Below are 224548 nucleotides of genomic sequence, written 5' to 3' on the forward strand. Positions count from 1 at the left end.
TCCCAGACACCTTATAGTTCAACCTCATGGGTTTCAGTAGAGTTATGCTGATTGAAGAGAGAAGAGGCCCTCCGAGCTTTGTAACTGTACTGGTAGTGTGTGCAGTGGTGACGCTGTGCTCCTAGCCTTGACAGAGAGGCATAGTGCTTCCATCATGAATATCGTGGAGGTAAAGGCACCCACAGGTTCATCCTCAAAACAGCGGTTCTGACAACAAACCTTTTTAATTGCCAACATGACCGTGTGCCACTGAAAACACCCTTTCCTCTTACAGATGCACTATTTCCAACCAGGAAGTGCACTCTGCTTTGGTAAAATAATCTCACAGATCAAATTCAATGGGTTATTTAGACAATGGTCAGTTTCCAGCTGCTTCTACAACTGTATAATAATGTGTTTTCATATAGCATTTATGGGACGGGAGGAGAAGTGGAAAGAAGTAATTTACAAGTGGATTGGGATAGTGATGTAACAGGCAAAGGATATACTATGATTAATGTCCATGCTCACCCAGCACAGTTAGGCTAAAGGCTCAGGTGAAAGGACCGTGCAAGCAGTACTGCAAAATGTGTGTGTGTGACACTGCAGGCATGCCAAATCTCAGTAGGGAAGAGATGGAAAAAGACCCAACAGCAGTTAAAATGGACCACAAACATTAAGAATGAGACATAACTTCCAACTTAATCTTTCTCCAAATTCACCATTAATGAGTGATAGCTCAATGACTCCTGATCTCTGCACAGTTTTGGGTGGGGATATACTAATATACTTGACCTTGTTTTGCATCTTTTGGTTATGCCCCACTCCTAACTGACAGCATGACTGCCCCTGAGTCAGCATTGACTTGCTGAGGCTCTGGTAGGAGGGGAGGGGGCAGGGAAGTCCCCTGAGGCACCATACAAGCAGGGGAGCTGCTCCTCCCAGCCCTGTCAGCTGCCCTTCCTGCGGGCAATCCTCCACCTGCTGCCTGAGCTCTGCCGCTCGATGCTGCTTTTGGGGTGTGCTGAGGGGCAGATGAAGAACTTGCCTTCATTATGGTCTTCTGAAGGCCAGACCTGAGGGACAGATGTGCTGGGGGCAGTGGTTAACACACCTGCAGCCTGTTACAGAAGTGTTTTCATAGTGGATGAGATACTCCCTTGAGCAGTATTCCTGTCCCCATGAAACCCAGCAGGATGGTTTAACACTAATATCAGTATAAGCAGACTCCAAGCTTGTAATTCCATCATGCTGCCTCATGCATGCTAAAATTACTCTATAATTCTACTACTAATAAATATCAGGCTTACTGTACAGTACTTCAGCAATGTACTATGCCAAACCAGAGCTTAATCTGAATTGAAAGGACCATCTCTCTGGGATGGTTTCTTCTTCGTGGCCTCTCCAGTCAGTGAGCTTTCTGTCATGGCTGACCAGCAAGAAACCAGCTCATCCCAGCTGTCAAGGTCACTTTGCTGGCATGATTGCCTCAGAACTGGGAACAGTCTCAGTATTACTGTTTCTTACAGGACAGCATGCTACAGATGTCAGCTTGCACAGTGATGCTGCACTGAAAGGACCCTGTCTACGCAATGCCCTCAGCCCACACCAGCCTGCCCAAAAGGCTAGGAAGCATGTGGCCTACCGGTCCTCATCTAGCAAGTAAATCAAGTCTTGGCAGGAAAAAGCTGTGTTTAATTTAAAACTAAACAGCTCAGAACCACTGAGAGTGATTTCCTATCCATCTTGTTGCATTTTTTAAGCATGCATTAAACATGCGCTCAGCACTCAACAGAAAATATTCATGGCTAGAAGCTCGCATTGCATACTCTTAGTTCACACAGCCGGTACAGTGCAAAGATACCGGGAAGTGCCAGCCTTCAGCGTAAGTCCAGGCATTACACGAGTGGGATTAGATGGTTTTTCAAAGCTCCCCTGAACTGCGAAAGCAGAAGTGTGGGGTGACGTGCCAAAATCAGTCAGTGAACCTGCTACTTTCAGCCACTTAGGTACATCTGAAATTCAAATGGGGGACCATTGCAAATATATGCTATTATGAAGGGTGCATACTGGTGGAGACTGACACCTAACTGCAGGTGCAGGTCTAGCTGGGTGTCCCCTTCTAACCAATGGAGGGAGAGGAACCTGAAGAGATGCTTCAGCTCACCCAACAGCAGACACTTGGTCAGCTGGTTTGCTGTCCATGCCAACGCGAAGATACTCTTGGAGTTTCACTGCTGTGACTTTCAACTTCAAAGCCATATTATTGAGCTAGATCGTGAGCCCCCTGGATAATTCTGTACCTTTTCCCTTCAGTGACAGCCATGTGGATACTTGGAAAAGACGCTCCGCAGATCAGTGCGCACTTTTGAAAAATATAGATCTTGGCACACAAACAACAGTCTCTGCATCTGAAAGCAGCATCTGAATTTGCTGATTGTGGGGGGAAATTCTTCTTTCATCAATTGATGAATATTCATCACTGCTGGTTTGCACACTTAATGGCCTTTGATGAGCTGGCAGAAGCTACCGTGCTATCCTGTCAGCCATGGTTTGTTTTCTTTCTCTCTATCAATGTTTATTGCTAAGATATGGATGTATTAAAACATTGAGAGGTAGGCAAAGGGATCTGGCAAAGTGAGAAAATGGTTTCCTTTAAAATGAAATATTTTGGTTTAAATAAATTGCGGTTGGTTAGTTTGGATTCTGACTACCTCCCATCTGAAATTCTCCACGGGCATCTTTTCAGCTCAGTTTCTTAAATAACATTTTACAAACAGCAATGAGGGCCATGGAAAGAACCTGTGGTTTGGTTTTCAGTAGATATTTTGACACTGGCGCTACTTCCAGAATGGAAATGTAGTTCTGCAGTTTTTCTTAATATATTTTGTGGCCTGAGTTCTGCTCCAAGTGAAGCAGATGGGTCTCTAGCCTGGTTGCACTGATAGGCCAAGTTTCATAGGGCCAATATACTATACTTAATTACACAATGATTACACATGTCAGCATTTACTGATATGGTTTTGCTACATTTCATTCTCTGACACAATTAGTACTAATTTTTAATTAAGGCAGCAATTTCTCCTGCTTCCAGATTAGCTCACGGTTAAAAAAAGAACAAGTTAAATGTCTATCTTTCAAAAAGCAAACGGCGAGCCCCTTGAAAGAAACTCTGCTAGCTCTGCTTTGGAAAGAAGGAAGAAATATGAAGGCCATGGTGCTGCTCTGACATTTTAAACTTTTCTATAAAAAAGGCCAAATGAAAAGTTCAGATCTGAATCTCTTCCCAGAAAAATGGGCAAGTCCTGGCTCAGTTTCACCCTATGATGACCTCTAAGCAACCGATCCCCAAGTACTAGAAGCTAAGCACTGTTGCCTATCAGCATAAAGAAGCTCTCTAACAGCTGAACTGTGCTCTTGTATAGGAAAGACAGGGGACTGTCGGGGTGTGGGAGACAGAAGTCTCCTCCAGTACACCTGTCAGAACTCCATTGTCAAGAGGAGGTGCACCAACAGGTACTTTTTTGTTGACTGAACTGACAGTCTCACTTCAGTGTCTGGGGAAACATGGAACACGTCCTCTTGGGACATGTTTCTGGGCACACGAGGGAGAAAAACATGTCTGGGAACGGTCAGCATTGGATTTGCCAAGGGTCAGTCATGCCTGACCCACCTGATTGCTTTTTGTGATAAATTGACTGGATAAGGGGCACCAGTGGACAACATTTAGCTGACTTCAGCCAGGATTCTGCCACTGTCTCACAACAGTACTGTATTCAAGTTAGCGTGTTACCACCTGGATGGGTGATAAAAACATTTGAACAACTGGGCTCAAGGGTCAGTGTTAATTGGACATACTCTACCTGGAGGTCAGTAATAGGTGGAGTACTGCAGAAGTCCACCTTAGGGCTCGATCCTGTGCTTCTCTGACACATCTCTTGGCAACGCATATGAGCCAAAAGCTGTTGTTTGCTTTGTGTCAATACACAAGCAAATCCTGAGGCCTTTTCTCTGGGCCAGATCCTCAGTGGACACAAACTACAGTGATTCACTCATTTCCACAATATATAGCCAAAATTCACTGTATTTTAGTAGCCATGCTTGAAAGACTGGCAGTTTTGTGCATGTGTGCTTTTTTTTCCCTCCGAGACTCAACTGCTATTCCTTCACTGATTTAAGCTGCAATGATTTTCATCAAGTAAGCCTTTGACCTAGGAAGGGCAACAACTGTCAATAAGTTCTTCAATTTAACACCTCCACTCTGCTCTCAGCTTTTCAGCTGCCTGCAGAACTGATCCCAGTTATGCCTGAAGAGAAGAAACTCAGAGTAATGGAGCACCTTAACTTGTCTGTCAATCTGGGTTCACTCGGCTAACAGGCACACTGATCGGCTCTTCACATTTTCTACTGATAGAGGCTTATCCATAGAGGCTCATTCAGAAGGCTAAGAAGGGTTAAAGAATGCTTTGGGCCTTGACGTTGATGCAACAGCAGTAAAAATGATTTGTGCAGAATGAGTCTGAACTTGGTGCAGAAACACTACGTATTTTGCATTTTTAATGGAGATGACTAAATGTGGTGTTAATTTCTTATTTTTCTCCCTCCCCCTTTTTTTCTGTCTTGGTTTGCCAAACGTAGCAGCTCAATGGCATAATCATCAAAGCAACAGAGTGGAATAAAAGCTTACCTGCCTTCCCTGTGTTTATAAAAACAAGGCAAACATTTCAGTATGATATACTGACAGGCTCCAAATCTCAAAACACTGTCCAACTTCCTAAATCACTTCTTCTGGAATATCCAAATAAACTCATCTGCCTTTCTGCACAGAACACAAATCATTCTGGTACAAATGTACAGATCAGGTCTTAGTCAGTCTGGAGGGCAGGTCTCTACAAAAAACAGCTGTAGGGGCATGAAAAGCTACAGAACATGCAGGCAGACAAAAAGAATAACCATCACCACATGGGACAAATTCTGCACACACACTGGTGTGATTATGAAGTGACTCCATCCTATCCAGCATGGTCACTCTAGATTTCCATCTGTGGAGCTGAGATAGCCATTTGGACAGCTACAGGTAATCTAGTACTATTTTTTTTCTTATCCTGCTCCCCAGTCAGAAAAAACTGGGATGACGTGAAGGGGTCAAATAATGCTGCTCCAGAAGTAGGCACCGAACGCCAGCTGGTGCATGTAAGCTTGCGTCTACAGATGCACTTGCAGACAGACATCTGAGGCAGAATCGAGTTGAAACTATGTGAAATGCTGGCTATGCGTAAGACAGCCTGACTCCCTTTTTCTTTCCTTTAGTAATTACAGAAGTTACTTGCGTTTCTGTTGGGCAGGACTGGACTTTCCAAGCTGATCACCCACATGTGCTTGTTCTACCTATGGTACTACAGAAAGGGAGGGTCAGTGCATGCTTCTCATTTGCTCTCTCCTGCATTGCTGAGGACTACAGCAGGTTATCTACAGCAGGTTATCTACATGTGTCAATCAGCCTTCCGAGCTACAGCTCTGTTCCAGTGTGCAGATCCTGCTCCTTCCCTGCTGGGCCTTGGCAGCTCTTTGCTACCGCAGCTCCAATCTGATCCACCATGGAGACTCTGGTGTGTGCTTCATACACGTTACTGTACAGTAGCTGAACTTGTAAGCAACCTAGCCTATTTATTCCTTAGCCCCAGGCACCTCGTAGGCCTCAATCTTAATTAACTTTATTTAAATGATGAGCAACTTTTGTGCCACTGTCAGAGCCAACCTCACCATCCCCCAGCAGCCCCTTTCAAAAGTGCTGTTTAAAACCTCCACCAAAAACGTCCAGGTTCCCACCTTTTCAGAGCTTGCCATGTAATGCACATACCTGGTAACTTCACAGTTATTTGTTCCCTCCACACAAGCATTCGGAAGTCCCGGGGAAGAGGAAACCACAAATACTCTTTCTGGGGGAAATGAAATAATTACATATTTGCATAACAAAGTGATATTAGCAAAATCTGTTCAGCATGTGAAGGCCAATCCCACATTTGCGTTTATTAGTTGCCTGGCTTTCAGGCTTCCCAGAATTTACTTACAAAAGCAGTTTCCACTGCTGTGGCTCCTACATCCACTTCTCCTCAGTGTCATCTGGTGAATAGCCCCTGCAGCTTCACCTCAGCTTGCTCACACCAGCCCTCTACACCATCTGTTTGCCTTTCTCAGGTGGGCTCCTGCCACCACATCCGTGGGTCAGTGACACCAGCTTTGCTCCCAGCAGCATGTGTCCAACCCTCCTAAGCCAGCCCCACTCTTACTAGACCCAGAAGGTCTGACTAAGGTGCTCTCTCTGTGCCCCAAAAGCCATCACTCTGCAGCAGCCTTGTCTCTTTTCACTGGATTTGGTCCATGACCCAGTCAGCAGACTCCACTGCTGTCAGCTCTGATGGACTCACTGATCCCAAGCCAAATCATTCCCCTGCATCCCCTATACACCCATTTCCACGTGCAATGCCATAAAGTTTGTAACCAGCACAGGAGAACACTAAACAGCACATCAGCAAGCTGTGTTTGGAACTGCACTACACCAACTGCAAAATGACAAACTGTCTCTCCTTTCTTTAACTGGGGAACAACGTGGTGCTCTCTCCCATTATGCCTCCTAGCTCTTGGTCTTAGAGATGCGTACCAAAGAAATCATCTTTCTCTAGGCAGCGTCATTGGGAGAAACTTTAACCAAAGCACTCCTGTGTACAGCCATTACATATATCCATTTTGCTTGCTGTTTTATGCTCTCTAGGCTGGGTGTTTGCTCAGGTGGCCAGCATCAGCCTTCCCGTTGGAGGTGCCTTCCCAGCATAATTTCTTCTCTAGGGCCCGGAGATCACATGTTTCTCTCATCACAGAGAACTTCTGCTGTGGGATCTATAATAACTCTGCTTGGAGTCGAGCTGAAATAAAACATGCCTCAAGCGAACAATAGCCAAATAACAAGAATGATGTTTTTTCTTCTTGTAAAGAGCATGTACTGCACACAGGGCTAATCTGCATGGCTTCAGTACATTCAGCACCTGTGTTTTTGTTTTCTTTGCAGTGGGAACAGTGGCTTGGCCTGCACTGCTTGTCCCTGCCTGCCTCGCAGAGAATTGCCCAAAGGTTTTATTCATTTTTAATCTGATTTCTTTTCTGTACGTGGGGAGTTGGAGTTAATGGAGGATTTTCCCCTACAACTTCTTTCACTGATGGCCAAAAGGAGAACAGCTAACAAACAAGTTGTATGCTCCTTGGAGGTCTTGTTGTTCTTTACGTGAGATAGGGGTCAGCTACTGAGGTGGTACTGGCATCATCTGTTTCCTTCTTTCAGCTGTGAAGAGACAACTGGATTGGCAAGACTGCAGCTGGAATCACGAATTTCAGAGTTCAGGCAGTGCTGCTGCATTTTCAGATACCTTATTAAATAGCCATAAAATTTAAGTGTGGGGCTTAACTACCTGCATTGCTTGGGTTCCTCATACAGCTGGCCTTCCATGAAACCACTTTTGGTCTGAGAATGAAGAGCTGCTGAGGCCTCTCCACACCAAACTCAACAGACTTTCATTTAATGTAATACAAGACATTTCCAACTATGTCAAACCATCCTGTTGTTATAGTTTAAGGGCAACAAACTTCAGATCTTGGTTTAAAATGACATTTCAAAGCACAGTATTTAATACTAAATAATAGCCCTTCCTGCGATTCTGTCTGTAGCTCAGGATGGAGCTGTTCATCACCAATCTCTATTTTTCAGCTTCACTTTAATATCCAGAATAACAACAACAAAAATGTTACGAACCTGCAAAGAAGACCAAAGATCCATGCTCTGCATAAAAAGAACAGGGCTACAATTTTGGCAGGGGGGATAAAGAAATATAAAAGAATCCAAAACATATACAGGCTAATAGTATCTGTTGCCCATTAACTCATTTATGGAGTTTAAACATGCTTGAAAAAAAACACACATTGGTATAAAGCCCTGAGTTCAGCGGGTCCTTTGCAAGGATGCACTTTCTCATCAATGCCTAAAATCAGTTATCTTATGGCAGCGTGCCCACTCTGTCCCTGCAGTAAATGTCATGATCAGCAATGATACAGGGTTTCTTTTCAGAACAAAATACAGAAATTTCCAGTCCCCTTGCATTTATAGCAGGCAATAATTTCAGGCTGGACAGTTTGTATTTGTTTCTGCTGAAGAGTCACAGAGCATAGGAGCATATTCAGGGAGCTTTCATGTGGTTATCAGTCCTTGGAAGGCTTTCCTCTTGATTACCATGTGTTTGGCATGTCCACTTTGCAATGTGTCTACCCAAAGCTGAACAGCGACAAGATGCTGGGAAAACCACCACTGTCATTTTAGGGAAACTGCACTTAGCTGGTTTTAGGCACTATTCTGTTTGTCTAAGGAAATGAACCTTTTCTTTAAAAACACAAGCCAGACTACAGAAGTGTTTGGGGACAGATTTTCACTTACAGCAGAGGCTAGGTTCAGTCCTTCGGACTGGCAAAGGACTATGACACGTAATTCATGAGCTTTCATTTGTGATAATGCTCTGGGGTCCTGTGTTTCGAACATCAGAAGAGACAGGACACCAGGAGGTTAGCTCACAGGCAAGGATGGCTGGGAAGAAATCTAATGAGTTTACCGAGCAGTTGGTAATTCTGTAAGCTCAATGAGTGTTATTCTTCTGTATCAGACACTACAGTTTAACTTTTGTCTCAAAAAGAGGTTTATCACTCCAGTCAGAAATTGCATGAAATTACAATTTCAAAGCACCAATTGCAAAAGATGAGGCTTCATATATCTTTACAGCCTTCCAGTTACCCATCTTTAAGGATATACAGTCCACTGCTGTATTCACCGGCCTGACAACACATAAAGCCCACTTGGTCGTAATTCCCTTCCTTTTTCCTACAGATGTACACAGCACTCTGTTAGACTCCTGGTTCTTCAACAGGATCAACAATATTAACCAACAAGATAAAAACAAAGGAAGTTTAGTACATGGAAACAACTTCTAAAGTCAAAAAATTTCTTCTGCTATGTTTTACGTCACTAATTCTTTCCCCCTTTTTTTATATTACTACTATTATGACACTGAGATAATGCTCTCGAAACTCCAGGGACCACTTTCCAACTTAGGTTTTTAAAAATCGTGTTGAAAACTGATTAGATTGAGGAAAATAATGGCAGTTCATTTGTTGAGAAGAATTAAAAATATAATTTTCTACCAATTGTCCCTTCTATCAGTCTTCACAATGAGCATTTCTTCCTCTCCAGTGTTCAAGAAAGGCAAAAACTAATATTTTCAGAATGACTCAGGCTCTCTGATTTAGTCTCGTGAAAAACAGATCCCAAATTCTAAGCCGTGCTATCAAGACAATTTTGCTCTAATGCTATGAAAATATTTAGTAAGTCAATCTCTAGCCCTTCCCTTGAGCTGCCTCAAGATACAGGGGCTGCAAATCAAGACTGAGGCAACCACAAAGCCTAGTTTTCTGATGCGATGCAAGGATGGAAATCTTTATGTTTGGTACTGTTAAATGAAGAAAACACCTAGAAGCACCAAGGTCAGAAGTCTGCCCTAACAGAGCATGGTATTCCCTCTAAAGATGTACGTCTCCCACACACGGTCCTCCCCAAAACCAGAGTTACCCAAGTCTTGAGCTTTTTGTCTTTCCATCACCAGCCCTGGGAAGAGACACAATTTGTCTTTGCCTGTTTGCCCTCCGAGCAGCCTTTTCCCTTGGTGTATTTCCAGCACCTCTGATGTGTAGGGCTGCAGTGGGTGCCCGCCGCGGGCAGGGAACCTTCTCCTGCTGGCATCTGCTTCGTCTACACTAGGGGGCTCTGCTGACCCGGCGATGGAGGCAGAGGCCGAGGCCCCGTGGTGGAGGCGAGGCCCAAAACCTTGAGCAGCCTCGCCATGCTCTCGGAGCTTCGTCTGCAACCCCACTGCGGTTCAGAGACGAGCACACCAACCTCCAGCCTGTCCGGGTGCTACGGGACGGAGCGCTCTGTGTAAAAGCAAGACATTACAGTAAAAGATTTTATTATATTTGGGAAATGGCAGAAGTTCATAACATTGAAAGTTTTATGGGAACGAAAACAAGGCTTCTAAGTCTCTCCCAAATTATTGCAGCTTTGAAGTAACAACTTTCACTTTGTAATTGTTGGAACACTCCCTTCTCCTTGCAGTAAAGGGATATTTAATGCGCCAACTGCTAAGACCAAGGCTCTCAGCCTTTTCCAAAGGGAACATGCTTGTGATGAGGCTGGTAGATAAACCCCACCCTATGGTAAGCCTAGCAGCATTGCTACCATCTTTTTTTCTTGTCTGGTTCCCTCCCTTGTCCTTTTCACAAAAAGTGAAAAGTGCTAAGGCCAGCAAAGATCATGAAAATCATCCAGTCCCTCAAACAACGTCCAGGGAATTTTATCCAGCCCCTTTCTGCCTTTGTTTCCTCTGCTTTCACCTCCACATCCTTCTTCTTTTCTCTGTAATTATTTCTTTTGTTTCCTGCAAGTTCTTTCTGCCACTTAGCTTTGTGTCATTTTCCAGTAAGAAGACTTGAACCACATTGGTGGTTCTACCAGCTGGGTCATGTAAGTACGGGCAACGTACCCAAGTGCCCTGGGAAGGTAGGAGAGTCCCTTGGGCCATTACACTGCTGCCTGAACTTCTGGCAAGCTGGTACTAGAACAGCAGCAAGAGCAGGAATGGATGAAAAGTGGCCTTCAAGGAACCACTCATCAAAGTGCTGCAGATTTCTTTATATTTACCAGTCCAGTGGAGTGATTTCCCTCCACTACCATGTGAATGACTTGGTCCATATTTAATGGTGTTAGCTGCTCGACACAAATCCAGGTCTGCATGAAAAAGAGACTCCCAGGAGGAATTTAAAATACCTTATTGTTGGAGAACTACAGGACAGTAGCTTCTTCTTTACTCCAGGAAAGAATGCAGCACCTCCATCTGTCCTGGTCACCCTGCAGCCTCAGTAGCAGTGGGAACGTTGGCTCCAAATCTATCTTCCCTCTAGGTGATTCTGCAATTCACACACCCTGTGGGACTTCACAGAGGGCAAGCAAGAGAGCCAGATACATGGACTATTCAGCAGTGTGGAGTCTTCTTTCCATGTTACTTCCCTTGAGCTAGGCAAAAAACAACACTAAACCAGCACAAAAATCCCGTTCCTTCCCCTAAACACAAGGCAAAGGTCTTTTTGTTTATTTTTTTTTTTAACCTGTTTATTTTTCTTCCAAATGACTTTAAAGTAGCTAAAGGAATCACTGGGAGGAAAAGAGACCTTAGGGTTCTCTTCCAACGATATGGTCGTAGATAACCATGTGGAGGTAGAGATTTGTTTTAACAGGTGTCCGTGTTGTGTTGTCTCCTGGGTAGACCTGAAACAGAGAATATTACAGAGAGGCAGTCAGAAGAGTCAAGGCATATTTCTGTCATTTTATCAGTCTGCTTGTTCCCTTGGAACATAAAGTTCAATAAGTGCAACTAGGCTTGAGGATGGGGATTTCTCAATGGAAATTGATGTTCAGGTGCTAGACAGTCTTATTTCTCTCTCTTGCACTGGCTTGCATCAGAAACAGTGTGGCCAGCAGGGCTAGGGAAGTGATTGTCCCCGTGTACTTGGCTCTGGTGAGGCCGCACCTCGAGTACTGTGTTCAGTTTTGGGCCCCTCGCTACAAGAAGGACATCGAGGTGCTCGAGCGAGTCCAGAGAAGGGCGATGAAGCTGGTGAGGGGCCTGGAGAACAAGTCCTACGAGGAGCGGCTGAGGGAGCTGGGCTTGTTCAGCCTGGAGAAGAGGAGGCTCGGGGGCAACCTTACCGCACTCTACAGGTACCTTAAAGGAGGCTGTAGTGAGGTGGGGGTTGGTCTGTTCTCCCACGTGCCTGGTGACAGGACGAGGGGGAATGGGCTGAAGTTGCGCTAGGGGAGTTTTAGGTTGGATGTTAGGAAGAACTTATTTACTGAAAGGGTTGTGAGGCATTGGGATGGGCTGCCCAGGGAAGTGGTTGGGTCACCATCCCTGGAGGTCTTTACAAGACATTAAAAGACATTTAGATGTAGAGCTTAGTGATATGGTTTAGTGGAGGACTTTTTAGTGTTAGGTCAGAGGTTGGTCTAGATGATCTTGGAGGTCTCCTCCAACCTAGATGATTCTGTGAAAGAGAGTAATAGAGTTCTTTTAGCTACGTGCAACTAGGAACAGCTGGACCATCATCTGTTTGGTCAAAGAGAAAGTCCAGTTGCAAAGATCAGGCAGCTGGCACTAAGTCTGGTCAAGCTGAAACCAGCACAAGAGAGAAGTCCTACTCATTTCAGTTTGTCCTGCACTTTGTCAAAAGCTTTGTCTGCTTAAGCAAGTACTAAAGAAGCGCCAAAACCAGATGGATCTCTAAGGCAGTCACAGGTTCGTGCCATGCAACCTGTGGGGGACACAATGTACACACACAAATGCTTCCTAGCCTGGCTGTTGGCATGCGAGGATCTTTCACATAGACAGTCAAGAGCTGCTTATTTGTTACAGATGTTCTGCAGCTGCAGGAAGTTAGATTGGTGGCCCACTTTCAATGCAACCAAACACATTTTTAGGTATGCATTTTTGAATTTCTAGCAAACCAATGCACTTATTCTGAAATGCATATAATTTGATATTTTGTACTGTTACTATTCATACGCGACCATCTTTCATGGGAAGCACATCAAAGAAACCATCATCCTAGGATCTGTTCTGTACAAACCCAAACAAATTATTGCCCAGCTTAGTTCATGTTGGTTTTCAGAGTAACCAAATCCTGGGTGTGTTTGTCACATTCAATCTACAGTCCAAAAACTTCAGTTGTAAAGTTTAAAGAAGTGCAGTTAGCACCAAAGAACACAGATGGTTTCTTACAGAAGGAAGTTGTCTATAGTGATACTACCCATTCAGCTCTCAACAGAAAAGATACAAGTACGCATCATGATTTAATCAGTTTTCACCTATGGCTGAGAAAGGGATGTCTGGGTATGACTTCAGCATGTGAGAGCATTTGCTTTGTTTGTATTCAACTGTGACAATCTCAGTCTGCTACAAGAACAAAATAAATGGGACCACTTTCCTCAGGACTTCCCAAATCTTTTGTATTAAGGAAGAAGAGTAATGATGGTTCATACTGGGAATGCTGCTGGCTTCCATTCACCTCTGTGAAAGTGCTGGTGTGCAAGATGGCCCGTGCTTCAACTGATTCTGCTTTCTGGATTTGCTGGTGTTCAGAGGGCCCTGCCAGGATTTGGGATATTATAGGTGCTGCAAGCTTCAGCTTTTGTTTCAGAGCAGCTCCATTTTTATTTACTTTTACCCACCTGCAGGCACTCTTCATAACAGAGGTTTGATTTTTAAGAGGAGGTTAATATAGGGACCACCAGCCCCAGTTTGCTTTGCCAACATTTTAACAGCTTTTCCCTTCAGCTAGAGGCATGTGTGACCCTCTGAGTAAAACACAGCGTCTTCTCACACCAGACGTACCTGCTGATATAATTCCATGCTCCAGTCCTCACATCTTCCAACCAGTCCTGCTTTTCCTCCTCTGTCTGCTCACTCTCCCAATGTTTCCCCCCTCCGTAGCACTTCCAGGCAAGGCACTTAATAGAACACAGCCCCAGTGTGCAGCCTACCCTGGCAGTGATGGCAACACTTTGTAGTTCTGATTGGAAGAAAGGCCAAGGTAAGGGAGAAGGTAGAAGAGAAACCCAGCTTTGAAGACATTTCACTTGTACCAGTCAGTTTAACTTCTGGTTTCCTTTACAAGGGAAAGGCCTACTCAGTCATAAACACGGTAAGTGGAGGTTATCCTTACAGGGACCAAAGCAGCTGTGTTAACAAGGGGAATAGCATGTCTGGGTAAGCCTGAAATATTAACTGCATATTGATAAAGAAACTATTTGCAATCAGACTCAACAGTTTAGCAGTCAAACTCCATTGCATAAGGGAAATCCAGAATACTGCAAAAAAAGACATTTACCTTGGGATTTACATTTATTATTTTCCCATCCATTTTGTTCTTGAAGAGTAGTCCACAGGCATTTTCTGCAATCACTTCGTAATTTGGGCTGGGGTTTGAAGAGACGACATTTTTATTCCAGTTGTAAAAGCTGTGAAAATGCGAAATAGAAATGCTGTAGTTTTAAGGGATGTCATTCTTCCCACTTAAAGGACAGATTCTGACCTCCTCATTCACGTTGAGTAGTTACTGACTCCACAACAGCCCCTCTGAAAGCCAAACAGATTTACTGAGGAGTACAAGTCTACTGAATATTAGAAAACCTGTCCAAATGTTGCCCTATGTATCTGATCTCTGGCAAACCAAAACTGAGGCCCCTAGCTGTCTCCTCATCTATTCAGTACTAGTGTTACTAAAAGATTCAGCGCCTGGGTTATACCTAGAGGGAAGTGGTAGTGCTTGAGAACTACTACTGTGACGGAAACAGCTCTGGAGACCACCTGAAAGTGCTTCCCGGACCACCACAGATCTGCAAACCAGATGTGGAAACCGACAGTTTCCCCTTTGGATCTCGCTGTAACTCTCTTGCTGCCTTACTGTTTTTCTTTCTCTTGTTTTTAATGTAATTCTGGTAGTCAAGTTTGTGGATGTCTCCTCATGGGCCAGATATGGCAGGATGAGCTGACCTGCAGTTCCCCAGGGAAAATCCCTGCTCCCCAAAGAGCTGTGGGTGTCAGTCTGTGATTGATTCCAGAGCAAACCACTCCATCAGAAGGACTGGGTCTCTAGCTTCTGACATGTCCAGTGCTAAACACAGAGTAGGAAGGAAACATCAGTTCACTATGTCAAATACAAAACGGACACGAAATTACTTCAGCAGCTAATTGGCCTTAGTTATAGGTTGGAGGTGCTAGAAGTCCACAGGACTTCTCTCAGTTTTGAATGCTGACTTCTCCAACTTTTTATCTCCTGGCCTCAGCCCTTTTGAGTTTTGTACTTGGCACCCACCCAACTAACAGGCTGAAATTCACACATTCATTGCTATTGCTTATTTCTATATATATTTTTTTAAATCTCAGATGTAACTGCAGATTGCATGATGTGATGCTGCTGCTACTCATCCCTCACTGAGATACCCATTTGATCACTGAAATGGCACATTACCTTTCTGCTAGTGGTCAGAGACGTGTGTCTTTCACAAAAGGAGGTGGAGATGGGAATAAATCAGGAAATCTCTCTGGGTATAGGGAGGATTTAAAAAACTTAGAATATTCAGTGCCTTTTATTCTAGTGCCTTCTGCAAGAATATTCCATTCCAGCTAGAGAGAGCTTTAAAAGTGCCTTGAATTCTTCCTCACTCTGAAAGACTGTAAAAAGGTAGGCCTCACTGTTACATATAACGCTGAGCCTTTTTACATCCTGAATACCTCAGGTAGGAACAGACCAATGTACAATGACACGGAGAGGAATTTACAGCACCCTTGTGGAATTCATCCTGGCATCAGTGAAGTCAGGGGTTGATTTGCCACTGAAGTCAATGGCCCTGGATTACAGCCAGGTAATGTAAAATGGACTTTGAGGTGTGCTCAGCACAAAGCTATGTCCTTGAGGCAGTAGGTTAATGCAAGTAGGAGCCGCCCTCTGGAACTCTGTGCAGCCTAACACTTGGATGTCTGCAAAAAATGAACAAAAGGTGGGTGGATGTAATTCGTGTTCAGCTTGGTGGTAATAACTGTTTTGCTTTAACACAGTAGTTGGTCAAATTAGTTCATTCTCTATATAATTATTTTATGTTCTCGAGTCCCCACGTTAAGTAGTTAGATTTTTTCACTGTGTAAATCTAAGATTATGGAAAGAATTATATACAAATTATTTGTGAAAATTCTTTTCTCTCTCTACTCAGTTACATCATTTCATCCATGCATCTTTTCCCTGTCTCCCCCAGGACACAACTCTGTTAATGAGACCAATTGCACAAATAGAGATTGTTCTGCTGGAAAACCACTACCAGATTAGGAAGGATTTGCTGTACATTAGCTAAGGAGGTGGGGGGAAATGTCTCTCTGCAAAGACTTCCCCACAGTCATTAAAATGAAATTAAATGTCTGAAGGAGGAAATAGTCAATTAGCTACCAGATAATAACTTCCTGCATTTTGCCAAGTTTCCAACACTACTCCTACAATACTTCCACATTTAAGTCACTGGGAACTTTGGATGTCCACTGAAAACAAGGTCAGGGCTCAGACAGGCTGTGTGCTGGGGAATAAATGTCTAACACAAACAGTTTCGTTGGGGACTTTTGCACAATGCTGAATTAGTTTCTGTCACGTGCTTAGATGTTCAAGAGGAACCCACTGGCCATCGGCAAAGTGAGGTGAAACCCCCAGAACTCGGTACTGATGAGAAAGAGAATGGGGCAATGCCCTGCAAAACTCTCTGGCTGCCCCTCCCACACATACGCATGTGGCAGTGCTGCACCCTGCACCGCCTGGCATTCCCGTGTCCTCTAAAACAAAGAGCAACAGATAACCTGGAGGCTGCTGCTATGAGGAAGACTTTGGAGATGTCTGGCCACAGAAAGGAATTTCCCCCTACATTCCTTTACTCAGGTTCTTCACTGAGAAGTGACGCAAGTGATGACATCAAGATTCAAGTAATCCTTGCACCCAGCTTCAGCTGGAAAGATGTTAAGGGCTACTGCTGCTAGAGGGCAGCATTGCAGGAAGGTCAAAGCAATACGTGAAAGATGGAAATGCATCTAGCCAGGATATCAGAAGAATTTTGATCAGAGGAACAAGGGATTGGAGAAGGCTTCTCTGGAGCAGCCTCTCCCCTGCCAGTTAATGTTGTGGTGAAATTTGGTCGTCAGAATCAATGCATTCTACCAGGAGGATGTTGCAATAAAAGGAGAGTGGAAATAGGGAGCTAGGCAATCTCATCTCATCCTTATTTCTTTCTGTAGAATAAATTCTAAACAAGCTTCAGTAGGAAGCTCTATTTATGAGTTGCTATAATTCCAATCTAACCAAACTGATTTTAGTAGCAGAACTACATGTGGCTTTAAATATTTAAATTATCCTCAGATGAAAACATGGTATCAGATGAACAGGATCAAATGCCAAAGACAAAATTTGCAGTGTGCATTTTTTCTATTACTATTTTGTTTGATTTCCATATGTTTTGGAACAAATGTAGCAGTTCTCAGCACGGTACTTAAGCATGTGGAGTATGAAAGACTTAACAGTGCCCACAGTCCAGCTGCAAGAAGAATGTATCTTTTTTTTTCTTTTTTTTTTTTTTAAACAATGACTTGTCGGTGCAGTGGTATAGAACAAGTAGCACACTGTTTGGGAATACAGACAAATATGCAAGCCTTTTTTTGTTTTGTTTTGTTTTTTCATTCATCAGCTAATTTCTGGTCTGAGCAGATTTTCATTCTGCAGACAGGCAAATGCCCTCCCAAAACACAAGAATATGAATACAGGTTTTTGTATCCTTAAAGTTATCCTTCGGGTACCAAGATGGCAGCACATCAAACCACATGGTGCTTACACAATGTCTTTCATCCAAAAATCTCTGGGTCCTTCTGTAAACACGCATTAAACCACTTGACATTCTTGCGAGATGTAAGGCAGGCTTTATTACAGCTCATCAGTGGCTGGGGGAGCCAGGGCACAGCAAACAGCGGAGATTTTTCCCTGGGACACGTGTGCTGAAGGCAGAGCGGTGAGGAACCTCAGGTGCCAGCCCTAGCCAGGAGATGGGATGCTTTGGTGGGAGTCCTGTGGCCGCTCACATTCAGGGAGCTGCCCAACTGCTTTCCTACAGCCAAATCCCAGGCAAGAAAAGGTTCCCTTTTTCTCCCCTTAGTCTGTAGTGGGAAACCAGCTGTGATGTTCAAAGGACTTACACAGCCTTATTCTAGGGGTGGAAGTGCAATGCTTGGTGCATCAGGCCTGGACAGACTGGAGAGGGTTTTAGACACAGAACAGAGTGAGGGTTGCCAATCACCATCTGACCAAAAGAAGAGGTGTGTATCTCCAGGGTAAGTGCTTTGTTGTCCCAGCTTAGTATTTACTATTTAAATCAGCAAACTCAGGGAGCGAGAACATAGTGCAAAGGTGTTTATGTCTGTGTTGGCCCACCTTTGATCCCATGGGGTTAAGTTATACTACCCAGCTCTTTCTTCCCCTCAGGATAAGGATTGGTTCCTTGATTCAGTTCTCTACTTTTCTCTTCCCACCCACACATACACTAAGATAAAACCATTCCCTATAGCAGACTGGGACTTCAGTCAAAAACTAATTATAAACAATGATGGCTCAACAGCTTTTTTCAGTTTGTGGTTCTACGAATTTGCGATGCAAACTATCTGGCTCCAGACCCCCTCCTGGTAATTTACAGACCAGCTCTCTGTAGTTGGGCAGCAGCAGAAGGCTGCAGACAAGGGTGATAGGGGGATGCAGGACAACAAAGAAGAGCAGAAATAGAAATAAAACAAGGCAGCAGCTCCTTTATCCTGACATCCTCCTCCTTTCTGCCCTCCAGAAGGAGTGCACTGCTAATCTTCCCAGTAAGGCTGAAAACTGGCATCCTGCATGGTGCTAAACACGACAAAATAGCAACATACTTGGATAGGACTTGGGCTGTCAGTCCTTCTAGAGCTTTCTGGTGTGAACAAGGTCAATGCCTCAGTGGGACATGACTCCACACCAACCATGGTTTTGTAATAAGATGCATGTCACAGACCCCTGGTTACACAAGAACAAGCTATTTTTTCCACCTAAGAAATTTTAAGCTGCCCAATATTGCTTTCCCATTTCATCTCAAAGCAGCTTGGATTGAAATAATTGCATTTACCAAACAATTACTGAGGTAGGGTGAGATTTGTTATAGTACTTTGGGAAACCAAGGCAGTTTGATTTGTCCACAGCTACTGTGCACAGCAGCTAGTTTTGGTGGTTTCTTTTCCTGCTGACATGCTATATTGTCAGTACTGGATTAAAACCTGCTAACACTTAGCTAAACTCACATGGCCAGTCTTCCAAACTGGTTGTATGTCCGGAGTTACTCCAGTGAACTCTTGTATACAATTGGAGAAATGAAGGTCTGGTATGTAGGACCTGTTCATGCCTTGGTTTCCTGTAGGCAGTAGAAAAGCACAGCACTTCTGCTGTGCCTGCAGTTACAAAGCAGCAGTCACCACAGCAGATACTGTCTGACAAGTCCTGTTTATGCTACTGGCACAGGAGGTAACGGGGTCCTCTGCCTCTAATCTGTGACAGGCTCCCCTGCTCAGAACTGCTATGCCAGAAAGAATCCTTTTGGCCTTGCCATGCAGTTCCCTGCATCTCATTACCGGCCTTGGCAAACAGCCACATCAGCACTGGGGGCAGCAGATATCTTGGTTCCAGGGGTGAGCACCGTGCCAGTCGGCGCTGACCTAGCAGAGGTGCAGCTTCTGGACAGCTCCTGCAGCAGCGCTCTGCTGCCAGCGCCAGCACCTTCTCCCTGCAGGTCCCAAACACATCCTCACCCTCCAACCTTTCCCAGGCAGCAGCAGCAACCCTGCAATCCCACTCAGCAGAGGTCAGCGGCTCACCCGGTGTGTTCAACCATCCAGTGCACCCCTGTGGGTCACTGGGATCACATCTACTCCATGTCAAGGAAGCTTATGAATAGCAAGAGTTTGAAAATGTCTCACAGAGCTTGACTCCCCTTTTCTACTGCATGGCGTAAAAAACATGATTTCTTTCCTGATCCTGACCTGATGCCGCGAAACCAGTGCTGTGAGGACATGCAGCCAGCCAAGCACTCTGCACAGGAGACCCTGCCATATGAGCGATGATGAACGTTAAGCACAGGGAATATGAGGAGGTTTCCATGGGGCACACAGACTGGCTTTGAGGCTGCTTTCATTTAACGCTGTCGGTGGTATGCTGGAGCAGCTTCGAGATCTCAAGGCTTCAGAGCTCCTCTTGGCCCTGTAACCCCTAGATCCTACCCGCTCCTCCTGATAAGCCATCTGGCTGGTCCACCTCCCATATGGGATCTGCCCCTAAAACTGCTCAATTTTCCCTGCATAAGGGGGGGGGGGGAAGGAGTGTGATATGCAAGACAATGAGCACCTGCAGCTTCCACTGATCCCATTTGTAAGAACTGCCTCTCAGCAGCCTGTCAGTCATCTCTGATGAGCCGATGGGCATACCATGAAAAGCAATGGACTGAAGGGAGGTGGAGATAAATGCAAGGTGGATACTAAGAGGTGTGCACTGTTGGCAAGATTCACTGAACTATAAACCTGCTTTGCCCTGGAAACCTACACCCAGGCTGGACTAGAGCATAATACAAATCTTAACCCAAGAGTTATGCTGGATGCAGTTCAGAGTTGCACAGGAATTGCCAATTCAAAGCTGTGCCGTTGGAGACTGGCAAGTAAAGAGCTCACAAAAGCATTGGGCAAAAGGATTCTAGAAGAGAAACCTCTCCAAAGTCATGAGTTTTCTTGACTTGAAACAACTGAAGCCCTGTATGAGATGATTCTGCAACAAGCAGGCTAAATCCACTTCCCTACAAAAAAAGGCAGACACTTTTGAGGAGGGAGGAAAGAGGGAGAAAGGCCTTTCAAACACTTTTGACTGGCAAACCAACTCAACTAAGATGGCACATTATCACGTACGCCAAGGCCATACTATGGCTTATCATGGCTTGGCATGTTTCTCAGTCAGAAGAGCAGCAACATAAAGAGGACTTGGAAAGCAATTCTGTTACACAAGAGTTAGATGCCAAAAGCCAAAAAGATACCACAGCCAAAAGATGCTATCATCCCACAATTCAAATTTTCAGCCTTTTTCTTGACAGAATAAGAAGAACCTCTAATCTTCATATGAAATAGTCATTTTATATTGGAGAACACAACTATGTTCTCAGCTACAGCCAGTACATACCTCTTCTGCCTGTTCTCCTCAGCAGCTGCTGCACAGTCCATCTTGTTAGTCTGTCTGCCAGCATCTAAGGCAGTTACATTTTCATCTTCTGTTTCACACACGTGCACGTACTCACAGCCACAAATGCTCAACACTGTGCTGCACAAAGCCTGCTCATCAGATAAGTTTTCTTCTGCTCATGAATTATCTATGAATCAAAGATGATTTCAAATATGTGTAACACGGATGGAACACATGATACATCTACTCTATCTACAAACACTCCCCCCCCGCCATGGGTATCGTACATACAGCAATGGGATCCAGATGATATTCCCGTGCATCTCTGCTATCTTGCAACCTGCCCACTCTATCCTGTCATCCTGTTATGCCGCAAGCCATTGCACTTCACCTTCTATCAAACGTAGAGGTTTGATAAATTTCAGTCCTTATAGTTTGCATACATCAGGTTTGCTCCCTCAGAAGGATGTCATTAAAGTCACCAAAATCCTGACTGGTACATGAACTTTTCATTTCCAAATTCTTCCCAAACACTCCTCATCTCTGGGTACAACTGTTCTTTCTGGGACCTGAACAAGTGCAAAGAAATGTTTCTACATTCAGCTGTGAACACAAGGACACTATGTTTGCTTCCAGGACAAGAAATACGGATTTTAACGATTTGTCATTGATAAGACAGAGCATATCATTGCCTAAATGTACTTCTGAGTGCAAAATATTTCCTTTCCTTTGTTGAGTTTGGACTGACAAGTAGAAGTAGGAAATGAAACGAGAGATCACTACCTACATTTTAAAAGTCATGAAACTGGACTATGTCACTGCCTTTCTGGGATGACCTGTGGAATTCAGATGCTGTTTCAGAACTCGGAAATGGTTTCCTCAAACTCTGGCAGAACTTCCACTGACAACTGTTCCTGCATGTATCTATAACATACCTCCAGACACTGGACTGCTGCCATACGCTGGAGTTTAAAGAAGTGATTCTCCCAGGCTGTATACTGCTATATTCTTCTGTGCAAATAGGTAACATAACCAAACCAAAAACCAACCAAAAACTAACCAAAAAGTCTTTCCTCAGACAGAAAACATGAGCTGCATTGGAACCCATTAGCTGTGTAGCTCCATCTCTTAAACTCATTCCCAATTCTGAGAGTCCTGAGTTTCACAAGTCCAAGCAGAGGCTTGCAAGGCTGATATCTTTTTCTTCACCACTGACACCAGGGGCTTTTTCTACCTCTGTGTCCCAAGTATGCAATGCCCCACCTCCAGCAGCAGCCTACAGCAGGGCTGTAGCCATCAGCCTGCTCAGCTTACAGTAAGCAGCCTTTAGTGCTGGCAGGAAGGCACAGGTGGCTGTGGGGCACGATGGTCCGAACCGAAGCATGCCTGGTGCCTGAGCTGCACTCGGGTCATCCTTTCTGTAACGCACCCTGGCTCGCTGTCACTGGCATCACACTCCAACGTGTAGGTCCAGGAGCTATCACTTTCAGTAGATGTTAGCAGACATCCCCAGCATTGGAGCACTTCAAAATATTTCTGGTAGTACAAGAAATCTGCTCAGTACTCACAGCATTGTTTGAACTTCAGCTGCATATGGATTTTGCATTTCAGGATGAAGGCTAGGAAAAAGAAAAGAAATAAAAGCAATGAAAGGAGAAGAAATTCAAGTCCTCAGGGTTATAGGCTCAATCCCAAGAAATGATGAAACTACTGTCAGATCCAGAAGCTGTGCAGTAATCACTCGGAATTTATCATCTTATTAGTTTTTTCCATCTTTAAAAGAATAAAACCTCCCAACACATTAGGATTTATGGCCAAAGAAAAGAAAAAGTTTTATCTTGAAGCTACAACGAAGAAGATAAAAAAGAGGCATGTAATTGTTGAAAGAACAACAGGATGAATAGCTTATACATATTGTGCAATTAATAATCACTGAAGGCCTGTTGGAAGTTGCATATAACTGACAGATCAACATACAAAACCCAAATCCTTGTTCTTCTGTGTACCAGTAACAGTGATTGCATTAAAGTCAGCCACCCAGGAAAGTTTTTTCTTCTTCTTTTTTTTTTTCCTAATATGCCTTTTCAAAACATTTTGAGATGGGAGCAAAAAAGACACCAAGCACCACCATATAAGAATATCTGTCATAAAAGTTTCTCTCGTAGACAGTCCTTAGTGTCAAACAGAACACAAACAAAAAAACAACGTATGCAAAACATGCACGCATGGGTCACTCTGTCCCACTTCCTCACCATGTGCTGTGGCCAGCTGAGGTTCTGAAGGTGGCTCTGGAGAACAGGGGACTTCAATTTCATTCACTATGGACTTCGTGAATCCAGTTCCTCACCACGGTAGACACAGGAGTACCTAATTACCAGCAGTGAGATGGCAGAAGTGATAACAATCTTTCTCAGCAAATAATCAAGTTTAAGGGAAAGGTTTGGACTAATTATCTGAGGTGAATTTCTAAGGCTGACATAGAAATGATGAACGTTTCACAGTTGAACATTTGTCTGATTGTCACGTAGGTTCACTTACAAGCTTTCATCTTCCCTTAACGAAAAGCCGGAGTATGATGAACAACTGAAGCCTTGTTCCATCATTCAGCTAGTTTCTTCAGGTGCCAAAGATGCAGGTAAATGCCAAGACAGATTTCCAAAGCCTGACAATTTCTTGCCTGATGGTTTCTTGTAGTAGGTGGTGTGCACCGCAGGGAGCTTCCATGGGGTTTTGAAAATCCCCCATGGCACCTGTCTTCCTCAATAACACTTCTAAGAACAGCACCTTTAGATGTATGCCCAAATTGCTCCGAAAACAATACTTAAGTGCTTTGTAGAATCAGAGTCATGATAAGCCAAGATGCGCAGGAAAGTCTGGAGGAACTAAATAACAACTAGACAGGAAGGCGAGCTAGAGAAGTAAATGTCAAATTATTATTGCATATCGATTCGGATACATGCATTTGTGGAGCTGGGCCAGCTACTCCAACGTTTTCCCTTTTGAAGGAAGCAGGTTTAACATCCATAAATTACCTTCTTGATCAAAGTTTGATTAAGCATCTGAGAAGAAATGATGGATTTTTCGAAAGGCATGTATTCAAAGCATGCTTAATATATGCATGTATCTCTGTCTTTCTTCCTGTGGTTTCTTTCAAAGGGTCTTCTTCCTTTCCAACTGTAATCTCCTTAGGCAAAAAGTTGAGTCCCGAAAGAATTCATCTATAAAACCATGTGCTAAAACTTCTAATTATCAGCCGAACTGATGAAAAATAATACTCTTATGAAAAATCAATGCTTTTTCCACCCCCCTAGTATTTTAGTTTAGTGGTGTGAGGTAAAGCCAGGGGAGACAGCCAACCTTCAAGGCTTGGGAAGCATTCTTTCCTCCTTCCCAGGCCTCACTAATACAAACCCTTTGAAATCCCAGTGGCCTGGGGACCAAAGGAAACCTCAGAGCAACTCATCTGATGAATGAGGCTGCAGTTTCCAAGTGACCTGGTGACATCCAGATGCACCTTCACTGCCAGCACTGGACAACAGCATGCTGAAGATCCCAGCCCTCAAGGAGAGCTCGGTTCCCCTCACACCTCAGTCCAGAAGACTGAAATCGCTGGGGGCAGCTCAGGCACTGGGGAGGTGGGGCACCGGCTGTGCTGCTGCTTTCTGCAAGCTGCTGCATAACAAGTCTCATATCTTCCAAACTTGGACAACTACATACACATTCTGAATACAGTTCTTTACTCTTTAGGCACCTTTTCAAAATATTGCTCTACAATTGCCTCCTGCACCCCCTTCTACCTTTCTGCCGTACCCTCAGGACTTTATCTGCATCCCAGTGACCTCAGCTTTTAAACACGCAGCAACAGGAGAGCTTAGAATGCATCACTAATTTCAATCGTAACGAGTAGCAAAAATGCCAGCTTTTCAGGAAAGGGCAAACCTGCCTTGAGGAAAAAGCTCTTTGGGAGAGTCACTCCTAAGCTGATGAGATCCAAAGGGCTGTTATGAAACAAAGCCTGAGAAAAGCTCTGGATTACAAACCCTGGCTTCAGGATGCAAAAATTGCTGCAGATTGCTGGGACGTGGGTTTTGCAGTTTCCAGCTCGCCAATACTAGTTAAGTGATGATTTTTGCCAGGATTCAGTTGGACAAAAGCACCCAGGGTGCTGCTAAATCTGGGGACAGTTACTAACAGCCAGTAATGTAAAAACTTTTTTTTTTTTTTAAAGCACTACTTATTTAGTTACCTAAAAAACAAGGTTTAACTTCAGGCACCTCACTCTTGCCAACGCCAGCCGTTGTATGATCAGTTAAGTCTCTTACAGTTGAATGTTTGGTACAGAAAAAGGCACTGTCTGGTTTATTTGCTGCTAAAGGTTTGATAAAACTCATTACTAAATGAGTTTTCACTCATTTCCACTATTGGTGTGATACACATCAACATACAGTTTGAGTGGCTCAAATCAGCTTAATGATTGAGAACAGATTTTTTTTTTTTAAGCGTTTACAAAACGCATTACTATTGATCTGGGAATCTGACACAATTAATTTAAATGTACGTTTAGCAACAGAGCAAAGAGATGACAGGGCATCAGGCAGATCAGGCAGGCAACCTTTATATTTCAGTGCAAACAAGGCGGCAGAGCTGTGATACGAATAAAGCAAAATGGCATACAGAGTATTCACATTCCTTATCTCTTCTCCACAATAGAGCCATAGCTTGTAATCTGACTGCAAAGCCCAAGCACATGAGACACACATGTAGAACTAGATAGTCAAATGCTGTCATCTACTGTCACATTAAAATGAGAAACAGTCTATAACCAGAACCTCTTTGAAATCTGGAGGGATAAAAAGGATGTAGGCCCCAGTTCCCAAAACTACATTAAACACATTGAATACAATGGGACTACACAGCGCACTGCAAGCTGTGCATATGCTTGGGTCGGAAAAACCATTCCAGGAAGAGGCTGTATGAATTGGAAGAGGGTGTACGTGTTCCAATAGGCAGCGAGAGAAGGAAAAAGAGGCTCAAGCTGCAGGAGAACTTCATGTGTTTGAAGGCTGCCGGGTACGTGAATAAACAGGGCAAGCGGTCTGAAAGCATCTGCTGGGTCTTGCAGGTGAGGGGACAGATCACGGATCTGATGTGATGGAGGGAGGGAGCCAATAAAAAGAGCCACAGAGTGAGTGAGCTGGCCTTGGTAACTGTTACTCACATTAGCTGCAAACCACCTGAGGTTATTTGAATCACAGGAAACTAACAAAGAAAGTACAAGTCCTTACAAAGAATGAGAGCACATTCTCACAACAGGATAAAACCAATACTTTTGACTACTGAGGCTAAACTTTTCAAATCTGTTCCAAAAAAGACATCTTAGATAAACACCTGACAGCATGAATGTTACACATTTCTCTAAGGTTTGAGGAATCAGATACCCAGAAGGTGTATGCTTAACAAGGTAGTTTCAAAGACTGCATAATCCTCAGCTCCTTAAAAAACAGGCCTACTGAACAAGCTAAAGCAGTGAGAATCACTCCTTGCTCACCTTCAATATGCAGATGTAGAGAGGATATTACTGCCATACTACAGGTAAAGAAGAACCACAACAACCTCCTCAGAAAGCTACATCTTAGAAGCAATGTTTTTCTTGCTTATATTCACAAACAGCTTACCTTTCTACTCACAGAGCACAGAAGGGGTGTGCTTGACTCTTTTTGCATACATCCATCAAAATGTAGGAATACACAGGATTGAGAGTATCATAATACTGAAAGTCTGAAACTACAGAAATCATTCAATACAAAAAGAACAGTGGCGCTAGATGGCTAAGATGCCCTAAATCCTACACAACTTTAATTGGACATTGCTATATGACTGTGTTGACTTTCAAAATCATTTACTGCTTAATTTCACTACATTTCTGACAGAGCATCAGCTTGGAACTCTGTAAAATCATATCTTTTACAGGAGATATTCACCCTAGAATAAGACATCAGAAGATAATCACAAGTTATAACAAAAAAAATCAACTTCAGTTTCCAGTTTTGCTTCAGTTTGAAGCAATTTGCTTCAAAAACCTACTGTGGCTGATAGCATCAAGTTGGCTTGTGTTGAGGCTGTACACCTAATCCCCCTGAAATCAAGGGGACATCTTCTCCCAGGGCTGCTGTGCTGCACAGCTCCTCATTAAGGTCTGACACAACTTCAAGAGATGATGGAGAGTTCTTTCCCTACAGTCTCTTGCATACTGCTGATGCTTACAGTTTCCTGAAACACAAAACTTTAAACATATTTTTTTGAAAAATAAAATGGCAATTATCATCATAAATGGCTACTAATGCTCATAAAAAAAAAAAAAAAGAAAAAAAAAGAACAATTTAACTGATGGATATGGGAGACTAGCTCTGTTTCCTCATCAGTTTGATAATACAAAGAGATTGATATTTATAATTTTTGTCCCATGTTTATCACTTTTCCATTTTTCAATAAACACTCTAAAGGCCAGAGTGGATTGGTTTTGCACCATTCAGAGAACAGGAGTGAATCCCATCTCCTGTGAGTCCTCCAACACCAAGATGCTTTCACGTTTGGAAAAGACTGCAATTCTAAGAGAAAGAAAATCAAAAATGAAACAACCTTGGTCTCTGTCAGGTCGAGGACAAAGCTCCAGCAAGAGCAGCCTCAAATGCTGCTTACAAGTCTGCACCTAACATGCACAAAACTCTCCTCTTTGCCTTTTTGACCAAAGCATTTTTCTTCCTTTATAAGAGAATATTCAGAATGGCCTTTTTGCAAATCTGGGAAGTTCTCTCTCACGTGGAAGCAATGCAAGAAGTCTCATGCAAGTATTTGTTGTTCCACAGCATAAAAACAGACAGCAAAGTCTTTTCTGTAATTCACAAAAGAACACATCCATAAAGTTCCTTGAGAGCTACAGTAAGATTATTTTGTTTTTAACTAACCGGTAGGTAACAACATTCGTAAGGCTGCAAGAAAACACAAAAACTGTCATCCAACACAAAAGGGGATTAAGCAACAAGGAAAATAGCCAAAAGGTTACAATGACGTTGCATTCTCCTGCCAAGCAGAACAGGCAGCTACGTTACAAACTGTGATAGACAAAAGAGAGAGACCAGAACTTGGCAAAACAATGATTAAAAAAAAAAAAAAAAAAAAAAAAAAAGAAAAAGTTTTCAAGGAACATCTCTCTTTGAAGACAGTATATGTGGGGTGTACACATGGAAAAAAAAAAAGATTAATTGTTCCCTAAAACACCGCAATAGCACAATGGTTTTACGGTGGAAAAATTTGATTTATAGCAGATTAATTACCTTCTAGCAGTTTAAAATTAAAAAGGATAGATAAGTTGTTCCCCTCCTTAATGTTTTGAGCTAGATTCTCAAATATTATGATTTATAACTGATGTAATCATTGTTTTTCCACATCTGCTCTGCGGAGTTGAATATCTTAGAGTACTGGAATTATGTTTGTGCTGCATATAGAACAGAATATTGTCATGTCCAACAGCAAGAAAAAGGATTACTCTCAACTGCAGTTTGACAATACATTCAGGTTCCTATGCACTCAACCAGATCTATATGCTACCACAGCTCCTGCCTCTTACACATGTTTTAAGAATTTTTACCAGTCCTCTTCAAGACAGAATTTCACAAGTCCAGTGCACAAAGTAATCCATGCTATGCTTCACTTTTTTTTTTGTTCTGTAAAACTTCCATTTTACAATAACCACTGCCACACGCATCTCTTGACGTGCACGCCTTTCCAGGCATGTATCCATATTTAAATGCAAATGCAAGCATAGTGGAAAATCACCGTACAATTACAGACAGAATCCTACCAACACCCACCCACTGAACACACGCAAAGGCTCTCAGGGGAAACTGCAGGCGCCCTGGCTAATTGCAGCCCGGAGCAGCAGCAGCCCTAGCTGACTGCAACCAAACCCTGTCCCAGCCCCAAGTGTCCCCATGTCCCACTGCTGGCTCAAGGATGTCCCTGTTCCCCTGCCTGCTGATTAGGGAAGGGACTTCCATGGCTAAGACCCCCACCACAGTGCTCTGCCCGTCCTTCCCTGTCTGTCCACAGGGTCATCGTAGGCAATGCCCGTGAGACAAATGCAGCAGCGGCACGTGCAGACTGTGCCTCTCCTCTCAAACATGTAGGTCAGAAGCCACACAGGAAATCACAGATCAAAACTAGCACTCCCACCCTTTATCCCTGCCTTGCTGCTTATTATCAAGACATTGTCTGCTTACCTGAGAGGTCTGATTAATCATTTGTGGGTTTGCCATATGAAGTATCGATTGTGAAAATTCTGACTTTTCTCTGAGTTTCAAGCTGAAAACATCAGGATTATATGTTGTAACATCATATGATGTGTGATTGTATGATGTGAGAAATCTTTTGAACGTTCCCTTCCAACAGAATGTCTCTCCTTATCTAACTCTACTACGTGTTTTGAGCAGTTTTGATTAGCTCCTGGGAGCATTAAGAACAGAAGAATTACCTTTCCTTCCCCACCTTAACTGCTGGCCCATGTTTCTCCCAGCCCTTCTCCTGCTGTTCTTCAGGAAATATTTTCAGTGTGGTTACAACATGTGTGATCTGCCTGTGCGGAGAAGGCCATAAATCCATATTACCAAATGTTTATCCGAGCTTTTGAACATCTTGGAGAGTGTGGTATCAGTATACCGCAAACCTCAGGGTATACCAGCGCAGGAGAGCGAGCTGGCCAGATACCATGTCATTACAAAGAACATTTTGATCTGGGGATGTAATGAGAAGCAGGTCTGCAGGAAGGTTTCCTCAGTGGCAGCTCCAGTGTGTAGGCGCAGGTGCACTACCCAGACAGAGCGCTGAAACAATGCATTTCTGGCATAGCAAGGACTCCAGCTTGGCTCGATGCTTGCAGCTTTCACATCCAAACCTTGTTACTAGATCAGCCTGGAATGTCATTCTAAATCCACGGTCTCCAGGCATTAATCAAGAAAGGGGGCCGGCAGGAGGGGGGATAGCCTATTTAAGGCTTGTAGTAAGGGAAAAACATGTCCTCCAAAAATGCCGTATCAGTGAAAGGAATTAAGTCACTTTCCTAGCTCGTGGTCATTTTCAGAGACATAATAAATATAACCTGGGGGACCCATACAGTACCTGCAGTTAAGTTGTCATCATGTGCAGATGGATGGTATCTTTGCTATAGCAGTGCATTACATTATTTCCTTAAATTGCTCTCACACTGCAGCCCCTGGAAAAGCACCAAAAGAATTTACTGGGGCTGGGAGACTCAGATTGCACTCAACAAGCCCCAGTGGGCTCACTTGGAAAAAGCATGGGAACTCCCTGCCACTTGGCCATTAAGCCCAGGATAAAAGGGAAGGAGAAAAGCTGTGAGCACTGCGCCGGGCGGCCGCCGCGACCCAAGCCGCAAGCTCTGCAGCCAGGGAGGGCTGCACCAAAAGGACACCGCAGCACCCCTGCTGCGGCTCGGCATCAGGGAGCGCACGAGGGGGCCTTGACCTTGGAGGGTCTGGTTCCCGTGGAAAGCACGATGCAAGGAGGTGTTACAGGGCTTCCCGGGGGAATGACCAGTTCTGAGAGCTCCTGGGAAGCATCTGGGAGAGAGAGGGGAAAAGGAGACAGGGAGATGCCAGGAAATTCAGAGAGCACCAAGACTGGGATGAGATTTAAACAAAACTAAAAAGGAGGACAACAAAGTCAGACACTTCCTACATGGAGGAACAGACAGGAGGTGCACTGGATGATAGAAAAAAATAATAATAAAATAAAAAGCTTGCCACAAAGGACATGACACTCCTTTTAGTGCCCACAGCTCTCTGCATCTGAGGCCTGTTATTCCTCCTTAGAATATCCCCTGCTGGCACAAAGCAAGCTGCCCTGTCTCAAAGTGGATGAGGCCTGAGCACAGCACTCGAGCTTTCTCGTGAAGGCTGGCGGACTCATCAACCAGACTTCCATCTGCTCTCTGTAAACACCGGTGCCTTAGGGATATTTTGAAAATACAGTCACTATTGTGTGCCCTATAAAGATTTTCACAGACATAAATATGGACCCTGTAGTGCATACAAACAAAAAAAGATTGTTCCCCCCCTTATTTATTTTTTTGAAAGAAATCAACAGACCCACAGAGAAATACAATATTTATCCACACAAATGTCTGCTACAGGCCAGAAATTTGGTTTCTTTACCTTTCCAATACCCCTTGAGAGATAACAGCTTTAAAGCTAAGAAGTGCTGCAATTCAATGGCAAGCCAAGTGGTACAGGCAGTGTGTGCTACTTTTTATGTATTCCTTTTTAAGAATAGTTGCAGAAGCAAAAAGATTAACTGGCATCTTGCAGGAGAAAAGACAGGTATGTTGCATCTTGGTAATCCAGAAATAAGGGAGAACATAGTGACACTGAACAACAACTTTTAACTGGAAATACTTTTTTGTACGCGATAAAATTACTTGCAGACCTCAGCCGCAGCACAGGAGATAAGTAGGTTCAGTGTAGGGTACTGAGGAATTTTTCAGCCAAATGTTTATTTCAAGACCCTGATTGCTCCGACCTCACCAAGGATGTGGGAAATCCAGTTGCATATCCATCCTTCATCAGATATTTAATTACTGGCATAACTCTGACAGGAGAGCTTGAAAAACGCAGCCGCAAAAGCCAATAATGACTGAGTTATTCGGAGCTCGTTAGGGGTTGTCTCTCCCTGTTCCTTTCCCCCTCTCTTTTTCCCTCCTGAACATTTTAAATACACTAGGTCTTTCCCAAAGCAGAGTTTTGGAAGTTTTAAGGCAAGCTTTTTCCAAGGAGGTAAAATAGGTGCTTCGACAGATCCTCCCTTTGGTATTAGTTCTGGTTCCTGGAGATAATCATTAAGAAATGACCTCAGGTCTCCTAGGCCTAGGCACAGGTATGGGCTGTCCATCACGGGCTGAGGATTCACGCCACTGAGCAGCGGGAGGAACAGTGCTTGTGGTGAGACTCAGCGAGCAGCAAGCTGGACTTCGCCCTTGCCAGCCACAAGTGCCCAGCTTTACCTACAGCAGCTAGCAGCCCCGGCGATACCTGTTAGTTATTAATGCAGCGCAGAAGGATTTTACCATACTTTTCACTAGGGCATAGGTGGCAAAGAAAGCACTAAAGAAAGTACTAGTTATTCCTTACAACCACCCATTAAGAAATCTGGACATACCAACTTCAGCCACAGCTATTTCCTTGTCTAACTAAAAGGAAAAAGTGGTTTCTCAGACACCGATGCATGGCAAAAATCACACACTGCCTCATGATCGCCGCATGGTGCTTGGGTTGACATTTACAGGACATCTGGCCGAAAGCACCAGGTTTCCAGAAGAGTACTCACAGAACGTAACGGCCCAACCTGTTGCTTTGGGTTGGTGAAATGCTGCGCTTCTTTCTGGGCTGGCTGACTCTTCTCCCTCTCCCAACGCTTCATGTAATCTGCTTTCATGCATAATTTTCCAATAAGCGATGCAACTAATGGCACACACAGCAGTTATCTTAAACGCTTCCTAATATTTTACGTGCAAACACATTCAGTAATAATTGCAGCCCTAATCAAGATGCCTTAGTCAGTTTTCCTTCTTACAAAAGCATGTAAATGTATTCTTTAAAAGTTTTTTTAATAAGTACTGAAGTGAATGCCTTATCGTGCCCTTTACTCGGGACCTAACCCACCAGCTGTTATTGTTCCTACAATTACTAATTACACCGCTGTCATGCCAGGGAGTCTGTTGTGGTGGGCACCTTGGAGGGGCCCTTTGAAAGGCAGCCCGAAACGGCTAGGCACTTTTTCCATGCATAAGACGTGGCTGGGTTGCGGCACGCTGGCTGGCAGATTTTAAGCAAACAACGGAATGATTTAGAAGAGCTTGATAAAAACCAGCCCGACAGCACCAGCACATATCTATTGTCAGCATCGCAAAGATTAATTCAGTATCATTTCTGGTCCACATTAAGAGAGAACTGAGGCTTGTGGGAAGATACATGGCTATCTGGTGAGGCAAGATATATGGTATTGGATCTCGTGACCTGCAGAGCTCCCTTTGAATGAGTGAATACACAGAGGAGTGCTGCAAGATTGTTCCCTTCATTTTCAGAAAATCAGCAAGAGGCAAAGAGCTATCGTGTTTAGGTCTGATCTCCTTATGCATCTGTCTGTGCATCATAACACTGTCTTCATGCAAGTAAACAGCCGTGAATCATTTCTGCCTCTCAGATTACACACGGAAGCTTTAACCCAAATCACTTTCCAAACAAGCACGTGGCCAATTTTTGTTTTCCAAGTGAGTTTTGCTACTCTTCCCTTCTTTCGGGTGATAGGATGACTGCATGGACAAAGAAAGCAAGACAGCCCTTCCCAACCACTGAAAATTTTTCTTTCCAAGATTTTATTAATTTGCATTTTCCATTTCCTATTTCAAAGGAAAGGTAACCTGCTCAAAGCTGTAAAAAGCCAACCTTTCCCTTAAGAGACTTCATCTTTCTTAAGGGACTAAAATTTCAATTGAAAAAAAAGAAAAAGGGGGAGAAATTAAAAGTGAAAGAAGCAATATTTGGCAATATTTGATGTATTTAAGTATAAGCCAGATGTGGAAGTATATATCTCCAAATTAAACATTTACTGAGTTGGCAGTGATAGAATTTTCTTCTCACACATGCAAACGTCAAGTCTGAATGTAGTCTAATTTATACCTGTGTGTCCACCTGCCACTTGCTACCCAATGCCTCATATAGCTAAGCAGCAGTTAAGATTTGCCCCCTATACTTCTGCACAGCCCCCTCTCCTCTTGGCACAATAGCATCATTTTATCTCTAAACGGTTTAAGGCTGTGATGAAACATCCTAACTGTGAGACAGCAACATGCATGAATTGAATTCAATGGGGTGACCGGTTTTCTGAAGCCCTGGGAGGAACATAAAGACTACTAAAAGCAACAATAGTTGTAGGTACTGAAAATCTTGGGGAAAAAAATCAGACCATGCTATTTGTGAGTCATAATATAAAGACACAAACATGATGAACACTGTTACACAAGGAAAGGACTCAAGAGTTGCAGATAAACACTGGGACGAACACTTTTCCCCCATGTGGCTAGAGGGCTCCAGTTGCCATGTCTGTGGTGACGAGTTCATTTTGATTTGGGCTCCCTACTTTCACACCCCTTGCCATTCATTTTCCCATAATATCAACAGCATTTGGCTTAGTATTACCTAGAAAGTGGGCAATCAACACAGAAAGCAGTTGTAACCAAAGAAGTAGATGGGTCTGTAAGAATGAAGTACGGTGACGAAGAGCTGAAACCCCCCCACTTATCTACTTTTTATGAAGGACGAAACAAAGTATTGCTCTCATCAAATTCTTTAAGATGAGTGTCTCTTTTCTAAGGGATCCAGCAGAATTTATTCTATCAGTCAGCAACGTCCTTACAAAAATGGAATGCCAAAGTGAATTTTTTTTCCAACCTTGAGTTATTTTACACTCTAAAATCACTAGCAGTATGGTAATCCCTGCTAATCAGGGGCCTAATTCTAATCCTTTTTGAGATTGGTGACTGTACATTTTGGAAACTCAGGATGTTTTCACCTGTTTTCCCCAAACAAAATTTGGATTTAACTCGTGGTCAATATCCATGGCACTCAATCATTAGTGACACTAACGAGCTTCTGATTTGCAGGCTTCCAACACTATTGAGAACCTGACTTCTTTTGTGTTATCTATGATAGCTGGAGAGTGGCATGCCAAATGCAATGAATGGGGCCAGCAGACACACACCAGGAATGGGTTACCAAAAGGCTTCCCTTTCAGAGCCACCTGAAGTAAAAACACCACGGGGCAATCATAGACATGTCTGACTGTGGATCTTTAAATTCAAGGACAATCTCCTGTTTTATTTGGAAAACAAAACAAAAAGCACCAAAACAAACATACTCAAGCCCTCACCAAGAAAACACCCAAATAAATACAGCCTGTTTTCCTCCTGTATCCATTCAACATCCTGCTCCCCAAAGGTGGAAGGATATGCACAAGAAGAGGTGTCACCAAGGACAGTGCCCACTACCTGCTGTATGTGACCTGCTCCTAACTCAAGCTGCTTTAATCGATCATTTTGCAGGCAGCCTGAGACTGCAGCCTCAGAGCACGTCCTGGCTGGGGAGAAACAACAGCCAGCGGCATCAGGCTGTATTCTGGGATTACCACAGCCCCTGCATGCAGGTCCCCAACTGGGGTGCAGCAGGAGTTTGGCTCTGCCTTGCCACCTGCTCCCCAAGGCAGGAGAAGCTTTAAACATCTTCTGCCTGGCACCACAGGACTGCCCATGGTGGAAGGTGTGAAGTGCACCTCCCTCCCTCTCCGCTCTTGCCAGGGTAAGAAGGGTTGAAGCTGCGCTCCTCTGTAAACTGCACTCAGATCTGTGGGGTATGGCAGCGAAGGGAGACGTTGCCTCATGCCCCGTGCTTGGGAACGTCTTGCTGGCCATGATCTGGCTTACAGGTCTTTACAGATTAACAGATGGTATCTTGGTATATACCTGACAATAAAATGGGAGGGAATTCCAACCCCAGCTAATGTTTGGCTGCCAAACGCTACGCCTACTCGTAGCCAAAACAGACCACAGTTGAACTGCAAGAAAAGAAGGGCAGAAGCTGATGGGATGGTTCTTGCCAATAGCAAAGAACAACACGCCGTGTCTGAAAGTACCGGTGTGTCATGATGCACTCCTATCGCAGGCGAGGTGTATCACCACAAAGCCCTGAATGCCGGACCTCCCAGGCTCAGGCTGGTGCATGCTGGGGCCAAAACCAAACAAGTTTCACTTCTGATGAGATAAGTAAGTGATTTCAGACCATTACTTCAGGGAAAAATCTAGGACCCTTGTTCTACAATAAATGGCTCCTTACCCGGATCTGTTTTAGAAAAGACTGAGTGAACTAGTAAGAAGAAATGAAAACACTGCAACCACAAGCTAGACGTGAAGATAAAACACTAGAGAATACAGTACCATACATACCATATTTATCACACCGCCACAGAAAATTAACAAAAACCCAGGGCAGAAGTTCACACAAAATCAGAATAGCACAACTCTACTGCAAGACATGAATTTCATCCTCCTTCACAAACAGAACTGAGAGGGATGCTCAAAGTACAGTTGAACAGACAAAAGGCAGCTCAAACTTTGTCTTTTGCTGTGCTTCTTCATTCAGCAGACTTTTTTTGGTACTGTTCCATGGAGCGAACATTCTCCATTTTCTTTGAACAAATTGTATTACACTTGTTTCTCATCAGATTACATAAATTAGCTGAGAAGGAATGGATTCAATTACAGTGCAGATTCCAGACCTCTTAAGAACTTACTGCCTAACACATTCCTTTCATTTAATAAACTGGAACCAAATGAGGATTATATCATATAAATAATACTCCCTTGATAGGGCAATGCAATAAAATGGCAAAAATACTCGGAGGAACCACGTAGATCAAATACAAGAGCCTCTGATATTACCCACCGGATTTAAAATATGAACCTCACATAAACCTAATTGTTCAGTATTTTTAAGCTGTATTGCGAGCAAGAACCTGATTCAGGGGATACCTAAGACTGAGCTTAATATCTTCTGACAGTTAATATCTTCTGACAGCATCAAACAGCTAATTAAAAAACGTGTTGCAGCAAAGTATTGATTTCTGTATTTAAAAGATAATTTGATAGCTTTGCATAAGGTACTAGCCTCTCCTGCAAAATCCAAGATTTACATGTCAATCTCCCAAGTGACTAAAAGTAAATACAACCAAGAGCAAGGGCTTTGGAAAGATCTGAGTGAGGCAATTTCCCAAACTGAATCATTCTTTAAGAAGGAAGGCAGCATTTTGGAACAACTTAAGCTGATACAATGAATTTAGGAACAACCCTTCTCAACTGAAACACTCATCCATTCTTTCAGCTTGGGAAATAAATGTGCCCTCTACACTAGGACATTTTTATATCTGCCTAAATGTGTAAGTATCTGGGGAAGGAAAATGTGATGAAAAGAGCTAGATTTGAAGCTCGTTAAGAGACTCAAAGGCTGAGGTCACAGACTATGCATACAGTCAAATTATCTCCATCCACAAACAGCATCTGACACATTTTGAAGAAGCATGGAGGAAAATAAAGAGGCAGAGGAACAAGGCTGCCAAGACAAGAATAACCATTAAATGTACAATTAGCTGCAAGAAAATTCTTTATAGATCATTGAAGAATGGCTGAAGACAGTTTTGATGACAGCCTATGTAATCACAGCTTGTCTAACCCTAAAGCTGTATTTAATCTGGCATACAAGTACAAATACAGCACCCAGCAGGTGAAGTTCCAATTTAGACTTATAGCAAGAAACAAGACATATTTATCTATTCAATAAAAAGTTTTACAGGGGACATGGTAAATTCTCTGCCAACAGGAATTTTTAAATCATAACCGTATACCTTTCTAAACTAGCTGTCAATTATCCAGCTATGTAGTATATTCAAGACTTGCTAAACTTTATGGCATAAGTTCTGCAGGAGACCAGCTTGCAGAGTCCTTGCAGTTCTTCCTGGGCTTAAAATCTAGAAAACTTTAGACTGAGAAGAATTATAGGCTGTGCAATACACCGAATGGATAATGCAGAACGTATCAGTCACACAACAAAATATAAAGTCTGTTAACTAAAAAACAATATTCCAACCAGAAAGAAAAGATTATAGAGAAGGCATGGGAATAGAAGGCACTGTTTGTGAAGAAATTTTTACCATTTTGCTTCAGAGAATGCATGCAAATTTAGGCCCTTCTCTGTTGCTGTGGTTTGGAAAACAATCCAAACTTTTTATTTAAATTTTAGAGGGATCCAGGTTGGCATGCACTTTCATTACTATTACCACGGACAGCCTTGCATTTCAAAGCCTAGGTCAAAAATTGATCAATTTTTATATGGCATGCACAACACAGGCTAACAAACGAGAATAGCCTGCAGCATAGAGCTCAAGTTCAGCAAAGTTTAATCTTCTATTTAAACTTTTGCAGGGTCAAGTCAAAGTTAGAGGCCTCCACTTCTTCTGCCCATTGCTCTTCCAAAAGAAGCTGCTGGCCACCTAATGGCTAGGTGGGCCTCAACATACCCACATGGATCCCTGCCTCTGCCTACCATCTTTGTCAATGAGGAATGAACGAGAAACAAGACAATATGCCAGCACCCTCAGCCTGCCCATTTCAGCTTATTTGACACCTCCAGAAAAGCCATCATCAAAATGTGTCTTGTAATACACAAATTACAAATTAGCAGGAGAATTCAGCTTGGTGGCCAGGGAAGGTGGGCCTTTTGTCACATTCTGTACCACCCGCTGGGACCCTCCTGAGTTTGTGGACCTAAGAACTCTCCTCACATGCGTGCTGAACTGTGACAGGCCAGGGGCACTCGCTCACAAGGGTTTGCAAATGTCTCTGACAAGAGCTCTGCACTCATTAGTTGAGTTTACATCAACTAGGTGGGGAATAATGCTTAAAGGGAATTCACCTGTTTCAAACTTCTACAGTACCAGCTAAATCTTTTGTCCTGGGCTTCCTGATACCTGTTCTCTGTCTGGCTGATAACATTCACAATGATAATCACAAGAGACATGGCAGGAAAAAAGGTCCTACTCTGAAGATACTGAACTGGTGCAAAATGGGATGCTCAACAACACCTGTGAGCTACAGAAATGCATCACTGTTTGAGATGTTCTCTGACAGGGTGAGGCCTGTATGAAAAGCCATGTGTAGGATGCATCTAGAATCACATTGTCTAACCATAAAGGTTTTTTCTTTGGCCAATGTACCAATGTGCCAACACGTCGCGATCTGTGGGTATACTTATGTGTAGAGTTACACATTTGTATATGAACCTTGTTAACTAGGCTTCATACATTCATATCAATATATAAATTAAACAAAGTGGTCTTCCTGGCAATGTGCATGCTTTATCTGAACTTCCCTCTACCTTCAACTGGTAAATTCAGATGCAGTTTTCCACATGTTATATATAAGGCTGTTCAACTAGAATATAAGTTATGCCTTAACCTCCCCACCCCCAGCACACACTTTATTTTTTTTTTTAACAGTAAAGTAAAATGAAGCTATATTCTACCCTTAGAGGGAATGAAAATACAAAACTGTCTATGAAGAGTTTGTAGTAGTTTTGACACAAGGGACGAAAAAAGAGGTTGAAGCTTATATCAAAAGAGACTTTTTCAATATAGAATAAACAGGACTAAGCACAGCTCCTGGATATCACTGACATCTCTTTTTGCGTATGGTGATAACTTAAAATGCTTATTTATGAGCCTCTAATAATATCCTAATATGTAGACAGGTCATAACATGCAAAGCAGACACAACGGTGTGTTCGCTCTTGTTCTTAACTCGGTTATGAACACCAACCGACTGTTCATCTCTGTGATTTAGAAGTGTAAAATTTGGAATTTTGCTTCACATCTCAGGCAATGCTGAGAAATTTGTGTGCTTCTTTGCCTCATTACTGACATCTGCTGTACTTTAAATGAATGGCACAACCTCACCAATCCACTTGTTCCCTCCAACACTCTATCCTGAACACCAGAATTTGACATGCGCAGTGATTTGCATTGCTTCCAAAGAAATAATTTGCATTACAGAAAACCACTCTCAGAAATTTGAGAAAATGCAGTAATTCCTTCATACTGGGCACCTTTTCACCAGGAGATAAGTAACAGCATATGGCGTGGCAGCGAGCTGTTCACAGGTCTTACATTCTAGCACATGGGAAGAGAAGACTTCCATACTAATTCACAGCACCAGCTGAAATTTTTACGATTTCTTCCCCCGTTGCCAATGACACCTGCTGCCTCACACACAGCTTTGGTGCCCAGGCCCCAGGCAGACCTCAGCTTTGCCACACCTCTTAAAATTGGCCTTCACGTACAGACGCATGCAAGCATCTCTCACACGTGTATCTCTTGGCACAATGTCACAGGATATATCTTAAAGAAAATATATTCTTCTGTTTAACAGCTTACTGATGGACTTTATCACTGATCATAGGCAACACCACCATAAGACTTGTGCACGTGACCCGCTTTCAAAGCGAAGCATCCTCCCAAAGACCTCATGGAGAGCGGGGAAAGCTAGAGATGGCTACTGCCACATCTCAAGAAGTATGCTCTTACCCATTAAAGCACATCACTATTTATAGGCTCCTCAGGGTACTGAAAGATGCAGAGACAGGCAATGGCTGTATCGTCCTTTTTAAGTTTTATTCTCTGAACTAAACAAATCTGACAGTATCCTTCCTTTAAGCTGTTCTCTATAACTGATTCTGATCCAGTGCAAAACACTTTCACAGGCTCTCTTCTCACCCAAAATCATTTAAATCTCTCTCTTTCTCTCGCCTAAAAGCAAGTAAGTGGAAACAAAGTCAAGACAAATACCTCAAATCTGTTTTCCGAGGCAAAAGTCTCTTCTTTCCACTGAAGTAAGCTTCAAAATCATCTGTTGTCAGTCTGTATGCATAGTCGATGTATGCAGACACCTCCTGGTGATGAGAATTATAGTCACGAATGTAGATTATGGACTGAAAAATACAAAGAAGGCCACAAATGAAGGGTGGAGACATACATATGCATTCAGATTTCTGTGTAAAAACACTTAGAAATGATATAAATATTTTCAGTTTCACCTGGGCCAGACTTCTGTTGAGACACTCCTGTTACAACATATTACGGCATATTCTTAAGAGAAGCCAATCAGTGTTGAAATAAAAATAAACAGAGATGCAGTATCATGCAATGTGCCCTTGTGTGTTCCCAGTGCCTTCTGCTGCCACTCTGTGAGGGTGAAGATTTTCCATAGGTCCCTGGGCCACATCTGCCAGCCCTATGCAGGCAACCCTAACACAGCTGAATGCCACAGGACACCTACTTTTCAGCAACAGAACTGAACGAAGGGTGTTTTTGTGTGACCACACTTCGGTGCTACTGTGCATGCCCTAATTACAGGATCAAAGCAGGTGAGAATGGTACTTATTTTGGGATGTGACTCTACAGCCATGAAAAGGCTTTGCTTATTCAACTTAATATTCACAATGGATTTGTAGCTTTTCAGAAAGACAACAGACTGGAAACAGGTTACCACACATATACCTCTCCCACGCTATGATCAGGGAACAGAGCGGATCCCGCCAGCCCCCTCTCCTGCAAGACCACGCCTGTGCCGTTTCACTCTTGACAACTGATGAGTAGCAGAGCAAAAATGTGAGCATTCAAATACATGCAAACAAACAGCGCTGCAAAATCCATGCCTAGAAATACAGCCAACCAAAGCAGGATGGCTACAAGTAGGAGAACACAAAAAGAACAGATTTACCAGTCATAAAGTCACGCCTCTGTAAATTACCCAATTAGCTTTTGCACCTACACGTGTCACCACTGAATTAAAGGTGGCAGTAGGGCACCTGGAAGACAGCAACGCATTCAGCAGCAGTTCTGGCGTGTTAGGGTCATAACACGTGGAAGAATATAGTACATCGGCTCTCATGCTGCTGCTGAAATGCATGTCACGGGCAGAGGCACTGATGGGACGGCTTTCCACTGGCGGAAAACCTTGTTTCCGATTTTCTCTGCACTTCTTCTGTGCTCCTTTACCTTTTAATTGCATTATTTTCCAGTGAAACTGAGAACAGCTTGGTAGAAGGCAATTCTTCTTTGCACACCTCCACAATGCAAAAAGCAAAGAAATGATAGGATGAGTGCGGACTTGAAAGACAGAAGAGTTCATGCATCCTGGGACCCACATAAGAAAAAGTAAATGCTGAGAGGAAAGGTTAGTAGGTAGGTGTACAATAAAAGTATTTCTTAGCTCTGTGCCTGTTTGTTTTTACTCAGCTGAAATCAGGTGATATTTCTTTTTTGAATACAGGGGAAATGGAAACAATACCACATGGAACTCTTTCAAAAAGCATTCTTTATTTTAACAGCAGCAGATTTCTAGAGTGTAATGGTTTATCTGGCAAGCTGTTGTTATACTAAGACATACTTCCTTTTCCAATTTCACATTTAATTCCATCAAAACATGTGTTACTCATTTTGCAGTTTTGTACCATCGATGTTGTTGATATAAAGAGCCAGAAGAATCTCCTGCAATACAACTGACCATCTTGAAACATGTCTCCTCCCCTATTCTCAGCACGCCCCATTTTGAACAACCAATTTGTGTGTCTGGACAGCCTGGTAAGGACAGAGATAAGGCAATGAGAAAAAAAGACTGCCTACCACACCGCAAGGTGACCGCACGTTGTACCCACGTTTCTGTAACAAAACTAGGGGCATGCTGTACATCTAAAGAACAGGATTCATCATCCTTCAGAAAAGTTAGTTTTATATGAATACCTTGACTTGCATAGTATGATCCAATCATTTGAAGAGCTGACAGATGTTACAGTATTTTTTGCAATATTAAAAACAGGGTTATCTTTCAAGGCTCTTCTGCTTATAAAATTTATCTCCTGAAGTAATGTTCACATATTATCAGCTATAAATCAACACCAAACTACAGGCAAGCATACAGACTATCATCAAAATTGCTTTATGAACTCTAAGAAACCAACCAAAATATCTAAACAAAAATGTTTTATGTTAAAGGTATGCTTTTGAGGCCTCTTTCTTAGAACTAAAGGCCTTTGATCCTTCTCATCCGTCAACATGGTTTCTCTTCTTTCCTCATCCATGATTCATTTCTAACCACCTATAAGCATTCATTCATTAAACTATGAATCAGCTTGAATTTTCTTAAGATACTCTAAACTTGTCACGTCACACCTTTTTGCCCCAGAGAAGACTTGCACAAATTCACACTCTTCTCCCAAAATGATAAAGCTCTTAACTTAAAAATAACTCAAAGAGAAAATAAAAAGTAACATTAAATCCATGAAGAGGAAAATCTTCTAAAAGTCATACCGATCCTCTTCTGATTTGTCTCTAACACAACAAGCTAAGTGTGGAGCTTGTGCTTTACATCCATCTGTAAGCTTTCAAGAACATATTGTATGGTGAAAGGTGGAACAGCTTTAATTTAAGATGAGGTTTGAAAGCTACACTTACGTATAGCTTTTGGGCCTAAAAGCAGAACGTGTTTACAACTGGGGTAAACTGACTTATGATTACAACAGTTTGGAACAAATTAGCAACACAGAGTTCCTTTTACTGCTTTTCTGACGAGAAACTAGAGGGGTACAGAAGTGCTGTTTCTAGTTGCACAAAGGACCAAGGAGTTCCTGTAGTTTCAATGGGCTGGGGAGCAGACCTAATGCTGCCTTCAGCACTAGCACACAGGTGGGACTTTGCTCAAAGCCACACAGTTGTGCCTAATTCAGCCATAAATTTGGCTGGCAAGAGCCTGCACATCCCTACAGGAAACAATCAGTGCTACTGATGCTTTTGAGAGAGCCACAGATAATTCTGGACACAGATAATGCTGGACACGAATGAAACCTGCATTTCACTAGTGAGGAAATGCACATGAGGGCATGTTCCTCTGCCATATGCAAGGGGGACACAAACCAATGGATTCAGAAAGCTTTGGCAGTATTCAGGGACTGTGACTCTGCCAGGAGAACAAGCAATACATATTTCCTTCCGAAATTTAGGCATGTCTCAAAAATGTTGCCACTCCACATAGAGTGAGTTCAGATGTTACACTCCCTCCAGTGCTGATGCTGGAAGAGGCAGCGGGAGAAGGGCTACTGGAAAGGCTCTGACAGCTGCCTCTCACCAGCGAGGGTTTTACCATGGAAAGGGAAATGGAATTTGCATCCTGCATATCTAAGTTCAAGGAGATTGTAAGAAAAAAAGCTCTGACCTTTTTCAGGTGGCATGAAGAGAAGTTTAAACCCATAGAAAAGGGAGATGCAATATTTACAGAGGATAAGTATAAATCTCTCCATACATTTATATAAATATACTTGTAATAATTTTCCATATTCATTTATTATACTTCACACATGTATATAAATATATCTCTCTCCCTGGTAGAGATGCTGAGGAGGTAGACAAAGTTCAGGATTGGGAAACCGTGATTTGGAACAAAATAGCACCCTACATTTCTTTGCTTATCCTTTTTGCTTCTATCTTCAGTTGTGTATTTTTACACTAAACAAATACTCTGTGATGCCAATGCTCTGATTATTCCAAAACCTCTTGCATCTGCTGCTTCCTATTGACAAAGGCTGAAAATTCACAAGGCTAATTCACTTGGCTATGCTAAATACGGGGCCACTTTCTTCAGGAGCATAGGTATGTGATCCTTGGAAAAGGCTAATACTAACTTGTCATATTTCAAACCAGTTTAACAAACAAACAAACAACAAGCCACTGTGAATAACCAGTTCATTCAAGTATTTATTGATCTTTTCAACTACATGGACCATTTTTCCAATGCTATCTCCAATTAGGAGATAGCATTGGAAATTGGGGAACTGATTCCAGTTCCCCTGGCCTGAAATCAGGTCCTGTGCTGCCAGTTCAAAGCACTGCAAGTAGAGCCATTAGATGGGGATAAAGATGTAATTAAAATCTACTTCTGGGTATTTCAAGCACAGGCGGAAACTCCAAGTAGTACAAATCCTACAGTGTTTAATTTTCAGTTCCATGTCTGTTCGTTTCCCCCCAAATTCTAGAGACTCAGTTCATTTCAATAATTCTTTTGGAATTTTTTTCTGTACCAAACCTAAACTACAAAACTTTTGCAAGTTGTACACTGTGGTACACACTGCTTCCTATAAATCCGTATACTGACAACTATTGCACGTACTGGGCAGGCCGCCTTGCTCATGGCACGCACCTGATTAATCACAAAGATCCTCTCCAGCCTCCTGCACACACTTTAATTTGAATAGCACCCTCAGGGCTGTTTCATCCAACTCATTTAAACCAATGAAACAGAACTGTGTGATCTTTGTGTCATGCTCCAGGTTCATGAAAGAAAAAAGGAAGAATAGAAAAACTGTCCAGGCAAGAAAAATAAAAGAAAAATTTCCTTTGGCTGCCACATCGATAAACACTGGGGACTCAATTCTCACATACATTAATATCATTACATACTGTTCAGGGAGTATAAAAGCATTTCGAAAAAGGCACAGACTACATTTACCCCTTGCTTACAGTTGGCTTATGCTTTGCTAGCACTCGTGTGGTTAAGAGTCAGGCCCACAACTGTGATGACTTCTGTGCCGAGTTTTTCTGGGTTTTGAAGCATGTTCTTCAAACTGCTTCAAAAGCTACTGAAATCTTCTGGTTAAAAGGCAGGATCATGCAGCCATGAAGGCCTTCTGCCTTTGTCTCTAGAGGAAACAAACTGCTCCATGCAGAATTTCCATGCAAAATCTGAGAAAATATTGTATGCTTGGGTCCAGTACCATTTGCAAGTTTTCAAGTTATAAGAAAAAAAATAATAAAAAAACACCTGCCAATGATTCATTCCTATATACATTACTTCATGCACTGGAACGTGTCTCCTGAAACTGGTTTTGATTCCCAGCAAGACTTCATCATGGACACCGAAATGCCAGGACTTGCCCATTATTTGGGGTATATTTATATGCACTAGGAGACAGGTTCAATGTTCAGAAAAGACAGCACACCTGCTTCCACTGACATCTGCGAGCACTGATCAGACTTGCAGGGTCTGAGGAGAGTTTGTTTGCATTTTTTCCTACCTTGTAAACACTGCCAGTAAGAATTACATTCCTCAGACTAGGCTAAATCTTGGCTCTTTAAGATGTTCCAAACCTGAAGGATTATTTCTCCCTGGTTAGAACATCAGGCTGGGACCTGTGAGGAACAGGTACGAGTACCTGCCCCGGACTGCCATGCTGCAGGGACAGTCCAACCTGTGGTCTCAGTCCACTTTTAAGTAACGCTGCATATCAAAGAAGAGCTGAAAACCTCCTGAAAAGGGCCTCACCCCTGTGAGCGCTGCCCATGGACAAGAAAGCTGTCCATCACTGTTTTAAAGGTGAAGCAGCAAACGAGCTCTTTGTGCTAGCAAAGGTTATAGCAAGCGCCAACACTGTTCAGAAGACCAACTAAATTCCCAAGGAGGGGAGAAAAACGACAGGCAATTTTTAGGAATTAGAGCTAAAAGACAGACATTGGTTATCTTACAAGAACTTTTAGCTCTCCCTAAACCTTTCTTGTGTCCTTAAGGCAGAACACTGCTGCTCTTTAAGAGAACATTTTAATACAAGCTTTCTTTAAGCACTTCTCTAGCACATCCTAAAGGCTAACAACAGCAGGTTTCTAACTGCATCCCAGGGCTTTGCTGGCCTGGGACCTACAAGATGGCAAATTAAATGGAGCATGCCATGATTCACCTTACTTTGGAACTTTTGCAATACAAATCCACTCACGCTGGAGTTCAATGTAGCTGAGCAGACAGAATATGTGGGAATATAAAGAGACCAGCCTGCTGTCTGGTGAAACAGTCTTGTAAGTGCTTTAAAAGCACGCCAACCTGAAGGTAGCTGACGGGAAAGTAAAGACAGACAATATTTAGGAGTCAATTACTAAGCCACTGAGGAAGCGCTTTTCATGGGGACAATATAACAGGTGGGGACCCAGGGGCCCGAGCACAATTAGGCTGGAGGGGACAGGCATAAAACACATTACCAGTTAAAATATATTTTTAACGAGCAGCAATTTATTTTTGTTGTGTCGTGTTTAGCCTTATTTGCCACCCGCAGATCATGTTACGTCTAATAGAAATACCAGCGGGCAACAGTAGTCGGAGAAAGGACCTCACCTCTGTATCTTTAAAACAGATGCTATTCTCATTTCTGCTTTGCAAGTAGGAATAAATTGCTGACCTGGTCTCTGGGCCAGCCGGGAGTGAAAACAGTGTAAAACATAAGCTTGTAGGTTGGGACTTTATCTCTTGCACAATTTTATTTTGGGTGGAGAGAAAGGGAGGGGCACTAGCACAGAAATGTGTTTTCCTTTTAGCAGAGACATTGAGACACCCCGAAAGCAAGCCTAGAATGTGCTGTGTGCACATTCCCACGTTTTCAGCTGGGAATACCATTGTCTTGCTGATGCTAATTTTGAAACATTTCTAGAGCTTGCAATACATCTGAAATTACTTCAGTTTCCTTCTCCAATGCTCAAACACACCAAGCAGACTTTTGGAATACATGCACCTTTTACCTACCTGTTCCTGCAAAGAAAAAAATGTGCTTAAGAGAAAGCACTGAATCACAGCAGCCTTTAGTCTGCTTTCTCCTCATCTACCTAAAACAAGCATGATGTAGACTAAAGGTGAAAGTAAATAAATAAATAAATAAGAAGTGATTTTAACAGACAGTCAATTGTCCTGGGACACCAGGACATGCAAAAGTACTCTTTGATATTTTATTTTGTTAGCAGAAACACTCAGACAACAACTTAGCTGTAATTGAAAGCAACTTGTACTCTACCTTGTGTCAAATGACAAAACTCTTGTGGTTCACAGGGACCTATTTCATACTGGTGTTGCAGGAGTAAGACAGAGAGCAGGCCCTACAGATGGCTAAAATTATTACTCAATACTGCAATTCTCAGACACAGTTTAGCTTTCACTGAGGGAAGCAGAAGACCACTATGCTGAAGGATTTCAGGCTTTTATTAGCAACCACCTGTATTCTGTGCATTTACGTGCCAGGTGAAGGGTACCAGAGGCAGTACTTGGGATTTTCAGTGCCAAGACACCTGGTAAAGATCCTGAGAATGGGGCTGCTCAAGTCTAGATGCAACCCCAGCTCTCTGCACACAGCCTGCACTATTTTTCAGAGCTTAGCAGCCAGAGGACATCTTAAAAAAAAAAAAAAAAAAAAAAGGCCAACTTCTTATGATATTTAATTAGGAACTGAGGTCAGAAAAACATGGTTCTCCGTCTCAAGGGATGACTTCTTTGAGATGTTCAGACTGTGAGTGCTTAATATTTTCCCTTGGTACAAGTAGGCACCACCAGATTTATGCTCTGATAGCAAGCCTTGTCCACTGTCATCATTCTGCCAGCAGCAGCACTGCAGAGACAGCCAGAAGAGGGGCAGATCAGCAGTTGTGCTGCCCGAGGTGACTGTACTTTTACCTGGAAATGACCATGCTCTTGGAGGTGTACCCGAATTCTTGCATATGCAGGGTCCCACGAACCACGCTGCCGGGCACGCGGTACCACTGCACGGCAGGCGCTCGGACACGAGCCAACAGCCCCACTACAAAGTCTGCCTTGTTCCACAGCTCGCCGCGTTTCCCTCGTGTGCTTCTGGGCATATTTCAGAAACGCAGGCAGCGAGACGCATACACACACAATAACCTAACCAACGTTTTTTGAACCTGAGAAGCAGTGTTTGTGGGAAAGAATGGCTGGCCAAGAAGCAGATGTTCCAGCTTTCAACTCTTCAGAAAAAAAGAAGAAAAAAAAAAAAAAAGAGAGAGAAAAATCTGGTTACCCTTCAGAAGAAGAAATGTTTGCTATGTATGTGAAACATGTGCTTCCCAGTCCCTTACTGTTAAGTGCTCAGCAGCTGCTCCAACTGGAAGAAGCTCTGTGGACTGTGAATTTGCTTATCTATGTAAACAGGGTGTTGCCTCGGTTTGAAAACAATATTCTGGCTGAGAACAGGCTGCTGAGAGTGTGAGTTTAGATTAATTCTCTTAGCATTAAAATAAAGGAGCTTATTAAAACCAGAAATGCATGCTGAACCTAAAATTTGCCCAGACACGGCAAAAACACCAGCTCTAGCAGTGAGAAGGTTGCCACAGCTTTTGGGTTCAGCAAGTGCAGAACAATGCTTTTCCTGAAACAGGAGCACGAGCTCTCTGGTCAGCTGCTGCAGGTATTCTCGGAGCAGAATGGAGAGATAGAAGGAGCAACAGAAAGAGAAGTAGAAAGGCAGTTGTGTATATGTAATAGGTGGGAAAAAAAAAAAAAGAAGGAAAAAAAAAGGAAAGCCAGTGCAGGACACTCCCATTCCACCTAAATTTATGTGTGTGTATGGGGGGGGAATGCTTTTAAATTGAAACGTATTGTAAAAGAGAACTGCAGGTATTTCACAAAACTCTTTTGGGGAAGCAAGTTTCTCTTTACAACTACTGAAGAACTACAAACCTCTCGGTAAATTCAGAAAACAAAAAAAACAAAACAAAAAAAAATAGTGAATCAGCCCACAAAGAGAGAGCTGAGAGAAAAAAACGCACGTTTCAGAACTGCTCACGCTCTCTTGAACACAGACCGTGTTGAACCACATTCTCCACCGAGGTGCTGGCTGCTTTGGAGAAAAGCACAGCTTCACCAAGCCTCACCGTACTTCACAGCAGGACAATGCATATCACCAGTCCAAGACCTGAACGATCCTACAGGAGGTGGAAAGGTTTTGTTCCAAACCTTTCCTTGCAGGGGAAAGGTTCGGAACCAAAGGTTTGCAACAACAGGGAAAATTTGAAAAAGGAGCCTTTGTTGATCAAAACCTTCTACAATGTTTCATCGTTTTCAAAATAGCAGCCTTTAAAATCATTTTGGTAAATCAAACTGCCTTGAAGGTGATTCCCTAATGGTATCTACCAAAATTCCTGGACAGTCTCTCTGTTTTCTCAGTATTGGCCCCATAGCTGAGATTTGCTTGCAATGAACTTTCACCAGCTCTTCTTTTCCTCAGCTCAATGCCTTTTTTCCCTACAGCATTTCAGTGCCAATGTTCAGTTTAATACTGAAACAAATGTGAAGGAGAAAGGCACCATGACCTTTGCTTCTTGTTTCACTTAAAATACATCAGCTTAGAATGTGTTCAACAGCCACATCTTTTATTGTCAGTAGCAAGTAATCGTCTTTTGCATGTCAAGAATCATATTATATGTACACACTCCAGATTGCCAGTACAGCTAATGCAGCATCGTAACAGTAACAGTGATCTGGAGTCTCAAGCAACCCCAACAGAAAAAAAAAAAAGTCTCAGCTTGACGGCCACTGGAAGAAAGCCTGGCTGACTTGTGCCACCCAAATTTTCTTGAAGTTGTATGAGAAGTGTCCTTACTCCTGCGCCTGAAGCAATCTCCTACCAAACATGTACAAGCGCCAGACCTACAAGCACTCCGTCCAACCCTAACAAGGATGCACAAAGGCAAAAACCTCACTTGTTGCAGGGGATTTGCTGCCTGATGGTAAAAGCAGTGATCCGGTCCCGGGAAAGCTCTGTCCTCGGGTCACAAAAGCAGAAAACACTCACACTAAAGTCCCTCAAAATCTCTTCCTGTCTCTGGAGGGACCAGCAACAGAGGCCTGGGAAAATGCGGAAGAAGAGGGCAGGTGTGTAACGCTGCTTCCCCACTGCAGCACCCTGAACCCCTCCAGCCAGCAGCTAAAGCATTTCCAGAACCAATGGTCTGTAAAAACTAGGCTGTTGGTTTTTTTTTTTATTAAATCTTCCCCATGAGCTTGAGGATGCATGACGCATCAGACAACAGAAACTACTGCAAGAAACTGAAAATAAGGTTAGTTCAGCGTTTGCACGAGTATTCCTGGTTTTGCCACTCATCCGTGGTATCGTAGGAAATGAACGTGCAGAAAGAAACGTAGAAGTTGGAGTCACTTTTCCAAATTGATTCACTGAAAACACATTTCTGTTTACCTTGCTTAAGCGTGTAAAAACTGTGTAATAATTATACAGGTAAACCATGAGATAAATTAGCAAAAGATTCCAGCCTGGAAAGTATGTGAAAAGAAATGCAGCCTTTTTTCCAAGAATCTCAACTTTCAAAAGTCCATAAATATTGCTTAAGGGTTTAGTTTTTTTTTTTTTTTTCAGTACACTCTCCTGTACCTGCTCCATCAGAAGGGCATCAAAGTATTTTCCCTGGCAAACGCCTAATTTATGAATAAATAAGTAGTGAGGCATGAGAAACTAGAATAATAAGGGTATGCCTTAAAGTCGGTGAAAGGGACGGCTCAAAGCCTGCCCAAATATCGTACTGACTCAATTTCCACGGGTGAGCCTGCCTCTGAGACAACAGCAGCGCCGCACAAAGGGCTCTTTTATTCCGATGCTGGTCATCCTTGTTCTTCCTCCGACAGAAACAAAAATAATAGATTTTCTATTAATTGGCCAAGAAACCCTCCGGGGCCCCAGACCTGTCCTGGTTGACTCGCTCAGCCCGCGCGCGCCTGGGCGGACACGCAGCCAGGAGAAGCCTACCCATCGCGCCCGGCCCCGCGGGCTGCTGTGGGATGAACAATCCCCCAGTGTTCGGCGGGCTCCAGGTGTCTCGGGGTGTCAGCTGCCCTCTGTTTATTATTGGTTTGCTGTGTACAGGGAGGCAGGCCAGGCCATCAGTAACAACTCTGTGCAAATGGGTCAGGGAAATGAAAATAAAGCCTGTGCAGCGGGAACCTTTAGGGGCTGGGGTTTTGCTGGCAAGGCCTGGCCTCATTCCTCTTTAGGTGCTACTTAAAAATTGCTACTTGTTTGACTTGGAAGCGACTTCACATAGCTGGGGCTGCGTGAGATATGCGTAGCAGGGAAACCAGCTGGAGGCAGGTGTGCTGCTTTTTTATTTCAAGTCGTACGGGAGGAACACTTCCTCTGCCCAGTTCTGAGGGGTTTGCTTTTTAGAAGTCTGTTTATATAATTTGTTTTCCAGTGGAGAAAAAATTACTGTAAAAATAGTGAAAGGATTTATTTGCATGACTTTGAAGTTGGGGGGCTTGTTTTGCTTTGTTTTGGTTTTTGGTTTGCTTTTCACAGAAAAAAAATGAAGAGAGAGAAAGACCTCTTACAATTGCATGAAGACTTATAAACAAATAACCTTTCAAATTCACAGTCTTTTCCTATTTTCCGCTGGCCTAGGAGTAAAACACAAACCATGCTGCTCATTCACTGCTGATACTGGTTGGAGAACCTCTTGCAGCTCCTTTTTTTCTTGGGATTAGAGAATGGGACTCACATGTAGCTTTGGGACTAGCCAGACAGCTCAAATGAGATGTGTCTGAAGCTGCTGTTTGGGACACAGCCGAGAGCGTGTGTGGGCAGCGTGAACAGAGCACAGACATGCTGGTCACGGGCCTGGGGATTGCAGCTGAGGGAAGGTCACTTACAAGGACTGTCAAAAACATCTTGGGGATTTAAATGAGGAAAACAGATCTTCCCGCTGACACTGCTGGCTGACCCCAGGCACCCTGGCTGGGTGCTGTGCAGGGCTCTTGCTACGCACTGCCCCTACCAAAACTCTTCCCCCAGCATCAAGGCTCTGTCCCACGATGCACAGAGTGCCTCTACACCTGCCAATCTACACAGCTCAGTGTTATGTTGTTTTCTACAGACATAAACTGTGCCCCCACTGGGATGTCCCGCTGCCTTGGGGAGCGCTGCTATGAGGATCCACAGCATCAGTCGCTGGGGCAAGCCAGCTTCTGTTGTGTCTTACCGTAAGGAGATCGTAAGGAGATGCGTGCATGCGACGTACAACTCATGGTCCAGAATGGCCTCACTTTCTACCAGACTAATGAGACACGTACCTTAAAGAAGGCAACGAGATATATAAAAGTTAGCAGCTTTCCTCTTCAAGGGCAGAGGCTGAAATGAATACGTTGCCCCCTCTGCTCTGGGGTTGTCTCTAGTTCCCTAATAACTTCAAGACAACAACCCTGTTAACACAAGCGTATGCTTCTCCAAAGCCCCTCCTTGGCCTTAAGGGCAGCTGGAAAACCAGCAGTGCCCGGCAGGTGCGGCAGGCTGAGCATGGCTAATGTCTACAGCAACTTCCTTCTCCTAAAGGAGCACAGCGAGCTCTTTCCTGACTTTCCTCAGACCAAGGTACACATGGGCACAGCTTCTGAAAGCAGATACAATGCCACTTCTCTTGATGCCAGTTCCAAGGAAACCTGGGAGGGACAAGAGACGAGGACCAGAGCATGCAGAAATTAAAAGCCAAACCAAGCCAAAAAAAAAAACCAACAACAAAAAAACAACACAAAAACCAAGAGTAACATACAAAACCCAACAGGGCTGGACTCTAGTTACAATGATGGGGGACTCTGGTAGCTGCTGTCAGCTTTATGAACATTTGCAATGCAATCACGTGCACACTTGAACTTTCCTGAAGTTACGAGACCTGTAGAACCTTTGCAAAAACTCCTGCCAGATAGAATAAGCATCCACTGATGGCTCAAGATGGTTAAAAAAACAGCTTCACTGAGGTCATTCAAAACAAAGCTGAGGTTCCTGGCCCTACAGAGCTGCACAAAACTTAAAAAGCAGCTGAAACATCCACCAAAGTCCTTGAGTCTCTACAAAGGAACAAGACAAAATGAACAAAAAGGAGAAGGGGCAGGAAAGGAAATAAAGCAAAGCAGAGGAAAAGTGTTTTGCTTTTCATGTAAGAAAGTTTAGAGGCTTTTGATCATAATGAAAGCGTATTCGTCTTTTCCTGTCACGAGGCAGTGGGGTCGTTCATCTCAAAATCCTAATTAAAACAGGTTTAATATGCATCTGCCTGACTGGCCATGGTGTGCTCAAGGCAAAACACTTCTCAAAGGCACCTCTGACTCTAGCACAGGGCAAGCCCGATGCAGCCAGTGCACCCACCTGCAGTGGCTCCCTTGCACCTGATGCTGCTTCTTGGGGGGGAGGGAGGAGACTTACACCCTAACAACTTTATTCCCCCCTGCCTCCCCCAAACATCTTTTTTTTTTTTTTTTAAATTGAGTGACCTTTTTAAAAAAAAAAAAAAACACCCTTCTAAAGAACACTCTTTCCTGGTATTTGTCAAGCATATTTGAACAGATTTAACTGCAATGAATGTCACGCCTCCAACTATTGAGCTGAACATGTCATTCCCAGAGGTTTTTATTTTTTATTTTTTTAAACGATGTTTACCGAAACATCCATAAAATCCACTTGGCAGCCAGAGCTCGAGTCTCAGCTGTATGCCCCGTGTGCCCCATACCACTGGTACTGCTGGGAGTGACCAGGGAGGATTCTTCATTTCTGCATAGGCTGGGTTATTTCTTTTCTGATTTCAAGGGAGGGGAAGAGGCCAGGTCCATGAGCTCGAGGTTCTGCACACATGTAATGTGGGGCAGTGTTAGGCTCTGGAAGGACTCAGGAGTTTGCAAATTCTTCAGGGTAGGGAGCTTTTAATAGCACCTATTGTTAAGTTGCACAAGGTGTTTACTTTGTTATTAATAAATATCAAATCGAGCACCCAGAGGAATGGTACACACAGCATCCTGTGTACTTTTCCTGCTTTTTCACGTGGGCATAGCAACCAGATTCACTTCATATGTTCTGAAGAAGACATCTGCAAGCACAGCTTGCTTTCTACAAAGTTTATTTCTCTATTGCTATTCCTGCTAGTAAGACTTTTCATCAGGTAAAGCCTATTTATTTAATTTAAGGAAAACACTTGAAGTACTTTCAACACCACTGAAATCCACCTGCTTCTATCACAGGAGGTGAGACACCAATCAATCCATCCAAAGGAAAATGAGCAAACGGGGGAGGTTCCTTGCAGAGAGCACAATCGGAGTATCAATATTCAACAAAAAGAGAAGAGAGAACCAGGATTAAAAAAAGGAAAAAGCATCCTAGACTGACCAAACACTTATCCCAAAAGTTCATGTTGGAAACAAAAACACAAGAAAAATCCCTGAACGCAACCCACTTACTGTCAGCAGAAGATGAAGGTCTGGCTTCAGAGCTGATCCTGCCTGAATCGTGCTCTCTGGATGCCACTCAGCAGGGAAGCAGGACAGCATGGGATCTTATTTGGGAAATGTTGTTAAAACCGCAACAGCCATTTATAAGACACTCATCATGCTTAATGGTGCTTCTAGGGCAAGGTATAAGCCTTCTCTCAGTCCACAATTCCTAGTTTAAGTCTTCATTTTGTGGTTGAGCTGTTGCTTATGCACTCACCTGTGGCATCTGTAAACACTACATGCCATGGAAATTGCAACAAAAGCAAAACCTCATAACCCAATTGTCCCTGGTTTTGCTGTGAAGCTCACGAGAAAGCCTGCTCTTTGTGACAGATGTCAGGCCAAGCTGTAACACTTGCAGCTCTTCTCATGAAGTCTACACTATGCACAGAATTGGCACTGCAGTGACTGCTTTCCCACCCAGCCCCGTGTCATGCATGTTTTTCTGTTTTGTTTTTGACGGAGGACATAATTACTATAGAAGAAACTCCTCATATGGTGAGAGCAAAGCAGGCTTCCTCACTGAGCACTTTCCGACTGGTGCAGGGTGATTAATCCCCCTTGCAACTCACACTTAGTCCCATCAGCGTGATGCCAGCGTGGCAAATCAATGTGCCCGGCATACAACATGAGCTGCGATGTAGCACAGCCACGCCATGCGGATAGGCTCCATAAAGGTGATAAATCCTTGGCAAGCATAAAGCTTCAAATAGCAGCAGAGGCTGGATGGATGCCTGAACACTGACAGCCTTCTGCCAAGAGCTAGGTTAAGTTAGGGCAGCAGAGAGATGGGTGCCATTTGCAACAGCAGTGGTCAGTTTTAAATATGCCTCCAAGGCAAAAATAAACCTGAAGGGGCCGGTTGGCACAGCCTCCCTCATAAAGGCTTCAGGGGAAAGCTCTCATTTGAGCAGCCATTCCCTGAGGCCCTGCAGCAAGTGTCCTTCCCCACCTCTTAGTTTGTGGATTGGTTTCACCAAAGTCCCATTCCCTGGCTGGTTAGAAACAACGCGTCCCTCCCAGCGGTGCTCCCAAGAACGCCGTCAAGCCAAGCCACCGGCAAAATCACAGGACAGGGCTCCCTTCCCATGTAATTACAGGGCGGTGCCACTGGGCAGATGGCTCATGCAAAGCTTTGGCAGCCCGCAATTAAGCAGAAGAATCCTGCAGCAAATGTGGTTAGAAAGAAAGAAAGAAAAAGTTTGCCCAAGATTTGACAGAACTGCCTATAAATAGCTATAGGGCCCTGTCAAGCACATCTTTGCTGTAATTTCTCTTAAAATATCATTTCAGTGGGATTCAGTCCCATGTGTATGCTTTTTGTCAGAAAATAGCCGCACTAATGCATCTTAAAGATGTCTCCTTGTGCTCTGCCTACCATCTGGAAGGTATGCACGTAGATTTACAAGGCTTATATGAAGCATAAGTCAGTGGTTAATCCATTTGATTGTAAATCATGTGACTACGTACTGCGACCACATTAAAACTCTGCCATGAATGAAAAAAGGGAAAACTACAGCTATCCTACAATTTTGGTCAACTGAATCAAGCCTATTCTATGGGCTCACAAGCACTTGGTCCCAGATCTGTCATAGAAAGGAGATGCTTGACAGTCACATCTCTAATGACTTACATGTGTAGCTCCTGGAGCTGATGGGCCGGGGACTTTTCCCCCTCAACAGTTACTTAGTTGATGAAGGAAAAACAGACAAAACTGAACACTGGCATTTTGAAGGGTGCTGAAGTGGGAGAGACTTGTAGCACAGCTGCAGCCTTCGGCTAATGGTAGAAAACTAGTAACAAGGTTAAGGCTTAAACATCCACAACAAGACTTCAGGTGACTCCACACCCCAGGAAGGACCAACCTTACACTGATGGCAAAGCTAAAGCAAGCACATTGCCTTACTGCTTCTACTGTATGCTGACAGTCGCACACCTGTCAGCCCTGACCGAGGCAATCTGCTTACAGTTTTTATAGGCCTTGTGAGCATCTATTTACTCCCTCTGCAATCTAACCAGGCCATGCAAGGCTGCCCTTGAAACGCAGACATTCCTGCCCTTGTGCACCATCACAGCTACTTCACGACCTGTGGGACAGCAGTGCTACTGAGATCACTTCCCACAGGCGAGTCACAGTTCCAAGAGGAAAAACCCACAGCTGGCATGTGGGGTGCAGTGCTGGGATGCAGAGAGCACAGATCATTTGTGATTTGCATGGGGTTCAGGAGAGCCAACTCCAACCTTTCCACCCAGAGACCACAGCTGGACTCGCTCTCCTGCAGCAGACCAGTGCCTTACCAGTCACTGCCACCATGCTGGGCAAGCCCAGAGGGGCAGGCAGTGCCAAAACTGCTGAAAGCATCATCGCACCTCGCTGCACTTGCAAGGGGAAGGCAGGTTTTCCTAGGGAAGATGCACACCACTGCAAGCCCGTCTTCATGCTGCTGCTCATCCAAGGTTCTTCACTGGCACTGCTGAACTGTCCCCTCGGCTGTCCAGGCTGAACACCACTCCTCTGACCCGAAGCCCACTAGAAACTAAGGCTGTCATACATATCTCACGGTGTCACAAACTATCTACTTTCTGATATCTTGCCCCAGTCCAAATTTCAACACTCCACCTCCCCAGAACATTTTCTTTTAGGCAAGCTATGATCAAAAACTGCAGCGTGTGTTGTGCTGCCAACTGGTTTTACTGCAGAAATGGAAAGTGAATTCCTATCTGGAAGGGAGGCGAGGAAGGCAGTGGGAAGTCCTCTCCAGAGGACTTGGTTCTAAGGGCTTCCCCTTCACATCTTGATGATTTCCTCAGAGGTTCTTCCAAAGACGGCAGTACTCCAACATCAAAGCTGGAGAAAACCGCACTGCTGTGCTTCTGTTTGGCTCCTTTATCAGAGCAGTAGAGCACTACAGAATACTCAAAGGCTTGCGTTAACTAAACATCAGTGTCACTAGGACAGAAAGCATTACCTAAGACTTTATTTATGGGAACCGCGTTGCTTCTACTCAGAAAAGATGTGCGACTGGAGGGGGAAGAAAGAAGGGAAGGAGAGAAGGCAAAGAGATGTTACCCTCCACTAGTTATTTAAAGACATGGAAATAAATCTTAAATCAATTCGGTCTCACCATCAAACATCTAACCTCCATTAGCTGAGAAGACAGGGGCTTCTTAGGGGGAAACAGGCTTCCAAGCACACAAAGAAACACCCCCGCCACCCCTTCTCACAAATTCCACCACAGCCTTCCTTTCAAATGCCTTTTATGATTCAGTCAAATATATCCTTTTCTTTTTTTTTTTCCAAACTCAATTAATAGTCATTACACATATGGCTGCACTGCCTCAGAGCGAAGCAAGGACATGCCTACGTTGTGTTAGACACTGCAGATCTATGCACAGTAGCAGAAAAGCACTGTTTTCTGATGACTTCTTCCAAGTTAATTTACTGATCTGATCCTCCCTTTCACGTCTCTGCCTTGTTTGAGAATCCCTCACTCTCCCCTCACTTCTCTTTCGCACTGTGGCTCCCGTTCTCTGCTGGTAGCATTTATTTGCAATTTCTAGTTATCCACTTACTCAAGAGTGCGGGAGATTGGATTGCAGCCCAACAGTGATATTTGCATAGCATTGTTTCTGACTTCTTTTCTAATTTTACAAATTTTCTGGGCTCTTTTTACGGTTCACCGGAGACCTGGAAGGAGATACGATGTTGCCAGATTTCAAGATTTTGTGGTGAGCTCCGTGGTACTTCATGTTGCCCCAGTGCCTAGAGCAATGATTAATAAGGCTCTCCAATTTCATACAGAGAAACCAATATCCTTCATCCCTGGACAGGACAGCCTGGAAACTTGAACTAATGTTAGGGGTTCAGCAACAAACAGCTAAATTATGATTAGAAAATATCTCAGCACTTTCAAGTCAGTCTCAGGATTTAAGAATATTTGGGATTAGTAATTTCAGTAATTCTCTGATATTTGAAGTAATGGCTCGAATTCTGGAGGAAGGTGTATGTGAGGTAGGGAAATGTGCATTAGCTGTGACAAGCAGACTGTGCACACACATACTGCATGCCTTACAGCTTGATCCCTGCCCATGATTAGAGGGCAACCACATCCCTAAATCACAAGAGCAAAGCTTGATTGGACAGAAGCAGAAGTACCTTCTAGACAAAGTGGGGCTACAGGATTTAAACCCGTTGCAAAGGGAAAAGGAAAGAACTCAGAACTACTGAGATCTGTTTCATTCACCTGTCTTTGAATTTGCCTTGTCAGATGAACCTGTCCACCTGTCCTCGTGTCCTCAACAAGATGCATCAAGGTGCCTCCTCCCTGTACTGCCTGCATGACATGCTGCATTCAGCCTCTATGAACTCCACACACCTGACATCTTCCTAAATTCAATTGTGTGGTCTATCCCCTTACATAGAAAGGAAGCAGAAGTAGACCAGAAATCTTTTTGATAGAAGTATCTACCTACATTTCCAATGAAATAAAACCGGTAACTCCACTGAAGTCTCCCTTCTCAGGAGGGCTGCCAAGGCACACCCTGCTTGCTAATGTCAGTAAAACTCCCCAGTGATTAACTTCAGTGTGAGATTCAGCTTAAAATCAAAACTAAACATTTGAAATTACAAGCAGACAAAAGATATCCTGATGAACATAGGCTCCAGTTTAAAAAGGAACTGTTTTAATCAGAAATGATTTCAAATGTTTAATAGCTTATAGAAACACATCTGAAACCATATAGATCACTTTCTGTGTGTCCTTTCCACTACCTAAAACCATTTGTTCCTGCTAGCTTCGTTTGACTTGTATTTCTCATCTGAAATCATCATCCACTTGTTGATTGGTGTGGACTGTAACTTCATGTGAGAAATAGAGCCTGTGAGGTTTTATCTGAAGAATCAGCAAAACCACTAAAAACTTTCATGTTTTTCATGTCAAGGGGCCTGCAGAGCAAGTGAAGAGACATGGGAGATAATAAATGTGATAAAGGGGGACAAAGTGGAAATCAGGCATATATCACCTATACAGGGGCTGATAGTTTTCAAAGAAACTCTTTGGTTCAAACAGGTTTGGGACCATTCAGCTGCAGATGCTGGAGCAAATCCCAACTGCTGCTGCAGCAGGCCCTGCTGTCAGATGGGGTTCTGCTTTCTGAAGGAAGTGGAGCAGCGTGGTTCATCCCGCTGATGGTCCCTAGCTCCTGGGAGGACAGGTCTGTGTGTGGTTTTGGGCACAGACAAATCTACCTTGCACCATGGGCTCGATGGGTACAGAGGCAGCAATGGGGCTGGTGAGATATGCCTGGAGGATAACTGAGCAAGTGAGGCAGGGCATGGGTGCGTGTGTCCAGGGTGGGAGACATGCCTCAGTACCTGCAGGGAATGGGGATGGCCGATACCTCAACCTTCGCAGGAGCAGAGTGACTTGACTGTCTTGCTCTTGCTTACAGACCAGAAGAGTCTGCTTGGACAGCTGCTGTAGTGCTGCCACTGGACTTGAAAACCTCGAGCTAGCTTCCTTTCTGAAGGCTGTTTTCATGCCCTTATAATGATACGTTTGGTTCCAGCTCTTGTTTACAACAGAGCAGCCATTGCCACACAGGTACTGTAGGAGTCCAGGAAGCATCAAAACAATGGCTGAGCTCAAATAAAAATAGATTAGATGGGGCTATCAGATCCCTAGGACTTCACAAAAACTGTTTTATTTAAGTAGAAGTCAAATTTCCTTAAAAAAATCTAGTAAATACCCAGATGTTTCTTCAATTAACAAAACCAGTATGGTACCATTTCTGATTGCTTGAAAATTTGCCATGTTGATCCTAACAGAGTTAAATCAGAGCAACTTTTCCCTCATCCTAGTCTCCTTTGTTGTAAGAACCTCAATAACTCTTTGAGAAGTTCATCAGCTGCTGTACCTTGATAGTCACTCCCAGCAGTACAATAGACTAAGTGTAATCCTGTGGAGTAACAGCAGGAAATGCCTACTGTGGAATTACACATCGTGATGTTCTTGATGATGTTCTCTGATAGTGCCCTGGCACCTTCTGAATAGATTTTCACATCAAAGAATTGCTAATATAAACATACTTTGTTTACACTGCTCCTCAAAAAAGGTTGTTCAACATCTTCTAAACATCTATAAATCACTGATCAGGCCAACTTCTACAACTAACTCATCCTGATTCCAAGTTCAGAGTTAAAAACACACTCTCTGATTCTAGCGAAATCACAAACCCTTAAATTTGTGCAATGCTCCAGCTGACACACCACTTGAGATTCTAACAAGAGAACTATGATAGTGATAAAAGGTTTGTAGTGAGGAAAAGGCCAAGCAGTTGGTTGCTCTTAAAAGTTCTGTGGAATAGAACTAGACTAAATAGCCCTTCAGCTTTGGAAATCATCCACACAACCTAGTGCATCTGATGTAAAACTAGCTCACTTAATAACAGGAAGAAGAAAAAAAAAAAAAAAAAAAAAAGAGTGCAATGCAGCTCAGGTAAGAACACACAGAACTTTCTGAAACACAGACATAAAAATAAGGAAATTAAGTTAATACCCATCTTCTACCTCTCCATGATAACTACTATACATTATAGCCCACACATTTTGGTCCAATATTGTAATCATACCTCTTTAACAGATGATTTTCTTCCTCAACTTTACCGATTGCTTTTGATATTGCAGGTGCTTGTGTTGACAGAGGGTTGTTTGCTGGAAGATGGCAAGCAGAGCACTAGCTGCAGGGGACAAAAGAACAGCACCTCTGGGGGAGGAACTGAATATGTCACAGTCATGATACCTGGGTCACGGCGGTGTTATATACGGTCAGCAATGTACAGTACATATGGCAAAGACATACACATGGGGGCTGGGGAGCAGAAGGCCAACCACCATACAATAATTTATTCCAAGACTGTTTTTGTGCATAAGTGGCACTCAGTGTCTGCGAGCAAGATATTAGCTTCTCATACTTTTATTTCTTTGAATAAGTGTGCACATTTGTTGGTGGAAAGCATTTTCTCTGAATACACTGCAGTCCCTGACAATGCTGCTGCAGTAAGGTAAAAACATGGCTTTGGAGAGCAAAGTCACTACATATACTTCATCCTCCGTCAGGTATGACAGCATGGTGCCCCCAGCCCATCACACAAACGTATGAACCCCTGAGCTCAGAGAAGAGCATTTTGATTCAGGAAACAAGACTATTAAGCAAAGAAGTTATGATTATAACAGGAACAGTGGTTAAAAAGGACTCCTTGCCCAAATGCAAAACCCCCTCACACTCACCTTGTTAAGATCCCCTTTTGCTTTGCTAAATTATCTTTTTAGAAATGAAAGCAGGAACCTTCAGGGAAAAATTCAGACAGAGCTCAGCACTAAATACGTCTTATGACAAAATTAAGGACAGAACCATTACAAAACCTCTCCTTCAGGCACAGTGAACAGAAACAGAAAACTAAGGAAATGAAGAAAGGCCCCACCAACTGCTCAGCTGGCCTCTTACTTTCTTGCTCGCTGGTCAATCAGTTTCAGACAAACACTAAAAAGGCTTTAGAACTCATTCTTAATCCAAATCTAAATATGGAATCTTTACCTGGCCCATCCATACTATAAATTCCATACTTGTAAGAAATGATATATTACTTTTTACATAAGTAGCATAGCAGCTAAGCTAAGTACTATATATAGCTGAGTTATTGCCCTCAAATTCATGAAAGTATAAACATTGACAGACAGATTACTTTTTTCCCATCATCATTTGACTTTGAAGCGAAGTCAAGCATGGCTCTTGATCAAGAACGCACTTGTACACCTGAGCATACGTGTGCACAGGCCCAGAGGAAATGTTAAACAGAGTTCAAATAGAAGCATGGGGATTTCCTTTTAGCTAACTCTGTTAGCCATGCTTACTTTTTTCAAGACTAATTTTCCAGAAGAACCAAAAGGGTTAGGTTGTCACTGAGCACCCAACCAATTCATGCAGCAGATTTAACACTTCTCTACACAAAGTTCCACTTGGGGTTCCTGCTGAAAAGCATCTTAAAAACAAGCAAAGAGCAGCAAAAGAGACAAGGCAAGTCAAGAGAACTGTAGAACTGCCTCATTGTGCCAGCTTGTTTCCTTGGCACTGCAAATTTGACACAAAAAAGGGTCATTCCTGCTGTCCTTCCCTAACTGCTGCTGCCCACGGGAGTGCAAGTGACATTTCTACTTGGGAGGGTCAAGGAGAGAAAGCTGAGATGATTATTCTGATGGGTAGAAAAAGAATCTGCAAAACCCTAGCATAAAGCTAAAGCATTAGCATGAAGTTTAGCATTTTACCATGCCCCAGGCTGATGTGCAGCAGTTGTAGGAGTGGAACAGGTGGAAAAGAAATGGTTGGCAGAAGAAAAAGATCAGGTTTACAACCAAAATCAAGTTTTCTTGCACACTAACAGAGGTGTTTGCTGTTCCTTCGTATTATTAGTTTATTTATTTAAGAGAAAAGGCTGGCCACATATTTCAATGGCACGATATAAAACCACAACCTGCTACTTTCACCAGCAGGGACATGATACATTTTCTTTCTTTACAGGTTCTACCAGCTTCCCTGCACTGTGGGCAGTGCATTTCCTTTTTCTTTCTTTCTGAGTGTCACCTCACACAAGTAGAAGTCTGCACACTTCTGGTGGCTGTGTCTCTGCACTGGCTGCAGCTGCATTCAGTGACTGGTTATGGGCAGAGGCAGACAAACCCGTGGTGCTGAGTCCAGCTCTGAAGGTCCATCCCCCGCTGCAGAAGCATCCTGGCTGCACCGCTTCCAAATGCAAATCCCACTCCTGCAGGAGCCATCCAACAGCCCCTGCCTGGTGTCTGAGACCGCAGCAGTGAGCAATGCTCAGCTCAAATAACAGAGCTATGAGCCACCCCAATGCAACCTCAAATTGGGACATTTTCTTCTTTGCCTGACTTTTCTTAGTCAAACCATAACATGCTTCTTAGGGTCAAAACAAGAACAAACGCCTAATTTCCACATGAAGACAGAGAAATGCAAAGCTAAGTGCACACAAACTAAACTGAGAGCATCAGTCTGAATTTCCAAGGAATGGCCCAGGGATGCAAGAGGCCTCCTCGGGCATGCTTTCCTGGCACGCTGTCCATTTTCAGGGTGCAGCATCCCACCCAGCAGGTGTTCCAAGGGCCTTGATAAGGAAGCATAAGGAAGGCGACTGCAGAAACACCAGGATAATATACGCTTGTGGCTTTGCCCAGCATCAGCTGGAACTTGCCTTGTAGAAACCTCATTATCTCTTTGAATGTTTGTTAGCTGCTGCACTCAGTCATTCACACCAGCGTGACAGAGAGGTATAATCTCTTAAACAACAGCAGAAAATACCTACTGGAGAATTAAATGTGATGATTTCCTTTGATGATACCCTGCCACGCGATAGGATACGTTTTCACATCAAAGAATTCACACTCATTTCTCAGATATGGACTCCTCGGGCAGACAAGTCCTAAATCCCATTTGCAAAACAATTCTCGACCTTGAAACCAGCGATTCATTGAAAGGACGTGCATGTCCAAACGACTTTTTTGAAATGAAAAGTGGGTTCCTCAGTCTCTGCTAAGCAATGTGGTAATCCTGATTAGCAGTATTTTCCAAGTAATTACACTTAGAATAACAATGTTAATAAAAGCAGCAAATAAGAGGGCTCCTAGGATAGTTCTGTCACACATAAGTTGAAATTCAAATAAAAGCTTCTGGAATTCATACTAGCATACAGTTTTTTGTTTTGTTTTTTAAAAAAAGTTAACTTGAATGTACTTCACAATTCAGCTAAATCAAAGCAAATCTTATTCCCCTGAAGCCTGATCCAATGTCAGTTGATGTAAATGAGCATTAGTTGAATGAGTAAATACCTAAGTGCATTCAGTCCTGGTGCCAAATTCACACATGGCATAACTTGTTGATGAATTTGCCTATATGGGTCATCAAGAAAATATTTTCTGATTCTTTGCAAGAATAACACAGGTGATTCATCTCCCAGGAAAAGTTATCTGTGAAACAATGATACTTACTCTACAGAATTTAATTCCTATTAATTTTCCTTGTCCTGACACATGTCACTGTTAGACAAAAGATCTGGCACAAAAGGTTTTCTGGGAAAGGCTGCAATTTATTTAGGTGAACATCATAGCCACCATTCCCAGTTGTACCGTCAGGAACATCTTTCACTCCCTTTGAACTGAAGTCCCCAGCTGGCTCAACCTTTTGTTTTGGCAGCCCTCTAAAGAAAGGTGATTTTTAGCTACCTTGATTGACTTGAATTTAATCCTGTAACTCATACTTCAGGGAAGTTTGTTTCTTTACAGTATTCCCTCAAACCTGTTGAATAAGCAAATGTCTCAAGACACGCCAAGTATGTCTTGTTATCTCCGTGTGCTAGAGATAACCAAAATTTCTTTCTTTCCCTCCTTTTTTTACCCCTCCCCCCCCCCCCCCTTTTTTTTTTCTTTTAGAGAGTCAAAACCCAGAGAGCCTCTCCAGCACAGACCTAGAGCCCAACCTGCACCGTGATTCCCCAGGAAGCCAAAGCCAAGAGTTTTCTTCACTGGGAACAATTACAAAACTCCATTCACCCTATATATACATGGTTCTTTAATATCCCAGAAATTCACCTTATCTTTCGACTAGTCTCAAACCGCACCTACAATTATAACAAGCTGCCCTGATACGGATCTTTAGAGCTCGTGCTGCTGACGTGCATGCCATCGGGCGCGCACGCAGGGCAGAGGTAACCCAGCAGAGCGGCACCGAGTTAGAGGGCAGCCAAGGATTCAGTCGTTCGCTCTCCCCAGAGGCAGCCACATGCACGCTGTGCCTCACGCCATGCCCAGAAGAGATGAAGTGATAGCGGTCCTGACGGTTTCGCCTCCCTCGACAGCGTGTGTCTCAGTGGCTGACCCGGCGGCAGACGCGCTGCCAGCTGCAGCCCTCTGTTCCCGCCGCTCACCCAGAGAAAACATGCAAGAACCGGCAAGTCGGAGGCCTCCATCTCAAGTGCCCTGCCCAAAAGATAAGCTGAGGAGATTGAGGCATCCCTTTGGTATGCTTTGGCTGCTGGTGCTGCTGCCTGAGAAGGAGGGAGTGGGTGCCCAGCTGCCTCCCTCTGGGCCAGCGGGCAGCGATGGAGCAGCGATCCGATAGCGGGTTGGTGCCGGGCCAGGGTGAAGCATGGAGGTGCTGAGGGCAGGGAGAGTTAGATTCAATTTTCCTCCACACGTGCAGCCTTCACACGAATAACCAGCTAATGCCAAATGGCCAGCATTTGTGTCCTCCTAGTAGCAGCAACTGCCCATGCCTATTTTTGAGTTTGTGTCTGACAATCCATGGCAGGGAGAGCTCTCCCTCTTGTCCTGCCTGTCCTCTGCCTTCCCCCACATCCTCTCGGCTGGACATTTATGCAGCTTGGTGCATTGCATGTTGATAGACTGTGCAGCCCACATACCTACACCTACAAGTTCATTCCTTACATCTCAACTTCTTTACCGAAAGGGTTGTTAGACACTGGAACAGGCTGCCCAGGGAAGTGGTGGAGTCACCATCCCTGGAAGTCTTTAAAAGACATTTAGATGTAGAGCTTAGGGATATGGTTTAGTGGGGATTGTTAGTGTTAGGTCAGAGGTTGGACTCGATGATCTTGAGGTCTCTTCCAACCTAGAAATTCTGTGATTCTGTGATCTCTTCAGGAAGAAACTTGGGGGATTCTGCATGTAGCAGTTAAGGAAGGAAGGACGGAACAATGGGGTTAAGGGACAATTTTCTTCACTGCGTTAATTGCCCCACCTACCCTCAGCCCCCTGCCCATAAGTATAACATGAACCTGCCATGCCAAATATTTAACTTCAGAATCACCTGAAACGCTTCTCACCCGATGAATGGTTTTGGAGATTTTCTGTCTGCACTAAATAACGATGCAGTTTCATCCTTTACAACATCAGCAAAGCTCCTGAAAGCAGTTTAGATCCCCAGTTAAGGTGAGAATATTCTATTAAACATTGCTACAACACTGACCCAGACAAATGCACACGTCCTTTTTGCCCTTGCCTGCTATGCAACAGCTACAGATCATGTGTTCACCCATACTAAGCATTTCAAAACATTTTTGTGATGGTCTTGACAATCTTCCAGTAAAAAGCAGCTGTCTAAATCTATCGTACAATAGACTAGCAGACCTCCTCCATGCTGCTGCTATAATTAGGTGTTGGGTTTTGTATTTTTTTTTTTGTCTTTAAAACAGCCTGCAGAGAATTTAATTTTCAGCTCAGCTAAATAAAATATTCAGAACACATCTAGTCCATAATTATATTTCAATTTGAGAAGAATGTGTTCTGCTCAAAAGAAAGAAAGCAGCAGTGTTGGTGGCAATTTGTTTTACCTTTCACAGTTTCTGAAAGCCAAACCCTCAGAGTAACTACAGCTCACAAAGTATGGAGGAATCTGGGACCTCTTTCCAACGTGAGTTCCGCATTCTCATGTCCCTTTTACAGCATTACTTTATAAGGTAGAGGCTCTGAAATGCCTATACTTCAACTTTCTTCTGACACTCTCTTGATTTCAGTTAAGTAGAGAATTCAACTCCACATCTCCGTGGACATGACAGGCAGAATTTACAGAAAAAAGGGTAGATCCCAATAGGGTCTTGCTGCTTGTGGTGCACTGCTTTTCTTTTTTGAGCTTCTCAATGCAAGCCTCTGAAGAACTTCATTTGCAAAATAAGGGTAACCTTCTTTAGCAGTCGTTTATCAGAAAGAGAAGGATGGTGATAAACCACAATCAAGTACTGTCATTGAGGACTGGCACTAGGGTCTTTCTCCATCCAGCCTCTCTTCACCCTTTCCTCCTCCAGTTCAGTCCACTTTCAGCTTACTGTGGCATCACTTCCTAATTGTCAACAGTACTTATTTTATTTATTTATTTTTACTAGGTTTACTTCTCCAGCAGTAGAGCTGTTGAAGTCACTAGCTTTTCTCCCCAGTATCAAGGCTCCAGGTAACTTCAGCTGGCTCCTCCAGCCGCTGACTCCTCCTCACATGAGGGATAGCAACGTGAGGGTAATGTCAACCCCAAACTGCAGTGCCTAAGTGCCTACCCCACAACTTCACTTCCTTTGAACAGAGCCTGTCATTTGCTGAGAGACCAAATATTTCAGTTTTCTCTGTTTGAAAGGAGACAGGTGGATGACCAGTTCCTCCACCCTCACCCTTCCAAGGATATGCTGACTGCCCTAGCTCTTCCAGCAACACAGCAGTGCCAGAAAAGGATGACTAGTTGATTAGGAGAGAAGAAACAGAGCAAAATCAAGTGGTTCTTGTAACGGAGGAAAATCCGGGAGTTTTGCAGGGCTACATAAAGTGGTTGTAACAGCTGCTAAGGAGAGCAAGCTATTGAGCTAGCAGAAACATCCACTTCATAATTAATTTCTCTATTACTGGACCGGCTCAAAGATTTAACACCATTTTTCTTCAGCTCCCTCAGTCAGTCCTAGCCAAAATTCAGCCAGACCAGCCAGGTAGAGCCCCGTACTAGCAACAGACACCAGTGCAGCACTTGGTGGGGATCCACTGCATCATTTGTAACCGAGGCACCCAGCTGCCCTGAAGGGAGGCTGGGGAGAAGGCAGAGGGCACCCATGGCCGAGGACCAGCCTTGGTTGTCACTAAGGGGAAATTCTTGTGTTGTCTGAAAGAGGAAGATATAAAATTCTCTCTCTCTCTCTCTCTCTCTCTCTTTTTTTTTTTTTTTAAATCAGTGTAGCCCTCAACCTACAGGCATTTTATGCCTATGGAAATTGAGACACACACCAAGCCTAAAGTGCTCCGTTGACAAACTGGTACCCGTTCCAAGCTGAGACCTCAGGACTCACTCCAGCAATGGATACAGCACAAGCAGAGCATGAAAATGGATGGAATCACATTGTCCAGCTCCACTGCGGGAGCATAGCACCATTAGCATGGCTAGGATTCCCTGGATTACAAGACAAAATACCACAGAATACCAGAGGACCAGGTCAAAAATCATCTCTCCTGTTTTCAAGGTGAACAGAAACTACAGCCTGGTCCTAATTTTTCACTGACTGAACCTGGATTTTTTTTCTGCCACTAAAACACGATAATTAACTTCAGAATTGGCAAGTATCGTGCATATGCATGTCAACATTCCTACTACAGGTTACTTTACAAAATAATTAAGGATTGAGTACTGACATTTTAATTAAGTTCCACTGAACCTAACAAGAAATTTACTTGAATACAGATGAAGTCCAACTGATTTAACGTATAGATTTCCCTAGCGGAAGCTCGAGTTGCTATCTGGCACCTCCCTGTGTGCATGCATCAGGGCCAGTCCCCTGGCTTCACAGCATGGCCCTGACTCAGCACAACACCCATGCAAGCGCATGAACACCACTGGTGCTCGGGGCAGCAGCACGGGTCGGGAGAGTCCTGTCAGCTGTTGTTTTCAAAGATGCTTAGGATTTAAGTGGCTTGAGAATCTGCAATTACTGAGCATGAAATGAGATCTTCACGCTCGGGCTATTACAAGGATTCCAGTCAGGTTCCAGGAAGTAAATGCTGGAAATGCAGGACTGGTTATGATGGCCTTCACACGCCATTTGTAGGGCCAAATTCACCCTTGTTATCATTCCGGTGACTACCCCAGAGATGACTTTGGTTCAGTGAATTCCATGGATGCATGAAATAGAAATTATTTTTATGCAAATGATGGCAATCATGTTCTGTGTCTGTCTCTGGGCATTTTCCAAGTCCAGGAAGCCAGGAGCACATAGCGAAGCCTGCAAGGAGCGTTGCTAATCATGCATGCGGCAGAACACCTTGCCAGCTCTCATCTGCCCAGAGCGAGAGCAGAAAATGGAGCCCGGGAAGCTCGGAGCAGGGAGACAACAGAGGCTGCAGTGGTTATGGCTTCCCTGCTGGCTGCCATTTCTGCTTGATAAAGGGGAAGCAAACCACACATCTTTTACAGCAGCAAAACTCATTGTTTTAGTTTCTCTGCCAACTGGCTTTGATGCGCTACCAGTAACGGCAGGGAGAAGGTTCATCTCCTTCAGGGAGTCCGGGGAGGGAGCTGCCGTCCCCATCTGCACAAGCCACCTCTGCCAGGTATGGGGGCCGAGTGGGTCCCTGTGCCACTCCAAACGCGTCTGCTGCGCGAGGGGGAAGTTAGCTGCCGGTAACTCACTTGGCACCGTCCTAAATGCAGATGAATGCAAATCTCTGACTTACAAGCAAAGTGCAAAGATGGGATAAGGCAGATTGCATGGATAGAGCACTTGGCTCAGGAGTCACACTGCTGCGTGGTGCACCAGAAGGCTTTAATTATGCAGATCTCTTTCAAGGTCTGGTTTGAAAGCGGACAAAAACTTATACGCAGTTGGGAGGTATTCTTTTTCTGCAAAAAGCGTTGATAATATCTGAAGCAAGGAAAACATTTGAAATATAAATTAAACCAAAATTGCTAACCCCACAAGTTGGATCATTCCTTGCCTGTTCATTTATTTCCTAACCCTTTTCTTCCCCTTTGCATCTGCCTCTGACTCACCATTATCTGTTTACTTCCATAACATTTTTTATTTTTTTCCCTGGAGCTTTTCTTTCCACTGTTTTCCTTCACCTATTCTGTTCTTTGAAGAACAACAGCTCTTTACCTTAAATGATATGTTCTTGTTAGCGTAAGTCAGTGTCTTTCCAGATCTGAGCATCTGTTAGTTCTCCCCCCGTCTCTCTCCCACTTCCCCAGTCACAAACTCACTCAAGCCTCCCCTGCTCTGTGTCCTGACAACGAGATGGGCACAGCAGGACATGCAGGAGCTAGCGGGCATCTGAGGGAAAAGGGAACCCTCAGCTGCCCTTACCTGCTCTTACCATCACCGTCCAGCGTCTGCCATAGAATTCTTTGACACAATGGCTGCAGCATACAATTACATCTCCGAAGCCAGGACTGCACCTTTTTCTCCATTAGTCCTGACAACAGAAATAAAATGCACACTCCCAAACATCAGCAGCAGGTCCCTCATCCTCCTGCGGACCACCCATTGAGATATCTCTACATATACACATCAGTGGATTTGCTCATGCAAACCAAAGCCAAGCAATGCCTGATGAGTTATAGACATACATGGTATGGCAATCTTTGACTTACTCTGACTCTACAAGTCAAATAAACCTGTCACATTCAACAGGACTAACTTAAAGGATGATTTTGGAAATGCTCAGGCCTCAGCCCCTGGTGTATTGCAGCACTTCCTGCTACTTTGAATTTCTAATATATTGTCGTGGAGTATTATGGTTGGAAAAAGCACCTTGGGGCTGGCAGAAATGGTCTTGACTACAACATTAATAAATTAAGAAAAGCATCCCCAGCCAGAACCATCATCTACGTCTACAAGACGCAAATTCTTTCATAGAGTGCCAATGCACTCAACTGGCATAAACTGTAGTATTTGTTCTGTTGAGTCAGCGTGTTCATAAACTCCCAGTCAACTCACTTACTGGAATATTTTGATGTGTTCCAATAATAAAACTGCACATTGAAGCCTTCTCCTGCTCTTCTACATTTATTTACAAATAAGATACTCATGAAGTACACTTCATTATGGGGAGCATACACTATGATTGCCCATAGCTTCTACCCCTGCTCATGGGCAAGCTCATCTCTCTTGTAGGTTGTGGTGCCAAATCACCAGGCAGCTGGAGGAGAAGGGGAAGAAGGTAGTTTCCCCACCAGCCAGCTGAGCAGAGCTCTTCAGAGTCAGGATCTAGAACAACTTGCTTACAAGCTTAGCCCTCCTTTCAGAAGTCCTCTCATCTTGAATGGAGTGCATCTACTTAACCTTACGGGAACTGCCTCCTCACTCTTTAGCATGTTTTAAAAAACAGATATATTTTCAGGGGACATCTGTTCTCTGAAACTGGAGAGCTGTCTCTGAAAGTTGGCAGACTTGATGGTAACCTTTTTCAATGAGTTATGTGAAAACATCCAAGATAATTTTTAAACTTAAGTCTGTCCTGGAGGAGACACCAATGGGCAGCTGCTGTTTTGAAATGTCTTGAAAGAGAGAGAAATGAGCAGTGATTTCCTGGAGGCAAAAAAAAAAAAAAAAGAAGAAAACTCAGAGCTTACTTTTGTGTTTGCATCCTCATGATCATGACCAGAGTTCTGCTTTCATGAGAACAGTCTAAATAAATATTTGGTTTAGACCTGGTTTCAAAGTCCCCTCATACTGTCAGGCTAAAGAGTATCCTAGACCAAGGATAAAATGCAGGTGCTTTTAGGTCTTGCAGACTGGCATGTAAGCTTGAAAGGAAGAGACTGCAAGGAAGGTAATAGCAGAAGGCAGGATGCTCTTTATGGATGAAATACCTCCTATCTGGCTGCATGGAGGCAGAATAGGAAAAAGATGGCTAGACCAATGTGTTCTTGGCCGCCTTCTTTACAGGCAAGACAAAAACAATCCAGCTCAAACCTTCTCTTTTCAAAATTACTGGATCTCATATGCTTCTCAAATAGTTTAATATTCTAGGGATGTTACAAAAAGCAGCCTCCTAACACTCAAGAAAACCAGAAATGCTGTAAAACAGCTGGTTAGTGGGTAACCTGTTGCCAAAAATCACAGAGCAAGTTAAATGGAAAAAACACAAAACTTAGTAGCTGCAAAATAAAAATATCAGAGTGCGAATGACAGTCAGGTTTCCATCTATACGGAAGAAACAGAAGCTGGATTTGACGTTTCAGAGTGGAGTTTTGCTTATCTGTTCATTCATTATCTCTGAGAATGGATCACTACCAGTATGTTAATAATGCCATCTTTGAGTTATACTACAGCATCACCAGAAATTAACTTACATATGGTCCCTTATTCATCGAGTGAATAAGCAAAAAGCCTCTATTTTTCTCTTTTAAAACAGAGAAATCAAGTCTTAGCTAGTGTACTCCAAGAGCATTGGAAAATCACCTTACACAAGTTGAGCAAGTGAGTCTGTTCCTAGAAAAGTCAAGAGCCATATCTGTTATTAGTATAAAAGTGCTTGTTTATAAAGGCACCTTTTCTATCTTGGGTTATGCTCTCTTACAGACACAGGTTTTTTTGTTTGTTTGTTTGTTTGTTTGTTTTTTTCCTCCCCACTGGAAACAGATACATAAGCACATGAAAAGGCCCACGTCATCAGACTTCAAAAAGGAAGTCCTGCAGAATGTTATTCCCTTCTGTTTTGGAAAAGGGCAACGGGGATGAACACAGTTGTCCTTTTTTGACTCAAAAAACAATAACAACAGAACTAAACAAACCCAAAACAACACAAAAAGCTTAAAACTTCTCCCGGATTTTTTTTTTTTTAAACATTAATTTTTCCTCCACATTTGTATTGTGCATATTCAAAGTAAAGCAGAGGTAAAAAGTCATGCCTCCATGACAACAAGCCATCCTGAATGAAGTTCACATCAGTGAATTTGGCAGAAAGAGGTCCATGTAGCTGGACTAGCAGCAAGTGAGACCTCTGCTTCACTGCAGAACTTAGATAAAGTCTTTGGAACTTGGCATGAGGACAGGGTCCACAACTCCTGACCAACGCACACGTCAAAGAAGCATTGACAAACTGTATGATGAGACAAGAGTACTGATGATGGTGCTGTGCCTTAGATACATCCATGCCCTGCATTCATGTGTCATATCTGTCCATTTCTGATTCAAAAATAAGCTGTACCCAGATAGAGGAATATTTGGCTTTTACTCTGCTCAAAGTAGATATGGTATTTATCCTATATATATATATATATATATATATATATATATATATATATATATTTATTAATTCCCCTAACAGAAGTTAACAAGTCTATGGGTTCAAGTTTGCATTCATGCCAACCTCTTAGATGTTATCTCTACAGCTCTAGCACAGCTGCTTGGCAGGAGCATCTGCCACAGGGAACTGCGATATATTTTCTATTGCAGGTGAGAGGGTTGACGTTAAATGTATTGGTAGTTATACTCCACAATAATTTATGTTCCTAAATCCCTAACTATGCGGTATACAGTTAAACACTGTCAATGTCTGCGCTTACTGTATGTGCACAGTACATTACAGTCATCTACTCTGGAGGAGATGAAGGAGGAACCGCTGAAAGATCACATCAAAAGAAAAGAATTGTCAGTCTTCCCAACAGGAAGATGGAGATAAGTGCTTCAGCAGATCACTTCCACAAGGAGCTTGGTGCTGACTGAGACCTCTGATCATGAACACATCAAAAGTAGCAATGCACATCCTCTACCGACGGTGGAGGTTTAATCCTCACCCATTCTTCTTTCAGCTTCCCCAGCCTGAACTCATTCGGGTTGGAACATGATGTCAGATGCAGTCCAGCCTTGTTTCCTCATAAACAATGTGTCATTCATTCTACAGCAGCAGTGTAGATTTAAAAAAAAAAAAAAAAGACGTAGTACAAAAATAGACTTGGTTAATATCTGCAATTACTTAAAGCCTTAACCTTCAAAGACGTGAAAGAAATGAACTGAAATCATGTCCTGAGATGAGACTATCACAACTTATTACATATAAGACCAAAGCAATCTAGCTCTCTCAAACTTGGAAGAATGCAGCACTGAAATAGCACCCAGAGCCGCTCCTCTAGCCCCGGGATGTTAACAGGACCAGCTGCTTCCCAAAGCAGAGGAGCACCTCCAAAAAACAGATTTGACCTGACTGGGTCCAGCTCTGAGACTCAAAATCCCTAAAACAAAACATGAAGGAGAGGGCTTGTGCCATGGTGTTCAGGCAACGTAGTAAAACAGATCTGGAAGGACTCATCAACACTTCTGCGATTTCAAACTCAAATGGTAAATGCCATTATGCAACGTGGTTTGGCAAACTTCAAGCACCAATATTTAGGCAGGTTGGATTTTTATTAGAACCATTCACATGGCACTGAACCAAACCAGCATCTGAGTTTAGGGGCACTGTCACTCTTAAAACGTCCGAGGTTTTTGTGAGAAGAACCTAGGAAGGAACAGAAATTATCTGTCTGGATGCTTCTATCATTTTTGAACTCAACAGTTTTATTCGCATAAAAGTGCATACTGCGTGGGGATGCTTGGGGTAAAGCAAGCATGGAGGGATGTGGCAGCAGCATCTTCTAGGACAGTAATGCTGCAGCACAAGGAACAGTCTTGGCTGTTTCACCTGGAAACAAAGTTCAGCTCTGCTTATCTTGACAGCAGTGAAGTAAGATGGGTAGGGACTGATAAGAAGTAAAAGGCATAACCTAGCTTCCTATCGATTTCCTTTCAGCATTCAAGGCTTTAATACTTGCTATTTCCCAACCGTGCTCAGGCTGAGAGTCCTTAGCCCTCACAAGATGGCTGTTTCCCTCCTCATTTTTTGTTGTTTTGAAACATATTCCAAGTTGTCACTGTAACTAGACACCCATTTTCTTGTGCTGACCACAGGAAGAGATGGACGAGTGCAGCAAGACAGCTCAAATGTCTTAATTGTAAACAGAATTCCGTTGTATTTTCATTTATATAAGACAGTTCCCACTATATCCCACTGTATGAAAACACCCAGTAGTACAGTGACCACCCAGAAGTGAAGGACTGAATTCCAAGAGGTTGTGGGGGGGAAACACAGCTTAGTTACACACGTGTTCTTGTTTATATAGTTCTTTAGAAAAATTAAATTGAGCTTTAGGAAAATAAAATTAAATATTGATGTCAACAAAATGCAAATTTCTAGAACATCTGTGTTAGAGAAATATAATCATGCTAATCAGCACACTGGATTAAGCTATAATTATAGTATTCAGATTTAAACAGAAAGGAGAATTTTAAATTATTATTTATTTTAAGTGGAAAGTCCTATAAGACATGCTACAGGAAGAAATAAAACGTATTGCTTTTAAGTAAGCCAAAACTACAGCGAAGTCTGATCTCATTACTCCAATCTACATACGCATTATCATTCCTCTGTGAAGAAGACAGATTTACTCTGGATTTCCGCTGGAATATCTGAGCGCAGAAGAGTTATTCCCTATTGTTTATACTACGGTGGTGTATTGAAAAGACCTCTTATACACAGATGTTTTTAAAATCTCATCAGCACAACTGAAAAGGTAAGTACAACTCATTCTATTTCACAGACAAAAGCAGCTACTTATTAGTATTTATAAGACTGCAAAAACTATAAGCTGATAGAGATTCACTAGCTTAAGTGCAATGCTTTCAAACCATACGACATGAGAAAAATCACCTTCATCAACTGCCATGAGAGAAATAGCAAACTATGTTAGAAATTACTGGCTGAGCCCTGCTATAATCCTGCTCACCTACAGGTGAGAGGATTTAACTGGACATCAAGGCCAGATTTTTCTTCCCTGATTTGGTCCAGCATGCCTTTTAATTACATTAAAATGAGATAACACCAAAACCTTTATCTAGCCATTACTTAGACAAAAAAAAAAATACCCCATTGGACTTTCTTGTCTCCTTGAACTCCTTGCTGTTGTCTGCAAAGAAGCTATTAGAGCAGACTTTGTTAATTTCCTCAGAGAAACTGAGAACTTCTTGTCACTTATTTGCAAAATCACCCTAGTAAAAGCTCACCTTAGGCAGAGACATTACTCATAGCACCCCAGCCTGCTCTGGGATGGAAGGGCCCTTAAAGCCCACCTGGTTCCAGCCCCCTGCAATGGGCAGGGACACCTCCCACCGGCCCAAGCTGCCCACACCCCATTCAGCCTGGCCTTGGGCCCTGTCAGGGATAGGGCAGCCACAGCTTCTGTGGGCAGCCTGGCCCAGGGCCTCACTGCCCTCGTGGCAAGGAATTTCTTCCTTGTATCAGATCTAAATCCACCCTCTATTCTAAACCTACCCTCTATTAACATCTCATTTTACAGAGTGGGAGAGCAGAACACAGCCCAGATTTCTGCCCCTAATCCTTTTACCCAGCTTGTCATTACTTGACACAAAATGCTGGAGAGGGGTCTCAGTGCTTTTATAAGCTAGGAAATGAAAAGAAAATGAAATAATGACTGTACTGACATGCTTAAAAGCAGCATACAAGTTTCTATGAAATGTAACTTTGGTAAATGCTACTTTTCTTTTCAGCAATACCCAAGTGCTGGCTGTAGGAGATTACGGTGCTGGCGTAATCAATGGCAGAGTGGGCCCATGTTTCTTGGCCTACCTGCAAAGTGATGATAAAACTGTCATCATTCATTCTTCAGATATGGGATTACTTGTGGATGCCCACCCTGGCCTCACCACCTTTCCTTCTCCACTCAGCTTCTTTCCCCTCATCAAGCCCTCAGATATTTCTACCCTGCTCGTCTCCAAGAGCAAGACTTCCAGCTAGTTAACCCACCCCGAAAGCCCTTGTATGTTCACAGCCTTGCTCTGTTTTCGCACAGCTTCCTCTGCTCAGCCACGCAAGCCTGTGTTTTCACAGCATACAGCTCCTGAGGGCCCCAGTAAACACAAACAAGAAATACGCCACCAGAGTTATTGACCCTAAACGCAAATCCAACCTGAGACGCTGTCCTCACATTCATGCTCCAGACCACTGTTGGCAAATACGCCCTTTGCCTACAAGAGGGCCCTGCATGAGATTGCCACCTGTGAAGCCTTTGCTCCACACCAGCAGGTTGTGGCCAGCCGAGCTCACCCAGCCGTGCTGCAGCGGCAGGACCGCAGGTACTGCACTCAGGCCTGTGGAGACCTCAGGGGGTCGGTGAGCGCACTCAGCTCCTCCCCGACGCTCAGCACAGAAAACAGAGCGGTGGTTCTAATCCCACATTCAGGCAGCGTTCCCATTGACGTCAAACATAAATATTGGAGAGTTCAGCTGTGTAAGCCTTCTGCAGTGTTGAAAACAAGTATATTTTCAGTACTTAAATGCTTGGCATGTTCTTAAAGAGAGTTCAGATGAAGCCTACGAGGCAGGTCCTTCCACACAAGAACTTGCTGCCATACCAGCCTTCCAGGTGAACAATGTTCCTGCCCGTCTCAAGACACCGGGGTATTAGGCCAAGGCCCGATGCATTGACAATCTTGCCAGGCACATAACCCTTCTCTAGTTGGTTGCAGTGTCAGAGTGCTCAGCTTTGTGGCACACAGCGGAGTAGTAATTACACATGCAAGCACATGCAAGTGGTATCAGAACACCGGGGGCATTACCGATGGGCTATCCTAGGTGCTCCACAGAAGGCTTAATTGCATGCTCTGCTTCTGCAGATTGCCTTAACTGCTATCTATTCTTACATGTCAAAGGGTACCACCACCATGAACACAACACACATCTCTCATGTACGCCGGCAAGTCCCAGGAAACTGCAGAATTTTTAAGCTGGGGCAAACTTGTTGTGTGTGAGCAAACCCTGCACCTCTGCCACATACTGAGCTCCGCATGTGTGTTCCATGCCAGGAACAACAGCCAACTAGGAAAAAAATGCTCCTTTAAGAGGAGTCGGTGTAGACTGTCAACCATGCACTACTATAGAAGTGCATTTTGTTTTTTATTTTCTCTGCTGATTCTCAGTTTGAGGGGCTAAAATCCATAGCAGAGAAGGAACTCCTCCATAACAGCAGGAATTGCTCCTGTTGAGCGCATGTGCTGATTGGGACCGTGGTGCAGCTCAGCTTCTCCCTGGTGCAATGCAAGTAGTGGTAGGAGTGCACGTCCGTTCCAGCCAGGGCAGTTTATATTTATTAGTGCAGAAGTGTAAAAATATTTGGTGGTAAAATGAACCCAGCGGATGTTTTTGCTGGCAGGAGACGTGAGTGACAACTGTACTACTCATTGTGAAAGAGTAACAGCTGAGCATGTGTTGGAGTTGCTTTCGCATTGACAAAGAGGCATCCAGTACTCTGTGATTAATTGGATTATAGTGGCTTTCCACTTCCCACCCAGATCAATTGGCTTTTTACGTTGTTCACTTATCACCCTGGAGGGGGAAAGGTTGAAACGTCTAACTGCGATAATAGATCTTTTGCAAGAGTTTAGAAGCCTATTTCCCTCCCTCTCCCAGATCATGCCTTTTCTGCTTTGCTACATGTTCACTATGCTCAACTACAGCTCTACTTTTTCTTTGGCAAAAATGATCACTTGAAGTTATGTCCCAATGTTTTATTTTGCATGAATATAACTTTTTTTTTTTTTCCCCCACAATAAAACAAAGCAAGCATTTTAAACTTCAGTTTATGTGAAATCAGAATGAACATGCTCCCATGAAACCAATTTCCCTTGTAACTAAAGGTAGCTTTTCAACAGTACCAATAAAATCAGCTCCATTCCACAGGTTCAGCGTAAAAAAGAGCCTTCCTGGAAAGGTGCTGTTCTGCCACTGCTGGGGGGTTCCTTACACATTTTGAAAGTAATAGTAAATAACCTTCAGCTTTCCCTTGTTTACTTTTTGCAAAAACTGTATGATGTCTTCTGATCAATTCATTTCCTTCTGATTCTTTTATGTACAAACCTCAGCTTGGTGCATTCATTATTATTTCAGAGGGCTGAGCTATAAAAGACAAGACCACAAACACCCCTAGAGTTAAGAAGCTTTTTCCAGAGGGCATCTAAGAGGTACAAGGAGAAACTATAAAACTTCTCTGCCTTCACATTGCCCTAAGAAAACAAACAAACGGGACTTGCCCTGTGGCACTTACTGGCATTTGGAGTGAAGACATTTCTCGGAAGCCCAGAAGACCTCACTCACTGTGCAGAAACACAGCACAATTCATTTGCAAGCCAGAGGCTGAATGTGCTTTCTTGACTGGGGTGATAAAACAGACATCGGTGCTTCAGCACAATGAAACATCACTGAAATAAGCCTAAGTTCCAGTAACTAAAATGTTACTACTTTTTTTTTTTTTCTTCCCACATATAAAGGAAGTACAAAAATAACACAAGGTTCACATTTTACCTCCCTTCCTATATAGAGGAAAGAAATGGAAGACAAAATGAGAACAAAGTGGTACCTGGGGATCACCACAAGAAATGAAGTGCCTGGTACTAAAACCTTCATCAAGAAAGCAAATGGTTTTCTATACGTTTCACAGCATACAATCTTTCTACCTCTAAACTATAAAACATCTAGAGTCACCAAGGCATTAACGATGAAAACTGCAATAAAAATAGATCAAGTGCATAGTAGCTGCTCTGCTGAGATGTCATGAAACTTCATAGCTTAATCGTGCGTGTGCTCTGTGGGTATAAAGTGCTAATAATCATTTTCATAAAACATAATGTATAGGATAAGCCAATCTTGACAAATGCTGTCATTTTGGCACACCAAAGAGTTAGTTTTTGAAATGGCAGCGTTGACGATCTGCTCTTTCATATTGCCAGCATGATCAAAGACACATTTTACTGGCTTGATCAATGTTTGGCATTTCATATGTAGCTGGTGCACAACCCTGTGCTGTCAGCACACAAAAGGAAGCTATCATCAGGGTATCTGAAGAATTAGCCTTAGCAGAGCTATTGTTTAGACATCCTCCGTGTTTCCTCTAACCTACTGGTACTGTGCTAACACCACTTGGCTCCACTGAGTGATGAAACCACAACCTCTTGCCAATGTCATTCACTGAGGAGCCTCAGCTATTTAACATGACCAAACAAATCGCAGGCAAAGCAGCAAGTCAGCTGTACTGGGCTTAACAGTTCCAAACCCACAGAATGCAGAAAACAAAGGATATAATTAATGTTTACTCGGGTTTTGTTAATCTTACGGGACAGGTGCTCCCTTCCTGACTCCTACTAGTTGTGGCTGGATGCCAAGCGCACAAAGCCACAGGTGAAATCCAACTAATCTGCAGTTTCTGAAGCTCAACAACTGCATTAGTGCTGCTGGGACTGCAGTTGGGCTGGAGACGCCAAGGATCATCCATCTCCAGCTGGATGTTGTACCATGAACTGCACAAAGCCAAGTGACACGCAGGGCAGGTACGCTCTGCCCATTCGAGCTCTGAATAAGCTGGGTGCAGCAACTTGTGCAACCACCACAACTCAGTATCTTAGCATGGCAGGAACCCAAGAGGACAGTGGTGGAAATTTGGAGCACAGCTACCTGTCCATGAGATAAATAATGTGCAGCTCAGCAGACAGCTATCTCTGCAAAACAATGGCAACCACTGAAAAAGCAAGATACCTTGTTTCGTTGAGAAGATGGAATTAATTATTTAGTCTCCTTTGATGCTCGCATCCACACTGTCTTGCACCCTAGTCAGTCAGACCACAAAGTGTCAAATTTTTCTAACACGGTACCTTTTTTCCCCTTGGAAATTAAGCTCTCACACCAAGTGCTGAATGAGAAACTTCATCAGATGTCCATCACAATTTCACATCTCTTGTGCATATCCTTCTCTCAGTAGAGTTCTGCCTAAGAAAAAACAACGTACCTTAACTTTCAGCTCAGAACCCCAACAACATAACCCCAGAAATGGCCCTTCTCGTTGTCACCAGAAGCCACCTGTCAGAAGTTTAAGGCAGGATCTGTGCCTCCTCATTCATTTGTGAGACACCTTTTCCACAAAAATCCAACCAATTGCTTCAAAATTCTGAGATGCTATTCAGAACAGGTTCAGCAATTTCTGTGCTCTTTTGTCCACAAAAGTCAGCCCACAGAGCTGAGAAAAGAGAAAGAGTCAAGAACTAATTCCTCAATCAGCCTGGGATTGGCTGCATGTACTTTCCCTCGACTCAGCTGCAAGGTCCCAGCACAGGACCCTGCTTCTGCCCATTCCAGCACAGCCCATGAACACCAACCCTCAATTAGTAGCTCATCTTTCAATGCCTTTGGTACCATTTAGGAAAAATGCCGGACAGAAAGACCCACTTGCCCCCCACTTTTCACAACCTGAATGAACACAGGCAAGTTTCCAAGTGCAGTACCTTCTACACTTTCTCCAAGAACCCCAAACCTAGGAATTTCAAGTCTGTCTGCCGTTTCAGTGTGAGTGAGCAAAGCAAAAATCTCAACAAGCATTTGCATCAACTCAATTCATCCTCTTCCTTTCAGATGACAGTTCTGCAAGAATCAAACCTTTTGCCCAAGGGGGATAATCAGCTCTCTGGGTTTGAATGTCATGCTGGAAACAGTGGGGCTCCCATGAGGACTGTGTGCCCTTCTCCTTACTCTGTAACCAGCCGTATACTTACTCCACTTTTAATAAAAACAAACAAACAAAAACTTGACTTCTGCTTATATGGCTATTTTCCTGAACATTATATCAAGAAGCCTTAAAAAATCATTGTGAAAAATCAAAATCAATTACTCATTCTCAGTCAACTTTACCTACAATTCTATTAACTGAAATGTTTATGAGGCATGATTTTCCCCAGGAGAAGCCATCCAAGACTGATCCACCTGGAAACACTTAAATAAATGTTATTCCATACTATTCTACACTTGGTTAAAGTTTTGTTTATTTCTTCCATGCAGCTGAATGGTGTGCAACTCCCAAAATTTCTGTCTTGTGGCTCAAATAAGCCTGAAGTAAGCCTCAAAGTGAACGTTCTCAAGTTTGTTCACATTGCTTGTTCTTCTGCTTATGGGCCTTCTTAATGCTGTCAGATTTGAGTGAATCCACCTCATCTTGAGATACTTCTCTATTTCAGACTCGTACTTAAAACCAATTAATTGTAAAGAAACATGATAGTTTCATTAAGGGATCGTTCTTAACTGCTTCATCAGGCAAATTCCCATTGATTTACTGGAAGCTGTCGTTCCACATGAAGATAGGTGCATAATTTCATTCACTGAACTGGCTGACATCCTTGAGTCATAATTGAGCAGGGTGGGACTTTAATTAACTCAAGCTTTTCACCACTGCAAGTTTATACAAGTTTTGAACGAGCTGCCAAGCACTGGAAGTCTAGTTGTGGAAATCTCTTCCACTTGCTTGATCACCTAAATAGCCTTGAATGTTCCTAAATGACCATTACATCGCCTAGGAACCATGTCAGACAACTCAGAAATGCCAAACACGCATAATAGTCTGCAAAATCCAGTCATGCCGTGTCACCTGTTGATATTTCCAATCCACCCCCTCAGAAATGCAGACTATCACAGATGAAAATTCTTGGAGCAACAGCTCCTTGATATGCTATTGTTACTTCTCATTGCAAGATGATGTTTAATTGAAAAGGAGTTATGTAGCCAGTGCAAAAGTAAACAACTGAGTAATTGAATTATGACAGCAAAAGTATTATGATCATTTAGATTTTTTCTATTGAGGAAAAGCAGTAGTGTTTAGGCATGCTTTCAGCATTTGATTTCACCACAAAGTAAGCTCATTAACAGTATGTAAATACAATTATTTTTTTTGTTTGGCCTTAGGGATTTCAAACATGAATCCCAGCCATATAAGTATTTATTTATTTAGAAATTATTTATAAGTCAACTTAAAATTTAATTGTTTTTAATGATTTTTTGAAAACCATTATTATTGGCTTCTTACTTTATTTGTTCTTAATTTATTCATTACATTAAGTAAAATAATTTAATGTTCTGTATACATTATACAAACAGAACACATGTAAGAGCTGTATTAAAAGCTGTAATTATTAATAGCTTTTTCTGTGTATCTAAATACTTATTAGACATCCACAGTTCTTTCAAGATCTTTTTCTATAAGGTGTTATATGATGGAAACCTGACCTCTAGATCTCACTGTAATTGCACCCAACAATACACAAGCTGCCACATTGGACCAGCCCAGTAATTCTTATACTACTTCTACTACAGAGGGGTTTCCCCTGAGAGACATCAAATTATAAGCTGTGACTTGTAAATTTACATCTCAAAATACTGATTGCTTTTCCTCCACAAATATGAAGCCTCGCTACACAAGTGGTTCATATTTACCTCTTGAGACACATGTGGAGAGCTCATAATAAGATCTGAATGCAGAACTGCAAAGCAAAGAACTCACAGATCAGATTTATACCCCAGAGTAACTTGAAAAGTTCAGGATTCGTCTGTAAATCACTCTATCAGAGCTTTCCAGGCAAAGCAGCAGCTGCTCAGGGAGAAAAGAACAGGACTGTGCAGAAGGGAGAAGAGAACATTACAGATGCAATTGCCGAATAAGAATCTGATGGAAAGCACGCCTTCCCCACCTAGACCTGCTCTGAAAGTCACAAAAGCACTTTTTGAAGGCTGACATGCAAAGCCAGCTCCACAAGTCAGAGCAGGCAGCTTCTGGCTCCCCTTGAGTCTTTTCCCTTTAAGTGTACAGTCAACAAGGTTGTCAAGAAAACAGTTTCCTTTTAAAAGTTATCCTGAGCCCCCCTGCTCATTTCATTTACAACACTGCAGGGTGAAGAAGAGACCTTCAGACACTTCCAAAGTGCCACTATGTGATTGTGCCACCCTGCAAGAGCCCACCACCAGGTAATGAGAGGATGTGGCACAGAGGGAAGGCTGCAGGCAGGTTGGACCTTACTGTCCCCGAGTTTATTATCCTTGGGTTTGAAGTGCAAGTCCAGTGCAATGGCAACTCTGTGTACCACTGAGGATGGTTGGGAAGAAACCTCAACTCTGCAGGTGAACCTACCTGGGGCTGAGCTGCTCAGTGTCGATGGACTACTTTGGGGCTCTGGCAGCTCCAAAACTGATTTTTTGATTCAAACACAAGTTCTATCGTGAACTTTTTGTTTGTTTGTTTTGTTTTGGCAAAACTGATGTTTGCATGTGAAACACTTGAGGTCTGACAAGGAACGATTGAACAAACAGTTATGGTTAATGGGCAAAGAGCTCTATATTAAGAATGCAGTTGTGACACTACTTTTAACAAAATATAGTCTCAAATCTTTGTACTGTAAGTTTATCTTCTGCAGATACATTCGAGAAAGTGTTTAACACAGCCAAGGGCTTTGCTCTTTCTCACAACAAATCATGGTGAAAACATGCCATGTCACGTCACAGATGGAGTTCAGCCCTTCGAGACAAGCTGTACTCAGCGAGCTGCATTTAAAATAATCATCCAAGTAGCAATGCTTCTGTCACTCAAACTAATGGTAAAAACAAGGTTAAATGCTTTTCTTTGTGTAATACAAAGAATAACTTACTTACTGTCCTATTATGTTATTACAAGCCATTATCTGTTGTACTGTATAAGACAAACAATAATCTCTTATAGGAAGGACCAAAATTTACAAGGAAGTCCATAGCTCGCAGCTAAATTAATAAGCCATGACTTTGTTGAGCAGCTCTATCACTGGTACAAAATATTCCTTTGTTGTATTGTCAAAAGCTGTCAAACTGGCAATCAGACAAACTCGGGCCCTGCATTTAGTGCTGGGGCTGCTGGAGAAGCCAGCCCTCCTCCTGACGTATGCCTGGCCATGCTCCCCACAAGGGCTGAGGTCCTCGCTTTGGGAAGCAGAGCCATCATCTGATTTTCATAAGGATACAGCTTCCAGTTAAAGCAATTTCTTTACAAATAAAGATCTTAGCATCCTCACCTGAAAAGAAACACAAACAAAACCACAATACAAAACCAACAAGCTAACAAGACTGTTCTGGAAAAGGAGCCAGACAAACTCTTCCAGAAATACTTTTCAAGGATTTTGAAGCACAATAGCTATACATACATTCATATCAAACCATAAACTTATGGGACACAAAGTTCTTCTTAGTTATCATTACAGCAGGCAAATGAGCTGGTATGATGCAATGCCTAAGACAACAGTTTTCTCCAAGCACTGTCTTCTTTTCTATCACAGAACTTAATAAAGTATTGATAATACCTAACTTGCATCAACAATAAAGACTGGATATACAAGTGTTTCCTTTGCCACCTTTCCAGCAAGCGGGCTTGTGTCCTCTTCCCACCTGCAAGCTTGTGCCACAAGTGACAGTCCAGAGGCCAATCCCACAGCTGGCGTGCAGCCTAAGCAGCAAGGACCAGGCGCTGGGTGGATGGAGACTCAAAATTGGAGGGAACTTCCCTCCCACTACAAGTGTGGGGACCATCAAATTTTCCCTCCTTACTGACTACTGACAATTCAGGAGTCTGAAAGCACCCTGCAAATGCCATGGTGATTATTTACGTAAGACAGTAAGCCCAGGCTGCCCAAAGAAGCTGTGGCTGCCCCATCCCTGGCAGTGCCTGAGGCCAGGTTGGTTTGGGCAGCCTAGTCAGGTGGGAGGGGTCCTGCCCATGACAGGGGGCTGGGACTGGGCGGGCTTTTAGGTCCCTTCCAACCCAAACCATACTGGGATTCTGTGATTTTACAGGCAGCACAGGGATGCTCTGAGGCATGGTGGACTTTACCTGGGCAGTGCAAGAAACCTGCGAGAAACAGAGCACTTGGCTTGCTAGTGCCACTACTGATGCCTCCTTCATACATGCATATTTCCTACAGAAGATTTGAACTTAAAAACATAACAAGAAGTCAACAAGCAATGCCACAAGAACAACTAACACATTCCTAATCAAGAATTTTAACACAGCTACACAAACAAAACTGCTCATGCCAACTGCAATACTAAGACTTTTTAAAACCCGAACAAAACATCCCAGGGATTGTGTGACCAGCTGAGCTCTTGACACGGCCGTGTATTTGCTAACCATTTAAATGCTAGCTGAAGTCTTGGCAGTTGTCATCCACCTGAAATTGTGAAGAGAACTGTGAGTTTCTTGTCCACAGGGGAATAAATGGTAGGACACACCACACACATCAGCAGGGTGCACATAATGGTCTGGCTGAGGGGTCCTGCTCTAAAAGCTAGTCGGAGTGCCTGTGGCAGCTCTCCAGAGCAGCGTGAAGATTTATGAGGGAAAATCGTGAAACCAAATCATTTCCTTCAAGTCTTCTGCCTTTTCTGGCCCTTCTCCCATCAGATTAGCCTGCTTCACAACTTCCTGCTCTGAGTGTCTGCGCGCCACACACCAGAGAGACACGGGGCTCTAACAGCCTTAGATGGGGACATTCCTGGGTAATCAAAGCCTTTTTAATGAGTATGTTACAAGAAGGAAACATGACGTGGAGGCTCTTCATGATAAATATAGCAAGATGCCTGCAAAGGGGAGATTTTGAAAATATAATAATGGAACAAAATCAATCAGATGTTATCAATTGTACTAGCATACATCATCCCCAAAAGATGTTGGCTTGCAGACAAAAATATGGTTGACAGCACTGAAAAAAAAAAATAACACAGAAATGCTAGATGTAGAATACAAAAACTTGTGCTGAGTTGTGTCTTCTGAATCACAAGGCACGTGAACCTAAAAATACAGCATAATGACTTGTCACTGTTTCCTTATCGCGGGTGCAGCGACACAGTTTTATCATAGCAGCTGTAAAAAGAATGTGAGGATGAGGCAGGGAGGGAGCAAGCACACGGAAATGCCACTGATAAATCTTTCACATCCAACAGAAAACTTAACGCAAAAAAACTTTAGCCTGAAGACTTTCAAGCTTGGGAATGGCCAAACAGATACAGGTTACTCAAGGGGGATCACTGGAGTTTGAGAGCCATTTTTTTTTACCAGCCACCATCATGTGAGTCTCAACCCTGCCTAAATGCCCCAGGACACATTCAAGGGCCAGTGAACATTCAGTTTATGTTTACTTTTTTCTTGTTTACATTTGTAAGACTTCATATATTAGTCATGTTCATTTCACTGGTAGCCTTAATTAAATTTCATTGTGTGACATGGGTTTTAACAACCAGAGCTTTTAAATATTATTTAAAGTAGTGAACAGTAAACATAGTTTAATTATTAAACACGGGGCTACAACAAACACTGATTTTCATGAGCAAAGTAATTCGTGTATTTTTCCGCAAATACAAAACTGGGTGCATCTCCTTAAAGAGCAAAGATAGCTGTGCAGTAAGGCTGGCAAACAGTTTGGCCAAGCTTTGGTTTTACAAAGACACAGCAAGAAAGAAATTTTGAAGCTGGAAAACTGTTCTGCACGTTGGTGCCTGCAATGAATATTGTAGTTACCCTCACACTGGGTGTTTTATGTAAGGGAAATTATTTTTCATGTTGAACATGACCATATTAATGCCAGCGTTGTAAACCACATTATCTATAATATCCAGCTTCCAGGGAGCTGACTGTCTGTCACTGGTCAGCAGCCCAAATCCTGCGGGCCAAGGCCAAAGGGGACCCAGGCAAACTGCTAAACAAGGGACAGTGTTTCCAGAAGTGCTTGGCACTGACTGACTTTGCTTGTGCCAAAGTTAGCAGGACCTTCACAACCAAGAAGCATGAGCCTTCTCCTGGTGCGGCCAGTTGGTGAGTCTGTATTTGCTGGTGTTCTTAAAGCAAGATGTTTCTCTTTGCTTCAGGTGAGCTGCTCACTACATTAGCCCACTACAAGCACAGAAAAGACTAACATTTCAGTAACAAATCTACTTGGAAGAGAAATTTTAACACCAAACACATACACCGCTTTAAACATAGCAGTCTGGCAGAGCAGCGCGGGAGGCCACAAGAAAAAGACTTAGAGCATCAAAATTGCTGAGTTAATTGGAAAAACAAACAAACAAAAACAACCAAGCAAAACACAAAACACCACAAGTACCTCAACATTACTGACCACTACTACAGTAACATGGTATTTTTTTTAGTAGAGCAGGTTACCTTCTCTTGGGGGATGACCCAAAACCCAGATGAAGTAGTCCCTTGCCCTCGTATTTCAAGCAGATGCTCCTGGCTGCCTGATCCCAGGAAATGACTAAGATGCACAGAAGGTGGTGTGGCATCCATCAGTCATAACTCTATGGAGTGCTAAAAGTGAGGGTTTCTGCGTTTTAACAGTTAGTGACTGCTTTCACAGTCAGTAACAAGTAAAACAGTTAACCTTAAAAACTCTTCAATAGCGGGGAAAAATAAAGGTAAAGAACAAAAGGAAATGAGACCCTGGTCAGATCTGCAGCACAAGCCACATGCTAACTGCTTGACTCAGAGAAAGAGACCTCAGGATAGAATCCGAACCATCACTTTTGTTTTTCCAAATGTTCTTCAATGAATTCATTTATCTTCTCTCCTTTCTAGTAATCATTCAGCCATGATACCTAACTGTGCTGTAGCTTCATTCAATGCAAACTGCACCTTTGTTTTTCTTGCACTTGTTTGTCCACCTTTTGCCAAGACAAGATCCAAACCCCATAAATCTCACCCAGCTCACCACAGTAACTACACAAATGGCAAATTCTGAGAGTGAACAGTCTCAGACACATCCATGGTTCTCTCTGTACCTCCTACCTGTCTATGCCTAGAGACTAACAGGCAAGTAGTCAAGGCAATTATGTCCATATTATCTGCAGGAGAAGATCAAGCCTCAGCTAATCCTCTTGTATGCCTGTATCCTTCTCTGGAAGTCAGGTGGCTCACTCCAGCTTTGGACCAACATGCAGACTTGCATTTAGGCTGTGTGAACAATCCTGAGCTTGATACCAAAAACAACTTAGGAAGAATAAATTCCCACAATGGAGGGAAAGAGAGGCATAAAAGACATCCAGCATAGACAGAAGAAAGCCACCAAGAGACAATGTCCATCAAGTGATGATCTTCTACTGAAGGATTTACAATCTAGTTTCCAAACTTCTTAATCTACAGGAAATACTTGAGCCAACTCTCGGGTTTCCTCTGAGCAACCCCTCATGCCTGGGATAAAATGCCCGTTCTCTCATATCCCCTTCTGAAACTCAATATTTTGCAATGTGTATAAATATTTTGAAAAGTGGAAGCTGCTTTGATGATGCCTGCCACTAATGCTGAGTGGTGATGCATCCAACTTTCCAGGCACTCCCCCTCTACTGGCATTTCTGCACCATGTAGTATACTTTATGGAAAGGCAAATAAATGAAATATGACTTAAATAGTGAGAGTAAACGTTCAGAGACAGATAGAGGGGAAGGAACCCTCAAAAAATCTAACCAAGTTCATCGTTATTTCATAAACCAAGTTGATTTCTGGAGACTGCTCAAAATGATGACAATACTGATACTACAAGGACAATTACGGGATCTTCAGGGAAACTGAAAGTTCAAGGTAAGCTCTGGATAAGTCACTGGGAAGGGTAGTGTATTCAGTACATTTTTACCAGTGAAGTGTGGGGTTCATGCCTGACTGAACAATCATCTTGATAGCACATACATCAGATCCTGTAACATTTTCACGCAGAGAGAAAACACACAAAAAATAAAGGTTATTATCAAAGCAAGCTGATTGTTATGTCACTCACAAAAGATATTTTGCCTTCCACAGAGGAAGAACTCTCATCACCACAGGGCTAAAAACAGAGATCACTAAAAATAGAGGTAATGATACCATTATTATATTCCGTTTTCAGCAGAAAGGCACAGTTTTCTGACAAGACCAAGAGAGAAGACAGACAGTTGATTTTATTTTTGTAATAGGCAGGGTTGAAACAAAGTTGTTCGTTAACAGGCAGTATTTTGTGCTTCCTTGTACTGGATTGTCTAACCAGTTAACACAGTGAAATTTCAAGGAAGCCATATCTATAAAATAAAGTTTAAAACACTCATGTCCTAATCTCGGCTGATCAGGACATCTTCAAAACATCTGCAAATTTTGGTGCAGTGCCCAGGAATCATAATTATTTCTCAGAAGGAAAAATTGAGATTTATTGAGTAAGACAGGGCAATACCTGGAAAATTATGAATCTTAGGAAAGATATGCTATTGGTAATAGCATTTCAAAACTTGATGAGAGTCAGCACTGTGGAATGGTGAACTCCAGGCGTATTTTTAATGATGTTTGTGATTACACTCCATTTCAAAGAATCAGCTGTCAACACTGATCATTTCCTTTTGTATAATTCATAAAGTGGTTAATTTCAGAAGCAAAAATATTATGGGTTTGAGTAATTGGCTGTTGAAGCACAGTAGGTACTAGATCTCCACATCTGGTGACTGGGAGCACGTGCTTAGCCTGCTACATACTCGCTCCAAAACGTACTGCGTAAGGAATGTGCTTCCCCACACAGGCTTTCTGCATGAAGCTGGGGTAGCAGAAATCTCCCCAGTGAACACTGAGACCTTGCAATAAACATACTGTTCAGTATACAGCAAGTATGATGATCCTCACCTTTCTCTAAAGGTAATCTGTCTAGCCATGCTTTGACCAGGGTGCTCAAAGAGGTCATGTTGTGGTGAAAAAAACTATGGGTTCCAGTGCATGGGGGTTTTACTTATAGTGGTCCTGCACTATGCCACCCAAATGCAATAATGGTCTGTCAAGAATGCGAATCGGCCCTATTTTACTACAATTTTTATGCCATTGAACAATGCGGGATCTTAGACCTATGGTCTCTGGGGCTCTGCTTTTCAACTTTTTCTGAGCACCTAAGAATTTTCCAGAGGAGATGGAAAATTCACTTACACTCACAAACTGGCTTTCATTCTCACTCCATGGTTTGCAGATGTCGCTCTGAGGTCTCTACAGCCAAGCTGAGAGCCGTGGTGATTAAGATGAACAGTACTGCATCAGCATGCAGCCTCACATCTTCTGTCAGTTCTTCCCCCAAGCACCAATGGTGCAGAGCAGTGACAAATACAAATCCCAATAGTAAAACTCAAAGTAGGGCAGCCAGGCTCCCAACCTTTCAACCTCATAGCCAGGGCCTTCTCTCTGCTGACAAGAAGTAGGGATAGCATAAGAACAAGCCTCCTATTGACTACGCCCCATTTATGCTATTAGAACATACCTGAATACTGATTCTTGATATTTAAACAAATATGCTTGCTTAAAAGCTTTGATTGCGGTGGTTGTGGCAGTTAGCATTCCTGACAAAGACCTGAACTACATTTTGATTCTTGCATAAATTTTTAAGTCTCTTGATCTCAGTTTCTGAATGCTGATGGTGATACAGCCAGATGACTATAAATGCACAGGGATTGTCAGTGGATCTTACATGGACTTGCCAGAGAGACATGACACCAGAAGCCAGAGAGAGCGAGCACACACACAAAACAAACAGATAAGCATCTAAGAGTCATTTCTAAATATACTTTGTGATTATTTGTTTGGAAATGTATTTTCATAATCACAGCAATTTGATAAATAAAGCTGCAATGTTATTATTTGTGGATTTCCTTTACGTTTGTATATTTATTCCACTATAAAGAAAAACATAAGAATGAATTCTAAACACAATAACTACAGTTTAATGAGGATAATACCTACATAATTCTCCTCTACATTTAAAAAAGAAAACTAACAACACAAGAACACAGCATTTCAGGAATGTAATCTCTCTAATATAAGTGTTTCAGAATGGACTAGATTGGTCTTTTGCTAAATCTTTATCTGCAAATGATTTGAGGAAAAAACTTAATAATAAAGGCAAATATTTTCCCATGCAGCAGTGGATCTTGCATCTTTGAAGTGAAATTTTGTTCTCACGTGCAACGTTTTCCATTTTTTAATGGGTACTTGTAAAAACAAGTACAGTTCCTAATTGCCAATCCTGCACATGTCTGGTGGGATCTGAAAATCAAACTGGGCCTTTTTCATTGATCACCAGCAAGAAGAATAAAGAAAGCAAACATGGCTCTGTGCAGTTTCAACTGCTTTTGAAAGATGGCTGGGATTAAGAGCAGAAGTCGGTGTTCCAAATGCAATTTAGTTAACAGTTCAGCTGGAGATCCGAGATATGGAATATTTTCCTAATCATTTTCTCACACAATGTCTTTGGAAGATTACAAATAAACGTTATTTAAAACTTACTTTAGTTATGACATGAAACAGATGGTACACCAAGTCCCTTCTTCTTACTATAAAAAGGGATTTTTCTTTTTCTTTTTTTTTTTTCTTTTTTTTTTTTTTTTTTTTAAAGAGTGCTTCAGCAACTCAAACTTGGTATTTGACTTGATCTCTGGATTCAATTAAGCTCCTCACATATGCTACTTTCCCTGGTAATACTTTTGCATTGCTCGTAAGTTCCTACTTCAAGCCTAATTTTTCAAGTTTTTCATTCCACAAATATAAAGGAAACACCTTTCCTAGCAGTAACTCTGTGTGGGTGGGAAGTAGCTGCTTTCTGTAAAAAGGCTTAACATTGGTACATACACACTTGTTTCAGCTTAAAACTTTGACATATAAAATCACTGGGGCACCTATCTCAAATTTTCACTGAGATGATAATGATTATGGTTTGAAGCTCATTTGTTTTCAGTACATTTACTAACACACATCTATTTCTGTCTCTTTATGCAGTACACCACAGCCTTTACACTTAGCAGTACGGGTAGTAGCGTACGCTCTTTAGTAGACATAAATCACAGCGGTAGTAGTTTGGAGGCCATGGCATTTCTCAGTGGCTGCTGCTCCATAATCACAGTATTGGGCCCTAAGTGTGCAAGGAGACATAGCTGTGCTTCGCTTTATGAAGGGAGCAATTCCACTCATTTTAGTGATTTTTGTTCATTAAGTATGCTGTACACCTTCACAACATTTCAGTACAACTATTTTAACCAACAGAACCACCTAGTTATCCTTTCCATATCCTACCTGTTGGTAGTTCTTTAGACAGACCATACAATTACAACTCTTATGAGCCTTTCAGGCTGTCATAACTCAAATGCTTCCTTTCCTGCCATCACAAAAGAAAAAAGCAGAGTTACTGATGCCAAGTGGCAATGAGGAAATCAAGTTCCAACAGAACTGCTGGCAGCCTACAGCTATATCCCAGAAGCAGACACCTGCAGCAAAAGAAAACATGGTGATACTTGAGACAGACAAGCCATCAGTTCCACATCAATACACAGAATTTCTCCAAGACTAGTTGTCCCTTAAGAATAGGGTGATTACAGCTACATTGACCAAAACTTGGATCATCACATTAAGGAACCTCACCATCTTTACAAGCAAAAGGAGTCATAAACAAAAACCGAACTCTCCAGCAAGATCCAGAGCCTTTGGAAAACACTGCAGAAAACACCAAGAGTTAGCAATGCACTACAGTATTTTGGGAACCGATTATTACTTTGTCCTGCTAATTAAAGGCCAGGGAGGAGGCATGCTGCCTTCACCATTTCAGGAATGTTTCATCTGCGGCCAGCCGTACCGCAGCGTTACACAGCTCTACTTGTTAGCAGCTCTATCAGTCCCAGATGCCATCATGCACCAGAGGTGAGACAAAGCCACAGAAATAAACAATTATAAGGAAATAAGATGCAAACAGAATTGGAAAGACGCACAGTTGTAGCCCCCAAATTATGCTTTTCTTGTCAAGTTTGAAAATTCTTTCACAAACAATATAGCCATCCAACAATGCTGTCCTGGAACAAAAAAAAAGAGAAACTCCTCCAAAGGAGCAGCAACTTCTGGAGAAACAAGAATATCCTTTTGGAAGTGCTCCCTACTTCATACCCAGCTTGACTGACTTTCATGTGCCAAGAACACACACGCAGCTGCAACACAGGGCATCCTGAAATATCTTTAGAAAACAGAGCTCTGAGCACCTTTCCCAAGTGATACAGATCCTCAAGTTCTTTGGTCTAATAAAACATCAGTGAGGGAGGAATTATTGTTGTTTTACTCAAACAGGTGCCAAAAAACCTGTGACAGGCAAAAATCTGGAAACGCATGAGATGGGGAGAGAGGAAAGCAAGCAGGAGTAAGCCCCACACCACCCTTCTGAGATGATCGCCTCTCCCTCGGACGGCTTTGTGAGTCCTATTGCTTTTGGACTGCCTCCCACTGCACTCAGCATCTCTGTGGAGCAAGAATCGCTGTCAGCCCCTGAGCCAAGGAGACACTTTTGAAAGGAACAGCAGGGAAGCGCACATGTGTTTTCAGGAATCATTTTAAAAGCACAGGTTTCCAAGTTACTCAAGCCTGCATCAAAATATTACATGAAACAATATTTGAGCATTTCACTTTTCAAAGTGAACAGAGAGATTCACAGGAGCTTCAATACTTGCAGGGGCAGAAGGTGAGGGGATAGAGAACATCAGAGATTTTTAGTTGGATAAGTCAGCAAGGAGGATGAAACTCAAGGAAGAGTAAGCAGAAGTTGGGGTCCATGCTGCCTCTGGTATAAATTATACTCCAAGTAAATCAGCTGCCAGGATAACATTTTAAGTTGTCAGCCAGAATGTATGCAGAGAAAGCCACACAATAAAAAAATATATCACAACACCAAGCAGCTCTTATTCTACAATGGCTCTCAGTGCAGAGGAGAGGAAAAAAAATATTCAGAACTCTAAGCGCAATTTCCAATAAGACCCCAACAACTTTTCAAAGACCTGTCACTGATTTTGCTAAGCTCCTGAAGCTAGCAGCATATTGGGTCAGGAGAGAAGTGGATTCCCCTTCTGCAGGTGCAATTTTGCATCTAGCAAATGAATTCCAGATGCAAACCAGAGTACTTGTCCACTGCTATAATGCAAAGCTAGAGCTGACTGGCGTTTGCTTGCTGAAATTCCCACCTGCAGTTCAACTGGGGGTTAAAAATGGGGGGAGCCTTCTTCTGAAAATCTGTACCAATCCATCTTTGTTGTGTCCCACTGCCACATATACGGTGATACGCTGGGACATAAAAACTAAATCTTGACCTTAAACTGTATGTCAGGCAAATAATTCATGTATGCCAATTATTTGTGGTAGATGAAAATATTTTTTCAATTATAAATTTAAGTTAAAGGAAAGAAAAACATCTGGAAAGGCCTTTTGTGTACTTGCAAACAGAATCATAGAATCACTTGGAATTTTGAAAAAGTATCAAGTCCTTGGGGATGTCAAACTCTTTTAAATTCTTGATAAATCACATTTCCAATTCCTTTTTTTTTTTTTTTTTTTTTTTCTCCTGTAGGCACAGTGTTGGAATATGAGAAAAGCTCAAGATACAAAACTTTCCTAGAAGTAATCAAATGGCACAGCTGGCACTAAAACAATGTAGTGAGCTATTGAGGTTTTCTGCCTAGGATCACTTCAATTAGTTTACATCATTACTAACCATCTAACACTTTCTGAATCAACATTCAGCATGAGGAGCTGGATCCCAACGTGGTGACACACTGAGCACCCTTTTCTGGGTACACACGTTGCCCTGGGGTAGATGTTTCAAGAAGCCACAACTGCCCTGATCCCAGCAGCCATGGTCCTAAGCAGGTTCTCCAGTCAGCCCTGTGCTCAGCCACGGGAGCTTGGAGGAACATTTTCTCCAAGAGGCTGAACTTCCCTATATAATTTTTCACACGATGAGGCCAAAAGAGGAAGCAGTAAGAGAAGATTGCTACTAGCACTCATAGCTGTGGTGGAGCAAATACAACTGACCTTCTGCTTTACATACAGAAGACTACCAAAAAGACGGGTAAATCATCATTTTATTTGCCAGTGCCTCCAAATGAATGGCACTCGGCAACAACAACAATCCCCTACAATTTATTAAGCCTCGCCAGCAATATTCTCCTGTCCTTCAGCGTAGCTGTGGGAGTAGAGGGAGCAATGGGTTTCTGCTCTGCAAAGAAGGAGCGCTGCAGTCACCCCATCTCCACTCCAGCTTTGCCAACATCCAGAGCAAGACAAAAAGGCAGCTAAAGCATTGCCAGCTCTATCATGCCGCTCAGGCTCTGCTCTGCCACAGGGTCTCAGCTTCCACAGAAGTAACACATCCAAGTCCCGGATGAGCTCAGCCCTAGCTTTCAGGGACTATGTCAAGTAACTCGGAAGGCAGCAGGCAATGCAAGAAAACAAAACCAAACAACAACAACAAACATTTCTGATGTTGGAGGGAAGCTTCAGAATTACAGACCTGAAAAAAGTGCAGGAAGAAGTTTCCAGCAGTTTCCCCCAATGGAAGCAGGTAGCTCTGACTGGCAGCCCAGAGTGCCTCAGTGGAGAGGACAGGGATGTCCGCTCAGGAAGCCCGAGCAAAAGGTGCAGGGGTAGCTGAAAAAGGTAAAACAAGAACGGACACTGGGAACTCAGCAGATTTAACACATACTTTCCATCAAAACACCGCATGGCCAAAGAGACGGTGGGATGGAGGAGGTGCATATTGGGATTACAGAGGCTTTTGAGCCCACCAATACTGCTACAAATAAGAGGTTTCTGCTAACAATTATTCACTCCATTAACCGTAGAGCTTTTTGTGGACAAAAGGAAGCCATATCAGCAAATCTCATGCTTCCTGGCTTAACTCTGTGCTGATCAAACAGGCCCATGAGCAACGACATACCACTTGGCACTTTATTACTGGCAGCAAGGTTCCTTCGCCTGAAGCTGACAGAAGACAGTTATCTCACACAGCTTTGATAGCTCCATACCTCTTCTTACTCCTCCAAAAGGATTAGGAATCACACAGTGCGGTGGCAGCAACGTACATTTAAATGATGATCTCAGGGCTGGCTGCAGTGGTGATGTGTCACCAGAGGGAAAGAGGAGAGAGGAAGGAGGCAGTGACTGCACTCAGCACTGGATGTTCTCCCATGCAAACAGGTAAAGGATGAGTGAGCGATGCTAACAGGGGGGATACAACTACTCAGGCTCCCAGTGAAGCTGCTTGGGGGCACAGGGATTCAACACAAAGTCTGAAAAAAGAGATCACTTAAGAATCATCAATTTCTGCAGATGCTATGGTTACCAGGCAAGAATATCTGCACTATCCTGGGAGCCATTCTGCAGTAGCTCTTGGCAAGTAGAAACTTCTTAAAAACAAAACTCTCACAAATAGATGGTATTGAAAGTGGCACCCATCTTATTTGTTATTAGCAAGTGCCTGTATTTTTATTATTTTACAGGCAGTAGACTTGGATATTCTCATCTTTTTCATCAACTTCAGGCTGTAAAGTAACTTGAGGTCTTTGTGCATGAGCTTGCTTAGGGATGGTAAAGCCAGCAGTATAATATTTACTCAACATTTTAATGCAGTATGTATGAAGTTGGTATGCAGTAAATGCTAGGGTATTTTGCAGTCTCTGAAATTCTTGGGTGCTAGGTCTTCTCGAGCTTGAGAAAGATAGCTGAGAAACTGAGGACAGGAGAGGATCGCCCACGCCACCAAGTCCAGCTCCTTGTGACAAGCAAGAAGCCTACGCAGTCTGAGATAACTGCCAGGGCAGCTGTCTCGCTGTGGTGAGGGCATACGGCTGCCATGTAACCTCTTGACTTCTGCAGGGAAACATCCAGCTGCAGCTGGAAGTAAGCCGGGAAAAGCTGCCGAGTTTGATCTCCCAGGCTGAGCTCCGCCAGCAGAGCCATTGGATGCTTCACCAGTTCTTACCAGCGCTGAGTTTGGTGGCTCCAGCTCTATGAAGACCTTGTGCCACACCTCACAGACCCAGGAGGGCTGGCAATACCCAAACATGAATTCACTGGGAAGTACATTCCCGTTCCCTGCACCACCACCTCTAAGTGCCTGTGGGTTCTCCTGCCCCTCCTTGCCAACCCTGGCCATGTCCAGCAGAGAAAAGGGGATGAAACAGGGAACCCTAGCACTCTGTCCCCAAGCTCTGCAGCCCTAGGGGTGGCTGCTCTCCAATCCACACAACCACAGCTGCCTCTCGGTGAGATGGGGTGGAGATGGGCTGGGGAGTGCTGCAGTCACGCCCCAGCGGGGAGGCTACATACCTGGGAACTGACCTAGATTGGGACTTCAGATGCAACCCCATGTCCTCCGGCTTTGCTGCAGCATTTAAGGTGCATGGTTCAAAAGATGGGTGCCTCAAAATACCCACAGCGTACCACCCAAGGAGACCAGGGGATACCAAGGGTATTTCCAGTGCGGTCAGAGCATGTGCTGGCTGCACGGAGACTTGTAAAGACCAGGTAGAGTTTCCTGCACTGCATGCACTCATCAACAGAGAAGCCACAATCTTAATACAATGCATATTTATACACTAATGAGACTAATGCTGAAAGCTCCTGACCCAAACTCTTAGGTCTTTAATGGCTGGGGCTGAAGGGAAAGCTCCAGTTTTCCAAAGCACAGCTACATTCTTTCCAAAGCGCATCCAGCCAATTAAAAGCAATTTTCAAAAATCTCCTAGGCCTATTTCTGGTTAAAAAAGAAAAGATCAACATGGAAAGCCCACCTCCAATTGACAGTAATAGGATCAAGATGGATCCCTGAAATGCTGCAGTCAGTGACAGCAGAGCTGAAACCCACAGACACAAAACAAGTCAATTAGCAACTCTCATTTACAGCGAGTTCTTAAAATACACAACAGATTCACAAGCTTTTAAGGATACAAATCAGGAATAACAACCCTTTGTCTTTAGATAAGGAGTGACAAAGTAGCATTAGATCAAAGCCAACATCTGAAAGCAGGGTGATTATTTTTAATAGTCTGTAACACTAAAATAGCACGAACATTTAAAGACATATAATTTGCTTTAAGTGTAGCAATTTTCGAGCCAAATCAATTTTTCAAGCTGAAGTTCTTGAAATGGTGATTGGGGGGCACCTTCACTCTAAAGCAACTACTGCTTGTCACAGCGTGCCCATCTGATTTCAGTGACACCGGTCACTTCTTACTCATGGTCTTTGGTTCCAAACAAGAGAACACGACACAGCTGTCTCTATTTTCCATTTAACTGCCCTTACTGCTTTTGGAAAGTGCACATTTCTGGCAAGATTTCCCTAGATATGCATTTAAATCAACACTGGCAGATGTCTCAGGCAAAATCTGTTAACAAAATATCTCCCATATAGTGGATTTCAACAGGATACTTTCTTCACTCAGTGGTGCTGATGGTAAAAACCAATTTTCAAAGCACATCGTGTCACTGGCTGTCAGAGAGTCTCTCATCCCTGCTCTGCCCTGGCTCAGCTCAGGAGATGTCCTCGAAGGTCAGTGCTTTGCTGCTTTTTGTCTACTGGCAGCTCAGAGATACAAAAACAAAAACTGTAACAGCTACACCAGGACTCCCTCAAAAGAAAAGCATATTTCTGGTGAAGACAGTTTAGTGGTATCAAGTGCTTTCATACTCATTCAAATAGAATAAGGTATCACAGGAAGAGAAAAGAATATCTGCTGAGCTCGGGAAGCTTCTCAGCAGTAGGTCAATTAACATTATTGCCTTTTATTCTAAGTGAGCTTAGATTAATGAAGATGCAAGGCAGAAATTCACACAGCTGTCAGCTGGGAATGGCAGTGCCAGACATACCCAGAGGACATCTCAAGGGGGAGCCCAGCACAGTCTGGCAGATCAAAGAAAGGCTTTCTGGGAAAAGCGAGAGCAAGCCGGGAGCCACCGCTCGCTCCAAGTGCCTGCGTGCTTTAAACCACGCGCTCTGCGGGCGACAGCATTCGCATCGATTCCTCTCATCAGACACTGAGCTTTACTGCTGGCTGAAAGCAAGGCTTCCTTGCTGCCCTGGAGCTTCCTACCTGGTGGGGACCAAGAGCCAGCACTGAAGCCTGTGAGCACAGGGACACCCATGTCGCTGGGGTGACTGCAGCATGGTGCGTGGCTGCAGGGAAAGTTTTGACAGCGTGAGCACACAGGGCAAGCCACGGCTCAAGGGCATCAGTAAAAAAAAGCCTGCAGAATACACTGATTAGGAAGACATGGAAATGGGTCCAAGTCCAGGACAACGCCCAGCACTAAACATGCTGCCTTCCTAACCAAAAGGGAACAAAGAAGTCCCTCAGGAAAACTTTGGGGGATTTTTAAGTACAGGACAGACACAGAAAGAGGAACAGGTAATAAATCAGATGTCTAGAAGCAGTTCTAAATACTGTTGTGCTATCAAAAACATGGATACCCTACTGATTTTTGTACAGAACCGTCACTGAATGAAGCCACGCTCACAAATGGCCAGCTGTTCCCCGACTTGCTGCAGTCCAAAGCCACTCGCCCTGGGCAGGGGAACAACAGATGGCATTTGGTCAGCACCCAGCTTGCCCAGCATGTGCTGCTGACAAAGCACAGCATGCAGAAACAGGGAGCTTGTGCTGCCTTGGATAAAGGCAGAATCACCTACGGAACTACCCCCAGACGGAGCCGAGCAGCCAAGTGGTCAGCCGTGCCGAGCAGGGATCAGCAGGTCCCTCTCGGCCACTGCCATCTCCCTCCTGCCTGGAAGCTCCCTCTGCAAGCCCACTGCATGGATGTAACTCATTTTTAAGGATCTAACAACAGCTTTTTGTGATTCACCCAAGACAACAAGGTATCTGTGGCAGAACAGGAAAACCATATCTGAGCTTTTATGTCTCGAGCTTCTGACTAATACATCCCTCGTATTCTCCCAGCCTCACCTCCCTGCTGTCACCCTGAAGCCTGCAGAGCAGCCAGATGTTCAAACCACAGCAGGCTTCACCACTGCAAACTCACTAGGAAAAATTGCTCAGTTACAAAACAGAGTTTTATTTGATTTGAGATTGTGGACGGGACCACAATCTGTGTTTTTGATTGTGTTTGTTTTGTTTTCTTTTTTTGAGTTCCCTATGCACAATGTGTAAACAGTGTAGTTTTCTGGCAAATTCCTTAAACAATTGTGTAAACTGTGTCTTTCCAACAGTAAACATCATTAAATCTGGTAGCACCTGTTTCTCTCAGCAGAACTTTATATACTTCTTTGAGAAAAAGACTTCACCACAAAAGTTTTCAGCAACTGAAGGTAAATTGCAAGCTCTCATCTGCACCAAAAAATCTCTTCAACTTCAACCTCCCCCGACTAAATGAAGCTTCAAAATCAGCAGCTGGCAGGAGCACACTGTACATTCAGATGGGCACACTAGAAGTAATTTCACTGTAACTCACAGCCCACACCCAAATTCATACCAGAGAGAAGTTTACTCCAGGCATGCAGATGTGTTAGCCACTACCCAACAGCTTTTCTTCCCTTCCCTTCAGGCCCTCATGAGAACATCCCCAAGAGCTGTTCAGAGATGATGTGAAGCATGGCACATCGTCCCTTGCTGTGAACTCCAACCTGACATAAGGTAGCCACAGCACCTCCCTCACTCTAAAACACTGACTGCTCCTGCTGATGTGAGCCAGCAAGCCAGCAGATGTGGGTTTGTGTGCTGTCACAAGGGGACAGCTAGAGGAATGGAGAGCTCAGCACAACAGCAGGGACTCGGGGTTACACAGAGCTCCTGGCTCCAAGGGAAACGAGCATTGCTAATGTTAGATGAGCCTTTTTTCCTTTCCCTTCACAGCAGACAAGAAGTGAAGTGGTAACCTGCTGGAGGGGAAGCCCCAAAGGCTGCAGGAGAGGGATGTGGATGGGATGGGGGAGTGGCGGACTTCACGTAGCTCACAGCATGATGCCCCTTAAGTGAGCTGCAAACCAGCCCTGCCCTGCAGATGGAGAGCACTGCAGGCTCTCAGGAAGAATTCACACAGCTTTCAGAGCATTTCACTGCTTCTCTGGGTTCCTGTGTGAGTGATGAGACCATGCAAGTCCAACCTCTTCTTAAATCACAGCCGATGGTAGCCATCTTGCTGGAAATTCATCTAGTTTCTTATTCCCCCCTCAGAGAGGAATTCCGGCATAAGCAACTTTTAAACCTGTAGTTTTTACTTTATTTTCAAGAATTTAGCATTTCATGAAACACTATGCTATGTAAACAAAGGAATTATTCCTAACTATTAAACATAAAGTCCCTTGTTTTTTTAAAGAAATACCAAAGCCAAGTACCAAGTCCCTAGATACGCCTGCAGGATATCCAAAGCAATTAACCCCTTTGTCAGACTTTTCTGACCTCCAAGATGGATCAGCCACATTTTGTGCAAGCATTTCTTCAGATGTTCTGGCAATACTAACGGTCTGTTCTTACCTGCTGGAGCTGAGTTCTCTGTTCCAGGACAGGTATGTGCAGGTTAGAAGCCAGGATAATAAATTGCCCTTCGGCCTTGGTCAAGTCATATTACTTGTCTCAATGCTACCCACCTGCTAGAGATACCAACACTGACCACAACTATTTTATATGCACATTTTTAAAGATCCTTTAGAAGCAAGCCCTGGTTGCAGTTCCCAGCCCAGCTCTCAGCACAGTCATTCTGAAATGTTGCATATAAAAGGGATTATTCAGGAAACCTGGAAAAGACCTCAGAAACTGAGCATAATAAAGACCCCAGTTCCTTCCCAAATACAAATAATGCGAAGCATGTAAGAGAAATCTTGGACTTTCCCTTTGGATAAAGAATTGCTGAAAATTGTATAGACTACATTTTTGATCAGGGAAATATTTATATTCATACTACTTTGAAGCCTAAGACAGCAACGCCTTCAGGCTAAGAAAATGTGATCTAAAACTCACATCTTGGCAGATAACAAGATAAGGGGGACCACACCCTCAGACAATATAAATCAGCATAGCTTCTGGGCTACAGCTTCCAGGTTTTAAACATATCTGCAGATTTTAAACCCCACTTCCTTATTTGTGGCTGAGAGAAATGTGTGCACAGCCTCAAATCTAGAACTGCATGCGGCAACCCTGCCTGTAAACAATTGTCAGAAACTAACAGTAACATTCAGCTGGACAGCAGCACTCCTGAATGGCGGCATCCATGACAAATACTGAATGAATACTGCACAGGCGAGCAGCTCTGCTCGTGCTGGTGGTTTTTACCTTTGCTAATACTCAGGTAACATTCAGCATTCCCATAGGTTATATGGCAGCTGAGAGCCAGTGATTAAAACCAACTGAGAAAACTTTGCAGACCTTGATGATCAGTTCTACTTCTGGTGTGTGGCAAAAAGCAGATGGCCTAAAGCATTTCAGAAAGAAACAAGCTTCAAAGATAATTTCAGCACAAAACTAATACAGGACTGAGCTGAACTCTTGCCTCCAGCCAAAGCTGCAGTAACTTCCCCAATAGCTCAGCCTGGGCTTACGAATTCAGAATCTATCTCATGTTGTGGGCACTTTCTCCTGTACCTTGCAGTCTAACAACTTCATCCAGTACTATAAAAGGTCTTGCATGTAGATAACCGGTCCTGAATGCTAGTCCAGATTTTGCAGCTACATTACGCTCTTTGTGAGGCTCCACATTACTAAACCATCAGTGAAAACAATGGAAACGCATGTAACGAGTCACACCACTGAAAATCAATACAGGAAGATAAATCATTCTCCTGTCAGGCTGCAGCAATCTGTTTGCCAGGATTCTGAGCTCTGCTGAACGAGTTTTTCCACGTTAACAAGCTCTTCACTCTTGGTGACCATGAAACCCTCTGGGGCTTGGCTTATGCTTATTAACTTGTGATATTCAACAAGTCTTAAATAAATAAATAAAGGCAGAAGGCTGCCTTTAAGCTACAAGCTACATTACAGGAGTCAGGAAAAAAAACAGGAAGATGTGCAGGCAGTAAGGAAAAGCATTAACGTAACTCCAGAGATCACCCTGCAAGAAGCGATCAGAGTTTGAGCTAATCTTCTGGCGAGCTGGCCTTTACATAGTCACTTAACAGAAACATCCAAACCATATTGTTATTTAGCTATAAGACTTGTTAACTTGTAGGTGGCTATTTTCAGTCTTTGGCAGTATGTAGCAGGTGACACCCACACTGCTGCTTTCAAGGAGTGTTACAGAGAATGTTTTTATCCCACAGAGACACCAAACAAAACTAGTATGTGTCAGAGAAACTGAGACAGACCTGAGGTGAGGGATGATGCCTTCCCCTGCTCTTCTGTTTGTAACTAAGGTATCCTTTTCTGGTAGACCAGCTGCAGTAACCTACAGGTCTGAGGACACGTTCACCATAACCTCTTACTGTATAGCATATGTGTATTTGGCCCGTTTGAAAGCAGTGGTTTTGAGACGTCTTCCACAATACTAGTGTGAAGGAGGTGCAATTTCACGTTTGGATTTGGCAATAAATCCTGACTAGTACAACTGTCTGGTCTCCATGAGAACAATGCAGAAAAAAAAAGTTTGGCTCCTAAATCAGACTTCAGCTCAGCGGTAGTCAAATCATGTAAGCCCCAAAAGGCTCCACAGCCAAGACCATGGAAATCTGGCTTTTGTGTCTGCTCAGACTTCTAAATTAAAGAATGTATTTGCAGACCAGCCATGGCAGAAATGCACAAGGAGGGTCTCTCACCCAATTAGTAACTGTTCCTCAAGAAGAGGGGGGAAAAAATGTTGAGAGAGATAGGATGCACGAGGAACGTGCGTGCAAGACCAAGCAAGCTGTAGGCAAGACATTAAGAATGATATGGAAAATGTATTTCTGAAATAACTCATTTCTTATCATTCTGGGCAGATGAAAATAACTTCCAAGGAAGGCATGTTCCTCTGTCTAGTGGTCACATGGAGACAACAGCTACCAAACTCTAACTGTTAAGAGCTGAAGCTTGAGCATTTGCTGTCAGCCATTTTTATCTTAAAATACCAATTAAATATCATTCTCATTTTGCAAAGAGTAATTTACTCTCCCAACCAGCAAGCAGAAACTGGCAACTACACTGTACACCTGTTATTATGCATTACAATGAAATTAAAATATTTAGAGAATTTGGCAAGTCTACGCTGCTAAAACTATGCTGGTAGTTGTAACTGTGAACTGCGTAGACGAACGCTGTTCCTGCTTGGTAGAAAAATATTGCTGCACAAAAAGCTACTGGTGGCCAGCAGCTGGCCTTTCAAGATAAGTATCAAAAACATGCACTTTGTGACATTTGGTCAGATGGCACGGGTGCTGAGGCTCTTGTTATTCAGCAGAAGCAGTAGGGAAAGAACCGAAGAATGCCCCCCTTGCAAGCCACGTGCAGTGACCTCAATGGGTGAAGTGCAGAGCACTATTTATTCAGGTGCAACAATACAAATCTTTGTGGGTTGTTCTGCAATGATAAAACAAAGAGGATTCCAAAGAATGCACTCCATGTGTGACTTCCCGAGCTCCACTATAAGCACGCTGTATTTGCAATATCAAGTGACAGCCAGAAGCAAAATTATTGTCGTTTGGGGCCGCTGAGTGAAGAACTTGAGCAGCTTTTCAAAATGGAAAAGTTTTATGGAGCTGCAGAGCATAATTGGGATGTGGGGAATAACACAGGGACCCGATGGAGATCGGTCTTTTCTCCCCCAAGTATTTATTTCAGCTGTCCAAGCCTTTTCATGTGAAAATAAGCGGTACAAGCTGGTAATAAAATGCAATTTATGTGCATTTCTTTTGTCTCCATGAGCCGGTTGCACTATTAGAGTATGGGGAACTGTGTGCAACGCAGTACAGTCAGTCACCATAGCTTTTATAATTAATTACTGTTTTTGTTTAAAATTTATACTCAATATGAAGCACCACAAGCACATGACAGTTAAAGTTGCAGTAACTTGAGGAAATGCATTTCTCATCACAAATAACAGAAGCAATGCAGATACCTCAGCATCAGATATCCTCAGTATTTGAAAGTTAGCCTAAATGTAAGCTCCACAACGCGTGGGGACATCACCACAGATGCACAGCTGATGCTACCTTTACACAATCAATCATTCTTGCATTTCTGACATGACCAACTGACTGCTGTCTACAGTGTTATTAGGTTATTTTAACCTCATCCACATGTTGAATAACATCCTCGTCCCAGGATTTTCAAAAGAAAATACCTAAAGGACCTGTGGTTTCCAAACAACACAGTGGTTGTTTCAGAAAGAATATGTAAACTGAATCTTAACTGACCATTTTAGGAGAAAATTGTATTCAGTAATCTTTGGCAGTTTTTCTATAAATAGATCAGGGAACTTTATACAGGATGCATGTAAGCTGTTGAGCTACACCTGGGCTATGTCAAGAGCACAGACAGAGGAAGTGAAGGCAAGCCACCTGCAGGTATCCTCACCCAATGCCCTCCCAGGAGTTGAGCAGGAGGGATTCTCCGGGTGCTTCCACCTCGATTCCAGATTTTGGAAACTGCACATTGCTGGCTTCCCAAACCATGCCATTTCTGCTCTTTCTGCCCACATCACAACCTTTTCACACCCCATGGTATCAAGGATGTGGTAACAGATTGTTCAGCCTGAGCCAGGTACTGAGCAGAACCTGTGTAACTCTCAGAAACAGGAAATATGAACTGAAGAGTCAAGGTTTATTAAAGGTGTGCAGTGCATGATCCCTACTCAGAGCAAATAAGCATTTCTGCAATGTCTGGACAATTCTACTTCCACAGCTATGCATATAAAACCAGCCAAGATCTGTACCGAAAGTAAATTCTATCAATGCTGTTTCCTGATCCTGATGGTTTTGGATGCCACCTGCCAGCTTGGCACTTCCTTTTCTTAGGGATTCAGTTAGTTATAACCCCAAAATACTACTGACAAAACCTGGCTCCTTCAGATCACAGCTGTTCCCACAGGATCCAGACGCTTTCCTATGTGCTCTACTCTGTTTTTGACTCTTTTCCTGCAGGACACTCATCTCCCACTACTTACAGCACATCCCGACTCCTGCCACAACATTGGTGTACATCTCTGATTCAGTGGGTATCTTATTCCTCCTTGTCAATACTTGTCACCTGCTTTTAACACCTCTATGCACGCTCTTCTCAGCCACAATAAATATCTCTAGGATTAGTAGCAAAGACTCAGCCTAAGACATGCACTACTTGCAAAAACATTCACTACTTACAAATAGAAAAGGGAAATTTCATGTTTCATTCTTCCTTTCTCTCCTGGAAATGTGCACACATCCTAACCCATAGGTTTCTTCAGCAGTCTCTTCTGTCCAGCAACACTAAGCCAAGGAAACATTGCCATCTCAACTGTGAGTGGCCGATTCTTTCCAACCCTGCTAAGAACAGGATGAAGAACAGAAGAGCTTTCCTTCAAAGTGAAAAGGAAAAGCTGAACTGGGAGTCTTTCCTGGTTCATTTAAAGGGCCTGTGCAAGCGCCTGTGATCCTCAAAAGGCTGAGGATCAAAGGAGGAACAACAGATGAACCATCTTCTGCCATTAACTTTTCTTTCAGCAGAGAGAGAAATTCAGGCCAAAGGAATCCTAAACTAGCTGTTGGCCAGAGCAGACTCCTTAAATCCATTTTCAACTGTAATGAATACCAGTTAACTATCCACTCTCCCTCTGCCCTCCAAGAACATACTTATCCCTTATAATACCACATCTTTTCCATCTGTGTGATTTAAGTAAGGTAGAGAAAGACCCAGCCGTGGGAATCCATTCTGCCACTGCTTTTTCTTCTCCTCAGGAACAGAGGTCATTTCGCCTTGGATTTTAGCTTCTTCAACTGAAGGCAAACAGGAAGCCAAAGAAGAGCCGATGCTGTGATTCCCTATGCATCCCTCTGAACTGAACAGTCAAAACCTGGCCTTTGAACAAGCAAGCAAGCACAGTACTTGTGAAAGCATGAAGGCCAAGAAGGATGTTGTTGGTGTTTGGGTAATGGATCACTACTCTGGAAGTGAACAGGTAGTTCAGAAAAGAAAAAAAAAAAAGACATTGTCTTAAGTTTTTGTTGCTGTTTGACAGAGATTATGTTTTTAAATTAGTGGGAAATGAGTAAAACAGAAAACTACTTCTCAGGACTGCAGAGGCACTTGGCCCGCTTGAGTTTAATGCCTGGTTAAATTCATCTGGCTCCAACAGCCAGCTCCATCTGAATGCAGAGGCAAAGCATCAGGATCCTGATCAGAGATCTTTTGGACCATGTGCTGCTTAGCCAACATCTGTTTTTCTAGAAATGCTACAGCATAAGCTAGCAAGTAATGCATACCTTTGTTCTGCTATATATTTACCCAGACATTGCAGCTCACTTTTGCAGATTTCTTTTTTTTTTTTTTTAATGGAGGTCAGGCTTTTCAGTTTGGTTTGTCCCCTTCAAGCTCTGCTTGAACTGCCTTCACACAAAGTTCAACAGAATGCTATTTGCCCTGTAATTTTGTTTCAAGTTTGAGGTGTGAGGAAATAAATAGGTACAATATCAATTACATTATGGTTTTTTGTTTGTTTATTTTTTCAGAAATTGCTAGGAATGGGACTTAGAGAAAATAAATAACGTTAACTCAATGTGGAGTTCTCTTCTTTGGGTAACATGTTAACAAAGAGTTGTACTAAGATCCCTGCACTCCATTAAAAAAGCCAACTGAAACAGACAATTTTATGAGAACTAATTCTTTTGAGTAGCCCTCTGAAAGAAGAGCTATCAGCCCTCCATGTACACATGCTTGGCAGTTTGAACAGTATTCGATGACAGTACCTGAAAAAACATGATCAATGCCCTTTGTGTGTGGAGCCAGTATGCTCATTTAACTGGTAGACCATCAGGAGTTGAAAGTCACTCCATTAGCTCAGGAGGAAAAGGACCGGGTTGCTTCTTATTTACGCATTCATTGCACTTAATGAAGACCTGAAGAAGGTTTTTTTGCATAGATGGAGCTTCCCCATCCATAGATTCACAAACAAATGCCAGATACAAAATATCTGGCATGTTTTCACAGCACGTTTTCAGCTACAGACCTATTGTGTTTCTAATAATGGTGTTTAGACTCACCAATCGATCACGCTGTGAAAGAAAACTGCAGGGACATCAGGCACAGAAGGACACTGATCTTGTTTTTGGGACAGAGTTTGTGGAAAAGCTGTCAGATGAACTGGGTGTTCCTTTGTCAGAGCTGAGAAGCTTCAGTACCAGGAACAGATGTTCCCAGCTGGAAACCTTTAAGCAAGTTTAAGTCTCCTCCTGCCTTATCTTCTCGATGGCTGAAAGAAGTAAGGGCATTGGAAGAGAAGCACGATAGACTGCTCATCTCCAATTTGAGGAATTTGTGAAGCAATCAGCATAATTCTTCCATTGGAAAGCATTCCTGTTTTGCTTACTCCACTACGAACCTAGGTCATGAACACTAACAAGGGTAAAGAAATCTCAGGATGCGGCTTGAGGTACCGTTCTGTGACAAACATTCCTGAGCTGCTTCTCATGTGCAATGATGGCTTGGAAAGTTACACCTATCCTCTTGATGGACTCCGAATTAAGCCATCAAACTAAATATGTCCATGTCTAAAAGATTAAAACAAAAATGAATAATGGAATTGATGAAGGCAGTTTCAAAATACACTTGGAACTTAACAGATTTAAATGAACTTCTCATAAAACAAGGTTCTCTTGAAAACACAGCTCTTTGGTTATCATTGTTTTGTTCAATGGAGAAGCAGCAGCAGAGGCCCAAACCCAACGCTTACAGTGGTGAAAAAAAGAGTGAAGTGAGTCTGAAATCTAATTCTGTTTAATTTACACTGAATGATCAACTGTATACAAATGTTCATTACCTGTCTGTTCATTACATCACTGTTTAGACGGCAAATGTGTACACACACTTGAGAATATCCATCAAGATAAATAATGCTAATAAAAGGCCACAACAAGGTACGTTCTGAAAGAGAAGAAACTGTATACATCTTCCTGCGTAAATCATACAGACGTTGTGAAAAGATGACGGGAGTTGTCTGCTACGAATCCAAGATACAGACATTTTAATAACAGTTTAGTCAAAGTTTACCTGACAGGAGTATTTAGATGTTATGTCATTAAACTGTAGCATGTTTATAAGAGAAAATACAAAGATGAAGAAAACTTCAGAGCTGGCAGAATTCAGTGGCTGAATATTACAACCTCATAGCACTACTAGTCCATGTGGAAGGTGCTTTCCCTACATCTGGATATATGAGGAGAGGTAAATCACAAAGCTAAAATACCTTCCCATTGATGGTTGGAATAAATGCAACCAATGTCAACCTGAACACATATTCTATCTTCATTAAGTTCATTGGCCTATGTATAAGTTACCAATTACAGTAAATTAAAAGCACTTGCATTGCTGGCTCTCACCTCATTGCTCAGTTTCTAGTTCTTTTAATAACCACACTGAGTGAATTTGACAGAAATAAAACTAGAGATTCCACTCTATTAAAAACACATCCTTTTGCCTAAGAAAATGACAGCTTCTTATGAAGTGTATTGTCTTTGCTCAAAGAAAACAAAAAGGGCAAGGTGCTCTGAGCAGAGTAATCTTCACTAGTGTCCTTAGCTGCTTCCTTGTGACTGTAGGCGACTGGGTGGAAAGTCTGATTGTAAAGAACTACAGACAAATGCAAATTGCACTTCAAGCTCATTGTTTTATACATGTCTGCTGGTGACTAACACATCCTGGGAAGTGATTAAAAATATCAATTGGGATTTCAATGCTTCTTTTGTTTGTTCTTATAAAATGTATATATATGTATATGTATACTCAGTATCAATCTTGCAGGAATGAGTTTTTGCTCCTGACAAACCACAAGGAAGCACAGCTCACAGCAGAGAGATGAGGGTATGAGCTGGTGCCAGCCAAGCCAGCAGTTCTGTAGCTGAGAGGGGAGAGCTGGTGTAAGTACAGCACACAAGGCAAGTGACTGACTAACAGGCAGCAAAGCAGAATGGTTTCTCACTCAATAGCTGCAACATCACAACCACAGCACCTGTCTCTGCCTTAACATATTAAAAAAGAAGAGATCAGTGGAACACAGCACACCCAGCTCAGAGCCTGGACAGTACAATCAGGAAATTAAAGGCTGGACTACAGGTGTGTTGTTGGATCAGCCACAAGTTACCATCTGCAACACCAAATTCAGAATGAGGCTCGGACAATGAGTGACTCAGAGCTCAAACAGACAATAAAACAAGCTCTAGAAAGGGAAAAGGAGCTTGAAACACAAACAGGTGAAGTAGATATTCAGGCAAACTAGACTTTTTTTTTTTTTTTTTTTTAAAGAGGGAGGGGCATAAGATAGGGTAGCAACTTAATTTGAAAAAGAAAAAGCAGAAAGGTTTTCCCATCCCCACTACATCCATCAGCTCAGTAATGCATACTATTGCATTGATTTTGTACTAAAAGTAACTATTGCTATCAGACAGAATCAAAAGGGCATTTTTTTTGACATTCAACTAGTAACATCCTTAATTTTGGATATCATACAGTACCTCCATGTCTGTTAGTGTGCATTTTAGATTGAACTGCTCTAGTGGATATTGTTAAGGATACATTTTATTCTGGCTACACATCTCTGCAAGCTTATTTTGCATTTCACCCACAGAGATCAAATTTGATGATTTTTTGTACTGTCAGCGGAGGACTACAGTTATCTCCTTGTGAAACTGGTTTTCTTACCATATAGTAAAACCACACCTATTTTCCACAAGCCCTTTGCATATGTCTATGATTTTGGTAAGTGGATGAATGACAGTTCAGTTCCCAACTATGCTAACTACTGTAACTTAGCTCATTTAGACAATTCAGACCCATTTTGTAAAGCAACCTTGCTATTTTTAACAATTCCAAACCCCATGACTGACTCCCAGATGAGCACTGAGGAGGGATCAATGATGTTTTGTGCAAGCATTAGTGTAATTCCTGGCATTATGCTACAGCTGCTTCAACAGCAAAAGAGCCCATAAATATTGGGAACAAGGAGAGAAAAGATGAACAGAAATGCAAGAGAAGCAGTATACTCTATTGATTTGGATATGTTAACATTTACTAAGAGTACAAAAACCTCTTAATGAGGTTCAAACTCTTGAGTATGAAAACCTCTTAACTTGTCATTAAGCCAAACCGCAACACTGTCTATTAAGGCTCAATGTGTGAAAACATTTCTCGGAACATTAATTTTGAAGTCTTGCTCCAGATTTTCTGTCAATAACCATCAAAGCCCCAGAACAAACCCCAAAACTGTGACAGCCTGCCTTAGCACGTCGCAGCCTGAGAGCAGCTGAGGAGAGACCGCAGGGGGGCTGGGAGTGGCGGGGGTTCAAAGCTTTAATGATCTGCAGGGTGAATATTGCAATCCTCCCTTTGCACCAGGGAAGGACGCAATTGGCCAAACACAACAAACCATAAACTTGCTTCAAAACAAAGCCGCCAATCTGTGTAAGGCCTCTTGGGCCACAAAGAAGCAGTTCCATCGTGAAGCCTACAACCTCTTCTGTTGCTCTGGCACAATCACTCTCCTGATGCTGGGTCACAGCTTTCAAGCACTGATGCCGAAGTTGCTGTCTCCACAGCTCAGGCTTGTACTGCACAGCCATCCAGCTCCTAGCGGAGCTGCTCCTATGTCACCAGAGGGATTGAGCGCAGCAGAGCCTGCACTGTCTTACTCTATGCACCGGCACTCCATGAGAAAGCCTTACTACCTAAAACCATCATATAAAGAACAAGATGCAAAAAGCAAATGCCACTGCCTTCAAGTGGGAGCAGGACCAGGTTCAGCCAAAGAACCTGCTGCCACTTCAGTACCAATTCAACGCCTCCCTGAAATATTTTCCTCAACAAAATAGTATCAAAAGGACTTCTGATAGGTAGAGAAAATAGAGGGAAATATTTGTTGAGCTAAACGGATATGAAGGAATTCAAGCATTATAGTATGTCTGCCTAAATACATCAATAAATAAAGATTAATCTAAAACTAACCCCTTCTGCCCCCTAGAAATGCAAGGCCATCATTTTGCTGTGGTGTAACAAACTTTGGCTTTGGCCTCATGCACATATGGTTCAAATTAGCACCTGCATACCTCAGTTATTAAACAAAAAACTGCTCTCTCTCCATGACCTGGAGAGTTTTTGTATACAAGAACTTATCCAACAGCATTATGTCTTCCCTTATCAGATGTGTGTGGTATGACATAATGAATGTAGCACTGCAGCACGACTGGCACCAGTCCAATTCCCCAGCACTGGGTCACATTTCCCACTGCATTGTTTTAAAGCAGACAGTATGGCCTTGCTTGCTAAAGGATGGAGCCCTGGAATTTTACCTCAGATCCTTCCAATTTAACCTAAGTCTGATGAACTAAACTCAATCTCTAGGGAAAAATGCATCTGTCTAAACCACCGCTTGCAGCTGAATTGAGAGCTATGCACCAGCAATTTTTATCTTGATTTGTTGCATATAAGTTAAGGTGTCTGCTGCGTGAGCAGGATTTCAAATGAAAAGTTGCTGTTCTAGATACTTCTCTGAAACAGTGCTTGGGGATTTGGATAGTGGAAAACAAATTGTCTTACCGTTAACGCGCATATCTCAATGTTAAGGAGACCTAGCTTCTATTTCTGACTCTACCAAGTGTGCCACATGAGCCAACACAACTTGTTTACTTTCTCTAGGTCTCACCTTTAACCTCATGTACTCGTGCTCATCCAAACAGACTTACACCAGCTGAGGATAACTGCTGATTCCTTGCTGCTCTTGTACACATGCAAACCATCACATAAAACATACAGGTATATTTATACATTTTTTATTTTATATTGTATATTATTTATACATTTATACATTTAGTTGCCTACTGAAGTGCTCTTAGTTCTTCCTTTCAATAACTGTTGATTTTCAAACATTTCTTCAGTCTTTTAAGAGACTGCTGCCGTAGGCTACTGCTTGACAGATTTTCCCAAAGACCAACCCTATTTCACAATGAGAGCACCGTGGAAGTAGATTCACAGCTTAGACCCACCTCACTACCTCCTCCCCTTCTGAAGGCATACAGCACAACAGGCTACAGTGAAGCTGCTCCAAGCAGAAGGTAACTGAGCAGATTAAAAGGAACAGCATAATAACAACTGTCGGTAACCTGAGTGCCGATCTAGTAGTTGGTTCAAGTCTCATGCCAGCACAAGCTAGATGGTGACCACCATGCTGAGCTGTGAACTCACTTCTATCAGATCTGAACTTCCTTCATGCCTTGAGCTATCAGAACTGACCAAATATAAAAGCTTTGGATCTCATTTTCAAGCATTTCATGGGTCTGAAGTCCTGGTCCAAACCACTGTTAACAGCAACAAGTTAAAGCGGGCCAGGATTTAATTCCCAGGGCTGAATTTCCTCAGGGACTGCTCTGATTTATACTTATATGCAATTCTGAAAAACATTATTTTTCCTACTTATGTAGTCTATGGTAAACAGCTCTTTAAAATATGCCTCAAGAGCTCCCTAGCAATAATCATTCTCAAAAGGTCAGTCAGTGTCAAACCGTAACATTAATTTGTTCTGCACTTGCTATAAGGCTGTATAAAAGAAAACTTTCAAGTGCAAACACTGAGACATCCAAGAAGATTAGATTAAGTGTCTCCCTTTTCATCTCAGCTGAACACTGGCCAGTAAATACTCAAAATGGTGTTGGACAACTTTGCGCAGCTGTTCATTAGAGCAGACAAGAGGAAATCATTAAAGATAGAAACTTCCAGCCACTTGACTTCCACACCAAAATAGAAGAACAAGTGGTACAGGTCCATGACCTGATTTGCATGCTCACAAGCCAACTGCCAAGCATAGCCCTGCCTTGTAACGCAAACCAGTATTTTTCTACAGCGTAATTGAGAGCTTTCCAGTTCTGTCCTCCTGGGCTCCCATGCTTGCAAATCCAGTAGCTGGAATTTACATAATTGCAATTTCACTTCGCAAATACTGTTGGGCTCTTTTTATGCCTGATTTTCTGGACAGCTGCTTCTTGGAGTTGAAGTCTTCACTAATTATTTGAAACATTTAACGGAAAAAATGCAAACCATATTTGAGACAATTATTACCAGAAAAAAAAAAAAAAAAAAGGCAAGAAATTCTCATGGTTTTGATGATGAGGGGACTAAAGGTTTTTGTGTGTTTTTTTTTTTTTTGTTTTGTTTTGTTTTTCCCCCTTTCGTTCTCCTTTGCTCTTTAAGAACAGCACATGCAAAACATTTGTGAAGCCAACACAGCTGCAGGGTCCGCTCACCAGACCAGTACTGTCTACTCAGTATCCTTTCTAGCTTTTTATAGATACAAGTTAAAAACACCGTGAAATTTATTTCCTGTAATAATGATCCCCAAATATTTTCTTTAAAAGTCAACGTTTCAGCAAAACTCTCCCAAGGATGTGGAGTTATGCAGCGCCATTGTGTTAACCCAGCCCTTCCCTGCCCCACGTCCTTCACCATCACCTCTGCAGCCACCCGTAGGTGCTTTCTTTTGCCTGCCAGAGTCTTCGTGGTCAAGGAACCCAGGCTGGCTATGTACAGAGGTGCTGATGCCTTCTGAAACCCACCACATCACACACTACAGTGGAGGCACAGTCCAGTATATGGAATATACAGGCACTAAGAGGCTCTTTTCCCAATTTTCTCTTTTTCCTATTATAAATTCCTGGGCAGATAACTTTATAGCTCATTTTCCTCCTCTCTATTTGCTGCAGGCTGCTTCTGGTCTCCACCTCTGCATTTTCAGTGCCTAGCCTAGCCTCAGGAAGGAGCTCTAGAAGCTGTTATAATGTAAATATTATTATTTTAAGCTAATAAATATAAGATCTCCTGGCCTGAATACACAACCCATTCCAGCACACTGATATCATTTCCTTACACAGCACTTGTTCTTTTAACAATTATACAGACTTCCTTCCATAACAGCAGCCCTCTTCACAGTGGAGCAGATAAAAGCAACACACACCACTTCTTAAGCCTCAGTCTCCATTCCATGCTGTTCATGAGACCCTCTGACCTTACGTAGGGCCACTGGAAAGCTGTACAAGTCCACAGGGACAAGGAGATTACCATAGGATGTTGCTCAGAGGACATCACGTGTGCAGGTCTGGTTCCAGAAGCCAGAGGAAGTTGGGGGGCACTGCTAAGAACTGCTCAGTCTGTCAAACGGCGCGGCCTGCTCCTATAGCAGCTTCACTTGCTCACTACAGCAAAGCAGCTCTGAATTTTGGTACAGAGCATCTGGATACTGAACATGCCACAAAGCAGCAGAAGAGAGAAGAATAGTCTGCATGTCTGAAAACTCACTCTTTTATTCAAAATACTTCAAATCAGTTTAATAAGAGAAACCGCATCCTTGCTACAGTTAGATCCTTACTCCACTGTGATTATAACAACAGAAGGAAACAAAATAAAAACGCTCCCTGCTATACAAAGCCTCGCTTCTTTTTGCAATCTCAGAGCTGCAGAGTGAAAACAATCACAGCATACGCATGAACCCAACATGCACCAAAGGAGCTCCCATTCCTCAGCCAAGTGTACATCCAGGTAGGGAAGGACTTCAGGCACGAAGGTAGTTGGATGGAGTGAACGAAGAGAACATAAGAAATGCAGCAGCTAACATCAGTTCCAGCATTTTTTCTCCTTGGAGGACTTTGCAACATTGGAGGCACCCTTTTAAAATACAGTTTCCCTACTGTACTTATAGGTAGCAACACTGTGGTTCAATAGCTGTAGTTATCTAGGGGTCCACAAAGAAATACGCCCAGGTCCTTGGGGCTGCATACCCCTAGAACTGACTCAAGCACTTGGGACATCAGGCCTAAGATACTTTGCTCAGATTTCAGGTGATTTTTTTTTTTTGGTTTGGTTTGTGGCACAAGCAGATCATTATTTGTATTTTGCTGGTAAATGTGCTAAGCACACTCAAAGAGGAAGAAAAACATATCACAAAGCATTCACAGTATATCCTTAACAACAGAACACAGAAGTAATAATACCTGACCTCAAATAAACGGCAAGTCATTCAGAGAACTGAAGCAGGTTGAGTTGAAAAATATAAACTATTTCTGTTTCCTCTGTACTCTGCACCTGAAAAACTACTCACAGATGGTTGAGACTGCCTAATCTAGACAATTTAATTGCTTTCATTTCATATAGTCACAGTGTTACTGTAAAATCTTTCGCTATAAAAGGTTAGAGCATCACTAACGGATATTTGCAAACCCAGGTAAGACTAGGTAAGGGTCTGGGGTTTATTCAATTAAAAAAATATAGGTTGTGAAGGGTTTCAAGTCACCTTCTCTTCATGCTCAACCAAAACATTCAGATTTGTTTTTTCCACAAAAGCAGGTGGTCAACTTTTGCTCACATACTTGCCACTGAAGTCGGAAGCTATACACCCTTGAGGGAAGTGACTACAATGTCAGGGCAGCACAGGTTTCTGGAATAGTGCCATGCCTGCCTTTTCAAATTCCTTCTCAACTGTGGCTAGTTGAAACGCTTGCTAGGGAGATGAAGGAATAGGAGAGAAGAAATAAATTACATATTGTAATTTATTTCACCCACTGATATTTAGGATCTGCAGTGAAAAGCCATTTGTCATTTTGATCTGCCCATTTTTCTATTCTTACCCCATTTAGTTCCCATCTTATAAAATGGTTGCTATAAATTTATTCTGCATATTTTGGTGTGACAGTAATGTTTATACCTGTGATATGCAAAAAAAAAAATCCTGGAAAATTTTACAAATAACTTTGGAACTGGAGTTTAAAAGTGGTCACCTATATCAGCTTATTACTCTCCTGTCTATTGGCAGCTTCCAAGAAAACTCCCAGGAAAAGAGTCATGAAGCTTGAGAGGACAGAACTATTTGCTGACCCAAGACTGTGTTTTGATCCCTTATATTTATACTTCTGAGCTTTGTTTTGAACCATGTGGCAACCATCTCCTGCATGATTTTCTATGCAATAGATAGGGCTGACTTGACACCTCGGTTGGCATTACCCAACCCATCAAGTTACTGTGATCAACCATTTTTGACATTCTGCATCAACGGAGTCCTGAACAAGGTGGTGTTTACTACCAGCAATACTCATGAGGAAGGACATTAACCTGGCAGCACTGCTAATCTTTTGACCCAACAGGGCTTTTGTAAAATATTTGACCTGAATCTGTGCTGAATGCTAGATTTACAGATGCTGGATAGAAAAGAAGGCAACAGAGCATGCAGGGTCAAGGAACAAGCACACTCTAATTCAAGGGACACAGCTTGATAGTCTTTGCTTAACACCCAAGTCAATGCAATTTACTTTGGCAATATCTACTAGTTAGGTTTATAACTTCATTAGGTTCCAGCTCTGTTCAGAGCCAAAAGAAAGGGAATCAGCCAGTATGATGAAAAATGAGTGACCCAAGGAATATTATAAACAGATCTATCATTTTTGTGTGTCAAATAACAGAGAAAGAGAAGTTTATTTTATCCCACCTTATTTTGACAACTCTAGCTGTCAACACTAGCTCGGTGTAGTATGATAAACAATATTTTTGTATCAGTTGCCTGCAAGTGCCAGTTGAAGAAAAAACATCTTAAAACTGTTACAGTTTTGCATGGAAAACAGAAGTTGCTTTGTTTGCAGTCATATCCTTTTACTAAGGCTGATGCCTAAAAGCAAGAGTCAGTTCCCAACGCATTCAAAATGGTTAGTGATCCCTGCTGTTAAACAAAAGTTTAAGGGGCTGGTTACCAGGAAGCACCGAATATGTTATGGAAATCCCCTTTGAGGAAACTCAAGGGGAAAGCCCTCAAAGGGAGGCTCCCAAAGGCATGTGCTGCCTGTGCATCTGTCAGTCTTGTGACTGGAATAAGCGCAGCACTTTTCAAAGTTACGACTAAGAGGTTGCAGTGTTACTGCTGTTTATGTTTTCTAATATCTTCACCCTCCATCTTGTTCTCCACAGTAGACCTAGAGTAATTAACTGATGTGAGAGTAGAATAACTCACAACTAGTCATCAAATTAAATTGAACACAGGTGGTCAGGAATAGTTATGGAGCACTGAAACCATGGTGGAAGCATTTCCAAGCTGACTAAATATGCCATCTGTATGAAGCATATCCAATCCTCTCTTTTTTCTTTTATTTCACAAATATTGCATGGGATGAAGGAATGTTAGGGCTGAACTCTCCAATACAGATGTAGAACACATGTATTTGCATCAGTTTAAAGTAAGATTACAGACACTGGAAAGCAGTTGTGGTTTGGCACTAGAAATCTTCCATTTTAATTAACTTACGGTCCAAATGATTTCTAGAAAGTCTTCCTTGCATTGCAGGAGTGGAATTACATCTATCAGGACAGGTTTACCAAACAGATTTTCCTAGGAGAAAACTATGAGAAACAATTACTTTGACTCAACCAACTCAGTATTAGACAATGGTTCAACTCACAAATAAGCCAGCTGAATGAGTTATGCCACAGGTTATGCCAGCAATAATCTCAAAAGTATGTCTATGACTGAAGCCCACAGCATATTACCCACCGCACACAGACCACAGTCAGGTGTGCTTCAAGGGGATCTTTCTGTATGCTCCAATTTTCCTATATTGCTATAGGAATTTCTCTTTTCCTGTACATATTGTGCATTTCTTCCTAGCTCAGCTCAAGAGGAATTGGCTTAAGGTGTGTTCAACTCAGTTAATGGATAACTGTTCCATTAAGTCTCTCATCAGGATTATCATCAGGTACTAGGAAAGGATTTTAATCAAATATTTGAACACAGAACAGGATGAATTCAACTAACCTAATTTTTAAGAGTCATGAGATTGAATTCTTGAAGGTCCTGAATGATTTATCCTTAAGATCAAATCCATTATTACGCTCCTGGATATAGGACCACACAAAGTCCCTTTACTATTGTACACTAACAAGAGTAGTCAGTTGCATTCAAATTAATTCCACTGAACATAGAATAATTCACATCTCATAGATATTCTATTATCGATAAACCTCTATTCTGAACAAAATTCTCTGCATATTAACATTTCCACACCAGAAAGACTGAACACAGGGTTAATAAGCTGAGGTTTCAGATAGGAGATATTTTGCTCCATTCAAGAAGAAAAAATAGTATGAAAGACTCAAGTAAGAAATAAAGAACTATCTAATCATTGAAGACTCTGTATTGTACTCAAAGGACTGTTTCTGTTACTGGTGGTAGAACTCATGCTTAGGTACCACTAAAATGTCATTTAACTGATGGATTTCATTTGGATTTTTCTTGTTTAAAAATAAACTATTGTAATCATGAAAACAATATTTAAACGTGACTTATCCAATCAAATTTCATGTTTCAGAATAAGCAGTGAAAAACAAGATTTTTTTAATAACTGTTTTAAAATTATTATATACTAAAAATGCTGGTATCTTCTTTCCTTTTTCTAATTGTATTTAACCATTTCATGGTTTATTAAAATTATCATTGCAGCTAGAGCTAATGCATTTCTTTCTTCAAAGTGCAAATAACTCTTGATTTCTTGATGTATCACAATGAACATCACACATGCAAGAAACATATAGCTATGGAAGAAGGCTAGAAAAAGACCAGTCCTAAACCTATTTGAAATTAAAGGTCAGTTTTGGAAACATGAGCAAACTGCTTACAAAAAAAAACAACCCTTTGGAAAGCCATCAGAAATGCAACTCCCCTTGAACTACATGCATGATGTAGTTAAAGCCAGTGGGCTTACATTGCCTGCTCCTTTTTCAGATATGCAATGAGGAATGACAAAATCTTCCTGAGTCACAAATTCACCCTTAAAGGAGGGTGAGAATTTCAGAAGTTCCTGAATGGAGTGATACACTCAACTGCCACTCCGAATCAACTCTTTTCCAATATATTATATCCACTAAACAATAAAAATCCTGCTTATGAGTGTGTGCAATGTCAGACACCCATGCCCAGGCTGTCACGCCTTTGTCTCTCAGCTGTCTTATGAACCCCAGACACCTGAAGTCTAAAGTACACCAGAAAACGCTCATGTGGGGTAACCTTGATGGGCAAAGAGTTCATGGGGCTGGCCAAAACAAACAAACAAACCAAAAAAAAAAAAAAAAGATGAAGAATGTTGGGTCCATTTTAATTACACGTAAACAATCACAACAATCACTATTAAATATTCCAAAAAACTTCAGTGAGAATGCTGTACTTCCAAAACCAAGTAGGTCACACAAAAAACTGCAAAGCATTCATAAAATGCAAGCTGAAATAATACCGTGGCCTGATATTTTGCTACTGATATTTTCCATTCCATTAATTCCACTCAATTATGCAGACTGCATATAAACACTCTCAAAGGCTAGCAAAAGCTGTGCTATGAATTTATAGGAGAAATGGTTAATGTGAACACTTCCATTGACATGTGAGATGGGGATGCAATATGGTGTCATCACTTTTTGATGTCTGTATCCCCTTCCCCCCTTTTTCTTTCCCACCCTCCAGTAAATAGACTGAACTACAAGATCCCTCTGGCAGGATAAAGCAAATTCTCCCAATACAACATGCTATGCTATCAGAGGATGCTATACAACCTCTAAAACGAGTTTACCCTGATGTCAGCAGCACTTCCATAAACCCATAGTAGAGCAAGGAACTCCCTAATAAACATAGAGTAATCTAATTTTTCAAGAATTCAGAAAATGTACCTCCAGCCTCAGCCACAGTGAGAGACAGTTGCAGAAGGCAGGGATACCTGTGGTTGTTGCAAGTTTGATGGAAAAACTGTAGTACATTTACATCCCATTCATTATAAAAAGACCCTGAGTTCTTTCCAGCACAAATTCGGCATGGTCTGATAAGTTTTTCAGGCACTGAATCATCTCCCCTTCTGTGTGGCTGATGGTTCTTCCATTCTACAGCACTAAGGGAACCTCCGTGCAACCTTGAACACTGTGGAGCATTCCTGCCCCCTCTTGTCACAGCTTCATTACTACCACACTGTGTTTTGATTTCCAAAGGTAATTTCACCTCTAGCTGATATTCAGACTGGTTTTACCCTTCAAACTTCAGTTGCTTGGCCCTCTGAGCTTTCTTAGGGATCCTTCCCTTCCCAGACTTCCTAATTGCAGGTGTCCCTTCTTTGGTTTTCCACTCATAACAGTTTGTGCAGCCTCTCCGTCTGCTGTGTGCAGTGAATTCATGCATTATTCCCAAGAAACAGAAAATGAGATTTTTATAACTGTTCTTTTTAATGCTAATAGTTCAGGTATCTTTTCTCTTTCTAACTGGATGAATTCCTCAAATCTGTGTAACACAAGAAGAAAATCTGTGTCCTTGCAAGCAAAGCCACTCTGCAGGCTGTGTCACCTTGCTCACAGACAGCCTGAGGTGGTATGTGGCACTGCCCTGGCCTGACAGGGACTAAAGAGGGGATGGCAAATTGAGCTGTGACAACATGCTAATGAACACACCTAAACCTTAGCAGGTTGCCCTGGAAATGAATTAGCTCATGTCTAAAAAATGGCACAAAACTTGCTGCAGGAAAAGGCCATTTGTGCTGAACCCTGCTGAAAGGCTTTCACTGCTACAAGACCTATGTTATATTTCCTTTTTTTTTTTTTTTTTTTTTTTTTTTTTTAAAATACACACAAGGTCCACTACATGTGCAATAGTACCAACTTGCAAGTGCAGCCCTATCAAGTCAGGCTCCGAAAGTCCTAGTGGCTTCCCCTAACCCTCAGGAATAACCAAATATGTGGGTATCTCCATAAACCACATCTCTCCTTCTCTTACCAGTACTAGTCTTCTTGTTGTTGTTTGGTTCCTTTCATTTTTGGGGTGTTGTTTTTTTGGTTTGTTTATTTTATTTTTCTTCTCCTTTGTCCCATTTCTTTAATAACTAGTGCATTTTTTTTTTCTGTGAATAATTGTGTTTGAAAAAAAAAACACACCTTGTTTCTACCCATAAAATAGCATCTTCCTTTAAACCTCAAGTCTCTTCCCTGCTCCAATGACACCTTTTAGATGAATGTTACTCATGAAAATCATTCTGGGAGTCATCTGCTCAGAATTTGGCTATTTCTGCAGAAGAAACATACTAGCAGCAGGACAACTCCCAGATGTAGGGATGCTCACATTCTCACACTATGTTTGTTGGATGTGTTCTAAGACCCAGTGCATCTCTAGTACAACAACTTTTAGCAAAGCCCAGCCTCACCTCAAACCCAGAGGCCCAAGGACCTGACTTATACATGATGTCCATGCCCTCCAGCCTCTGCCAGCCTGGCACTGGCACCTGTAAGTGGTGGCACAGCTCAGAAGGGCCACCTGTTGATGTGGACAAGGCTCAGCTGCAATTCTCATCTGTTTCTCAGGTCTAGCACTACAAAGTTTCCTTCACTGGGGTACTTTTCTTCACCCGACTCAGTAACAGACCTCCCAGCTCTCAATATAATACAGGGTAATAACCAAAATGAGGCTTTCCCTCATACCTTTAAGAAGAAAAATACATTTTTTTGAGAAAGATAAGTTAAAAAACATATCTCAAGAAACCACATTAGTGCCCAATATATCTATTAAACAGTTTCCAGTGATGACATTACAGCTTTTAGCACTGAGAAATTAAGACAAAATACAAGTTTACAACAGACCTCAGATTCAGAATGAAACTTTGAAGAGGAAAATGAGAGGATCAGATGAAGGACCAAATCCTAATTATGTGACATTTAGTACTTGGTCACCTGAGAGGTGAGTCTGCACTCTCTCTATTTTCAGAGTTACCTTACAAGATTTAAGACGGTGCAAATCAACCTCTCTTTCTGCCTTTGGTGCTCATGACAAGGGCAAATGGTTGGGCAGTAGAAGTTTCTACCTGCAGCTGAAACACAATAGTGCTGGGAATTCTTTTTTTTTTTTTGCTTTAAACTTGATCTTTCAGCTGCATGACTGACCAGGTTATTACCTCTGCTAAGCAAGGTCTGCTCGACGCTGACCGCCCTGGCTGTACAAACCAGAGACAAACGCTGCCATTGTGCGGTGTGTCAAGGAAATGGAGAGGCATTGACAACCATTGGTTTCCAAAGCTGAGGAAAGAAAATGCTTGTCTATCAATTCCGCTTGTTACTGTACATTATACTGTATCTATTACCAGCTGCTGACAATGACTTGTTAACATTTCCAGTTTGATTAGTTGAAATAAAAAGCAAGTAAGAGTCCATTTTTGTTCTCCTGATGCCTACTGTGGTATTCCTGTCCCAGAAAGCAGAAGAACTTTCCATTAGCATTACTTTTATAAGGCTCCATGTTTTTTTCACTCTTACAATCTGTCAATTTTGACATGTCCTAATGCTGTACAAAGCCTGTGGTGCCACGATCGTGCTGATAGCAACCCCCTCATTTCTAACTCAGAAGAGCGGATTCATCACAGAAACACCACAGAAAAGAAGCCAGAGTCTCTTACCAGAAATGACCTGCAAATCAGCAAAAAACCTCTGTACTTTCCTGCTGCCTCTCCCATAGAAACCTAACTTTGTCCTTTCCACCTATCTTCTCGCTCAACTGCAAGGCAATCTGATTTCCCCCTGATCACAGAATCACAGAATTGTAGGGGTTGGAAGGGACCTCAAGAGACTATCAGGCCCAATCCCCCTGCCAAAGCAGGTTCCCTAGAGCAGGTTGCCCAGGTAAACTTGTGCCAATGACTTCTGCCAATATCCAACGATCTCGCACCACCTAACCACGTCCTCTCTGCCCAGCCTGCCGCATCCCTTCCCCTGCAGCGGCTGTCCCACATGAGCAGTGCAGCATGTGCCAATGCACTGGCTCGGGTACCTCAAGTAGGAGCCGATCAGCCTCCTGCTCTACTGGCCCTCTTGAGAAAAGAGGGGATGTAAACACAACCTATGCCCTACAATCTTATTCCACTTGTAGCACCTAACCTGAATAGTTCTCACAAGTTACATTCCCCTTTTACTCCACTGGGCAAGTCTGTGAGCTAGGCCAAGACCTGAGCATACAGTAGTGTGACCGCTAGAGATGTAATTTCTGATCTAATAAGGAAAGTATTATCACCTCTCCAAACAGAAAATCTGTGTTCCCTGTTATAACTGATTCCTTCTTTAGCTTACTTAGCATTCAGGCTGTGAATAAGTGATTGTTCTAAGGAATATACGGAGTTATTCAACAAGCAGAAACTTGTTTGTAATTACAGAGAAAGGAAATGCAGGAAGGAAAGAATCAATATGCCTGATTATATCTCCCCAGATATTAAGCTCAAGAGCCTGTGACATTGTTCATTTGTTACATCCTCAGCATCAATCTTCAGGAACAGAAGGTTACTCAGAATTAAGTATCAATCAGTGATGTTTCCATAAAAAACAACAAAGGGGAAGAGACCTCATATTTTAAAGGGGGAATAAGAAACAACTAATGACACACATAATAGGTTTGCTATACTCTTACAAGAAATAGAAAGGCTATGGTCTTAAAGTGAGAAATTACATGAAATGAAATCTGAGAAACTGCAGTGACCTGAAAACAGTTCATAGTTACCCATATACACAAGCCTCAGTAAGAGCCACGATTAATAGAATTCCCAATCCCTGTCCCACTAAGTTGACAGGAAACCACACTGGACTACAGTTTGTCCAACAGGGACAAATTCGTTCCTTTTCCATGTAAGTAACTGTCAGTAAATGTAGCCAAACATTTATACCCCATCCCCTTTCTTATTTACAACTCTCCTCCTGCCAGAAAACACAAGCACGGCAAGCTAGCATCGTACCAATTTCTGGCTCCTCTTTGTTCAAAAAGACAGCAAAATTTTTGTTGGAGATAAGGATTTCTGGCAGCCACAGGACAGGATACCCTCTGTAATACCCATCACCTATCTACAAATCAGCACAATGCTTATGCACATACCTGTCTTTGAACACACATACAGAGCTGCTGCATACAAAGCTCTTTGTGTGCTTATAATTAAACATGCTTTCTAGGTTCTCTGCTTAATTTGTCTTTCAAGTGAAATACACAAAATCTTTGGTCACAGGAAACCAGAGACTTTCCACAAGCTTTGATAAATGTTACTATTTATAGAATTTACAGTATTCTTTCGGTGTACAAAAGGTTTCACCCTTTCTCCTTTGTTCACAGATACTTTCCATAAAAGCAAACCTCACTGCTCTCCAATTAATGGATGGGTTCCGAGGGAAAAATGTAAATGAAAAAATAACAGCCCCTAAGGCTAAATCAAAGGAAGGGGAAGTGTTTCTGCCATGTTCCATGCAATAGAAGACAGCCCATCATACTGATGAAGCTCTAGAATTTCTTTACAGACACCAGTGACCCCAATAAACCTATCCCTCTTTGAGTTACATCGTTTATCTTTCAACTGTTCCAGTCCTTATTTTATTTTCATTTGCTAATAGGCAAAAAGCTTATCCAATAGCTACTGGTGAAAAAGCAATGCAAAGTTCATTTTATTTTGCCTGAGTCTGATGTGCAGTCACAAAAACAAATAGGCCTTCCAACAAATGTTGTTCTTGTTTCTCAGTAACACAAAGTTTTCAAACGCCCACTGAAAGTGCCCAATGGTCTTTAAGTTCAACTCTCATGAGAAAACACTAAAGGATTGTAGAACATATTGTTAATGTAAACCTTGCCTGTTTGATTCTGACATGTTAGCTAATTTAGCAAATCAAATACTGTAAGTGCATGCCATGGATTGACTTGTTGTGTTTAAGAATAAGACAAGAAATCCAACAGAAAACAAAAACACAAGGGTAAGAACTTGTGGCTGATGTAAAGCAGCTGAATAGGGTGCTTCTCTTTGCTGGAAAGACTTTAAGAAATGTGGTTTGCCCCACAGTGATCTGAAATTTTGCATGCTCTGCTTGAACTGCATTTGCCCCTACCTGCCGATGTATTGTGCACATTGTGCAGAAGATGTTTGGACAGCTCTTGAAAAATCTCCCACTGCTACACATAACTCTTAGGTTCTTCAGAGTCATCACTTTATTAGTTCTTGCTGACAACAGCTATCTAATACTCGATCAATGATTTTAAACAGGATCGGAGTTTCACAGACAAGGCAACAGAAAGCCTGAGAATTTTCTTTAGCTTGTTTTTGGCAGACAACCCGACGTTATTACAGCTAAAAGTTGTATAAAGTCACAAAGCATTTTCCTCCAGTTAAGGAACACATTTCTGTGCAAACAATGCACATAAACACAACTCTTAAATCACACAAAATGCAGCCAAAACTAAGCCAACACCAGGCAGGTCAGGACTAGTATGTCCTCACTGCCTCCAAGTCACACTTCCCTGGCCTGCTGATTCAGAGTTTAAGCTCCTACTAAATGACTCAAGAGAACTATTCCTTAGTTTTTAGCTCTATAATTGCTCCAGCTGCATCTGCCACCCTGTCAAGGAGCTCCAAGCCGGCCTGCCAGAAGTGGCGCCCTCCATGAGCCTGCTGATGGGAGATGCCTCAGGGTGTGCTGAGTCAGCACAAGCTCACTGGCAAAGCAACAGCAGACATGATGGATGCTCATGGCTTTGGCAATTGAAAAAAAAAAAAAAAAAAAAAAAAAAAGACTTAAATATTTACAAAGGAGACGAAGGAGACTGGAGAAAAAGCAGGCAGGAAGAAAATGAGACACGGATAACATTTCTAAACAATAGAAATCTTCAGAAAACATTCAGCTCAGCCAAGCTTTCATTCAGCTTCATCTTTCTACTAACAGCAACACTGAGAAAGTGTCTTGGGGTTAAATCCAACAAATCTCAACCATGCTGTGTATCAGAAGCAATTTTCTCTTCAGTGACCAGGATTTCACTTGCTGTGTTACCAGCAACAGGACAGTTCCCCTTGCAATTCTCTCCTTACACAGCTAAGACAACATGTTGATCTCAACTTCCTTTTTCGCCTCATTCTGTAATTACTTGAAACAACAATGCCTGTTACTCCAACTTAGTTGAGGCATGCCTGATCTACTTAAATTAGTTCCTCTATCAAAACTCTAAATCCTCTCTATTAATCTAGTTATAGACATATTTGACAGGGTTTTTCTGAACAGAAGAAAAACTTAGTAAGCAGAATCATGGGTTAAAATCTTAGTCACTATTTTCCATAAAAGACACGTGTTTTAGCACCCTACTTGAAAACAAGAATTATGCAGAGTCCTGCCAACACTCCCATTTCAAAACTTCTTTGAAGGAAAATACATGGGTTCACAAGAAGAGAAGAAGCCTCCTTAAGTATCCTGAAACGCTACAGATGTGGCCAAGATATACTGAGATATAAGTGAAGAAAATGAAAAGCAAAACAAAGACGCAGACATTAGCCTGGAAACAAGACAGGTGAGCGCTAAGGCAAGTCAGAGAGATCATGGTGAAGTGTAACACAGGAGGACAGGAGAACCATCAAAACAAAATGGCAAGAACTGATGAAAGATGTCAAGACCACTTGGTGAATTAAAAACTTGGCTCATTGTTTCCCTAACACTGCCCTTTTCTAAGGAATTGTGCTGACAATAGGAAAATATAGCTAGACACAAAGTATTTTGATTTGTGGAGTATCTCCAGCTTTCCATGATAAACTTATCATTTTGTGCATGTGCGAGCCCAGCAAAACACACTCCACATCCCAAACAACTTTCACTCTGAGGAGGCAAATGAAAAGAGAGATGAGACATGTAGAAGAAAATGCCCCCAAGGAGTATTCTGAGGACATGGCAGTCTCTTCATCAGCAATAATTTTTAACACAGCTTGACATACTTTCACGAGGGGACTAAGACCTCAACCTTCTATAACTTGAAAAGACAAGTGGGAAAAAAATCAAGAAAAAATAAGAAAGATCATCTTTTGTCTTTCTACTAACAGCAACACTAAGAAAGCATCTTGGAGTTAAAACCAAGAAGAAGCAGTGACCTTCTGCTACTACATATCAGTATTGCACCTTCACAGGACCCTGACAGAAAGAACGCCAAGACTCTAGCCTTGTTCAGGCACTAGGGGCTCCCCACAACAGCTCAGTTTGGATGGTAGCACTGCCAGACTGCCACCTGCCAGACATGCACTGTGAGCCTGCCCATGCAAATTCTGCAACCAGCTCCTACGCATCTCCCAGCACCTCTGGCTTGGCCATTTTTGTTCTTTATTCACCACTTGTTTCCCAGTCTTTCGCCTTTTCCTCTTTCCATCCCTGCCTCCCTGAATACAGGAGTATGAATGAATCCTCAGGATCTGCGATATTAATGTTGCATCACAGACAAACATATTCACATATTAACTCTAACTACTTTCTCCATTCTGTCACCCTCTTCCCTGTAAAAATCAGCGAGCAGTTAAGTCACACAGACTACGTATTCATAGGTGAACTCCCAGCACGCATTTCACATACAGCGAAGAGCAAAGCCCCTCTGCAGTCCTCGAAAGCCGGCTACTATAAGCGCTCAAACAGAAAAAAAAAAGTAAAGTGAACCAACAAAATTATGACTAAACACACCAAAAATCCTGTTGGCCAGCCTGTCTGGTGCATGAGTGCAGACCTAACAGGCACCAGCACAGACCTTGGGTGAAAAGCTGCGCGCGTTGCTATGTCCTTTGTATGGCGTGCACCAAAACATCTCTGTGGACTGCAGAGGGAATTGGTATTTTCTCCATGTAGCTTTTCATGTTTTTCTGCTTCACTTTGCCAGTACATTGAAGCAAGTATTCAAACTGCTCTATTAATGTTGCTCTCTTCTGGTCAACTACATACAGAAGTTCCTTGTATGTAAAAATCCCTTTGGTAAGACTACAGTTAATGGAGAGAACTGGTTTATGTAGAACAGAACGAATGCACTCCTATGTGATAACTGGAGCAGTGATTATGAACTCAGACTTTTGGTTTGCTTCAGAGCTGCAGCATATCTTTTTCCCTGTTAATGCCGGAGTTCCAGGGCTCATTTCCCCAGCTGGTTTGCTTTCCCTGTGAAGCAGCCATGCTGCAGCTGACATTGACTTCCATTGTAGGGATGGATGACAGATACTCTTTCAGAAAACCCCTTACAAACAAATGCTTTCAGGAACTTCCCAAAACACTGATTCGTAAACCCAGGTCTGCAGATTTAGTTAAAAGTCTCCTCGTGCCTGCCTGCTTTCTAAACCAACTTAAAAGCACTTTAATATAACAGTTAGACACCGCTACACTTGGCTGATACCTAAGCCTATAGATATCTGTAAACTCATTATTTGTAGATCAGTTCTCCTGTGTTCCCCTCTCTACCTTGGTGGTTCAGTTTGTGAAATCCATCATTTCAGAACAGGGCATGTACATCACTGCCAACCAGACATTTTACCTCTTCCCAACAACTACACCCTGACTCGATCAGCCCCTTTCAGTCCGAGCACTATCTTTCAAATCATCAGTGGGGCTAAACAAGAGTCTTGCAAGGCCCCAGACCCGTGTGCTCCCACAGGTGGGCAGGTGATGGAGAGGGGAGTCAGGGAGCCAGCCCCAAAGCAGGCCCTGCAGGGCGCCTGGCCAGAGCCCGGCTACCAGGCAGCCACCCTCATGCAGCTCTGAACCTTGACCATCTTCCCAGCTCCCAGCACAGGTGTGAACTGCACCTGGTAAAGCATTAACTTTGTTCCCTCTCTGTGTTCACAAAATAGGAGCTGCTCGGGTGCACCTGCTCACACGAGGTTGCTGGCACCGCACAGCTATCAGCATATACTTAAGACAGCCCAACTGTGCTAAGGGGCGAATTCTAGGCTGCTAATGCAGTTGAGTGAAATAATGCAGGGAGTCCAATTTTCTCATGTCAGCTAACCTTTGTTGTGGTGGATTTCTTCTTGCAACACCTGAGATCCCTTGCTTGGTTCAATTTGCAGTCCCTGGTGTTATGTGTTATCTCTTAGACTAATAAGTTTAACTTTTCAAATGTTTTTGAAGCTTCAATTTATCTTGTATTTCTTGTACAAATCCTCAAGTCCCCAGAAACTGATCTCGATTTTACCTCACTATGTGAGAAGTCAGTGCAATACCTGCTGACTCCTTTTGGAAAGCTGTGATTTACTTCATGGTTATCCACACATTCTTCTCGAAACAAAATTTGCATAAATTTCAGCTCAAGTTGAAGCAAATCCGAACAAACAGTACTGCAGTTAAAAAAAGGTGACCAAATCTTAAACCAAATCTTAAGGGACTAGTACCAACTCCCATCTCAAACAGAAGAAGTAAATATCTGAAATTTATCTATCTTCTCATGCACAGGAAGAAAAAACAGCCCAAAAAGATTGTAAGAAATGCTATAGACTTAGCTACTTTTCCTTAATCAAAATTAAGTCAAAATATTTATTTTAAAGGTCAAAGTATGGATCTTCAACTGAAATGTTACTTACGCCTTAATACATAGGAAGGTAAAACATGGAAATCTGTCTGAGAAGCAAACGCACTGAAGATGTGCCTCTGAAAGGAGAGGCTTCAGAAGAAATCTAACCTTTTGTATTAAACACATCCATGTTAAAAACCTGGAAAAAATCTACAACTACTATCTCATAAGTCACCCAGTAAATACATAAGTACTTCCAGCCTGCATTAAGAACAAAGACAGATCCTTGGCAGGAGGGCTCGCAGGCACTTGGTGCAGTACCTGAGGGAAGTACAAAACACCCACATTCCTGTCTTCAGAAGCGGGATGCTTGGGAGTTTAATGGAAATACAGACAACACACAAGGAATGGTGCAGGACTGCCATGAATGGCAGAGCCTTGTTTGTACCTAAAATAACTTCTGATGGTACAGGATGGACTCTGATGGAAAATTTATTCTTTATGCTTAAGTGCTGGCAGAGGGATTAGATATTACCACGTGCCTAATTACACAGGCATGGGTGCACCACTCCTGCCTGCTCTTCTGGTATGGGTGACATCTCTCATTTTTACCCCTGGATAATGAAAAAGAAGCTATTAAATGTAGCTCTAAAGAAAGTGAGAGCATTCAGTGGTTTCTATGGCAGGACATACCTCCATGTAATTCCTTTGTACAATGACAGAATGATGGAGTAATAAGAACATGTATTACTGACAGGTGTAATTTCACCCCTGCTTGAAAGGCCATGACTTAAAAAGGAGATGAAAGCCTCAAACTGATGAATGGGGATGGAAAAAAACTGACAGGAATAACACTCCCCATCTCAGGGGAGCTGAGTCACATGGGTCATGCGGTTTTCCGTTTGGCTAAGGAGCCGTCCTGATTTATAACATGCTCTGAAAGGACCTGCTGGACGTTTGTTCTCATCTGCCAGTGGATGGCTGCTAGAATGCATCGGGACATGCACAAACACGAACAGGGGCACTTCAGGGGATTCCTCAGCAGGTGCGTGCCTCTCAGGCCATCAACAGCAGCTACTATTAAGAAATTATTTTCAATTCATCTCATGCTAGCCACCATTAACCGGATCTCACTGCAGTCAATGACAGTTTCATAACCAACTTCTGCTGAACCACATTCAGCTGGAACTGACCGTGAATGCTGACTTTTAGATGTTATTATCTCTTTTCATTTCCATGATGACAGTCAGCTCTTGCCAGGGCCCTGTCACACAAGACATTGCACAGTTACCTCAAAAAAAAGGTGCTGCCAAGACAATGCACTGCAAAGGCAATCCCTTGCTTGAAGAAAAAGGCAGAAACCACATCTCAGCACGTAGGTTTGCACTCTGGAACTGAAGGCAGCTGGTTCAGCGAAAGCAATGGAGAACAGGACAAAGGCAGGAACCAAGCCTGAGAAGAAGGAGTGTATTTGGTAAGAGTAATATGCAAGGGCAGGAGAGGGAAAGCAGAGAGGCTACCCAACAGAGACCACGCACCCATCTTTCTCTCTCAGACAATGCAGAAAAGGAGCTGAAGCATCTCATGGCAGTTACTCATGGCACCAGGGGACTGAAAAAAAGACAGCTTTCTGGAAGGGAAACAAAATGCTCACAGCATCAGCCTCGAGCTGTCTGAACACAGGCTCTAAGCAAGAAATACTCCATACTTAACTGTTAGACAACAAAAAACACTAATCTACAGAGCGTATACTATTTTTGTATTATTCCTGAATAACAGAGAATAATCATCTCCAGTAGTTCAGATTATGCTCTTTGACTGGAGTTGTTTATTTGATCATCTGGTGGCAGCCACTGAGCCATTCCTCGAGCACAGCAGGCACCCAGTGATCCCACGATCAACATGTTGAAAAGAAGTTTGTTCCCAGCACTGCTGCAGAGTGCTTATGGCATGTCGAGAGAATTTTCTTCTCAAGGGAAAATGCATCACTTCTCCTTATTTACAGGATGCTGGTCAAAATCTAGGATTTCTTCTAACTGTGCAAGGCCTAGTACAAGGGGCTTCTGGTTAGGTCCGGCAATGCTGTTTTACGTACAGATATTTACAAGCATTGTCAGAACTTAGATTCATTTCCTTTTAAAGTCGATCATGAGACTGAATGTTGTCATATTTCTCAGGGTTTTCTTGCAGATAGCTCATTGCACTATGTATTTATGTGACTTTGCTCTTCACAGAGAAAATCATTTCCTAGATAAAGACGACAGATTGGAGATTTGCAAAGTATGTTTTCTTTTCTTCCTTTTTTTTTTTTTTTTTTTTCCCCCCTGGCAAGCTGTACAAAACTTATGAAGTGGTGGAACAAACAGTCTTGGCTGTCTAGTGAGGTACACTTTAAGTTTCAAACAGTTGAAGTGGTGTTTTGTAACTTTACCACTTTGAGATGCTTACATCTAACAAGCCAATATAGCATTATTTATCTACAAGCAACACAAATTTTACTTCAAAACAAACACAGATCAAAATAAATTTCTAAAATACTCACAAATGCTAATCTCTCTCACTTGCTTTTTCACTTGCTTTGAGATAAATACTTGGTACTCTCCCAGATTATTGAAGGGAAAGCATTTAATTTTCACACAAAAGCAGCCTGCCTGCCAGAGAGAAGAGCTGTTTTCAGGACTGCCAGCCTTGCTGTGAGTTTTCAGTTTCAGGAAACACACCCAGAACCTAGATCTCATGAAACAGCTATGTTCCCATCCTCCTCAAAGACTTTGCGTGCCCCGGCACCACTGTGTCTGGCTTTTTTTCCCAAGACATGTTCCCTGATCTTGTGAGTCAACCCTCAGCACAGCCCCAAGGGCAGGTGTCTCCTTCCGACAAGCAGCAGTGGCACCAAACGGGCACGATGGCAGTCCTAAGCTCTTCAAGGACAGCCAGCTGGCTATGAATGCTCTCTGAAGATCATTCGGGCATCACAAAGCCTGAAAGAGTTCATGCTACAACATGGTCATAGCAATGAGTGCTGTGCACATCTTCCAAGCGTACAACCTCAACAGCCACAGAACAGTAAAGAAAGAAGGAATCAAAGGAGGGTGCTTTGTGAGCAGGGACTCAACACGTTTCCTGGTACCATCTCTGAGTTCATCTGCAGGATCCATGCTGAAAACCTGCTTCTGGAATACCTGAGAGTTGACACATGCATCATGTTGGCTAGGAAAAAAAAAAAAAGCAACAAAAAAAACGTCCCATTGCTTTCCATACCCCTTGGATACATAGCAGGCACAGTAACAGATCCCATTAAACTTCATCCCTTTGAAAGGGCACAATGATTAATCCTTACGAACATTACACAGCACAGCAGCAGTAGCCTATTTCTGCTCTCAATGAATTGCCCAAAATACTCATCAGATTTCCTACAAATTTGCCCAGGAACAGGACAGATTTCCAACTTTGGTCTTTAAAAGAAAGAAATCTCATTATATAAAATGCCTCACTGGCTCTTCAGTAGTGCTCCATTACCATACATAGCCGTGAAAAAAAAAAAAAATCTTACAAATTTTAAGTAAAACTGTGTAACTCTTAGAATGAAAATGAGACTGTAAGAGGTCTGAAATTAAAAATCATTCTTACGCTCCTGTTTTGCAAACAAATAAAGAAATTGTGTCTGAATGCAACATTGAGACCTTTGGTCAAATTCCAGGTTTGAAATGCCCATATTATAAACTGAGCTTTTAAAAAACGTTTTTCTCTCAAAAATAAAACCACTCTTCCTGAAAACACAAATACAATCCTCCAAAATGCTGAATCTATTTGAATATTCACTAATATATTACACATTGGTTTTCCATATTGTTTTGTTTCAGTAAAAATCAATGACATGTCAAGCTGATTTTATATCATGTTGCAAGCAGACCAGCTATTAGCTGATATGAAATTATACAAGATAAAAAAATTCTAATCTGATTGTATGTCTACCTTCCTCTCCAACACGCTGAATAGCTCCAGTCCTGCTAGCACTAATAGACATCACCCATACTGCCATGAATAGCACCACTGAAATGTGCAGCTTTTTTCATTAAAGCTTTCACTACAGTCAGTGGGACTGCTCTAGGTAGTACATTTAAGCAGTATGCATAAATATTTGCAAGATTAGGGACAAAGTCCTACATTTAAGATTTCTGTGTTAGGCAAGAAATAGCAATTTTGTTCCTATACCAGAAAAAAAATGTTGAAACTACAGAGGAAATAAGCTTAGAGGTGAATTTTGGCCTACAGTGAGAATGGGAGCATGCCTTGCATGTCATTGTTCCTTTTGGTGAGAGCAGAGCACTCCCTTAACCCTTCTGGAAATCTGGAATAGAAAACACATTCCACTGCTTGACAAGTATTAATCTGTGAGTTCATATCCCAGTTCTGATGAAACTTCCTACAACCTCTTAAAAATGGCAAACAATAGTTCCCAAAGTGATCATATAAACTATTAATTCTGAATTATTTAGAACATATTCTATTGCAACTGTATCAGTATAATTGCCACGCAAAATGGAACATTTCCCACATACTGCAATGCCCCCACATTTCAAGTTCCTGTGAGATAAAACCCATCTATGTTGTCTTTTCATTCATGAGGGTTTCAGTTGATGCATGTGGTTGACCTCAATTGTTTTCTAGGTTTGAAAGGAATGACTTGTAGGCGTACATTACACATGCGCTGGGGTCATTTATTACTCTGAAATTCAAAGAACATATACCATAATGAAAGCATATGCTGTTACTGACTAGTTCTGGGATGGTTTGAATTAGGAGGGCACTGGGCACTTTTTATAATCTGAAGATTCTTAAAATCAATTCTTGTAGATTCAAACTCATATCAGATGGCTCTGGCAGTAAACATTCATTCTCAGCAATCAGTTTGTCAAGGAGCAACAATTTCCCCTTCAGTAATTTATCTCCAACGAGGTCCAACAGTCCACAAGTGTGTACAAAGTACAGCTATCATGATGTTCAGGTTAACAGGCAAGGTGGCCAAGAACATCACTCAAATGCTAAGAAGGAAAATATTTAGGAATATTGCGTACAATGCAGAGAAAGCCCTTAAAACATATTAGCTCTCCTTCCTGCTGTCTTGTTATGCTTCTGTCAGTAATGCTTTGAATGTCCTTTCTTACAGCTGGGTTTCACTGAATCTCACTTATCAGATCATTAGTTAATTTGGGCAAATGAAAAGATCTGTTGACAGAATAGCTGTTTATTTCATTCATTTCCACTAAAAGCTTTCATGCATCACCTCTTTCCACCTTTCTCTATTGCTGTTTTTAGAGGTAATCATTTATAATGTGAAAATCATTGTTTGGTAACATTAGGCAGCCAGATGGTTGGGTTTTGTTCTCTCTAGCTAGGAAAAGATAAATACTCCTACTGTAAAGGTTCAAGAGCTGAAAATACTAATAAATAAATGTGGGCACTAATGGTTTTTAAATGTCAGTGATTGAAACAGACAAAAATAAACTGTTATTTGGAAATACCACATTTTTTCTATCAGTACCATCATATTTCACTAAGCTTGCCAAGATACCTTTTTATCACCCTGCTTATTTGTTTTACACTACCAGGTAAAACAAACACAACCTGAAATATGATGACTAAGTGCAAACACTAAAAGGTTCTTAAAACATGTGCACGCTATTTAAGAGAATAGCTTTTCCAATTAAATCATGTGTTATTACTTATTTCCTGAGAACTGACAACTTGTTCAACAGAAGCATTCACAAAGGTTCGTGGGTATGCAGGAATGATCAAGAACTTTCTCTTGAGTCAAACAGACCAATTGGGATTTCGTGTGTAATCAGTTTTAATTTCTGTAATATCCACCAGGCTTGCATTTACACCTATGGAAAATTACTGCTGAGAGTGTGAAGTAGATTAAAGATCAAATTCCTTGCACATGATGATTTCAAATCATTTTCCTGCTTTTTTTTTCTTGCAGTAGCCATACCATCATTGCAGGAATGGGTTAGAGTTGTCCTTCTGTCAAATCAGCACTTTCACCCCCATCAGTCATTCTCACCAAAATCCCTCCAGCCCCCAGGTACAGGGAAATCCAAGGGCCACCATGGAAGGTCAATCACACATTTGAATCACTATGAGCCACTAAAACTTTCAGAAGACAAAATAAACTGGAAAGGCACCACATCTGAACTCTGCTGCTGTTCCTAGAAAGGGTAAGACAGTGACTCCCATGCCCTTCCCACAGAAGGAGGCCACTGCAGGCATCCCCATCCCAAGACAGCCAACACAATGCAATACCTGCTTGGACTCACTTTTCATGTGCCTAGATAATGTCTGACAACAAACTCGTGTAACACTACCTGAACCCTCCAATTCATCATTTACTTTCGCTAGAGAAAAACCCATCCCAATAATTTTCAATGGCCCTTTTCAATCTCTTGGAGAAGTAGGAGCACTGCAACACACTGATTCAAGACTAGGAAACAAACCAAGTTCTTCTGTGAGGTAGGAAGACATTTAGCACATCTTTTCCCCATTTTAGTCAATGATTTAACCAAAATACATCGAGTCTAAAAACATATTTTCTAATTAATGCATTTCTGTAGACACTTACATTTCCTTTCTTATCCTTTGTTTAATACACAATTTAAGAAGAAAGTAAATAAATCCATCAACAACATATGCGAACAGCTTATTGTTTCAAAATGAAAGAAAATCTTTAGAAATGTTTCTTATGTGGTTGTTAAATTGTATTCATACAACTTTCCTGATGTTGAGAATCAGTCTTCTCAGTCAGCAAACTACAGCTACTGTAGGAAAACAAAATGGCAGGTTTTGTTTAATTTACTTATAGTCTATGATGGCCTGCTTGACTGTGTTTGAGGTATACCCTTTGATGATCCAGAAACGCATTACCCACTTCAAGGAACCCTCTGACTTGGACATTTTATTTCTTCAAGCTGATAGGCCACAATGGAAGTTTTCCATTGCATGTGCTAGTGTTTAGCACATTCTACCACCACAAATGCAGGAGGCTCAACTGCAACATACACTTGCTCTATTTATAGCTATGTTTGTAACACTACCTATTTCCATACTATGATTACTATTCTTTACTGGTTTTCATGTATTTCAGAGAAAGCAAGTACCTTACACTAATCTAGGTCCTATGCAGCAGAGACCTCAGGCCATGGACAGTCACACAACAGCAGGTCTTTAGGAGTGAAAAACTTCCAGCCAAAGACCCGGCATTGTATGTGTTTTGAGGGAGTTGCTTCACTGTAACTCTAATCTGATCCCAAGAACTGGCTATCTGCAAGAGACTAAGTGCCCCTAGAGCCTAACTTCCTGTTTCTCCTTCTCTCCCAATTAAAGCCATTAGTGTATTCCAAGATTGTTCTGCAATGCAAAATCAACGCATGTTAAGTGGGGCCTCCTGAGAGACTTATTTCAAAATTTCTCTCCTGACCCAAACTCAAAAGCCAATGTAGACACACCCTCATGGATATGTAAGCCATCTTTCACCAGGCCCTTCCGAGCTGTCTTCATACAGAATCAAAAACTCCTGCTGAGACAAACAAAACCAATTATAAGGTCTTTAAAGGAACTTAATTGGTCTTAAATTAATAGCCATTAAAAAAAAAATATGCATGTTGATCGAAATTGTACATGAGCCTCGAGGTCTTCTGATGACAGTTCGAAACCTTCAAATAATATGCCTGATGCCTTGCTGTCAGCTGGTCTGAAACTTGACCACTTGACACAGCATGAGTAACTTGCAGTCATTCACTGCTGCTGTGACAGTAAAATGACACAACTGATGCATTATAGAACATGTATTTTGCTTACCTGACTTGTGTTTCGCTATTGATACATTACAGCAAACAATGAAGAAATAAAAGATGCTCTATATTGCTCTTCTTTTGCCACGTTCTTTTCTACATGGTGTCTTAGCTTTGCAGACTTCCCATGGAAAACATATTATACCTAATCACACATTTTTAAGCATTTAAAACAACCCATAATCCATGTATTTCAGTTAGTCTAGAACAGTTTTTCCATTATACTGTACCTACAACTTACAGAGAAGGAATCTTGCCAAAAACAAAATATCATTTTATTAAGTGGTCATTATCAGATATATTTCTCTAGAATAGTTTAGACAAAAATAAGGAAAAAACACCGTGAATTTAAGAGCTGCCTCAGTGTGCTGTATACATTTTCAAATAACACTTGCCATTTTCTGTTACCAGAATTTGATCATCCTAAGAGTGAAATAATATAAGTAAAATTACACCCTAAGTGTACTGCCAGCACCCCAACAATTGCTTTTGGGGTTCAGAGGACACCGTATCCCATTGGCACAGTTCCAGGTGCTTTTATGCTCCTTTACACCTGTTGCCACCACGCCTCAGCACTATATACTATGCAAACAATGGCAGAAAATGATGTCTATGATTTCTGGAGCTAAGGAAAAAAGGCTTCTGCTTGTCATCTGCACAATAAATCTGAACAAGGAGCATAACTTCCACTCATCCCTACCCCTTTTAAATGGGGAGAAGACATACTAAGCCTCAGACAGCTGCTGGACAAAGAATACATCTGCATCCAGGAAACAGAGTTACATTTCCTTCATACTATTCTCTTTCCAATGGAATGGAATTTGACATGTATTTTTATATTTCAAGGGCATAAGTGACTGGTTGAAATTAAGTTATGATTACCTGCACAACTCATGCAATTTCCATGGGGACTTATTAAACAGACAAACTGGTTCAATTAAAAGGGAAATAAACATTTATAAAACACCATCTTTTTCTTGACAGGGAACCCTTCGTAGATCTTAGAAAACAGTAAAGGGAAACAAGATCATGTCAGCGCAATATTGTTGGTCATATATAACGCAATCTTATGTTTCATCCAGTTTTCAACACAGGAAACGTGCATTAGAAACTGCTGAATTCACAGGTTTCTCTGAGTCAGAGTTTCTTCGAATTGCTGCAAGGAACAAAATGTAACCAGTGCTTTTATACAGCTTCAATAATACACATTGCAAAGACAAAAAGGCCCAGCCACCAAACTGTTTACACAGCCAACACTCAGTGGGGAGAAAAATCAACAAGTTCCATTCTACTAGGCATGAATGTCATCTGATCTCCTGGTTGTAGCTCTCACAATACTAAGACAAGAACTTCATTTATTTATTTTCCTATTAGTAGAACTGGGAGGAAGGGATGAATTCTCAGATTTCTAATGTCCCTATTTTCCATGAACACATTCTACCTAATTATTTGACTCAGCTAAACATTCCTGATGTGGACACCAATGAAAACTTTAGAAGAAAAACAATGAGAACTTTAACTGCAACTTGTTCAGATCTCCGTAGAATCCAAATCCATGCTTACAGGGTCCATCTCTCTACAGATACATCAGGTTAGCTGTAGTCTCTCTCTACCCCTTTACTCTAAGCCTCTTCCAAAAGATCAGCCTCAAGATAATCAAACACTAACTGTGAGACTTGCTGCTCTAGGACACAAAAAAGGTGTTCTTGGGCATGGTATAATATCCTACAGCTTTTGTAAAAACAAACTAGAACATCCACAGAGCCCTTTATCACCTTGAATAAACAAGCAATATTTAATGCATACCAGAGTACAGGTGAAGGTTAGACAGGGTAAACATACACCTGTGTAAAGAAGTTGAGATCTGTCTGCCTGCTGAGTAAGTCTGATCATAAGACTTGCATTGGATTTCAGGTGAACTCATACCTGAGAATGTGGAGAATTCACCAGTAAGTTAAAAAATCTGTGAGTAGTTAGTTCTTACCTCACCCTGCACACCTCACTTGTTTTTTAAAACCATTTTGTGGTTTTTAGTTCTTATTTTCTCTTACCAACTATTCTGCATCAGACTTTTCAATGGAATTGGTTAAAAGCAAGTACATGCAGTGCATATTTCGAGACAGGCTCATTTCAGAAAATTATCTTCCCATATGAACTTGACACATGCATAACCTGGAAAAGCTGATAAATCAGAGAGGAAATAGGGAACTCAGCTGAGGAAGCCCCTCAGGATGACTGAGCAGAGCTGAGAGAGACTTCTTCCAGGTAGAGGCCTTCGCAGTTTTCACAACTGGATGTTTTTCATCCTCCTCTCAGAGGAAAGGAGAAGAGGAATAGGATGGGCTGGCTACATATCTAGAAAAGGCATGTAGGAAATCATCTTCAGGCAGAGACTGATTTCTAAGGATCTGGAAACACCTTCAGAGCTCCTGCCAGCAAATGCAAGCAAGATCACTGACAATGCTTGCTGTATCAGGAACCTGTCTCCCAGATGTAATATCCCTGTCACCGTGATGTGCAGGACAAGCGCTGCTGACCCTTAAATAAAGGGCTAAGCCTTGTTGCGGAGAGCGCTAAAGCCAACTAACCATTACAAAAATTTTTGTGAGGTTCACAATTATGCAGCTTTGGAACAAGAACTTTCCTTCTCTTTTTCAGCTCCCATTCCTTCAGCAGCCCTGAAATCTAGCTCTAAAGCAGGCAGCCCCGCCAAGCAGCATTAAATCCTGCCTTTGCTGAAGACCACCAGCAATCACAGCAGGTAACCTCCTTATGGCAATGTCATCACACGTGTGGTGACTTTTTGAGGTAGGCCACAAAGCCTTGTTTAGCCTTATCCAGATGGACTAAGAAAAGTTAGTTTTATGATGAATAGTCTTTAGGAAGGAAACCCAAGGATTTAATGAAATTGTTCATTAGCTCAGAGAGACCTTCAATGCTATTGTCACACGGTCGCATTCAAAGGAGGATGGAAAGCCATTTGATAACTCCCTGCCATGTCTCTCATTTTTATTAGACCTACTTGTATGAGTGGGAATTAAGTCCCACAACTTGCAGAGCTTTCATCTCAAAAGGAGCAGGTGTAGGATATCACTTTCTGAACAGAGAAGCACACAAACAATATAATTCCTGCAATTTCAATGCTGTCTCAATGCTGTTTCAATGGCAGGCAGTGGCTTCAGCTTTCCCAATAGGCAGTGTTTTCTTTGGGTAGGCTGGTCTGCTCAGCAGCCAGCGTACATAGTCTTAGAGACCAAGCATAACCCCCAAAACCATACAAAATGGTGTAACACTGCAGCAGGAATGCAGGTGGCACTGTGAAGATGAAGAGAAATAGTTTCATAAGGGAATATCTTTTCTCTGTTGGATGATTGACTACATAATAATAAAAACCATAAATATATTTTGTGCTTCTATAAGACCACCAACAGATTTATGTTCTAAATCACTTGGAAATGCATTTGCACATTGAAGTTTATTAGGAAAACATTACAGGGTTATCTGTAAAGCAACAAACTGCAGTAGAGTCAGAGTTGAAATTTCAGATGTGATATATTTCATTATATCTAGGTACATACTGAATAGCCTGCAATAATACTCACTGTTCCAAAAACTTTTGATATATATCACCAGAGGCTGGTTTGAGGGCCTAGAATTCATACCACTGCAGGCTTGGAAACTTGGAAAATGAGATTAGCTGTCAGCATTTTCATGGGATACTTACCCGCTTACTGTTTCCCTGTTACTTTTTTTTTTTTTTTTTTTTTTAACTTTTAAAGGCTAGCCTTTAAAATATCATAATATAAGGTTCATCTACCTTGTATTCTAGAGCCCTTTATTTGGGTGTATAATTGGGGTTTAGTAAACCCAATGAGTCCCCAAACTGCACTGGATGCAATTTCAGGTCCTTAATGAATGCTACCGCACTGTATCCCCAAGACTGAGAAGCCTATTGCTGATCTCAACTTTTCCAGTGCCCTCCTTAGGAGCCCTGTTGTCACAGAAGAAAACATTTCATCTCACATTGCTAAATGTATTCGGCACCCCATGAGCAGAGAGACAGAGCTGAGGTTTTCCTCCTTTTTGTCTATGTTCTGGGCATCCTGGAATTGATCCGTAGGGAGGTCTTGGCCAGTCCAAAGGGCTGGGCTCAACCCTGCTGCCTTTATGTAAGGCCAGAAGAATCTGTTAATATAAACTCTTAGCCCTCTTCTGCTCTGAGAAGGGCTCTGTGCAACTCAGTAGTGTCCCCATCTGTAAAATGAAGAAATTACAGTTCTGATATAGCATGCTCTGAAAACGAGAGCCAGAAAGTGAAATACAAGAGGAAAGTGCTACAACTAATTGAATCTTTCTTTTTTTTCTTTGCTTTTTTTTTTTTTTTTTTTTTTCCCTAACATGATGGTAAACATGTGAAGTAAGTCACAGAGTGCTTCTAAACCCTCACAGCTTTGTTCCATCCTATCTCATTTCTGTCGCACATTTAACCTTTTGTGTCATATTTCTCCTGGAGAAATCCTTAACTATGCCAAGAAGCACAATTCCCAGGAGATTTGTCAGCCAGCTGAAACCACAAGGTGTTTGAAGCTTCACAAGAAAGCTTGCTCACATATGTTGTAGAACCACACTTCAGGCAGCATTTCCTCTGCAAATTCTCGAGGTTAATTAACTAGCCATAAAAGAATAAATATCATCCCTAAAATTATAGGGGGGAGGGAAGGAGTGGTGCTATTCTTTTTCTTCATTAGTAGAAGGAAAACAAAAATATCATTAGTTTATACCTGATCAACTTTCTAAGCAAGAAGAACCAGGAAATAAGATCACAATCACTTTCAACTTCCAAAACGCCCAGTGCTGCCTTTGCAGTCTCTTTTATCACTGTTCTTTAATACGAGAGGCAATCTAACAGACAGAAATCCAGACTTCTGTATATGGACTAAAGAAGGCAAGAAACAGCAGTACTGTATCTAAACAGAACAGCTGGACCAGGATGGCCACTTCTGACTCTTTTTCAGTTGTGTTACAAAGTTTAAATGAAAGCAGATTGACTTCAACTCACAGAATATCCTGAGTTGGAAGGATTTCATTTATGAAGACACTGAAGAGAGCTGGCCCTACAATGGAGCCCTGGGGAATCCCACTAAGTGACTGGCCACCAGCCTGATGTAACCCCACTTACTGTAAGCCTTCGAGGCCAACCAACCAGCCAGTTGTTCACCCATCACATTATGGGTTTGTCTAGCTGTACAGTGGACATTTTGTCCAGAAGGATACTGTGATAAACAGTATTGAAAAGATTCCCATGTGGCCTCCCAGCCAGCATCATTCCAGGTGAGGAAAACACCAGCAAGCACAGCAAACGGACAAGTTACCACACACGAGCCAACTGAGTTCGGAGGCACATTGCAGTGTTCATAAAACTTTCCTGTGTCAGGTTCAACATCGCAAGCATCACCCACAGAAACTGCTACAATTCTGATGTTCATGAGCTGCAAACACATTCTCTTAAGTCGCATCTTCCTCTATGTAAAACAAAACTGGGAATCAATTTTCTGTGATAGGAATCTAGAAGTTTTTATGAAACCAAAATATACCCCTCTAGACATTTTTCCTCTTGCATCTTTCAGCTTGTCACTTACCTGCTTGTAGATTTCTGGGCAGCTTCTTCACATATTTTGCTTTTTAAAAAAAGTTAACATCAACAAAATACTAGGTTTCAGTGAATCTTTCCTAAATCAAATAATCTATTGTAAACTTTCTGCAGTAATTTTTCATGTAAAAAGCGTAATTTTTCCAAATCATTTTTAAGCTATTAAAAAGACTGTGATCTCACAGGTACTCACAGAAAGCTTTCCATCACGGTTTGCTTCTTCTCTTTCCGCCAGGGCCTGCAAAAAGTTATCTTTGAGTTCTTTTCCTGTGCTTGCTAGCAACCTAGAAAACAATGGTACAATTATTACTATTAATTATTGCCATTGGCATGGGGTTCACTGTTGGGTTAAACGTTCTGTAAATACAAAGAGACAGTCCTCACCCTATCATAGCTGATTTGTCTGTTGCTTGTTCTGATTTTACATACCATAAAAACATTCATCAAAATTAATCACTATTGCAGATGTACAGTATAATAGTAGTTTATCACAACTTGACTTCTACTTTCATGCATTTTCAATTATAAAAAATAGGCATTTAAATTATTTCTGCTGTATCTACAGAATTATGGCCAAGGTCATGTTTACATAAGAATACCAAATTTACAGTGTGTAAAAATATAAACTTCAACAGATTCCATACTTTATTCTTCCACCAGCAACTAATCAAATTAACTACTACATACTTAGGTTGCTGGTGCAGTAGGATCTTTATACTTTCTCTATCCTTAAGTACAAAACATATAAAAGAAAACTTATTTTGCTCCACAAAAACTAGCAAAACAAAAATCACAAAAAAGGATGGCGTACTCTAAAAAAAATCGCTCCTTAACTTTGGAACATACCACGCTACAACTAAAACAGTACTTAAAAACAGAAAACATGTACCACTTCTGTCTGTTGACAAAACACCATGATTATTGTTGTCTGTAAGGTTCTTAGCCTAATCCCAAGCCCTTCTGCACCTACAGCAGTCATTGCACTCACTCCAGCATGCTTTGCACAGATGAGGAGAAAATGGACACTGAGATTTTGCACTCTAGCAGCTTCAGCAGGAACTTTTTTCCCTCTAATGCTTAAGTCAGTGAATGATCATCAGAGTTTTTCTTTTTAAGCAACCAAAGGCACACCAGTGCCTCCGAGTTCAGCACATGTCTACCTGAAAGGGGAAGGATTGTGAACATCCCCCACTCTCTTGACAGGAATATTTCAATAAAAAGCAGCAGCAAACATCAATCTAAGTAGGTGGAATACAGCATCAGGAAAGATCTTTGTTTCAAGTGTGTACTTTATCAGGTTTCAAATGAAAGTGCCATAAAAAAAAAAAAAAAAGAAAAACTCCCTTTGGTATTTTTTATTTTTTTTTTTTAATATAGTCATGCATAGTAATGTCCTTTAATGGAGTGAAAAGCCTGTATCTAAGATCCGAAACTCTGATGTAGAGCTATTAGGTCAATCTCTGGCCACCTCACCAGCTGTTATCCAGAAATACATTAGTTTGAAACTGTTACGGAAGTGCATCTGCTGCACTGTAAAGATAAAACAAATCAAAGGCTAACATATGGATTAAAACACCTCAATTAATTAGATATAAAAGAAGAATAAGAAATGGAGTATCAAATTTTCCTTTTCCTGCCCAGTTAAGAATTCCAGATTTCCAGACTTCATTTGTCTGGCAGATTTTAATACTAAATGGATAGTAAATCCATGTTTAACAACTGTTACAGCCTCAAGTTTGTTACTCATATTTCAAGCCAGAAGTATTTGAGTGCCTGAAAGATTGTGTTTTCACATACTTAAATCTACCTGTCCAATTAGAGACTTCAGTTTTCCTTAAAAAATAAATAAAAATATTCCTCTAATCCTTCAACTGCCAGCAAAATAGTACCTTTAAGTTACGTTAGAAAGCACTGATCCACCTTCAGAGCATTACAATGTATATTTATTTTTTTTTTGTTGTTTTAGACATAGTTACTAAGTGCATCGTTACTTCTGCATTAGAACAAATGGATACCTCCATCTTTTTCACAAATAGTGCAGCTTAATTTCAAACATGGATCACTGGGTGGCCTCACCTATGTCAAAAATCACAGAGTGTTAAAACACAGAGCTACAATTTCACAGGTGCATCACAGGTGTAAGGTGGGAGCTTTTCACAATCCTTGAACTAATTCCAAGGGGCATTATTGTGCCTTACTTGCTGTGTTGACTACTCAGGTTCTATATCTGAAAGTCTAACCTCCAAAGGACATAAGATGAGAAAAAGCAATCATCTGAAAAATATATTTTCTCTACGCTATTCTCAGTGACATTCCCAACTTCCTCTGTGGAAGATGCTTCTACTTCAGTTAAAGAATAATAATAAAAAAAAGTTTTCTTAGGTTTACTAAAATAACTTTGTTCTACTATGGTCCAAAAGGAAAATAATTGACATTACAGGTGAACAAAACATTAGGAATGCAACAGATTGTGGTTTAAGTGGCACAGAACCAAGATCACATAGAGCAGTGCTTATATTTTAATAAAAAGAGGTGAGAAAGAAGGACCAAAAAAAAAAAAAAAAAAGCAAAATTTTTGAGTTATATCTGAGAAATGCATAAAAAACATGTATCTAGTAAAATATTTCTAGAAAAAAAAATAAATAATCATTTTACCCTCACAACAAGGTCCTGATGGATGAAAAGTAAAAACAAACAAGCAAACATGTTTGTGGGACCAGCGAGTGCAGAAACCAAACATGAGCTGTGTTCTCTACATTGGACTGAGACTCTCTGAAATCCCCTGCCTTTAAACACATTTTACTGGATAAATAACAGAGGTATCACTGTTAAATCTGAATCACAAGAAAGCAGAAATAATCTGGGGTACACCTTTATAATTTAGAAAACAGAAGAGCGTCAAAGACAAAAGAGGAGCTTAACACTTAAAAAGCCTGAATTCTAAAACTCCAGGACCTTGAAGGATCCCACAACATCTAAACAAGCATCCATCTTTTCTGAGGTAGAAACAAACAACTAGTTGGTAAACTTTCCACTTTATTTCCTGCTTGTATGTGTATGTTGTTTCTGTGAGTCTTGTTCGTTTTCACTTCTTTAACCCTTACGATGTGTATCCTCTGCCTCTCTGTGCCAGCTGGGAGTTCCTTCTCTCTTCCTGGGGCCTGCCCACACAGGAGAAGCCCAATCATTTTCCTTACAGGAGACTTTAAGCTGGCATAGTTCAAACAGTACAAAAGGTCACACGAATATTTTTAAGACTCACTCAAGTCAGGCTCATTTCAATACCAAACAAATCAGTCAGGAACTGACCTGAGATGCCCACAATGAATTGCAAGCTTCTACAGACAGTGAGGTGTTTCAAAATAAACAAGCAAAAACCTTCTGGTTTGACTTCAATAATCTATACATAAAGGACTGCAAGCCTCCAAGGACTTTCGTTTGAAATGAACTGGTTTAAAAACAATTTAAGTTGCCATCATACATGGATCTTGTGTGAGTAAAGAGTAGGACGATGCAGCTTTTACAGGAACATTTTATGAGCACTTGTTACTTGCCAGTCTTCAAGAAAAAAAAAAATTAACTTTTGTCCCCTTGCCACAGATGCATGCACTTTTTAGCACCCTAGTACAAGAGAAAAGAAAAGATCAAGGCATTCCACTCCACAGAAGTTCCCCCACACATAAACAGGCCGAAATGCCGGGGTGTGACTGGTTAGGAATTCAGAGGCCACGTGAACGCTTGTTCCATCTTCCTGCCAGACTGGATGAGGGAGTTCTCTGGGCAGGGAGGAGCGGCAAGGAATTCTCTAGCACCCCCTTAACACCGCTGCTGTCTAATGAGGTTATCTAACTTGCAGTGACCCCAAAATTGTTGTTTAAATGTATCAAAATAAAATAATAAATTAAAAAGCTATTCCCTCAAAACTCTGGATTAGGTCCTCCACAAATCTAGAGGACTACAAATCGTATAGCAGTAAAGAAGAGATGCCAAAGATACCTTTGCTTTCTCATAGAAACTTGCAGGCTGCTGCAGCTCTTGCAAAGGAGACCAGAGAATGTTTCATTATCAGCATGAAACTGCATCTCTGCAGCATCACACATGTAATTGTAACAGGTAATGAGCTTAGCATGCACTGCCTAATTACTGCCACCACTCAATTCCTGCCTCAGCATACTTGCAGAGGATGACTTCGAGGGAACACCCTATTTACAAGGCAGCGTTATCTCTTGATGAGGTATCCTGATGGTAGCTGCAGCCCCCTGAACACGACTCTGCTGGAACTCCCAGTGTACCTGACGGATGTCTGAAATTATTACCTGACTTCAGGGGTAGCAGCACACATGAAGAGCAGGATGTTGGTGTGCTGGTCGCTGCACAGCCCTCCTGTCCTGCTGGGCCAGGAGCCAGCCAGAAACAGCAGGCTGGTGGAAAAATTAATGCACAGGAGAAAGTTACTATTCACTTATTTCGAAGGGTCATCTGAGAGGCACAAAGATTAAGCATCATATCCAGGTACAACACAATGTCTCTCCAGTTGTGTTGTTACTGTTACCAACCTGCAAATGTTCCGTAATTAGTTCTTGTATTAAATACTAATTTCTATATTTTTTTCTATATTCTAATGGTTTCTATATTCTAACTTCTCCCCTTCTAAAGATCTGCTTTACCTGCAGGTAAATAAGAGTAAATGTTAACCATGACTAATACTGTCTGTCAATGAAAGCAATAGTGAAATTAAGTATTACAGCTTTGCAGACATTAAAAAGGACACTTTTCTCAAGGAACTGGTTTGGATACAGGAAGTCCTAGTGATGTTAACCCTATTAACTGTTGGTTGTTGGTTTTCATTCCATAAATCAAACTCTTTTATATGATGCTCTAACTTTCCCCTTGCATTGTCACACCACCTTGCTCCTCTCTTCCAAGGGCTCCTAGGACCTCCCACCAGCCCACAGGCCCCTCTCAGGTTCCCAGTTCAGATGCATTTTGCTTGCAGCGCGCTTCTCAGGTCCTCACTGATACACATTAGTGCAGCAGAAAGAAGGAAATCTCCTTCCTAACCTGAGTTCGGGGTCCTCAATTCTTATTTTGACAGGCTACAATGTCCCCCTGCCTGTTCTGCCCCCCCCCCCCCCCCCCCCCCCCCTTTTTTTTTTTTAATGGTTCCCTAGGGTTTTGTTTACTTGATTTTATTCCATCTTTTACCATGTGGGCTTTTACCGAGAGTGCTGTGGAGTCACAGTTGGAAACAGAACAATGCAGTTTAACTTTTAGAGAGCCCTGTTGACCTGGAGAATGCTTTTTATCAAACTGAGATAATGGGAAGAACATCTAACAGTCACACTGTTATTCTTTTAACAGTACGCTGCATGTTCCAGTTTAGCAGAAAGCTGGACAGGAATGCACATTCTCACCTAACTTCTGCAAAGCAGCTGTGTTTTGCAAACACCTGCCCCAGGATTAGTGGGGAGATAGGCGTAAGAACTCAGTCCCAAAGTTACTCCCTCATCTCAAGACACGTAATTTGTATTTTGAAACTTCTGAAGTTTCAACCTCTCTGTGCCATGCACTTACAGCATTGTGTCCTGAGGCAGGACTATTACTTGAGTGCTGTTCCAAGACATCAGATGCCTATTTGTTTTCTTTACACCAAGTATGCATGCTTGAAAGAGGAGAGAGAGACTGCAGTACAAGATTATGCCTTAAAGACCAAGGTGTAAGGCTGGGACTGGAAAGACTGAAGTTCATTATCTTGCTCTGTCAAATACGTGACACAAGCTTGGCCATTGGATCAGTTTTCTTGTCCCAGCTTTTCACACTGGAAAGCAGGCACAACTACTTTTCCAGGTTAAAGTGGCCCAACACAGCAAGGCTATCTGACCCTGCATGAGGAACAGGGCTCGACAAATAAACAGGGAAGCATTAAGACACTGTGGTAACGCAGAATGGAGATTCATTCATGTCTGTTCAGTCATAAGGACCGGAAACTTCATCAAATAGCTTGATCCACTTCTCATCTGCAGGTCTCCCCTGCAAGGATATGATCAAGCACACTTCCTCCACAGCAACACTTGGTGTTCATCAGATTTGAGTGTGGCTCTGGCACAGTAAGGCAGGATGTTAATGCCGACCTCACAGGAAGGCAGCATATAGAGGGGCAGAACTGGCTCTGGTTCCAAGAGTTCCTTCAGCACTTCTGGAGATCTCTGCAGCCCAAACCCACTCCTGTCTAAGCCCTCTGCAAAGCTCCCACCGGGCCTCCCAAACACTACATCTTGATCTAATAGTTTCAGGGCATGCCGGCATTGACATTCATATGTACAACTTCATTAATTGTGAAATTTCAATTTCGAAATGTGTCTGTGCTAAAAAAGAACCATTCCTGACAACAAGGAGTTGGATTAAGAAGTTATGTAGGAAGAGAATATTAAATTTCCAACTGATCTGACATTTTTTGGCATATAATCATTTGTAAAATCTGCTGTAAAAGTTGTGATTGATGGTTACAGAATTTGACATAGAGGAAATACTTTTCTAAGGACCTTAATACCACACATTTCATTGTTTAATAAAATGAACAACAAACTATAACAAGTACACTTACTACATATTTATAACTTCATGAAATAAGCAAATTTTTAAAAACCATTTGAGTTGCTTACACACTTCTCTGGAACAATCTGCACAGCTATCACGGGCTTGGCTTGAGCCAAGGAGCCCACACCTGGCAAAACACTGGCACCAATGTTTCAAACGGTCTGAGCTACCAGCAACGTGACCCTGTCACCTATCCAAGTCACAAGCTTGGAAGAAAAAAAAAAGTTCCTTTATCAGCTCTGGTTAAGGTCCAGGAATGCACTGCTGCCGATGACAAACAAGGAAGGAGGGAACTTGAGAGATTTTTCCCTATGCAGCTATCACAGCTCACCCTCTATTAAAAGAAAAATCCTTGTCCTATATGTTAAACCTTACATATGGATGTTTGTAATAAGAAAAAGGTGAGGGAACTTGTCCACATATACCATTATGTCATGCACACAGGCTACCAGAAGGGTTTTGATAGCCTTCTATTTACTGAAGTATTTATTTATTAAGAGTCAAGATATTGACTCCAAGAACTCTGCAACATATAGTGCAATCCCCAGGCCAAGTCAAGTCCTTCATGGGATATCAATTTATAATTTATAGTCTAAAAACAAAGTTGCTGATGACTGTCCAGCAAGATTCCCGCACCTAAGCTTTCAGCCTGATGTGTAGCTAAGTACTGGCCAAATCCATAAAACATTCACCACCTCTTCCATTTCAAAGAGGAGACAGCCTGGAGAGCACACAGAGGAGCCGAGTGGCTACAGGCATTCAGGAAAGTGCCCAGGGACTTGTCAGGAGCTGGGGAACCCTTGGGCACAGTGATGTGTCATTGGCACACCACCCTACTGATATCCCTTTAACGCTCCCAGCGCTTGTGTGTGTGAACCTTCCCACCCTATAGACAAGGCTGGGAATGAAGCAGTAGAGCAGCCAGCTGGGAGATGCCCAGCACTCAATGATTCCCCCTAAGACAGAAGAATTTTCCAGAAGACGGACAGCCCAGCCTCCAGGCTAATGTCACATTGCCAAAGTGGCAGTGAAAACCTGTCCAACCCACCAGTGACTACTGAGAGGGTCACTAATGACACGAGGCTGAGGGAATCACCTGCACCCGCCATGCTTGTGCTGTGGCTTTCGGGTCATTTGTGGAAAGACAGACATTCTGTTTAACAAAATATGTCTAGAGGTGGTTCTGGGACATCTCACTTCAAAAAAATTACTGTTTCACAAGTGACTAGGAAAAGAGAGCTAGGACAGAACTAGGCAATTCAGGCATCAAACAAACAAAAAAAAAAAATCTGACCAGGCTATGTCAAGCATTCACTGAAATATTTACCTCTTTTGGTCACAAAAGGACTTCAATCTGTTAAAAAGAAAATAAAGCACCTCTAATTGTTAAGCATTTTTACTGTATCTGCCTACATTTTTGGCAACACAAAAGATCTTGGCATTGGGATGTAATTAGTAATGGAGAAACTTATTTATGATGATAAATACACTTATCAAAATCTGGAGATCATTCACTGAAGAGGCCAACAATGTAGATTCACAAGAAACCCCGACAGGCTTGCAACCTTTCTCCTACAAAGATGGATTATTTGATTGCCTTCAACTGTGAAAACTGAGCCTCAAAGTTGCAGTTCTTAGACAAGACTCTTACTTCCAGCTCTCAAAAACATCCACTTCTTATATCACCTTTTTTCCTTCTGTATCACTGTCGGTCAAAGCCTTGGTTTCCAGCTGAGGAAAGCGGAGCAGAACAAGCTACTGCCATGCAGCAGGAGCCACATGGTGCCCAGTGACAGCCACCCAGCTCCCTCAGGCTCCCACTCGCCTCATTGATGGCAGAGCCTCCACGGAGGAGGGGAGCTCCTGGGACACGTGTGGGCGTAGGATAAATAGTTTGCCTAAGCACACAGATGGATCAGGGTCAAAGCAGTCAAGATTTGCTAGCCATTTGCCAAGAAAGGGTTGGCTTTTATAATTGATTTCATGAGAACATATTGACCTTTTACTAACAGGTGCAACAGTGTGGGTGCAAGTCAGATAATCCCTGTTTCCAGTACAACACAGCATTTGCTATAACAACAGAATGAAAACTCTGTTTTCTGGGTAAGAAAAATCTTTAAAAGAAACTGCTTCCACTCAGCACCTGGCCCCGCACTCTCTCCAGCTTGTGCCATGTCAGAAGTGCCCAGACATGAGGCGTGACTCTCCTCTGATGTATGCTGGTTCGCCCAACCTATTCTCCGTGCCTGCTGTAGTGACTGAGAGCACCTCCACCAATGCCTCCTTTAAATGAGAATTTCCCTGTCAAAAGCCTTGCAAGCTGAAGCCATTCGGCCCCAGAACAAGTCACTGCTTTAACACAGCACAGGCCAAGCTCTCCTCCTTGCTTCCATTCTTCCTTCCCTGTCTCCCCCTGAACTACAGCAACTAAAACCAGCTGCTTTGAGGCAGGAGGTGTCACTGAGGAGAAGAATGGGGGAGCAAGGAGAAAGGGGTCAGGAGACATGAACACGGACCAGAAGCTGCTCCAGTTTCCCCAGAGTAACTGGCACAAACAGAGGCTACTGCTGGACGAACAGCCTGGAGCTGACGGACACAAACACTTAGCAAAAGCAGATTCAGGTGGAACAGGGAGAGCCAGCACACACCTGTTTGCTCCACCTCATGAACGCTCCATTCTCCATGTCCAACTTTGCTGAGGGGAAAAAAAATATGTATACTTCTAAAGCAGAAAGATTTAAGGCAGCGCACTTCAATGAGGTGCTCTTATCTTTTTTGTGCTTGGCTGGCTGACCACTCTCCACTTCAATGACTTGGCTGCTATTATGCAAATGAGAAGGAAGCCAGAAGTCATGCACCTGTGTTTGCCCCTGCATTTGGGACGGCTGCGAGGTCCGTGAGCCCTGTTATGTGGTCGGCAGGCAGGTGGGATTGCTCCGCTCAGGTTACAGCCAGGCAAGTGAAGGGCTTTTGGGGCTCAAACAACTGTTACCAAGAATTCAAGACAACACAGTGGTTAGACTGGGTTTTACAGCCAAGGAGAACAAAAACTTTGGATATTTCTGAAAGCACAGCATTTAATACAGCTGCAGATCTGCACCCAGATGCTTTCTACGTGAGAAAAGAATAAGGCTCCGACCCAGCAGGGCATCCCTCCAACACAACGCACGAGTCAGTCCCACTAGCTCAGATGCTGAACAAAGCTTATGTGCGGCACCGCTGGCAGCACTGGGGCTTTACACATTTTCTAGTACAGGTCGTAATGACAAGAGAAACTTTCTTCTTGCTTTTGGGGAGATCTGCTTCACTGCCAACGTCGTCTCAAGTCCAGACCCTAGCTGTTTTGGTTTACTGACCGTTAACAGTAGCTTCCATCTCAACAGAACCTGTCTTTTCAGCAGGTTCCCCAACGCACACTGCTTTTGCCTGGTGCATGCAAGCTGTTCTGTATAGACCTGAAAGTCTCCAGTAATAACATCACGAACTGGTGGCAACAGTGAGCAGCATATAAACACCAGTACATGTATTTGAATGTTTAGCTTCTGAAACAGTGATTAGCAGACTAGCAGATCTACAGACTAACCTTACAAGTTACCGCTTTCAATGGGGAGGGGAAAAAAAAAAAAAAAAAAAAGCCTACCTGGAGTTCCAAAGGATTATCAACCCGACTCTCCAATTTGGTGAAAACAAAAACTGTTGAAGACTCACTACTACTCTGAATTGAACAGGCAGGTCTAAACAAAACATCTGGTGCACCAGTGCTCTGTCATATGGTATACTGAAGAGAAAATGAGAATAAAAGAACATCTTTTAAAGAATGGCTGTGCCGTGCTTCTGAGCAGGTTGATGAGTATGGGCAGAAAGTCACAGAGAAAGCAGCAGTGCCCTGGAAAGAGAGGAAGAACTCAGGTTGAGGTCATACAAGAAGTACCCAGTTCAAAAAGACTGGCCCTAACCAGCAGACGCAAATGGCCAGCTTGCACGTGTGCAGCAAACACATACCCCTTCAGCTATCCCACCAGGCTGTTAAGAGGGCTTTGGGGGAAGAGAGGAGACAGTCTGTGGAGTCTGAGAATCTACCTGAAAACTTCACAGCAAAAAAAAAAAAAAAAAAAAAAAAAAAAAAAGAGCAGAAGCATAACCACAAACAAGAAGCATGTCAGCTTTTCTGGGCACTCAGGAAGTTGGGCAGCTCTGCTTGGCTACAGAACTTTCAAATGATTTTCTGAGTGCTGGTGCCAGGGCAGAGGGAAGGAGGAATTATTTTCTACTAGCCGATAATTATTCCTTTAGCTGCTTGGTTTCCTTCAAGCTTAATTAAATAAACATGTTGTTTCTACAAGAATTCTTACCTCTGAATTATGAGTATTTTGCCTCAACTTTCACCTACATAAAATCGTTTGGCTGTGAATCTGACAAATGGGAGACTCCTTCAAGTCTAGCAATGGAGAACATGAGGAAGAGGCCTCTGGAGAGAGGGAGAAAGACACGGGGTTTAGCCCACACTTCACGTAAACATTTCTTAACATCGACAAATATCTCCTAGCAAGACTAAGCTGAGTTTCAGCTAAGTGTTGTGAACATTTCGCAGGACCTTATTTGCTTGCAGATTCCAACTTCCATTGCTCTGAACAACTTTATTTTGCTGGAACTTGCTGATGCTTTCACCAAGACCACCTGCTTTCATAACCATTTCGGTAGAGAGGATTTAAGTTGTCAAAGCTGGTTAATATTTCACATACTGTTGCACTGATTTATTGGTGAGTTGATATTTTGCTATTGGTACTATTAAGAAAAAAAAGAAACCACTAACATTTGGGATAAAAAATAAACACGGCAGTGAAACACTGCTGTGTACTGAAAAACCCCAAATCCTGACCTTTTCAAGTAAGCTCCCCCCTCCTGCTCCCTTCCTAATTGCCAAGGAAAGCAAGCTGTTTCTAGACTCAGCAAAGCCACTGGTTGAAGTCCAGCTAAGGTCCTCAACGCACGGTAACTACCTCACCAGCACTGAGGGATTTATAAATTTGATTTAAAATCTATCAGCAAAGTTGGTAGGAAGGTTATTGTCTGGGGAACAGGGAGCCATCCCTTTCTCTTCTCTGTGCTTTTCATGGAATGTGTTTTTTTTGTTTGTTTGTTTTTGTTTGTTTGTTTGTTTTTGATGATTCTGCCAAAGAAAACCTCCACAAAACTGCAATTACAATATATTTTAGGTGGGGGAATGGGAAGGGAATATTGTATGACCATGTTTGCAGCAAGAAGAACCAAATGAAAAGTTCAGATCGGTAACAGATCTGGATTCCATCCTTTTCCTCCTCACTTCTGACAGGGAAACTTACAGAGCTAGCTGAACTCTCGGCATGAGGAATGAACAGAACTGGCTAGGGCCAAATGCTCTGGAAACAGATGCTACACAACATTTCCATGTGTCATGCCCCGCACCTCTGCTGCTTCAAGTCTTGCCATCCATGCTGGAGGCTGGCTGCTGCCCCCGTGTGCCCCCAGCATCTCCACGGCTGGTATTTAACAGCAGATATTAACCACCCCAAAAAATTATTGCCAATGCAACAGGGTGAAATGCAACTGCTTCAGCGCTGAGTGAGGCCAGACTGTGGTTATGCCCAAGTAGGAAAGTGGTCTGAAGAACTGTGTGCTTGTTTCCAAGCAGTCACCCAGTTGTGCATCTGAAAAACACCCAACAGGCTGACTTGAAGATGGATGGAGAAAGGCACAGGTGTGTTTCTTTACAGATAAACAAGCTTAATTATGGGCAGTGTAGAACAAAATAATTTTTAAGGACTTGCTAGCTGATGAAAAAGACAGAGCTTGCAGGTCATCCAAGATAAAAAAAAAAAAATCCCAGGAGAATTAATTGCTCAGGAGAGAAGAAAACAGACAAGGATGGTAATCTGACTCCAGCAGAACATTCCCCACCTGCTCCCAGACAAATGCACCTGCCAACAGCCATTTAGACGTCTCACTTCCAAACTTCTGTGTTAAGCCAACAAATTATGAAGTTTCAGTCTTCGAGCATCTGAGATTTGGCCTCAGTTACTGCCATATTGAGCAAAAGAAAACAGAGGTCAACTCGAGTCTCTAGACTGAGATTTTAGCAGCATCTGCTAGATTTACTACCTGACCTCATATATTATCACTCTCTTTATATAAAAGACTCATTCTCAACACCATGTTGTGGTACAAAATGCTTTGGCTTTTCCTACCCCTGAATGGTGCAATATTTAGATTTAAGCAAAAAGACCAGGCATCACCTGCATGCGTTTGTACAAAATTAAAGCACTTGGGCTATCTTCTGTAGCTGTAACTCACCCTCTCAGTGTCCCCGAGAACCTGCCTCCCCTGTGACCTAATGTTAAAGTCATTGCCCTGCTCATCCACAGTGGCTGCAAGATTTCACACCATGATGCCCAAAGCAGTAACAAACCTTGGCAGAATGTTTGAAGTCATCTGCAAACTCTAGTAGGACACTGTCATAACCATGGATCCCATAAGCACTAAGAAACAAACACTGATGTAACTGGGATGTTGATTTAGAATCCTAAAATAGTACACAGGAAAGTTATCTGTGCACCACCTGCATGGCTCCTTCCCCAAAAGCATCAGCAGTGCTCGCTACCCTCAGGTGGAAGAATCACAGAATCACAGAATTTCTAGGTTGGAAGAGACCTCAAGATCATCGAGTCCAACCTCTGACCTAACGCTAGCAGTCCCCACTAAACCATATCCCTAAGCTCTACATCTAAACGTCTTTTGAAGACCTCCAGGGATGGTGACCCAATCACTTCCCTGGGCAGCCTGTTCCAATGCCTCACAACCCTTTCAGTGAAGAAGTTCTTCCTAACATCTAACCTAAAACTCCCCTGGCTCAACTTAAGCCCATTCCCCCTCGTCCTGTCACCAGGCACGTGGGAGAACAGACCAACCCTCACCTCGCTACAGCCTCCCTTGAGGTACCTATAGAGAGCGATAAGGTCGCCCCTGAGCCTCCTCTTCTCCAGGCTGAACAAGCCCAGCTCCCTCAGCCGCTCCTCGTAGGACTTGTTCTCCAGGCCCCTCACCAGCTTCGTCGCCCTTCTCTGGACCCGCTCAAGCACCTCGATGTCCTTCTTGTAGCGAGGGGCCCAAAACTGAACACAGTACTCGAGGTGCGGCCTCACCAGAGCTGAGAACAGGGGAAGAACACACTGCCCCTGGGGTGAGCCTCATGTTTGGGCTTTGCACAGGGACTTAGAGTTTTAAATAATCTTCTGCAGCATGTGACATGTGTGCTTATATATGCCCTATTCCCCCTTCCCAAGCTACATCCCCAAGATAATAGAGGAAAATGAAAACAATAATCAAATAAATTTCCCTATGTTACTGACTTGCGTCATGTTTTGCTTGGGATTTTCAAAGATTATGCATTTGTAGGAATTGGCCTGTGTTTCCTTGGGACCAAAATCATCTTGACAGAGCTGAAAGGGGTGGTGATGTCCATTTTGGAGTGGACTTAGCAGCCAGCTTAGTATCTACCCTTGAGTAAAAAGAAGAGAGTTTCATTCTGCAATGCTGACACTCATGTTAATCAAACCAAAGAAACTCAGTGAAAACACATAGTTCTTACCTCACTGTAAGCACCTGTTTATAAAAAAACAGAATTTATGGAAGTGAAAATAAACAGTAACAGAAATTGTACCTTTATATCAAGCTGCAGAAAGTGGATTAAGTGCAAGCAAACCCTAAGTATCTGGGGGACAGAAGGAACTCTAGAATAGCTTCGTTGAATCCTACTGACATACTCAATTATTTGTAAAGCTTTAGCAAGCATACTAGTAAAAAAAGAGACTGAAAAAAGCCTGAAAGCAAGACATCACATACATATAATTTTCTAAAATAACTGGTAGAATTGTGTTCACTTGTGCAGAAGTTCCATTTATTTAAATCCTGTGGGATTTGCAAGGGGAGTATATGATTTTAGCTCATTTATAATACACCTGCTATTTTTATTTCCTTATTTCATAAGCATTAGCATATGCCATTCTTTTTTTTCCAGTAGCGTGCAGTATTACAAAAGATCTAGGTAACCTTGTTATGAAGCTCTAAACTGAACTTTTTGGGGGATCCTTGCAGATACTTACTACCTCCAAGAAAAGCTACTACAGAAACTGTCACAGTTAATTAATAAGCTCATTTTGCATGTTCTGTCCAAAGCTCCAAGCTATTCCATAAGCAAAGGTTAAGAACAAATACCCTCAGAGGCTGCACAGGAAAGAGGAGGCACTTCTGAAGAGCATTCATTTCTGACCAACAATAGGAAACAAAATGAAAGCGAGAGCAGAAATCCCACTTTAAGAGACCGTCCATCAGCAGCCTACATGCCTGAAGCAAAATACATTATATTTTGCTTTGGATAATCTAACCTTTGCTTCGGCCTCGCGCAATTCAACCATGACTCAAGCACCCAATTACAGGAAGTCCCTCTGGGCCAGCACAGCGATGTTTCTGATAACAGCAATTGAGGAAATGGAAAGCACTGTGCACAAGGAGATGTTTTCGTATAAAAAGCCTGGCCTGAGCAGGCTTGCGAGCTGTGAACAATTGTTGCTGATAACATTACATGAGCTGACTTTAAAATCTAAATAACACTGCTGCAATTAAAAACAACCTGTCTAGTTACCTTTCTGCAACCCGCTTAGATTAAAAGCTAGAACAGACAACATAATGTTATTTATTTCCTTCAGTGACTATAGATTAAGTTAACTCAAGTTGCCTCTTTTCAAGTGACCCTGATTTTCAACAAGTACTGAGCATTCACCATGTAAAACTCAAGACCCATGGCCCAAGACATAAATCCTTCTAAAACTGGCCATTTTTTTTTATTTTTTTTTTAAGTGGCTAAGCCCATTCACAAAATGGCACTCAACCCATTCATCCCCACAGCTTCTCAAGGCCAAGATCCACACAATCAAATCACAGCCAAAATAAACATAGAGACACTAAATTGTTCTAACCAGCACCAGGCACGTCAATCTTGATTATTCCACAAAACGGGTATTTAGAATGGGTTTTGTACAGACTACTAGGTTATCTCTTGACTTAACCCTATATTTCATTTCTATAATCCATCAACACTGCAAGAAATCTGTCTTGTTACAGAAAATGGACAGAAGATATCAGACGTCCTTTCCTATCACACTGAAATAATTTGCTATTTGGAAACTGTTTCTCTTCCAAAGTGATAGAAAAAAAAATAATCTGATCTTTTCTGTTTTGGATCAGAATGCTGCATATTTGCTACTGGTTTAGCACTAAATAAATAACTCAGTCATACAGCACTGGAGCCTCTCTGCCACCTATGGAGAAGGGTGCAGTGAGCCCTGCTTCCCAACATCCGTGGTCTTGATGGCTCTTTGTCCATGAGCAAAATGAGAGACTGCTGACAACACACAAAAGTATTGGAGCTGCTCCAGTCTTCCCTTTCCTCCCAACATCATTTGTCCTCTTGGAAAAGACAGGCTTTCAGATTGTAAAGAATTTCATGTTTTCATTCCAAGCCCTAAGGCAGATGGAAAGTGCAATGGCCTAGAGGCTGAAATAGTAACATTTTGACCCATGAAGCGGAGCAGAAATATGCTCAAACACTGTGAATAGCGAGAAAACAAGGTGCTGAAAAGCATCAAGCCAGAAGTGGTGGCAGGAAAAGCTGAACAGCAGAGAGCCGAGGCACCAGCAGGAAGCAGCCCTGGTGCTGAGGGGCCTGGTACTGAGCTCTAAGCAGGACAAATGCCCAGAGCAGCAAGGGGTGATGGCTGCAGCACAAAACCACCACGTCCCAGCAGGCAGCTATACCATGCTGCACAGCACCACTGATCCCATGCAGAGTTATAGAGCAGCTCAGTGCATCCAAGCTACCTCCTGGGATGCCTTCCTGGATCAGTGTACCTCCAGAAGACCTTCAATTCTTGGGGGGAAACCAAGGACCAGCCCAACATTTTAACAACAGGACAATCAAATTTCTGTGCCAGCATCCAGGCTTTGCATGGCTTCATCAATTAGACAAGTGCTAATCATGGAACCTCAACCAAATCTGGCGTCTTGAGACAGGAGGATGTGGACACCAGCTCGGGCTGCCAAAAGGCAGCAGAGCAGCACCAGTGCAGAGGGATCCATTTCTGGAACACAGAAACAGCCCTCATATATGCTGGCATCCCCTCAAAACACCAAGGGTGCACCCTCAGAGCACTGCCTCCCTACATGGATATTTGTACAGACATAGGTTTCTTTGATGAATTCTGACCTGCCCCAAATTCTTCTATGGCCAGTGGGCACTCTGACATAGATAAGTTACAGCATTCAGGTGGTAGCAAGTAAAAGCATTTAGAGTTTTTTAGAAATGATCAGGACACCTTTAAGGGTGGGTCAAATGAGCCTGAGATGTTTGAGAGAAAATAATTGCAGCTATTTGCAATCTGCTGAGCGGGGAAAAGCAAGGACACCCTCAGCACAAGGACGTAACACCGTAATGGCAAAACAGCTTATTCATGTTGGATAGCGGGCTAAATCCTGATCCCGTTCACAAATAACTCCATGCTACATTAACATTTTAGGACTATGAATAATGAGAGATTTTTCAAGAGGCCTTTCAGTTAGCAGTTAAAGAATTAAAGGAAAAAAGGAGAACAGAGGAAAAAGTGGTAAGACCTCTGCTGCAGGAGTGGATGGAGAAGGAACTGAAAATTGCGAGCTACAACTTGATATAATTACCACCTCTACTTGAGGCTCACAGCTGCTGCCTAAGATGTTCCAGAAATTTCTGAAAGCTTTGAGACTGCTGCCAAAGCAAATGCTGTACACTGCATGGCCAGAGAGAGGATTTCTAGGCAGGATACCTATCATTATAAGGGAATTCAGAGCAGCTTGAGGTTTGGGGTTTTTTGCTAATCTTTTTGTTTAGATCTGAATTCCAAGGTACAAAAGAAAAAGCTTTTGGCACAAACTGACTGACAAGAATATTTCTGTTCATGTATTTAAGAGAGTAAGTTTTTGCCCAATGAGAGTGACTTAGCTAGTATACAGAAAAGGTTTTCTTCTAATTCCCAGCAAATACTGTGTTTACAGTAAAATTAGACTAGGTATTTTCTCTTCTGCCGAGCTATCGAATCCCATCTTTTGGTTAACTCTGCCACGTTCCCAAGAGATAAAAATCCCATCACAAGTAAAACATAGTGAAGTTAGACCAACTTAGAATTGTTGCAGTAAAGCTCTGCACAAGCAATTACCCTGTCCAAGCTAACAAACGAGCAGGAGTCATATTTGTATCAGAGCCTACAGAAATCTTACTTCAGGTATAAAAGCCAATGAATTATCCACAGAATTTAGGTTTGCAGGGGAAAGAAAGGCTGATTTGTTTACTCAATGGCAGAATGAATTTAAAGGTAAGAAAATAAATATATATTATCAGAATTGACAAGGTATGAAAAACAATTATGTTGCTACACTTTAAAGGAAACATGGACAAAGAGTTTTTGCAAACATGTCCACACATACTGAAAAAGATTTTTAGTAGCTAACTGCAAGGAAGATACAGAGCATAAGAATAATTTTCTAAATAAATTAGCAGTATTCTATCAAACATGTTAATATCTTAATCCTGGGATAATCGACTCCTTAACCTTTGGCACTTGAGTTTACTTAACTGGAGATACAATAATTATTTCATTATGAGGAAACACCCAGGTTGCAACTCAGAATCATTAAAATGCTTGCAGTCCTAACCATACATGCCGGAAGAACATGAGCTGTACTTACGCAAAGAAGAACAAGCCGCATTTCCAGCTCACATACACAGCCATACATAGACATGTCATGCAGCTCAGTAAAACTTCATTAACTTCACTAGAGCTATACAGATGACAGCAGTTGTGGGTCTGGCCCAACATCTTAAATATATAACAATAATAATAATATATAAAAAAACATTAAACTAAAATTCTATTATTAGGAGCTTACATGCTATTACATGTGTGCTTGCAAGCATAAAAGAGTAGTTTTATTATGTCTGATGAAAGGTAGCATGGTACTCGGCTCCCATACATATCCCCAAACAAGCTCCCTGGCAATTGGTTAATCCAAGAATCTGAAATTCTGCCAAGAAGCAAATCTTGCTCTAATATAATACTTCATACCTCATCCATCTTACTAGGGCCATAGTTCTGAATTGCTAAATGGTAGCGAGAAGTGCTTCGTAATTTAGAAAACCTGCAGCATTCTTAAAAGGGAAATACAAGTTAGAAGTTAAGGGTTTGTAGCATCTGGTTCCTGTTTACAGATCCTCAGTCTTCCTGAATGCATTTACAAGAATCATAAGGAGGTTAAAATGTTTAAGCGGAAAACAAACAAATAAACATTGCCCAGACAGGCAATGTTCTGCTGTGTTGTATTCTTAGATGGCTTTCTTTCAAAGCCTAACCTGGTATTGGGAATTGTACAATTTTATGACAAAATCTGGGACATTCATGCTCTGAGAGGTACACAGATGCAAACACAGCGACTGTCTGCTGGTTTCTAATTTCTATGACCTTTCTCAATAGACTGGTTGCAAAGGAAAGACAGGTTTCTACTGTGATAAAACCACACGAGGAACCAAGGAGTCAGTCATAATTCTAGAGCCTCATTGTTGATTGCAAAGCACATAAGCACTTTCTCCTATGACAATGGAACTCCTGTGCTCACTGAGTTCTGTAGCAAGTAGGTTTTACACCAACGACCCCTCATGGTACCTTGGCACTGTACAGGGATTTTTAAAAGAAGGGTTTACTACCTCAGAAAGCCTGAAAATCAGCAGCTGAAAATAAGATTTGAAGTTAGAAACTACTTATGCCTAATTATTTATGCCTTCCCATATTTATCTTTAAGGGCTAGGGAAAAAAATCAGTTTTAGGTACTAGTAGGAACTTGTATCAGTGATTAATCAGCTCTTCAAAGCATTCAACTGATATGTGAATTAGACCTTGGCATTAACAAATAAATAATTACTGGATTACCGGTTGATAACGGGCTGAAATAAATTAAAAGCACAATGCTATCTGAAAAGCAATTACTCATTTAATCAGTCACTGAAAAATTGGGGCTTTTTTCCTTCAAGCACAATACTTAATATATGTGTGCTGAATCATTGCCTATTTTTGACAGGATATTTGTATTGCATTTTCATTTTAAATTTCAGTATCACTAGACAACACACACAAATCCACATTGTATATCAAACTATGACTTACTACTGTGAGCTGTTTCTTTGCTTCATTCCACTTATGGGCACAACTGACTTCAGTGCACCCCTTCTAAATCTAGAAGGGTCTGCCTTTTCATAATGCAAAATGGAAAATTACTTGCTGCTCAATGTACTTTATCTGGGAAAAACAAAACAAAACAAAACAAAAACAAACAAACAAACAAAAAAAAAAACAGTAAGAAACAAATGATAAGTGAGACATTCTCGAGTAAAACCTAAGTACAAGCTGAGCACTACTGAGGAGAAGCAATAAGGAATTTTAACAGAAACCTGGAGTAAGAAACACACTGTCTAGCGAGCAGAAAGAGAACTCAGAGCACCTTATGTTGTTGATTGGTGTTGATGAAACTCTTTCTTTAGTATTCAAACACAGCCACAAGAATAAAATCCATCTGAAAAGCGTTCAATGTCAGTTTCTATCACAACCATGGTTTCTTTGCTTCTAAAACCACACCACTACAAAGTCCAGTTTAGTGATTATAGCATTAAAATCCAAGTAAATGACAAATACTTGAGAAGATTAAGGGAGACAAGACTAGATAAAAACAGCAAAGCCTTTCAGGTAACTGCATTTCTGGGAGACTCTTGAGAAGTGTGTACTGCCTGAAGGTATGTAACATCATGGAAAGCCATTTGGTTCAAAGCAAACTCAAAGCATAAACATGCTTTCTGCCCCACCGTATGTCCATACAAGGCCTCCTGAAATTCCTGCTTCATGTAACATGGAACAGGAGATGACAAAAGTTGTCATGCTTTCAGTTAGGGTGAGGACCCCCACTACAACAAACAGACTTGCATTCAGTCTGGCTTCAGTTCCAGCACTTTGTCTCTTGATTTTGCCCTTCACTGGATGCTGTTCAAGCTGCGCACAGTTATTCCTGCACAGACCTTCACAGAGAGAGAGATGTGTGCAACAAGAATGTATGCTGACAAGTCTATAAAAGGGAGCAATGAATTAAATAACAGAGCTAAAGAGTGCAAACAAACCTGGAACAAAAAAGAAACCTACCTACAGTGGGCATGATGGGCTGGGTGGGCAACACTGGCTTCAAGGGGATGAAGGAAACCTCTTTGGAAGAAGCATTAACAAAAGATCCAGACATACAGCAGCAAGAGCAGGGGGAATTAGCTCATCACCAAAGCCACCTTGTGACCTAACAGAATTTTGCCAGTTTTGGTAATTACAACCAACTGGTTTTGCTTTATAAAAGTCTGTAAGCATCCCCTGCAAAGTACTTGATCAAATACCTGAAAACTAATGGTTCTATATACTATCTGCAACAGGACACAACATATTTACCAGAACCTTCCAGACATGAGAGTAACAAGAGATAATTTTATCTTCAGAAAATAATCAAGTGAAAATACAGACATAAGATTGTAATTTTACAGTTGGTTTGAGCTATGAAGTTTCATGTATCTAAACGCATCTTGGAAACTTTCATTCCTTTTCGATTTGAAAAGCTATCCAACAAAAACTAATTAAATGAAAGATGCAATTTGAAGACAAAGAAAAATCTTACATCTTGTTCTTACAATAGTGTGCAGTTTGTACTTCCCAAACGTCTTGTGAAAATTAAATAAAAATCAAATCAATAATTTTGTTGGCTTTCATTACATTATTAACTATGAAAAAAAGATGAATGATTTTTGAATTTTCCAAATAATTCATTTAAGCTTTTCCTTTGAAGACCTTTTGAAATAAGTCTGATATTTGCTTTCCTGAAGTGTTTTGTTAAACACACCGCTCTTTTTTCCTATGTATTTTAAAGTAAGGTAGAGTTGAAATTAAGGAGTAAATATGAAGACTTATTGAAAATCTGGAAAGTATAGACAGGAGAAAGAAAAGATTTATTTAATGGTGAAATAATGACTTTTTTGGGGGAAAGCAGTACCACAACTTAGGCTGCAAACCCCTGTCCATTAATGCATTTAGTTAAGGCCACTGAGATTTGCAACTATTTTATTTATAAAATGTGCTATGCAGCTAGAAGTCCATGACTACAAAGAGTCTGCATTTCAACTGGAGTTGCTAACATAATTCAAGTGGTGAACCTTGACCTTTGAGTGTGAGTATTGGTTCAGAAAACAGTTCATCAGGTCATAAATAATTGGAGGGACATTTTATTCTATGTGGAATAATATTAATTACATTCCTTAGAGAAGTACTGTTGCAGATGTTAATATCAGCAGATCAGCTACAGCGTACTAAATATTTTTGGAAGAAATGAGGAAAATCTGCCAGTTGTAGTATGTACAGTTTGTTTACTTCACTTCATTTTTCAAAATACCTTAAAATCAGAACTAGAATGGAACCGTTGCAAATTGCAGAACCTTCCAAAGTTTTGGTAATTCACCTAAGAAATTATGATGTAGGTGTAAATTCGGATTTTATATTGCCCTGGTGATGAATTTCAACGAGTGAGAATATCTGAGTTAATCTTTCCATAGCCTATCTCTTGTTCTCACACTCAGCCCTCTGTGTGCTTAAACTGCAGAAAGGACTGCATCACAAAAAAGCATTTTTGACAGTTTCGTGTCTCAGTATAGTATTTCATGTGCATATAATCCCCCCACCCCTTTTTCTCCTCTTTATTTTTTTTTTAAAGACACGCGCATTATACCTTTCACAATTTAAAATGCATTTTAAAAGTGAGATCTCTTCAGCTGTACAGTCCCATTGGATCCCAAGCTCAAGCTTTACAAATCTAAATAAACAAAAAAAAAAAATAAAGAAAGAAAAGAATGATCATCTTCCAATGGTTCCTTATATTTTTATACATTTGGATATTAACAACAGCTGTAGGGACTGGTTAGAATGCTTAGTTATGCCTAACACTTTCTACTACGTGCCTTCTTTTCAACAGCATAAACATTTCACAAACAACTTCATAAGCTGTATACCTGCTGTTTTCTCCTTCAAGATCAGTTTTTCAGGACGTTTGACTCAAACAGATTTGGTTGTTTTCAATAAAAAAGTTTCTGAGAAAGAGGAAAGCTTTCTTGGTTGAGGATTTGCTTACTTGAACAAATGCAGTGGAGGTTCCACCAAGGGAGAAGCACTATCAGAGTAAGTGCATTGTACTGCTTTTACATCCCTATTACTCTGAAGTGCATTGCACTTAAAAGAACACAGGGTGCCCTGCAGAAAGTTTCTGGGAAGAGGATTTCTGACCTAAAATCCTTCTGTTCTTGCAAGGTAAGACAGATTAACAAACACTCCAATATTTAAAAGCTGCACAAAAATATAGAGATCTCGACTGGGAAATACGTGTGCACACAGCCTTTATGTCTTGAGTGGAAGAATAGTTTGAAATGCACCTAGATGATGCAGACCTTGGTCAAGGAGAGGACTCCTTTCCTTCCTAATCCTTTGCTATGGTTTTCAGAGGATCAGTTTGTAGTTGTACAAGCGAAAAAGAGGCTCTTGATATCAATACAGTCACTGAACATTAGATCTTACAACTTGTCCTCATTACTGAGAAGCTATTTTCTTCCTGTGTACTGGCAAGGGGCAACTTTTTGATTAGTGCTTCCTGCACGACTACAGGTACTGGACACGTGCAGATGAGCAGCATCAGGGCTGAGCTGTGATCTCACTTCTCCCATCAGCTGTGCTCCCAGGACAGAGCTGGCTGCCTTGTATTTAGCGAGTGGTGGGAAAGTGCTTGTGTAACCTGCTCAAGTCACTCCTGGTGTGAAGTTTTACAAGGAGCAGGAGCCAGAACCAACACAAGGAAATTTTACACCTCAACTGCAACATGTGGTGACTGCAGCACAGACAGACGCACTGGGAACGGGTCCCAGCTGCACCACCAGCTACCTCAGCACCAACGTGCAAAACGTCACAGCATCTTGGGGTGTACAAGATTTCATCACACTCAAGAGCTCCACTAGGTGTCTTTACAGAACAGACAATGCCAGCTGTATTAAACCACGTCAAGCCACGTGGTGATGATTTGGGGACAACTTCTAGTGATGGTGAAGACCAAATTCCGGTCAAACTACACTTACAGCAAAATTGCAGCAATTTTGTTCTGCATCGCATTGCGAAATTTCATGTAATGAGATATATAAAAAAAAAAAGTGTGAAAACTAGGCAGAAATCATTTATTTTATATCCTGAGTCTACCATCAGAAACCCAGCCCAGGAACGTACTTGGATTTAAGCACAGGCTAAATTAACTGTTTTCCTAATCTGAAACTGCACTGCTGGAGATGCCATGCTGGAAGACTGGGCAGCACACAGCTGTGGTGTGGAAGAGCACAGTTCAGTTTCTATTTTGCTTCCTTGACCAAAAAGCATCGTTTCTGAACCACATTCACTCATTCTGGCTGAACATCCTTGATCTTTCTACAATTGCTCACTAATCACTACTTTTACTTGACATTTTCTACATAAAACAATCTACAACAGTCACCATACATGTGAAAGCCTTCTCAAAAACAAAACAAAACAAAACAAACAAACAACATCAAGAAATGCTTCCTCCAAGTTAAGCAAGCAAGTCACTCCCTGGCAGGAAGGAGAATAGGACCAGGCTCTGAAGTGCTGAAGATGGATGCTTACACACCAAGCAAGTATAACATGGAAGCCTCAAAGCAATGTTACGGTGAAATCTAGCATCCCTAAAGCAGTTTTGGGACTCAGCATGGAACAAGCTACACAATCACCTCTCTTCTCCTCCCATCCCTTCAAATGTGAGCTGAGAACCACATTCAGCATCCAAAAAAGTATAAATAAAGGGACTTTAAACAAATACCCTCCCAAAAAGGGAATTTTACTATATTGCACAAAACATTTTTAAAGGCCCAGAATGGATAAGGGTTACAACGCTGAATAAGGAACCAAAGTCCTGACAGAAATTCACAAAAATTTACCATCTACTCATGTAAATGAGTACTGCATAAGTAAACTTCAAACTAGAGGTGGCTTTTTTGCCAGTTGTGATTAAATTCTCAAATTTTAACATCCACAGAAACTTTACTTCATCGTTTAAAAATGAAATTATATAGCTGACAATAACAGAACACTATTTCATGGAACATTACAAAACCAATTATGTCAGCTCGTTTTCCCCAAAAACACTGAAATTTTATGCTGTTTTCTAAGCTATCTACAGAGAGAAATGAAGGAGCCATGTGTATCAGCTTCCCTGTATTTCAGCCTACGTCAGCCAAAGGAATTACCAAAAAAGTGTTAACATAGGAAATTCTATTTACTTCCTAGTGTGGGCCATCTAGTAGCAAGATGCTTACTAACCAAGTACATGTAAAACTGGTAGTCAGTGTCTTCCTGAATACCGTGAGATGAATAGAATTTATATATGACAAAATAATTAGCAATTCCCCAAAGTAGCTCATATTTACCTTAAGTACTCTTAAGGGTTTGATTCTAACTTTCATGGAAACTTCACTATTGAACATGTTGCATAAATCAACATGTTCAACCAACAACAAGATGAACCCCGATACTTTTTTCCTGCTCTTTTTGAGAAACCATCATTAACAAATAGCATCACCATAAAGTGCAGACCAGCTGCTTTGTGGTATATCTTCCACCCCACTCTTTGGCACCAGGAAATATACACTTCTGATCCAACTTGCTCTGCAATTGCTGACAGCTAAAATTTACTATCTAACTATTTTAACTCATAAAAAATTATTAGCAGCTCTATCAGAGCATTTGTGCATACATACTTTAGCATATATGGTTATAACGTTAAATACCTCTTGTGTACCTGAAGTGATTACTAAAGAGATCAAATTTTATCATAAATAAATGAAACTGCTCATTCTGGATTTTGCTCAGCTGACAGTCAGTTTTGTGTTTTGACTAACAAAACCTCTTAGCTTTGCATGGCTTAGTTTCTTCACAAAGTAAGGGCTCCACAGCTGATTGTGCATTGCTTAATTACAGAGTCCAAAATCTTAATGATGAACACCCCCAGACACAATCTGCAATAGCCCATCCTAGTAAATAAAGGGTGACACTTGCTAAAGCACCACAAATGAAAACTAAGATTAAGAAATTATTTCATACTGAAAAGCATGTCATAGAAGAAAACAAATGTTTTCCAAGTGTGTATTCTGTGTTTAGTTACATTTCTGATTTCACCTGAAAATATGAATTACTCACCTTTCCCCTAGGTATTTCTATTGCTGCAACTCCTGAATACTTTGCACACCAGACTTCTGGTAACCACAAAAGCTCTGGCAGACCACACAGTCTTGGACTCAAGTATCTTATTTTTCAGTTTGTAATGCGATTATACCTAAACAGAGGCATACGGTGCCATTTTAGATATCCTGGAGCATCTAACAAACATGAGGCTGTGAGATACAACACAAGCCTTCAGGAACCTTGAACCTGGGAGTGGCAGCAGCTGGATTCCAGGCAGGTGTACGTGGTGGTGGGAACTTGCTGTTACAGGGCTCTGTCAGCCAGCTTCAAAACATTCTGCAAAATACTGCCTAGTTCCTTCCCAGAGCAATCCAAATGTTTGCAGGATAAGAACAGATTAGTATTTTGTTAATATCTGTGAATTATGCAAAAGTGCTGGAGCCCACCAAAGTCGGGAGCATCCTCTTTAAGAGCAAACAACATGCAGGTGGAGTGGCGCTTAGCTTGTCAAGAACTGGGGACAAGCCTGGTTTAGTTTGTAACAAACAAACTTCTCTGCTGGTTTATCACTGAAATGATTTCTAGACCTGTTATTACTACACAATAACAGAGACAGCCGATCAGCTACTGAGAACAACAGAAAACAACTGCATAAGTCAATGCCTGTTATTTCCATACCAATAACAAACGTGTTCCACCTTCTGCCTATGTGACAAATGACTAGGGAGGCCATCCCATGCCCAACAGCACAAGGCACTGAATAAAAAAAGGGGCTGATTTTAGGAAAGAAGTAATTATTTAACCTTCAGTGGTGATCGCTATATGGAGTACTAACATTTTTGTAGAAGTACTGTGAACCTTTTTTTTTTTTAAAAAAAAAAAAAACACCTTTGGGAGCTTTTACCTGAAACATACACTACAGGCCGTTGCTGTTCCAGAGACAGACAGATTTACCCCAAGCCCCAGGGGCTGTCTATGAAGCAGGCACCCCGAGGCGAGCAGAGGACCCAGCAAACCTGTGAACAAGTGGGGAATGCCGTTCTCCAGTGCAGAAGCACAGGAGACTGCCAGCACTGTTCGTGCAGGCACAGTGATCAACACAAGTTCACCAGGAGATACCAGGCCAGATTTCTCTGCAGTCACTGCAGCATGCTCAAACTGCGTTCCCTCAGTAGGGCAAAATCTGCTGGCACCATAGTTAACTGGCTGCTGCTCCCAGCCTCTTACCTCTGCTTTCCATATTTCTGTGGGCTAAACTTCTACATTCCTTCAGCAGAGCATTTTCAATATTCCCATGTGTACTGTAAACAGAAGTGGACAGCTGCAGTATCATTAGTAGTTTTCCTGTTTTCTTTAAAGTCATCAAGATCCATTTTCATTTGGTTTTTCAAAAAATAAAAAAATAAAAAAATTAAAGAAGGCTTGAAAAAGGAGCTCCAAACCTAATGCACCATAATGGGCATGTGGGCGGGTTGGCGGGAAAAATAAAGGGGGCTGGGATGGGGCCTCAATTGCTTCCTGTGGTTAAGATGTTAAAATCCATTCCAGAAGAGAAGGGCTTGATACTGTGGGTTTTGCTGGTATCTTATTTATGAACATCGGAAATAAACTTGCATGTGTGCCCCGCTTTCGGTAGAAAGCACGTGTGAAACAGATGGAACTCGGTTATATTTCCATCAAATACAATTGAAGACTCATATTGAAGATGCTGCCAGATGCCACAAAAACTAAACAGTTTCCAGAAGAACAGAATCTGCTGTTGCAGTGACAGCAGTTTCCAGCAAAATAACAGGCTATGCTAAAAAACTGAATGAATTCAGCTTATCCACAAAGATAGTTCTCTTGCTCAAGTCGTATATAACTTCTTTTGAAAGACCAAATACCCATTTATTTCAATTCATTTAGAGCAGATAGATTAACAATCCGGTATACACTATTCCAGATTTAGGGCTCCTTTACACACTTCCATGAATTCTTTCATGCAAGAACAGCCAAAACATACTCAGGCTTGGGCAGTCTGTTCACGCTAACCGAGTCTGTGCTGTACACCTGTTACCTGGGCACATGTCTGCCTGCGTTATGGTCCGATGGAAACGTTCCACGTCTGGCCTTTGATGCAATGAACAGCTTAATCTCAACTTGTTTCATTTCTCATTCTCTCCTGACACCAATGAAAACAGTCAAATATCATGCATTTTTCACAAAAAAAAAAAAAAAAAAAAAATATTTTAGAGGTTTCATATAGATACAAATGGAACAAAAGCAGCCCTCACTGAAAGGAACTGGAGAAAACAGTTTACTCCAGAATTACGAATGCATTGTGATAAGACACAACGTGATGTTCATGAACACTGTGAAAAAAGACAGTAAAATGAGTGTCACCACTTGACCACTTGTCAGGTCACTGCCTCCTCATAGAGGTGTGTGGGCAGGGGAAAGGCCTGACAAAGAACCTGGCTTGTAGCGAGCAAGACCCTGCTTCCTCTGAGCACAAGCATCTCTGTCTGCTAGACCTCAGAGCTGTAAATGCACTGTAAACACTGTTTCACTCAGGTTTTTGACAGGAGGGAAAATGGGTGGAAGATGTGGCTGGAGATGAGAATGTAAAACGTGAGACAGTTTTTTACCCTTAGAAAAAGGGCAATCATTATTACATATATTGGGATTAGACCTCTATTCCATGCTTGATAAGTACTGTATTCTCGTATTTTATAATATTATAAAAGCACCTGCACTGGGGGAGACCAAGGGACCTGCGTAAGCATATAAAACAGCCCAGCACTGTTACTAACTACACAACATTTGAGAGAACTGAATGAGTGAAGGCCCCTGAAAGCCTCCATGCTACCTCCTTCCCCTTAACACCCACTGGCAATTAGCAATGGACAAGCCTATCTCACTGTGCTGCCAAACTAGGAAGCATATGCCTTGAAGATGTACTTCAAAGACTGGTACGTGGGTACGGTTGGAAGCGCTTATCATAAAGATGAAGAGGTGACTAAGTTATAAATATCTTCATGTGGAGAAAATACCGGATATTTTCAAGCTCATTAATTTAGCAGGAGGGCCGTGCCAAAACCAATGCCTAGCAGCTGAGGCCAGACAAAGCCAACAGCTTTTTTGAAAGTACAGCAAAACATCTCACCAAAGCCAGTCAAATCGCTCCCATTTATGGATTTAGATGCAGAGCCAGTTGTTCTAGTGCAGTGCATTTAACTATGGTTTTAACAGGTAAGTCAGTATTCTCCCTTTGAAAAGACTCACATGTTCTTCCATGAAGCAGAGGGCTCACGTGCACAAAGACAGAAGGCAGATCCTCTGACAAGTCGTGGTATTTTTCACCACAGAGACAAGAATTCCTGAACTCACCAAGGAGAAAGAGATTCCATGTCTGCAGGCTTAATGCAAACATCATTCAATTACTGCAATCAGCATTGAGTTCATACCACGTTCAGTACGATGGTAACAAACTCTTTGTGAGAATAACCGCAATTGCATATCAGCACTGATATTTAACAACAAATTACTAGGGCAGATGAGTGAATATGAAGTGGGAGATTTGACTTAGGCAGCTGCCAGTCCAAAGTGACGTTTGCCAGCCTTTGAAGTGCCACTACCTTCCAGGCTGTGAAATGGCAACAGTCACTTGAAAAAGCAATTTGCTGAATCACTGAAAAAGCAAAACGCACTTGTATTGCACCAGAAAGTAAATGCTGAAGATCCATGTGTGCAAACATCCCTCAGTCTTACGGCTCATCTATTAATCAGAGTTCCATTATTCCATCGGATTGGCATGCTGAGTTCTCTGTAGTACCAGACAGAAAAATCATCGTTAATCAAGTCTAATGATCAAAACACGAAGTTAATGGACAGGAGGACTACATGAAAATAAAATTGTTAAAAATCTTTTTGTTGCTATGGTGTTTGTAATTCTAGCTGAAATGTTTCAGGGAAAAAGAAAAAGCCTGCCTAAAGTATGTGTAGTTTAACTCTCTTTTTCTATGCAGAAAGAGTGGTAAAGTGCCCATATTCCCTTCCCCATTTATTTTCTCTTTACTTAATTATTTCCTCTTAGTAAAAGAACAGGGAAAAGTTAAAAAGGAAAAGTGACACTTTACAGAGTGCTATTTTTCACTTTTTAAAAATAACTTTTCACCTCTAGGCGTTAACTGAGCACTCAGAAGCCAGATGAACACACCCCCACAGCACTTGCAGCACAACAAAGTGGGTGCCATCGCAGAAGTCCAACTGCTGTGGCAAAGCCACAGAGGACATGCAGTCACCTCGAGCAACCCAAGGGGTACGTTGGGAAATCCTCACCCGCAGTGTGCCAAGAGGTGAGTGAGGAGTGTTCTCCTAAGCATGAGAGGATAAAAGCTGAACTCACAATCTGTCACATGGAAACACTCCAAGATTTCTGACAAATGTTAAGAACATGCTTATTTAGATGGCCAATTCACAATCAGGAACAGATTTTATTGCAAACTGAAGGCAGGACAGTGCCTTGTGTGGTGCCCTCACCCATTAGCTCACCGGGGGCTGCCTCTGCTTTCACCTTATTTGTGCCTCATGGCCATATATCCCAAACCCACAAATTTAGGGAGAACAGTCAGGGGAACTAGGGAATCTGCTGAGAGCATCTGTGGCCAGCAGGCCCTGTGCACAAGGACGCCCACCTGCACCCCGGGCACCTAAGGCCCAGTCACCATGTGCTGTCAGTGCCCTCTTCACCTTGCTGAGCACCGTGCTCCATGCACACAAGAGGTACGTGGACAGAATTGCACGCCTGCCACACCAGGAAACTGGCATGAAAGCTGATACAACACCAGGCATATCTCTGCTGTAGAAAATATCCTTTTGCCATTAAAACTGAATTTGGTAAAGCACATGGAAGATCTTAATTTTGCTTTATGTGAAAATTGTCTTATGTGTTATGCTATAGCCTGCTTAGAAAACCCAGGCCAAACCCAATAACTCGGTATCAGGTGCTGTGGTCATGAAATAAGACTTCTTGGTAGAAAGGAACCGTGCCTTTTGATCAGAGGTAAAACATACTAAAAGCAAGTGTTAGAATGTGAATAAGAATTTAATATTTTTACATTGCCTTTAAGCTTCTATGAGGGAAAAGGTGAAATCTCTGATTAACTGAAGCCATTTGGGGGATTACACTACAACGAGTGGCTAGAGTTACACAGAGTACATATATTGTATCTATGCAGTTTTGGAGATTTGCCACCACAAGAATTCAAATCCAAGCCACCTGGCCATAAAGTGCAAGTGCAAACCTCTTGAAATTCAAATACTTAATCTTTGTCTCCAAATAAATACAACAGAAATGCTTTTAAAAATGTACAACCATCACTTGGTCTCTTATTATTACTGCAAAACCTTTAAATAAAAGATTTGATTTTATGATGTTTAGAGATTGTGTGATCAGTTACTTGCCTCTTGACTTTGCACAACCAGGTAGCAATGCACACCATGTGAAATAACCCAAATTAGGAAAGGGACATTCTAGGGATAAGCCAAGAGAGTAAATTACTAACAGCTCCTTAGGGCTGAGAAGCAAAAGGGAGGAACTGAACGTGGTTTGCGATATGCAAAGACAGGCATATATTTGACTTGACCAGTTAACAGAGACCATTTCAACAGCAGATAAGAGCTAATAGCGAGTGGATGGATGCTTGCCCTTTGCAGACTGATCAATAATAAGAAGCCTAGAAGATTTTCCTTAGAGAAGGAAAATCTGTCACTTTCTTCAATGGTCAGATCTTTTGCTGGCTCCACAATTTTCACCAGAAGAAATGGAAAATACTTCTGATGCCTGTGGCCAGCTGAGCAAATAAGGCACCTGCATAGCAAACACAGCCTCATACGAGCTGTTGCAATGCTCACCAAGTCAAAATTTCACCAGTAAATTGATAACACTGGTCTCTCATAGCTGACAAACTAAAATCAAATAAGAAAGATATCAGGGCTATATTCTACCTCCTCTTTACCAAAATGAATCACAGAGGGCCAGGAGGTGGGTTCTGTCTTCAGAAATTGAGCGCCCTGTACTCAAGTGTAGCCTGTAAATACACACCCTATCTAGAGAAAGCATCAAACTAAGTGCAGCAAGGAATTACATTCTTTACCATATTCCCTGTTCAGTAATTAACAGTCACACATGTTATGATCAGCTTCGTCCCCAAATAAAACCCAAATCCTCATCTTCTCCCCAGACACATCTCAGTAAACCTTTCCCTCTGCAAGCAGGCTCCTCTACAACCTTTCCCTCATCATTTCTGCCAAGGAAATACAGACTGAGATATCGAGACCATAGGTCTCTCAAGCCTGCACCTCACTACTTTTCCTCATGGTTTTGTCTTATTAATTTGTACTTAATAAGGGCTTAATAAGGGCTTAATAAGGGCTTACTTAAGTGTTTCTGTGATTCTTACATACATCTCCAAAAGCTTGCCTGTAAAGAAAAGGGAGATGCTAGAAAACCCCTGGGGAGCTAGAAGGCAACATTGTTCCTTAAGTAATAAAATCCTGAAGTGAAGGTGTAGAACTGTATTCAGGTATCTTTGCCTGTATGTCATGCACTCTCACACAGAAAGTCTTACATGTCATTGAAACTGGAAACATCCAAGGATTTCAGGTGACAACAGCTACTGCACTACAGTATCATCCTCTCTATTTTTTTTCAGCAAGCCTACGCATCAGATGGCAAGCACCATACACCAATGACAGGTTTGATTTTATATCCTCCTCACCACTACATCGCATGCTATGCCTTATCCTCTAAAACTCCGCCAATGCTCAAGTGTAACACGCTTACTGTCCCTTACACCCACTGACTGGTGGGCAGCTCACCCTGCCTTTATAGCCCTTCTTCACTGTGGCAGAAAGGCTTCAAAGCTAACAATTTCCAACTACATACTGGTCAGTTTTTCAAAAGAGAAGAGAAGAGGTGATGTCATCCTCAAAGATGCAAGGATAGGAATTTTTGTGGTTTGCTTAATATTAATACATGGATTTCTGCCACAGAAACCAAGGCAGTCATCAAAGCAAATAATCCCAGTTAACACTCGGGAAAAAATGGGCATTAAAAATATTGTAAAAGAACCACTCTTCAAACTGATGTAACTGCTCCCACTTTACTAATAGAACTAATTCATGGTAGTACTTCATCCTTACAACAGCTGAAGGTAAAATCCTGGGCTCCTATCTCTTCACAGACAGCATTGCTTACAAAACCTCTGTATGTTTTTGCACATATGCACAAGCTTCAAAACAGCAGCTTTTGTGGTATGACACGCCTGTTGCTGCTTGATTAGTTACAGCTTCCTGATGGTTTTAAAACAAATAGCTGCAGTGACAGTTTGCTCTGTTTGATTTAAATTAACGTACAATAGCAAGTGTGTTGACCTTGGTTATCCAAATGACAGCTTGCAACCCACTCCTGAACAATATCTGAAACGTTTCTTTGCTGCCATCCGTTACATTTTCAGTGGAATTCAAGCTTATGCTTTTGCAAGGTGCCAAGCAAACTTCCCATTTCTGTTCAGTTTGGTTTGAGTTCAGTTCAGTTTGTTTAAGCTTCTCAGGAAGCTGATGTTCCTTAGCTTTTCATAGAGCTTTTGACTGCAAATGAAATTCCTAAATTCTCCAGTTGAACGATGACTCTCTCCTTCCCTTCACAGGATCCAGTCTTAGAGCAAAAAACCGTCGCATGTCTGCGTTTATCAGTTGTTCCTTCTTTGTCTAGATTTCCTTCCTCACTGCTTCACTTCTACATGGCTGTTCCAATATTCACCTTAGCAGGATCATTTTGCTACATTGGGAGGTTTCAATACACATTTTCATTGACCTTACAGACTTTCAGTATTATCCTGTGCCAATAAAACACTTCTGAACTAGTGCTAGCCCAAAGGAATCCTGTTCAGTGCAGCAGAGACGTACAGATTTTATTTCTGTCGATTACAGCTGTATTTCAAATTTCCAGCAAAATCCAGGAAAAAGAAATCTACAAATAGAGGACCTAAGTGAAAACTGTAGATGATACTTCAGCTGAGATACCTGGCATAGCCAGCTTCAGTGCAGGTCTATCCCATCTGTAAATCTAATAAAAAGTGGAGGTGGACATCTTCAGATAAGGAGGAGGAAAACAAACAAACAAACAAAAAAACAAAACACAACCCTCACCCATAAAACATGGGGCAGATTTCACATAGCTTTTTTTTTTTTTTTACATTCTTTCTGTCTCTTGGCTGCTTGATTATCAGCTACAAACTTATGCTACATTTTGACACAGCTGCTAGCCTATCCATGATTAAAATAAATAAATAAAAAGTCCAACACACTTTGCAGGAGCCTGAATCATCAGGCTTAACCAGTCTGGCATAAGCTGAGCACCATTTTTAGTGACATGCAATCACTTATTATTGTCCCAGGACACCAAAGATCACCAAATCCACATTTGGCCTGAGTTCACCAAATGCATGAAAGATGAGAACTGCCATCATAAGCAACTGTGACAGGCCAAAGACTGCAATCTCTGTCCAAGAAGCAGAGGAAAGCAGCAGTCCCATGGCAGGTAAGATCAGTGGAAACACAGTTCAGAAAAAGGGTTAATGAAGCAAACAAGTTGTCTGAACAAACAGAAGCTACTAGGTGTTTACATTTTCTTCAGTTATTCAATGTACTGTATCAGCTACTAGAGCTTCAAACAGAACAATTAAAACACATCTGAGAAGCCTTACAGAGTACTGGTGCCCCACACAATTATCTCCACAGCAAAACTCGGGGCTAATGTGTTGCAATACGCCATTCAAGCACCAAACACTTCCTTTCCTGTGATAGAAGATAATCCAGGAATTTAATTTGTGAACTCCCAGGTGGCTGTCTTCCACATTACACATGCCTGAGGGCAAATGAATCCTTTAATATTTTTTGCACCCTCGGGTGAATGTTCCAGACATGTTCCAAGAGGAGCTCCCCTTCATGTAACCACATCACACAACAACAAGCAAGGATTCATTCTGAAGCCAAGCTAATATTTTATTAAAAGTTACCTAAAAACATTATTGTTTCAATATTTTACTTGCATGTCGTACTCTGACTTCCATTTCTTCAGAGTATATCTGAAAACGTCAGCTGAGTGAATTCTGCAATCCCTCCCTACATAATGGATGCTTCTGCAGTCAGGAATGAAGCACTTCAAAGGAAACTGGAGCCAACCCTTGCTGTTTGAGAGAAACTTAAGTGGCACAAAGTACATTAACAGGAGGGATTCTGTGCCTGTAAGGTTAGCATCCTTTTGGGTCCTTGAATACACCAGCTCTCATCTAATACCACAAGTGCAAAGGATGCTCCGAAGTTTATCACCTAGCTTTAAGGAAACCATGAAGTCCAGTCTGGCCAAAAGGTCTTGACACTGGTCCAAAAGCAAGCAAACACAGCCGCTGATACTGAATGAAAAAATAACCTGAGCAATCAAGAGTACTAAGGTACAGAATCATGTCTTCACAGGAGATCAAAAGGCTCCTTAAGTCATTAAAGCCCACTTGAAGAACCATCAAATGCACAAGGCCTTCCTTTGGTTATTTCATTTAAAAAAAAAAATCACTGTGGAAGTAAACGATGCCACAATTTTAAAGTGATCCTTTATACATCATTGACAGAACTCCAGATAGTAGTTTGGGGTTGAGAAGGGGTGTTGACGGTTTGGTTATTTTTTTTGTTTTTCTTTTCCCCCAGTGTTCAGAGCGCAGGCCCTTTATTTTTCCCCTGTAATACAATTGTATTTAAACTTCATATAGTTTTTAAACACACACCTCTAAAAACACATCCTCTAAAAACACATCCTCTAAAAATAGATATACCCAGGAAAGCTACTCTGCTGTTCATACTAACGCACGTACTTACCATGCTCACACAATTACTCATGGCTGCAAAATGAAGGCTTGCACAGCTGGGCGTAACATCGGTACTCAAAGGAGAAAAGAGGGTACGTGGAGATCTGTGCTAGAAGTTTTAGCTAGGGGCAGCTGCTGACCTTCCAGAAGAGCAACGACAAAAATGGATTTTTCATGTGAATTTCCTAGGTAAAATGCAGTCGAAGCATCCATTTGCTGCTACATATGCACTGTGCCTAAGCGTGCTGGACAGAGCTTGCTTGGCTGGCCCAGAGTTTCCCAGATGCTTCAGAAGCATCACCCACCTTAAGGGTCAACACCAGGAGGGCGAGAGGGAACCTGCACAGCGCTCCCTGTACCCTGAGGGAACATTCTGCAGGGACACAACCTGGGACAGCATCCTCTACGGGAGCCGTTGCACTGGGAGAGCCTTGAGGAACACGGCTGGGCTAAAGCAGTGCTGCTGGCGGAGCTCACCAGTGCAAAGAGGTGCCTCGTAACACTGATTGCTTATGCATAGCACCCAAAGCCAGATTTTCCTCTGCAGGGAAGGAGAGAAGAGAAATAAAATGGTGGCAAGGCTAGTTAAGATGACACAGACAATAGAGACGTCGGTGGCTATTAACCAGTGCCCAGTAATGAAATAGGGACAGCACAGCAATGTCATACCAGGCATGATTTGATGGTGCCCACCTTCATACTGCTTTTGTGATCTTCAAGGGACAAGGTATCACTGCAAAAAAAGTAACAGTTTTTATTAGACAAATTGAGACATTAGCTTGGACATGAGCTTGAAAACTTGCTTCATTTCTGCAAGAACATCAGCTGGTCTAATAAATTTTTCTCTCTTGGAACTCTTAAACTTTGACAGGCATTTGGCATGAGAAATACAAACTCTTCTCTCCAGCATGGCTTCAACACAATGATGCACACTTTGGTAAATGAGATCAGCTTATTACAGTGTTTCCTGTGAGGGCTGACTTTAGAGCAACCAGAAATTGAAACTGGAAGAGACTGATAATTAATGTATGAGTATGAAGTGGTCATTTTCAACTTTGAAACCATCTACTCTTTAGCTCACTAAAGTCCAGGTTTATAAAACTGACATCTTCCCATTGTTTTTCAAGGGCTGATTAAGAAAACATGGGATTTTAGTAACATACTGGGTCAGAACTCAGTTTATATCATTGTTCGGAAAATGTAGAGTACCAAAACCCATCCTGGGTGACTACGACTGACATTTAGGAAGACAGATGAAAGAAAGCAAGTGGAAATTAAAAGTTATCCCATGAATGCAGCTTGTCAAACACTTTTGCCTTTTTTTTTTTTTTTTTAAATCACCAAGCCAGTGAAAGCCAAACAACCAAACCATAGGCCTCATATATTTCAACAAATTTATTTCAACAAATCTTTGTCTTTCCTACTCCCACTTTCTCAATTCCAACAGTACATTTCTGTCTCTCATTTTTACAGTTTTACAATCACAACGTAGAGATTCTGAAAGCACTCTGGAGAGCAGACAAGAAGGACCCTGATAAGCAGTAAAACAGGGCACTCAGACCAGTTGTTTTTCCTCTTAAACACTGCAAACTCTGACATGGAAGATCTCTATTGATCTTTTGGCTTGAGTAAACCATAAGGACTGTTGACAAAACAACTCTTTTCAGTGGTTTGTGGGGACGGAACAAGGGGCAATGGCCACAAAATGGAGCACAGAAAGTTCTGCACCAACATGTGCAAGAACTTCTTCACAGTGAGGTTGAGGGACCACTGGAACAGGCTGCCCAGGGAAGTTGCAGAGTCTCCTTCTATGGAAATTTTCAAGACCCGTCTGGATGCCTACCTGGGCAACCTGCTCTAGGGAACCTGCTTTGGCAGCAGGGTTGGACCCAGTGGTCTCTCGAGGTCCCTTCCAACCCTTACAATCCTGTGATTATAAAGAAACAAAGCTTTTTTCTTCTAAGTTGCAAACAGGGGCATACAGGATACAAAATGACAGCCTTTAGGTCTGGTGGGATGTAATGTTTGAAACTAATCTTTCATTCCAAGTCTGAACGTAAAAGTTTCCCGCTGAAAGAACTGAATTAAAAACAATATAAAAGCTAACTTTAAATCCTGCAGTCCAGGAGCTCTGGTCACATGTTCTGTTTCTAAGCTGTTTTACCAGTTTTTTAGGAGTTGTTTTCTGGGAATTAAATAACACCTGCCCATCTGCAATTGATATTTGAACAGATATTTTCTTGCACCTCTGAATAAGTTAGACTGGAAAAAAAAAACAAACAACAACAGTACACCGCTGCTAAGTAATAACCAATACTAAATACTTAATGAATTAAGCTTTGACAAAACAGACAGCACCAAAATTATACCCACATTCCAAAATCTATCTTTTTTGAAGTATACAGTCTTGAAGCTACTTGTGATAAAATAATTTTGTCAGCAAGCATTTGTCGTTGTTGTTTTGTTGTTGGTTAGTTGGTTGGTTTGTTGTTTGTCTGCTTTTTTAAATGCAAATGAAAGCTTAAATTGTGAGGTTCATCTTTGCTGGTATAGTCTTCAGGTGAAATCGTAGCCGTGAAAATCAACAAGGTCATTATTTCACTCTAAAAACTCAAAGTCAAGTCCTTTCCAGGATTCCATCTTGAAAGCAGTTCCAGGGTCAGGCAAGGACAAAGTTAAGGAGGACTATGAAAAAAATATGGAAGATGGACTTGGCAAGTAATAGAACCATTCATTTACGACAGAAAAAAAAAAAAAAAGACTGCCAAACTGTTACATATGCTGCTCTCAGGACCTTACTGTATGGCATGGCTATGAAAAATCAAACAATAATCATTTACAATCTTTTATTTCAAGAACATGCAGGTAATGTATAGGTTTAAGGAATCCGTGTTGTGCAGAATCTGCATGCGACAAATCTCATACAGATTGTATCCCAAAAAGAGATTTAGAACCTTCTGAAAAATCATTTTCCTATTTCAAATTTTACTTAAACACTACACAAGAAGCTTACTTTTACTAACCTGAAAAGATCCTAGATGATGACATCTCTAAGGATGAACCTTGCTCCTCAGGTTAGACTAAGCACCCAGTACTTCAACAATCACTGAATTATTAAAATGAGAAGAAACAGATCAATTTAACAAATGATAAAACAGTCATATGCAGAACTCATCTTTTCACAAATACAAACCAAAATACAGCTTTTCTCATGAAGCTCAGTGGAGCAATCTCAACTTTCAAGCCCTTCAGGTGAGAATTGCTGATTCTGTATTAAGGTTTCAGGACAAAAAATGCTTTGGACTGTAAATGGGCAAAAAACTAGACTGGCAAGGAATTTTGCACGTATCAGAAACCCCTTCCAGTAGATACATGACTAAATTTAAACAGTAGAAAGAGGATTTTTTTCCAGTTCCCTTACTTTGAGCAATATATTGACAACACCACACTTCTCTAACTCACAGCACAACAGCACATAAAGCCACAATACCACCATCTGTGCCCTCAGAAAGGATTATGTTTGCACTATTTTCGGAAATTACTCAAGAGCCAAGAGCTGGATCCGCAATAGCTCATTCCACATAACCAGAGGACAGCCGGAACAAAGGTTTTGTATTCCTGTCTGGACTTTCTGTACCCACAAGAGCTACACTTGGTGAACACCGCAGAATGTGATTACGTCTTGGCTGACTTTATTCCCACACAAGCATACGCCTGGCATTGTTCAGCAGTAACAAGTTCAGTATTTGCTGCAGGCTGCTGCAGACTCACCACCTGCTTCACAGCTCAGCACACGTGCTTCTGCAGAAAACCATTCCCCATGCTACAAGCTAGCCAGAGGCCTTTCTGACACCACTGCAGGACCCAGCTAGAGTTAAGCAAGAATGTCCACACGCACTCAGCTACTGATTGATCGAATGACAGGCTGAGAAAGAGATTGAATCAAAGCTAGAAATCTCTGAGAGGACAGGAAAAAAAAAAAATACACAAACATTCTGCATGTTCGTTTTGCCTGCAGCAAACCTGTTCCTAAGCAGCACCAGTTAGAAAAAAAATCAGCGTGTTTCTGCTGTTAAACCATAAGCACAAATAGACTGGCACAGCTGGCTGGAGCTGTAGGAAAGAGCCTGGAAATGGCCGCTGACAGATGGCTGACAAGGACCTGCAGCCCACACAGACTTGTGCACGCAGACTGCCCACCGCTGCCCGCAGCCCAGTCTGGCCACGTCAACAGCACGCACACTGCCAGCAGTCCAACGTCGGTGTTCGAGAGGGGCCAGCTGAGGGGCTGCTACTGCTGAAGGTGCAGTCGGACTCTGCAATGAAAGGACAGGCAGGGGAATCCTGACCAGTTCTGCCACAGGATCTATAAAGACCCTGGGTCCCAATAGCCCGAGCACCCACTCACATGAGGACCTGCAGTGACAGTGAATCAGTGCCACTTAAACGCACACAAGTCTGTGGCACTATTTTTGGGAGGAAGGAGCAGAGAGAGATTGAAATCTGCTCTGTTGGTAGCTGCACAAAAGGAAAAAGCTATGCAACTCACATCAACACAATTTGTTTTGTCTTATCTGTCAAGCTCACTGTGGCAGCAACGCAAACGCAAGAACACAACGTGAAACCCTCAGAGCCAGACAGCCAAGTCATGAAGACAAATACAGCTGCCCTTTCTAAAGAGCCTGAAATCCAATAGGAAAAAGACCCTGAAACAGGTCAAGTGGTAGACTGAAAATACTGACTATGAAGGATGAGGACAGAGACAGCCACCACTTACTGTTTTACTGAAAGGCGTTTTCCTCTTTCATGTCCTCACTCGGTGAGGCAGCCATGCCTCACCCATGCTGGAGGAGCAAGGACAACAGCAGCCTGAGGAACGGCCAAAGCCATGAGCACCTGCATTCTTCAGAGCAAGGCCAGAAACAGGAAAGGCAATTCCCCTTTAGACAGAGCCCCACAGTCCACCACCTCTAAAAGCCCCAGCACATCCTCCTGCTGCATAGCCACTCTATCTCCCAACACACAAAAACAAGGGGAGTGGTGGTTCAGGGCAGCTGTTCTGCTGGACTCTCCTGTTTCATAAACCTTTTCTTTTTTTCAGCTGATAAGGAAGAAGATTCAACCCATCTGTATTTCTTTTACTGCCTATTTATAAGAGCTTATAAATTTTATCTCTCTCTCTACATCAACATGACAAATGTTGGAAGAAAAAAAAAAAAAAAACACAAAGGTTGTCCAACAGAATTAACAGACAAAAAAGCACCATTTGAAGAGAAATAAAAACGTTTAGGACTAGTCATAAGGCATAATTCATTCCAGGTCATGATTTCAAGAGACAGTTGTATCACTTTTCTGATGTGAGTGTTCAGCAAGTTAATTTATATTACCTTCCAAAATGAAAAGTCCTAAATCACTAGGGTTTAACTGTGTTTGCTAGCAAAAACACAGGCAGAGTGTTTCTCACCACAGCTGCAGTCAAACCAAAAACTGGGTGTAAAAGGTGGCCGTGGGGCCAGGCTCTGCCAAGGGTGCCAGTAAAACACAGGTGTCACAGGACTTAGTGCACCTGACTTCAGACTGTCACTGTGCTTTTTAAATTCAGCTGAGGGAGGGAGGGAGACCAGGCCATAAAGGAAAAGTTCATGTTTCTGCAAATGTTCAACACAAATCGTTTAATGACCCTTGACTTAAGTAACCCTTTGTTCACATTCTGCCTCTCACATTTTGGGTGCTCATAAGTATAAATAAGAAGGAGGTAATGAGATGGACAGGGAAAGGGCAATGAAGTTCAAGGCTTCTCTGCCACAGACTGACTTTCATACAGCTACTCCTTGGAATTTAACATGGGCTTATTTCCTCTGGGAATAGAAACTAGTACCTGTGCCTGCTTACTGTTTAGAAACCAACTTTCCTGTACATTAAGAAACATAAAACTTGGAAAAGTGGTCTGTACATGCATACAGACCTTACACGTGTAACCTGCAAGAACCTGTGGAACAGATTCTACACACCTGACCCAATCAAAGCACCACAAATGAGCAATTGCCATCTTTATTAGCATGTGCACACGGACTGTGGTTTATGGTTTGCACTCCAAAGCTTCAGCAGGAATAAACTGATGTCATTGGACAGAAGTCTGGGGATGATGATGGCCTGCTGACTCTGCACCTTTCCCCATAAGGCAAGCACTGGCTCCATCAGCAGCCCTTGCCACAATTTGCAAGCCGTGATGAGGAACAGGCTCTCAGAGCAATAAGCCTGCTTCCCTGGACAGCAGAAGGGGTGATATAATTCTCTTTCATCTCCACAGATAAGGATCAGACCTTAGGCAAATGGAGTACTGCACACTAAGTAAATTCAGCTGAAACGGGCAGCAGCTGAGAGCTACGGCCAGTCCCTGCTTCTTTTTATTGGAAGACAAAGCTACGTAGGCAAAAGCTGGCTCCCTATGTGCTTTAGAAGTCAGGCTGCACACTTAAAAAAGGAAAAAATAAAAAATAAAAACAACAACAAAAAAGTATGTGATACAAAGACCAAAAGTAAGAACTGAGAAATTTTCTGGTTTGGGGGTTTTATTTCCACACAACTATTAACCTTGAGCCCTCTCTTTCCCATGGCAGAAGTCAGTGCCTGGATTCAGATGAAATCCTGACCCACCGAACAACCTACATTTCACTGACATGTTTCAGAATGGATTTCGGTAAAAGTAAACCGCATAGAGGAGTATAGAAGGAAAGAAAGGTGGTCTACTAGCACTTCTGCACTTAGAGCAGTTACTTTATTTATCCCTTTGTATTCAGAGTTACAAGCACTAGACTACTCTGGTTCCTTTATTAATTAAGCAAACCTTCCATTAGGTTACAAATATTTAAGCATTATTCCATGTGTAAATAAAAATATCTAAGGAAGTCTAGGCTTTATTATACACAGTTGACCTGCAAAAAAATCATTTTTAAGAGCAAAACTATTCTGAAATTAGAATAGCACACACAACAAAAAGGACCCAGTTACAGCCAGGTGACTGTTGGTTTTGGTTGGCTTCATGTAACAAGCAAATTGATTTTGACATGATTCTACTATATAAAAGCATGTGCATGATCATTGAAACCTGAAAATACATGCCAGGTTAGACTTTAGAGCAAGTTCAATGGCTAACTTCTAAGTCCCCAGAAAAGCCCATGTACGAGATGGAACTGACTCTATCTTAACTCCATTCCTGCTGTCACTTATTGGCCTTATGAGATGCATCTCAGAGATAGCATTCACATAAAGCTATATAATTTCAGATGTGTGGGTGAATATTTCCTCCAATTCCTTAATTGTTTTATCTAGGAGTGATTAAAATGGGGGATAGTTATTAACAACAGAAGGTATAACACTAAGAAGAGGGAAAAGCTGGACCTAGCTACAGTATCATGATGTATTTCAGACAAAGATTAACAGCCAGTTTAACTCTTTAGAGGTTTTCCATATATTTTCTTCAACAAAATACTTGGCTTTGTTGTGTGTTTTTATTATTATTCCATCACTGGAAGAAGAGAAAGACATTTGCTTGTATCTCGAAGCATGACTGTTAAGAAGACCATGACCTGCAGAATTTCACGCTATGGAAAGCTAGATCCTGGACTTGGAAATGCAATTCACCTGAAAAAAAAAAGTGTTTCTCTTTTGTGTAAGCTCAAGCCAGAGAGAAAAGTTAGGGAGATAAAAATATTCCATCTGCCTTGTGGACAAGCCTACAAATGTTGTGATAACTGGAGTGTCTATGTAGGAACTAGCAGGTCTATCCTGCATCTTTTCAGAAATCCTCATGGCTTTTTATCCCCCTAAGATTAGCATAATGTGATGAATCAGGCAATTATTTAAAGAAAACAATGTTATTTCAGACATAATGAATCTTATTTTAATACACGTTAACAAATGAGCTTAACTGTGGCAACTATAGAATCTTTTGCAGCAAGTCCTGCTCTACAGTGGAAAAGACTGTGTTGCTACCAGGTTCAGCTCTGGTATAACACAAAGTATTTCATTCACTGTAACTGAGTTAGTCAAAGTGAAAAGCTCTTCTGACATTTCTAGAGACAAAGCTCCTTAAGTCACTCTTGGGAAGTCACACTGTCACGTGCCAATCATGGTCATGGGCCAGTATTTCATTCTAAAATTAAGAGACTAAAAACAAACACAGACGACACAGCTTCTTACAGGAAGGAGGGCAGGAATGGGACCACGGAAACTCAGGAGGACCTGTAATGGGAAGAGCTCTAACTTTCTTCACCCATTAATAAGACCACTTCAATTTTATTTTAAATACAAACTGAATCTTCATAATGATTTCTCTCCGAGTCATCATGCCAACTTTATTCATCCATAAATTTAATATACACCTATCACACCAATGCAGTATTATCGCTGTTTAAAGCTACAAGAAGCAATGAAGAGTGGCAGAGGCTTCTGTTAGGTTTATAACACAGAAGAAAAACCTTGTCCCAGGAAAAAAGATTTTATTAGTCTTAAATATAAAATCCCTGGAAGTATTATCAGAACTTAATATCAGCAAAATTAGCATTTACAATGTGTGGTGTGGAAGCGTTGCCCAACACCTGCCTACACTATGCTCACTCACTAGAAGCCAGGGCTATTTTTCTTTCAAGGTTCAGTGAAATACTCAGATCAGAACTATGACAAATCCTGAAGCAACCTGGCCAAAGTGTCAGGTTAATTGCTTCCCATAGCTCACCACCACAACTAGCAAAATGACTTCACTTGTCTTAGCAGCTGTCATCTTGCCTCCATTTGTTTTCTCATTTCAGCTGGGAAAGCAGTCAGAGCAGAACTTCTATCAGTGGACAGAGGTATTCTGCACATCAGTCATTGCACCCAGGCTTTGCAGCCACGCAATGGCTTTTCTCACTCAACAGCAACAATTTCTTGCCAGCTTTAGTCTAATGCTTAGTGGACAAGGTTTTTGCTCCTTAGTTGCTCTTACAAAATGGCAGTCGTGCCTGCCCGTCATGCCACTCATCACCATCCTCTTCAGGACATGCCTTCCCTTCCTGTGCCAACTTCTGGTTGCCACTTGTTCAGGAGACACTGGGACAATGCCCTCAGGAATAAGCTTCATCTCCTGGTTCTCCTCAAAGAGGTCAGGCAGTTGGACTAGATAGTTTGTGGAAGGAGCCCCCAATCTTCTTGCATCTTCGCTGATGACCTCCAGTGAGCAAGAAACAAATTCATACGGGAGAACTGCCTCCAGTTCTCTTCTTTTGCTATTGGACATGTGAAGTGCCTTCGCATTACAAAAACGTCAACTGCCCAGATCCTGTAATTTGATTGTTTTCATGTTACTTGTAACAATAACCAAGACCTATTTGGCACACAACTGCACTGAAGCTTGCTGTCGCACAATTCAGGCACTTTTAGGTGTACTGGCCTGTCATTCAGGGGCCTCTGGAACATTTAAGTGAGTAATCAGTGATTTCTGAGATCATCTTCCAAAACAGCACAGGACTGCAGATATCACATACATGATACATTGTCCTCATTTAAAACAAATTCCCATACTACTGCACAAGTCTTCAGTTCACAGGGACTCTTCTTTAACCAAAGCTTAATGTGCCATTGCTAGCAATACAAATTTCACATTAAGAGTATTTTTTTCAGTTGTATTCTTGAATGACTTCATTTCTGGGCAGAAGACACAGCCACCCAAACCACCAAGCACAGATTTCCAACCTATCTGGAATAGAGCTGTGCCAGCTTTGAACCATGATCTAAAGTTTCTGTAACTGCCTGACAACCTCCAACTTGTCAAGTTCCACAGCCTTGCATTACTTACCTCTGGTGCCTGTGTTCTTTCAGGTCCAACATAAATCAGATGTAAGTCCCTTTCTGCATATTCCAATTCCTGGGAATCTTCGTGAATAAAGTTACACACCACTTGCTTCATAAGCTACAGGAGAAGCATATTTTACTGTTTTTTTTTCTTGTTTTGTTTTCCAGTTCAGCTCTGGAGTGGACATTTGCAACACTTGTCAGAATGTGTACTTGGTTATACATCATACATGCCACAAAAGGAAAAAGATGATTCGTTCCTGTGGTCCTACAGATTGCTAGCCAAATTGACTACAGTATTGGCTTGTTTCTCATCTAGCATTTGTGATCTATTCCAATTTAACCTACAGCTTGGCTAGTTCTCTCTTTTTCCGCATCTTTAGTTGTTAAAAAATTATCTGCCAATGGTCTTTCCTCATATTGAGGCTTAAACTACTATTAAATTCAGTGTCTCCAGCCAGATTTCGTAGTTTCTTCACTTTCTTCATTGACCACTTCTTTCTTACTCAACATACATGGTACTGCTGTGTGGTGTTCCCTGGCATTTCTTCGAGAAGAGCACCACAATAGATTTTAATAACTACCTGAAAATGATGAAGTTGTGTTCTGGGATTTGTATTGACAAGTGAGATACACTCAGTGAGACAATGCTCTTCCTACATTTCAGTCTACAAGCATCCCTTATGAACAAAAGGTTTTGCTTCTCAGTTCAGATGCAACACCTCATTTCCATTAGGAAAATAAAAATCCATTTATTTTCTTCTCTCTGCTCAGTAAGGGGGGGAGGGGGAGGGTAAGTCTGACACTTCTCTTCCCATCCAACCAAGCATCCAAGTGGTATTTTCAGTATTAAAATACAAAGAAAATTATTTCAAGATAATATCTACTAGCTCTTTACAGCCCTATTTATAACATCAGAACTCTTCACGTCCTTTCTTAAATCAGAATCTTTAAGTTATGAGAGGAATACTTTCTTTCAATCAAACAGAAGGAACTATCTTCCTCAAATGAGGAAAACAACAGGTAGCAAGACATACCCTGAAAAGTTACTCAAAACATAAATCTGTTAACAGTTTGTAAGGACATGAAGTTAAGTTCAAAATCTGCACTTTAGAAAAACGTATTTCTAAGAACAGATGATAAAGTTTGTCCTTACTAACCTTATGTTCTTAGAAATTGCTGCATAGCCCTTTTTGTACAAAAAAAAAAAAAAAAAAGACATTTTAGGAAAGATTAGCATTTACCGGTATCACCCCAATCACCCCAGGCTTTTCTAGTAACCCAACTTTACAGATTTATCTGAGAGCAAATCATCTGCAGAACAACAAAATAGTCAAGTCTACATACTTTGTCTGAACCCCCCAACTCACATAAGGCCCAGAGCTACCACACTGGAAGAGATGTGTAACGTACTTGGCAGAACTCTACTACAAGTGTTTTCTTTTAAAATAAGATACTTAGTACATCTGGCAACATGGTTAAAATAAATAAATGTACTGACAATCCTCTGGGGAAAGCTTTTCAGGGGAGAAAATAGCAGTTTCGGTGGCTCAGCTTGATATGTTTTCAGTAACAGTCCAGCTTTTACAACCCTCCAAGAAGATCCATTGTAAAGAATCGGATCCTTTCAGTGACACAAAAAGCAGAAGTCAATCGAAAAAGAAAAGATAAAGAAGAAAGTTTACAGTGGAAAAGTAGGATAACACAAATACATAAGCATTGGACAATCTATCACACTACGAAACGGGGAGACAGTGTCACTTACTGCTTTATTTTAAAATAAAATATTTATATCATAGAAAAAGCAAAGGCCAACAGAATGGAATCCACTGAAGACAGCTAAGACTAAATAAGTCTTGGATTTGGAACTTCTAATAAAAACTATTTCTTCCTGCATTGACACCCAGCACAGTCTAAATCAGTATCCTTACTTCTATTAATTTCTTACCTCTCGGTTTTCAAATCTTTTTGGGGGACTCTGCACCTACTGCTCTTTTCCTATTGCAGTGCTATGGTATCATAACGCATCAAGATTTTGGCTTGAACTCATGGTCTCAAGGCAGACTTTGTAAGAAACTGTTCTGCTTTTCAGTGCATTAGCCATGACAACATTTTCTCCGTAAAATAAATATTTTCCATAGTGAAATGCAGGTGCAAGAGAGAAAGTCAAGTACAACACAGGAATCTTTTTCAAATTAAGGACAAATGTAAATCTTAAGTTTTAGGTCATATTCTAGTGAATCAAAAATGTTTGGGGGCTGTGGAAATGAAAATGCTTTATTCCTCTGACAAGTCTGTCTTTATCAGAGGGAGTCACAGCTATAAACCTGCAAATCCAACCTGTCCATTTTGGCTCTGAACTCAGCAACATAGAAACCACACTGCCAGTATGAAACAACCTCGTTGTTTTTGTGGCCCTGGGAACCAGAAAGCAAGGTCCTTTCAGCAGCATAGCGTTACACCTGCACAGGCAAGGTGCAGCATGTCCTGCCAATGCACAAACACCCGTACTTCAAACAGCTGGTTCACACGGTACTATCAGAGGTCACCAGCTTTTATATCTTCAGGTTCCCACAGCACACAAAGCAAAATTTTAGTCTGAGGTCTCAATTCAGATTCAAGAGGAACTTAAATTCTTTCCCTGGTGCAACACTCCAAAAGCAAGAATGCCCACAGAAATGATGCTCCTGCAGCCACTCTGAATTAACATGCAAGATCTGGTACAAAATCCTTCTGCCTCACTGGAAGGAGGCGACAGCCCCGAGCAGCACAGATAATCTGGTTATAGGTTATACAGCTCTCTAACCCAAGTCAGTCGTGCTGATGAAATCAGGCTCTGTTCCTCAGATACTGCCATAGTATGTCCTTCTTTACAGTACTACCGATTTACACGCCTGTCAGGATTCATCCGTGAGAACTGGCATGCCAATATCCTAACCATTCCAACTTCAATGCAAATGAACTATTAACCTTCTTGACTTCTTTCTGTAGTGCAATTAACTAGACAAAGCTTTTTATCACCCAGTATATTTATCAAATGAAGTGCAGCTTCAAATCAGCCTTTTGGTTTTAGGTCCAAGAAGAGCAAGGCTGTGCCCAGGAATCAAACACAGATGCATGGACCGCTGTCAGCTCATACTGGCAATTAACTCAATCTCTGGCACAATATAAACACAACAATTAAAAAAAAAAATCTGGTCTGAAGATCTCATTAAAACAGCACAAAACCTATTTAATGCTGTTTCTGAAAGTCTTTAGATCATTACTTAAAGGTGCAATTCAAATAAAAAGTAAGAATGATAACACCCGTAGATAAAAAGTCTGTTTTGTTGTTGTTGCTGTTTGTTTCTTGTGTTTAAAGAAAAGAACAACTATCTGAAATATGTTTCTGCAACTCACATGGGTTGAACCTGCCAGCTGTTTTGGAAAATGAATCAAGCAAAGTCAGTGTTCTATGATGTGACAAGCAGTACAGTAGAGAGGTGAGAAAATACTGTTTTCAGGACAGGTTTCAGCCAGAAGAACAGCAAAACCTTAAAACTAAATCACTAAGTTATTCCAAATGTTGCTTAAAAATAATAGTTGACTACATCCTTTAAGTGTGTTCAGTTAGTCCTAGCACAGTAACCAATAACTTCGCTAGGTTAACTCTTCCACACATCAATCCACTTCCATCTTGCTCTCCAAGCAGTAACATACTTAAAGAAGCAGCACAAAGCATCAATCTAAGCTCAGGCCAATACCAAGTCCTGCTGCCGCCCTAGGACCTCTTCAGCACTCTGAGTGTTCAGCACTCTGAATGCTGTGCTTCTCGTAGCCAAATTAAAAAGTGGGTTTTAAATTCCAGATATTTGAATTACATCCAGATGGCATATTTGTAAAAATACATTTGTTGTAAGATCTACTTTTCTTTCTCAATAATTTAATTTTTAAGAATGATATATGGATGCAGTCAAAAACAAACCTTCTTTAATCCATTTACAAATAACAATCCTGCACCTCACCTTCATTTTTCTACACTGACAACATAATGCTTTGATGCACTGATTACAGAATTAGGCAACTCTTCAACTTTTGTTAAAATCTTTGACCTTTAATGTAGTATACCCACAGTGTTTTTCTTTTAACTAGAGGAAAAAAAAATAACACACTGGTAAAAAGTTACAAAAAGAAATCAAAATCATATTCAGAAATGTATCTAATGTTTGAGGTCTGAAGTAGATGCCAAGCTTCCACACGGCTAGTCACACTTCTCCCTTGGCATGTAAGCCTTGTTTTTAAATCACCTTGTGGTGATTCCTGCAGGCAGCCCCTTCAACAGAGATGCTCGTATCACCCATGCCCCTTCCCAAACCTTCCATGTGTTTGCCCAACCACAGAGACATCACTGCACCACAGCTCTCCAAGAAGTGCATTTAAGCCCTTGACATGAGTTAACACTGTTGCAAGAACCACGGACATCAGCTATCAATGCAAAACAAGGCAGCTAAAGACTCATCTGTCCTGTTCGCTAACCAAAGACTCTCTTCTCTCCAACACCAGTGACTCAGCATTCAGTACCACTAGTTCTCATGCACATGCTTAATTTAAGCACTTAACTCTGAAGCATTTAATTAACTCTGTGGGAGGGCTTGCTGGGCCTGAAGTCTAATGCTGTGAAGTGGCACGCACACTGAGTATTTCACTTTGTGTCTACACAAACCATTACGCCGCTATGGAATGCGTTCTTCTAGAAAACCCACCCATGACAGTAGTTACACATCTGACAAAAATGCAGTAAGTTACCTCAATTCCCATTAATTATCCATTTTCTCTCACCACATCCTTAACCTTTCCAGAAAAAAAGAAAAAAACTCTACAGCTGTTGGAGTCATTCTTGGAAGTACATTAAAACACCCTTCCCTCAGAACACACGAGGGTGAGCACTGAGGGCACGACACAGCTCCTGCCCAAACCCACACATCGTGGCCCTAAAAATATGACAGTGTTTGAGCTGGGTGAACACAGCCAACATCACCTCCGTGAACAACTGCACGTAGCGGAGCACTAGCGCTGCTTGCTCCTGACAAACAGCGGAGTGACTCACCACATGTTTCCCTCTAACACACCCCAGCAAAGTCTGGCCAGGAGAGCTGCCTCCAGCAACATGAGCATCCCAGCAGTGACATGACTTCCAGCAGCACCAGGCAGAAAGAGGACTGGTCCTGTCTGCATGCAGGGTGCTGCCGTAGCTCCAATGCATCTCTACAACAGAGCTGACTAACTTCCACGTGGCAGTCAGCAAAATAATCAACAGTAATGCCACACACAGCCTTTCGGCTCTCATTAGAGAGACCTGACTGATGACTAAAATGAAAACAGCCCCTTGAGTTTAGTGATAGCCTTCCACAGCAGCAGAGGCTGACTCAGCTATCTGTAAACATCCTTTAAATATCTCCAACACCTGCAGCTTTGGGGTAACAGTCAAGTTGTTTTAGAAATTGTTTGTACCCTTTTCCCTCAGAAAGCAATTTATTTACATCTATGTCGGCACAGAGCCCTTCCCTTGATTCTATCTGGCATCCTCTACTGACACTCAGAACCTTTTGTGAGTGCAGGTGTATAAGCAGAATAGCTTCAATTAATTGCAGTGTTGCCCACAGCATGTTTCTGATCAGTGGCTGCTGTGCACCTGCAGCAATAAAATACCAAGAGAGATAATGTACTGAATTTTAATCACATGTTGCTGCGTTACATATTACACTGTTTAAAAACATTTCCTTTACTCCTGAGCTGTTTGTAAAAGGGTGTTACCAATTAAGCACGAATAGCCTGGGGAGTGATATTACAGTTCAGACAATTTGGTTACAGTGACTAAGTGGAGAAGAGCAGCTTGATAGCAGCTGGTATTTTTCTTATATGGATAACATCATAATGGGACATTTATTCACCCATCTTTGCGAGAGGAAGGGAGCTGGAGTAGTTTAAACACTCTTGCCACACTATAATGTGCTATTACTGTGTAGCCCAAAATGATTCACAGTTCAATACAGCAGCTAAAATGAAAACAATCAGTATGGAGGAATAAAAAACAAAATTAAGAGGCACATGAGTGGCAAAATGTTCCCAGAAAAACACTTGATTTCAGTTATACTTCTCTATATACTCAGGGAGACAGCCTGCGCCACCATACACATAAATTGTAAGAACACGTAAAAGGCAAAACTGCACGCTGGCTTTGAAAGCACAGCCTCTGAAATACCACCCCATTGCTGAGAACACTTTTTTCACATCCATGACAACACCACCAAACAATTTTAGGGCAATTTGAGTGTGCGCTAAAGGCCTTTGCTGAAAATGACGTGCAGTACAAGAAAAGAACATTCCTTAGCATCTGGCCATATATAACAGAGATCCCAAGCTCCACACATCCTGTCAGTTTCTTGGTTTACTTATGAAACCACAGTGCACCCCTGAGGAACGGTACAGCTGATTTTGTCATGCTCTGGCAACTTTGCAGACTGGGATCGGAGGTTGGGATGAGAGATTTAGCGCTAGCTCCCCAACATCAGGAGGAATTGCTATTGCCAGCAGCCTGTGCAGGAATATACTCAAGAGCAAACTCCCAGCATCCCATTTTACTCTTTCACTGCCACAAAAGGAGGATCATTACTTACATCCCTTCTGTTTGGTTAACCTGCAAATCAGTGTGAAAAGAAACACATAGTGCCTCTCTTGCTTTTCTGCATTCACATGGCCAGCAGGTACAAGCTGCAATCCCCAAATGGATCCACGCAACACTTGTCAGATGCACTGAAGTAAAATCAAGTCCAAATAATCCAAACGAAAGAGATTCTCCTGCTTGCAAGACTAGAACGTAATTAACAGCAGCCAAATGCATGAGACAGTGTCATCTTGAACTACTGGAGTGCCAAATGGAACACAATTCCAAACAGGTCCCCATGCCTCGCATCTTCCTCCATTACAGCATAATTGATAAATGCAGCCTTATTTCTAAACCTGCAACAGGTAAATACCCTTAAAAGGGTTTTCCCTTTGATAATTTAGGTCATAAACACAAAAATAGAAGATATTTGATCAGAACAATCCACCCGGACAGTAATTCTTGAGCAACAGAAGGTGCTTACTACAAAGCATGATAACAAGGGGGAAACATTCACAGGTGTGTGCTTCTATCCCTGTGCACAGACAGATGTGAAAACAAGCTATAGCTATTAACTTCCTTACACTGCTGCCAAAATATGCTAAATGGGGAAAAATAAACAAGTAAAGCTAAGAGAAAGGTGAGATACATTTAAAGTGCACTTGATTTCCTCTTCCGGGGGCTTCTGAAGATGCAAAACCAAACTTAACAACTAGGAAAGCATGTTAAAAATGATCCTGCAAGCAGAAAAGGATAACAAATACTGGTAGCAATAAAAGGAAAGACTTCAGAAAATGGCAAAAGAAATAGGAAGAGATTAAAACAGCAAACCAGCAGAGAGAAAGCCACATAAACCAGGTGTCAAGTCAAAAATGCACCCACATGGTCAATCAGGCAATAATGACAGAAGGCTCTCAAGGACACACTTCTCGTAATGAAATTTCCTGACTACGTCTGCAGTGCAATGACAACTCGGGGGAACAAAAGCACTTGCAAATTAGCAGCCTGTTTGATTAACAGTGAGTTGGGTGGGATTTGAGCTACAACTCTAACAGTGTTGTAGAAATAGCTGCTAATAATACGTCATAACCTTACATTCACCAGAAACTGGGAAACTTTGAAAGTTTTAAGTTTCTACTAGATACGCATCATGTATAGCACTTGATCACAACCCGAGGCTGACTTATTTGTCCCTGGTCCCCCTGGATGGAAGGCAAGACCACGCAGTAGAGAGGACACCATCAGAAACACCAAGAATCATCAGCACAACAGACTAGGAAGGATCACTAAATACAATATCAAGTAGGTCCAACACAGTTCTTCATTCTCGCTCACTCTTGCCCTTATGGTTACTAGGTTTGTCATCTTGTTTTCTGGGCCAGTGTGCACATTACTGACATTGAATTACTTCCTAAATTGATCCAATCCTTTAATATACATCTGCCACAGCAGCTCTCAAGTTAGGTCATACAGACAGTTACTTCCATTCATACAAAAGACATAGTGATGCTCTTTAGAGTTCACTGAGGCACAAGGTAGTAAAACAAACTCATTTTACCAACAAAGGTTTTAACTTCTTTTTCATCTTTTCAGCAACCAGCTAGAACTCTCTCCCTTTAAGGGCACATAATGTTACTCCACAATATGGGAAAGCACCACTCTAAAGCACCAACAATATCCCAAGTAATGCCTTTTTACTCACTTAATCTGTACAGCAATGTCACGTAATGAATGGATTTTAGTCACAATGCAGTTCATTGCACAATCTCATGGATCTATGGACAACTCACTCCTTAGACCAGGGCTTATCAATACATATGGCAATGAAAACTCTTTACTACTTCATTTTCTCCTCTTCTTCTTTCGGGACTTCAGAACTATTTCTGCTGCTGTCAGCAAGTTTGCATTTTTCCACACTGAATTTCACTAGTCACCATGGTACTAATCCATATAGTTTAGTTAAATTCCTCAGAAGTGTTTTAACCTTCTCTGGAATTAACAGATAAATAATGTGGATGTGAGGACGGAGGACTGAGCCACCATGCTGTTAGTCCTCTGACGAGATGAAAGACTCTTACACCTTGGGGTTTTTAAGCTGGTTTGATGCACACCAGGACAGTCACTTACTTCACTAACCCAGGGGACAATTACTGTCAAAGCCATTTGGAAGGTTTAAGCACGTTGTGTCAGACTGTTTGTCATCATTCCCTCTTAGCAATGTGTTTGAAGAGTGGCAAGAGATTAAGGAAACACAACTTTTCCTTTGCCAAAACCACCTTATCATGATTCTCCAGGTGTTATTTTGTGACCAATTAAACACTTTGCAACGTAAACACTCACTAATATGCAATTCTCTCCCTTCAAACATTTCTAAAAAAACACCGTATTTACTATTCCCCATGGAGGCAGGACAAAAGCAGTTTAATAGATGTCATAAGCTCCTTCACCTCATTACTAACTGCTCTTAGACCCTGGGGAGCCCAGGGACTGGACTTGATGATATTGTTTGGTAACTTGTGTCACTTGTTTCCAGCACATTTTTCAATATCACTGCCCATTTTAACTGTCAGAAAAAGAACCCAACTATCCCACTGCATTCTGTAGTGAAACATCAATGAGAAAGCATCATTTGGTGCCTGAAAATGATGCTTTTACCTCGATCTTCAACTTTTATTCACTCTTCTTTAGGTTAATTTTTTCCATACACCAATAAAGCACGTTTGCCTTTGGCTATTCTCTTTTTAAGTCCTACCAGCCTTCCTCCAACATAATGCTGATAACTGAAGCTTCAGCTCTTCAGAGGATTCCCCCTACACTGAACAAGCCATCAGATAACAAAAACTGGCTTTGCAGCTACTTCAAGCCAGAGCATTGCAAGTCCAGGGTCTTCTCTAGCTGCTACTGGTAAGTACTGATGGATTCCCAAAAGAGCCAAGCACCACCACACCTTCCCCAGGCTTCTTCATCTTTTCCTCACTTTCAAGTACACCCCAAAGGTAGGTTATCACAGGTAACTGGAGCGGGAGATTTATCCTTGGCAAAAAGGCCAACTGCAAAACAGATTGCTCTTCAGTATGGATCAGAAAAAAGACCTGTAAATTATTAAGCACTGGTTTCTCAGTGCAAGGTTACCATACCGATCAACTGTACTTACATATACACTCAACAGCCTTCTTGTGTCACTTAATACAGCGACATGTACCTAAGAGAATTCCTGAAATATCTGACCAAATAGCAACTAGCAGCATTGTGAATATAAGTAAATAATCTGTATTAACCAACATTGCCACAGCAATGCTCGTGCTGCTTTAAAGGATACATTTCTGTATTAACACCAGTGGGTCAATTATTAGCTCCCAGACCACTGGGAAGGAAGGGCAGCACTGCACATGGGCGAGTTCATATTGTATTTTTTGGGTGTCCAACCTAGAGAAATAACGAAGAAATTTGAGAAATATCAAAGGAGCCACCGCAACTAGGTAGTTGCTGACTAGTTCTCTCAGGCAAACACTTCCAACACCTATGCAGGACACCAGGCAGTGTTGTTTCAATCACAACAGAACAGGAGCAAGGTCAGAGGATTGCAAGCAGTAAAAAAAAAAAAAAAAAAAAAAAAAAAAAAATTCTCTTATCTCAGCCAGTAGACAACATCTAGTAATACATGCACAAACTGATATCCCTCAGCAATGAGGAGCAATCCTTAATTAGAACAGATAGCTTTCCCCCCAAGACTTAAAGATAAGTTCCATGAGTGGACTAACTTTCATCCGTGATAGCCATGCTAAGACTTTGCCCACTCTCTCAGACTTTCGGATAGAACTACTCCCTACCATTAAGCATAGCTTGTGAGATCATCTAGCAGCTGCAAAGAAACACCATGAAGAGCTGAGAGAGAAAAGGAAACATTGACAATACCTACACACTACAGAATTACAGTCATGGAAACACCGAGCTACAGAAAAGCCTTCTTGCTCTCATCCCTGGTTCCATAACCCAGGGAAATCATACAGAAATGATATGTGACTGGCAGATAAGTGCATTGTGAAAGGTAGGGTGGTGTGACAAGAGAGTATAGACATCTGCATGTGGAGAAAGCAGGAACAACACGGGATGTGCCAGGAAGATGCTGCACATAAAGGCATCCAGTAACAAGGGTGAAGTCAGGCCACGTGTCAAATCACACCAAGTAAACTCTCAGCCTCTTCACATAGAGCAGCATCCTTTCAAATCTGACTTCCCATGTATCTCTGCCACCTCATTTGGATGCTTCTTGCACTGACCTGTAAGTAAAATCACCCACAGTTGTCTTCATTCAGGGTTCCTAAAGTGCTGTCAACCCTGTCACTGAGCACGCTAGGCATTAAGAAGCTCTTGACAGTTCAGAGAATTCCAGACCTGGGAGCATCATTATCTAAGCTGCAGCCAAAAGCTGTTCAACTCATTTCCTGAAATCCAACATATTCCCCATGGAAGTACTCAAATTATAGCATCCTGACAGTTCCTTAGCTGTCCTCAGATACTGGTCACCAGTGTTGCGACCAAAGGAGACACAGAAAGCACCGGGCCTGGAACTTACAGACTGAAGGCAGGACAATACAAAGGCAACCGAGTTCATTTGCCTGTCATGTGCCGCTCTGCAATGAGACGCATGAACTAGAAGTGAAAATAAACACACTTACTGTTTGTATTAAAAATTCCCTTCATCTCATTAGGTGATTATTTAACAGGCAATTCCCATGAGCTCCATCAGAATGGTTGCCTCTTGTAAGATGCTTGGCAAAAAGCCTGAACATGGACATATCCTGCTCCATAACTGGTGATCAAAAGCTGCTATAATAAGCCACTGGGAATAAGAGGCAAAAAACTGAATTCAGATAGAGGCCTCCTCCAAGCTAAGGAGTGGTAGAAATTTCAGTCTAACAAGTACTTCCTTGGGCTTTGAAAACCAATGCAAGCAAAATGAAGGCACACAAGGTTAAGTGCTTTTAGAAAATTGTACTGTTTTAAAACCAGCATTGAGTAGACGCAGCAATAAAGTCGACTGATGGGAAGCACTTACAGCCAAGCGCCAAGACACAGAAAAGCAGGCAAAGATCTCTGGCTAAGAACTAGAACACACTTGTGCACTTGTCCTCAAATCTTTTCTTTTCCAATCTATTTGAGAAGAACCAGTACAACTCCTTTGAGGGGAATCCTGCCTTACAAACCTCTTGGAGTCCTCTGAAGCAGTGGACATGCAAAAAGATGATCTGGTTGACACAGTCTACTTGGATGTTTGAAAGCTGACTACTGAAGACTTTCTAAGGAAACAATCTAGCAGTGGAATAAGAGAAAAGGCCCTTTCTAGGCTAAACTAAATGTTGCAAAAACCTAATTGTTTACTTCCATCCTTTATTTTCTATCTTTTAAACCAAGGGACATCAGTGGAGTGCTTGTTGGAGGTGTGCTCTTAAGCCTGGGGAAAACAGAAAGAGCAATTAGGAGAAAAAGCTTGATGATTATATGAAATCACTCAGCCTAAGGGAGAATCAACACCCTAACTAGCTATACAATGACTTCATGAGGTTTTGTGAGCAGGCAGTTGAAGGACAAAGTACAGCCAATACAGAAAAATATAAACAGATATCTACGGGGAAAAAAAATAAAAATCCTGCCTACCTATACAGATGAAATAAGCTTCAAGCAGATGACCATCATTCAGCAGTGAGACTTCTGGCTTATGATGTATAGTCTGGGCTGTTGCAACTACCTCCAAGTCAGTCCTGTTTTATTGTTTTCATACAAGTTTTGGATTGTTATTCCTAAACCAGCTTAAAACAAAGAACTAGCTGGCTGTTGTGGAGCAGTACCACATCCTTAACAATCTAAAGAATGTGCAAGTCAGCCATTTACAAGTGTATTATCCTGATGTAACGTGGGCATTCATGGCCCACTGCTTCCCAGTGACCAAACAGAAGTGTAATTTACAGAGAAACATACAAGTTCAACATACCTTAAATACCATAAAGAAAAATGACAGATGCAGAAGAAATAGCAAGCTAAAAACCCTTTGCAATTTAAGTTACAAAACAGAGTTCAATGTCTTGCTAGAAGACAAGCATAGCAATAATGCTACAGACAGCTTCATAACTTTATTCAGAAAAAAAGTTAATAGGGAACATCGCTTTTCTACTGCAATTCGAAAAAAAAAAAAAAAAAAAAAAAAAAAAAAAAAGCTTGGAAATGAAAGATTTCATTTATCCCAAGACTTAACACCCTCAAATACCTCATGAATTCATTGAAAAAGATGCATGGAGATCCCAAGCTAACACACCACCACACAGAAACTACTTTTAATATACAATTGTTGCCTGGATTTAAAGATAAAATAAATAAAAACACAAAACAATATTGGCAAGACAATTGAAAGCAACATGACTAGACATGATTCAGCTGAAGCACGAATGAGAGAATGCGTGAGGAGGAAGACTCCTGCTGTAATGAATGCCCTGGTGCTGAGCTCTCTCCCTTGATTTGGGAGGAAACTGATGGCTGCCACCTGTGCTCTGGGCAAGATGCTAGGTGTGCCAGCATGCAAACAGCAGCAAACACCCTGCAGGAGCATTACAGAGAATTTCTGAGCACCACAATTTAAAAAGCAAAACAAGATTTAGCCACCAAAGCACTAGAAGAAAATTCCTCTCACATGGTTCTGCATGGAAAACCACACAAAACTGAAGATATAGTGGCTGCTATATAATCTACTACCAGCTCTTGTCTACTACTGTCAAAGGGTTCGACACATACTCCAGCTGCTTTTTTCCTGTTTGTTTTTATTCCAAGTCGTTTTAACAGCAAGTTTGGGGGTTTGGGGTTTTGTTTTTAATAGTTCATCCTAGTTCTTTTACTAAGTTTAAATGTAAGAAACCACATGCTACTTCCAAACATGATGCTTACTTGTAAAAGGACTGAAACACAGCTAGAACTCAGATATGCAGACATTATTACTATTTGCCTTTTAGAAACTAACGTAGTGAATTCTGTGAGGGTTTAGTACATCAGTTGGAGTGTAAAAAGTGACATTATCTGAAAATAGGCTGCCTTGGTGGGGCACATGTCACAAGTTCCTAGGAAAAGTCATGCAAAGAAGTCTCTATTTTGATGTTAGTTCGTAATTCAGCATACGTATCTTGTGAGGCAGCCCAAGCTGACAGCTGATGCTGCTCCCACCAACTCTGCAGCCCTCTCCAGGGATACACACCAGAGAAGATGTTGGCCTTGTTCCTGTGCCACTCACACACGGAGTGTGAAGAAAAGCACACCAGAACATCACATAGCAGAAACAGATCCTAGAAGATGAACTAGACAAACATGTTGCATGTTTCCAAAAGCACGCAGAGTTACACTATAAGATGCTCTCTACCTGTCGGGAAGACTCATGAAAATGCAACACAGTTCCTCTTCCAGTAGGTGGCCCTAAGAAAGGGGCTGAATTCTCAGCTGAGGCAGCACTGCCCAGCCTCAGTGCTGCAACTGCTCAGTAAGAACTGAGCGAGGCTGGCTCTTACAACTTCACACGGATGGGCACCAAGCAAGCATCAGCTCCACCACAGGAAGGATGCAAAGAAACCAACAAGCTTTACGCATCAAAAACTCTTAACTTGAAACACTGAGCTGCCTGTGATCCTCGAGCAGGTTTGCACTCCAAAGGAATTCAGGCTTTGAGCAGTCAAGACAGCCAGACATGGAAATGTTTAGGCAAGTAGCTTTGGCCAGACCTTCAGCTTCTGTACAGGTGAAATGCATACATTTGTGAAAGCTGCTTCCTTACCACAACAGAGCTCCTGCCAGTACCTTTTTCACCACTCGCCGTTCACTATGTAGGAGGTGGCCAGGAAGAAAATTCAGTCTAGTCCTTGGCGTGGGCCTGCAGCTCTCCTTTTACTTTGTTGCAGAGGAGTATTTCAGCTCAACACTATGGTTTTGCAAAAGATTGAAATGCTTGATATACTTCAGAGGAGGAAAGTTCCTTTGTTTTTCAGTTAATACAGAGTGGCTGAATTTCAGCTCTTTGAAGATGCATGCTCACATGGCACGTTAGCTGAAAGAAGATGCAGACATTTCAGCATCCCTGCCTTAGGCAAAGTTATGCCAAAAGGAAATAGGTATCAAATTCTTCATCAACAATTTCTCTTTTCTAGATATTTAGCACATCTTAACTAGGGTTTTTTTCTATTTATCTTGTCCAAAAGAAATCTGAACCAGCAGATTATGAGCTGCAGAAATCCACAGGCAAATCCATTTCCTGGACTCCGGTTTCTTTTGCCTGAAGATCACTTGCAAAATAACAAACCATCCCTCTGAAAAGGAAACATTTTCCAGCACCTACTTAAACACATTTCATTTATTTATTCCAAATATTTTCCCCAAACTATCCACAATTTATAAAGAAAAAAGAAAAAAAAAGGACCAATTTATTCTTAAGCAAAGAATGTTGATTACTCTGACACACTTCCAGGTGAAAAAACATTCCTGTTATTGTAACAAATTCACTGCCTAGAGTAGAAAACCACCCAAACACACCTGGACCTCTTCAAAAAAACATTTGATATTGTATTCAGGACATAAAGGACATAACACTTAGAATTATCAAAAACTGCTCAGGTGTGTGAGCAATTGAGGGACAGCTCTCAAGTGCTGCAAACTGAATGGTCCCCAGATACAGTAAAAGTTGTGATGACATTTATTTCCTTCCTTACCAGGACATACAGGAAAGGGAAAAAAAAGGCAATAGAGATACATGATCATTTACAGATTTATAGTTATTTGCCTGAAAGTGAAGACTGAAAGTAGGTGAAATAGGCTTTATTTTTCTAGAGAAATTGAGCTTTAAAGAGGGTGGAAAACCTCTAGACAAGAGACTAGTGTAGGTGACAAGATAAAGCAGGAAATGCAGAACAATTTTAAGCCTCATAAGGGATAGAGACCACAGCCATCAGCACCTAGCACTGATGCTACCAACTAGCACAGTTCTTAGACACAACCAACCAACTCATCTCCCACTATTTAATTTTACTTTGTGCTTAAGAAGCAAGGGTGAAATAACACTCAAGCCCACTCCTTTCTATGGCTGGAACTCAGAAATATCAAATCATGACAGAAGCACAAATTGCTACCAGACATCTGTATCCTCAACAAAAACCATCAAAGAGTTGGTTTTCTAAAAAACAGAGTAGGAGTTGCACTTGTCTCCTTCCTTCATTAGTCTGAGAAAGCATGCAGCTTTGTACTGAATGGCTAAGAAAAGGATGCTGCTGCTGTTACAACAGCAAAACAAGTAATAAAAACGTAAAGAGAAAGCTGTGGTCTCCATCCTGCTATCAGGTTTAGAGTCAGGAATGGGTCATCCTCCCCTTCCCACTAAGGTACTGGTTTAACAATCTCTAAAGGAGCGGGTGGAGAAGGAGGAGAAACATGGAAAGAGCATAAAGATGTCCAAAAAAGATATTCTGCCTGGGCCAGAAGGGCCACCATGAAATATTCATAAGGCTGTTCCAGATTGCTCTGTTTACCCGATCTTGAATTACTGAGACATGTGTGAGCTTCAAAAAACTTCAGCTCTGAGAAGCCTTCCAACACTGATATCAATCTAAATGTTATCTATGCATTATGGGCTTATAAAAAGGAGGAAGAACAGAAGAGGCCTAAGATACTCCTGCCACGGATTTTCTTGCACGTTCTCCAGTTCTTACTCACTCTGGTTGAGCCAAGAAGCAGAATGTCAGCCACGTGACTGAAGCCATCCAGCCTCTAGTTCCAGCAAGTGCTAGGAGCGCAGAGGCATGTTGATAGGAAATATAATGAACCATACTTTTTCCATAACATCACAGAAAAAAAATCAGAGCTTAGTAATGGCTCTGGGGGAGATTTGTCAGTGGACAAAAGCAGGAGCGGCTCTGCGTCTGAAGGCCTAGGCTCTGCAAAGCCTCCATGGAACTTCTGTGGTTGATTCAAGGCAAAGGGGGGCACCTAGCTGCCTTCCACCATTTCAGCCTAGGAATGAGTAGGCTCCTTCCATACTTATAATGCCAACTAAAAAGCCAGAAGTGTTTAAAACAGTTGTCCCTCAATCTAGCCTGTGCCATAAGACACTAGCCACCCCAGCAATCTAAGAGCATCACATATCCCCTGTGTCCTTCCACTAAGGCAATTGGATGCACTTGCTAGCACAGTCCCTACCTTTGTCCTTTGTCTCTCCCCAGTGAAGGCACTGTCCCTGTCCAAGCCCATATTCATTTATGAGCCACAATGGAAAAGGCAGGGACCTGTGTTCACACCTTCCCAAATCACACCACTTTCCTCTAAAATCCCCGAATGTATTCAGAGGTCACTTCCTGTGTTCCTCTATGAATCAACAGATCCATCCCTTTTCACTTTTTCTGTCTGAAGGAACATCTATGCGATACTCAGCAACAGTTTGAATCATAGAAGGAAAGTGCTCTGGAAGGAATTTTAACAGAGAGGTTGTCATTTAGCTCTTCAGTCTCTTCTTGGCAGCCACAGCTGATTCTACAAGGCTTGCACTGCACAGAGTCACTCTAGCACGAGAAGGAGAAAGAAGGTTTGAAAGAGTCAAACTCCAGATTTGAAATCTGGGCACTGAACAAAGGTTTGCTTTTGACAGATTGCTCTTTTGCCTTTTTGTTTGCAAGAAGAGCCGTTAGACCACTGGCACACACGTGGAAGTCCCTAACCAACAATTTTGTTTTGAAGATGTTGCACTTAACGGTAACTTAATACTTCTAATGTATTTCAATGCCTGGCGATGTGGGAAATGCCAAATCCCCAAATGACTAGATATGTATGATGTTAAGTACAAAGTCCTGAAGTTTACTATTTCCATTGAATTTCAGAACACTGAGGAACACTTTAAAAAAAAAAAAAAAAGAGGACAGCTGCAGACCTACTATTGACCCATGTACAGAAACACTCACTTTCCAGCCTGTTTGTAGTAGGAACAGATTTTAATTAGATCTGTTTGTTTTCTTAAGAGGAAGATCCCTATGCACGAGAACCTGTTCTGTGGACAGAGGTGTTTCTGAGTCCAAACCCCCTGAGTGAAGAAACAGAGGAGTAGCACAAAGGGATCAGGCACCTAAAGGAAAGGTTAAATGAACTGTGCTCAGCAGGACGCTTGCTGAACATGTGAAAGCAAACTGCTCTACAACTGTCTCAGGCTGAGAGCCTGCAGAAATGAAGCGAGCTCCCCCTTCTGCTCTGTTTCCTGCTTCCTATGATAAATGCTAAGGTACCTCCTGAATCAGGTAGGGCACAAGGCAAAAGAGGAGAAGGTAACATCTGTCATGCAATAGCCTAACACACAGCTTGGGAACAGCTGGCTGCAAGGTTTCATTTCCTCCTCAGGAGGATGAAGCTTAAAGCTTTCTATCACCCAGGAGCATAGCTGAGCTCAGTCATTTGCTGCTGTGCCCCCAAACTCCAAGGCTACCCTGCAGGCTATTTGCACAGAAGGAACATTTCTGGGTTCACCTCCCTGCCCCAAAGGCCAGTGCTTGTGTTTTAAGCCACAGAACAGCAGCTCTGGGAGAAATGCTGCTATTCAGGACACTCTCCCCTTCCCAGGCAAGCATCTAGACTGAGGGGTTACTAAATCACTCTCATGCTCTTCTCAAGAGGGGAGGGGAAAAAAAAAAAGTAAAAATGAAAGGTACGCATGAAAAGGATCCATTTCAGAGGACAGAGATCCAGCAATCCATTCCAGAGCAGCCTGTACCTAGACACTATTTTTGCATTTCTCTGGTCAGGGATGTAAATATCCCTGCCCAGAGGTAGCCATGTGGCACTTCTAACACTCTGCCTGAGTTTTTCAGCACTAATACTCTGAACAGAAGTAGCAGCCTTTCCTTCCACGAACAAAATTAACAAAGATAGTTCCAGTTGTTTGTTCCTCCCACCTCCTCCTTGTCAGAGGACATTCATACCACTAAACTGTCAGCCGAAGCTCGAGTGCTGTGAATCTTAAGTGGAGGGAGGCCCCTCCTGGCTACATCGAGTAAGGCACCCAAACCCTGCAGCAGAGAGATGCAGGATTCCTGTCAAAAACATCTTCCTAGTTTCAGCCACTGCTTCTCAGCCAGTTTCGGTAGCTCCACGCACAGAGAACAGGGAACAGAGACAACTCAAAGCTATGCAATCCACCCCACGAGCAGGAGCACTGTCAAAGACACCTTTCCAATATGGACATGGGTAGAGCAGGAGTTGAAATGGAAGCAATTTGCAGTTTTATTTGTGCTGTTTAAAACTAAATCCTAGAGGTAGTGAAGACTCAGGTGCAATTCCAAAGTCACTTCATATACATGTGAAAGCAGAGCAGCCCCCACATAAGCAGAAGCATTAATCCCACATTAAAATGTGGCTAAGGATGTCATGTAGCGGGATCCAGGCTTCAAAACAAAAAAGTAGTTGCAACCTATTGCTGCAACAGTGTCTTCAGTAAGAAGAGGGATTTAAAGCACTGGGAGGCAAAACCGTATGTACAGTTGAGAGGAGTAACAGTTTTTTCCTGTCCTTTCTTCATTTAAACAGACATGCACTGATGTCAGCCAGAGTTTTATTTATCTTATGACTTTCCAGATGAAACACACAGCTCCTCTCTAACATCAATATCACAGAAGTTACAGGAAAGTTTTCAGGAACATGAGATTGTCCTGAATGACAGAGGTGGGATAACAGAAAGAACCACCAAGAACCTCACCCACATTTAGAGATGGTCTAATAAAAAATAAAAAGGAAAAAGTATCACAAAATCCATTCTTGTTTCCAGTTTGCTGGTGTTAAAGAAAAACAAACCCTAGGGCTCAGCCCTCTTCAATTCAGATGCTAAAGGAACACATGTACACCCTTGTTGCTAAGTACAGAAGGCATTTTCTGCTTCTGAGTCTCAAGGTCTGCAGTTCACTTTTTATTATCCTGATCCTTTGTTCTTAACAGAAACACACCCAAGCCTAACACTGTGACCATGTCCACTTTTACTGGAAAAAGGGCAAAGGATTTTAAAGGAACTGATCTTTTACAGACAGCCTCCCCCCACCAGCCCACCCAAATCCATTTTCTGCAACTTGTACGCATCTTATTTTCACCATTTGTAACAGAAGTCCTACCAACGCTACCAAGCATGTGCCTTAGCTGATGAGGCTATTTAACTAAGCAAGAGGCTTTTGGAAAGCTGAGGTAAAGATTCAGTAGAAAACAGCATCAGCAGTGAAAACACTTGAGGGAACACATTGGCTCTTCTGATCAGGACAGCTTTGCAATACAGTAATAACATGTCGCTACACCAAAGCTGCTTTTTCTACTGTTAGTCAAGACACAAAAATGCAGCCCTTGAGCAAACCGTGACCATTACATTTAAGCAAGAACCAGAAAAAGAGAAGCGCCCAAAAAATGACCACCTTCTTTATGCTTAAGTTGGCTAGTATTTGAAATCATCTGTTGATTTTGTCTTGTTAGGTTCTTGTTATTCCACAGGTTCTAGGCTTAGAGGTCATTTGTTGCAATTTAGAGTTTCCCTGTTACTAAATTTAGTTTAAGGCAACCCCAGTTCCAAAAAATAAGTTCATGATTATTTAGTGTTACAGCTGCAGAAGCAGGAGGCACAACAGTAAGTCTGCCAACTAATGCAGCCTGCACAAAGTGTTTCGAACCACAGAGAGAGGAACTCCTAAAGTAAAATAGGAGTTATGGAAGCCCACTGCAGACAGAGCATCTGAGAGTTCTGGTTTTAGTTCTTCCCTCTGCCAATGCAATCTCTGTAAGACTAATACCCGTCAGGAGTTTGGAAGCATGCTTTACAAGAACATTACAAGACCAACAAGTCAGCTGTTGGAGCTCAGTGTTTTCTCTCCTGATGTCATCAACCCAACACTGTCACCATCAGCTTCATTTGGCTGCACACAAACTGAGTACCAGCCACACGCAGTTGGAAGTTTAAACATGTAAGACACAAAAGAAATCCTTTATGTCTGTATTCAAATAATTAAGCCTTCAATTCTGCAAAATGAGTTTCCCTGTATAATGAAACAACAGTCAATTATTTGAAAAAAGCTTAAGTTATGCCTGAAATAGAAATTGTTACAGGACTGTACATGAAGTATGGTGTTAGCGTAACTACTCTGTACATATGTTCTTAGCCCACAAACACTATGAAAGGCACTTGATTAATGCTGCTAAATTAGTAAGTGATAATTTTACAATAGTATGAAAGCAGAAGAGCACCACAGGAGGAAAAGATTGCTCAGCAGCTCTACTATTCACCCAGCCTCTTGATAAAGTACGCATTATTACAATGGTATACATGTATAATTACTTACAGCAAAGCACCAAAAAAGTTGGCTATTTGGAAAAGGGAAGAGGCGTTTTTTTGTGGATTTTATTGTTCTTTTTTCTTTTTTTCCTTCTCTCAAGAGGTATACAAACGGAGAAAACAGAAGAGAAAACAGTTAAATGTGTTAACACTTACAGACTGGCTAAACAGAGTGAAAAAAGGCTACATAAAATGCACGGTGGAGGGAACCAGCCCCAAGATATGATGAAGTTGCTCTGCAAAGCACTGAGTTCTCAGAGCAATTTGAGTTTTCTTGGAAAGCATGTGCTGTAGCTACACATGCTGTAACAAGTATGAGATGGCAAAAGCCAAAAGGAAAAAACAGCCTAGAAACCTACCATATGCACTGCTTGAACTTCCTTTGTTAGAGACTTTTGGAGATTACATCTACACTCTTTTCAAGGGCTTGGAAGAATGGAAGAGAAATAGCTGCCATAAAAGAGCAGACACCTTGTAATGATACCAACCAGGCCCTCCTCCTGAGACGATTAAGACTTCCCAAGTGCTCATTCTCATAAGCCTAAGAGTGATATGTTTCAGCTACACTACGTTAAACACGCAGTCCCACGGCAACTTCAGTCTCCCTGATCTCAAGGAAACACTAGCAAGGGTCCAGGACTAGCTTACCTATTGCTGTTGACAGGAAAAGGACTGTAGGCTACACAACTCAATCCTCAAAGTCTAACAATGGCCCAGGAAAGAAAAGGTTTTCCCCTTCTCATATACTACCTCTTTCCCATCAGTACGTTCACCGTACTGTAAATATTAATCCCAGAAATCTGAGGTGTTAGAAAATTGCTATATCTTGGCTGCAGCTCCAGAAAGACAATCTGCCTATCAAAGCATGTTACTCTGTTCCCAAACAGCAATATTTCAGTGTCTCAAACATACCTATCACCTTCAAACCATAGAACGTGCTGAGTTGGGAGGGACCCACAAGGATCACCAAGCCCCACTCCCAGCTGCCTCATTCCTCCTGCACATTCCTGACAGGTATTGGGAAGCAAGGGGAAGGGTGTGGAGACACAATGCAATCCCTGCCACAAACGAGGCCTGACAGACAGGACTCTGTTTTTGGGGACGTCTTCTTTTGAGGGAGAGAGTGGGAAGAATTCAGTAAGGGTGAAAGAACTTCCAGAAAGCTCCAGGGCAGGTGCCCAGTGAGGAGCACCACGGGCACACACTTACTTCTGAGAGGTTGATGCCATGAGTGCTGCTGCCGCTGCCTGCTGGGCCTCAAACTCCTCCCGCTGCAGCACATCCTTGGAGCTGATGAAGCCGAGCCTCGCCAGCTGCCGTGCCACCTCCTCGCTCTGCGGGAGGAAGAGGGATGTGGTTAGGGAGCGGGTTCAGCGCTGGACCCCAGCTGCCCCCACTGACAACTTGAGCTGCAGGGACACAGCTCTGCTCTGCACCCAGAGGAACCACCTCCCAGCAGGCCCCCACACTACCTTGCAGATATTCTGGCAAGCAGAGAAGGGCTCCTGGGCCCTTCCTTAGCTAGATAAAGTAATTGGGCAAAGCTGAAGGCAATCTGCCCAATACACCTGTGAAATCAGCTGCACCAAGGCAGGCAGGGCCGCAGTTAACCTGTGGGCTGTGCATCACTAGAGCCTAAGGAAGACCCAAAGCTACAGCTCTGCACCACCTCACCAAGAGGCCTTAGGCACTCTGTGTTGAATGCCACCACAGATGCTGGCAGATCCAAGACACATCGGTCAGCAGCAAAGGAAGCACAGCAGCTGAAGGCCCGCAGGTTCCTTCCTGCATTGTTCCTTCCTGCACCTCACCTCAGGAAAGAACACGTGTCTTGCTTTTTATATGTCTGGCTGGAAAATGATTCCTGAGGTTAAATTAACCTCCACACAGCAGAGTAGCACTGATGAGTTCAGTGCTCAGGCAGTGAGGTATTTCCTCTCCAGGCTGGGGCACCTGATAAGCTCTGACAGGCAAAATGCCACAGGAAATACCTCCTGCCACTTCCACCCATCCAGGAGCTCTGGCCAACTTTTCAGGAGCTGCAGGAAAGCTGCCAGAAGAGGTCCAGGTTTCTTAGAGCCAAAAGAGGATAGACAGGCCTTTTCTGAAAGCAAACCAGTAGGCAACGGTGACTGTTTTCAATACCTGCTGCCTCTAAGCCTTTGACAGAAAACCTTTCGTGACTTAACCCAAAGTGTTTTCCACTGAGCAATGGGCACTGTCATTTTTAGAGACCAAATATTCAGCGGTCAGCACCAGCTGAGTATCACCATGATGTGACTTGTTCAACCACGCGCATCCCTCACTATGATTCAGGCTCAAAGTCATGCTTCATAAGCAGTGGACACAGCAAGATCTTCCCTGTTTTGGTTAAAAAAAACAGTGCAGCAATGGCTCAAAGGCAGCACTGCACATCAGAGCCAGCCCCACTGTGTTCACCTCATGTTGTACTTCTAGACAGAGGGGCATTTCTTGCTGTCTTTGGCTGCTCTGGGTGGACCTCAGCTACCGAACTGCTGCTCACACAACAGGCTTCCTGGCCATGACCTGCAACTTGAGGCTTGCTTCTGAGCTCCCAGAGCTTCTGGCTAGCTCTGCTGCACCGTGAGCTCTGCTGCCACGTCCCATGCTCCGCTTCAGACTGAATTCAGCCCAGTTTGGGGGCTTACCTGCACACAGCAACCACACCACCTGCAAATGGCTCACGCTGAGAGGAGCGGGGCAGTTACCAGACACCAAGCAGCATTTTGCCAGCCCACCTCCCCTCAGGAGCCGAGCGCGGCTCCTCCACACTCCCCCCCACACCCCCCGGGACCCTTCTGCCCGCTCCCGGCGCCTACCTCCAGGTAGTAGAGGTCCCTCGGCGTCACCTGCGTCTCCAGGTACTGCTCGTAGGAGCCGAAGGGCTGCTCCGCCGGCTGCTCCTCCGGCTCCTCCGGCTCCTCCGGCGGCTCCTCCGGCGGCTGCTCCGGCGGCCCCTCAGCCATCGCGCCCTTCCCGCCCGCCGCTGTGGTAACGGCCGGCGCGAGGACGCCCCAACGGCCGCCGGTCAGCGGGCGCCCGGCGGGAACGGAAGGGACTCTACCTTCTTTTATTTTGGGGCTTTTTCCCCCCCCCCTTTTTTTTTTTTGCTTTTGTCTTTGTTTTTTACCTCTTTTTTTCGCCTTTTTTTTTTTATTATTTGCATTTTTCTTGCTTCTTTTTGCTGTTTTTCCCTTGTTTGCTTTTTTTTTTGCCTTTTGCTTTTTCCTTTTTTTGCTTTTTTTTTTTCTGCTTCTTCCTATTATTTTTTTTTTTTTTACTTTTTCACCTTTTCTCCCTCCATTGCTTTTTTTGCCCTTTTCCCCTGTTTCTTGCCTTTTCTTTGTCCTATTCCTTACTTTTTTGCCTTTTTCCTCTTTTCTTCCCCCTTTTTTTTTTGCTTTCTGCCCTACTTTTGTGTTTTTCCTTTATTTTTACTTGTCCTTTTCCTTTATTTTCCTTTGCCTTTTTGCTTTATTTTTTCTTTCTTTCGCTTTTTTTTTCCCCATTTCATTTTTTTCAGCACTTGTTAGCATCACGCTTTGAGCTGACATTCGCGAGCGCCGCGCCTCTCTCCATGCAGTTCCGTGCCTAATGAGTGTCTGAAGCCTTTTTATATCTGCAAAGGCTGCGGTAAAAGATGACTCAGAAAGCAAAGGGAAGAGGAGAAAAAAAAAAAAAAAATCGAGTTTTAGGAGTCGGTGCACATTGTGCAATAGCATTGTCTGCAGCCTTGCTGACAAAGAGCTCGAGGCATCATGCAAGAGTCCTGCAGCGGGTGAGGTGCAGCAGGGCACGTGTCCCGGTGCCCTTTGCAGGGCTGCCTGCAGCAAGCCTGCTCATTAACCCCGGGCCTGGGAGGCCAGGCAGCTCTGTGCCCCTCGCAAAGGGTTCAGATGCAATTGCCAGCTGCAAACAAAAGCACAGCAAGGCTGACAAGGCTTGTGAAACGCAAGAAGGTTGACACACTCAAAAAGTTACCTTTATTGCTTAAAACTCTCTCAAGTCAGCTACAGACTGCTTTTAGTTTAACAGAGGTATTTACCCATTTATTTTCACCTTGTCAGCCTCCTTCTGACCAGCAAACCCGTTTGGGACCAGGAGGGGTTTTTGGCCCATCCTGCTCACATTAACCTGCAACAGCTTCGCTGCCAGTGCTGCCACACCATGCTCTTCCTTACAATACCACCACCACATTTAAATTAATGAATGAAGTGCAGGGTGAGGCCCTGGTAGGAGAGCAGAGGTTTTATGGTTCCCCACAGGTTCAGCATAAACGTTTTCCAGGTGTGTGCAGACCAACTCTGATCAGTGTATCCACGGGGCTGCACGTCTGCAAATGGCTGTCCTCCCCCTAACAGCCTTTACAAAGAGATATATTATTGCCAACACAGTTCCAAAACCCTCTGGCACTTGAGAGTTACTGGACGTAACTCTTGTACGAAAATGATTGTCGACAGCATCACCAGCGAAAACGGTGCAAGAAAACACGTCCGAGGCGGAGGCCCCTCATGGCTTCCCTCAGCAGCAGCAGAGCAACGCCTGCGCCTCACTCCCCATCCACAGCAGCAGCTCCCGCTCCGCTCCGCCAGTGCCCCCACATCCATCCCATCTGGGAATGGGGAGGGGTACCAGGCTCTGCTCCTCCCCAAAAATCCCCTGCAGCCTCCTCTTGGCACGGCTACCCGAAGCGAAACTTGAGGCGGTACTTGACAGGGCCATGGCTGTGCCGCGGCGGGGTGGCCGCTGCCGTTTTCTTCGGTGGTGGTGGCGGAGGAGGTGGTGGCGGCTTCTTTTCGGGCCGGGTGACAGTGAAGGCCAGCTGCGGCGGGGGGGGCTGTCGGAAACGGGGCAAGAAGTGCGTGGAGACGTGCTGGGGGCGGGCGCGGGGGCTGCAGCCCCGCTTGGCCTTGCCCCGCTTGTTGAGGGCCACGTACCACTCGCGCCCCGAGCGCCGGCCGCGGTGCACGGCCGAGGCGTAAGTGTTGTAGCTGTTCTCCTGGAAGCGCTCCCGGAACTGGCACTCGGATGTGAAATGCGCCTGTGGAAAGCAAGGGGGGGACACAAAGATGGGTTAGCACCGCCGTCGCTCTCCCAAACCGCTCCAAGCACAGTGGACACCCCGCAATTTTGGCCTCTGGCCCGAGGACCCCAAAGCCCACTCCATCTCCTCGCACACATCACTCTGGCACCAAACCTGTGTCTGATAGCCTATATGGGCAGCTGGCATGCAGGTTATAATTGCATTGGAGTTATTTATAACCCCCATTTTCTTCTGAAATCAACTAGGGTCATTCTGCCCCCTGCTATATGTAAAACAATCACAGCATCGCCTCCTGTAAATGGGGCTGCACAGTCCCCCAGCACTGGGGTTTTGGGAATAAGGCCGCCCACTGCCATGAACCATCAGCTCTACTCCCTGCCATCCCAACAAAATGAAGCATTTCTCATGCAAGTTGGCAAAGCAGCAGGTTTAGGGGCTGCCAGGTGAGCAGGCAGAGGGGTAAGGTGTTTGACTGCAGCCACATCTCCAGAAGAAAATGCAAGGCACATCGAGCAAGTCCTGACCCCGATGACAGCATGTAACGCCAGCTATCTATCACCTACAACCACCCAAAGGTCCATGGGGCTGGGATGGATTTTCAACTCCTAATTGAACCAGAAAAATTGAACCTTACAATGCAAGGCACAGAATCCCAGCATGCAGTACATTTTTTCCCCCGGAACACCTTGAATTAAGACTCCTTTCGCTCTTTGCATCGAAGAAATGTGATCCTGGCAACTTTTGGTTGCTTTCCCTTCTTTTTATGAACCCACGGTGCTGCACTGCTCATGCACAACCATCCCCCTTCTGGACACAGCTTTGCTCACACCAGCTGCTCTGCGATGCCCTGACAGCCACAGCGATGCTCAGGCGAGATAACTGCATTGCCCACACCACAGGGAGGTTTTAGGTCTGACCCAGGCACTTCTCCTGGGAAGCTGCGAACCCAGAGAGCAATTTTCAGAGCAGCCCAGAGGCCCGCAGGCATGGTGTGATCCGCAGCACAGCACAACGGCACCGGAGCGGCTCCTGCATCAAAGCGCAGCCGTGAGTGACGGGCGCAGGGCGCGCTTTGTGCTGCTGCGCACTCATTAGGCCATGAAATAACTTTATCCCGCCGAGGCAGGGAGGAACAACAGATGCAGGCTTTGCATTATCGGTGTTATTCAGCCCAGCCATCTTCAGGCGTTTGGGTCAAGTTTCTACAAATTGACAGCTTTCATCACAGTAGAGCATCGTGTGCCCTCGTCCCGCTGCTCGTTGCCCTCACCAAGGTCGCTTCCACGCTGCCCTGTCTACAGCAGCAATTAACCATGCATGGACGGGGTTTGATTTAATTTCTGCCTCCACCATGGCATGCCTCAAGACGTCGAGGGGAACAATGGGGCCATTATGAACTGCAGGGGAGGGTTGGGGACCATACTCGGTGATGCTTCCATCTCATTTCATGTTTGCTTTGGTCTCATCTCATGTTTTCACTGTGTGTTTTGCCTGCTCCTCTCTACCTACACTGCTCCTGCTGTGCTCATTTTTCCCTGTTTTACCTTCACCCAGACATTCCCACTTTCCCCAGACTCTCCGTCCAGTTCGCAGAAATCAGCAGCGACGCGCTCACCATTTCTGTATCATTAGGTTCCAGGAGCAATGCTCCGACAAAACCCGAGGGAGTTTTGCAAGCACATAAATACCGCTTTATGTCAACTTGTGGGCTTGTGCAGCCCGAGCACATCGCTAACACCCACATCTCGGCCGTGAGGCTGGGCTCACCCCCACAGGGCAGGCAGCCACACTTCCCGCAAGCCATTGCCCTTGGCCCTGCAGAGCCCTCCCGGCAGCCGCAGGTGCCCCGGAGCAACGCTGCTGCACACACGTGTGTGTGCAGCTGTCGCAACGCCGTCAATATGCAGTATGTACTGATAATCGGGGGTTTACTTACACTTGCATGGAGTTTTCCTTTTTTTGACATCGCTAAAAATTTGTTGCTGAAAACTCCTCGTATTCCTACAATCCCCTGAGACACAGCAAATATTTCCAAAATACCTAGGATGACAGAAATCCCAAAATAAATCACAGTTCTCTCCACATCAGAGTGACAAATTAAAAGTAAAAATAAAAAATAAAAAGCTCACGTTTGCATTTCACCTCCAAAAGACCCTGCTCTTCAGCAACCTGTCTCTGTGCAACACAGCTGCTTGTTCACTCATAAAAACCTGCATTTACTGCAGTACTGCTATCAGTTTTGTCCTATTATTATTATTTTTAGCTGGCGGGAGCTGTGTCCTAAGCTACAAGCCCGTGATGAACAAAGCAAAGGGCTTTCAGGCTGAGGATGCTTTTTTTGCAAATAACCAGGGGTGCCTTGTTTCCCAGCCAGCCCCATGGCTTCACAAGTTGTGCCAGTGCTGCTGGGCCCTCACGGGATCCACAGCACCAGGAAAAACTCTTTTTCCCCCCCAGATTTCTCACTTGTTTCAGAGCCAAGTACAGCCACACAATTTGGTCTTGCCCGCGCTGGTGCTGGGGGGTTTGCAAGGAGCTGTGGTTTAGGGGGTGATTTCGGCCTCAGCTGTGACAGAACAAGCTCCCACCTGGGGAAATCCCTCCTTTTGGGTGCTGGCCAGCAAGGCTTGACTGCCACAGCTCAGATCTCCAAAATCTGGGCAGTGGGCAAGGGCGAGAAAGGAAGCCACAGGAGCATGGAGCCCTGCATTTCTGCAGCCAGCCTGCTGCCACCCACCTCACCCCAACTCCTCACAAACCTGGATGTAGAAGTGCATGCCAGATTTGGGGCTGAAGCTACCACCAACACCATTTTTTTCCTGAAGCTCCCCACCCTAGGAGTGCACGTGGGACCCATAGCTCATCCCACAGCAGGGCCAAGCATTGCTCCTCACCGCCACTGCCACGTTTCGCACCCCTGCACAGTGTCATTGTCCCTTTGGCACAGGTGTCCCAGCATGTCCCCACCACCCGATGTCCCCTCCTGTCCTCTTACCGACACCACAGCTCCTCAGGGCACACAGTGGCTGCTCCCAGGGCTCTGTTTTCCCCCTGGGACAAAGTGGCCCCGGAGGAAGGAGTGCAGGGATTAACATGCCGAGAGAAAACACGACGCCACACTTAAGCCCCCGGCCCCGCGGTATCGGATCTCCGCCACTTCCCATGTTTATTTTAAGGAGGAAGTGAGGCTCCCACAGGCCCCACACACCACGGGGCACCTGCTGGGGGGTCGGTAGCGTTGTCCCCATGCCCATGGGGCTGCACCTCGGTGCCACGAAGCGCCATCAGTGGCACATGCCTGCGACCCACATCCCACGGCGCGGGCCCGAAGGCCACAAGTGGCTGGCTCCCACGGCTCTGCCAGCTACGGGGCAAGGGTGGGAGAGTGGCCAGGTGGAAAAAGGGGGCTTGGGGGGCGAGCGCGGCGCGGCACCCCCCCGTCCCCTGCACTCACTGAGCGGGCTGGCGTCGTGGGCGCCGTCCACCCGGCCGTCGGGGTGCAGCTGCAGGTGGAAGCCGATGCCCACCCGGCAGTACAGCCGGCCCCGCCGCCGCCCCGGGCGGCTCCGAGGGAAGCGGCTCGGCCCCGCGGCCCAGGAGGAAGAGGAGGACGAGGAGGACGTGGAGGAGGAGGAGGAAGAAGGAGCGGGGGCGCTGCGTCCCGCCTGCGCCCCGCCGGGCAGCCGCTCCCGCCGGGCTCGGGCAGGCAGGAGGAGGAGGAGGAGGAGGAGGAGGAGGAAGGCCGGGCTCATGCTGCCGGCGGGAGGGAGGTGGAGGAGGAGGAGGAGGAGGAGGAAGGGCGGGAGGAGGGCGCCGCATCCCCGCTCCGCCGCCCAGCACCGGCGGCAGGGGGCCGCCCCTCCCGCCCGCTGTGTGCGCCCGGGGGGGCACCGCACCTGTGCGGAGCCCCGAGCCCCCAGCCCGGGCTCGAGGGGTGCGGGGCCGCCCCCCATAGACCCACGCCCTCCCCCGTGGACCACCCCAACCCACCCCACCCCCCCCCAGCCGGGGCTGCGCCTCGGGTTACGGGGGGGGAGCGGCTGCGAGCCCCGGGGCTCCTCCGGGGCACGGCGGCGTTGGGTTGCAGCCCCGCCGGGAGATGACAGCCGGCAGCTGCGCCTCCGCCAGGGCTGGGGGCTGCCAGAGAAGCCCCCTCCCCTCCCTTCGCCTCCCTTCCCCTCCCTCCTGTCTCATCCCACACCAGGCCCTGAGGCTGAGCCCGGCGCTGGGCAGCATCCCCGGGGGGCTCGCAGCGAGCCCCTCGCCCCCAAGAGCATCCTCGTTGGCACTGCCCGTGTCAGCACCCAGCAGCCCTCCCTTCCCAATTCCCAAAATTTGGGAACAGCATCCACATGGCCTCCCACTGACAGTGCCATGACCTCAAGACATGCCCCAAACCCAAGACTGACCCCGTGCCCCACCAGCCAGATTTCTTCCCAGCAGAAAGGCATCCATCGCTGGTGCCAACATCCCCCTTTCTCCCTCTCCAGACTCCGCAAAAATCTTTCTTTCATCCCCAAAAAGCTATCAGGAAAATCTTGCCTCCACAAAAGCCAACACCTCCATACCTTCCCTGCCTCATCACTCACATAAATCAGCATTTTTCCAACCAAATACCCCCCAAATCCTGTCTGGAGCCATCAGCGGGGTTTGGGTTCGTCAGGAAGGAGGCTGAGCCTCCGGCATGCCTCGCGAGGAAGCTGAAGGTCGCACACGGCACGGGCTGGTGTGGGCGGGGTGATCCTGCAGCCACGCACGGCAGCTCAGGATATAATATATTTATATGCCCGTACGGATACGCGTGTTTATATATATACACATGTGGATAAATATAGATGCCCCTAAATATAGATGCACATACCTGAAGGAAGGTCAAAAGCTCATTTACTCCTTCCAGCTGCAGCAGTCGGCCCCAGAAAGCACACGGCCTGCACTCACTGACCCACCGTGTGCCCATGGGGGCTGTGAGCATCCTTTTGGGGTCCAGGGGGTACACGGACCCCACAGGGAGCTGTCGGATGGAGATTTCCCCTTGCGAGCATTTCCGTGAGGCCGAGCGGTGCCCATGCAGTGGAGAGAAAAAAAAAAAAAAAAAAGAAAAAAAAAAAAGGGAAAAAAAAAAAGGAAGGCTTGAATCTAAATAAATAAATAACCCTAATAGCTCACTTCCTGGAATAATCCAATTTAATTGCCTTTGGCAGTTGCAGCCCTTCCACACACACACACACCAGCAGCCTCTGAAAGCTGACGCGATGCTACCTAAATTATTCAAGGCTCGGTTACGGAGCAAACTGGAGGCAAACGGAGGGGATAACAGGGTGCTGGTGCGAGCTGCGGTGCCTGGAGAGGAGGGCTCTTGGTTAAAAGTAAGGCAAAAGTCTTTAGAAATGAGCAGGAGCCTCTGCTGGAAAACAGACAGGTGCACTCCAGCAGTTGTCAGAGCAGCGCTGAGCTCGACAGCAGCTTTCCCCGTTGGCCTGGTGCTTGGTGCACGCTTGTTGTACGCCCGCTGCCGGTACCTCAGGAATATTTCCCCCTCCCCGAGCGAGACGTTTGCAATTTCCCTGCCAAAGCAGGAGCACGCCGAGCATCCAGCGAACCGCACGGCTCACCCCTTCTTATGTACTCAGAGCTACAGGACTTGCATTTGGGGAGCTGGCTGCTACGAGGGGGGCTCCGTACCCGATTTTCCACCACCACCGGCGTGCCCAGCGCCAGCCTGGCAGCCACGCGTGGTTCTTCTACCAGCCGGAGCCCGGAGAGGGCAGGGGAGAGCCACAACGGGCAGAAAGTGGGCGCTTATCCCGCTCTTGGGAAGGCCGGAGGAGGGAGGCCAGAGGAGAGAGGCTGAAGAAGGCCCCTCCTCATCCTCGGGGCTGCCCGGGGCTGGAGGAGAGGCTGGAGCCCCGCTAGGTGGCAGTGCCCGCCCGTGAGCGGCCCCGGGAGCATCCGGACATCCCAAATCCTCCCCCAGCACCTCCAGCAACGGGAAAGCCCCCCTGAGCGGCTTGGCGCTCATTAGGGAGCGCTGAGGAGCCGCGGTAATTAAAGCGCAATTAAGCGCGGGGAGGTAGGGCTGGGCGCGCTCCCGGGATGGACGCGTCCGGCGGGGCCGGAGGTTTGGGAAAAAAGGAGGAAAAAGCAAAAAAGAGCAATCAAAATACACTTCATGGGACAAAAAAGTCCCTCTCGCCCTGGAGGGAGTCTCCCAGCCCCCCAGAGCCCCACACACCCCAGCCGAGCCCCCAGGGCGACCCCCCAGCTCCCACACCTGCGTACCCGGGGTCTGGGCACCGCCGAGGGGAGAAGGGTCCTGGTGGGGCGAGGTGCGGGGTGGGACGGAGCTATGGGGGCTGGCGGTGTGGGAAGGGCTGGGAAGGAAAAGGGAAGGAGAAAGGGGAAAGGGAAAAGCCAAAAGAACGGAGAAAGGAAAAGGGAGAGAGGACACAGGAAAACGAAAAAGCGAAAAGCTCAGCGGGGAAAGGGGCAAGTAAAAACGGAATAAAAAAGAAAAAGAAAAAGAAAAAGAAAAAGAAAAAGAAAAAGAAAAGGAAAAGGAAAAAGAAAAAGAAAAAGAAAAAGAAAAAGAAAAAGAAAAAGAAAAAGAAAAAGAAAAGGAAAAAGAAAAAGAAAAAGAAAAAGAAAAAGAAAAAGAAAAAGAAAAAGAAAAAGAAAAAGAGGAAAGGAAAAGAGGAAAGGAAAAGAGGAAAGGAAAAGAGGAAAGGAAAAGGGAGAAAGAAGAAATTAAATAAAATTAAAAATATGAAAAAAACGTAGAAAGGAAAAAGTAGAAAGGAGAAATCAAAAGAAAAAATAAAGGAGAAGAGAAAGCGAAAAGGGAAAAGAGAGAAAGGAGAAAAGAGAAATTAAAAGAATAAGGGGAAAAGGAAAAGGAGAAAGGAAAAGGAGAAAGGAAAGGGGAAAGGAAAAGGGGAAAGGCAAATGAAAGGAAAAGGGAGACAGGAAAAGAAGAAAGGAAAAATGAAAAGAAAACGGAGAAAGGAAAATGGAAGGAAAACCAAAAATATGTAACGGAAGGAAGCGATAGAATATTCTTTTTATATATAAAGAAGAATATAAAGACAGTAGAGAGAGAAAAGAGGAAAACGGGAGCGGTGGAAGAGAGAGAAGAAAAGGAAAACAGAGAGAAAATGGATGGAAAAAAGGAAAGAGAGAGGAAATAAAGAGAAAGAAAAAATGGAAAAATAGAATGATTTTTTTTTTTAATGAAAGAAAAAATGAAAGAAAGAAAGAAAGAAAGAAAGAAAGAAAGAAAGAAAGAAAGAAAGAAAGAAAGAAAGAAAGAAAGAAAGAAAGAAAGAAAGAAAGAAAGAAAGAAAGGAAGAAAGAAAGAAAGAAAGAAAATTAAAGAAATAAAGAGAGGAGGAAAGGAAGAATGCGGTTCAGACCGAAACGAAGGAGCGGGCAGGCACGGCAGGACCGAGAGGGGAAGCAGCGAGCGGCGAGCGCGGGGCGGTGCGGGGCAGCCGCGGGGCTGCGGGGGGCGAGGACCTGGACCGGGATGGGGACCACGACCCCAGCAACACGACCCCAGCACCATTCCCCCACCACCATCACCACCATCACCACCACCCCGGCGCCGAGTAACGTGCAGCCGCGTTGAAGAAAATAAAGTCATTTATTGTCAAAGCATCCAACATACCCAGATAAACTATAAAGTTTAATAAATCTTTTCCAGGGGTGCGTGTGGCGGGGGAAGAGGGGATGAAAAGAAACACGGAACTATTGAGACTC

General features: G+C 42.6%; 2 protein-coding genes across 2 annotated transcripts; both read right to left on the reverse strand.

Moving 5' to 3' along the window:
* Nucleotides 1-11296: 11296 nt before the first annotated feature.
* Nucleotides 11297-160022, reverse strand: CFAP299 (cilia and flagella associated protein 299; the record flags this gene model as incomplete). The annotated part of the gene is made up of 6 exons (XM_084286516.1): nt 11297-11392; nt 14011-14140; nt 40453-40595; nt 145169-145259; nt 159197-159210; nt 159993-160022. 6 exons carry the CDS (start codon nt 160020-160022, stop codon nt 11297-11299), a joined length of 504 nt encoding a protein of 167 aa, XP_084142642.1.
* Nucleotides 160023-216430: 56408 nt separating this feature from the next.
* On the reverse strand, nt 216431-220545 carry FGF5 (fibroblast growth factor 5; the record flags this gene model as incomplete). Its single annotated transcript, XM_084286517.1, has 3 exons — nt 216431-216790; nt 218730-218833; nt 220248-220545. 3 exons carry the CDS (start codon nt 220543-220545, stop codon nt 216431-216433), a joined length of 762 nt encoding a protein of 253 aa, XP_084142643.1.
* Between the last annotated feature and the right edge of the window lie 4003 nt (nt 220546-224548).

This window comes from Netta rufina (assembly GCF_964035555.1).
Source record: "Netta rufina genome assembly, chromosome: 4".
NCBI lineage: Eukaryota > Metazoa > Chordata > Aves > Anseriformes > Anatidae > Netta > Netta rufina.